Below are 262,400 nucleotides of genomic sequence, written 5' to 3' on the forward strand. Positions count from 1 at the left end.
AACAAAATTTTCTTGGCTTTCCGTTTTCTTCACAGGGTTATGGCTATGCTTATTCCAATCCATTTCTTTTTTTATTTATTTTTTCCAAACACACTCTCAAACATCACCACTGAGCAATGGCCGATGATGATAACCGCACGCACTCGTTAGGCACTTTTGACCAACTTACCGCATAAAATCTTAACAGCAACTGGCAAATGTTTGGCCTGCAAAAAAAACAAACGGCCATCGATTCTCCAGAACGTCCGTCCATTGATGAGAAATTCGGAATAAACTTTTTTTTTTTGGCTGATTGCGTTTGGGCTGGTTAAAAGTCAGAGAAAGCTTTTTTTGCTATGCTTTCGTTTGACGCTCTCTGCTTGTGCCCAACAATGACCTGTCTCTCGTCGACAGAGTGTGACATAGTTTCACAGGTGTTGTTTTCCCAGTTAGGTGTGTGTTTTTCAAGGAGAGAATTTTACTCTCCCATTTTGTTGTCTCTCTCTCTCTCTCTTGGCATGTATTTAACAGGATTATGCTACAAGGCGTAAACGCATGCGTTTAACTTACATTAAGAGGCTCAATGTAATATTTCAGATGCAACAATCCTTTCGAAGTTTTCTGCAATGTTATACTGATGATTTGTTGTTATGTTTTTGTAATCATAAATTGTTAAGTTCAAACACTAAGAGAAATAATGTAGGAAGCTAGAACCCTGGAATTTTGCACAAGGGCCAGTCTTGGTGTGTAGACGTGTGATAAGGCTGAGTTTTTGGAAACTCGCACCAAATGGGGACGAAAAGTACTTAAAATTGAATACTTTAATTTTGGTTTGAATTTCCAAAAACTCAGCCTGTGTTGGACGAACGGAATGAGTACGAATTCAGAAATTTAGAATAAAAGTCACGGATGGAGTTTAGGATAGATGTTCAAACCCCCTTAAGGTTACGAAAAGTCCTGAAAATGGTATTAAACTTCTAAATGGTACCATTTTTTATTGTGTGAAGGAATAGAGCTAAAAACTTTGCTAAGGCTTTGGTATGAGAATCAAAGATGGAAATTAAGTTTGATATATGGAGGTGGTTTCAGAAATGTGTACTATTATTGTACGAAAAGTACTAAATGGTACTGCATTCGGTAATGGATAAAGGGATAGAGATACAATTTGAAATTTGATATTTAAATTACTGATGGTATCTTTATTTGAAATTTAGTGGCAGTACAAAAAGTACTAAATGGTACTTAATTTAGTATTATGTGAAGGGATAAAGCTGAAATCCTGGAATTGATATTGAACTCTTTATTGGTATCTGGTGGTTGTTTTGCCAATTCCTACTATAATTGTTCGAAAAGTATTAAGGAGTCTTTGGTATATCCCCTATATTATGCATCATACCGAAAAATAATAATCAGAAAAAACAGTTTAATTTTTATACCCTCCGCCATATGACTACAGGTGGTATTTATCATTTGATATTATATCTAGCGATGTACATCTGTCTGGCTGGCTGATGCGCACGATAACTTTCGAAAGGAGTATCCGACTTGGTCCAAATTTGTTACATCGTAATGTTATTATCAAACTTAGATCGAGTTCGGAGATGGGCAATGTCGGTTCACTCCTTCTGGAAAATCGCCCAATGTCAAATAAAAAAAAACAGTTAAAACGTATCAATCGGTTCTGCCGACAGACTAATACCCTCAGCCATTGTTCGCCATTATTTAAATATATTTTGACTTATTTTATGTTTATTTAAACTGTTGATCCTCTTTGGAGTGGGTTCTGAGGGAATGGGCCAATATTGTCTATTTCGTATCGGACCTATACAGAGTGCCGACAGCTGTTAAAATTATTCCAGTGACAGCATACATATTATTTACTAGGGTCCAAAGTATTTGGTGAGAATTTTTCAGAAAAAAGGTTATATATGATGGAATGCGTGATAGTGTGATTTCTTTATATTGGCTGGAAAACCACAAGTGGCTATCGTTAGAGAACTCCAGCATTAAATGTGAATAAATCTTTTGTGGCTCGTACCATCGCTCGTTACCGTGATACTGGTAGCGTAGCCCGACGTCAAGGAAGTAGACGGAAGAAAACAGCAACATCAGCAGAAATGGTTGGAAAAGTAAAGGAGCGACTTGATCGAAACCCCCGTCACAGTGGCCGAAAAATGGCTCGTAAGCTGAACATATCGCAATATTCTCTTTGGCAAATATTGAAAAATGATTGAAATTCCAAAAAGTGCAAGTAAACTGCCAAATTTAGTTTTCTCCGCTCCAATGAAAAAAAAGAATTGTGTTTACTTGCCAAAGAGGTCAGCTGAAAATGTTCACCCTCGGTTGGCCACCAGAACTCAAGCGCCGGGCATGGTGATGATGTGGGCTGCCATAATACACGATAAATGCCGAATATTATCGCGTAATATTGTGGAGGGTGCATTTAAAGCTTTGGGCACGCAAACATTCTGGCCGAAGAACTTGGACATTCGAACAGGACTCAGCACCATCGCACTCAGCACGCGCCACCCAAGAATGGTTACAAAATGAGGTTCCTGCTCCATTTCCAGCGCAAAACGGCCACCAAATGTCGGATACCAATCCGTTGGACTATTGTATCTGGAGTATTTTGGAAAGCAATGTTGGCACCAAAAATTACCAAAGTATCGATCACCTCAAGCAAGCGCTTCGCGGGAATGGCCACAACTCCGCAGAGCAACATTCGGGCAGCGTGTGACGGTTTTCATTGGCCGGTTTGAAGGCCATAATTCGTGCCAAAGGTGACCAATTCGAACAATCTAAGCGTATTTTAAATTTGATGCTATTGCCGACAGTTTCTGCTTTCTTTCAATAAATTAAAAAAAATGTAAAAATTATGGCATTGGGCTTTGTTGCATTTTTTTGTCTCCCCCACAAAAGGGTCAAAATTTTTAATAAACATGAATCTCAAAAATTCAAATTAACATCCGATTCCATTCAGAATTTATACATCTTAATATTTTTATCAAATAAAGATCTGTTCTAAAGATGGTAGAGATCGGGCAATTCCTGCTGGTACCTCCACCACAAAGGATCAAAGTTTTGAATAACAAAACCATCATAAAATCCGAAAATTGCATCTGGTTCTTCATATTTCACACATCCCATTATTTCTACTATTCAAGATCAGTTGTGAAGATGGAATATATCGGTCCAGTCCTTCTGACATCTCCCCCACAAAGGGTCAAAATTTTGAATATCCATGTAACTCATAAAATTAAAAATTGAAATCCGATTTCATTCAGACTTTGCACATCTCAATATTTCCATCAATACAGATATGTTAATAAGATGTTTGAAAATCCTTAAATTTCTTTTGGTACCTCCCCCACATGGGGTTCAAGATAATGATAAACAAAAGCTCAAAGAAGCGAAATAGCTTCCAACTCTCTCCAATTTTTCACATACAAACATATTTGCTTGTTTGCTGTGAAGATGATATATATATCTGCGAATCCCTTCTGGCACCTCAACCACAAAGGGTCATAATTTTCAATACTTTTATCTGTCATAACTTGTAAACCAAGTCAGCGATTCTTTACAACTTGCTTTACAACTACCTAAATATTTCTCTCAACCAAAACCTGAGGAAGTAATCAATATAGTCTAAACCTGGTACGTAGCAATATTTATATCAGTCTTAGGTCCAATACGAAATGGACAATATTGGTCCATTCCTTCGGAAGCTACTCCATAGATGGTCAACAAATTGGAAAATCATAACATAAGTCAAAACATATTTATATAATCAAACATTGGCTGAGGGTATACCTCTGTCGGCTAAACCGAGTGATACTTCTTAACTTGTTAGAAATAAATTCGAAGATGTTTAAAATTTAAATATTTGGAAGATTTTTTCGAAGAAAGAATGAGTCTGAATCATGAGTCTGATGAAAGTATAGAACTTTCGTGGTTTTTAATAGAAAATATTTATTAAGGATATCCTGCCAAAAAACCTATTATTCTTTAATTTGCCTTTGCATCATTATTACGATTATTATTAATTTTATGAAAATAATGCCCAACAATTTTGCTGGTTAAACCCTGTATATAGCTTAAATTAATGTTGGTATCATTATATTATTAAAAATAAACATATTGCCATATCCCGCAAAAATTTTAAATTTTCAACTTTAATTTCACAATAATTAGCTTATCAGTTAAATGTTTGTGCTTTCGTATTTTCGTAAATTTAAGTGGGTCAATGCCAATAAATGCAATCATTGTCATCATTATTAGCAAACAAAGTTTCCCACATATACATATGTCTGTGTGTGTATGTATGTATACATATATACTAGCATTATATACTCTCTGCTCCTCTAGTTAGACCAATTCATGTAGCATCAAATAGAGTATATTTTGGAAATATTCGCCATGAGGGGGCGTGCGGTCGGTGACGAAAAAAGCGCGCTTTGAAAATTATCTAAGCAAAGCATTCTGGCACACATTGCTTTAAATGTGCAGCTACTTCCTTCCACACAGCAGAGTATGGTATACATATCTAAGGTCACTTTGGTCCATGGCATGCCAGGGCTATTGTTGTTATTGTTGGCTCATGCTACCTAATGCTGTTGTTGACATTCTTTTTTTTTGTTGCTGTTGGTGTTGTTGCATATTGGTAGACACACTCACACCATTGATAAGACTTGAATAGAAATGCATCAACAAAAAAGGATGATAATATAGCATAGCATTTGTGACGTCATTAGTTGGTGTGATAAGTTGTTGCAGATGGAAGAATTGAAGTCACCTACATTTCATAATGGGCCCCGTAAGAGTTCCCCTCTCTCTCACACACTCTCTCTCAGGTAGTTGCATACGTATGAATGAATGTTAAATTGCTCATTTGTGCAGTGATTGGTTTTGAGCTGGTGAGAGAAACCTTGCAACTATTATAGTTCTCATTGCAAAGAAAAGCACTGTATGGTAGAGTGTTGTCTACTTCCTAGAAAAGTATTGTAGGTACGGCTTAAGATTGGAATTTTTTATACCCTTCATTAAATTTATTAAGGATGACATTCCATTTGCATTATTATAATAACATTATAACAGTCTATGTCGATTTAGTCATGTCAGCCATCATCTGACCATCTAGCTTTCGGACGGAATTGAAACAAGTAAAAATACATTAAGTTCGACCGGGCCAAACTTTTAATACCCTCCACCTTAGGGTAAAGGAAACATTAGAAGAAATGTGGCAAAAACCATTAAAATGCCGAATATCTGGAGGTATCGTTATATGGTGGCCATACCAAATCGTGGACCTACACATGCAATGTTTCGCCTACGGAGCTAGAACCCATTATGACCCACAAATACCAACTTTCAGACCAATACGTGAAAAAATGTGGCAAAAACCATCAAAATACCGAATATCGGGAGGTACCGTTATATGGGGGCTATACCAAAACGTGGACCTATACATGCAATGTTTTGCACACGTACAGGGACCCATTATGACCTACAAATACCAATTTTCAGAGAAATTCGAGAAAAAAATGTGTCAAAAATCATCAAAATACCGAATATTGGGAGGTACCGTTATTTGGGGACTATACCAAAACGTGGACCTATACATACAATGTTTCGCCACACGAACTAGGACCCATTATGACCTACAAATACCAATTATCAGACAAATCCGTGAAAAATGTGGCATAAATCATCAAAATACCGAATATCGGGAGGTATCGTTATATGGGGACTATACCAAAACGTGGACCTATACATACAATGTTTCGCCACACGAACTAGGACCCATTATGACCCACAAATACCAATTTTTAGACAAATCAATGAAAAAATGTGGCAAAAACCATCAAAATACCGAATATCGGGAGGTAACGTTATATGGGGGCTATACCAAAACGTGGACCTATACATACAATGTTTCGCCACACGAACTAGGACCCATTATGACCTACAAATACCAATTATCAGACAAATCCGTGAAAAAATGTGGCATAAATCATCAAAATACCGAATATCGGGAGGTATCGTTATATGGGGACTATACCAGAACGTGGACCGATATATCTCATTTTCAATACCAACCATCCTAGACATAATACAAATTGCTCTGCTAAATTTTGGCGCTCTACGCTCTAATTTTATCCTGATTATGAATATATATATACTTTATGGGGTCTGCGACGAATATTTAAGGATGTTACAAACGGAATGACAAAGTTAATATACCCTCCTTTCCAAGGTGGAGGGTATAAAACGTAGATACCAATTTTCTCAAATGTAGTTTAGTTCAGTAGAATGTTGTTTATTAAAAATGGGACATATAGGTCCACGATTTGGTAAAACTAGATTTAATGTATTTTGGTAGTTAAGTCATATTTTGGTTAACGAATTTGTTATAAATCGACTATCTGTGTTTTCCCAGTGGCAAAAATTGCAGAGAATCGTCCATATAGGTCCAAGTTATTGCATATACCCCATATAAGTGTAGCTCCCGACATTGGGTTTTGGATGATTTTAGTTACACTGTTGGTATTTGGAGTTTGCAATTCCCAATCATATAATATGTCCACGTTTTGAAATCTATCCGACATTCGATATTTTGATGATTAATGGGACCCTTTTAGACGGAATAATTTCAAATTTCATATTTGGAGTTGGTCATAGACAGAAAATTTATCTATACAGATCCAGGGTTTTGTAAAGCCCTCATATAAAAGTAAGTGCTGATATTCGGCATTTAAGCCATATTTGCATTTGTTTTTTGTTTGGAAACTTTCATAATTCTGTATTAAAGTATAAAATATTGAATGCTTTCCAATTAAAAATTATCAGGGAAGAAGGAATCGAACAATATTATCCACGTGCCAGATTTGGTCGATATAGTCCAAACGCCCTACGCTTTTTATGAGATATGTAATATTTTTGGAAGATTTTGAAATATGCGTGATGTATCAGATCATTCCACTTCATCTAACACTGACAAAAATATCTTGGTGTGCAAAATTTAAAGAAAATCAGACGTCTATACCCATTTTTTTGAATAATCTGGTGTTTCGCACATTTTGAGATACATAAGTATTGTAAACCGTGAACCTTTGTGGAAGTTGTACCAGAAGAGGTAGGCCGATATCTATAATTTTCACAACGGAACATACGTAGGCAATAATAATGGGATACATGAAATTTGAAGAGAATCTGATGCATATGTCGCATTTTATAAAAGATATAATTATTCAGAATTTTTTACCCGAAGGTTGGACCGATATAACCTACCTTCACATCACATCTTGTGTTAATAAAAATAATATTAGAACATGCGAAATTAAAAGACATCCGGATTCTTATTTCACATTTTATAAGGGTCATATTTATTCAAATAGAGTCCATTTTCGAACCTGGCATAACACTGACAGAAATATTGGAGTTGCAAAGTTTGTACAAAATCGAATAATCCTTTCTCTTCCTATGAGGTCAATTATATTCTTTGCAAATTTTTGACCTTTTGTGGAGGAGGTACCAGAAGGAGTTTACCGATAATATTGCAATGTACCTTGGAGAGTTATCGTTATCAGCCAGACAGAGAGACGAACGAACGAACGGACAACCCTAGATCGATTCCAAATGTCCTGAAATGGATTTGGTCCAGAGAGACCTGGGGTCTAAAACCGTTATTTCGATGAGGCAAGTTTCGGCCGTATCAAATTATATATACCCGAAAACCACTTTCAATAGTCTTATGTCTTTAGAAAAGCTCGTAAACATAGGAAAGTTCTTGGAAGTTATCTATCTATAGAAGATGTTTTAAAAATGGGTCTGCTATCTATAAATTAACTTTTGAAAATCTTCCCCTTATTTAATAGCTTTCGAAGTTATTTAATGTATAGTACAGCTTTGGAAGATATTTTATCTACAGAAGAGCTTTAGAAAATCTTCTTCTAAGAAGATCCTTTGAATATCTTTTGTTTATATGAAAGCCTTTGAAGATTACTTTTTAAAGATTTTGTGTCTTAAGAAGAGCTTTAGAGGATATTATGTCTATAGAAGAAGTTGGGATGATCTTGAACTTCAAAACTCTGCTTTCTATGAAAGATTTTTTATATTCCTTCTGTTGATAGGAGAGCTTTTGGGAAACGTCTGTTTCTCTTCTGTTATAAAAAATCTTTCGAAGACCTTTGGTTTATAGAAAAGCTGCGAAGGTACAATGTCTATAGAATAGTTGTCGAAGGTCTTATGTCTGTAGAAGAGCTTTAGAGAATATTCTATATAGAAGAACTTAAGATGATTTTCCATAGGTATATTGTTTATAGAAATCCCTTAAAGTTATTCTATAATGGAAAAGCTGTAGATTCTTGCCGCAGCAGCTTTTGAGGCACATATATTTAGAGAAGACTTTCAAAAGATTTTCTGCCTTAGAAGACTTTGGAAAGATCTTCTGTCTTAAAAGGCCTTGGAAAGACCTTCTGTCTTAGAAGATCTTGAAAAGGTCTGTCAATACAAAACCTTTCCAAGCCTTTTGTCTTCTTTTATGGAAGGAAGACCTTCTGTCTATCGGAGAGCTTTTGAGGAGAGTCGAAAGTCTTATGTTTATAGAAGATCTTCAAAGATATTCAGTCTTTAGAAGTTTTTGAAAATGTCCGTTGGAATATCTTCGGGACCCTCTGTATATAGAAAATCTTGTATTGTAATTTAAGTTTCTATAGAAAACACTTAGTGACAACAACTTTTCAAAGTTACCTGCCTATAAAAGAACCTTTGAAGTTTGCAGGCCCTTCCATAAAAAAGATCTTTAATAAAAAACTGCATTTAACGAGAGTTTTTTACGAAAATATAACCATGAAAGGTCTTCTGTGTGTAAAAGACCCTTGAAAGATCTTCTGGGCCTTTAAAAACCCTCCTGTCTATAGAAAACATTGAGAATGTCTTATTCCAATAGAAGCCTTTGAAAAATTGGGAATAGATGATAGAAGACGGCTAGAATATCATCCAGCTATAGATAACTTTTCAAATTTCTTCTGCTTATGGAAGATCCTCCTTTAAAGGCCGTCTATGCTCAACAGAACCTTTGAAGTGTTTTTTTTTGAAAATATATTCTAGAATGATTTTCCTTTATAGAAGATATTCAAATGCTTAAAAAAAGTAAGATTGTCTCTCTGAAACAGAACTAACTGAAAGGGCTTCAGTAAAATATCTTTAAAGAGAGTTTTTTTTACGAGAGTACATCCTTGAAATAATTTCTATCCATAATTGATCTTGATAGATCTTCTGAACTTTTAAAAGCCCTCCTGTCTACAGAAAACCTTGGAAATGTCTTATTTCTGTAGAAAATTCTTAAAACGTATTCGGTCGGCGGTTAGAAGATCTTCCAGCTATAGACGACGCTTCAAAGATTTCTGCCTATGAAAGACCCTTTAAAGGTCGTCTGCCCTCAACAAATTGTGTAAAAAGCATTTTTATAATATATAGATTTGGGAAACTTTTCTAAAAGAAGCCCTTAATGGTCGTTTGCTTGGAGAATACCATCGACAGGTCTGCTACCTATATAGGGGGCAGCGACTTCACATCACTTGAAATACATTTTGGCTTCAAAAACTGTTGATCTAACTTATTTTTAGCCATACATACTAATATACCTCAGCCACTTATAGTCATTACCCAAAGGAAATCTAAACCTGCGCCTGAAAGTATGCTTTAATTTTGTTTATTATATTTATGTCTTCAATGATTGGTAACACTGCCTAGAACAATTGTTTTATGCCATTGACTCAACAATATGGGCGATTTCAGTAAACATTTTCTCGGCCCAATATTCTTTACCCTTGCTTAACGTAGTACAACCCATATTATATCTATCATTATTTGTATTTCTAAGAATCAGATAAATTTCTTTATAACTGCATATAAATACATTTTTTTCTCAATTTCCTCCCAGGATAATTCCTAAAAAACGCTAGCTTGGCGGCACCACCTCAAGCTTTGCATTTCTTTCGAGAATTTTTTTTTTTTTTTTTTTTGTAAACTGTTAGCTGGCTTACATTTATTTAACATTACATTCCGAATTTCTGTAAAATGGTATTTTTATTTGTCTAATGTGTGTGTGTACCTAGGTGTATGTGTGTGGGTGCTCACTTGAGTTGGCGGTTGTATTTCCGTTTGCCATGTTTCTTCTTCTTCTTTTTTTAGTGCCACTGGGGGATATTGTTGTCAAGGATTCTGTAGTTATCAGAATTTTTACATCCGATTTGTTTTAAACATAGTTTCTGTTACAGTTTTTGTTGTTGTCGTTGTGGTTGTTGTTGGCGAGGTGCACTCAAAAGGCTTTATCTGCATACTTAAAAATAGACGGATATATTTGTTCAGCTATGTTGCTGTTCATTGATATGGTTGGTTGGTGGGCTGGTAGGTTGATGTCGGTGTCGGTATTGGTGGTGATGCTTGAACTGACTGACAGGAGGCTAACAACATTTTCTGGCGGATGTAAATGTTGCAACCTCCACGTGAAATCAGAGAAGTCAGTTCCGTGACGTACATAGCTTTTTTCTGTTTTTTTTTTTTTTTGTGAGCTATGTTTGCATAACATTAGTCTTGTAGCCTTTGGGGGATAGTGTAAATATAGATGCTGTTTTGATTGAGTTACATTTAAAATAGAAGAATTTAATAGTATATTTTATGATTGCTATTTTTATATACCTATATATTTTCGAAGCAACATGGGTGCCTGATTAGTACAATTTAATATTTCTAAAATATTGTTTAATTTTAATAAATCTATCAAAAAAAAAAATTAAATTAAAAAAGGATGATAAAATAAAATATGTTGTCCAACAGATGGCTCTCTCTCTCTGTTTGATTTGCTTCCATTATTGCTGCCAACTACTTGTAGTTTAAATAATTATGGCTATTGAACAAATTTAAAGCATATGCTTAGGCGCTAACAATAAATTCGATTTATCACAAAATCTATACCTATAAATATTAAAGGAGTATAAATTATGAGATGGCCGTATATCATTGGAAACTTTAAGGTGAAAAATATCTAGATCTTGGAAACTGTTACTTAAATTATGCACATAAAATATATTAGATAATATGTATATATAGCAATATCTAATATTAAAAATGTAAAGTAATTAACTGATTTACTGGCTGACTTAAGAATGCCAAATGATGACGAAACGGCTGTAGCGAGAATCTCTAAATTTTGAGTGAGGGTCACTCTTGGCCCGAAGCGGTCAGATAAGGCTGGGTTTTTGGAAATTCGTACTATAACGGCACGAAAAGTTGTAAATGGTACTAAATATTGTATTCTTTGTATTTGAGGAAGCTGTAGAGCTAGAATTGGAATGAAGGACACTGATGGAGTGTATGATAGGTGTACCGAAAAGTTTTTGGAAATTCGCACTATAAGTGTACGAAAAGAACATGGTAGAAGAATATAGGAAGACGCATCGGCAGCTGCTGGGACAAAATTTTGGAATTGAAAATGTTGAACGAAAAATTATTTAAATTTGTAAAAATTGTTGAAAAAGCCATATTATAATAACATCCGAATGACGTCGTATTAGAAAACATATAAAAATCTACTTATATTTGAAAAGAAATTAAATTTTTTTGACATATCAATACTCCCAAGCGTTGATGCATCTACCTGTATTTTTCTACCATGGAAAAGAACTAAAATGTACTAAATTTGATACAATTTCGTATCATTTGAACGGTTATAGCTAAAAACGTATAATTGGAATGAAGATCAAGTGTGAGGAGTAGATTCGATGGAAGAAAGTAGTTTTGGAAGTGTGTAAGAAAAGTACTAAACCGTACTAAATTTGGTACAATTTGAATTTGGACGAACGGATGGAACTGGAATCTTGAAATTTGAATTTAACATTACTGGTTGTGTGTAGGTTTTCGGTATTTTTACTTATGTGCACGAAAAGTATTAAATGGTATTAAAAGTATTAATGGTGTAATTGGCAAATGTAGGTAGTTTTTGAAATTTTGCACTTATATATACCAAAATGTGCTACTAAATAAAGTACAATTTGTATTTGGGCGAAACGACAGGGGTGGAACTCTAAAATTTGGAATTGGGATTACTGTGGGATTGGTGTATGTTAGAAACTTTGGAAATTCGTACTTATGTGTACTAAATGCTACTAAATTTGGAATGAGAGTCTCTGATGGAGTGTATGATAGATGCACCAAAGGGTAATTGGAAATTCAACTTTAGAATTTATTTATTTATTAAAATGTTTAGAATTTATTTATTAAAATGTTTTCATGAAATTTTGCATGAGAATTAAGATTGCAAAGTAAGTTTGATATATGAAGTTGGTTTTTCAAATATGTACCAATACTAAGTTTGGGGATCCATACCAAATGGTAGCAAATTTGGAATATTTTGGTTTAGTGTGAACGGATGTAGTTGAAATTTTGTATTGGGTTTCTTATAAAGAAATGGTTTGGGAATTTGAAATAAAGAATTGGTTTGGGAATTTGAAATAAAGCAATGGTTTGGGAATTTGAAATAAAGAAATGGTTTCAGAATTGTGTACTACAAGTACATGTAGAGTACTAAATAGTACTATATTGGGTACAATTTAGTATTGGGTGAACAGATAGTGCTTGAAATCTTAATTTTGCTATTAGGGTTGCTGTTCATGATTTGCCTGGACATATGGAGGTTGTTTCGGAAATATGTACCATAATTGTACGGAAAGTACTAAGTGGTACTGAATTGGGTATTGGGGGAAGATATATAGATAAAATTCTGGAATTTGATATAAAGATTAATAATAGTATCTATGTTTGAAATTCGGAGGTGGTTTGGAAATGCATCTTATATGTATACGAAAAGTACTAAATGGTACTAAATTTATTATTGGGAGAGGGGATAGTGATGGAATGCTCAAATTTGTTATTGAAGTTTCTGTTGGTATCATGGATTGAGATTTGATGGTGGTTTTGAAAATGTGTACTAAAATTGTACGAAAAGCACTAAATAGTACTAAATTTGGTATTTGACGAAGGAATATGATTAAATTCCTAAAATTTGATTTAGATGTCACTCTTGATGTCTGTTGTTAGGATATGGATGTGGTTTTGAAAATAAGTACCATAATTGTACGAAAAGTACTAAATAGTATTTATTTTATTATTGGGTGAAGGAGTAGGACTGAAGTCCCCAAATTTGATATTGAGGTCTTTGTTGGAATCTGAAATTGAGATATGGAGATGGTTTTGAAAATGCGTCTTATAATTGTACGAAATGTACTAAATGGTAGTACATTTGTTATTGAGTTAAGCTATAGGACTGAAATCCTCACATTTGATATCGAAGTATTTGTTGGTATCTGGAGTTGAGATGAGGAGGAGGTTTTGAAATGTGAACTATAATTACGAAATGTACAAAAAATTACTAAATTTGCTATTGGGTGAAGGGATAGGGCTGGAATCCTCAAATTGTATATTTAGGTCTCTGTTGGAATCTGGTGCTGAGATCTGGTTGTAAATGCGTCGTATATTTGTACGTAAAGTACTAAATGATACTAAATTTGGTATTGGGTAAAGGAATAGGAGTGGAATCCTCACATTTGATATTGAGGTGTTTGTTGGTATCTGTATTTGAGATATGGAGGTGGTTTTGGAAATATGTACTATAATAGTTCGAAAAGTACTAAGTAGTACTAAAATCGGTATTGGGTGAAAGCATATAGCTGGTATCCCGAAATTTGATATTTAGGTCTCTGTTTGAATCTGGTGTTGAGATCTGGTGGTGATTTTAGAAATGGGAACAATAATTAAACGATGAGAACTAAAGTTGGATCACTGTTGGTGTCTAGGTGCACTAAATCTTGCTAAATGTGTTATTGGGTGAAGGGATAGAGCTTAAATCCTTAAATTTGATATTGAGGTCACTGTTGTTTTTAAGGGTGTACATATGGAGATGTTCAAATAGTTTTGGACAGAAAGATTGTGCAATGGCTTTTCTAATATCCTCCTCGGTAAACTTCAAAACGAACGATTTTGAATACTTTTTGATGTAAAAGATGAAAATTCCCCAATTATTCTTTCAGAAAAAGGAAAAAATAAATTATTAATTTATAAAACCTTCAAAGGCTGAAATTTAGTACTATGTTTGAAGTTTTGATATAAATAAAAAAAAATTGTCAAAATGTGAACAAATTGCGAATTTTGAGTACTAAAATGTCCTTACACGAATAGTTGGAACGAATCGAAAATTTTAAGGTGGGCTTTTCGCTGCCGAATTAGTTATGACGATATTAGTTATGCTAGTTATACCATAAAAATAGGATGAGAAAATGTTATGCTGCAATAAGACATGTTGGCCAACATATGGCCCCAAGCGCTTTAGGTCAATGTTGCCAATTTTTTTTCTCTGATTTTTTGATAATTTTACAACATTACCATTTTTTACACATTTTCATATGAATTATGAAATAAAATTCCAAATGTGAACAATGTTGCAAGTCATTTTCATATAAAATAACTCTTTTGTGTGTGTGTGTGTCTGAATAGTTGACCTTTTTTCCTCCTCTCTCTTGCAATTTTAAAATCCAACAAATTGAGATTATCCAAAATGAATATGACATTCATAGGTGCTTATCTCATTGTAACCTAATTCTTTTTCGCATTGTTAAATGAAAACAAAAATAACAACAACAATCAAACGTCATTGGTCCAAATGGATAAATTCTTGACATTTAGGTTAAGCATAACACCGTCAATTGACGGGACATTTGTCAAAAAGTGTAAAAAGGACAAACGAAAAAAGCCAGCCAATCAAGCGTTTCAATTGGTCTCCGAAAAAAAAAAAAACTGAAAAACAAATGTTTTCGATTTCCGATACTGACTCTTTGGTGGGTTCGTAGATTGGTGATTGGTTTGTTCGTTGGTTGGTGTTTAATGTTGACACTGGCTTGTTTGGACGTACCCTTGATTCACTGGCGGCACCGTTGCAAACAATGCAACTTGGACTCGATGCCTTTGAATTATTACATTTGTTCCGTTTGTTTGGTTTTGGTTTTTGTTTTTAGTTTTAAAATTGTCGAAAATACACAATTTTTTGTCGATTCATTGTTGATGCTGTCGGCTTTACTTGGACAATTTTTGGTACTTTTTGCAAGGCAAATTCATTTATATGTGTCAATTGCTGCTGACACACGAGCCAATGTTATAAAATGCAAATAATGTTATGAAATAACAATTTTGACTATAGAGCGGAATATATGTATGTGTATTTTACGAAGTTCGTTCAAATTGTATCAGTTTTCGATTATTTGGTTACGTTTTATTGGTGCTCAGATGCCACACTTGCCCTGATAGTGTTGTCCATTTTTAATAAATTTTGGAAGATGAGAGCCTCATCGAAATAACGGTTTTAGATCCTAGGTCTCTTTGGACCAAATCCGTTTCGGGACATTTGGAGTCGATCGAAGGTGTCTATCCGTCTGCCTGTCTAGCTGGATGGTGCCCACGATAACTCTTGAAGGCAGTATCCGATTTCATTCCAACTTGGTAAATCGTAATATTATTATCAAATTTAGATTGAGTTCGGAGATGAGCAATATCGGTATATTCCTTTTGGAACCTCTCCCACAAAAGGTCTAACATTTTCATCGAAAATAATTTATTTTATAGACAAAGAAGGATCATTACATTTTGTTCAACTTTTGCAAATCGCAATTTTTTTGTCAGTGTTAGGTCAGGTGTGATAATGAACAACATAGGCCCACTCCATCAAGTATCTCCCACCACAAAGGGTCAACATTTGGAATGATTATAGCTCTTATAAATTGTGAAATAAGAGTCTAATTGCCTTCAAATTTCGCATATCCCAATATTTCTAACAGCTCTAGGTCAGGAATGTAGATTGGATAGGTCGGACCACTCCTTCTGGTACGTCCCCCTACAAAGGGTCAAAATTATGAAATAAGAGCCTAGTTGTCTTTAAATTTCGCATATCCCAATATTTCAACAGCTCTAGGTTTGGAATGTCGATGGGATAGGTCGGACCACTCCTTCTGGTACCTACCCCACAACGGGTCAAAATTTTGAATAATTATTAATTATGACTCTTATAAAATGGGCAATAGGCATCCGACCTAATATAAACCCCAGTTTTGTTTATTAAACACTCAGCCATATGGCTAGAGATATCATTTGATACGGTCAAAAGGCGACCATAGGTCTCTTTGGACCAAACCCATTTCAGGACATTTGGAGTCGATCTAGCGATGTCCGTGAGTACCAGAAAGAGTGGACCAATACACTCCTTCTGCTACCTCTCCCACAAAAGATCGACATTTTCAAAAAATATAAACCGATTTTGCTCCAACTTAACAAATCCTAATATTTGCATCAGTTCTAGGTCACAATTGTCAATATCGGTCCACTCCATCAAATCCCTCCCCCACAAAAGTGTCAAAATTTTGAATAATTACAACTCAATAAAATGTGATGTAAGAGTCCGATTGTCTTCATATTTCACACATCCCAATATTTTTATCAGGGGTTAAGATGGAATATATCGGTCTGCTCCTTCTGATACACCCCCTCCCCCCCAAAAAAAAAAAAAAAAATCGCAGTTTTCAAAAAATATATTTTCTGCACAGAATGAGAAACGATAATCCAACTTTGCTCCAACTTTGAAAATCCTAATATTTGCGTCAGTGTTAGGTCAGGTGCAAAAGAGGACAATGTCGGTGCACTCCATCAAGTACCTTCCTCCCTCACAAAGGGTCAAAATGTTGAATGATTACAACTTTTGAAAAATGTGATGTAAGAGTCCGATTGTCTTCTAATTTCACTCATCCCAATATTTTAATTAAACCAATGTCTGGTGTTAAGATGGAATACATCGTCCGACTCCTACTGGTACCTCCCCCACAAAGGATCGAAATTTTGAATATCCATTAAGCTCATAAAACACGAAATTAAGATCTGATTCTACTCAGACTTGACAAATCTCAATATTTCCATCAACACAAGATCCGTTATAAAGATGGCAGAGATTGGACCCTTTCTTCTGGTACCTCTCCCACAAAGTGTAAAAAATGTGAATAACCTAAACAATCATAAAATCTGAAGTAAGCATCTGGTTTTCTCCAAATTACACAAATGCCATTATTTGTACTCATACGAGATCCGCTGTAAAGATGATGACCGGTCCACTCATTCTGGCACCTCCCCCATTAACGGTCAAAATTTTGAATATCCACGAAGCTCATAATACGCGAAGTTAACATCCGATTCCATTCAGTCTTGGCACATCTCAATATTTCCATTAACACAAAATCTGTTATAAAGATGGTAGAGATCGGACCATTCCTTCTGGGTAGAAGTTTTGAATAACCAAAACGATCATAAAATCCGAAATAAGCATCTGGTTTATGGTTTAATCTCCAAATTACACACATTACAATATTACATTAACCCAAGATCTGGTTCTGGAAAAATGGCTCGTGAGCTGAACATATCACAATATTTCATTCGGTAAATATTGAAAAATGAGCTCGGGGTAAAGCCATTGAAATTCCAAAAAGTGCAGAACTTACACCGCAACAGAAAGAAAATAGACCCAAAATATCTAAAGAGTTGCTTCGCTTGGCCGAAAGTGGTGAACTGCCGAATTTGGATGAGAAAACATGCGTTGTCTAGCAGTTTGTAAACAAACAAAATGATCGTGTTTACTTGCCAAAGAGGTCAGCTGAAAATGTGCACCTTCGGTTGGCAACCAGAACTCATGCGCCGGCCATGGTGATGGTGTGGGCCGTGGCATCAGAATAAATGTCGAATATTATCGCGAAAATATTCTGGAGGGTGTATTAGAGCCTTGGGCATGCAAACATTTTGGCCGCAGATCTTGGACATTTCAACAGGACTCACTACCATCGCACTCAGCACGCGCCACCCAAGAATGTTTACAAAATGAGGTTCCTCGCTTCATTTCCAGCGCACAATACCCACCAAAATCTCCGGATACCAATCCGTTGGACTATTGTGTTTGGAGTATTTTGGAAAGCAAGTTTGGCACTTAAAAAATACCAAAGTGTCGATCACCTCAAGCAAGCGCTTTAGCGGGAATGGGCCAAAATACCGCAGAGCAATATTCGGGCAGCGTTGGCCGTTTGAAGGCCACAAATCGTGCCAAAGGTGACCAATTCGTATAAATCTAAACTTATTCTAAAATTTGATGCTATTTCCGATATTTTTTGCTTTCATTCAATAAAATTAAAAAAAAATGTATAAACTATGGCGTTTGACTTTGTTGCAGTTGTTTTATCTTCATTAGGTGAAGTATGAAAATGGAAAAATTCTGGTATCTTACCTACATTTTAACATTTTCTAAAAATTATCACATATCTCAAGGAAGTCCAAACCTGTCACGTCGCAATATTTATATCATATTTATTTAGGTCCGATACGAAATTGACAATATTGGCCCATTCCTTCGGAACCCACTACATAGAGGGTCAACAATTTGAATAATCATAACAAAAGTCAAAATATATTTAAGTAATCAAACATTGGCTGAAGGTATACCTCTGTCGGTAATACCGACTGATGCTTTTTAATTTTTTGTTCTTTTTTGGTGACTAATAGGGAAATTTGATGAATATTATTTTTGTATTGGATGTCATACTTCTAAAGTGATGCTTTGTAGGACGTTATTGCACAAACTCACAAAAGTACTTCCTATCGCTAAAATTAAAATTTATGAATTTCTGGCGTTAAGGTAAGATTTGGACTTTTGACGACTTCTAGGCTTTGTTATAAAAATGTTATGAAAAATAATTTTGTTGATTATCTTGACTTAGTACGATTCCGATTAAAGAGAGTTTTTAACTACATTTTTCTAAAGGTACCACAAAAGCCCCTTTGGCCAAGACAATATGTACCTAAAATCAAAGGATTCCAACGAATTTTAATTGAACATTTAACAAAAAATGTGAAAAAGGGCAACTTCGATCTCTATTTAACTTAAAAAATCAAGTGTGAAATGTTGACTTAAATTTGCTTTGTTCCAGAACCTGCAAGAATCGATTAGTTTTGTACTTTTGTTCAATATCATATCACATTCTTGCAATACAGACCAATTATTATGGGAACCGATTTTTCTGAATCAACAATTTTAGGAAAGCTTACGATGTTACCTGTTCAAAACATGAGTTTATGGAAAAATCTTTAACATTTTTAATTAATTACAGTATTTGGACCAGGAAAATCCATTTTAAAAAGTATTTCAATCATCACATTCAAGAATAGCCTCTATATATCGTTATATAGAGGCTATAAGAAAATGAGGACCTACATAGATATCATATCGTATCGTAAAAATATCGAATACCGGGATACCAATATGTAAATATGAACGAATGAATGTATGTATTTGGAACGCAAAGTCTAATTACGCCTGCTAATAAAATACATATACAGGGTGAGATAAAAAACTGCAACAAAATCAATCACCATAATTGTAATTTGTTTTTTAAATTTTTAAATTTTATTTAATGAAAGCAAAAAATGTCGGAAATAGCATCAATTTTTAGAATAAGTTTAGATTTGTTCGAATTGGTCACCTTTGAACCGAATTATGGTCTTTAAACGGCCAATGAAACCGTCACACGCTGCCCGAATATTTCTATTCCCAGCGAAGCGCTTGCTTGAGGTGATCGAAACTTCGGTATTTTTTAGTGTCAACCTTGCTTCCAAAAATACTCCAGACACAATAGCCCAACGGATTGGTATCCGGAGATATTGGTGGCCATTTTGCGCTGGAAATGAAGCGAGGAACTTCATTTTGTAACCATTCTTGGGTTGTGCGTGGCGAGTGCGATGGTGATGAGTCCAGTTGGAATGTCAAGGTCTGGTGGCCAACCGACGGTGCACATTTTCAGCTGACCTCTTTGGCAAGTTAACACGATCATTTTGTTAGTTTACAAACTGCTGGACAATGAATGTTTTCTCATCGGAGCGGAGAAACCCAAATTCGGCAGTTCATCACTTTCGGCCAAGCGAAGCAACTCTTTAGCTCTTTTGAGTCTATTTTTTTCTGTTGCGGTGTAAGTTCTTGCACTTTTTGGAATTTCAATGGCTTTACCCCGAGTTCATTTTTCATTATTTGCCGAATGGAATATTGCGATGTGTTCAACTCATGAGCAATTTTTTGGTCACAGCGACGCGGGTTTCGATTAAGTGGCTTCTTTACTTTTCGAACCATTTCTGCTGATGCTGCTGTTTTCTACCGTCCACTTTCTTGACGTCAGGCTACGTTACCAGTATCACGGTAACGAGTGATGGTACGGGGCACAAAAGATTTATTCACATTTAAATGGTGGAGTGCTCTAACGATAGCCACTTGAATTCCATTACGAATAACTTTTTTTCTGGAAATTTCTCACCAAAATGCTCTTGTACGCTTGTAAACAATAAAATGAGCTGTCATTGGAATAATTTTTACAGTGTCGGACGAGTGGCTTTGAAATGAGCAGTCTGAAGTAGGTTGCAGTTTTTTTATCTCACTCTGTAAATAATTTTAATTTTCTTCTAAGTGAAGGAAGTCCAAACCTGGAACGTCGCAATATTTAGGTCCGATACGAAATTGACAATATTGGCCCATTCCTTCGGAACCCACTCCATAGAGGTTCAACAATTTGAATAATCATAACATAAGTCAAAATATATTTAAAAAATGGAACATTGGCTGAAGGTATTCCTTTGTCGGCAAAACCGACTGATGCTTTTTAACTTATTCCTTATAATTCCATTCCGGCAATGGCTCAAACCCCTTTTAACAAAAAAAAAAACTTTTATTCTCTCCATTACATTTGGGTAGGGCAGCAAAGAAGGAACACACACCATGCTCTTGTTAAGAACCAATCCCAGTAAAATGACACATTCGCAAATGTAAAGATTTTCGATTTCCTAAAAAAAATTTCAATAACAGATATTGACCATTCTCAAAAAAAGCGACACATTCTTCGCCTGTCATAAGTCACCGGACAAATGGACGAAACAAATAAGAAATTGATTTGATTGCTTCGCAGAGCTAGCTTTACATTCGAACATTAAGAATGTTTGTTCTGCTCTTAGTTAAAGCTCTTGCCAACAATACAAGACAAAGCTAATAAGTTTACCTACCAGGTATCTTGATAATATTCGCAATAAGTTTTTAATTTTTGTTGTGTTTCTTTTTTTATTCGTTTCGTTTTGTGAAACATTTGGTTATATCGACAGCCATACAATGACCCTTGTCATGATATGGCTGTAGCATGTTTGTTGCATGTGCAGGATTTGTTGCAGGCATTGTTGTTTCTGTTGCTGTTGTTGGTGGTGCATGCGATCAGAACCATGCGACGACGATATTTATTTGCATCATGGCATATTTTGACATTTATTATTGGGTCAACAAATATGAGTGTGAGTGTGTGTGTATGAGTACTTGAGGGAGTCCGAGGGTGGGTGACACCAGCAGACTCCCGACGTATATGTTTTTGGCAAATTTTTCTGCAGTACATTGTTTCTCGTTTTACCTGTGGGGGTGTTCAGGAGGAAGTGCAACCTACAGCTACAGTTAGTTTTGTGGGTCATTTTCATTTGTGACGGCAAATCTCCCCGAACCACCAATTTATCATTTCTTTGGCATCTCAAAATTAATAAATTGTTCGGTTGTTTCAGTTTTGTTTCGGCTGGTTTGTTAACAATTTCATTGTTGGCGGTAGGTTTTGAGAAAAAAAAATTGTTGCGTGTTTTATGTTAATTTTTATATTTTTTTCAACTCATGCTCAGAGGAGGCACTGTCATAATAGCAATGACAACAATGGGATCAACGATTTTTCGTTGGATTTTTTTTTTTGGTAGGATTTTTGAAATAATTTGAATGTGCATGTATACACAGGGTGAGATAAAACAACTGCAACAAAGTCAAACGCCATAATTTTTACATTGAATGACAGCAAAAAAAGTCGGAAATAACATCAATTTTTAGAATAAGTTTAGATTTGTTCGAATTGGTCACCTTTGGCACGAATTTTGACCTTCAAACGGCCAATGAAACCGTCACACGCTGCCCGAATGTTGCTCTGCGGTATTTTGGCCCATTTCCGGCGAAGAGCTTGCTTGAGGTGATCGACACTTTTGGTATTTTTTAGTGCCAACCTTGCTTTCCAAAATACTCCAGACACAATAGTACAACGGATTGGTATTCGGAGATTTTGGTGGCCATTGTGCGCCATTTTGTAACCATTCTTCGATGGCGCGTGCTGAGTGCGATGGTGCTGAGTCCTGTTGGAATATCCAAGGTCTGCGGCCAAAATGTTTGCATGCCCAAGGTTTAAATACACCCCCAGAATATTTTCGCGATAATATTCGGCATTTATTCTGATGCCACGGTCGATTAATACGAGTGGAGAGCGACCATCGGTTGTTATGGCGATCCACACCATCACCGTGGCCGGCGCTTGAGTTCTGGTGGCCAACTGAAGGTGCACATTTTCAGCTGACCTTTTTGGCAAGTAAAAACGATTATTTTGTTTGTTTACAAACGGCTGGACAACGAATGTTTTCTCATGGGAGAAACCCAAATTCGGCAGTTCACCACTTTCGGCCAGCGAAGCAACTCTTTAGCTCTTTTGAGTCTATTTTCTTTCGGTTGCGGTGTAAGTTCTTGCACTTTTTGGAATTTCAATGGCTTTACCCCGAGCTCATTTTTCAATATTTGCCGAATGGAATATTGCGATATGTTCAGCTCACGAGCCATTTTTTGGCCACTGCGAAGCGGGTTTCGATGAAGTCACTTCTTTACTCTTCGAACAGTTTCTGCTGATGTTGATGTTTTGTTTCGTCCACTTCCTTGACGTTGGGCTAAGCTAGCAGTATCATGGTGACGAGCGATGGTACGAGACACAAAAGATTTATTCACATTTAAATGCTGGAGTGCTCTAACGATAGCCACTTGTGGTTTCCAGCCAAATATAAAGAAATCACACTATCACGCTTGAATTCCATTACGAATAACTTTTTTTTTCTGGAAAATTCTCACCAAAATGCTTTTGTACGCTTGTAAAAAATATAATGAGCTATCACTGGAATAATTTTAACAGCTGTCGGACGAGTGGCTTCGAAAATAACAGCAGTCTGAAGTTAGTTGCAGTTTTTTCATCTCATCCTGTAATTGTTCACAATTTTGACACTTTGTAGGAGAGGTACTTGGTGGAGTGGTCCGATATTGTCCATTTTCTCACCCGACCTAGCACTGATGCAAATATTAGGATTCGCAAAATTGGAGTAAAATTGGATTACCCTTTCTCTTTCTGTGCAGTAAATTATTTTCTATAAAAAATTGTAAACATTTTGTGTGTGAGGTACCAGAACGAGTTAACCTATATTGCCCATCTCCGAACTCGATCTAAGTTTGACAATAATATTACGACGTACCAAGTTTGGATCAAATTGGATACTCCTTTAGAGAGTTATCGTGCGCAACAGCCAGCCAGACGGACATCGCTAGATCGACTCCAAATGTCCTGAAACGGATTTGGGGCACTCGATGAGGCACTTTTTGTACGAATCAAATGATATATACCCTTTCTAGCCATATGGCTGAGGGTATAAAAAGTAGCGGACTTATCGGACCCCTTCGGACCAAGGGTGACCCTCACCCAAAATTTCAAGATTCTTGCTTCAAGCCAGTCAATTACTTTACTCTTTCATTAATTTATATAAAAGAAACAGCATTTTAAGGAAATCCAACAATAATCTGACATTAGAATATGTCATGATTTCCCGCTTTTGGAAAACGCTGTGATTAAACACTCAACCATCCATAAAACAATTGTCGTTGTTGCTTTTATTTTTAGTTTCTGTCCTCCCACTTTGGTTTATGGCAATCCATGCATGATTAATGTTTTAAATTAAATTGTAGTTTGTCTCAATATGAGCATCACCATCAGCTGGTTCGTGCTGTTGGAAAAATCATGGCACTTTATTCTCGCATTCTCGCATTTGATATTGACAAAAAAAACCTGCTAAAAAAACATTTTATAAACAATACCATACATGCATTGAGATTTTCAATTTACAGCTGGATGCATTGTTTCGATGTTTTTTTTTTTTAGCTGGCGTTGTTGAAGACTTCCACCAAGAAGACATTGTCAAATGACGGAAATGCAATTTTTAATCATTAAACAATTTTATTTTCATGCACGACTATTGTTCAAAATTTCGAAACTTTACAAATTAAAAAAAAAAAAAAATAAAAAAAAAACAAAGGCCATTTCGTTTCAACAAATACGAATTCAATAACCGAGTTGAGAGAAGCTTTGTTGTCTTATTAAAAATTAAACCTTATTTGGTTAATTAGCAATCAAGAGAATTGCACAACTTGTTGTTGTTGTTCACAATAATTAAACACTGCATTACTCTTCGGATGTCATAAAATTAGTTTTAATTAAAAAAAATAAATAAAATGTTGCATTTCCCACACACAAAACAAATATTCGATTTGAACGCGTTACAGCTGTTCATTCTATCAGTCAAAGCGTTTTGTAAATTTACTACTTCTTTCACTGGCATTTCGATACGATTTTTATGATGAGGTTTATGGGTATTTCGATTAACAGAAATTAAGAGGAGAACAACTGTGACAACCACAAAATTGGGAATTTCTATTGGACCTCTCATTTTTATTCATTAGCACCTCCAATAAAACCGGTTTTTATGCTTCTTTTTCTGTGTCTGCTCTGTCTCTCAAACTGTGTCATTTTAATATTCCACCAGTTTTTTTCATTTTTTTTTTCAATCGGCAGAGTGACACCCACAGAATCATTAGTTTGCATGTTTTTTAACGCTCCATAAACAAAAAAAAAAAAAAAAATAGCTGACAATGAATAAATTCAGATTATAATTTCGGTTTCGTTTGAATATTTTTTCGTCGTCTTCGACTGTCTAATTATGAGACACTGAAAACTGCTTCTGTCAGAGAAGGGGTCTGGGGTCATTAATGTGAAAGCCTAGAAAGTTGGGGAATTAAGAATCCGACGGCAGTCAAAACAATTATGTTGATTATTGTTGAGATCTGTCAACACAATATTTGACATAATATTGGAAATATGATACAAAGCCAGAGAATTAAGGAGAGGCTAAAATTGAGGGCTTGAAAAAGAGAGAAAGCTACCCACAAAGCCACATCAAAGAGTAAATGTCAAGGATGGCTTGGACTTTTATCGCAACACCAACAGCTCACCGTCACGCAGTTAGGTGTAATCCTTAAAAACGGAGATTAATTCTGGGAAACATTGTATCGCATTGAAATTTTGCTCAGATATTTATTCTACCCATACCATATTTGGTATTAAAATGTGTCGTACCTCTCCACGTTTCAGTATGGCCTCCATACAACGTTACTTCCTGACTTTCGGTTCGATGTTTGAGTTAAATCATGTGTATCTTAACATTTAGAGTTCTGAGTAAATATAATCTCTCGTTGCTAAAAAATTTCGGGATTGCTTCACTACTTGGTAAGGGCCCCATGTTGCCGTACCTTCTAATTTTTAGTATTTTGAAAGTTGGATTTGAAACCTTATTATGCATTACTTGAAATTTTGAATTCGGAGCTGACAGAATCTCTCACGGCTAAATTTTGTGAAGATAGGTCCACTATTATGTGTGGACCATATACAGGGTTGCCCATATTCGACGGACCCATCTGGCAACGCCATAACTTTTGACAGAGATGTCACATCGCTTAATGACATACCGAGTTTGTAGCGTCAGTCCAATCAGATTTTTACCATGAACCAAAACACGCCACGCGAGCGCTCTGAAATAGTTGAAATTTACATTCAACAGAAGAAGTCAATTGTGAAAAAAATGTGAGAAGTGCGCCTTCTAAGAACACCATTAAGCGTTTATACGAAACTTTTTCGACTGGTAAGGCTCTTTCTAATCCGAAGAGGCCATATAAAAGTCGACCAAGGCGATCAGCTGAGAATATCGCTGCCGTACGAGCCAGTGTTTAGAGGTTCCCAAGAACATCCCAAAAACGCCGTTCTCAGCAGTTGGGCATGGCTCGGTCCACTTTACAACGGATTATTCGCATTGATTTGCATTTGTTCCCGTACAAAATTCAATTGACGCAAAGAATGTTGCCTGCGGACAAGCCTCATCGATTGGAATGGGACCAAAGAGTCATCGAAATGACCGAAGATGACGAGCAATTTTGGAACAAAATTATCATGTCCGATGAAGCCCATTTTACATTGAATGGGACCGTAAATAAGCAAAATTGCCGTTTTTACGCCACTGAAAATCCTCAGGAGATTCAAGAAGTGCCTCTTCATGACGAAAAAGTCACAGTCACAGGAGCGGCGTTAGTGCGAAAACGGTCAGAGATATCATATTCAAAAATGGATGTAAACAAATCTAAATTTTCAATTTTTTCTTTGATTTAAAAAAAAAAAAACATTGGTCCGACGAATATGGGCAACCCTGTATAACGGCACTTCCAATATTTAGATAGTTTGAGAAGCTGTCTCAACAAAATTTTGTGAAGATAAATCCACATTTATATATAGACCGGTATAACGGTACTTCATAATTATAGGTATTTTGAGGGTTTCAGACAGAATTTTTTACAAACATAACTCTTGATATTTTATTTCTCAGTTGTTGTTTTCTTTGTCTCATTGAATAAAAACCAAAAACATTACCAATTGAGTACTTCCTTTTAACACCAATGGGGTTAGATCCCAAAAACAGAGATAAGTCTATCGTTGTTCCTACTCATTTTTGATCAGTAAAAACCAAAATTTGTAAAATAAAAATATATTTAAAAAAAAAAAAAAATTAATACATTCTACTAAATTTTCAGACTTTCAAAGTTTAATATGGTATTCAAATTTTTCCATTTTCGGAAAGAATAATACGGAAAAGTTTACCTTTTACACCAAAAAGTCTCCAAAATCTTTCATTTGAAAGTTTACTGAGGAGGATTTTTGTAATACCATTGTACAATTGACCGACATCCAATGTTTCTGTTCAAAACTATTTCAACGTCTCCATATATTAAACCTAGAAAGCAAGAGTAAGGTCAATATTATATTTCAGAATATTTGTGCTGAAATAATCTACATATCTCCATCCGAAACAACAAACAGTGATCGGATATTAGTACCATTTAGTACTTTTGTACACCTTTCTTAAAATTATAGTACGCCTTTCTTAAACCGCTACCAGATCTAAACACCATATACCACCAGATTTAAAATTTTCGGGATTCCAGCTCAATACTCCAAATTTAGTAACATTTAGTACTATACGAACAATTTTAGTAATCATTTGCAAAACCGTTCCATATCTCCATACTAGACACCAACAGTTATCGCAATATAAAATCTCATGGTTTCGGCTCAATTCCTTCAACAAATCCCAACTGTAGCACTATTTAGTACTTTTGGTTCAATTATAGTACACATTTCCAAAACCCACCTCCATATCATAATCACAATTCCAGATGCCAACATAGACCTCAATATAAGATTTGAAGATTCGAGCTCTATCCCTTCACCCAATACTGAATTTAGTACCACTTAGTATTTTTCGTACAAAAATATTACACATTTCAAACCACCTCCATATCTCACCTCTAGATAGCAATAGCAACCTCAATATCAAATTTTGGGATTTCAATTCTATTCTTCATCAGAAATTAGCACTTTTCGGACAATTATAGTACAAATCTCGAAAAATCACCTCCATATATTAACCACAGATACCAACAGGGACAACTATATCAAATTTCAGGACTCCAAGCTTATTCCTGGACCCAATCCCAAGTTTAGTACCACACACATATCTCAATTCCATTTAATAACAGAGACCTCAAAATCAAATCTGAGGGTTTTATCTATCTCTATTTCTACACCCAATACCAAATTTAAAACTTTTCGGACATATACAAGGTGAGATAAAAAAAAACTGCAATAAAGTCAAAACGCCATAATTTTTTTTTTAAATTTTATTGAATAAAGGTAAGAAATGTCGGAAATATAATCAAATTTTAGAATAAGTTTAGATTTGTTCGAATTGGTCACCTTTGATACGAATTATGGCCTTCAAACGGCCAATGAAACGGTCACACGCTGCCCGAATGTTGCTCTGCGGTATTTTGGCCCATTCCCGGCAAACATTTGCTTGAGGTGATCGACACTTTGGTATTTTTTAGTGCCAACCTTGCTTTCAAAATACTCTAGACACAATAGTCCAACGGATTGGTATCCGGAGATTTTGGTTGGAAATGGGTGGTGCTGGAAATGGGTGGTGCGTGCTGATACGATGGTGCTTAGTCCTGTTGGAATGCCCAAGGTCTGCGGACAAAATGTTTGTGTGGCTTTAATACACCCTCCAGAATATTTTCGCGCTAATATTCGGAATTTATTCTGATGCCACGGTCGATTAATACGAGCGGAATGCGACCATCGGCTGTTATGGCGGCCCACACCATCACCATGGCCGGGGTTTGAGTTCTGGCCGGCGCTTGAGTTCTGACCTCTTTGGCAAGTAAAACGATCATTTTGTTTGTTTACAAACTGCTAGCCAACGAATATTTCCTCTTCGGAGCAGAGAAACTCATATTCAGCAGTTCACCCTTTTCGGCCAGGCGAAGCAACTCTTTAGCTCTTTTGAGTCTAATTTCTTTCGGTTGCGGTGTAAGTTCTTGCACTTTTTGGAATTTCAATGGCTTTACCCAGAGCTCATTTTTCAATATTTGCCGAATATTCCGATACATATGTTCAGCTCACGAGCCATTTTCGGCCACTGCGACGTGGATTTCGATCAAGTCGCTTCTTTACTTTTCGAACCATTTCTGCTGATGTTGCTGTTTTCCTCCGTCCACTTTCTTGACGTCTGGCTACGTTACCAGTATCACGGTAACTAACGATGGTACGCGACACAAAAGATTTATTCACATTTAAATGCTGGAGTGCTCTGACGACAGCCACTTGTGGTTTTCCAGCCAAATATAAAGAAATTACACTATCATGCTTGAATTCCGAACACGAATAACTTTTTTTTCTGAAAAATTCTCACCAAAATACTTTTGAACACTTGTAAACAATATAATGAGCTGTCACTGGAATAATTATAACTGCTGTCGGACGCGTGGCTTAGAAATGGCAGCAGTCTGAAATTGGTTGCAGTTTTTTTCATCTCACCTGTATATTCTTGATCAGAGTAAAAAAAAATTGACGATATAGCCCAGTCCGTCGCTCCGTCTGTACGTCTGGAGTCAAAACAAATTAAAATAGAAAGCTAAAATTTTACACAGATCACTCTTTTGTCTGCAAACAATTCAAGTCCACGGTCCACAATATCGTATAGCACCTATATAACGGTACCCCCCGATATTCTGTATTTTGATTATTTTAGCCACATTTTTCAATGGAATTATGTAAATTTCTACACAAAGAATTCTTCGTGAGTACTTTACCCACTGTGGGAGAATTGTCTATATAGGTCCGTGATGTTGTATGGGCCCCATACAACGGCATCCTCCGGCATTATTCACCGGAATTGTTTCAAATTTCGTATTTGAAGCTCGAAAAAGGGTACTACAGCCAATGAAGGAAAATTGTCTATGTAAGTTCACGTCTTCGTGAAGCCCATATATAACGGCTTTCCTCCAAGTGGTATATTTCGACGATTTTTTTTTGGAAATTTTTCAAACTCCTTCAAAATGGTGGAGGGCTTTAAAAGTTCGGTTTTATATATAATTGAAAAAATTAGGCCAGCAAGGCGGATCGATTCACCTAAAAATCTTTCAAAATCCCAAAGAAGTGAATCAAATATTTATGAGACTTAAAATATCTATCCGACATACTAATTCTATTTATTCTTTGTGTTCCCTTTCTTCAGACTCAAAACAAATAGGATCTGTGTGTACATGACTTAACATTTGACTTTACAGTAGGGCAAATCATAAAAAAATGCTTCTAACGAACTTTATTTACCAGAGTTGCTCTGTCATGTGGGCGTAAATATGAAGCCCTAATACCCTCTCATACACGGTAAACAGTGAAACCTACTTCGACATATTACGACACAGTTGTTGATAATTGTTGCTCCCAAAAAGCAGTCATTGAAGAAAACAAAGAAAGCAGCATTTATTTTTAGCTTATCTAATTATGGACCCTACTAATGCCCTCAAGTGATTGTGCTCCGGCTTTGTTTACAGTAAATTTCAATTTGAAATCTGATCTTTTATCTGAAGCTCAAGAGTTTGTTTATTTTTTTCTATCTCTGTTTTGTGAAATATTTACTTTTTTTTTACCAAAATTTCCATATAAATAATAATCCGTAGCAGATAACAACACCTCATTAATTGAGATTAGGTGGGCAGGTCATTAGAGCATCTTTGGAAGAGATCAAAGAGCATGGCAATATTGAGGCCCCATAACGCCGAAAAAACCGAAACAATTTTGACGGCACAAAGTCTCGAAAAATCGCACTAAAACAAAAACAAATACTTTTTTTTGGAATATAAATATGTTAATAACTATTAATTTGAAACGATCGATTAATGGAAATAATATTTCAAATGGCTAAGGCAAAGGCGGGTATTTTGAAAATAATTTGAAACCAAAAACAAAAAATTTAAGTGGTCTCTGGAAAATTGAATATCAATTTGTAACGATGGAGATTAATAAATGAAATTAATATCTTGATGAGATATTGGCCAATACAAAAAACCTCTTTTTTATTGGCATTCGAAACACATTAAGGCGAACACTTTGTATATTCCAAAAATTTTATTGTCACAGTTTGGGGCCCAGTGGAGCGGGGCAGGGCTATCATAATATTTTCTATGGAAAAAAAAAGAAGAACTCTTTAATTGTGTTAAACAAACACCGTTCTCATAGATTCCAAATATTTATAGACAAACTTAATTGCTTTGCAGGGTTTTTTGTTTTTACAAAATTCATATTTGTTGCTACCATAAAAATAAAACTGACCGCAGGCCATTGAATTAAAATCGAAATGATGACCACGAACCTGTCTCGCTTTTGGTTATAAAATCAGCAGGAAGAAGTTGATTCCCTTGAAATACTTAGAAACGCCATGAACAAATTTCAAAATGTGGCTTTCTTTTATTTTCTAAGGGCATTGTGGGAAATCTATAAAATTCCCGAAAAACAGTTGGATACATTGGAAATGGTCTTTTTACAAGTGATCATAAATTATTGTTAATATTTTTATTTGCTGGTTATAAAAGCAGATTTATATACTTTGAAGGGAAAAAATTAGGTTTTGGTATCTCTAAAAATATTTGTATCTCCAAATATAAAAAAATATATTTTCCAAAATTTATAAAAATAAACGCATCTTCATTTCAAATGGTTAAGAGTAGTTATGTTAAATTTGTCATTTCCGTTTGTAACACTTCTATACAGGGTGAGTTAAAAAGCAACAAATCAAACGCCATAATTGTATTTTTTTTTTAAATTTTATTGAATGAAAGCAAATAATTTCGGAAATGGCTTCAAATTTTAGAATAAGTTTAGATATGTTCGAATTGGTCACTTTTGGCACGAATTATGGTCTTCAAACGGCTAATAAAACTGTCACACGCTGCCTGAATGTTACTCTGCGGTATTTTGGCCCATTCCCAGCGAAGCGCTTGCTTGAGGTGATCGACACTTTGTTATATTTTGTGCCAATCTTGCTTTCCAAAATACTCCAGACACAATAGTCCAGCTGGAAATGCAGCGAGGAACCTCATTTTGTAATAAATCTTGGGTGGCGCGTGCTGAGTCCTGTTGGAATATTCAAGGTCTGCGGCCAAAATGTTTGCATGGCCAAGGCTTTAATACACCCTCCAGAATATTTTCGCGATAATATTCGGCATTTATTCTGATGCCACGGTCGATTAATACGAGCGGAGAGCGACTATCGGCTGTTATGGCGGCCCACACCATCACAATGGCCGGCACTTGAGTTCCAAACGAAGGTGGCCAACCGAAGGTGAACATTTTCAGCGGACCTCCTTGCTGGACGATGAATGTTTATTCATCACCACTTTTGGCCAAGCGAAGCAACTCTTTAGCTTTTTTGAGTCTATTTTCTTTCTGTTGCGGTGTAAGTTCTTGTACTTTTTGGAAGCTTTACCTCGAGCTCATTTTTCAATATTTGCCGAATGGAATATTGCGATATGTTCAGCTCACGAGCCATGTTTCGGCCAATGTGACGCGGGATTCGATCATGTCGTTTCTTTACTTTTCGAACAATTTCTGCGAATGTTGCTGTTTTCTTCCGTCCACTTCCTTGACGTGGAGCTACGCTACCAATATCACGGTAACGAGCGATGGTACGAGACACAAAAGATTTATTCACATTTAAATGCTGGAGTGCTCTAACGATAGCCACTTGTGGTTTTCCATCCAAATATAAGGAAAGCACACTATCACGCTTGAATTCCATCACGAATAACTTTTTTTCTGGAAAATTCTCCCCAAAATGCTTTTGTACGCTTGTAAACAATATAATAAGCTGTCACTGCAATCATTTTCAGCTATCGGACGAGTGGCTTAGAAATGACAGCAGTCTGAAATTGGCTGCAGTTTTTTCATCTAACGCTATAGAAGCAACTCTTGGATCTGTACCTCTTTGTAAATATTATGAAATGGCGTGATATATTAATATACCATCCTAATGTGGTGGAAGTGTGTAAAACGACATTGGAAATTCCGGTATGCAACGGAAATTAATGATTTCTCACAAACATGTATAACCCGACGTCCAATTGACTCGTAACCTCTTCTTGTACAAGGTCTTGTTGACGAATTAAGACAGAGATTTAAATTTGTTTTTTTTTTTTTCGGAATGAATGCATATGTACCTCGCTTCCGTTAAATATATGGGCATTTACACGTTTTATGCACAACAATATTGGAATTGGTTAAAATTCTGCAAATAATTTAGCTCGTAAGTACTACAACAGATTTCTTATAAAAAATTGTGGAATACAAATTACCATTCTTTGTCCATTTTCGGCATTGAAAAAATATATCTTTCAAATTTAACCCAATTAATGTTTAATTATTAACACTCCCACCGATTCAAGGAGCTAGAGAAACAATGTCATCCATACACATATAATTATTCAATTTGCATTTAATGCACAGCTTATAGTCATAATATACACTTAACATACAACAACAACCCATCTTCCGTGTGAGATAATTGGTCAGCTCACATCGTAGTAGATTAACATGCTATTTGCATGATTGACAGGGAGTCTCTCACTCTCTGTGAGCTTTCATTATAATTATGTACGAGTATGTTGGTATGTAGCAATTAGTCAAAGGTGTTGATTGAGAACATCACCTTGGGGCATCAAACAAACGATTGACCGCTTTTTTCTAAAGCCAACACTCTTTTTCTTTGTATCGTAGAATGATGTTAAATTTGTTAAGAGTCGGTGTTCATTCGATGAAGATATCACCATTACAAATTGAAGATAAAAGGAATTATTTGTGATTTTACACCAGAGCATGAAATGGGAATAGTTTAGATATTTTTCGAAGAGAAGTAATTGATCAATGATAAATAAAAGAGGTGGAAAACATTGGCCATATCATGTATTGGCCACTATCAAAATTTTCAATTTATCTTTCCGTCATAGAATCAAAATTAGAAAATTTCGAAGCTACTGTAAAAAAGGAATTATTTTATTTTTTAATAAAAGTTATAGAAAAATAAGTTAAAATGTATCGGTCGGTTTTGCCGAAGCCAAAGTTCGATTATTTAAATATATTTTGACTTCTGTTGTGATTATTCCAATTTTTGACCCTTTATGGAGTAGGTTCTGAAGGTATGGGCCAATATTGTTCATTTCGTATCGGAGCTTAATAAATATGGTATAAATATTACGACGTGTTAGGTTTGGATTATATTGGTTACTATGTGTGATAATTTTTAGAAAATTTTAAAATGTGCGTGAGATGCCTCAGATATAGTCGACTGAAGTATTCCATTTTCATAATTCATCTAACACGGATAAAAATATTGGTATGGACAAATTTACAAGAAAATCGAAATCATAAATTTCATATTTATCTCAGGTTTCTGGTTAAGTGAAATATTTAGATACATAAAGTTGTAAATAATCGCTGACTTGCTTCACAAGTTATGGCAGAAAAAAATATTGAAAATTGTAACCCTTTATGAGTGAGGTACCGGAAGGGTTTCGCAGCTATATATCATCTTCACAACCGATGTTGTTTTAGCAAAAATGTTTGTATGTGAAATTTGTAGAGAGTTGAATGTTTATTTGGCATATTTTGAGGGTTTGATTTCTCAAAATCTTGAACCATATGTGGGGGAGGTACCAGCAGAAATGGTCTGATCTCTACCATCCTTATAACTGACCTTGTGTTAATAGAAATGTTGAGATGTAGCAAGTCTGATTGGAATCGGATGTTATTTTCGCGTTTTATGAACTCCATGTATATTCAAAATTTTGACTCTTTATGGAGGAGGTTCTAGAAGGAGAGGACCGATATATCAGATCTTTACAACAGATCTTGTGTTAGAAGAAATAATGGGATGTGTAAAATAAAATAGGAAAAGCGGATGCATATTTCGGATTTTATGATCGTTTTGGCTATTCAAAATTTTGACCCTTTGTGGAGGTGGTACCGGAAGAAATGGTCCGACCTCTATCATCTTTATAACAGATCCTGTGTTGATGGAAATATTGAAGTGTACCAAGTCTGAATTGAATCGTATGTTAATTTCGCGTTTTATGAGCTTCATGGATATTCCAAATTTTGATCCTTTGTGGGGGAGGTACCAGAAAGAGTAAACCGATACATACCATTTTCACAGCAGATCTTGTGTTAGTAAAAATAATGTGATGGGGGAAATATAAAGACAAGCGGATGCTTATTTCGGATTTTGTGATCGTTTTGGCTATTCATAACGTTTGCTTTTTGTGGGGAAGGTACCAGAAGGAATGGTCCAACTCCTACCATTTTTATAACAGATTTTGTGTTGATAAAAATATTGAGTTGTGCCAAGTATGAATGGAATCGGATGTTAATTTAGCGTTTTATGAGCTTCATGGATTTTCAAAATGTTCATCCTTTGTAGGGAAGATATCAGAAAGAGTGGGCCCCTATATTCCGTTTTCACAGCACATCTTGTGTTATTGGAAATAATGGGATGTGTGAAATTTGAAGAGAATCGGATGCTTACTTCGCTTTTTTTTTTGAGCGTTTTGGTTATTCCAAACTTCGACCCTCTGTGGGGGTGGTTTCGAAGGAAGGAATGTATCGATCTTTTCCATCTTTATAAAAGATCTTGTGTTGATGGAAAGTCTGAATGCAATCGGATGTTAATTTCATGAGCTTCATGGATAATCAAAATGTTGACCGAAAGAAATGATCCGATCTTTTCCATCTTTTTAACAGATCTTGTGTTGATGGAAACATTGAGATGTACCAAGTCTGAATGGAATCGGATGTTAATTTCGGGTTTTATGAGCTTCATGGATATTCAAAATGTTGACCCTTTGTGGGCGAGGTACCAGAAGGAGTGGGCCGATATATTCCATTTTCACACCAGATCTCGGGTTAATAAAAATATTGGGATGTGTGAAATTTCAAGACAATCGGATTTTACATCACATTTGATAAGAGTTGTAATTATTCAAAAATTTGAACCTTTGTGGACGAGGTACTTGATTGAGTGGACCTATATTGTCCATTTTCGCACCTGACCTCGCAATTTGTGCAGTTGGAGCTAAATCTGATTATCATTTCTCTTTCTGTGCCAAAAATATATATTTTTTAAAATTTCGACCATTTGTGGGGGAGGTACCAGAAGGAGTGGACCGATATATTCTATCTTAACACCAGACTTTGGGTTAATATAAATATTGGGATGTGTGAAATTTGAAGACAATTGGACTCTTACATCACATTTTATGAGAGTTGTAATTATTCAAAATTTTGAACCTTTGTGAGGTAGGTACTCAATAGACTGGACTGATATTGTCCGTTTTCGCACCTGAACTGGCACTAATGAAAATACAAGTATTTGCAAAGTTGGAGTAAAATCGGATTATTCGTTTTCTTGCTGTAAAGAAAAATCCTTTTTTTTTTTTTGAGAATTTTCGACCTTTTGTGGGGGAGGTACCAGAAGGAGTGGACCGATATTGCCTATCTTTGAACTCGATCCAAGTTTGGTAATAATATTACGATATACCAAGTTTGGATCAAATCGGATACTCTTTTTCGAAAGTTGTCGTGCATACCGAAAGTTGTTATGTATACCAGACATACGGACGGACGGACATCGTTAGATCGACTCCGAATGTTCTGAAACGGATTTGGTCCAAAGAGATCTAGTGTCGAAACCCGACATTTCGATTAGGCAGGTTTTGGCCGTAACAAATGAGATACACCCTCTAAATAAAATTTGAAGTAGGATTTTGAGAGATTCGGTAATTTATTTTGTTACGATTTTAAAGACAGACCTCATACCATAAGATAGTACGAAATCCTTACTCAAATATGTGCAACATTTATAAAAATCCCATTTCAACCAAGAGAACAGGCTTAATTGCAAGTTAAAATAATAACGGTTATTGCAGCAGACGTGGAATTCTCATTAGAGTGAAATAAATTCCCAGGAATATTAGTAGGAGTACCGTTCATTGTTTGCCATTTGCGAACAGAACAGAAACACGTCTTTGGAAAGCAGTAACATTTTCTAATTAATGCTTAGTTAAAAGAGATTCCTAAGATGTGACTGTGGCCGTTTAAGGTGTCGAACATTAACACAAGAGACGTACAAACCATAAATGGTGGTATTTTTTCTTTTTCCAAGAAGCTTATGTATTTGTGGTGGGTAAAGGCAGGCAGACATACAGATAGACCATTTCATTGTCGCTTGAAATGTGGTAGCCACTAAGATCAAACCTCAATGCGTTCACCTTTGAGAATGTCGTAAGATTCTAACGAAACTCAAGCAAACCATATGTGCGCACAGGCATGCACAACCCACTTTTGGTCATACTCAATTCCTAGTGTAGGTTTTCGGTATGGTCATGCGGTTGCATAAATGGATAAGTGTGTACCTAATACCCTTAGGATGTGACTGAGGCGGAAGAAATGAAGATGGCAATACGTTAGCAGCTAGTAAATAGAACAAGATTGGCAAGCCGCAGTTGAGATGCCCTACAATCTACATATATTAATAAAAGGGTATATTAATTGACTGACTGCGCCCTGACGAAAAGGCTGAAGCTATAATCTTGAAATTTTGGGGTCAGGGTCCTTTTTTTTTTGAAATACGTACTAGAACGGTACGAATAGTATTAAGAGGTACTAAATATGGTCCCTGATGAAGTGTCTGATAGATTTACCAGTGGGTTTTTGGAAATTCGCACTGTAAGTGTACGAAAAGTATTAAAATGTACTGCATTTGGTACCATTTCGTATCATGTAAACGGTTAGATCTAAAAAAGTGAAATTGAAAATAGGAATCTAGGTTGAGGAGACGATGTAAGGAGACAGTTTTGAAAGTGTGTGAAAGGAGTGTAGAATTGGAATATGGAGGAAATTTTCGAAATTCGTGCTGAGTACGATGGTGCTGAGTCCTGTTGGAATGTTCAAGGACTTCGGTCGATAAATACGAGCGGAGAGCGACCATCGGATGTTATGGCGGCCCACTCCATTACCATGACCGGCGCTTGAGTTCTGGTGGCCAACCGAAGATGCACATTTTCAGCTGACTTCTTTGGCAAGTAAACACGATCATTTTGTTTGTTTACCAACTGCTGGACAACGATTGTTTTCTCATCGAAGAAAACCGAATTCAGCTCTTTTGAGTCCATTTTCTTTCTGTTGCGGTGTAAGTTCTTGCACTTTTTGGAATTTCAATGGCTTTACCCCGAGCTCATTTTTCAATATTTGCCGAATAGAATATTGCGATATGTTTAGCTCACGAGCCATTTTTCGAGCCATTGTGGGAGTGTAGGATTGGATAGGAAGCTTTAGAAATTGGTACTTATGTGTACTAAATGGTACTAATTTTGGGGCAAATTGGAATTGTAATGAACCGATGGAGCTGGAATTCTGACATTTGGAATGAGATTCCCAGATGGAGAGCAGGATAGATGCACCAAAGGGTTATTAGAAATTCGGAGTTGAATTTTGGGAAATGTTCTGGACATATGGAAGTTATTGCGGAAATGTGTACTTTAATTGTACAAAATGTGTACTGAATGGTACTACATTCGGTATTGGAGGAAGATAAAAATTTGAAATTTGATTTTTATTTGTGTTTGAGATTTGGCGGTGGTTTGGAACTTCGTCCGAAATTTCTACGAAAAAATACTAAATGGTACTAAATCGTACTAAATTTGGAATTGAGCGAAGAAATAGAGCTGAAATCCTGACAATTGAAATGGATGTCACTGTTGGCTTCCTATATTTGTTCGAAGAATACTAAATGGCACTACTTTTTTTATTGGATGAAAGGATAGGACTGGAATCCTCAAATTTGATAATGAGAGACCTAATTATCATTTGGTATATGGAATATGGAAATGGTGGTATCTGAGGTTGAGATGTGGTAGTGGTCTTGGAAATGCATTCCTCCATAATTGTTCGAAAACTAGTAAATTTGCTAATGGGTGGAGAGAAATCTGGGAACTCTGTTGGTATCTGGCATTGAAATATGAAAATGTGTACTATAATTTTACGAAAAGTAATAAGTGGTAAAAAATTGGGTATTGGGAGAAGGGATAGAGCTAGAATCTCGTATTTTGAGATACGAAGTAAACCAGACTATTTTTTTTTTTTATAAATTAAAAAAGACGCCGGATACCAAATGCAATATTGTGAACTCGCTACCAATAATATTCGGTGCTCCATAAGGCAACTTCACGGCAGAATTTGCCACCAGCGGCATCATCTCATCATCATCGTCACATTGCCATCCTTCTTGGCTTACAAAAGCTGTGAATCAACAACAGCAACATTAAATATTTGTGCAACATGTTTGGCGGATAGGTTACATAAAAGAGGCTGTTGTTGTTTCGTTCTGGCTCTTTGGGCATTATGGTGGGTTGCTGTTGCCTTTTATCCCATCCATTTCGTCGGAGTCATGCTTAAGTGTTCCATACATTATTTTTATACCCTCCACCATAGTATGGAGGGTATATTAAATTTGTCATTCCGTTTGTAACACCTCGAAATATACATTTTAGACCCCACAGCATAAAATTCTATGTCGGTTTACCAATGTCCGTCCGTCTCTCCGCCTATCCGTCTGTGGAAATCACTCTAGCTTCCGAACGAATTGAAGTAGGTTGAAAAAATTTTTCTCAAATGTATATTATGTTTGCAGGACTTTTGGTATTGAAAACGGGCGAAGTAGGTCCACATCTTCGAATAGCCCCCATATAACGGTTCCCCCTGATTTTCGGTATTTTGATGATTTTAGCGACATTATTGACCGGACCCATTTAAAATTTAGTATTTGAAGTTCGTAATGGATATTACAGCCTGTGACAGAAAATTGTGCGTGCAGGTTCAGGTCTTCGTATAGCCCCCATATAACGGTTCCCCCTGATATTCGTTATTTTGATGATTTTTGCGACATTATTTACCAGAATTATTTCAAATTTAGTATTTGAAGTTCGTAATGGATACTACAGCCTATGACAGAAAATTGTCTGTGTAGGCTTATGAGAAAAGTTGCGTATGCAGGTCCACGTCGTCGTATAGGCCCTAATATACGGCTACATTCGGTATTTTTATACCCTACACCACATAGTGGTAAGGGTATTATGTCTTTGTGCATTTGTTTGTAACATGGAAAAGGAAGCGAGATAGACCCATAGTTACTTTTGAGGATCTCCATAGAATCACTTTCTGAGTTGATTTATGCATGTCAGTCCGTCTGTCCATGTATTCTTGTGAACAAAATGCAGGTCGCATTTATTATCCGATTGAGATGAAATTTTGCACAAATCATTTGTTTGGCCCAAGGACGAACCCTATTGAAATTGGAGATAATCGGTAAAAATTTAGATATAGCTCCCATATATATCTTCGTCCGATTTGCCTTTTATTGTGCACCAAACGTGTAATATCGGTCCGAATAGTATGGAATTTTGCATATACAATCAAATTAGGCCTGAAAATAAATATGCCAAATTTGATCAAAATCGGTTCATATATAGCTATAGCTCCCATATATATGTTTCATCCGATTTGTTATTTTTGTCCTCCGCAGCCATAATATGCACTCTGTAACAACAATATTTGGGGAAATATATCAAATACAGCTCAGAAATACATTTGCTAAATTTTATCGAGATCGCTTCAGATTTGGATATAGCTCCCATATATAACTTCGTCCGATTTACCTTTTATTGTGCACCAAACGTTTAATATTTGCCCAAATGGGATGAAATTTGGCACTTACGACCGAATTGAGTCCAGAAGCTAATATGTCAAATTTGGTGAAGATCGGTTAAGATATAGCTATAGCTCCAATATATATTGTTCATCCGATTTCTAGTATTTGTTACCCACAGCCGTAATATGCACTCCGTAACAACGATATTTCAGGAAATATATCATATACAGCTCAGAAATATATTTGCAAAATTTTTTCGAGATCGGTTCAGATTTGGATATAGCTCCCATATATATCTTTATCTGATTTTAAATTAATTTTGCACCAAATGGGCAATACAAGTCCGAATTTAAAAGATACAAATGCTTCGGCACATTCATTCCTTTCAATTTTAAATTATAATTATAATCATAGGGTGTATGATTGAATTTTCCCATAAAAGCTTTTAATTGTTATGTGGAGCTCAACTAAATTAGCATAGTGGTGTAGGGTATCATAAAATCGGCCCCGCCCGACTTTAGGACTTTCTTTACTGGTTAAGATTTTAACAGATTTTTTAACGGATTTTAATTTTTTGAAAATTGTCAAATTTTTACCAAATGTTGGAGGGTATTCAAAGTTAGGCCCGGCCGAACTTACAGCTTTTTTACATGTTTTAAATTTAAAGATGAAAAAAATGAAAATTTCAAAAATCGGAAAATATTTTTCATTAAGTAATTACGAATTCTTAATCTCAAAGCTCGGAATTTTTTATAATTTATTTTTTTCGTAAAAAAAACACAAAATTTCCAAAATGTCGATGTGTAAAAAATTAAAAAAAAAAAAATTAAGTCCAATGTCAAGCTCCAAGCAAGTTGAGATGTAAACTTTTGAAATGTGTTGCTTTCTCCAAACAGGCAATAGGAGCATGGAACACTTAAGCATAACACCGATGACTTGTTGTGGCTGCTGCTAACTTTTTGTATTCTGAAAAAAAGAAAAAAATGCAAGAACACTAAGAACATCACATTTATGGTTGATAGCGTTAAGCTGCCAGCCAGCCAGCCAACCTAACCAACCAGGCAACACTATTCTACGCCCGTTTAAACTAGTTTTACCATGTTTGTTTGAACAATGGCAAAAAGACAAAGCCTTAAGCAGCAGAAATGTGGTAATACCAAAAATAGCAGGAAGAACTGTCGTAGGTTAGTTCCTATTGAATAACACACACACACTAAGACAAAAACAACAAAATGGCACAGTGGGTTATTGTGGTTCAAAGAGCCAATTTCACCCTTCAGACAACTTCATGGTTACAGAGGGTGTACAGGATGAGATGAAAAAAATGCAACCAACTTCAGACTGCTGTCATATCTAAGCCACTTGTCCGACAGCTGTTAAAATTATTCCAGTGACAGCTCATTTTCTCAATTTTCCAGCAAAAAAGATAATCGTGATGGAATTTAAGCGTTATAGTGTGATTTCTTTATATTTGGCTGGAAATATAGAGATCGTTAGAGATCGAAACCAGCGTCGCAGTGGCCGAAAAATGGCTCGTTAGCTGAACATATCGCAATATTCCTTTCGGCAAATATTAAAAATGAGCCATTGAAATTCTAAAAAGTGCAAGACTTACACCGCAAAAGAAAGAAAGTAGAAGAGCTAAAGAGTTGCTTCGCTTGGCCGAAAGTGGTGAACTTCCGAATTTGGTTTTCTCCGATGAGAAAACATTCATTGTCTAGCAGTTTGTAAACAACCAAAATGTATTTAATTGCCACAAAGAAGTCAGCTGAAAAAAAATGAAAATGTGCATCTTCGGTTGGCCACCAGAACTCAAGCGCCCGTGGCTCTCCGCTCGTATAAATCGACCGTGGCATGAGAATAAATGTCTAATATTAAAGCCTTGGACACTCAAACATTTTGGACTTTCCAACAGAAATCAGCACCATCGCACTCAGCACGCGCCACCCAAGAATGGTTACAAAATGAGGTTCCACGCTTAATTTCCATCGCACAATGGCCACCAAAATCTCCGGATACCAATCCGTTGGACTATTGTGTCGGGAGTATTTTGGAAAGCAAGGATGACACTAAAAAATACCAAAGTGTCGATCACCTCAAGCAAGCGTTTCGCCGGGAATGGCACAACATACCGCAAAGCAACATTCGGGCAGCGTGTGACGGTTTCATTGGCCTTTTGAAGGTCATAATTCGTGCCAAAGGTTACAAATTCGAAATTATTCTAAAATTTGATGCTATTTCCGACATTTTTTGTTTTCATTCAATAAAATTAAAAAAAAATGTAAAATTTATTGAGTTTGACTCTGTTGCAGTTTTTTTGTCTCACCCTGTATATCATCTGATACGGTCAAAATATATCTCATCGAAATAAACGGGTTTAGCGACCATGTTTCCTTGGCTTGAAGTTAGGTTAGATTGGAGGTGATCGTCCTTCTGGACGACTAGTTCCAAATAGACTAGACGATTTTCACCAAATATCAGATACAAGTCATAAATACCTCTAGGTTATAGCTTCTACATATATCTTCATCCTATTTCGAGGCTATTGTGCATCAAATATGTAATATCAGCCCAAAATAGATGGATTTGTGCACATTCAACGGAATTTTTCGATTTTGTAAAACTCGTTTCCCATATCTGCTTCGAAATTTCGTAATTCAGGTCCATCCATTTACCCAATACCAATTTATTAAAATTTAGTTCTTTTCGTACAGTTAAAGTACGCATTTCTAAAAACAATTTCCATACCTCAAACTCAGATACCAATAGTTAAAGCACGCATTTTCAAAACCATACTTCAACCTCAGATACCAACAGTGACCTTAATATAAAATTTCAATATTTAAGCTCTTTTATTTCCCCCATTGCCAAATTGAGTACCATTTAGTACAATTATAGTACTCGTATTCAAAACCAGCAACAGTCACATCCATACCAAATTTCGGCATTTCAGCTCTATCCCTTCATCAAATACTAAATTTAGTACTATTTAGTACTTATCATACAATTATGGTACCCATTTTAAAAACAATCTCCATATCTTAACCTCAGATACCAGCAGTGATCATAATTTCAGTATTTCAGCTCTTTAATTTACAGAAGTAATAAATTTACAATTATAGTACGCATACACAAAACAAGCTACTTCTCTCAAACACAGGCGCCAACATTCATATTAATTTTTCAAGCTTCCACACCTAGCCCTCCACCCAAAAACAAATTGAGTACGTTTTAGTACTTTCCGTACAATTATAGCTCACATTTCCAAAACCACCTCCATATCTCAATCCCAGATACCAATTGAGACCTCAATATCAAATTTCAGGATTCTATTACTCAATTTGGTACCATTTAGTACTTTTCTTACAATTATAGTACAGATTTCCAAAACCACTTCCATATCTCAAACTCAAATGCCAACAGTGACCATAATCTCAAATATCAGGCTTTAAGCTCGGTTATTTCCCTCATTGCCAAATTTAGTACCATTTAGTACAATTATAGTACGCGTCTGCTAAATCTGCTCCTTCTCTCAAACACAGGCACCAACAGAGACATCCATATCAAATTGCAGCTCTATCCCTTAACCCAATACCAAATTAGTACTATTTAGTACTTTTCGCACAATTATAGTACACATTTCCATAACCATCTCCATACCTCAACTCCAGCTATCATCACAGTCCTCAAAATAAATTTTAGGGATTCCAGCCCTATCTCTTCACCCGTTAACCAATTTAGTACTATTCGTACAATTACAGGGTGAGATAAAAAACAGCAACAAAGCCAAACGCCATAATTTTTACATTTTTTTTAATTTTATTGAATGAAAGCAAAAAATGTCGGAAATAGCATCAAATTTTAGAATAAGTTTAGATTTGTTCGAATTGGTCACCTTTGACACGAATTATGACCCTCAAACCGCCAATGAAACCGTCACACTCTGCCCGAATGTTACTCTGCGGTATTTTGGCCCATTCTCGGCGAAGCGCTTGCTTGAGGTGATCGACACTTTGGCAATTTTTAGTGCCAACCTTGCTTTCCAAAATACTCCAGACCCCAGTCCAACGGATTGGTATACGGAGATTTTAGTGGCCATTGCGCGCTGGAAATGAAGAGAGGAACCTCATTTTGTAACTATTCTTAGGTGGCGCGTGCAGTGTGCGATGGTGCCGGTTCCTGTTGGAATGTCAAAGGCCTGCGGCCAAAATGTTTGCGTGCCCAAGGCTTTAATACACCCTTCAGAATATTTTCGCGATAATATTCAGCATTTATTCTGATACCGCGGTCGATTCATACGAGCGGAGAGCGACTACCGGCTGTTATGGCGGCCCACACTATCACCATGGCCGGCGCTTGAGTTCTGGTGGCCAACCGAAGGAGCACATTTTCAGCTGACCTCTTTGGCAAGTAAGCACGATTATTTTTTTTTTACAAACTGCTGGACAACGAATGTTTTCTCATCGGAGCGGGGAAAACCAAATTCGGCAGTTCACCCCTTTCGGCCAAGCGAAGCAACTCTTTAGATCTTTTGGGTCTATTTTCTTTCTGTAGCGGTGTAAGTTCTTGTACTTTTTGGAATTTCAATGGCTTTACCCCGAGCTCATTTTTCAATATTTGCCGAATGGAATATTGCGATATGTTCAGCTCACGAGCCATTTTTCGGCCACTGCGAAGCGGGCTTCGATTAAGTCGCTTCTTTACTTTTCGATCCATTTCTGCTGTTGTTGATATTTTTTTCCGTCCACTTCCTTGACGTCGGGCTACGCTACCAGTATCACGTAATCCGTAACGAGCGATGGTACGAGACACAATAGATTTATTCACATTTAAGTGCTAGAGTGATCTAACGATAGCCACTTCTGGTTTTCCAGCCGAATAACTTTTTTTCGTGAAAATTATCACCAAAATGCTTTTGTAGGCTTTGTAAAAAATATAATGAGCTATCACTGGAATAATTTTAACAGCGTGGGACGAGTGGTTTAGACAAGACAGCAGTCTGAAGTTGGTTGTAGTTTTCTCATCTCACCCTGTATATTATTAAAATTTAGATTATTATTTCGATCTAGAGATTATTTCGTGAAAATGTTCACCGTGACTGCGCCTCAAATGGTGTTATCCGTCTGAGTGTCTGTCTGCATGCCTGTCCATATGTCTGTTGTGTTCAAACTATCTTTCGAACGAATTGAAATAGAAGGCTAAAATTTTGCACACATGTGTATAAGTTCGTAAATGGGCCATGTCGGTCCACGTTTTCGTATAGCCCCCATATAATGATACCTTACTATATTCGATATTTGGATCATTTTAGCGAAATTATTCACCAGAATTGGTTCAAATTTCGTGTTCGAAATTCGTAATAGATACTAGGGCTATAATAAAACATCGCGTATGTAGGTCCACGTCTTCGTATATCCCCCATATGGCGGTCCCTCCCATTATTCGGTATTTCTATGATGTTAGAGGCATTCTAGATGGGAATTGTTTCAAATTTCGTATTTCAATTTCGGAATCGATGCTACACCCTTTGACAAAAAAAATTGTCTATGCAGGTCCACGTCTTAGTATAGACCCTAAGTAATGGTTTTCCTTTAAGATGTGTTTTTCGACAGTTTTTCTTTTGTTGAAAATTTTATTTTTCTTCATTCGGAGTTGATTTTTACTTGTTAGCTTTACTATCATAGTCTTCCAGATTTTTCTTTTTTGTTTCACAAAAAAATATTAGCAATTTTTATTGCAAATCTCCCACTGTGCTTTACCGAGTATAGCATCATCTGCACCACTTACCATTGGATAAATTCAAGTAGAAATGTGTAAGCATTCGAAGAGGTTTTATCAGTGAACGACTTAAAAAGAGACATTTGCACGTTATTGGATCACTTTTTTCAAAAGACGTAGGGCGGACGGTGCTGAACTTCTGGTATTTCTCATAAGCTCATCGACGAATGAATGGTGGCAAGACAAGTGCATCTTTAACAACTGTTGTGGGTTATTTGATGGTGAGAAAACTATTTGTAGCAACTCGATTATTACCAACATCTGGTGTGTGTGTAGATATTATTTGCCTACCTACCTAGTAATTGTCGTTTACATCTCTGGAATTTGTAGAGGTAATAGCAAAGTCTGGTGGATGATGTATCATGTAATGTGCAATACTACAAGTAGAGACCAAAGAAAAAAAACTGAACCGATCTCGACAGAATTTGATAAAAGTATTTCTGGACCGTATTTCCTCAAATTTGGTATTTAAAGTTCGTAATGGATACTACAGCCTAAGACAGAAAATTTTCTGTGCAAGTCCACGTCTTCGTATAGCCTCCATATAATAGTACCTCCCTTTATTTGGTATTCTGATGATTTTAGCTATTTTTAATTTTTGTAATGGCTTATAACAAAAGTTGCCTATGCAGGTCCACGTCGTCGTATAGACCCTAATACAGGGAGAGATGAAAAAACTGCAACCAACTTCAGACTCCTGTCACTTCTAAGGCACTCGCACGACAGCTGTTCAAATTATTCTAGTGACAGCTCATTATATTTTTAATAAGCGTACAAAAGTATTTTGGTGAGAACTTTCCAGAAAAAAAAGTTATTCGTGATAGAATTCAGCGTGATAGTGTGATTTCTTCAATTTGGCTGGAAAACCACAAGTGGCTATCGTTAGAGCACTCCAGCATTTAAATGTGAGTAAATCTTTTGTGTCCCGTACCATCGCTCGTTACCGTGATACTGGTAGTGTAGCCCGACGTCAAGGAAGTGGACGGAAGAGTAACATAAGCTGAAATGGTTCGAAAAGTAAAGAAGTGACTTGATTAAAACCCGCATCGCTGTGGCCGAAAATGGCTCGTGAACTGAACATATCGCAATGTTTCATTCGGCAAATATTTAAAAATGAAACGGAATATTACTAAATATCTACCTATTTTTCAAAATTTTATTAAATTCTCAGTGAAATTTTCTGTTAACATTTAACCTAACCTCACCAAACACAAAAATAAAACATAAAAATATTAAAAAAAAACTATTAACTTGAACTTGGTGTAACATCATATCACCTCCAAAAAAAAAAAAAACATTCCAATAAAAACACATACTACCAAATGGTATATTAATTCCGGCAACAAAAACTTCCAAAATTGAACATTTAATTTGATAGCAACAAAAACAGTAGCTTAATCACGAATTTTGTTGACTTTCAACAAAGAACATGTATTGTATTCATAAACATGTGCGGCCAAACCAAACGGTTTGATGCGAAAACATAAACACAACATCAAACATGTTTGATGACTGATCACTGTCTGACTTCATACAAAGAAATCAAACAAACGATCAGTGAAAGACCAAGCGATCAAACAATTGGTTCCTCACTTGGTTGGCTGGCGGGCTGCCACAGCATCCAGAAACAGTGCTGTCAATCCGTCAGTTTATAATTACGCTGTTGCGATTTGGATTCTGAAAAATAAAAACTATTCAGAGATTGAAAACAAAAGAATAAAATAAATAAAAAAACCAGTTGTGTTCGACCGAACTATTTGCAAATTATCTCTTTTAATAAGTAATAAGAGCTTTAAATACGATCAGGCCGAGCTTTTTAAAACCTCCTCCACTATGTTTATCAAAGAAAGTGGACCTGAATTGAACTTTTTTTTGCAAGGAGAGAACAAACCTCCGAAAACTTCGATTGTCAACGTGGATATATAACGTTGACATATACAGAAACAAGTAAAAGAGCAGATAGTTCGGCCGGATTGAGCATTGAATACCCTCCACTATTTGGAACGAATGTAGAAATTTTCCAAAATATAAAGTCAGTTAAAAATTCAGTTAAAATTTTAAAAATGCCGAATATAGCCATTGTATTGGGTTCTATACAAAGACGTGGACCTGCATAGGCAACTCTTGTTGCTAAAATCATCAAAATACTGAATATAATTCTGTCAAATTTGAAACAATTCCGGGGAATAATGTCGCTAAAATCATCAAAACACCGAATATCGGAAGGTACCGATATATGTGGGCTATACGAAGACCTGGACTTGCACAGACAATTTTTTTGTCTTTGGCTGTACTATCCATTTCGACCTTGAAATACCAAATTTGAAACATTTCAGGTGAATAATGTCGCTTAAATCATCGACATACCGAACATCGGGAGGTGCCGTTATATGGAGACTATACGAAGACCTGGACCTGCATAGACAATTTTCTGACATAGGCTGTAGTATCCATTACGAACTTCAACAACCAAATTTGAAACAATTCCGGTGAATAATGTCGCTAAAATCATCAAAATACCGAATATCGGGATGTACCATTATATGGCGGCTATACCAAAACGTGGACCTGCATAGATAATTTTCTGTCTTACACTGTAGTATCCATTACGAACTTCAATTCCGGTGAATAATACTTGTACTTAAAAGTCCCCATAACCTTCGATTCAAGAAATTGGCGCCCAACATAACCATAAACGCATCCGACGAAATTGCAGTAAAATATATTTTGACATTGAATAGAGGTGGACCTGCACAGACAATTATGCAGGGTGAGATAAAAAAAAACCTGCAGCAAAGTCAAACGCCATAATATTTTTTTTTTTAAATTTTATTGAATGAAAGCAAAAAATGTCGGAAATGGCATCAACTTTTAGAATAAATTTAGATTTGTTCGAATTGGTCATCTTTGGCACGAATTACGCTACCAGTTTCTCGGTTACGAGCGATGGTACGAGACACAAAAGATTTATTCACATTTAAATGCTGGAGTGATCTAACGATAGCCACTTGTGGTTTTCCAGCCAAATATAAAGAAATCACACTATCACGCTTGAATTCCATCGGGAATAACTTTTCTGGAAAATTCTCACCAAAATGCTTAAGTACCCTTGTAAACAATATAATGAACTGTCACTGGAATAATTTAAAGGACTGTTGGACGAGTGGCTTGGAAACGACAGCAGTCTGAAGTTGGTTGCAGTTTTTTCATCTCACCCAATTTTCAATTTTATCAATCTACTACATTTCGTTCGGAAGCTATAGTGATTTCCACAGACGGACGGAAATCGCTTAATCGACATAGAATTTTATGCTGACCCTTTGTGGGGTCTAAAATGTATATTTCGAGGTGTTACTAACGGAATGACAAACTTAATACACCCCCTTCATACTTAAGTGAAGAGTACTAAAAACTCTCAAGTGACACCACTCACCTGAAAAAAAGCCGGAAGAATTTCTGTCTGACTGATGCCAGAATGTTGGAATCAAACATGTTCGACGACATGATCGCTACGTATTCAACATGTAACAAATGCATAAATTTTAAATTTCAGCTCTGTTGTTATGGTTAAAAACCTGAAAACATTTTCAATTCTTCAGTTCTTTCAAAACGCTGCGTGTGAATGGACGTTGTTTGAGTGGTTTCGGGTTTCAATACCAAAACGAAAACGACAAAAATCGCTAAAAATAAAAGACAAAACATTTTTGTGTTTGTGAAATAGTCAAAAGATTTAGCCAAAAAATAAATCGCCAAACAAAATAAATCTTGATGAGTTTTTCCAGCAAACAAGAAAAATTTAAAGAAAATATAAAAATTTTAATTAAATAAAATTAAAATTAATTTTATGCTCATCCAAAAATAAAAAAGTAGGAAATCAATCATATAGAATTGTTTAATGAAATATTTATTCTTAAATTATTTCTTTGGTTTGATTACAAGGAAGTCTAAATAAAATTAATTGTTTACATTTTCTGAGAGCGAAAGAGGCCAAAACGAAAAAAAAATTATAATAACAACAAAAATTATCAAAATCATCTGTGTTTTTGTTGCTGTCCGTTCCCGGTGCATTTGTTTAATATCACTCAGCCCAGCAGCTGTCACTTTGATTTCGGTCGCGTGTTCAGTGAGCGCTCAAGAGTTCAACGGTTTTTTTCATTTTTTTTTTTTGTTGAATGCAAAATGTTGAATGATGCTGATTACGAAATTTTGCAATAAATTGTTATTTTTTGTGAATTAAAAAAATATAAAAGAAATCAGTGAAGTGGTGTGCATTGGTATATCAAAGTCCTACCCACGCGGAAGAAAGCGAAATAATTGTTTTCATTAAAAGAAAGAAAAAAACCAAATTTTATTTATAATTGTGGTCATTACACTTTCCATCTGGGCAAAAAACAAAAAAAAAAAAAAATAGAAAAAATACCCAAATATTCCTCTGTGTGATCTGCAGTGCGTTTGCGGTGATTTATTTTCGCTATCTGATAAGTCACACACTCTCGTACATTTTTTGTTTTGGCCAGCGATACCTACTTGAGCGTAATTATATATTTCGCTACCGAATTTCAAAAAATTTTGCCACCGGTCATTTAACTCCGTTCAGTAAGTAGAGCAACAAATATATCTGCACACATATATATGTATGTACATTTTTGAAATATATCTGTTTGAAAAGAGCGAACATTAAAAAGATAAGTGGGCAAAGTGTGATCCATCTGCTGTGGATGCTGTCTGTTTTTATTTTTTATTTATTTTTTTTTTTGCTGTTTCATTTATTAAACTCAAATTACAGATACCATTTTGAATAAAAAACGTGGGAAATTGCAAATTGCAGCCATAATTTGGACATTTTCCAGATAAATACATATTTGCGAGGGATATTTAATGACTTCCTGAATATAAAGTTAGCACTTCATTTTAATTTATAGCCCTTAAGTGCCAGCAAAGAATGCCGATGCTTACAAAAGAAATTGCTAATTTATTCACAAATTTAAACGACAACAACAACAAAAAGATGAAGGCCTCATGGATAAAATTAAATTACTTTATAAAGTTTGAAAATATAAAGGGTGATTTGTAAAAAGTTTCCAAAAACAAAAAAAAAAAACAAGCAAAAAAACATTAAGTTTGGCCGGGCCGAACTTTTAAAACCCTTCACCTTAGGGTAAAGGAAACCCATTGCGACCCACAAATACCAATCTTTAGACATATTCGCTGGAAAATGTCGCAAAAATCATCAAAATATCGAATATCAGCCAGAACCCATTATGACCAACAAATACCAATTTTTAGACAAATCCGTCGGAAAATGTGGCAAAAATCATCAAAATACCGAATATTGGGAGGTACCGTTATATGGACGGATATATCTCATTTTCAATACCAACCATCCTAAAACTATCTGCCAAATTTTGACGCTCTACGTCAATAATGTGGGCCATATCGTGATTTCAACAGACAGACAGTCAGACGGACATCGTTAAATCGACATAGAATTTTATGCTGATTATGAATATATATACTTTATGGAGTAAACGAGGAATATTTAGGGATATTATAAACGGAATGACAAAAAAACATAAAATTCAGAAATTACATTAAATCTTTATTTGAATTGAATGTTTGAAGATGAGAATAGTCTAATTTTGGCATACTCTTTTCCACATTTCGGTCGGTATCTCAAAAATAAATACTTCAATATTGTCTTCCAATGTGTCAACTGAAACGCCCCCTCACATGAGCTTCAACATAGCTCCACAAAAAATAGTCTAAAGGCGTTTCTGCAGATTTCGATTTCAAATAACCATCATAGATCTGGAACCAATGGTCTCCGAAAACATACGATATTTAACAAAGCATTAGAATTTAATTGCCAAAGAGTTCAGTTAAAAATGTGCACCTTCGGTTCGCCATCAGAACGCAAGCGCCGGCCATGGTGATGGTGTGGGCCGCCATAACAACCGATGGTCACTCTCCGCTCGTACTAATCGACCGTGGCATAAGAATAATTGCCGAATATTATAGCGAAAATATTCTGAAGGGTGTATTAAAGCCTTGGGCGCTAACATTTTTGCCGCAGACCTTAGACATTCCATCAGGACTCAGCACGCGCCACCCAACAAAAAATGAGGTTCCTCGCTTCATTTCTAGCGCACAATGGCCACCAAATTCTTCGGATACCAATCCATTGAACTATTGTGTCAGGAGTATTTTGGAAAGCAAGGTTGGCACTAAAAAATACCAAAGTGTAGATCACCTCAAGCAGTCGCTTCGCCGGGAATGGGCCAAAATACCGCAGAGCAATATTCGGGCAGAGTATGACGGTTTCATTGGCTTTTGAAGGCCATAATTCGTGCCAAAGGTGACCAATTCGAACTAATCTAAACTCATTCAAAAATTTGTTGCTCTTACCCACATTTTTTGCTTTCATTCAATAAAATTAAAAAAAAAGAATGTAAAAAATATGACGTTTCACTTTGTTTTCTGGCTGGTGCGCAGGATAACTCTCGAAGGAAGTATCCGATTTGGTCCGAACTTGGTACATCGTAATATTATTTAGATCGAGGTCGGAGTTGGGCAATATCGGTCCACTTCTTCTGGGACCTCCCCCACAAAATGTCGAAATTTTCAAAAGATATATTTTCTGCATAGAAAGAGAAACGATAATCCGATTTTGCTCCAACTTTGCGAATTATAATATTTGCATGAATGCTAGGTCAGGTGCGAAAATTGACAATATCGGTCCACTCCATCAAGTTATCTCCCCCACAAAGGGTCAACATTTTGAATAATTATGATTTTTATAAAATGTGATGTAAGAGTCCGATTGTCTTAAAATTTCACACATTCTAGTATTTTTATAAACTCAACATATGTTGTTACGATGGAATACATCGGCCACAGAGGGTCAAATTTTTGAATATTGATGAAGCTCATTATTATTATAATAATAATAATAATAATAATAATAATAATAATAATAATAATAATAATAATAATAATAATAATAATAATAATAATAATAATAATAATAATAATAATAATAATAATAATAATAATAATAATAATAATAATAATAATAATAATAATAGTAATAATAATAATAATAATAATAATAATTATTATTATTATTATTATTATTATTATTATTATTATTATTATTATTATTAACTCAATATTTCCATCAACATAAGATCTGTTATAAAGATGGTAGAGTTCGGACTATTTTTTGGTACCTCACTCACTTGGGATTGAAGTATTTGAAAACAAGAAGCTTAAGGAAAGAGATACAAGCATCCAACTCTCTTCAACTTTCACACACACAAACAATTTTGCCAACTTGCGAAATAAATCACCAATTTTCTACAACTGAGATGAATATGGAATATATGATTTCGTGTAAAATTGGATATAAATGTTCGATTTTCTTGAAATTTTGTCCATACCAATATTTTTATTTGTATTAAATGAAGTATGCAAATTGAATACTTCGATCGACTATATCTGGGGTATCTCACGCACGTTTTAACATTTTCTAAAAATTATCACATATCTCATTTCGAGTGAAGTAATCAGTCGATATAGTTCAAACCTGGCACTTTGCAATATTTGTATTTCCATTGGAACCTACTCCGTAGAGAATCAACAATTTTAATAATCATAGCAGAATTCAAGATATATTTTAATAATCGAACATTGGTTTATTGATTCCATTTAACTTGTTCAAACAGATGTATTCTGTTGTATGTATTGTATTGTATATACATAAGGCCTCTGTTATGGGCGGTTTGCAAAAACACATGTTTTTGTCAAATATTGTCTTTAATCATTTTGTGAATAAAAAAAGAAAAAGTAAATAAATAAAAAAATAATTATAAATATTTATTTCATTCCCTGAATATTTATTGTTTTCGATTGCGGAACTCCTGAGCATTATACATATGGACGTGAGAAAGTGCCGTTAAGGTCAATACCACCAACAAAAAAACATGACATCTGGTTTCTTTATAACTTTTAAGGTATTATTGTTTTACTTTTTCTTTTATAATTTCTTGACATATCCTGTAATGACTTTCAATATTTATGTATTTCATCCAGAAAGGAAAAGGCAAATGTCGGCCGGAGCCGACTGTATGATACCCTATACCACTATGCATATTTAGTAGAGCTCCCGTAACAAAAGAATTTATATTGGAAATTTATTTGGCTTTAAACTAATTATAGTTTAGTTTCAGAGGCAATTAATATATGGGAGGTATATTCAATTCTGAATCGATTTTCACCAAATTTGACCGAGACATTTTTATCTGTTATACCAAATAATATTGCAATAGAGTACATAATATCATTTCGAAAAGGATTATATTACGAAAATATATATTGAGCCGAGTTCCACCAAAGGGAAACGTAGGTCCCGAATTTCGTCTGATAATAGCCATTATTTGGACAATGAACCTGAAATCGGATTAAGGGTATATATGGAAGCCATATCCAAATCTGAGACGATTTTGATAAAACTTGGCATTTCCGAGCTCTTTAAGTATCTGGTACCAAATATTATTGTTGTAGAGTGCATATTACGAATGTGAGGGACTTAAAGATCAAATCGGATGAAACATATATATGGGAGCCATAGCTATATCTGAACCTATTTTCATCAAATTTAATGTACTTGCTTCTAGACTGAATTTGGTGGGATGTACCAAAATGCAGGTCATCTGAACTGATATTAGCCATTTGGTGTACAATTAAACCGAAGTCGGTTGAAGATATACAGAGTGAGATGCAACCAACTTCAGACTGCTGTCTTTTCTAAGCCACTCGTGCGACAGCTGTCAAAATTATTCCAGTGACAGCTCATTATATTGTTTACAAGCCTACAAAAGCATTTTTTTCAGAAAAAAGTTATTCGTGATGGAATTTAAGCGTGATAGTGCGATTTCTTTATATTTGGCTATCGTTAAAGCACTCCAGCATTTTAATGTCAATAAATCTTTTTTGTCTCCTAACATCACTCGTTACCGTGATATTGGAAGCGTAGACCAACGTCAAGGAAGTGGACGGAAGAAAACAACAACATCAGCAGAAATGGTTCGAAAAGTAAAGGAGCGATTTGATCGAAACCCGCGTCGCAGTGGCCAAAAAATTATTCGTGAGCTGAAAATATCGCAATATTCCATTCGGCAAATATTGAAATATTAGCTCGGGGTAAAACCATTAAAATTCCACAAAGTGCAAGAACTTACATCGCAGCAGAAAGACAATAGACTTAAAAGAGCTAAAGAGTTGCTTCGCTTGGCCGACAGTGGTGAACTGCCGAATTTGGGTTTCTCCGCTCTGATGATAAAACATGATTTCTCCAGCAGTTTGTAAACGAACAAAATGATCGTGTTTACTTGCCAAAGAGGTCAGCTGAAAATGTGCACCTTCGGTTGGCCACCAGAACCCAAGCGCCGACCATGGTGATGGTGTGGACCGCCATAACAGCCAATGGTCGCTCTCCGCTCGTATTAATCGACCGTAGCAATAGAATAAATGTCGAATTTTATCGCGAAAATATTCTGGTGGGTGTATTAAAGCCTTGGGCACGCAAACATTTTAGGTCGCAGACCTTGGTCATTCCAACAGGACGCAACACGCACCACCCAAGAATGGTTACAAAATGAGGTTCCTCGCTTCATTTTTAGCTGAAAAATGCCACCAAAGTTTCCGGATACCAATCCGTTGAACTTTTGTGTTTGGAGTATTTTGGAAAGCAAGGTTGGCACTAAAAAATACCCAAGTGTGGATCATCTCAAGCAAGCGCTTCGCCGGGAATGGGACAAAATAACGCATAGTAACATTCGGGTAGAGTGTGACGGTTTTATTGGTCATTTGAAGGCCATAATTCGTGCCAAAGATAACCAATTCGAATAAATCTAAACTTATTCTAAAATTTGATGCTATTTCCAACATTTTTTGCTTTTATTCAATAAAATTTTAAAAAAATTAATAATTGTGGTGTTTGACTTTGTTGCAGGTTTTTTATCTCACCCCGTATATGGAAGCCATATTCAAATCTGAGCCGATTTTGATAAAACTTAGCATTTCCGAGCTCTTTAAGATATATGGTGCCAAATATCATTGTTGGGGAGTGCATATTACGAATGTGAGGGACTTACAGACCAAGTCAATTGAAACATATATAAGGAAGCTAAAGCTATATCTGAAGCGATTTTCATCAAATTTGGTGTACTTGCTTCTAGATTGAATTTGGTAGGATGTACCAAATTTTAGGTCATTTGGTCTATCTACATTTGAACCGATTCTCATCAATTTCAATACGGTTCGTCCTTGGGCCAAATAAATATTGTTTGAAAAATTTCATCGCAATCTGATAATAAATTCGACCTGCATTTTGTTCACAAAAATACATGGACAGACGGACTGACATAATTCGACTCAGAAAGTGATGCCATGAAGGTCCTCAAAAGTAATTTTTTTAAAAAATTATCCAAGTATCATTTGGTGAATTATTATTTTAAAGTAGAGTACAAATTTAATTATTTAGATTCCAAAAATTAAAATTCAAAATTTTTTCCTTAGTTACACTCCCACGAAGCGACGGTAGCTTAACTACCTTTAGCTTTTTTTCTGATTTGCTTAGTCATGTTTATGTTTTTTCAATTCGAAATATTATTACTTTAAAAAATGTATTTCATATTTCTTCTTTGGCACTACATTCTTATGGCTATAAGCCATATCATGTTACTCAATTAGCATTCATATTGTTGGCATATTGAGTAACTAATAAAAGGGTCTGCCCCACTCATGATAATCACGAAATAAAAGTAGTTTGCTAAAGAAAAAAAAAACATAATAACTGACACATTTACACGAAAGTATCAGCTAGAATTTCGTGTCTAATTAAAAATTGTTCCAAATATGGTATTTTTATATACTGAGTGTTGAAAAAGACTTTGTTTCAAAAAACTAAAAATGTTAAAATATTTGCAAGAAAATCTTAAGGTAAATTAAATTGAAAGCAACTCCAAAAAATTGACGATCTAAAAAATTCGAATTTGAAAAAAATCTCTTATTTAGAACAAGTTGAAAATTATCAATCGGTTTTGTCAACAGATGTATAGCCTCAGCCAATGTTCGATTATTTAAATATATTTCGACTTCTGTTTTGATTTTTCAAAGTATTGACCCTCTATTGAGTAGGTTTCGAAGGAATGGGCCAATATTGTCCATTTCGTATCGAACCTTAATAAATATGATATACATAAATATTGTGTCACGTCAAGTTTGAACTACAGGGAGAGATAAAAAAATGCTACAAAGTTAAACGCCATAGTTTTCAAATTTTTTTTTTTTAATTTTACTGAATTAAAGCAAAACAAGTAAAATAGTATCAGTCGGTTTTGCCGACAGATGTATACCCCCAGCCTTGAGTTATGAACGTGACAGATATAGTCCAATATCGACTACTTCTTGTACTTTATATGAAGGGCTCACAGCTATACCGAACTAAGTCATAAAAACATAATTCCAAGATATTTAGAGGTAAAGTAAATGTACTGCAATTAATTTCTGGAAGCAATATTTTAGTCTACCAAAAGAAAATGTAAAAGTCTATATTCAAAATTAACTAATGATATAAAGTTAAAAGAAAAATAATTTAAATATATTACTAAAAAAATATTCAAAAACAAAAAACCTGCTATGGTTCGTTATTACTCTGAATAAAATTTGAAGGTTTTACAGCTAAAGCGAACCAAGTCAAAAAAATAAATAAATTGTTCATTTTATGACTAAATATAGTTGATGTTCCGCTTGTAATAAGCAACTGATGTTGATAGCGTTGGAAAAGGCCATGCTTTTTGAATGTCGAAAGTACAGAAATTGTGCTCATCAGATGGCACTTCTGTATTCAGTGAGTCTCGAGCTAGCTGTGCTGCTTTTAAGTGAAGTTCCTTTTGCCAAATTAAATTTGTATTTTCGTCTTCATCGAATTTTATTTTAATGTTAAGTTCATCACATATTCGAAAGGTATCCTTATTCGGTCAGTGCTCCAGTTGTCCATTCCAACAAGTACCTCCCCCACAAAGGGTAAAATTTTTGAATAATTATAACTTTTATAAAATGTGATGAAATTTTCCGATTGTGTTCAAATTACACAGATCAGAATATTTTTATTAACCCACGCTCTGCTGTGAATATGGAATATATCGCTCCACTACCTCTGGTATCATCCCCACAAAGGGTCAACATTTTGAATATCCATGAAGCTCATAAGACGCGATATTATTCGGACCATTTCTTCTGGTACCTTCCCACACAGGGTTCAAGATTTTGAAAACAAAACTGAAAGAAAACGAAATAATCATCCAACTCCCTTTAGATTTCACACATACAAACATTTTCGCTAACACAATATTTGTTGTGAAGATGGAATATATCTGCGAACCCCTTCCGGTACATCACCCACAAGGGGTCACAATTTTCAACGCCTTTATCTGTCATAACTTGCGAAACAAGTCGATGATTCTTTACAACTTGCTATATCTAAATATTTCTCTCAACCAGAAACATGAGATGAATATGGAATAATGTACGATTTTCTTGTAATTGTGCCCATACTAATATTTAATGTGTATTAGGAAAAAGTATATCAAATAAAAAAGCAGTAAATTCGGTCGGGCCGAGCTTTGAATACCCTCTACCATTTGGAAAGTATTTGGATATTATAAAATACTTTAAAAATTCATAAAAATACCGAATATAGAGAGTTATCGTAATATGGGGGTATATACGAAAATGTGGACCTGCACAGCCAAGTTTTGTCATAGTCCATTACAATATTCAAATAGGAAACTTGAAAAAATCCGGTAAATAATATCGCAAAAACATCATAATACCGAATACGAAATATGAAAAAAATTGTTGAATAATGTCATATGGACAGACAGACGGATGGACATCACTAAATCGACATTGAATCATTGCTGATATCTATATATACGCTGATTCAAAGTGAAACACACTGACTTGGTTCATTTTTGCTTTGAATAAAAACGAAAATGACAGTCGTGGACTTAGGTTTTTTAACGTTATCTTTGGAACGAAACACTTTTTGACATTGTGCTTTACAGAGTAAACAGAGTTGCCATATGCGGGGACATTGGCACTAGTTTCGGCATTTTTTATTTTTCATGACTTGGTTCGGTATAGCAGTGAGCCCTCCATATGAGATAGGTGCACATTTTCGGAAATATGTGTCAGGTAACAGATATAGCGGACCGAAGTATTCCATTTTCATACTTCATCTTATACAGATAAAATATATTGGTATGTGCAAAATTTGAAGGAAATTGAACATTCGTATTCAATTTTATGCGAAATCATAAATTCCGACAAATTACATATTCATATCAGAATACTGGTTAAGAGAAATATTTAGATAAAGTAAGTTGTTAAGAATCACCGACTTGTTTCGCAAGTTATGACAATTATAAGTTGGCAGATCTTGTGTTGATGAAAATATTGAGAAGACACAAGTCTGGATAGAGTCGGATGTTAATTTTGCGTTTTATGAGCTTCGTGGATACTCAAAATTTTGATCCTTTGTGGGGGAGGTACCAGAAGGAGTGGACCGATATATCCCATCTTCACACCAGACCTTGGGTTACATTAAATATTGGGATGTGTGAAATTTGAAGACAATCGGACTTTTACATCAATTGTATGAGAGTTTTAATTAGTGAAAATATTGACCCTTTGTGGGGGAGGTACCAGAAGGAGTGGACCGATCTTATCCATTTTCACACTTAACCTAGCACTGACGCAAATATTATGATTTGCAAAGTTTGAGAAAAATCGGATTATCGTTTCTCTTTCTGTGCAAAAAATATATATTTTTTTAAATTTCGACCATTTGTGGGGGAGATACCAGATGGAATGGACCGATATATTCCATCTTAACATCAGACCTTGGGTTAACATAAATATTGGCATGTGTGAAATTTGAAGACAATCAGACTCTTATATCACATTTTATAAGAGATGTAATTATTCAAAATTTTGACCATTTGTGGGGGAGGTACTTGAAGGAGTGGACCGATATTGTCCATTTTCACACTTGACCTAGCCCTAACGCAAATATTAAGATTTGCAAAGTTGGAGCAAAATCGGATTAACGTTTCTCTTTCTGTGCAAAAACTAATTTTTTTGAAAATTTCGAACTTTTGTGGGGGAGGTACCAGAAGGAGTGGACCGATATTGCCCATCTCCGAACTTGATCTAAGTTTGACAAAAATATTACGATGTACCAAGTTTGGACCAACTCGGATATTCCCTTCGAGAGTTATCGTGCGCACCAGCCAGCCAGACAGATGGACGGACGGACATCGCTAGATCGACTCCAAATGTTCTGAAACGGATTTGGTCTAAAGAGACCTAGGGTCTAAAACCATTATTTCGATTAGGCACGTTTTGGCCGTATCAAATGATATATACCCTCTGTAACCATATGGCTGAGGGTATAAAAATGTCGGAAATAGCTTCAAATGCTTGAATAAGTTTAGATTTGTTCGAATTGGTCATCTTTGGCTCGAATTATGGCCTTCAAAGGGCCAATGAAACCCTCAAACGCTGCCGCAATGTTACTCTGTGGTATTTTGGGCCATTCCCGGCGAAGCCCTTGCTTGAGGTGGTCGACGACACTTTGGTATTTTTTAGTGCCAACCTTGCTTTTCAAAATACTCCTGACACAATAGTCCAACGGATTGGCATCCGGAGATTTTGGTGGCCATTGTGCGCTAAAAATGAAGTGAGGAACCTCATTTTGTTACCATTCTTGGGTGGCGCGTACTGAGTGCCATGGTGCTGATTCCCGTTGGTATGTCCAAGGTCTGCGACCAAAATGTTTGCCTGTCCAAGGCTTTAATACACCCTCCAGAATATTTTCGCGATAATATTCGGCATTTATTCTGATGCCACGGTCGAGTAATACAAGCGGAGAGCGACCATCGGCTGTTATGGCATCCCACAAGGCTTTAATACACCCTCCAGAATATTTTCGCGATAATATTCGGCATTTATTCTGATGCCACGGTCGAGTAATACAAGCGGAGAGCGACCATCGGCTGTTATGGCGGCCCACACCATGGCCGGCGCTTGAGTTCTGTTGGCCAGCCGAAGTTGCACATTTTCAGCTGACCTCTTTGGCAAGTAAACACGATCATTTTATTTGTTTACAAACTGCTGAACAACAAATATTTTCTCATCGGAGCGGATAAAACCAAATTCGGCAGTTCACCACTTTCGGCCAAGCGAAGCAACTCTTTAGTTCTTTTGAGTCTATTTTCTTTCTGTTGCGTTATAAGTTCTTGCACTTTTTGGAATTCCAATGGCTTTGCCCTGAGCTAATTTTTTAATATTTTCCCGAATGGAATATTGCGATATGTTCAGCTCATGAGCCATTTTTGAGCCACTGCGACGCTTGTAAACAATATAATGAACTCTTCCTGGAATATTTTTAACAGCTGTCGGACGAGTGGCTTAGAAATATCATCAGTCTCAAGTTGGTTGCAGTTGGTTCATCTCTCCATGTATTTATAGTTTCTACGGAGTGCATATTACGATTGTGAAGGACAGAAATAACAGATCGGTTGAATAATACATATGTCAGCTTTAGCTATATCTGAACCGATTTTCACCAAATGTTGCATATTTTTTTCTAGGTCAACTATAGTCGTTTGTTCCAAAATCCACATCGGACGAAGATGTGTATGTTAGCTATATCTAAATGTTGACCGAGTATCTCCAATATCCATAGGGAACGTCCTTGGATCAAACAAATGATTTGTACAAAATCAGATCAGACAATAAATGCGACCTGTACTTTGTTTACAAAAATACATGAACAGACGGACGAAAATGCATAAAGCGGCTCAGAATGTGATTCCATGCAGATCATCAAAAGGAAATAGGGGTCTATCTCGCTTCCTTCTCCATGTTACAAACTAATGCACAAGGGCATAATATCCTCACCACAGTTTCATGTTTCATTTTTTCTTAGCTACAGATTTTTAGCCTCCCATCAATTGTTGATCTGCTACGAAAATTCGGTCAAAAATCCTGTAACTCCTCAAATACTTTGAAATGATTTTCCACTTTGGTCATATGAGAAAAAAATATTCCCACTGGGCTCGCCATAAAAAAGGCTGTGTTAATGTCATTAACATTTATTACCCCACGCTTTATTAAAGATTTATAAGTTGGATTACTTGGAGCTGTTCTCAAGTCGAGATGGTTAGGTCTATGTGGCTGTGTGTGTGTGGGTATTTAGTCTACTTCTATGAAGAGAAAACCAGTTCGTATCTCACTTGTTTCAGCATGGCTCTGTTTGTGTTGTTTATTTTTTGGAGGTATTTGGTTGCAACTATTCTTGCCACACCATGCAGCGTGAATGACAACAAATTTGTTGTTGTTGCTGCTGTTGTTGTTGATAACATTGCAACAATTTTTCATGAAATTCTATTTCATTTTTCATGGACTTGAATGTAAGCGTCCAGTCCAGTTTGCTGCCTGGCGCGCTGCGGCGTTGTGGCCATAACAAAATGAAAATCGAAAGTTTACCTTGCCTGCCGGTTGTTGCCGCTTTTTTGTGGAGCTTTTGGCGTTGTACTTCATTTTTATTTCTTATTCGGGTTTTGTCGTTTTTTTTATTTATTTATTTTTCCCTCTTTTTTTTTGGGATACAACTAAAATAAATTTTACAAATACCTACTTTTGTATGCAACATGGTCTACCCTTTTGATCGGCCTGTGCATATATTTAATGATTTTCTTATTGATTTTTAAATGTTGTCCAAATTTTTTTCCTAGAAATACATTCACACCCCATTCATACATACACATGGCATGTCTCATAATGTGAACGACAGAATGAAATGCATTCAATGACCGGCCGCATTATTTAGTCACTGTGGGACAATGGGACGGGTATCGAATTACATATCTTAAAAATGCCCATGTTGTTATCTCATGGCTGAAGAGGTAGTTTTTTTGTTTTTGTATCCACAAAATATTCTTCTTCTTCTTTGATTAACTCATGCGAACAGTAGTGGAGACAATGACGACTGCGTGGATTAGATAAAATTACAAAAGAAAGAAAAAGATAAGAAAACACGTTTCTTAAATGCAATTTATATTTAAATTAGGTTAAAACAAGTAAGCAAAGGCTACAGTCGAGCGGGGCCGACCGTTGAATACCCTACAACACTATAATAAACGATACAGTTTATATAGGCGAGATACTCGAAAGAATTCCACAAGATATTGTGACAAATAATAAAAGAAACCCATCTGGTTTCGTTCTCTAATTTTCGAATAATAGCAACTTAAACTAATTTGCTCATTTCCAATTTATTGAAAGATGTTGCACTTAAATGGTCTTCCTAGATCTGGAATATTTCCCAAAGACCTATAATCTCTCAGAAGTGGCAAAAGATTAACATTTATTATTGATTTTTGACTGAAACGCATCTATATGAGATACAGACATTTGACTATATTCTTCAACTAAATCAGCGTTAACGAAATAGTCAGAAGTGCGTCTTTCCTGTATTTGTGAATTCTCGGAAAAGTCTCTGGAATGGACATTTTCGTATTTTGTCTACAAAAGTTGGCAAACTATGTCACACATTGAATATTTTTGGATGGCCATCCAAAATTGCTTGGCTTTTGCAATGTCCGGTAACCCCCTTTCAAATGTGCGTGATGATCGGGCGATAATTACGACCTGCCGACAATTTTGCAGTTTTTTGGTCCATTTCAAGCTCTAAATATATGGCGATCATCTCCAAAAAGAGTAGGCTTCTATTCTGACCCTCATCTTATCCCCATGCAAAATTTCGTAAGGATCGGGCCATAAATGCGATCTGTATATGATATCCTGATATCCTAACTACTTAGTTTTGTTAGCTGTAGAAATATTAACAAATGTTTAATTCGAAATGAAAATATGCCAAAAATATGACAAAATTGAAAAAATATGAGAAAATTTTACAAAATCAATATTTTCATCTTTAGAGAGATATTTTTATGCGATTTTTTTAGACGTTTTTTCTTCCCTGCCAAGCAGCCATTCTGAATTAATGAGAACTGTCGAAATCAGTTCAGCCGTTCTCGACATATAAGATATCTTTCAAGCATATCTTCTTTGATAAACATATATATCGCACATATTTTGCTATATATCCGATTTGTGGGATGTTAACATCAATGTAAAGGTCAGAAGTAACCTTGTCATGGCTTTGTGATTTCGCCGGGATTTAAAATATTCGCGGTTTAATGAAAAATTTTGAATTTTTTCAACACAAAAGATATGGTCTATTTTACCCGCTAAATATTATCCGATGACCACCCAAATTGGTCGACTTCTTCCCCGTCCTAAACTCTAGCTACATGCGAAATTCCGCGTCGATTGGTCTATAATTGCGACCTGTATAGCTACTGCAAAATCCGACATTTTTTCAGTATTTGGTCCATTTCAACCCCTAAACATTTGGCGATCATCTCAAAAAGAAATAGGGTTCTATTCTGGCCCAACCCCGACCTCCATTCCAAATTTCATGAAGATCGGGCCATAATTGCGACCTGTAGAGTGATTACAAATTAACATGGACAGACGGACAGACGGACAGACGGACAGACGGACGGACGGACATACATAGCTAGATCGACTCAGCTCGGCGAGCTAGGATGATCCATATATACTTTCCTATATGGGAAACCAATATTTCGTGGTGTTACATAATTTTTGGCCCAATCAAACTTATAATACCCCCAACACATAGTGTTGTAGGGTATAAAAACGGTGAGCTATGCATGAAAAAAAATTAAAATTAAAAAAAACAGTCGTCCGAAGACTTTGAAGTAACGCTGCATTTTTTTTCACACACACTCGCACAAAGATATGGATTATCAAACTTTTTTTATTAACTATTTTTTTTTTTAAATAATTTGATTCGAAATGCAACTTGATATCTTTTCGAACAATGTTTCGTTTTTTTTTAATTTAAAACTGGCATTTAAAATTTTTTAGGTTGTCTTGTAACTTAATAGAAGGAGAATAAAAAAAATATTTTTAATTAAAAAAAATTTGTTCTAATTTTTTACTTAACTTTGACAGCGATAAAAATCTATTATGCAGTGTGTGGCATATAATTTATGCAGAGCTGTCTGAGCCGAATAACTTATTAAAAGGTACAAGCTACCCTAGCATTATCAGTCATCAGTCGGTCCCTCAGCCATATGGCTTAAGAGGCTATATATCGATTCGATACGGAAAATATCTGTCTGGCTGGTGCGCACTATAACTCTCAAAAGGAGTATCCGATTCAGTTAAAATTGAAACATTAGAAGAATATTTTTTGAAAGTTAGGTCAAGTTCGAAAATCGGTAATATCGGTTCACTCCTTCTGCTTCTGATACCCCTACAAATGGCAGAAAATTATAAAATAAACTGGCAAATGTCCGTGCTACTTCGTATGCGGAGTAAGGAATTTATGTTAAGTGAATTTATGTTCAGAGAACTTTATCCCAAATAGAATCAGTAACAAGTAAAAAAGCTGCTAAGTTCGGTCGGGCTGAACTTTTTATACCCTCCACCATTTGGAAGCAACTTGAAAAATTCCAAAAAAACTTCCGGAAACTAACATTTAAATGAAAACTGTCATACGATGTAGTATTAAATAATGTCGCACAAATCATAAAAATACCGAGTATCGGGAGGTACCATCATCTGGGGGCTATACAAAGACGTGGACCTGCGTACAAAAATTTATGTCATAGGCTGTAGCACCCATTACGAACTTCAAATGCGAAATTTGAAACAATTCCAATAAATAATGTCGCTAAAGTCATGAAAATACCGAATATCGGGGGGTACCGTTATATGAGGGCTATACGAAGGCGTGGTCCTGGACAGACAATTTTCTGTCATAGGCTGTAGCATCCATTACGAATTTCAAATACCAAATTTGAAATAGTTCCGGTCGGGAGCTACCGTTATATGGGGGCTATAAGAAGACGTGAACCTACATGGCTCATTTTTTGTCTTAGGATGTAGTGTCCATTACGAACTTCAAATACCAAAATTAAAACAATTCCGGTAAATAGTGTCACTAAAATCATCAAAATACCGAATATCGGAGGGTATCGTTACATGGGGGCTATACGAAGGCGTGGACCTGAACAGACAATTTTCTATCATAGGCTGTAGCATCCATTACGAACTTCAAATACCAAAATTGAAAAAATTCCGGTATATAGTGTTGCTAAAATAATCAAAATACCGAATATCGGGGGTACCGTTACATTGGGCCTATACGAAGACGTGGACCTTCATGGCCCATTTTCTGTTTTATGCTGTAGTATCTATTACAAACTTCAAATACCAAATGTGAAACAATTCCGGTAAATAATGTCGCTAAAATCCTAAAAATACCGAATATCGGGACGTACCGTTATATGGGGGCTATACGAAGACGTGGACCTTCATGGCCCATTTTCAATACCAAAAGTTCTGAAGATATAGTACACATTTGAGTAAAATTTTATCAACCTACTTCATTTCGTTCTGAAGCTAGGGTGATTTCCACGGACAGACCGACGGATCTTTATAAATCGACATCGAATTGTATGCTGATTAAGAATATATATACTTTGTGGGGTCTAAAATGTATATTTCGAGGTGTTACAAACGGAATGACAAACTTAATATACCCTCCATACTATGGTGGAGGGTATAAAAATATAAGTTTTGCAGACAGATGTATAACCTTAGCCTATTTCCTTGTATTCAAAAATATTTTGACTTGCATTATTAGTATGGAAACTGTTGGTCCTTTATGGGGAGTGGTCCAATATTGTCCATTTCTATTTGACATGGGTCTTATATAAAGGTTACAGCTTGCCAGATTAGGACCACATCGAGTACATCATTTACTTCAAATAAGATATGGGATATTTTTGAAAAATGTTGAAATATGCGTGAAATGTCATGTGAAATTTGAAGAGAGTCAGAGGCTTGTGCCGCATTTTATAAGCGTTTTGTTATTTACAATTCTGATTCTCTCTTGTGGGGGAGATACTAGAAAAAATGGGCCATTTTCACCCCAGACGTTGTGTTGGTAGAAATACCGCGATGTGTGTAATTTGATGAGAATGAGAAGAATGAATCGGATCCGTGTTTCACATCTTATGAGCGTATCGGTTATTCAAAAGTGGACCGAGATATCCAATCTTTAAATCAGATCTTGTTCTAATAAAAATATTGAGATGTGTGAAATTTGAAGACAATCGGACTCTTATTTCACATTATATAAGAGTTATAATTATTCGAAATTTTGACCCTTTGTGGGGTAGGTACTTGATGTAGTGGACCGATATATACCATCTTTACACCAGATATTGTGTTAATAGAAATAGTGAAATGTACCAAGTTTGAAAAGAATCCGATGCTAATTTCGCGTTTCACGAACTTCATGGCTATTCTAAATTGTGTGGAGGAAGTACCAGATGGAGTGGATCGATATGTCCCATCTTCACATCAGAACTTATTTAATAAAAATGTTGGTATGTGCGAAATTTAAAGATTCTAATTTAGCATTTTATAAGATTTATAATTACATCAAATTTTGGGTATAGGTACTTGGAGGAGGTACTTGATAGAGTGAACCGATATTGCCCATTTTCGCACCCGAAATTTTCCGAATTTGAGAAAAATCGGTCGAGACTGCTTTTTTCTGAGGAAAATTATTTTCTTCGAAAATATTCACTTTTTGTGGGAGGGGCCGCCAGAAGGAGTGGACCGATATTGCCCATCTCCGAACTCGATCTAAGTTTGACAATAAAATTACGTTGTACCAAGTTTGGACCAAATCGTTTACAACCTTTGAGAGTTATCGTGCGTACCAGGTAGGCAAACAGACGGAACACTTAGATCGACTCCAGATGTTCTGAAACAGATCCAAAAGTCCAAAGATACCTAGAGTCTAAAACCGTTATTTGGATGAGGCACGTTTTCACCGTGTCAAACCGTATGGCTGAGGGTAGAAAAACGTCTGTCTGGGTGGTGCTCACAATAACTCCCTAAAGGAGTATCCGATTCAGTCCAAACTTGGCAAATTTTAATATTTTTTATGGACCGTTCCTTCATCTGCTGGTATCCCTAAAAATGCTAAAAAGTTACAAAATTGCATATCACGCAGAAAGGGAATATCGGCCAACTACTTCTGCAACCTCTCCCAAAAAGAATCAAAATTTCGAATAAAATATAATTTGCAAAAAAAGTACGATATTTTCCGACTTTCTTCAGTTTGGCACTTTCAAGTACTTCTGTTAGCACTACAGCAAAAATAGACAATATCTGTTTACTCCTATTGGTACCTCTCTCCCCACCAAAATTCAAAATTTTGCAAGATGAATATTAATCTCACTAAGCGATGGAAGTATGCGATGTAGTTCGAACTTGGCACTTTATAGTATTTAGAAAAGGCAGAAGTCAGGATCGAATCTGGACAATAATTTCATTGTTGTTCTTCTACTCTCCCACCTTCTTATCTTTCTACCCTACACCACATTGTGGTCAGGGTATTATATCTTTGTGCATTTGTTTGTAACATAGAGAAGGAAGCGAGATAGACCCATTGTTCCTTTAGATGATCCGCATAGAATTACATTCTAAGTCGATTTATGCATGTCCGTATAGATCGCATTTATTGCCCGATCGAGATGAAATTTTCCTCAAAACATTTGTTTGGCCCAATGGCGAACCCTATTGAAAATAATCGGTGAATATTTAGATATAGCTTCCATATATATCTTCGTCCGACTTGCTTTTTATTGGGCACCAAATTTGTAATATTATTCCAAATCGGATGAAATTTGGCACATACAACTTAACTGAGCCTAGAAAGAAGTTTGTCAAATTTGGTAGAAATCGGTTAAGATATAGCTATAGCTCCCACATATTTTGTTCATCCGATTTGCTATGCTTATTCCCCACAGTCGCAATATGCAATCTAAAACAACGACATTTGGTGCCGACTATCAGATACAGAATATCAATACCTCTGCTAAATTTTATAGATATCGGTTCAGATTTGGATATAGCCCTCATATATATCTTCACCCGATTTCACATTTATTGTGCCTAAAAAGTGTAATATCATCTCAAATAGGATGGGTTTTAATAAAAAAAATACGCATTCAAAATATCATATTTGGTATGTTTTAATTCTCATAAATTCTGCATAAAAGCGTTTATTTGTTATATGTAGCTGTATGAAGTCGGTCCAGCCCGATTTTGGCCTTTCTTTACTGGTTTTCGTGTTAGCTACTCGGTGTCGTATCTCTATGTCGCGACTAGTAAAAATAAAACTTATTTCAAAAACAATATTGACGCCAAAAATCCGTATAAGTTTATATTGTTATGTAAAATAGTGTGATGCTCCCAGGAATTGATTTTCTATAATTTACTAATTTTAAACAAATGGTGACAAATTTTGTCATTTTAAAACACAGCAGGAGTTATAATTTCACAGACAAATTCTTATCAAACTTCTTTATTTTAGGGGATAATTTTACACCTTTTTTCTGATTTTATTACTCGATCAGCATGACATGCTGTAAACCAAACAGGAGAGTTGTTAATTAAAGTTTGACAATAAAAAAAATAAATGTCATGTTAATGAAACAAAAAACTAGGTGTGACCCAAGAACCATGCTGGTTGGCTGCTGCCACCACTGACATATTTCCTACGTCCAGACATGGAAAATTATTCTTTGTTTTTTTTTTTCGTGGTCAAGAGTTAGTCATTTACAAGACACAAAAAAATGGATATATATAAAATATATGTTCTTTGGTAAATATATGGATTGGTAGAAATAGCCTCCAATGGTTCTTAAAAAGTATTTTCTTAAAATTCAGAATTCCAAGAGTCATGCTACTGTACTAAACTCACTATTCTTTATCTACTAAACTTTTTAATCATCTCTGTTATAGACCAAATTTTCTAATTCTTAATTCCTAGCCATTGCTCTATGAGAAACTTACTGTTATATTTCCGCTGTCTCTCCCTCTTTATCTCTCTCTCTCTCTCTCTCTCTCTTGCTCTTCCCACTAGCGTGGACTAGTACCATAGACAAATTAGGTATAGACTAAAAATTTGTCTCATCTGTGCTCTCTGAAAAAAGTGCTTCAATAGATGTCGTTCATGCTCTGAGAGAGGTTCAGTAGATTCACTCGATTCTCTCAAAATACAAAATATTGAATATTTTTATGATTCTTTATTATTTATCAATTAAAAACGAAACAGTGACTTTGTTTACTTTTACATTATCCAAATATGTCGTGAAATATAAAAATATAGAACTTAAATAGCAGAAAAATGAATAAATTGTTTTCGAAGTCGAGTAACTTCACTAGCCCTGAGTGACTTGACTGGTCCAAGATCAACAATAGTGACATCTGCCGGAAGGGGAAATTTGAAAACTTTTTAGTCTATACCTTTATTTGTCTATGCTAGTACGACATGAGAAACTCGTCGATATTTGGGGTTACAGTCACTGGTTCCACTTAAGACTTCGCACAGTGCAGTAAACTTTAACACGAGGATGTCATACGAGGTAACCAATTGACGCCCTTTGCTTTACCTGTAGATGGTACTATACTAGTTCCAGATTTACAGTCATACACCAGTAACCAAAGACTAATCCCTACCTAGTCCCAAGTATACAGTTCGCTTAACTTGTTTGTTGGTTAGCTTTTCGCAACTGTGGCTTTTTCGTTTACTTGGGGACAAAACGATGTCAATTGGTTCCCTTCGCGTTGCTTATGCTCACATTTTTATACCCTCCACCTTGGAAAGGGAGGGTATATTTGTCATTCCGTTTGTAACATCCCTAAACATTATTCATAGACCCCATAAAGTATATTCATTCATAATCAGCATAAAATTCTAAGTCGATTTAAAGATGTCCGTCTGTCTGTCTGTTGAAAGCACGATACAGCCCAAATTTTTTGACGTAGAGCGTCAACATTTAGCGGAACAATTAGTATTGTGCCCAGGATGGTTGGTATTGAAAATGAGATATATCGGTCCACGTTTTGGTATAGGCCCCATATAACGGTACCTCCCGAGATTCGGTATTTTGATGATTTTTGCAAACACTTTTTCACGGATTTGTCTAAAAATTGGTCCTAGTTGGTGTGGCGAAACATTGTATGTAAAGGTCCACATTTTGGTATAGCCCCCATATACCGGTACCTCCCTATATTCGATATTTTGACGATTTTTGCCACATTTTTTTTCGCGGATTTGTCAAAAAATTGGTATTTGTGGGTCATAATGGGTTCTAACTTCGGTGGCGAAACATTGTATGTACAGGGCCACGTTTAGGTATAGCCCCCATATAACGGTACTTTCCTATATTCGGTATTTTCATGAGTTTTGCAACACTTTTCCAGGGATTTGTCTTAAAATTGGTATTTGTAGCTCATAATAGTTTCTAGTTTGCGTGGCGAAACATTGCATATATAGGTCCACGATTTGGTATAGCCCCCACATACCGGTACCTCCCTATTCGGTATTTTGACGATTTTTGCAACATTTTTTCGAGGATTTGTCTAAAAATTGGTATTTGTTGGTCATAATGGATTACAGCTCCAGTGGCGAAACATTGCGTGTATTGGTCCACGTTTAGGTAAAGCCCCCATATACCGGTACCTCCCTATATTCGGTATTTTCATGATTTTTGCAACACTTTTCCAGGGGTTTGTCTTAAAATTGGTATTTGTTGGTCATAATGGGTTCAAGTTCCGGTGGCGAAAAATTGTATGTGTAGCTCCAGTTTTGGTATAGCCCCTCATATAACGGTACCTCCCGATATTCGATATTTTCATGATTTTTGCCAAATTTTTTCACGGATTTGCCTAAAAATTAGTATATGTAGGTCATAATGGATCCTAGCTTCGTGTGCGAAAAATTTGGTATAGTCCCCATATAACCGTACCTATATTCGTATATTTTTCACGGATTTGTCTAAAAATTGGTATTTGTGGGTTATAATGGTTTGTAGCTCGCGTGGCGAAATATTACATGTATAGGTCCACGTTTTGGTATAGCCCCCATAAAACGGTACCTCCCTTTATTCGGTATATTTTTTGTCACATTTTTTGCGGATTTGTCTAAAATTTGGCATTTGTAGTTCATAATGGGTTCTAGTCCGGTGGCAGAACATTGAATATTTAGTTCCACGTTTTCCTATAGCGCACATATAACGATATTCGGTAGTTTGAAAATCCTAGTCGCATTTACCCACGAAATTGTTTCAAATTTGGTATTTTAGAAGTTTTGATAGATGTCAATCCTTGAATGGCCCCACATAGCGGCCTAACTACATTACCCAAACGGTCTTTCTGACATATGAGGTTTAAAGTGGATCACGCTTGAATTCAGATACTTTTATATAAAAATGTTTCCTTTTACCTAAGGTGGAGGGTATTAAAAGTTCGGTCCAACAGAAATTGCGTTAATTGGAATTTTCATTCCTGGCGGGTCTTGTTAACGTGTTCTCCAACTCCCCAAATTCTACTAAATTATTATAACTGATATAATCTCATGCTCATTAATTGTCATTTTAGAATATTCCCTTTTATAATACAATATAGTTTCTTTAAAGATTAAGTTCTGAAAGATCTCAAACAGAATTGTTATTAAAAATTGATCGGTTAAAAATAAACGTTTTCACCGAAAAATGAATTTTCAATAAATCTTAAAATGCAACTTAATGTGTTTCATTACAAAATCATAAAACTTAACTCAAAATCTTGAAATCTTTGATGGGAGCGATACATTTTTTTGGGAAATAAACATAAGGAAAAAAATTCCTTTGGGTTTGAAGAAAAATTGAAAAATATTGAATGAATCACAAATGCATATAAAACGATTCTGAGCCGCATCTCTTGAATATGCTAATTTTACTGTTGCTTATCACAAAATTAATTACTTTTTAATAAACAACATAATTTTAAAATAATTTTCAAGACAAGAAGCGTGTGGTATGTTATTCTTTGTTTCGTTATCTCTTGTTTACCCCATAAAAAATGCCTTGAATTTCAAATGCCACTTGAAAATGCCAATATAAATTTTAATAAGATGGCAACAGTGTAAATTATTGATTCTTAAAATAAGAATTTGCTGCTGGATATTGAAATATATATTTAGACAGGTTAAAGTATGCGTGGGTTGTGCCGACAGATGTATACCCTCAACCAATGTTTGATTATTTAAATATATTTTGACTACTGTTATGATTATTCAAATTGTTAAGCCACTATGGAGTAGGTTCCGAAGCAATGGGCCAATATTGTAAATTTCGTATCGGGCCTAAGTAAATATCATATAAATATTGTGAAGTGCCAGATTTGGCCTATATTAGTTACTTCCTTCACTTTATATGAGATATGTCAGAATTTTTAGAAAATGTTAAAATATACGTGAGGTAACAGAAATATAGTTGACGGAAGTGTTCCATTTTCATACTCCATCAAATACAGATAAAATTATTTGGTAAGAGCAAGATTACAAGAAAATTGAACATTTATACCCAGTTTTATAAGAAATCATAAATTCCACATTCATCTCATGTTTCTGGTTGAGAAAAATATTTAGATATGGCAATTTGTAAGGAATCGTTAACTTCTTTCGCAAGTTATCACAGATAAAAGTATTGAAAATTGTGACCAGAAGGGGTTTCGCAGATATACAGGGTGAAATGTGAAACTTCAACCAATTTCAGACTGCTGTCATTTCTAAGCCACTCGTCCAACAGCTGCTAAAATTATTCCAGTGACAGCTCATTATATTGTTTACAAAAGCATTTTGGTGAGAATTTTCCAGAAAAAAAGTTATTCGTGATGGAATTCAAGCGTGATAGTGCGATTTCTTTAAATTTGACTGGAAACCCACAAGTGGCTACCGTTAGAACACTCCAGTATTTAAATCTGAATAAATCTTTTTTGTCTCGTACCATCGCTCGTTACCATGATACTGGTAGCGTAGCCCGACTTCAAGGAAGTGGACGGAAGAAAACAGCAGCATCAGCAGAAATGGTTCGAAAAGTAAAGAAGCGACTTGATCGGCCAAAAAAGTTGCTCGTGAGCTGAACATATCGCAATACTCCATTCGGTAAATGTTGAAAAATGAGGTCGGGGTAAAGCCATTGAAATTCCAAAAAGCGCAAGAACTTGCACGGCAACGGAAAGAAAATAGACTCGAAAAAGCTAAAGAGTTGCTTTGCTTGGCCGGGAGTGGTGAACAGCCGAATTTGGTTTTCTCCGCTCCGATGAGAAAACATTCGTTGTCCAGCAGTTTGTTAACAAACAAAATGATCATGTTTACTTGCCGAAGAGGTCAGCTGAAAATGTGCACCTTCGGTTGGCCACCAGAACTCAAGCGCCGGCCATGCTGATGGTGTGGGCCGCCATAACAGCCGATTGTCGCTCTCCGCTTGTATTAATCGACGTGGCATCAGAATAAATGCCGAATATTATCGCGAAAATATTCTGGAGGGTGTGTTAAAGCCTTGGGCACGCAAACATTTTGGCCGCAGACCTTGGACATTCCAACAGGACTCAGCGCCATCGCACTTAGCACGCGCCACCCAAGAATGGTTACAAAATGAAGTTCCTTTCTTCATTTCCAGCGAATCTGGCCAGAAAAATCTCCGGATATCAATCCGTTGGACTATTGTGTCTGGAGTATTTTGGAAAGCAAGGTTGGCACTAAAAAATACCAAAGTATCGATCACCTCAAGCAAACGCTTCGCCGAGAATGGGCCAAAATACCGCAGAGCAACATTCGGGGAGCGTGTGACGGTTTCATTGGTCATTTTAAGGCCATAATTCGTGCCAAAGGCGACCGATTCGAACAAATCTAAACTTATTCTTAAATTTGATGCTTTTTCCCACATTTTTTTCTTTCATTCAATACAATTTAAAACAAATGTAAAAATTATGGCGTTTGACCTTGTTGCGGTTTATCTCACCCTGTATACTCGCTGTAGTCATATGGCTGAGGCTATTATAATCCTTGTTTTGTTATCAGTATTTTATATTATCAGCAAAATATTCGTATCTTAATTTCAAAAGTTTAAAAATTTTTTAAGTTCTCCCCAGTTACCGAAAACCTTTCACATCCAAAAAATTATGTCAATTCTGCCCTAAATACACGCTACTAAGATATTTTTGGAGCTATCACCAACTCATTGCATTTTTTCCATTTAAAAAAAAAAATACCACCATGAATTTCCGATTGGAATAAAGACATGCATATTTTATCATGGCTACCACCAACCCCCCTTGGACCTGGTATGTAAACAAATGTTGTAATTTGTTATCTTAACAAAATCAAAAAAAAAAAATATCCCACGGAGTGGCTATTCCCAAATAAAAAAAGCAATTCACACAAATGCCCCTTTGCCATGTCCAATTGTAGCCATTTGTGGGTGAGATGGCTATTGTTTTTCCAAGTGATTGGTAGAGTGAAAATTTAGTGCAGTACCTCAAGTACCTGTTGCTGTGGAAAGTTTCCGCGTAACACAAAATCTCTGATTATGATGATGGAGAAGATCAACAAGCATATTATTGTTTTGAGCAAATAAACCATTAATTAGAATAGAAAGAAAGAAAATAAAAAAGAAAGACAACAAAAATAGATGAGAGAAAAAGAAAAACTCCCATGTGGGGCGACTGCATAGCACAACATCTGGAACGGAAGTTAAATATTTTGATGTTTTCAAACAAAATAAAGACATCCAAACAAACAAACGAATGGACCAACTTTTTTTTTGTAATGAAGATGAAGTGATTGTTGTTTTTTTTTTTTGTTTTGTAAAATATTTGGCAATTACAATTTATTGGCCACACACACACCCATTGTCTTTTGTTGCACCGCTCTGACGGACGGTGATTTATTAACAAAGTCATGTAGATTTTTAATGCATTTTTGAAAAGGCATTTTTGAAAGACTGGAAAACACACAAATTCATTAAAAAAAACACCATGTTTGAAGGTCTGAAGTTGCCTCAAAAAATGTCCTTTAAAAAAATCTGATGTTGCCTCAAAAGGAAAGTCTGATCTTGTGAAAAAAAAAAATCTTCAAAAACTCCATATATGAAGATCCGTTCTTGTGTGAAAAAATTATTTAAAAATTCCACATTTAAGGGTCTGATGTTCACTTTGAAGGTTGAATGTTCGGATATGAAACATTTTAAAATTCTTTAAAAAACCCAATGTTTGAAGGTCTGAAGTTTGCTTAAAAAAATATCTTTTAAAAAATCTGATGTTGCTTGAAATGGAAGGTCTGGTCTTGTGTGAAAAAAAAATCTTCAATCCATATTTGAAGGTCCTATCTTGTGTGAAAAAATTCTTTAAAAATTTCACATTTAAGGGTCTGATGTTCACTTTGAAGGTTGAATGTTCGCATATGACAAATCTTGTTTAAAAAAAACTACGTTTGAAGGTTGAATGTTGGGTAAGAAAAAATCTTGTTTACGTATCCACATTTCAAGGTTAAACGTTGAGGTATGAAAAAGGTCCGACGTGTCTGAGCATTTTTTTTAATGTTGGGGCATGTGCAAATTTTCTTTAACAAATCCATGTTTGATAGTTGAATGTTGAGGTGTGAAAAAGGTCCGACGTGTCTGAGCATTTTTTTTTTAAATGTTGGGGCATGTGCAAATTTTCTTTAACAAATCCATGTTTGAAGGTTGAATGTTGAGGTATGAAAAAGGTCAGACGTGTCTGAGCATTTTTTTAATGTTGGGGCATGTGCAAATTTTCTTTAAAAAATCCATGTTTGAAGGTTGAATGTTGAGGTATGAAAAAGGTCTCATGTTGGGGTATGGTAAAATTTTTCTTTGAAAAAAATCCACGTTTGGAGGTCTGTTGTTAGGGATATAGTAAAATTTTCTTTAAAAAATCCACGTTTGAAAGTCTGATGTTGGGCCATGAACAATTATTCTTTAAAAAATCCACGTTTGAAAGTCTGATGTTGGGCCATGAACAATTATTCTTTAAAAAAATCCACGTTTGAAGGTTTGATGTTGGGGCTAAAAATTATTCTTTAAAAAATCCACGTTTGAAAGTCTGATGTTGGGCCATGAACAATTATTCTTTAAAAAAAATCCACGTTTGAAGGTTTGATGTTGGGCCATGAACAATTATTCTTTAAAAAATCCACGTTTGAAGGTTTGATGTTGGTGCTAAAAATTATTCTTTAAAAAATCCACGTTAGAGGTTCTGATGTGGGGGTATGAAAAAATATTCTTTAAAACTATGTTGGGTATGAAAAATACCCTTAAACCATCCAGGTTAGAAGATCTGATGTTGGGGTATGGAAAAATTGTCTTTAAAAAATCTACGTTTGAAGGTCTGATGTCGGGGTATGGTAAAATTTTCTTTTAAAAATCCATGTCTGAAGGTCTGATGTTGGGGTATGGCAACATTTTCTTTAACACATCCACGTTTGAAGGTCTGATGTCGGTGTGTGGTAACATTTTCTTTAAAAAATCTATATTTGAAGGACTGATGTTGGGTATGACAAAATTTTCTTTAAAAAATCCATGTTTGAAGGTCTGATGTTGGGGTATGGTAAAATTTTCATTTAAAAATCCACGTTTGAAGGTCTGATGTTGGACTATGAGGAAATTTTCTTTAAAAAATCCACGTTTGAAGGTCTGATGTCGGCCTGTTTTTTTCAAATAAAATTTTCTTTAACAAATCCACGTTTGAAGATCTAATAATGGGGTATGAGCAAATTTTCTTTAAAAAAAATCCCTGTTTGAAGGTATGATGTTGCTTGAAACAAATATTCCTTAAAACACGTTTGAAGGTCTGATGTTGCTTAAAAAATGTTCTTGAAAAAAACACGTTTGAAGATATATGTTCCCTCAAAAAATATTCCGTAAAAAATCCACGTTTCATGGTCTGATGCTGACTTTGAGGTTGAATGTTGAGGTATACAAAAATCATGTTTAAAAATCCACCTTTGAAGGTCGAATAATGAGGTATGAAAAAATCTTGTTTATAAATTCACATTTGAATGTTGGATGTTGTTGTATGGAAAAGGTATGATGTTGGGGCATGGAGAAAATTTTCTGTAAAAAAGCCACGTTTGAAGGTCTGAGTTTGGGGTATGAGCAAATTATCCTTAAAAAAATCTACGTTGGAAAGTTTGATATTTGAGTTGAGCAAAAACACGTTTGAATATCTGATATTGCCTTGAAAAATATCCACGTTTGAAGGCCTGAAAATTTTTTAATCAACTTTTGAGTGCCTGATGTCGCCTTAAAAATTTTTCTTGAAAAAATCTGCGTTTGAAGGTCTGATGTTGCCTAAAAAAAATCATGTTTGATAGTCTGATGTTGCCAGGAAAAATATTCTTTAAAAAATCAAAGGTAGAAAGTCTGAAGTTGCGTGAAAAAAATCCATAAAAAATTCCACCTTTGAAGATCTGATGTTAGGTATGAAAAAATATTTTTTTAAAAAAATTAATGTTTGAAGGTCTTATGTTGCCTCAAAAAAAAACTTAAAAAAAACCATGTTTGAAGGTTTGATGTTGCCTCAAAAAAAAAAAAACATGAAATAATCGAAAATTCACGTTTGAAGGTTTTAGGTTGAGGTCTGAATCCACAGACCTTGACGTTTGAAGGTGTGAATCCACATTTGAAGGTTGAATGTTGGGTTATGGAAAAATATTCTTTAAAAAATCCACGTTTGAATCGCCATTTTAAGGCCTGAATCCACATTTGGAGGTTGAATGTTGTGTTATGGAAAAATATGCTTTAAAAAATCCTCGTTTGAAGGACGGACTCCAAGTTTGCAAGTTGAGTGTTGGGGTATGAAAAAATTAAAAAAAAAAAACACTTTTGAAGGTCTAAATCCGCGTTTGCAGCTCTGAATCAACTTTTAAAGGTTCAATATTGGGGTATGTAAACAAATTCTTTAAAAATCCACGTCTGAAGGTTTGATGTTGCCTAAAAAGATATTCTTTAATAAATACACTTTTGAAGGATTGCATACTCACAGTAAATACTCCTCTTTTAACTAAATTTCCCCTTCTTTATCTATCCATCTTCCCATTTCAGCTCACTGTCTGATGTTGACGCTTTGTTGACAAAACGGTAGCATGTCAGTTGTTTCATTTTTCTTCAGCTTGCATTTTAATAGTCGACAAAATTGCATCTTGTCTTTCAATACGGTTAACTGAAAGCAAACTTCACAGCTACAGTTAACAACAACAACAAGCAAACCCGTTCAGTCCTCAAGTCTTAACTCCTAGACAAAAAGTTAACAATAATAATTCATGTAGCCAATGTTATTCATCCATCCATCCATCTATCCTGCCATTGGGTCCCCCACATATAACCAGTCCATCAATGAGAGGAGTCAATTGCATTGCAAAGAGCCATAACAATAGCAGGCAGAGACTAGACCGGACTGGAATTGTTGTGGTAACGAAGTGCATTTTCACAACCATAAATAGCCGTTCACAGCTTCGGACGGACGGACAGTCCAAACAAAAGTGGAGATGAAGAAATACTGTCAACTGCCAGCCATATCAACGGCGAGATAGACATCCAACTCAATGACCATATTTTTCTTAAAAACCGTTTGCCGGGTATGTTGACTGACTGTTGTGGGTGCATGGAAACTATTTGAAATTGACTATCTGTCTGACGAAAGACAAACTGACGACTGGCTGACTGACTGACTGAATAAATGAATGAATGCATGGAGCAAATGAACAGACCATGGGACGAATGAACGAGTGAGCTTAGCAGTGAGTGGAATGCCCGAATAATTTATGATGCAGTCATCGCCATCATCATCATCGCCTTCGCCATCATCATCATCCTCTTCTTCATCATCTTTGTGTACATAGCTGTGTTGTCATTGGCCGGCATTATGCATAAAATGCAAAAGTTAATAAAAAAAAGTGTTTTTGCACCCAAGACCTAGGATCGTTTACACTGATGGTCCCTATTTATAGATGCTGCTGATGGTTGGTAGCTATTGCTTGGTGGACAAACAATGGCAAGACGATATCTCGGCATACTGCTGCATCCAAATCCAAAACTAAAACCAAAAAAAAAAACAAACCTATGGAATAATGATTGTTTGCTTTATTGACAGTTTTCCTATTTCGTAAATATTTATACAATTGAAATTTTACAATTATTATTTTCTTTAACAACGTTGTTGAATGGACCAGAGAAAAATGGAGATGACGTTGTTTGAAGTTGTTGGTAAATGTTAAAGCTAAAAAACAACACTCCTAAAGAGTTGATAAAAAATATTCTTTTAAAAATCGACGTTTAAAGGTCTGATGCTGGGGTATGAGCAAATTTTCTTGAAAAAATCCTAATTTGAAGGTCTGATGTTGGGCTATGAATACATTTTCATTAAAAAATCCTAATTTGAAGGTCTGATGTTGGGCTATGAATACATTTTCATTAAAAAATCCAAGTTTGAAGTTCTGATGTTGGAGTATGAGCAAAATTTCTTTAAAAAATCCGAGTTTGAAGGTCTGATGTTGGGGTATAAAATAATATTCTTTAAAAAATCCACGTCGAAAGGTCTAATGTTGGGGCATGAGCGAATTCTCTTTAAAAAATCCACTTTTAAAGGTTTGACGTTGGGACCTGAGCAAATTTTCTTTAAAAAATCCACGTTTGAAGGACTGATGTTGGGGCATGAGCAAAATGTGAACGTCTGATGTTGGGCTATGAAAAAAATATTCTTTTAAAGGTCTGATGTTGGTGCATGAGCAAATTCTCTTTAAAAATCCACGTTTGATATTGGGGTATGAGCAAATTTTCTTTAAAAATTCCAAAGCTTGAAAGTCTGATGTTGGGGTATGAGTCAATTTTCTTTAAAAAAATCCAAATTTGAAGGTTTGATATTGTGGTATGAAAAAGTTTTCTTTAAAAAATCCAGGTTTAAAGAACTGATTTTCGGTCATGAAAAAATCCATGTTGGAGTATGAAAGACAATTCCTTAAAAAATCAACGATTGAGGGTCAGATGTTGGGGTGTCAAAAAATTTTTTAAAAAAATCCAATTTTGTAGGCCTGATGCTGGGGTATGAAAACATATTCTTTAGAAAAATCCACGTTTGAAGGTCTGATGTTGGGGCATCAAAAATATTCATTAAAAAAATCCATGTTTGAAGGTCTGATGTTGGGGTATGAAAAAATATTCTTAAAAAAACTCCACGTATGAAGGTCTGATGTTAGGGTATGAAAACATATTCTTAAAAAAACTCCACGTTTGAAGGTCAGATGTTGAGGCATCGAAAATATTCATTAAAAAATCCATGTTTGAAGGTATGATGTTAGCCTATGAAAACATATTCATTAAAAAATCCACGTTTGAAGGTCTAATGTTGGGGTGTGAAAAAGTATTCTTTAAAAAATTCACATTTTAAGGTCGGATGTTGGGGTCTGAAATCATATTGTTTAAAAAATCCACGTTTGAAGGTCTAATGTTGGGGTGTGAAAAAGTATTATTTAAAAAATTCACGTTTGAAGGTCGGATGTTGGGGTTTGAAAACAAAACCTTTAAGGAATCCACGTGTAAAGGTTGAATGGTGGGGTATGAAAGAAACTTCTTTAAAAAATCCATGTTTGAAGTTCTGAATCCACGTTTGAAGGTCTGATGTTGGGGTACGAAACATTCTTTAAAAAATCCACGATTGAAGGTCTGTCGTTGGGCTATGAAAACATATTCTTCAAAAAATCCTCGTTTGAAGGTTTGATGTTGGAATATGAAAAAGTATTCTTTAAAATATCCACGTTTGACGGTCGGATTTTGGGGTATGAAGAAGTATTCTTTAAAAAATCCACGTTTCAAGGTCGGATGTTGGGGTCTGAAAACAAAATCTTTAAGGAATCCACGTTTAAAGGTTGAATGGTGGGGTATGAAAGAAATTTCTTTAAAAAATCCATGTTTGAAGTTCTGAATCCGCGTTTGAAGGTCTGTTGTTGGAATATGAAAAAGTATTCTTTAAAATATCCACGTTTGACGGTCGGATTTTGGGGTATGAAGAAGTATTCTTTAAAAAATCCACGTTTCAAGGTCGGATGTTGGGGTCTGAAAACAAAATCTTTAAGGAATCCACGTGTAAAAGTTGAATGGTGGGGTATGAAAGAAACTTCTTTAAAAAATCCATGTTTGAAGTTCTGAATCCACGTTTGAAGGTCTGTTGTTGGGGTACGAAACATTCTTTAAAAAATCCACGTTTGAAGGTCTGAATCCACGTTTGGAGCCCTGATTTTTAAGTATGAAAGACAATTCCTTAAAAAATACACGTTTGAAGTTAAGATGTTGGGCTATGAAAACATATTCTTCAAAAAAATCCTCGTTTGAAGTTTTGATGTTGGGGTATAAAAAATATACTTTAAAAATCCACCTTTTAAGGTCTGATGTTGGGGTTTGAAAGATAATCTTTAAAAAAATATCTAATAACAAATCCATATATTAAGAAAGAAAAAATAATAATGTTTATGCCACCCATTTTATGTAAATTTCGAACATAGTTTACTAAAAATATTTTCTTCTTTTTTCAGGTATTAATTTAAACCCCCAAGAAATATTCCTGCTTTGCCATAAGAGGTGAGTAATTACACAGTTGTTTTTGTCACATTGATATGCAAACTGCATTAATGTCTGAACAAAGTACAACAACATACATAGCATTTTGTAGGAGTATTTAATTGATGATTTTATTATTATAATTTTGCGTACCAATTAAAACACTTGGCACAATTAAGACAACAATCACGTTTCCACATACAAATTACTGTGCAGCTCAGTTCGAATGGACAGCGAACAGTCGAGCACAAGTATGGTGGACAACAAACAATGGTTGGTGAAAAATAAAATATCCATTACAATACAAGTCCATTGTAACCATGTTCGACTGTATGCAAAACAATTTGCAATAATCCAGTTAGAATTTCGAATGCAATCCAGTGATTGAAATCTAATCTTAAAATTCAGTCTACAGCATAAATGGAATGGCTTTGATGTGTAGTGGAGAGGGAGAGAGAAAAGCTACTCACCAGGCAACAGTGTGATCCAATCATTGAAACTGGGTGCAGATGTTGATAGGGGCAATACCGGTGGTGTCAGCCAACCATTAAACTGCCAAATGAACCAAGGCAACTTAATCAATTACAACATCGGAGACTGAGTAAATTTACACAATATGTCGATTTAGTTACAATTTAATATTTGTCGTATACAAGCAACAACAGCAACAACTTAGCAAATAATTTATTATACATTATTTAGCTAAAAATAACTGATAACGGAAATTACTTTGTATTTAAATAAATTAAGTAGTATTTTTTTAATTGAACAGATTGAAAATACTAATCAATTAAAAATTAGAATTCCAGATAATGGCACACACTTATTCCGCTATTACTTAATTTATAGAAAGCGAAACGTTATGGACAACCAGGGTCTGGGAAATGGAGTGGCTGGAATGCAATTTTTGGGGTGTATTTTGGGAAAAGTAAATATAACCGGCAAGGGTGCTAACATGGTACAAAATTCACATTTTGACCTATCAGTAATTCATCGATGTTGGGATATGAAAAAAATCTTTAATGAATTCACGTTTAAAGTTTCAATGTTGGGGTATGAAAAAAAAAAAAATCCTTAAAAATCTACGTTTGAAGATCTGATGCTGGGGTATGAGAAAAATTCTTTAAAAAATCTCTGTTCGAAGGTGTTATGTTGGGTTATGAAAAAATATTCTGCAAAAAATCCACGCTTGAAAGTTACATGCTGGGGTATGAAAAAATATTTTTAAAATAAATCCCATTTGAAGATCTGATGTTGGAGTATGAAAAAAAATCTTTAAGAAAACTACGTTTGAAGTTCGGATGCTGGGGTATGAAAAAAAGTTCTTCAAAAAAAAAAAAAAAAAAAAAATCCACTGTCTTATGTTGGGTTATGAAAAAAATATATTAATAAAAACCACGTTTAAAGGATGAATGTTGGGGTATGAAAACATATTCTATAAAAAATCCACGTTTGAAGGGATGAATCCACCCTAGAAAGTCTGAATCCACGTTTGAAGGTATGATGTTGAATGTCTTAAGTTGGAGTATGAAAGACAATTCCTAAAAAAATCCACGTTTAATGGTTGGGGTATGGAAACATATTCTTTAAAACAATCCTCGTTTGAAGGTCTGAGGTAGGGGATATGAAAACAAATCATTGAAAAGATAACGTTTGAAGGTCTGATGCTGGTGTATGAAAAAATCAAAAAATTCACGAAAATATGTTGGGTTATGAAAAAAAAATCTTCAAAGAAATCTACGTATGAAGGTCTCATGTTGGGGTATGAAGGACAATTCCTAAACAAATCCATGTTTGAAGGTCTAATGGTGAGGTATGAAAACATATTCTTTAAAAATCCACGTTTGAGGTAGCCTGTAAAAATAGGTGTGATGTTGGGATATGAAAAAAAAAAAGAAAAAGGAACAAGAACTTATGGGAAACAGGTCTGAAAAATACCCGGTAAAGTGAATATGCCGGGCATGGGTGCTACCTCAGAAAAAATATATATAATCTGTCTTCCAATAATTCAGTCGTTTCTGGAGGAATATAACTGATTTTCAACCTTTATTTTTATACCCTCCACCATACTATGGAGGGTATATTAACTTTGTCATTCCGTTTGTAACTCCTCGAAATACTCATGACAGATCCAACAAAGTGTATATATTCTTGATCAGCATAAAGTTCTAAGTCGATTTAGCGATGTCCGTCTGTCTGTCTGTTGTAATCACGCTATCTTTCGAACGAATTGGTATAGAAGGTTAAACGTGTTTTTTTTCAGTAGGCTGGTTAAGTTCGTAAATGGGCCATGTAGGTCCACGTTTTCATATAGTCCCCATTAAACGGTACCTCCCGATATTCGGTTTTTTGATGATTTTAGCGACATTATTCACCGGAATTGTTTCAAATTTGGTATTTGAAGTTCAAAATAGATACTACAGTCTATGATAGAAAATTATCTGTGCAGGTCCACGTCTTCGTATAGCCCCCATATAACGGTACCTCCCTATATTCGGTATTTTGATGATTTTAGGGACATTATTCACCGGAGTTGTGTCAAATTTGGTATTTGAGATTCGTAATACATACTACAGCCTATGACAGAAAATTGTCATAATCAATAAAAAATTAGAATTCTTGATAATGGCACACATTTATTCCGCTATTACTTAATTTATGGAAAGCGAAACGTTATGGGCAACCAGGGTCTGGGAAAGGTAGTGGCTGGGATGCAATTTTTGGGTCTATTTTGGGAAATGTTAAAACGCCCGTCAAGGGTGCTACCATGGTACAAAATTCACATTTTGTCCTATCAGTAATTCATCGGTGTTGGGATATGAAAAAAAATCTTTAATGAATTCACGTTTGAAGGTTCAATGTTGGGGTATGAAAAAAAATCCTTAAAAATCTACGTTTGAAGATCTGATGGTGGGGTATGAAAAAAATTCTTAAAAAAAATCTCTGTTCGAAGGTCTAATGTTGGGTTATGAAAAAATATTCTTAAAAAAATCTCTGTTCGAAGGTCTTATGTATGAAAAAAATTTTCTGTAAAAAATCTACGCTTGAAGGTCCAATGTTGGGGTATGAAAGAATATTCTGAAAATAAATCCACATTTGAAGGTCTGATGTTGGAGTATGAAAGACAATTCCTAAAAAAATCCACGTTTAAAGGTCTGATGTTGGGGTAACTTTATGCTTTAAGAAACCCATATTTGAAGGTCTGATGTTGGAGTATGAAAGACAATTCCTAAAAAATCCACGTATAAAGGTCTGATGTTGGGGAATGAAAACATATTCTTTAAAAAGAAATCCTCGTTTGAAGGCCCTAGGTAGCCTGAAAAATTAGTCTTAAAATTTTCACGTTTGAAGGTTTGATGTTGGGGTATGAAAAAATTCTTCAAAAAAAAAAAAAAAAAAAAAAAACAAAGGGTCTTGTGTTGGGTTATGAAAAACTCCTTAACAAACTCACGTTTGAAATTCTGATGCTGGTGTATGAAAAAAATCCTTAAAAATTCTACTTTGAAGGTCCGATGCTGGGGTATTAAAAAAAAATATTAAAAAAATCTCTATTTAAAGGTCTTATGTTGGGTTTTGACATGAACTCGAGCTGAAGAAAATATCGCAGCTGTGTTGGCCAGTGTTAATGATGGCCACCAATTATCGATTGGGCGCCGTTCGCAGCAAATGTGCCGTTGTTACTCAAAAACGTAAAAAATTTTGCACAAGGATTTAGGTGGGTGCCAGAATTCCGCAACGCAGACTTTTTGGTGAATAGGCTATTGGAAAGTTGGCCGAAGAACCACTTTTTTGAAAAATGGTTTTTAGAGGTGAAGCTCGTGTTTGGTTCAATTTCAGGAAAAATTCAGTAAATTATGAAAGTACAGAGTGAGGTAAAAAAACTGCAACAAAGCCAAACGCCATTATTTTTACATTTTTTTAAATTTTATTAAATGAAAGCAAGAACTGTCGGAAATAGCATCAAATTTTAGAATAAGTTTAGATTTGTTCGAATTGGTCATCTGTGGCACGAATTATGACCTTCAAGCGGCCAATGAAACTGTTACACCCTACCCGTATGTTGCTCTGCGGTATTTTGGCCCATTCCCGGTGAAGCGTTTGCTTGAGGAGATCGACACTTTGGTATTTTTTAGTGCCAACCTTGCTTTCCAAAATACTCCAGACACAATAGTCCAACGGATTGGTATCCGGAGATTTTGGCGGCCATTGTGCGCTGGAAATGAAGCGAGGAGCCTCATTTTGTAACCATTCCTGTTGGAATGTCAAAGGTCTTGGGTGGCGCGAGCTGAGCCCAAGGCTTTAATACACCCTCCAGAATATTTTCGCGATAATATTCGTAATTTATTCTGATGTCACGGTCGATTAATGCGAACGGAGAGCGACTATCGGTTGTTATGGCGGCCCACACCATCACCAAGGCCGGCGCTTGAGCTCTGGTGGCCAATCAAAGTTGCACATTTTCAGCTGACCCATTTGGCAAGTAAAAACGATCATTTTGTTTGTTTACAAACTGCACCACGAATGTTTTCTCATCAGAGCGGAGAAAACCAAATTCGGCAGTTCACCACTTTCGGCCAAACGAAGCTACTCTTTAGCTCATTTTGAGTCTATTTTCTTTCTGTTGCGATGTAAGTTCTTGCACTTTTTGGAGTTTGGAATTTCAATGGCTTTACCCCGAGTTAATTTTTCAATATTTGCCGGATGAAGTATTGCGTTATGTTCAGCTCACGAGCCATTTTTCGGCCACTGCGACGTGGGTCTCGATCAAGTCGCTTACTTACTTTTCGAACCAAGCAATCGTACGAGACACAAAAGATTTATTCACTTTTAAATGCTGGAGTGCTCTAACGATATCCACTTGTGGTTTTCCAGCCAAATATAAAGAAATCACACTATCACCCTTGAATTCCGAATAATTTTTTTTCTGGAAAATTCTCACCAAAATGCTTTTTTATTCCCTTCACCATACTATGGATGGTGTATTAACTTGATCAGCATAAAATTCTAAGTCGATTTATCTTTCGAACAAATTGAGATAGAAGGTTTAAATTTTGCCCACATGTTTATTTTGCCAGTAGGCAAGTTAAGTTAAGTAAATGGGTCATGTAGGTCCACGTTTTCATAAAGCCCGCATATAACGGTACTTCCCGATATTCGGTATTTTGATGATTTTAGCGACATTATTCACCGGAATTGTTTCACATTTGGCATTCGAAGTTCGTAATGGGTACCTACAGCTTATGACAGAAAATTGTCTGTGCAGGTCCAAGTCTTCGTATAGCCTCCCTAGAACGGTAAATCCCAATATTCGGTGTTTTGATGATTTTAGCGTCATAATTCACGGAGTAGTTTCAAACTACGTATTTAGAGTTCGTAATGGGAACTACAGTCTGTGACAGAAAATTGTCAATGCATGTCCAGGTCTTCGTATAGGCCCCATATATCAGTACCTCCCTATATTCAGCATTTTGACGATGTTAGGTACAATACTCAAATAAATTGTTTGAGATGACGTATTTGAAGTTCGTAATGGATGCTACAGCCTGTGAGAGAAGATTGTCTATGCAGGTCCAGGTCTTCGTATAGCTCCTATATAAAGGTACCTCCCTATATACGGTATTTTGATGATGCTACATTATTTACCGTTTATAATATGGTAATGATTTATAATAAACAATGCCTATGTAGGTCCATGTCGTATAGACTCCAAAATAATGGCTATATTCGGTATTTTTAAGATTTTAACAGAATTTTTAACTGATTTTATTTTTTGAAAATTTCCAAATTCGTTCCATATTGTGGAGGGTATTCAAAGTTCGGCCCGGCCGAACTTACTGCTTTTTAACTTGTTATGCTTGTAAACAACATAATGAGGTGGCACTGGAATAATTTTAAAAGATGTCGGGCGAGTGGCTTAGAAATTACAGCAGTCTGAAGTTCGTTGCGGTTTTTCATCTCATCCTGTATGCTTAAAAACTCCCTTTAAACTATTTTGGCTACCTCGTGACCAGCCTTCGATACCAAGTCCTATCTTGGTGTTTTTGTTAAAATTTAATGCCAACAAACCTCACTTGGTGGGTTCCTCATTATTCCTCCATTAATAGTGGAGAAGCACATCGATTCTTGACAAGAAGACTTTCAATCCTCTGAGATCCCCAAATAACGAATTATTTTCAAAATTGTTGCCCAACATCATTCATCACAGTCGGTTTGAAAAGAAATGAACACAGTTCATGTTAAAACTTTTCACAACATCTTCCCAGAATTGAAATCCCCTAAAATAATCGATGATCGATTTGACACGGCACTTTAGCTAACAGGAATTAACATTTGGGTTTGATGCAACATGCTGCAACTGAGTGTCGATAAGACACTCTTTTTTTTAAATGCAATGCGGAAAAGTATTATGATGCCATAAAATCTTAATTCATTATAATTTCCAATTTAAATCCCATGTACCCGCACACACACACACACACATGTAGAAATAGGTATGTATATATGTATATATGTGTGTTTACAAGAATTTGTCTTCTTTTGCCTGCCACCCAACCAAATTGATTGATCACTTTTCATGGCTGTCCAGAAATTTGTATGTTCGCCAGAAGCCTTTATGTTGGCCTTTCATTTCATTGAAGGTTTCTTTAATGGATTCTGAAAGTTCTTGTTGTGTTTTTGAAGAAAGGAAAACAACAAGAAGAATAACACACAATCTGACATGGCGAACCAAACCCACTGCCGGTATTTTTTTTTGGGGGGAGGTGGGTGTGTGTGCGTGTTCACCAATATCGGACAATGACACAAAGATCTTAAGCTGTCCCTCCCAACTATTCCCCTATATGTGAAATGTTTTTATGCTGTGACACACTTGCCCTCAATCAAAATGACAACTATCATGCATGCAAGACAATCCGACAGCCGGCCGGTAGACAGACAAAGATATTGAATGTAAAACAAACATTTCAATACAACACACATTTGTGTTTGCTTTCTTTGTTTTGCTATGGCGCTTAGTTTATTTGTTTGGCTTTGATTTGGTTTTTGCAAATTGCCCAGATCACAAACAAGTTCGGAGCGAATGAATAAAAATAAATAAACAAAATAAATTTTGAGTTTTGCCTTGTTAAGGCGAAGATCATATGTTTTATGATTTATGTGTTTGTTTTCTCTTTCGAGACGAGCTTAATGATCTGAAATTTGCAGTGAAAAGGAAAGCCAGATAGACACTATCACACACTCACCACTATGCGACGCGTTTCGCCGTTGGTTAAGCGGCTCATCAGGCATATTTGGTGTGGATGATGGCTTACAAGGGGCGTTCTCTGGAAAGTAGTATATATTTCGAACTTATTGCAAATTAGCATATGCGAATTATACACTAGAAACTCTCCAGGTTCGACTCAAGTTCTATTGGCAGATCTTTTTCACAGCAAAGTTTTTGTTTTTGTAGTGATGGATTTTTTGTCCACAACAACTACATTGCTTCCAATGCATACACTTGTTTTAGTGCTGCTTTAGGAAGACGGGTTAATGGCTCTGAACGTAGAGACGGCAACTTCTAGTTGGCTGCACACCGAGGTCCGCGGTTCAAATCCCACAGCCAGGCTCGGCTGAATTTTTGAGTTTTGCCTTGTTAAGGCGAAGATCATATGTTTTATGATTTATGTGTTTGTTTTCTCTTTCGAGACGAGCTTAATGATCTGAAATTTGCAGTGAAAAGGAAAGCCAGATAGACACTATCACACACTCACCACTATGCGACGCGTTTCGCCGTTGGTTAAGCGGCTCATCAGGCATATTTGGTGTGGATGATGGCTTACAAGGGGCGTTCTCTGGAAAGTAGTATATATTTCGAACTTATTGCAAATTAGCATATGCGAATTATACACTAGAAACTCTCCAGGTTCGACTCAAGTTCTATTGGCAGATCTTTTTCACAGCAAAGTTTTTGTTTTTGTAGTGATGGATTTTTTGTCCACAACAACTACATTGCTTCCAATGCATACACTTGTTTTAGTGCTGCTTTAGGAAGACGGGTTAATGGCTCTGAACGTAGAGACGGCAACTTCTAGTTGGCTGCACACCGAGGTCCGCGGTTCAAATCCCACAGCCAGGCTCGGCTGAATTTTTGAGTTTTGCCTTGTTAAGGCGAAGATCATATGTTTTATGATTTATGTGTTTGTTTTCTCTTTCGAGACGAGCTTAATGATCTGAAATTTGCAGTGAAAAGGAAAGCCAGATAGACACTATCACACACTCACCACTATGCGACGCGTTTCGCCGTTGGTTAAGCGGCTCATCAGGCATATTTGGTGTGGATGATGGCTTACAAGGGGCGTTCTCTGGAAAGTAGTATATATTTCGAACTTATTGCAAATTAGCATATGCGAATTATACACTAGAAACTCTCCAGGTTCGACTCAAGTTCTATTGGCAGATCTTTTTCACAGCAAAGTTTTTGTTTTTGTAGTGATGGATTTTTTGTCCACAACAACTACATTGCTTCCAATGCATACACTTGTTTTAGTGCTGCTTTAGGAAGACGGGTTAATGGCTCTGAACGTAGAGACGGCAACTTCTAGTTGGCTGCACACCGAGGTCCGCGGTTCAAATCCCACAGCCAGGCTCGGCTGAATTTTTGAGTTTTGCCTTGTTAAGGCGAAGATCATATGTTTTATGATTTATGTGTTTGTTTTCTCTTTCGAGACGAGCTTAATGATCTGAAATTTGCAGTGAAAAGGAAAGCCAGATAGACACTATCACACACTCACCACTATGCGACGCGTTTCGCCGTTGGTTAAGCGGCTCATCAGGCATATTTGGTGTGGATGATGGCTTACAAGGGGCGTTCTCTGGAAAGTAGTATATATTTCGAACTTATTGCAAATTAGCATATGCGAATTATACACTAGAAACTCTCCAGGTTCGACTCAAGTTCTATTGGCAGATCTTTTTCACAGCAAAGTTTTTGTTTTTGTAGTGATGGATTTTTTGTCCACAACAACTACATTGCTTCCAATGCATACACTTGTTTTAGTGCTGCTTTAGGAAGACGGGTTAATGGCTCTGAACGTAGAGACGGCAACTTCTAGTTGGCTGCACACCGAGGTCCGCGGTTCAAATCCCACAGCCAGGCTCGGCTGAATTTTTGAGTTTTGCCTTGTTAAGGCGAAGATCATATGTTTTATGATTTATGTGTTTGTTTTCTCTTTCGAGACGAGCTTAATGATCTGAAATTTGCAGTGAAAAGGAAAGCCAGATAGACACTATCACACACTCACCACTATGCGACGCGTTTCGCCGTTGGTTAAGCGGTTCCAGAGAACGCCCCTTGTAAGCCATCATCCACACCAAATATGCCTGATGAGCCGCTTAACCAACGGCGAAACGCGTCGCATAGTGGTGAGTGTGTGATAGTGTCTATCTGGCTTTCCTTTTCACTGCAAATTTCAGATCATTAAGCTCGTCTCGAAAGAGAAAACAAACACATAAATCATAAAACATATGATCTTCGCCTTAACAAGGCAAAACTCAAAAATTCAGCCGAGCCTGGCTGTGGGATTTGAACCGCGGACCTCGGTGTGCAGCCAACTAGAAGTTGCCGTCTCTACGTTCAGAGCCATTAACCCGTCTTCCTAAAGCAGCACTAAAACAAGTGTATGCATTGGAAGCAATGTAGTTGTTGTGGACAAAAAATCCATCACTACAAAAACAAAAACTTTGCTGTGAAAAAGATCTGCCAATAGAACTTGAGTCGAACCTGGAGAGTTTCTAGTGTATAATTCGCATATGCTAATTTGCAATAAGTTCGAAATATATACTACTTTCCAGAGAACGCCCCTTGTAAGCCATCATCCACACCAAATATGCCTGATGAGCCGCTTAACCAACGGCGAAACGCGTCGCATAGTGGTGAGTGTGTGATAGTGTCTATCTGGCTTTCCTTTTCACTGCAAATTTCAGATCATTAAGCTCGTCTCGAAAGAGAAAACAAACACATAAATCATAAAACATATGATCTTCGCCTTAACAAGGCAAAACTCAAAAATTCAGCCGAGCCTGGCTGTGGGATTTGAACCGCGGACCTCGGTGTGCAGCCAACTAGAAGTTTGCCGTCTCTACGTTCAGAGCCATTAACCCGTCTTCCTAAAGCAGCACTAAAACAAGTGTATGCATTGGAAGCAATGTAGTTGTTGTGGACAAAAAATCCATCACTACAAAAACAAAAACTTTGCTGTGAAAAAGATCTGCCAATAGAACTTGAGTCGAACCTGGAGAGTTTCTAGTGTATAATTCGCATATGCTAATTTGCAATAAGTTCGAAATATATACTACTTTCCAGAGAACGCCCCTTGTAAGCCATCATCCACACCAAATATGCCTGATGAGCCGCTTAACCAACGGCGAAACGCGTCGCATAGTGGTGAGTGTGTGATAGTGTCTATCTGGCTTTCCTTTTCACTGCAAATTTCAGATCATTAAGCTCGTCTCGAAAGAGAAAACAAACACATAAATCATAAAACATATGATCTTCGCCTTAACAAGGCAAAACTCAAAAATTCAGCCGAGCCTGGCTGTGGGATTTGAACCGCGGACCTCGGTGTGCAGCCAACTAGAAGTTGCCGTCTCTACGTTCAGAGCCATTAACCCGTCTTCCTAAAGCAGCACTAAAACAAGTGTATGCATTGGAAGCAATGTAGTTGTTGTGGACAAAAAATCCATCACTACAAAAACAAAAACTTTGCTGTGAAAAAGATCTGCCAATAGAACTTGAGTCGAACCTGGAGAGTTTCTAGTGTATAATTCGCATATGCTAATTTGCAATAAGTTCGAAATATATACTACTTTCCAGAGAACGCCCCTTGTAAGCCATCATCCACACCAAATATGCCTGATGAGCCGCTTAACCAACGGCGAAACGCGTCGCATAGTGGTGAGTGTGTGATAGTGTCTATCTGGCTTTCCTTTTCACTGCAAATTTCAGATCATTAAGCTCGTCTCGAAAGAGAAAACAAACACATAAATAAATTTTAATTTTTCAATCATTGGCGTTCATGAATGAAAAAAAATTAGCAACAACTCATGGATCTGGTATGTGATAGGTATCATAGTGGACATACTGAAATACACTACGCATGTGATCAATAAACCGTGTCAATTTTAAACATGTTCTGTCAAGCATTTACCAAACTCAAGTTATCCATCTGTAAGATCAGACATCAATCTGTAAATAAACTTGACAAAATTTATGGCCTATCGACTCAAATCTGCCAAAAAATATACGAGGTGAGTTGGCAGAAGTGAAAGAACTGTTAAAAGTATTTTATCCACAGAAGGTCTGTTAAAGGTCCTCCTTCTGTAGAAGATCTGCTAAAGGCTTTTTATCTGTAGAAGACCTTCTTCTCTTAAAGAGCTGTTAAAGGTTCCTCTTCTTTTATAGACCTGTTAATGATTCTCCTTCCTGTTAATGGTCCTCCTTCTGTTGAAGAACTGATAATGATCACCCTTCTGTTGAAGATCCGTTAAAGGTCCTTCTTTTGTAGACGACATGTTCTATTTGTAGTAGGCCTGTAAAAGGTCTTTTATAGAGAGGTCTGTTGAAACCCGATTAAACGTTCTCCTTTTGTAGAACCCTGTTAAAGGTCCTCATTCTGTCAAAAAGCTGTTACAAGTTTTTCATCTGTTAAATACCCGTTAAAAGTTCTTCTTCTGTTGAAGACCTGTTAAAGGTCCTCCTTCTGTAGGTCCTCCTTCTGTTGAAGAACTGTTAATTGTCCACCTTCTGTAGAAGATTCGTTAAAGGTCCTCCTTTTGTAGACGACATGTTCTACTTGTAGTAGGTCCTCATTCTGTTCATAAAGACTTGTTTAAAGTTCGTCTTCTATAGAAGACCTTTTAATGGTCCTCCTTCTGTTGAAGAGCTGTTACAGATCCACCTTCTGTAGAAGATCCATTAAAGGTCCTCCCTTTGTAGACGACTTGTTCTATTTGTAGGAGACCTTTAAAATGGCTTTTATCTGTAGAAGACCTGATAAAGATCCTCCATTTTTTAAAGAGCTGTTAAAGTTTCTTCTTCTTTTAAAGACCTGTTAATAATTCTTCTTCTGTTGAAACCCGGTTAAAGGTCCTCCTTCTGTTGAAACCCTGTTAAAGATCTTCACTCTGTCAAAAAGCTGTCAAAATTCCTTTTTCTGCTGCACACCTGTTAAAGGTCCTTCTTCTGTTGAAAATCTGTTAATGGACCTCCTTCTATTGAAAAACTCTTACAGATCGACCTTCTGTAGAAGATCCGTTAAAGGTCCTCCCTTTTTAGACGACATGTTCTATTTGTAGAAGACCTGTAATGTTAATAATTCTCCTTCTGTTGAAATCCGGTTAAAGGTCCTTCTTCTGTTGAACATCTGTTAAAGGTACTCATTCTGTCAAAAAGCTGTCAAAAGTTCTTCTTCTATTGAAGACCTGTTAAAGGTCCTCTTTCTTTTGAAAAGCCTGTTAAAGTCCTCCTTCTGTTGAAGAACTGTTACAGATCGACCTTCTATAGAAGATCCGTTAAATGTCCTCCTTTTGTAGACGACACGTTCTATTTGAAGATAAGGTCTATTATCTGTAGAAGACCTGGTAAAGATCCTCCTTCTTTAAAGAGCTGTTGAAGGTTCTTCTTCTTTTAAATACCTGTTAATGATTCTCCTTCTGTTGAAAACCTGTTAAAGTACCTACTTTTGTAGAAACCTTTTAAAGGCCCCAATTCTGTTGAAGACCTGTTAATGATCCTAATTCTGTTAAAGAGCTGTTAAGGGTTCTCCTTCTGCTAAAACCGGTTAAAGATCCACCTTCTCTTGAAACCCTGTTAAAGGTCCTCCTTCTGTAGAAGATCTCTTAAAGGTCTTCTCGCTGCAGAAGACCTGTTAAAGGTCTTCTCCCTACAGAAGACCCTAGATAGAAGACCGGCTAAAGGTCGTATCTCTACAGAAGTCCTGCTAAAGCTCTCCTCTCCACAGAAAACCTGTTAAAGGTAATTTCTCTATAGAAGACATGTTAAATGTCTTCTCCCTACAGAAGACCTGATTGAATTCTTCTCTCTAAAGAAGATCTCTTAAGGGTATTCTCACTACAGAAGACCTGTTAAAGGTCTTCTCTCTACAGAAGACCTGATAAAGTTCTTTTCTCTACAGAAGACCTAATAAAGGTCGGAAGACCTGTTAAAGGTCTTATCTCTACAGAAAACCTGATCATATTTATAAAGGGGTCAGCTGCACCTTCGATTGGACACCAGAAGTCAAGCCCCGCCCATAGTGATGGTATGGGCTGCCATAACAGCCGATTGTCTCTCTCCGCTCGTATCAATCGACCGTGCCATCATAATAAATGCCGAATATTATCGCGAAAATATTCTGGAGGGTGTATTATTGGACATTCCAACAGGACTCAGCACTATCGCACTCAGCACGCATAACCCTAGAATGGTTACAAAATGAGGTTCCTCGCTTCATTTCCAGCGCACAATGGCCACCAAAATCTCTGGATACCAATCCATTGGACTATTGTGAGACTAAAGTGTCGATCACCTCAAGCAAGCGCTTCGTCGGGAATGGGCCAAAAGCGCAGAGCAACATTCGGGAAGCGTGTGAAGGTCATAATTCGCGCCAAAGGTGACCAATTCGAACAAATTTTTTTAATGCCTTCTATCTATAGAAGACCTATTAAGGTCTCATATCTATAGAAGACTTGTTAAACCTATAGAAGACCTGTTAAAGGTCTTCTAGCTAAGGAAAGTCTCTTATCTCTTTATAAGACCTTTCAGAAGTCTTCTATCTGTAGGAGACCTGTTAAATGTATTTTCTCTGTAGGAGAGCTGTTAAAGGGCTACATTCTGTAAAACTCCTGTTAAATGTCTTCTTTTTATAGAAGACCGTTTAAATGTCGTCTCTCGATCCTCTTAATGGCCTATTTAAAGGTTCCAAAAATGAATTTCAAGACTCTTAGAACTACTCCTCCATTTCTCTCCTTATCTCACTCTCATACATGTCTCTACATGGGCCTAAGGCTACAACCAACGCTACGCGGTTGTACAACCAAATATCAATGGTGTGATCTATAATGTTTGTAAGCTTGTAACACATTGTGGTTTTCCCTCTCTTCCTCTCTCTCCCCATTCCTCAAATGAGTAAATAGCCGAGGATCACTATTTTTGCGTGGATAATTTTTATGGCACCTTTGGCGCCCAACCACAAACTTTGAAATGTTTTGTTTTTTTTTTCTTTTAAGAAAAAATACCACTCTAAAGTCCATAATTTACAACTTGTTGTTGTTGGTGTTGTTGCTGTTGAAAGGAATATTTGCACAGTTTTTTATGCAAACACACGCACATATATACACACATATTATTTAAATATTTAGAGCGTCATCATACAATCAATATTTGGTTTTTTTGAACAGCACAACCATCCAACGGAGAACAGAGCGGTAGGAGACAAAGCAAAACGAATGCAAGTTCAATGTCCTTTTAAAAGAGAAAAAAAAAACAAAAACAAAAAAAGCTGTGTGCTGTGGAGGAGCAATGTTTATCAATTGGTTGTTTACGTTGTCATCACTTGATTAAACAAAATAAACTTCCGGATAACAGATCGTCGGTCGTTTGCCAATAAATGTCAATGTTAAGGTAAATAGGGGGACTCTTCTTTTTCTTCTTCTTCGTTTTCTTTGTTGCAGATATGAATGAGGAGATAAGTTTCGAATGAAGCTATTCCCCTTTAAAAGACTAGAAGAGTTGTAAATCTCTGCCCAATCTAATCAGGCATTTCATGAAGCATTTTAAATTTCATTTATTATTCGTTTCACACTCAGGCGGCAATTAACACCACGCAAATTCAATTAGAACATTTAAATAGTTTGCAAAAAATAAAAAAAAAACAATAAATGAATAAAAGAAGACAAATAAAAATAAATTTCATATGAAAACGTATCGTTTAAATAAATTAAAACCGCCTACATACAGCTTAATCAGAATTTATTTGCAAAAACTGTTGTGCATTTCAATTAATATTTTGTTTTTTTTTTTCGTTTTCGAAATTGTAAATGCAATGCGTATTTCGATCGTAAAACTAGACTCAAGTCAGCAGCATGGATTCTAAATGACATGCGAATGATATGAATCAACTTGTGGCCATTAAATGACACATTATGCGTGCTGAACTGAATATCGTATAGTGATGAGCACAAAGGGGGTTCTAAAGAGGGTTGATCGATTTTGTTAATGTCTTCAAGACTTTTTATATCCGTTGCCATATTGCTAGAGAGAGTATATATAATTTGATACGGCCAAAACGTTCCTCGTCGAAATAACGGCTTTTGACCAAATCCGTTTCAGGACATTTGGAGTCGATTTAGCTATGTCCGTCTGTCTGTGTACGATAACTCTCGAAGGGAGTATCCGATTTTGTCCAAACTTGGTACATCGTAATATTATTATCAAACTTAGACCAAATTCGGAAATGGGCAATATCGGTCCACCCCTTCGGGTACCTCTCCCACAAAACGTCGAAACTTAAAAAGAAAATATTTTACTACCCATAAAGGGAAAGGATAATCCGATTTTCAGGTGTGGAAATGGACAATATTCGTTGAATCCATTTAGTACCTCCCCCTCAAAATTTTGAATTATTACAAATTCTATAAAATGTGATTTAAGAGTCCGATTGTCTTCAAATTATACATATCACAATACTTTTACTTACCCAAGAAATAAACATCCGATTCCATTCAAACTTAGCTTAGCTCAATATTTCTATAAACACAAGATAAGTTATAACGATGGAAGAGATTGGACTATTCCTTCAGGTACCTTCCCCGCAAAGGGTTAAAGATTTTGAAAAGCAAAACGCTCAAAGAAAGAGAAATAAGCATTAAAATCCCTTCAAATTTCACACATTTTTGTTAACGTAAAATCTGTCGTAAGCGCCATAATTTTAACATTGTTTTTAAATTCCATCAAATTTTTTATGTTTAGATTTCTTCGAATTGGTCACCTTTGGCACGAATGTTGCTCTGTGGTATTTTGGCCCATTCCCGGCGAAGCGGCGAAGATTTTGGTGGCCATTGTGCGCTGGAAGTGAAGCGAGGAACCTCATTTTGTAACCATACTTGGGTGGCGCGTGCTGAGTTCGATGGTGATGAGTCCTGTTGGAATGCACAATGTCTGGGCCAAAATGTTTGCGTGCCCAAGTCTTTAAAACGCCATCCATCGCGATAATATTCGGCATTTATTTGATTAATACGGAGGGCATCGGCTGTTATGGCGGCCTAAACCATCACCATGGCCGGCGCTTGAGTTCTGGTGGCCAACCGAAGGTGCACATTTTCAGCTGACCTCTTTAGCAAGTAAACACGATCATTTTGTTTGTGTACAAACTGCTGGACAACGAATGTTTTCTTATCGGAGCGGAAAAAACTAAATTCGGCACTTCACCACTTTCGGCCAAGCGAAGCAACTCTTTAGCTTTTTTGAGTCTATTTTCTTTCTGTTACGGTGTAAGTTCTTGCACTTTTGGAATTTTAATGGCTTTACTCAGAGCTTATTTTTCAATATTTGTCGAATGAATATTGTACAGCTCTCGAGTCACTTTTCGGCAACTGCGACGCGGGTTTCGATCAAGTCGCTTTTTTTACTTTCCGAACCAATTCTGTTGCTGTTTTCTTCCGTCCACTTCTTGTATCATGGTAATTCCATTCCACCATGAATAATTTTTTTCTGGAAAATTCTCACCAAAATGCTTTTGTACGCTTGTAAACAATATAATGAGCTGTTACTGGAATAATTTTAACAGCTGTTGGACGAGTGGCTTAGAAATGACAGAAGTCTGAAGTTGGTTGAAGTTTTTTCACCTCACCCTGTAGATCTTCGTTCGCTTTCAAGTAATGTGTAATATTAGCCCGAATGGGATGAGTTTTGGCAGAGACTACCAAATTTAGCAATCACGTGTGTTTTAAATTTTGGTTCAGATATGGCTATAGCTTCCATATATATTTTATCCGATTTTGTAACTCCGTAGCAACGATATTTGGTTCTAGAGGCAACAAAACAAATTTACCTCAGTCAAGTTTAGTGGAAATCGATTAAGATATAGTTATTATACCTTCCACAATAATATGGAGGGTATATTAAGTTTGTCATTCCGTTTGTAATACCTCGAAATATACATATTAGACCCTACAAATATATATATTCTTGATCAGCAATTTAGCGATGTCCGTCCGTCTGTGGAAATCACTCTAGCTTCCGAAAGATTAGATTGATAAAATTTTCCTCAAATGTATATTATGTCTGCAGGTCTTTTGGTATTGAAAATGGGTCATGTTGTTCAACGTTTTTGTATAGCCTCCATATAACGGTACCTCCCGATATTCGGTATTTTGATGATTTTAGCGACATTATACACCGGAATTGTTTCAAATTTGGTAGTTGAAGTTCGTAAAGGATATTCGGTATTTTGATGATTTTAGTGTCATTATTCGCCGGAATATTTTCAAATTACGTATTTAGAGTTCGTAATGAGAACTACAGTCTATGACAGAAAATTGTTTTTTGCAGGTCCAGGTCTTCGTATATCAATATCTTCCTATATTCGGTATTTTGACGATTTTAGGTACAATACTTACCGAAATTGTTTGAGATGTCGTATTTAAAGTTCGTAATTGATGTTATAGCCTGTGACAAAAAAATTGTCTATGTCTTCGTATAGCTCCCATATAAAGGTACCTCTTTATATACGGTACATATTTTAATGATTTTAGCTACAATATTCACCGTTTATTTCAAGTTTATAATTTGAATATGATAATGCTTTTTGACAAACAATGTCTATGTAGGTCCACGTCGTATAGACAGCTACATATAATAGCTACATTCGGTATTTTTAAGATTTTAATGGAATTTTTAATGGATTTTATTTTCTGAAAATTTTCTAAATTCGTTCCAAATGTTGGAGTGTATTAACAGCTTGGCCCGGGCGAACTTACTGCCTTTTAACTTGTTATCCTTCTAAAATGAAGATTTTGGGGTGAATTTTGCATTAAATCCTGAAAGATAATTTTAAAATTTATAAATATCTGGCGTTTGCAAAGATTTAGAATTTCGATTTATTTAGGGACTTGTAGTAGAATTTTATGACCAAAAAATTATGTAAAATTTTTTGACTTGCTACGATCTCAATAAAATTCGCTTTTAACCATATTTTGAAAAAAGCATTAAAAACGCCCTTTTGTAGACTCGCTTGAGGATTACAATTTTCTACAAAAATAATCTTCGTAATGTTATCAGTAATATTGCCGAAGACATTATATACCTAAAATTCACGGATTTCAAGAAAACTTAATTCGAAAATTTTAAAAATGTTGAAGAAGGCGGAACTTGTCCCCTCTATTACTTTGCGAAGTAAACTTCCAATAAGCCGTTACCCGTGTCTTCTTTTTTTAACTTTACTTTCATAATCTATTGGATTTGGCGGAAAGTCTAGGAAACACAGTAGGTAAATTAATAAAATTATTCATAAACCCTCAAAAGCAAAGAATACATTTCGAAATATATTTAATATATTTTTAAATGCAGCCATACAATTAATCAATTCCTTCGAATAAATACCATAAAAAATAAAATATGTTTTTAAGTCTCTCATTTAATAAATACAATGTTCTTTATCAATTCATCATCCATTCATTTCATCAATTCCATTTTATTTTCCGGTGTGCCCAACAAAATAATGTCTACCATCAAATATAGCTCTGCTGTCTGTCTGTCTGTCTCTGGCTGGTCGCTGCAATCACTTTCAATCTCTGTTGGCCACGGATGGCTGCTAAGCCAACCATTCAGCCGACAGACAATTGGACAAAGAAGGCAGGAAGATATTGCATTTTAATATGAACTGCACGTTATGCTCGGATAACATTTTTGTTTTTTTTTTTGACATGACTACTTTCGTCGAAACGTTTGTCACTCAGAATCAGAATTGCGGGGCAGTGACATTTGTGTGCAAATATGAAATGGCCAGACACAAATGAATAAAATTGCTTCCACATTTACGGCAGAACATGATGATGATGAGATAATTCAGTTCGTATTCATCAATTCCATTTACCGTTTTGCGTTACGAATAACGGTCAATTTCAGGACTGCTGGTCCATTCCGCCATTTCATTGCATGAATTTGCATCTTTGGTTCCAAATGCAAATACTCTGTTCATATTTGGGATATGAATGATTTGGCGTTTTCCTTTGTTTCCAGAATTTTGTCAAAGGATTCGAATTCGTGTTTGTTTCAGTTAAAGCTGGCATTGGACCATTTCTACTCTTTGTTGATGTAAAATTATCGATGTGTCATGTTGCCATGTTCACGTTCAATTACATGCTTCGATTAATGGAAAATAAATAAAAAATAATTCAAAGGAAAATAATTTTGTAATTTTTGCATGACTTCACACACAGAAGGTGAATGGTGATGGAAAAAATAATTAACAAAAAGTCATTGTTTAAATAAATTGTATGAAGGATGAAAAATACAGTTGACATTAATCAAATATAAAAGTTGTTGGAATTAAGGTGATGATACATAAGCAGCTTGGCATCGTAGCAAAGGAAATCGACAACAGGATTTGATTGCAGCTCTAACATTTCTTTCTAATACATGGTGAGATAAAAAAACTGCAACAAAGTCATACGCCATAATTTTTACATTTTTTTTTTTAATTTTATTGAATGGAAGCAAAAAATGTCGGAAATAGCATTAAATGTTAGAATAAGTTTAGATTTGTTTGAATTGGTCATCTTTGGCACGAATTATGGCCTTCGAACAGCCAATGAAACCGTCACACGCTGCCCGAATGTTGATCTGTGGTATTTTGGCCCATTCCCGGCAAAGCGCTTTCTTGAGGTGATAGACACTTTGATATTTTTTAGTGCCAACCTTGCTTATCAAAAAAAAATACTCCAGACACAGTAGTCCAACGGATTGGTACCCGGAAAATTTGGTGGTCATTGTGCGCTGCGAAATGAAGCGAAGAACCTTATTTTGAAACCATTCTTGGGTGGCGCGTGTTTAGTGCTGTGTCTCGTTGGAATGTCCAAGGTCTGCGACCAAAATGTTTGCGTGCCCAAGGCTTTATTATATCCTCCAGAATATTTTCGCTATAATATTCGGCATTTGGTATTTTGGCTCATCCCCGGCGAAGCGCTTGCTTGAGGTGATCGACACTTTGGTTTTTTTTAGTGCCAATCTTGCTTTTCAAAATACTCCAGACACAATAGTCCAATGGATTAGTATCCGTAGATTTTGGTGGCCATTGTGCGCTGGAAAAGAGGAAAGCAAGGAACCTCATTTTGTAACCATTATTGGGTGGCGCGTGCTGAGTTCAATGGTGCTGAGTCCTGTCGGAATGTCAAAGGTCTGCGGCCAAAATGTTTGCGAGCCCAAGGCTTTGACACAACCTCCAGAATATTTTCGCAATAATATTCGTCATTTATTCTGATACCACGGACGATTAATACGAGCGGAGAGTGACCATCGGCTGTTATGGTAGCCCACACCATCACCATGGCTGGCGCTTGAGTTCTGGTGGCCAATGGAAGATGCACATTTTCGGCAAGTAAACACAATTTTTTTTTGACCTGAAAATGAATAATGTAGCTAAAATCCTCAAAATACCGAACACCGCGAGGTACGGGCTCCCATATATATGTTTCATCCGATTTGGTCTTTAAGTCGCTCACATTCGTAAAAGCCATTCCACAAGAATGATTTCCGAATGATTTCCGTCTATAGAAATCACTCTAGCTTCCGAACGAAATGAAGTAGGTTGATATCATTTTACTTAGATGTATATTATGTCTGCAGGACTTTTGGTATTGAAAATAGGCCATGTATGTCCACGTCTTCGTATAGCTCCGATATAATGGTGCCCCCCGATATTAGGTATTTTTATAATTTTAGCGACCTTATTTAGCGGAATTGTTTTAAATTTGGTATTTGAAGTTCGTAATGGATATTAGAGCCTATGACAGAAAATTGTCCGTTCAGGTCCACGCCTTCGTATAGCACCCATATAATAATACCTCTCTATATTCAGTATTTTGATAATTTTAACTACATTAATCAACGATTTTTGCAGGACTACTTCGTCGTATAGACCCTAATGTAATGGCTACATTAGAGATTTTTAAGATTTGAACAGAATTTTTAACGGATTTTATTATTTTTTCAATTGCCAAATTAGTCCCAAATGTTGGAAAATATTCGAAGTTGGGCCCGGCCGAAATTACAGGTTTTTTACTTGTTTTTTTTTTTTGTTTTTTTGGAATATTGTAATTGCCGCTTGTTTTTTTTTTCAAAAATATAGCTACACTACCCGGCTGTCCCTCAAGTTGCCAATAAAAATGTCTAAATACCTCGATAGAAATCATTGTAACAAATCCCCTCAAGATAAATAAGCAATTTATATTTCAATTACAAAAAAACAGCTTAATGTCAACAATATTTACATTACAAACAAAACAACAACGGCGGCAGCAGCAACAACAACAACTACAACAAATCGATCATTTAAATTGTAGCTAATCTCAGCCATTATGACCACCTTCGCTGAGGCAGACCCACACCCGTCGAAGGAGTTGCAAACGAATATTTGAGACCAAAAATAAATATTGAAATTCAAAACAAAATTTCAAGTGCCATACAGCCAGTCATTAGATGTCAGTTAATTGTAAATTAAAATCTTAAAGAAATCAAAAAAAAATCAACAGCAACAACAATTTGTAATTATAATATGAAAGAAATATCTGACGCTGACACTAATGAGACCATATGTAAATGAAAACATTTTTCTTTCAATAATTCCAAGGAAACCAAAAAAAAAACACCCCGACTTTAAACAGTCATACATTATTAATTTGCTATGGTAGAGTTATATTCGGTGACACACTTTTTTGGTTGCTGACTTTTGATTTTTTTACTTCAAAACATACAAAAAAAAAAAAAAAAAACAACAGCTTAAGAATAACAAGTAAAAAATCGGTATGTTCGGTCGGGCCGAACTTTGAATACCCTCCACCATTTGGAACGAATTAGGCAAATCTCAAGAAAAAAAAAAAAAAAACAATAAAATTCGTTAAAAAATAAAATCTTAAAAATACCAAATTTAGCCGTCATATTAAGGTCTAAACGACGACGTGGACCTGTATAGTCATCTCATGTCATAACCCATTACAATATTCAAATGCTAAAATTGAAAAAAAAAAACAAGTAAAAAAGCTGTAAGTTCGGCCGGAACGTACTTTGAATAACCTCCACCATTTTGAACAAATTTGGAAATGCTCAAAAACAATAAAATCCGTTAAAAATTCTGTTAAAATCCGAATGAAGCTGTTATATTTGGGTCTATACGACGACATGGTCCTGCATAGGTAACTTTTTTCATAAGGCATTACAGTATTCAAATGCGAAACTTAAAAAAAATCGGTGAATAATGTAGCTAAAATCATCAAAATACCGAATTTCGGGAGGTACCGTCATAGGGGGGCTCTACGAAGACGTGGACCTGCACAGACAATTTTCTGTCATAGGTTGTAGTATCCATTACGAACTTCAATTACCAAATTTGAAACAATTCTGGAGAAAAATGAACATAAAATAATTAAAATTCCAAATATCGGGAGGTACCGTTATATAGGAGCTATACGAAGACGTGGACCTGCACAGCAATTTTCCGTCTTAGACTGTAATATCTATTACAAACTTCAAATACCAAATTTGAAAAAATTCCGGTGAAAAAATTCGCTAAAATCATCAAAATCCCGAATATCGGGAGGTAACGTTGTATGGGGGTTCTACGAAAACGTGGACCTGCACAGACAATTTTCTGTCTTAGGCTGCAGTAGCCATTATGAACTTTAAATACCAAGTTTGAAACAATTCCGGTGAATAAATTCGCTAAAGTCATCAAAATACCGAATATCGGGAGGTACCGTTATATGGGGGCTTTACGAAGAGGTGGACCTGCACAGACAATTTTCTGTCTTAGGCGTAGTATCCATTACGAACTTCAAATACCAAATTTGAAAAAATTCCGGTGAATAAATTCGCTACAATCATCAAAATCCCGAATATCGGGAGGTAACGTTATATGGGGGCTCTACGAAGACGTGGACCTGCACAGACAGTTTTCCGTCTTAGGCTGTCGTATCCATTACGAATTTTAAATACTAAATTTGTGAATAAATTCGCTAAAATCATCAAAATGCCGAATATCGGTAGTAACCGTTATATGGGGGCTTTACGAAGAGGTGGACTTGCACAGACAATTTGCACATCACGAACTCCAATTACCAATTTTGCAACAATTCTGGAGAAAAAATGTCCAGAAAATCCTTAAAATACCGAATATCGGGAGGTACCGTTGTATGGGGGCTCTGCGAAGACGTGGACCTCCACAGACAATTTTCTGTCATAGGTTGTAGTATCCATTATGAACTTCAAATACCAAATTTGAAAAAAAATCGCTAAAATCATCAAAATACCGAATTTCGGGAGGTACCATTATATGGGGGCTATACCAAAACTTGGACCTACATGGTCCATTTTCAATACCAAAAGTTCTTCAGACATAATATATATTTGAGAAAAAATTGTATTAATCTATTTCATTTCGTTCGGAAGCTAGAATGATTTCCACAGACGGACAGACAGACGGACATAGCTAAATCGACATAGAATTTTATGCTGATCAAGAATATATATATACTTTGTGGGGTCTAAAATGTATATTTCGAGGTGTTACAAACGGAATGACAAATTTAATATACCCTCCATACTATGGTGAAGGGTAAAAAAAAAAAACATTCGCCATATATTTTTATAAAGAATATTTCCTCAAAACAAAAATGGAGAAAAAATATGAAGTTAAAATGGTTCTTTTCCCGGGAGAATGAACGACCACACCATACATGCCCTCCATCGAATGTTGGAAAAAATAAAAAAATGCAGCATTGTCAAGGTTAATTTGGTGGGCCGTAGTATTGATTTGAATAAGCGAAACAAATGTGTTCCGAAGTAATTTGATAATTTTGTAATAATAAATTTATTACTTTTAAATATTTGCTCCCCCCTAGCAATGACTAATACCATTGTTGGTCGAATGATCAACTTAAGATCAACCATAAATATTTACACTCCCTATTCATGTTATGTTCGCTCGCCACTACCCTGGTTGATTTGTGACATAAATTCCTTTTTTCTTTTTTTTTATAGCTCCCCCTATTTCCGGGTTTGCCGTTTCGAGAAAGTTGAAATAATGTTAATGTTGAAAACATATGTTTTTAAATTCAATTCCACACTTTTGGTCTCTTGACGATTTTTTTTAGTTTATTGTTCATGTTTTGTTCTGTTTATTTTTTAGTAGCCCCCCAAAAGCAAGCATCATTTAGATGAGTAATTGCTTTAGCATTTACTCGACCCACAAAGGGTGTTTATGGAAGACATAACTAAAAAACGATGACAAAAAATTAAAAAATTGTTACCCAGTCAACCAAATTTTAGGAATGCGAAATCCAATTAATTTTGTCAAACATTTAAATCCCCCGACCAGTTGTGGAAACGAAATCGTATATTTATCTTTAATTTGCAAATTTTGGAAACCAATTGAAAAGTATTAGTGGTTTTTGGGATTTTTTTTTCAAATTTCATAATGGATACAACAGCCTTTGACAGAAAACTGGATATGCAGGTCCAGGTCATCGTGTAGCCCCCATATAATTGTACTCCCCCCTCATATTTGGTATTTTGATGATTTTAGCAGCACCATTCACCGAAATTGTTTCAAATTTTGTAATGGAAGTTCGTAATGGGTACTACAGCCAGTCACAAAAAATGACTATGCAAGTCCAGGTCTTCGTATAGTCCACATCTAACTGTACCTCCACGAATTTTGCGGTATTGTTCACCAGAATTGTATTAAATTTCGTAATGGGTACTACAGCCTGTGACAGAAAATTGACTATGCAGTCTAAGACTTCTTATATTATTCATCGGAATTGTTTCAAATTTCGTAATGGGTACTACAGCCTGTGACAGAAAATTGCAGGTCCAGCTCTTCGTATAGCCCCCATATAACTGTACCTCCTTATATTCGGTATTTTTATGATATAGCGACATTATCAACGGAATCGTTTCAAATTAAGTATTTGAAGTTCCTAATAGGTACTACAGCCTGTGACTGAAAATTTCCTATGTAGATCGAAGTCTTCGTATAGGTCCCATATAACGGTACCTCCCTATATTTGGTATTTTGATGAATTTAGCGACATTATCACCGGAATTGTTTCAAATTTCGAATTTGAATAATGTAATGGTGTGTGACAATTTTTTTTTGCCTATGCAGTTCTCTGTCTTTGCTTTGTTATTTCTTTTTTTTTTGTCGTAGGAGGTATTTTTAAAATATCTCCTGCGGGGAATATCCCAGACAAAAAACAAGAGAACTGATGAGGATTTATGGCTCTTTCAGAAACCTATGTATTCCCTGCTCTACTCCCTGGTAAACATTACAATCGTTCTCCACGAATAAACAAACGTTGTTTTTACGTTGACAACAATAACGGAAGTAAGCATAACTATTTTACAACAACAAAATACTACAGTATCCCGAACAAACATGCCAACACTGTTCTATATTTATACCCTCCACCATGCATAGTATAGAGGGCATATTAGGTTCGTCATTCCGTTTGTAACTCATCGAAATAATTATTTTAGACCCATTTTTTAATGGAATTGTCCGTTCCATGTGAGAACTTTTCCCCCTGAAATAGAATTATTTATATAGGTCCACGACATCGTATAACCCCCATATAACGGTACCCCCGATATTCGAGTTTTTTTTTAATGATTTTAGCCACATTTTTTCAACGGAATTGTCTGAAAATTCACACAAGAAGTTGCTTGTGATTACTTTATCCCCTAGACGAGAATTGTCTATATGGGTCTACGATGTAGTACAGGGTTGCCCATATTCGACGGACCCATCTGGCAACGCCATAACTTTTGACAAAGATGTCACATCGCTTAATGACATACCGCGTTTGAAGCGTCAGTCCAAGCAGATTTTTACCATGAACCAATACACGCCACGCGAACGCTCTGAAATAGTTGAAATTTACAAGAAGTCAATTGTGAAAACTCAACGTACTTTTAAAACATTAAAAAATGTGAGAAGTGCGCCTTCTAAGAACACCATTAAGCGTTTATACGAAAAATTTTCGACTGGTAAGGCTCTTTCTAATCCGAAGAGGCCATATAAAAGTCGACCAAGGCGGTCGGCCGAGAATATCGCTGCCGTACGAGCCAGTGTTGAGAGGTCCCCAAGAACATCCCAAAAACGCCGTTCTCAGCAGTTGGGCATGGCTCGGTCCACTTTACAACGGATTATTCGCATTGATTTGCATTTGTTCCCGTACAAAATTCAATTGACGCAAAGAATGTTGCCTGCGGACAAGCCTCGTCGATTGGAATGGGCCCAAAGGGCCCAAAGGTCCGTCGAATATGGGCAACCCTGTATAGCCCTCATACAACGGTACCCCCGTTATATTTTTATGATCACAACCAAAGTTTTCAATGGATTTGTCTTAAAACCCACAAAATTTGATCCTTCTTAGTACTTCACCCCTTAGAAGAGAATTGTTTAAATTGGTCCAAGTTTTAGTATAGCGCCCATAAAATGGTACCCCCAGATATTCTGTATTTTCATAATTTTTGCGACATTATTCACCGGAATTGTTTCAAATTTCCTATATAAAGTTCGGAACCGATACTACAGTCACAAATTACTTATGCAGGACCACGTCTTCATATAGCCCTCATATAACGTATTTTATTTGAGCGGCCCGGTCGAACTTAACTTATTTTAGTTGTTTTTTTATTATTTTAGTTGTTTTTTTTTTTTTCGAAAATTTCCAAATTCTTTAAAAAGGCTGGATAGTTTTTAAAGTTCGTCCCAACCGAACTTAAGTTCTTTTTTACATGTTTCTTCTTCTATGAAGTAAATTATTTTCTTTGACATTTTGTGGGGGAGGTACCAAAAGTAGTGGGCCGATATTGCCCATCACCAAACTCGGTCTAAGTTTGATAATAATATTACAATGCACAAAGTTTGGGCTAAATCGGATACACCCTTCGGTACGTTTTGACCATACCGGATTTGAGTTTCTATCTCTGGTGGCAGAACAATGTCTATAGAGGTCAACGTTTCTATATATGTCCCCCACATAACAGTACCTCCCTATTCCGAATTTTGACTATTTTAGCCACATTTTTCATCGGATTTGTTTGAAATTTAGTATTTGTAGTTCATAAAGGGGTCCTACAACCAGTGCCAGAACATTATCCATATTGGTCTGCGGTTTCCATATAATAGTAGCGTCCGATATTCGATATTTTCATGAATCTAACGACATTTTCCACAGAATTTAATTACATAGGTTCACGTTTTGATATTCCGCATGCATTCTTCAATCTATATGACTAGTATTTGGAATTTCAGATGGAGCGCCTTCGAATATTGAATCCAGATATTTTTATTAATAAATGTTGTCTTTACCTCATTGTGGAGCAATTTGAAAGTTCGGTCCGCCCTGGTCTGGCCTAAACTTTATGTTTTTTTTGCCGTTTTTATACACTCAGTCATATGGTGTGCAGATGGAATATATTGGTTCACTCCTTCTGGTAGCGCCCCCGCAAAGGGTCAAAATTTTGAATATCCACAAAGCTAAAAACGTGAAATTAACATCCGATTCTATTCAAATTTGGTAAATTTCAATATTTCCATCAACACAATATAAGTTATAAAGATGGTAGAAATCGGACAATTTCTTATTGTACCTCCCCCACATAGGGTAAACGGTTTTTAAAAACAAAACGCTCAAAGAAAGCGAAATAAGCATCCAACACTCTTTAATTTCCACACAACACAACAGATCTCTTCTGAAGATGATATATATCTGGGGTAGCTTACGGTCGACTATATCTGGGGTAGCTTACGCACATTTTAACACTTTCTACAAATTATCAAATATCTCTTATAAAGTGAAGGAAGTAGTCGATTTAGTCCAACCCTGGACTACGAAATGGACAATATTCGGTCATTCGTTCGTAACTTACTCCATAGAGGGTCAACAATTTGAATAATCATAACCGAAGTCAAAATATATTTAAATAATCGAATATTGGCTGAGGGTATACATCTGTCGTTAAAACCTACTGATACTTTTTAACTTGTTGAATTGCTATTCAGAATGAAATTAAATAGGCGATACTCCAATAATTTTATAATGTTCCTAATAATTAGTATTTATTGACTTGTCAAAAAAATATATGTCTGCTAATTAGAAACGATCACTTGATTAATTTACGATTAAATTCATAAATTAATTAAGTAGAAACTCTTTTAATTTTTTACATTTAATGTTGATTTCACCCCCCTAAGCGCGGGCCTATTACATTGCTACTGCTGGCCATTACAAGCACAGTGAAAAAAAAACTAAAATTAATTTATGAAATGAAAAGTGTTCATATTTTTTTAATGGGCGTTTGCTTACTACTAGGAAGCATGTTTGCCACCAATCTAAATACAAAAATATTGAAAACTTAACATTTACACATACATATGTTTGCGTAGATACCATGTGTGTGACATTTGCGCCCAAAAAAATATACAATTGTTTTTTCACATGTCAGACTCATACTACATACATATATGTAGTTGGAAATATTTCAACCAAACTATAATGTTTGCTGTTTGCCCCCTTTTTTAGGCTCGTTCAATGTTTGATACTCATTATTAAAAGAAGTCATTGTCATTTGGCTAGTGTCAGTGCTCCAACGTCTGATTGTCACTGTCAGTGTCAAAACAAAAGAGAGAACCACACGAAAAAACAAAAATTGACAAATGAAATGGCCTAAAATAAGAATAAATCGGCGAGGCTCGGTTGAGATGACACATTCTGACAAGAAACGTATCAATTAAATAGTGTCCACGTCACCCCAGAAAATGTGTGACAACGACATTTGTTGGGAATTTGTTGAAAATAGTTGTTTTTTTTTTTGTCTTCTTTGGCATAAATGAGTATGAGAATGGGATTAAATATGTGACTTGAACAAGCGTCAATTACAATGCTCAAAAATGGATTTTGTACATTTTTTCTTTACTCATTGAGAAATGAAAATTTTAAAATCTTCTCTAAGACCTTGTAAATACCTAATACCTATCGGGGATTATAATTATATAGGTTAAATTTATCTGGGAAGGATGTTGTTCTAAAAAGATTATTTTGAATAGTTCAATGTAATTTTTTGTGTGGAGGATGACAAAAATACTTGAATAGTTTCATATGAAAGTAACAAATTATGAAGGGTAATTTTTTAAGGGCTATAGGAAAGTTGAAAAAAAAACAGGTGAAAAATCAGTAGCAGTAAATACCCTCCACTATTGAGAACAAAATTGTATATTTTCAAAAAAAAAAAAAAAAAAAAAATAATAATAATAATAATAATAAATAAATAAAATAATACACAAATAAATAACTAGAAATTAAAATCCGTCAAAATATTAAAAATTCCGAATACAGGGATTACTGTTATATTGGGGTCTATTCGAAGACGTGGACCTGCATAAGCATTTTTTGTCATAGACCATTACAATATTTAAATACGAATTTAACACAGTTCCGGTTAAAAATGTCGCAAAAAATTTAAAATAGGAAGGTACCGATATTTAGGGGCTATACGAAGACCAGGACATGCATAGACAATTTTTGTCATAGTCTGTAGTACCGATTAGGAACTGCAAATACGAAATTTGCAATAATTGTGTTGAATAAAGTCACTGAAATCATTAAAATACCGAATATAGGGAGGTACCCATATTTGGGAGCTTTTCGGACACTTGGACCTACGTGAACAATTTTCTCTCATAGGCTTTTAGGAACTTCAAATGCGAAATTTTAAACAATTTCCGTGAAAAATGACGCTGTAATCATCGAAATACCTAATATAGGGAGTTACCGTTTTATGGGGGCTATACGAAGTCCTGGACCTGCATAGCCAATTTTCTGTCAAAAGCTGTTCAAATACGAAATTTACAATAATTTCGGTAAATGATGTCGCTGAAATAAGCAAACTACCGAATTTAGAGAGGTACAGTTATATGGGGGCTATACCTAAACGTGGCCATATAGTCCATTTTTAATGCCGAGAGTCCTGCAGACGAGGGACACATTTGAGTAAAATTGTACCAACCTACTTCCACAGACGGACGGACACATAGGCGGACGGTCAGCGTTAAATCGACATAAAATTCTACGATCGATGCAAAAAGGTCAAAAATGTATCCAGGGTGAGATAAAATAACTGCAACAAAGTCAGACGACATAAGTTTTACATTTTTTTTAAATTTTATTGAATGAAAGCAAAAAATGTCGGAAATAGCATCAAATTTTAGAATAAGTTTAGATTTGTTCGAGTTGGTCATCTTTGGCACGAATTATGGCCTTCAAACGGCCAATGAAAACGTCACACGCTGCCCGAATGTTACTCTGCGGTATTTTGGCACATTCCCGGCGAAGCGCGCGCTTGCTTGAGGTGATCGACACTTTGGTATTTTTTAATGCCAACCTTGCTTTTCAAAAAATACTCCAGGCACAATAGTCCAACGGATTGGTATCCGGAGATTTTGGTGGTCATTGTGCGCTGGAAATGAAGTGGGGAACCTCATTTTGTAACAATTCTTGGGTGGCGCGTGCTGAGTGCGATGGTGCTGAGTCCTGTTAGAAAATTCAAGGTCTGCGACCAAAATATTTGCATGCCCCAAGGCTTTAATACACCCTCCATGGCGGCCCGCACCGTCACCATGGCCGGCGATTGAGTTCTGGTGGCCAACCAAAGATGCACATTTCAGCCGGCCTCTTTGGAAAGTAAACATGATCAAACAAAATTGTTTACAAACTGCTGGACAACGAATGTTTTCTCGTCGGAACGGAGAAAACCAAATTCGGCAGTTCACCACTTTCGGCCAAGCGAAGTAACTCTTTAGCTCTTTTGGGTCTATTTTTTTTCTGTTGCGGTGTAAGTTCTTGCACATTATGGAATTTCAATGGCTTTACCCCGAGCTAATTTTTCAATATTTGCCAAATGGAATATTGCTATATATTCAGCTCACGAGCCAGTTTTTCGGTCACTGCGACGCGGGTTTCAATCAAGTCGCTTCTTTACTTTTCGAACCATTTCTTCTGATGTTGCTGTTTTCTTTCGTCCACTTCCTTGACGTCAGGCTACGCTACCAGTATCACGGTAACGAGCGATGGTACGAGACACAAAAGATTCATTCACATTTAACTGTTGGAGTGCCCTAACGATAGTCACTTGTGGTTTTCCAGCCAGAAATCAAACTATCACACTTGAATTCCATCACGAATAACTTTTTTTCTGGAAAATTCTCACCAAAATGCTTTTATACGCTTATAAACAATATAATGAGCTGTCACTGGAATAATTTTAACAGCTGTCGGACGAGTGACTTAGAAATGGCAGCAGTCTGAAGTTGGTTGCAGTTTTTTCATCTCACACTGTATATCTCTCGAAGGGAGTATACGATTTGGTCCAAACTTGGTACACCGCCATATTATTATCAAACCTAGATCGATTTCGGAGATGGGCAACATCGCTCCACTCTGCTAAATCCCCACAAAAGGTCGATATTTTCAAAGGAACTATTTTACTGCGCTGAAAAGTAGATGAACCGATTTTGCTCTTTCAACGTTCTAATATTTTTGTTAACTCAAGGTCTGGTCTGAAGATGGAATATATCGGTCCACTACTCCTAGTACCTCTCCTACAAAATGTTTAAATTTTTGAATATCCTCGAAGCTCATAAAGCGCGAAATTAACATCCGATTCCATTCAAATTTGTTACTTCTCGATATTTTCGTCAAGACAAGATCTGTTATAAATATGGTAGGGATCGGACCATTTCTTCTGGTACCTGCCTCACATAGGGTTATAGATTTTGAAAAACAAAACGCTCATAGAAGGCGAAAAAAGCATCAAGATCTTTTTAAAATTCACACATACAAACATATTTGCTTACGCAAGGTCTGTTGTGAGGATGATAGATGTTTGCGAACCCCTTTTGGTACATCGCCCACTAAGGATCACAATTTGCAATGTTTTTATCTGTCATAATTTGCGAAATAAGTCATCGATGCTTTACAACTTGCTATATCTAAATATTTCTCTCAACCAGAAAAATTTCTTGAAAAATTTTTACGCTCTTGCAGTTCTGGATGTCTCACACACATTTTAACATTTTCTAAAAATTATCAGATACCTCATATAATGTGATGGAAGTAGTCGATCTAGTCCAAACCTGGCTCATCGCAATATTTATATCATATCTATTAAAGTCCGATACGAAATGGACAATATTGGCCCATTTCTTCGGAACCTACTCCATAGGTGGTCTACAATTTGAATAATCATAACAGAAGTCAAAATATATTTTAATAATCGAACATTGCTTGAGGGCATATACCTGTCTGCAAAACCGACTGATACTTTTTAACTTGTCTTTAGCTCTACTTTTATAATTTGCAAAATTTTTCCTGTAATGACTTCGGGTATTGCAAGTGTCGAGCTCGATAATTTCGTCGTTAACTTATTACAGAATGACTTAATTCAATACTTAGTTACACAGAATTGACTTTTTCTAGCTAAAAAAATCAGTTCTAGTAGTTATTCAAAATGAGAAAATTAAATATTGAAAATGGTGGTGCTGGAATTTCAGGACGCGAATCCGAAACCACGGTAAAAAATAATATATTTACAAAACGAGACACTACAATGAGTCATTATGAATAATTCATGATACAGGAACAACCGACATGTTCTTCATTTCCTATATACATGTTCGAATGGTCGCCTGGTTGCGTCTAACCTAACCCAACTCAACTCAACTCAACCGTTCAAATGAATTATATATTTGCATTTTCTTAATATTGATTTATGCTAGTTTGGTTGTGGTTTAATTGTCTGGGCCCTGTCTACATCCCCACCCCCATCTCTGTATGCTCCAACTTACCAAGGCCTGTGAATCTACCGAGTTTTTCCAACTAACCACAAAAGGTTGCAAGCATTTGATGGGTGCAGATGATTCAAATGAATTGAAGTTCATTGCCAAGCAGTCAGACCCACAGACAGACCGACAGACAGCTGCAGCCAGGCCCATTCTAAGCCACGGGTTATAGATAGATATCAAACCAAAGTTATTCAGGCAAAACCGAAACGCACACTCACACAGACTCGCATCGAACCACACACGAAGTGACAATTTATCGAAATCCGCTAGGATTTATTTTTTATTTTTGAAATCAAAAATTCATAAACCTCTATTCGAAAGGATGGAAGGAAGAAGAGGAAAATAAACCCAAAATGTTTCTTGTTTTTTTTTTTTTTATAAAACTTTAATTTGTGGTTGTTATCTTTGATTGTTTTGATTGCATTTTGCTTTTATTCTACGAATGTCAGGGGACGGCTACGACGATGGCCACAACGCCGACATGGATGATGATTTAATGCTTTTCTAATCAATATTTGGTGGTGATGGCGCTGCTGCTGCCGTTCTTTTGCCTGAGCCATTGTTGGAGGAAGATTGTTTCAAATCTTTTTCGTTATGCTGTTTATTTTTTTTTTTCTTTTTTTGATGTCCCAAACTTTGTTGGCATCTTTTTTTTTTCGTTGGCTTTGATTTGGCTCCATTGCAGGCAAGGTCATTTAGCCAGGCAATGGAGCTTTATTAATGTTGACATATTTCTGAAGTGATTTTCACATAACCGTATTTCTGGGAATCTGTGGGAACCAACATTTATTGGATACCATGGAAACGTGCCTGAATAATTTATGAGATGAGTGTTTTTGATTCACTCTGTCGTTCATTCGAGGAAGTGACTAATAAATTTGCAATTCAGCGAAATTTGTAGTCCTGACCTTAGATACAAAAAAAAAAGAAAAATATTTGTTTGTGGTTTTGGTTTTTTTGTTTGGCAAAGTTGGAGGGAATGTTTGCAGTGGAAATGGTGCGTTGGCTGGCTTTTTGGAAATTCGTACTAAAAGGGTACGAAAAGTACTAAAATATAAAAAAAAATTGGTTACTTGATGTTGGACAAACGAAAGGAGCTAGAATCTGAATGAGAGTCACAGGATGGAGTGCAGGGTAGATAGACCAAAGAGTTTTTTGGAAATCCCAACTTAAAGATGACGAAAAGTTCTAAAATGGTACTAAACTTCAAAAATGGTACTATGTAAATAGATAGAGCTAAAAACTTGAAATTTGATTCGAGAGTCACGGTTGGAAAGTAAGTTTGATATATGAAGGTGGTTCGGGAAAGTGTACGAACTGTACTAAATGGTACTAAATTTGGAATAGTTCTTAGGTTAGGGTGAACGGATGAAGCTGACATGTTTGGAATTTTGTATTGGACTCCCTGTTTGGTGGTAGGTTTGTGATAAAGAAGCGGTTTTGAATACATATATTACAACTGCACGAAAAGTACTAAATAGTACTATATTTCGTACAATTTAAAATTGGGAGACGAGATAGAGCTTGAAATCTAAAATTTGGTATTGGGATCGCTTTTCATGTGAACTATGGTTGGAAATGTGTACTAGGGTGAGAAGAAAAAACTGCAACCAACCGCAGACTGCTGTCATTTCTAAGTCACTCGTCCGACAGCTGTTAAAATTATTCCAGTGACAGCTCATTATATTGTTTACAAGCGTACAAAAGCATTTTGGTGAGAATTTTCCAGAAAAAAAAGTTATTCGTGATGGATTTCAAGCGTGATAGTGTGATTTCTTTATATTTGGCTGGAAAACCGCAAGTGGCTATCGTTAGAGCACTCCAGCATTTAAATGTGAATAAATCTTTTGTGTTTCGTACCATCGCCCGTTACCGTGATACTGGTAGCGTAGCCCGACGTCAAGGAAGTGGACGGAAGAAAACAGCAACATCAGAACAGAAATGGTTCGAAAAGTAAAGAAGCGACTTGATCGAAACCCGCGTCGCAGTGGCCGAAAAATGGCTCGCGAGCCGAACATATAGCAATATTCCTTTCGACAAATATTGAAAAATGAGCTCTGGGTAAAACCTTTGAAATTCCAAAAAGAGCAAGAACATACACCGCAACAGAAAGAAAGTAGACTCAAAAGAGCTAAAAAGTTGCTTCGCTTGTCCGAAAGTGGTGAACTGCCGAATTTGGTTTTCTCCGCTCCGATGAGAAAACATTCGGTGTCCAACAGTTTGTAAACAAACAAAATTATCGTGTTTACCTGCCAAAGAGGTCTGCTGAAAATGTGCACATTCGGTTGGCCACCAGAACTCAAGAGCCGACCATGGTGATGGTGTGGGCCATCATAACAGCCGATGGTCGCTATCCGCTCGTATTAATCGACCGTGGCGTCAGAATAAATGCCGAATGTAATCGCGAAAATATTCTGGAGGGTGTATTTAAGCCTTGGGCACACAAACATTTTTGCCGCAGACCTTGGATATTCTAACAGGACTCAACACGCGCCACCCAAGAATGGTTACAAAATGAGGTTCCTCGCTTCATTTCCAGCGCGCAATGGCCACCATCTCCGGATACCAATCCGTTGGACTATTGTGTCTGGAGTATTTTGGAAAGAATGGTTGGCACTAAAAAATACCAAAGTGTCGTAGGCCACCTCACGCAAGCGCTTCGCCGGTAAGGGGCCAATATACCGCAGAGCAACATTCGGGCAGCGAGAGACGGTTTGAACGCCGTAATTTGTTTCAAATCTGACCAATTCGAACAAATCTAAACTTATTCTAAAATTTGATGCTATTTCCGATATTTTTTGCTTTCATTCATTAAATTAAAAAAAAAGAAAAATATAAAAATTATGGCGTTTGACTTTGTTGCAGATTTTTTTATCTCACCCTGTATATGCAGCGATTTGAAATATGATAAGAATCTTAGGACTTCTTTCAGAATCATTTAAATAGAAAATCGGTCATATCGATCTACATATTGATATGGCCCTCTTGTATGTACAGGGTTGCCCATATTCGACGGACCCATCTGACAACGCCATAACTTTCGACAGAGATGTCACATCGCTTAATGACATACCGCGTTTGAAGCGTCAGTCCAAGCAGATTTTTACCATCAACCAATACACGCCACGAGAGCGCTAAGGCTCTTTCTAATCCGAAGAGGCCATATAAAAGTCGACCAAGGCGATCGGCCGAGAATATCGCTGCCGTACGAGCCAGTGTTGAGAGGTCCCCAAGAACATCCCAAAAACGGCGTTCTGAGCAGTTGGGCATGGCTCGGTCCACTTTACAACGGATTATTCGCATTGATTTGCATTTGTTCCCGTACAAAATTCAATTGACTCGAAGAATGTTGCCTGCGGACAAGCCTCGTCGATTGGAATGGGCCCAAAGGGCCCAAAGGTCCGTCGAATATGGGCAACCCTGTATAACTCCGATTTCAAGTATGTTTTCCATTTAATTTCACCAGATTTTTTCGTTGTAATGACATGAATGACGAACTAAATATACTATGCTGTAGGTTATAAAAAAATATCGATTTCAAATATTTATCTTTGTATATTCTCAAATTTCAGTAAAAAGCTTTTAATAAAATAAATTCTCATTTATTCTCCATTGCAGGATAAATTTCAACGCAGTCAATTAAACCGCAGCTTCCACCTCGGGCACCAGTTGTGGTCGATCTCCATTGCTAAACAAGTCACAGAACACAGAAGAGAATACCACAAAATACCTGCCAAAGAGAAATAAAAATAATTAAAAAACAACAACAACAACAAAAATGAAACTCTCAAATGCTTTTAGCCACATAATATTTGTGGTATTATGTGGTCTATTAACGGTTTTAGCTGAATCCGTAGACACAAGAACACAACAGCTGCAGCAGCAGCAACAGGCGTCACAACATTTGCAACAAACTACACAACATCATACACGTCACAATACACATCCGCATAGCCATCATCAACACCATCAACATCATCTGCAGCAGCAGCATCCGCACAACAGGAATCACAATCATCACCATCAACATCGGCCGCATCTGCATCTGCATCAGAATTTAAATCAACAGCCAACGGCAAGATCGCAACAACAACAACAAAGGCATCACATAACAACACCAGGAGTTGCCATAGCGGCGGCGTCTTCATCACCATCATCTTCATCAGCCATCACCACATCCCCACACAACCACAGGCAGTCGAGGAAATTAGAAACCAAATCTCTAACATCCCAAGTAGAACTAATCGATGCTGCCGTAAATTTACCAAAGAATTTCAACGCAACAAAATTGAAACGTTTAAATCAGGATGACTTCTATAATCGAGCCGTTCAGCGACGCTTCAACGCCAGACGCAATGCACGCGACGAATGGGCCTACAACACCTACAACATCCACACAAACACCTATAACTCGTTGTTGCCATCGAATCATGCAGCGGGCAAAGGTGATGATAACAGTGACGATGTGGAGTTTGTCAGTGCCACCGGCAAGCGTATAATTCCCGATTGGTCCAGACGTGGCGGATATGTGCCACCACGGCGGCCGACAACCACAACTACAACATTGCCACCACCGGCAATAATACCGGCGCGACGGGGTTATTCAACGGGACCAGTTACCGATGCACCACCGCCATCGTCGAAGACCACCACTGAGGATCCCTTCGAAACGAATGTTATTAATCGCAATCCCCCCATGGATGCCAAAGATATGGAAAAGTAAGTAGTAGTCATGTAGTTTTTGAAATATTTGGGGGGTAAATTTATTTGGAATTAAAATTCTAATCAAATACTGGATCGACTAAAATACCGACCGATCGACCGGTCCGGTAAAGCCCTACAATGGATTTTCTATTGATAAAAAGTCCTTGTACCTAAAAGTCAAAATTCAGGATTCTAATTTAGTACCTTTTAGTACTTTTCGTACAAATGAAGGACGCATTTCAAAACCACTGCCAAATCAAATTTCAGGATATCAGCCCTAATTATTCGTCCAAAACAAAATACAGTACCATTTAGTACTTTTTGTACAAATACAGGGCACTTTTTCAAATAGAAAGACATATTTCGTAAAAATCTAGGACACATTTGAACACCACGACCATATATCAATCCCAGACACCAAGAGAGAGTTCATTATTTATTCACCCATACCCAATTCGGCACATTTCGTACAAATATGGGACGCATTTCCGAACCACCACCATAAATTAATCCCAGATATTAAGAGAGAGCTCAATATTAAATTTCAGGATTCCAGACCTATCCTTCCCTCTAATACTCTATTTAGTACCATTTAGTACTTTTCGTACAATTTTAGAACATATTTCCAAAACAAGTTCCATATCTCAATTCCTAACACCAAGAGAGAGCTCAATATCAATTTTCAGGATCCAAGCTATATTCCTTAGCCCAACGCCTAATTTAGTACCACTAAGTACTTTTCGTAAAAACAAAGAACGCATTTTCGAACAGCCACTCAAATCTAAAACACAGGTACCATAAGTAATCTAAATGTAACATTTCAGGATTCCACCTCTATTCCTTCACCCATACCCAATTTAGTACCATTTAGTACTTTTCGTACAAATATATGACGCATTTCCAAACAGCCGCCAAATCTCAAACACAGATACCAACAGAGAACTCAATATCAAATTTTAGGATTCCAGCTCTATCCCTACACCTAATAACCTGTTTAGTACCATTTAGTACTTCTCGTACAATTTTAGTACATATTTACATATCTCAATCCCAGACACCAACAGAGAGGTCAATATCAAATTTCAGGATTCCAGCACTATTCCCTCACCTAATAGCAAATTTAGTACTATTTAGAACTTTTCGTACAATTATAGTACATATTTCCAAAACAACTTCCATATCTCAATCCCAGATACCAACAAACAGCTCAATATCAAATTTCAGCATTCCAGCACTATTCCCTCACCTTTACCCAATTTAGTACCGTTTAGAACTTTACGTACTTTTATTTTATTAGGACGCATTTCCAAGCAGTCGCTAAATCTCAAACATAAATTCCAACAGAGAGCTCAATATCTAATTTCAGAATTCCAGCTCTTTCATTTCAAGCACTAGTACTTTTTGTACAATTTTAGTACACATTTCCAATGAAGTCCTTCTATCAATGAAAGACCCTCAGAAGGTCTTCTATTTAAATCGAGACTCAGAAGGACCTTCGTATGGTTTCCTACCTGGAATAGACATTCAAAAACTTTCTAATTTTAGAAAATCTTCTTCAATTCTGGATATACAGGGTGATATAAAAAAACTGAACAAAGTCAAACGCCATTATTTTTACATCTTTTTTAATTTTATTGAAGGAAAAAAATGTCAGAAATAGAATCAAAATTTAGAATAAATTTAGATTTGTTCGAATTGGTCACCTTTGGCACGAATTATGGCCTTCAAACGGCCAATGAAACCGTCACACGCTGCCCGAATATTGCTCTGCGGTATTTTGCATGAGGTATTCCTGGCGAAGCGATTGCTTGAAGTGATCGACACTTTGATATTTTTAAGTGCCAACCTTGCTATCCAAAATACTCCAGACACAATGGTCCAACGGATTGCAATCCGGAGATTTTGGTGCCCATTGTTCGCTGGAAATGAAGCGGGGAACCTAATTTTGTAACCATTTTTGGGTGGCGCATGCTGAATGCGATGGTGCTGAGTCCTGTTGGAATGTCCAAGGTATGCGGCCGAATCTTTGCGTGCTCAATTTTGTATTCGATTGATACGAGCTGAGAGCAGCCATCGGCTGTTACGGTGGCCCACACCATCACCAAGGCCGGCTCTTGAGTTCTGTTGGCCAACAGAAGCTGCACATTTTCAGCTGTCCTCTTTGTCAAGTAAACACGATCATTTTGTTTGTTTACAAACAGCTGGACAACGAACTTTTAAGCTCTTTTGAGTCTAATTTCTTTCTGTTGGGGTGTAAGTTCTTGTACTTTTTGGAATTTCAATGACTTCACTCCGAGCTCAGTTTTCAATATTTTCCGAATGGAATATTGCAATATATTCAGCTCACGAGCCATTTTTCGGCCACTGCGACGCGGATTTCGATCAAGTCGTTTTTGTACTTTTCGCAAAATTTCTGCTGATGTTGTGGTTTTCTTCCGTGGTTTTCTTGTGGTTTTCTTTCGTCCACTCCCTTGACGTCGGGCTACGCTACCAGTAGCAAGGTTACGAGCGATGGTACGAAACAGAAAAGATTTATTCACATTTCAGCATTTAAATGTGAGTGCTCTAACGAGGTACAAGAAGAAATGCCCCGATCTCCACCATCTTTATAACAGATCTTGTGTCGATGGAAATATTGAGATATGCCAAGTGTGAATGGAATCGCTAGTTTCGTATTTTATGTGCTTCATATATATTCAAAATGTGGGGGAGGTACCAGAAGGAGTGGACCGATTTATTTCATCCTCACACTAGATGGGTTAATAAAATGATTGTGATGTGTGTAATTTGAAGGAAATTCAAAATTTTGACCTTTAGTGGGGAGGTACTTAAGAGGGTGAACCGAATCGTAAATTTTCGCACATGAACTAGAACTGATGCAAATACTAGATTTACTAGGTACCCATCTCCGAACTCGATCTAGGTTTGATAATAATATTACGATATACCAAGGATGGAAAAATTCCTTTAGAGTTATCGTGAGCGATCCATAGATCGACTCCAAATGTCCTGAAACGGATTTGGTCCAAAGAAACATAGGGTCTAAAACCGTTATTTCGATGAGGCACGTTTTGGCCTTATGTAATCAAATATACACTCTCTGGCCATATGTCCCAGGGTATGAAAATGATTCTCTCTATGGAATGCCCATTAAATGGTCTTCTACAAAAGTCTTAAATACTTGTCCATTTTTTAACCATTTTAAAGTTTAAATAAAAAAAATCCTCTTAAAATCAAATAATTGCTATCCATATCAAACAACATCTTAACAGCAAAAACCGTGCCAGCAAAAAAGCGTGCCTGACCAGACTCAATGCTAAATCTTAATTGCAATTGTAAATTACAATTTGTTTATGAGCGCCGTTGACAAATAAACAATAAACATTTAATTACGCTACTTTTACAAGTCAATAAAAAAAAAAGACAAACGTCAGCCATTCAACTCTGCAATTTTCTCCGCAATTTCAGTCTGCAGCCAATTGTCTCAAAGAGGCAGTCAGTCAGTCAAGCAGCCAGTCGATCATAAAAAATGCAAACATAATTATCTGCAAGTGTCCACAAGACAATGAAAGAGCAACGAGAAAAAAACCGATTAATTAATAAGCCAACTCAAACACAAATGAATGTTTATTCAGCAATTCAGTAACAGGGCTTGGGCTTTCGCTTCGGCTAAATATGCAAATGTTTTGAAATGCATTTGGCGCCTTTATTTATTTTCATTTTTTTTTTTTTGTTTTATTTATTAAAAATATGACATGAGGCACTCGAAGCAAGTTCTTTGTCAATATTTCATTTGTCGGTTGTGAGAACCAGTTGTCGTTGTTCGAATTAAAACAAAATTACATCTGTCATAAAATTAAGAATTTCATGTCCGAGGAGAATAATTGTAAGGAACACAGAACACAATTTATTTAAATCAATAGCTTGTCTTTGAATTGGAAAAAAATATAAATAAATGCCAATAAATATTGTCATGACAGAAAAAGTGTTTATATTTTACATTTTTTATAACAACTTTTTTTTTGTTAGAAATTCTATTCATTTTATTAATGCTATGGAAAACATATGGACGGTACCTCGTAATATTATTGTTAAAATTAGATCCAGCTTGAAGAGGGGCAATATCGGTCCACTCCTTCCTGTATATCCCCCACAACGGGTCAAAATGCACAGAAAGAGAAAGAATAATCCGATTTTGCTCCAACTTTGAAAATCCTGATATTTGAATCCGTGCTAGGCCAGGTGCGAAAATGGACAATGTCGGTCCACTTCCTCAAGTACCTCCCCAAAAACGGATCAAAATTTGGAATAATTATAACTCCTATAAAATGTGATGTAAGAGTCCGATTGTCTTCAAATTGCACACATCACAATATTTTCAATAACCCAAAGTCTGGTGCGAAGATAGAATATATCGCTCCACTCTTTCTAGTACTTCCCCCACAACGGGTCAAAATTTTGAATAGCCATGAAGCCCGTAAAACGCGGAATGGGCATCCAATTCCTTCCAAACTCAGCACATTTAAATATTTTTATCAACAGAAGATGTGTTATAAAGATGGTAGCGATCAGACCATTCCTTCTGGTACCTCTCCCACAAAGGGTCAGAGTTTTGGATAACCAAAATGATTATAAAATCCAAAATAAGCATCCGGTTTTTTTCATATTTCCCATCTGGTGTGAAGATGGGATATATCGGTCCACCGCTTCTGGTATCTCTCACGTCTCAATATGTCTCAATATTTTATTTAACACAAGATCTGTTAAAAAGTCGGTAGAGATCCGATCATTTCTTCTGATGCCTTCCGAACATAGGGTTCAAGATTTTGAAAAACATAACGCTCAAAGAAAGCAAAAGAAGCATCCAACTCTCTTCAAATTTCACACATACAAACATTTTTTCTAACCCAATATCTGTTGTGAAGATGATATATATCTGAGAACCCCTTCTGGTACCTCACCCACTAAAAGGGTCACAATTTTCAATACCTTTGTCTGTTATCATTAGCGAAACAAGTCGGCGATTCTTTACGAAATATTTCTCTTAACCTGAAATCTTATCAAAAGTTTGACCTTTTGGGGGGAGAAGTACCAGAAGCAGTGAACCGATTTAGCCCATCTCCGAACTCAATGTATGTTTGTCCAAAATATTAGGATGTACTAAGTTTGGATTAAATCGGTTACTCCCTTGGAGAGTTATAATGCGCACAAGCCATCCTGACAGGCAGGCAGATGGAGGGTCACCTCCAGATCGACTGAAAGAGATTTGACCAAAGAGACCTAGGGTCAATATTTCGATGATTCACGTTTTGGCCGTATCAAATGATATGGCTGAGGTGGTCATATGGCTGAGGCTATAAAAATAACCCAAATAGCAAAGCCAATTGTTGGCAAAAATCTTTAAAATACCGAAAATCGGAGTTTATCATTTTATGGGGGCTATACCTATTAGTGGATCTCAATCGAAATGTTTTTGCAGGGAGAGAACACACCTACCGAGAACCCCAACTGTAAAGTTTCAGCTAAACCAATTACAATTTGCGGCAGAAAATCCTGAGCTATCCTGAGGTACCGGCTACATCTGAACGTGGACCCATATTGGCCTTTTCAATACCATAATAAATATTAAATAATGTGGACTCTATCTTGATTTCAACAGACGGACTCAGCTAAATCGACTTAAAATGTTACGCGTCTCCTCCGATGGATATTTCGAGGTATTGCAAACGGAGTGACAAATTGAAACAATGGGGCTTATCATTGTATGGTGGAGGGTATATCGACGTAGACAGATGTACGGACGGACATGATTAGATCGCCTACAAATATACTAAAACGAATATTACCCAAGACTAAGACCGGTTAGTGGCTGAATGAATAATAAGTGGTTATAAAAATGAATAACCTTAAAAAGGCCTTCTACCGATTAAAGGCATTTAGCAGGTCCTCTATATCAAAAAAAAAAAAAAAAAAAAAAAAAAATACGACATTTCACATGTTTTCTAAGGCGAGAAAATTTTAGCAAAATTTTTATAGAATTTTTGAAGACTTTCTATAAAAAATTTGCTAAAAATTTCTTCATTACCTTCAAAAGATTCTCCAAAGCCTTTTACGGAAATTTTTATACTAGAAGACCTTCAACAAATCTTCTATAAGGAGGAGGCCTTCATTTTTTGTAAAATTATTTCTTCTTAAAATAGATCCGTTTCTACAAGCCCAAGTCCCTTTATGAATCCTCCGCTGCTAACACTATGCATGCATTTTGCCACATGAACCCCCTCCCCTCAAGCTATGTACATATGTGTGTGTATGTAAATATGAATAAATGAATGCACAATGGCAAATAAATATTTGAGATTCATGCGAATTGTCGCCGTTGCCAGGCGAGTGCCAGTGTTCGCCGCTTTCACAGCTAAATTGTTAATTAATATTTATGGTATTGCATCGATGCAAATTTAATCTTCCATTTCATTTATACAACAACAACAATAAAAAATATTATTCCGTTCGAATGTCAATGAAAACAGAATCAAATGCGAATACCATGCTATTGGAAAGCCAGGAAAGAAGAACGTTGCAAAGAAAAAATATTGATGATCGATACATAAGAAAGGGCAATAAAATGAGGGGAAATTTTTAAGATGGTACATAATTGCAGAATAATTATTTTCAAAAAAAAAAAAAAGAGAATTTAAAACAAAACAAGTAAGCAAAGGCAACAGGCGAGCGGGGCCGACCGTTGAATACCCTACAACACTATAATAAATGATACAGTTTATATAGGCGAGATACTCGAAAGAATTCCACAAGATATTGTGACAAATAATAAAAGAAAACCATCAGGTTTCGTTCTCTAATTTTCGAATAATAGCAACTTAAGCTAATTTGATCATTTCCAATTTATTGGTAGATGCTGCACGTAAATGGTTTTCCTAGATCTGGAACCAATATTTCCCAAAGACCTATAATCTCTCAGAAATGGCAAAAGATTAACATTTATTATTGGTTTTTGACTGAAACGCATCTATATGAGATACAGACATTTGACTATATTCTTCTACGAAATCAGCGTTAACGAAATAGTCAGAAGTGCGTCTTTCCTGTATTTGTGAATTCTCCGAAAAGTCACTGGAATGGACATTTTCGTATTTTGGCAAACTCCTTTACACATTGAATATTTTTGGATGGCTTTTGCTGTGTCCGGTAACCCCCATTCAAATGTGCGTGAGGATCGACCTGCTGACAATTTTGCAGTTTTTTGGTCCATTTCAACCCCTAAATATATGGCGATCATCTCCAAAAAGAGTAGGCTTCTATTCTGACCCTCATCTTATCCCCATGCAAAATTTCGTAAGAATCGGGCCATAAATACGATCTGTATATGATATCCTGATATCCTAACTACTTAGTTTTGTTAGCTGTAGGAATATTACCAAATGTTTAATTCAAAATGAAAATATGCCAAAAATATGACAAAATTGAAAAAATATGAGAAAATTTTACAAAATCACGTTTTTTCTTTCCTGCCAAGAGGCCATTCTGAATTAATGAGAACTGTCGAAATCAGTTCAGCCGTTCTCGACATAAAAGAAATCTTTCAAGCATATCTTCTTTGATAGACATATTTATCGCACATATTTTGCTATATATCCGATTTATTGGATGTTAACATCAATGTAAAGATCAGAAGTAACCTTGTCATGGCTTTGTGATTTCACCGGAATTTAAAATATTCGCGGTTTAATGAAAAATTTTGAATTTTTTCAACACAAATTATATGGCCTATTTTACCCGCTAAATATTATCCGATGACCACCCGAATTGGTAGGCTTCTTCCCTGCCCTAAACTCTAGCTACATGCGGAATTCCGCGTCGATTGGTCTATAATTGCGACCTGTATAGCTACTGCAAAATCCGACATTTTTTCAGTATTTGGTCCATTTCAACCCCTAAACATTTAGCGATCATCTCTTCTATTCTGACCCAAACCCCACCTTCATGCAAAATTTCGTAAGGATCGGGCCATAATTGCGACCTGTAGCGTGATTACAAATTAACATGGACAGACGGACAGACGGACGGACGGACATACATAGCTAGATCGACTCAGCTCGGCGAGATAGGAAGATCCATATATACTTTCCTATGTGGGAAATCAATATTTCGTGGTGTTACATAATTTTTGGCCCAATCAAACTTATAATACCCCCAACACATAGTGTTGTAGGGTATAATAATTTTGAAAACTGTTTAGATATTGTGCATGGATGGCTTGCTTACAGGGTAAGATAAAAAACTGCAATAAAGTCAAACGCCATAAGTTTTACATTTTTTAAATTTTATTGTATGAAAGCAAAAAAATGTCGGAAATAGCATCAAATTATGGAATAAGTTTAGATTTGTTCGAATTGGTTACCTTTGGTACTAATTATGGCCTTCAATGAAACCTTCACACGCTGCCCTCAAGCTTTTGCTTGAGGGGATCGATAGTTTGGTATTTTTTAGTGCCAACCTGGCCTTCCAAAATACTCCAGACAAAATAGTCCAACGGATTGGTATCCGGAGATTTTGGTGGCCATTGTGCCCTGGAAATGAAGCGAGGAACCTCATTTTGTAAACAATCTTGGGTGGCTCGTGCTGAGTCCTGTTGGTATGTCCAAGGTCGGTGGCCAAAATGTTTGCATGCTCAAGGCTTTAATACACCCTCCAGAAAATTTTCGCGATAATATTCGGCATTAATTCTGATGATTAATACGGAGAGCGGAGAGCGACCATAGGCTATTATGGCGGCCCACGCCATCACCATGGCCGGCGCTTGAGTTCTTGTGGCCGACCGAAGATGCATATTTTAAGCTGACCTCTTTGGCAAGTAAACACTATCATTTTGTTTCTTTACAAACTGCTGGACAAAGAATCTTTTCTCATCGGATAAAACCAAATTCGGCAGTTCACCACTTTCGGCCAAGCGAAGCAGCTCTTTAGCTGTTTTAAGTCTATTTTCTTTCTGTTGCGGTGTAAGTTCTTGCACTTTTTGGAATTTCAATAGCATTACCCCGAGCTCATTTTTCAATATTTACCGAATGGAATATTGCGATATGTTCAGCTCACGAGCCATTTTTGGGCCACTGCGACGCGGGTTTCGATCAAGTCGCTTCTTTAGTTTTCGAACAATTTCTGCTGATATTGTTGTTTTACTTCCTTGATGTCGGACTACGCCACCAGTATCACGGTAACGAGCGATGGTACGAGACACAAAAGATTTATTCACATTTAAATGCTGGAGTGCTCTAACGATAGCCACTTGTGGTTTTCCAGCCAAATATAAAGAAACCGCACTATCACTCTTAAATTCCATCACGAATAACTTTTTTTCTGGAAAATTCTCACCAAAAAACTTTTGTACGCTTGTAAACAATATGATGAGCTGTCACTGAAATAATTATAGCAGCTGTCGGACGAGTGCCTTAGAAATGACAGAAGTCTAAAGTTGGTTGCTGTTTTTTCATCTCACCATGTATTGAGAGTGGATGGCTTGTATGTAAGTGACCTTGTGAAAATCTAGTTTTGATAAACCTAAAATGGTACATACATCGCAAAAGAAATCACTTATATTTAAGATTTTATCAAAAAACCAGGCAAGAAGTTCTTTCCGCATTTCGAGGCAAGGTGGGTGTTAATGTTTGCCATTAATATTGAGTCGTGTATCCATTTTTTGTTTATCGGCTTCGAGTGTCCGTCCTCTTGTTCTACTCGCTTACAAAAAATGTTGCAATTTTTATGCAATACACCTTTTTTTGCTCTCCGGAGGGACACACCTTCATATACATTAAACATGAATAGCAGACAAATGGATTGCTTGATATTTAAACAGCAGCTGTTCCAATGGCCATTGCTAGTCTAGAATCCAACAACAACAAAAAAGCGGTTCTGAAAATAAATTAACACAAAAATCCATAACGAATTCAATTTCACACCCGATGTAGATAAGTTAATTGCGGAAATTGGCAATGAGTGGAGTTACTCCAGCCCTTAATTGGCTAGGACTTGTAGATGTTCCGAAACGAAAACAGATTGTCATTAAGTTCATCACCTGTTGATAAATTATTTGTGCGATTTTTTTTAATAAAAACTGGTATTTTTTTAAAACCATTTTTTTATAATTGCTAAATATAGCAATTTATGCAAGTGTGAATGCAACATCCGCACATGTTGATGGATTTCGTGACAGATGTTTCAATTAAACATATTTGAGAAATTTTATGACAGGGTTGGAAAGTCTGACGTTCAAAGGGGATATTTTAAATTCACCACCAGAAAATGGGTATATTAAATTTTCCATTCCGTACTGAACTTCGCAATTATTTTAGACCCCACAAAGTATACAGGCTGAGATGAAAAAACCGCAACCAACTTCAGACTGCTGTCATTCCTAAGCCACGCGTCCGACAGATCCTAAAATTATTCCAGCGATAGCTCATTTTATTGTCCGCAAGCGTACAAATGCATTTTGGTGAGAATTTTCCGGAAAAAAAGTTATTCGTGATGGAATTCAAGCGTGATAGTGTGATTTCGTTATATTTGCGTTTTCCAGGCAAATATAACGAAATCACACTATGGCTATGGTTAGAACACTCCAGCATTTAAATGTGAATAAATCTTTTGTACCTTGTACCATAGCTCGTTGCCGTGATACTGGTAGCGTAACCCGACGACGTCAAGGAAGTGGACGGAAGAAAACAGCAACATCAGCAGAAATGGTTCGAAAAGTAAAGAAGCGACTTGATTGAAACCCACGTCGCAGTGGCCGAAAAAATGGCTCGTGAGCATATCGCAATATTCCATTCTGCAAATATTGAAAAATGAGCTCGGGATAAAGCCATTGAAATTCCAAAAAGTGCAAGAACTTACACCGCAACAGAAAGAAAAAAGACCCAAAAAAACCAAAGAGTTGCTTCGCTTGGCCGAAAGTGGTGAACTGCCGAATTTGGTTTTCTCCGTTCCGATGAGAAAACATTCGTTGTCCAGCAGTTTATAGACAAACAAAATGATCGCGTTTATTTGCCAAAGAGGTCAGCTGAAAATGTGCACCTTCAGTTGGCCACCAGAACTCAAGCGTCGTCCATGGTGATGGTGTGTGACGCCACAACAGTCGATGGTCGCTTACCGCTCGTATTAATCGACCGTGGCATCAGAATAAATGCCGAATATTATCGCAAAAATATTCTGGAGGGTGTATTAATGCCTTGGGCACGCAAACATTTTGGACGCAGACCTTGGACATTCCAACAGGACTCAGCACCATTGCACTCAGCTCGCAAAAATGTTCCTCGTTATGGTTACAAAGATTCCTCGCTTCATTTCCAGCGCACAATGGCCCCAAAATTTCCGGGTACCAATCCGTTGGACTATTTTGTCTGGAGTATTTTGGAAGGCTAGGTTGGCACTAAAAAATACCAAAGTGTAGTCGACCACTTCAAGCAAGTTCTTCGCCAAGAATGGGCCAAAATACCCCATTCGTGCCAAAGGTGACCAATTCGAACAAATCTAAACTTATTATAAAATCTGATGCTATTTCCGAAATTTTTTGCTTTCCTTCAATAAAATTAAAAAAAAAAAACAATTAAAATTCTGACGTTTGGGTTCCTTGCAGTTTTTTTTTTATTTAACCCTGTATATAGACAATACTCTTCCAAGGTACTCTGTAGGTCATTTTGAATGTAATTTCATAAAAACTATTGTACCAAGATATATGGTGTATTCTGAGATTTATAATGAAACGTTGTGGAGAATATTTCTTCTTTTAACACTTTCTGCCAAAAATTAAATTTTATGTTACTTTCAAGCATCAGCTCGAAAAAAGTCCGAGGAAAAATTTATCAAAAAAATATGGACGATTTTCGGGGTTTTTTGGCAACGTAGATGCAATTTTTTTTTGATATGCCATGAAAATATTGAATTCTTTTCTTTGGTGACTAATAGTGAGATTTGATGAAGAATATTTTTCTCTTGGACGTCTCTGTTCTAAAATGATGTTTTGTAGAAGAATTTTGCATAAACTTATAAAGTAGGATTTTAACCCTAAAATTGGTTTCTAATAATATTTTGAAAACAAATCCCAAAAAGACCCATTTATTGACGCGCTTGAGGATTAAACTTTTCTTCTAAAATAATTCTTGCGTTTTTTGTCACCAATATTGCCAAGATTTCAAGAAATATATATATATATATATATATATATATATATATATATATACATATATATATATATATATATATATATATATATATATATATATATATATATATATATATATATATATATATATATATATATATATATATATATATATATATCAATTACAAAAAAATATTAATATAGGTGGGAACTTGCCACCACTATTAAGGTTACTTTGCTATGTAAACTTTCAAAACACCGATACACGTGTCTTCTTGTTCTTGCTCTACTTTCGTAAGCTGTTTGATTTTTTTTTTTTTGTGTTACACAGTGTAATTAATAATTCAAGTTCTATTGTAATTTTAGCACACGGGCATAGCAAAATCTATTTTGAATTTAAATTGAATGGGGTCTTCGACTAGTATTTAATTTTTCTAACATACCTCCCATTTTTGGTGGAGACCATAAAAATATCAATAAACTGTGCTTGACCAGCTTAACGCTATGACATTCCCACCCCTGCAAACTCTGTCAAACCACAAAAAAAACTCCTCAAACTTTGTTCACATCATACCACGGCCTTTGCTTAAATACGTCATACATCAATCATGGCAAAATATTGCAACGAATAGTTGCATTACACCTAAATGCAACACGTGCAAAATTGCAAAAAAAAAACAAAAAAATTTAATTTTTAAATTATTTTTAATTGAAAATAAATTATAGAAGAGAGGAGGTGATAGAAAATTATTTTCAATTATTTTTCTTTTTTCAAGCTATGGAAATTCATGATGAAACATAGTGAACGCAAAGCACGTATTTTGTTCGGTTAGACGAGGTAAATGCAAATGTAGCAAAGCAACGTTGTGCTAAATTTAGCGGTTGTGTGTAAAACAATTGGCGCCCAAGCCCACGCCAGAGATGTGGCGTAAAGACGTGTGTATGTTTGCAAAATGGCATGATGGGAGCGGGTAATATTGTGCTGATATATGGAATAGAATTTTTTAATATGAATTGTATTAGACTATGTTAAATTGAACTCCATTAAATAAAAATACCTTCTCAGTACACCATAGCTCATCACGTTTTTTTTTTTTTTTTTTTTTTTTTGACATCAGGACTTTGTAAAAGATTCTTCAAAGATTTGCTTTGGCCCGTAGGTGTAAGAAAATGCTTCTTTTGGAATGTGAAATAAACCCATCCATCATAGGACATTTGGTTAAAGCACGGTACATCGTAATATTATTATCAAACATAGATCGGGTTCGGAGATGGGCAATATAGGTCCTCTCCTTCTGGTTCTTCCCCCACAAAAGGTCGACATTTTCCAAAAAATAACATTTTACAGCACAAAAAAGAGAATAGATCATCCAATTTTGCCCCAAATTTTCAATTTCTAATATTTGCATCAGGTCTAGGTTAGGTGCGATAATTGACAATATCGGTCCACTACATTAAGTACCTCCCCTACAAAGGGTAAAAATTATAAATAAATATAACTCTTACAAAATGTGATATAAGTGTCCGATTGTCTTTAAATTACTTTCATCACAATATCTTTACTAACCCATGGTCTGGCGTGAAGATGGAATATATCGGTCCATTCCTTCTGGTACCTCCCCCAAAAAGGGTCAAAATTTTGCATATCCATGAAGCTCATAAAACACGAAATTAACATCCGATTCCCTTCAGTCTTGGCACATCTCAATATTTCTATCAACACATGATCTGTTATAAAGATTGTCTAGATCGAACCATTTCTTCTGGTACCTACCCCACAAAGGATCAAAGTTTCGAATAACCAAAATGATCATAAAACGCAAAAGTAACCTCCAATTTCATTCAGACTTTACACATTTCATTATTTCTATCAACACAAGACCTGTTAGAAAGATGGAAGAGATCGGACCACTCCTTCTGGTACCTCTTCCACAAAGGGTCAACGTTTTTAATAACCAAAACGATTATAAAATCCGAAATAAGCATCCCGTTTTCTTTTCACAGATCCCATTATTTCTACTAACACAAGACTAACACATGCAAAGCTTTTAGTTAACACAAGATCTGTTGTGAAGATGATGTATATCTGCGAACCCGTTCTGGTACCTTACCCACAAAGGGTCACAATTTTCTATACTCTTATCTGCCATAATCTGCGAAACAAGTCAGCGATTCTTTACAACTTGTAATATCTAAAGATTTCTCTCAACCAGAAACCTAAGCTGAATATGGGATATATGATTTCGCATAAAGTTGGATATAAAAATTTGTTTTTCTTGTAATTTTGCCCATACCAATATTTTTATCTGTATTGGATGAGGTATGAAAATGGAATACTTCGGTCAACTATAAGTGGAACACTTTTAATATTTTCTAAAAATTAGCACATACCTCATATACATAGTTCGCCCGGCCCAAACTTTTAATTTTTCTTTGCAGTTTTTAATTTGGGGAAGCTATATTCCGTAAAACGGCTTTATATATACAGAGTGAGATAAAAAAATACTGCAACAAAGTCAAACGCCATAATTTATATATTTTTTTTTTAATTTTATTGAATGAATGTCGGAAATAGCATCAAATTTTAAAATAAGTGTAGATTTTTTCGAATTGATCATCTTTGCCACGAATTATGGCCTTCTAACGGCCAATGAAATCGTCACACGCTGCCCGAATGTTGCTCTGCGGCATTTTAGCCAATTCCCGGCGAAGCGCTTGATTGAGGTGAACTTTGGTATTTTTTAGTGCCAACCTTGCTTTCAAAAATACTCTCAGACACAATAGTCCAACGGATTAGTATCCGGAGATTTTGGTGGCCATTGCGCGCTGGAAATAAAGCGAGGACCCTCATTTTGTAACAATTCATGCGATGGTGCTGAGTCCTGTTGGCATGTCCGGGGTCCTCGGGCAAAATGTTTGCATGCCCAAGGCTTTAATACACCCTCCAGAATATTTTTGCGATAATATTCGGCATTTATTCTGATGCCACGGTCGATTAATACGAGCGAGAGCGATCATCGGCTGTTATGGCGGCCCCACACCATCACCATGGCCGATGCTTGAGTTCTGGTGGCCAATCAAAGGTGCACATTTTCAGCTGAACTCTTTGGCAAGTAAACACGATCATTTTGTTTGTTTACAAACTGCTGGACAACGAATGTTTTCTCATCGGAGAAGACCAAATTCGGCAGTTCACCACTTTCCAAGTCGGCCAAGCGAAGCAACTATTTAGCTCTTTTCAGTCTATTTTCTTTCTGTTGCGGTGTAAGTTCCTGCACTTTTTGGAATTTCAATTGCTTTACCCCGAGCTCATTTTTCAATATTTGCCGAATAGAATATTGCGATATATTCAGCTCACGAGCCATTCTCTCGCCACTGCGACGCGGGTTTCGGTCAAGTCGCTTCTTTACTTTTCGAACCATTTCTGCTGATGTTGCGGTTTTCTTCCGTCCACTTTCTTGACGTCGGGCTACGTTACCAGTATCACGGTAACGAACGATGGTACAAGACACAAAAGGTTTATTCACATTTAAATTCTGGAGTGCTCTAACGATAGCCACTTGTGGTTTTCCAGCCAAATATAAAGAAATCCCACTATCACGCTTGAATTCCATCAAGAATAACTGTTTTTCTGAAAAATTCTCACCAAAATGCTTTTGTACACTTGTAAACAATATGATGAGCTGTCACTGGAATAATTTTAACAGCTGTCGGACGAGTGGCTTAGAAATGACAACAGTCTGAAATTTGTTGCTGTTTTTTTTTCATCTCACCCGGTAAAAGGACTACCGAGGATCTGAATAAAGGTCTTCAGTCAGTTTCATTGTGTTAAAACGGCTTCTTATGCAGAAGATATGCAAAATGTCTATTTAATATCTTCGAAAAAAACCTTCCATTCCGAACTTTGTATTTCTTATTACACTGGCCTATATTTACATTTAAAGATTTACTAAATGATTCTGCCATTCATAAAATACAAGATTGAATGTAATTACACCCGCCAGGTGTAAACAACTTACAATGTAACAAAGAATAGTTGGAGCGGTTTGGAATTTTTATTCGCACTTTTAGATTACGGCCTCATGGTGTGGCTCTTAAACATTTACAGGTGAGATTTGAATGGTGGCGGCATTTCCCTTTTTTTTCTCTCTCTCTCTCAGTTGCAGTGTTAAATTTAACACCAAGTAAACCATTAAACTATTATTGATTATTCGTAGTGTGATGGTGCTCAAAAGGTGAATTCGATTCCGGCACCTGTGTGGTTTACAAAAAAAAGTTTTGGAATTTAACACCAAAGTAACAAATTGATAAGGTGTGAAGTTCTTTGATGGGCGGCAAAGAAAGCGAAACTGTGGCAGTATTTGAAAAAAAAAAAAAAAGATTATTTGGAGTGATTCTACTACCTATAGATGCTTTGGTGGCAGAAGGAGAATTTCGATTTTATCATTGTTTAGATATCAAATATTACCAAACACCTTTCGCTGGCAAGTGTTAAGGCACCTTCAGCTTTGTGTTATCACAGTGCCATAGATATTGTTTATACAACACTTGTTAAATGTGGTGATATCTCCATATATAACTGACAGGTATCTTTTTCATAAAAAAAATTAAAGCACTTTCTTCACCCCCTCAAGGTGTGCGTTTAATAAAAAATAATTCGGTGGCATTGTTGTAGGTGTGGAATATATTGGATAGGTTCCTGCTGTGTTTTTTTATTTGCCTTCCAATCTTTTACATAAATTAGGAGGGGAAATTTAAGAAAAAAAATTGTTTTTGTTACACTGGCGTAAATCTAATTGAAGTGTAAAAATTAGAAGCTTCTCTAATTAGCTTATCTAATTTTAATAGCTTAAAAATTTATTAAAAAAACAAGTAAGCAAAGGCTACAGTCGAGCGGGGCCGACCGTTGAATACCCTACAACACTATAATAAACGATACAGTTTATATAGGCGAGATACTCGAGAGAATTCCACAAGATATTGTGGCAAATAATAAAAGAAAATCATCAGGTTTCGTTCTCTAATTTTCGGATAATAGCAACTTAAACTAATTTGCTCTTTTCCAATTTATTGGTAGATGTTGCACGTAAATGGTCTTCCTAGATCTGGAACCAATATTTCCCAAAGACCTATAATCTCTCAAAAGTGGCAAAAGATTAACATTTATTATTGCTTTTTGACTGAAACGCATCTATATGATATACAGCCATTTGACTATATTCTTCAACGAAATCAGCGTTAACGAAATAGTCAGAAGTGCGTCTTTCCTGTATTTGTGAATTCTCCAAAAAGTCACTGGAATGGACATTTTCGTATTTTGTCTATAAAAGTTGGCAAACTCCTTCACACATTGAATATTTTTGGATGGCCATCCAAAACTGTTTGGCTTTTGCAATGTCCGGTAACCCCCACAATTACGACCTGCTGACAATTTTGCAGTTTTTTGGTCCATTTCAACCCCTAAATATATGGCGATTATCTCCAAAAAGAATAGGCTTTTATTCTGACCCTCATCTTATCTCCATGCAAAATTTCGTAAGGATCGGGCCATAAATGCGATCTGTATATGATATCCTGACATCCTAAGTACTTAGTTTTGTTGGCTTTAGAAATATTACCAAATGTTTAATTCAAAATGAAAATATGCCAAAAATATGACAAAATGGAAAAAAGTATGAGAAAACTTTACAAAATCAATATTTTCATCTTTAGAGAGACATTTTTATGCGTTTTTTTAGACGTTTTATGTTTTCTGCCAAGAGGCCATTCTGAATTAATGAGAACTGTCGAAATCAGTTCAGCCGTTCTCAACATATAAGAGATCTTTCAAGCATATCTTCTTTGATAGACATATTTATCGCACATATTTTGCTATATATCCGATTTGTTGGATAATAACATCAATGTAAAGGTCAGAAGTAACCTTGTCATGGCTTTGTGATTTCGTTGGGATTTAAAATATTCGCGGTTTAATGAAAAATTTTGAATTTTTTCAACAAAAAGATATGGTCTATTTTACCCGCTAAATATTATCCGATGACCACCCAAATGGGTAGACTTCTTGCCAGCCCTAAACTCTAGCTACATGCGAAATTCCGCGTCGATTGGTCTATAATTGCGACCTGTAGAGCAAGTGCAAAATCAGGAATTTTTTCAGTTTTTGGTCCATTTCAACCCCTAAATATTATGCGATCATCACCAAAAGAAATAGGGTTCTATTCTGACCCTAGACCCACCTCCATTTTAAATTTCGTGAGGATCGGACCATAATTGCGACCTGTAGAGTGATTACAAATTAACATGGACAGACGGACAGACGGACGGACGGACATACATAGCTAGATCGACTCAGCTCGCCGAGATAGGAAGATCCATATATACTTTCCTATATGGGAAATCAATATTTCGTGGTGTTACATAATTTTTGGCCCAATCAAACTTATAATATCCCCAACACATAGTGTTGTAGGGTATAAATATTACAATTTATATTTGTTTGTTTTGTTGGATGATAAAAAAAAATGATTTTTAGTTGCACTGCCGTACATCTAATTTAAGTGCCACAATTAAAAGCTAATTAAAACCAGTAAAGAAAGTCTTAAAGTCGGGCGGGGCCGACTTTATGATACCCTAAACCACTTTGCTAATTTTGTAGAGCTCCACATAACAATTAAAAGTTTTTGTGGGAGAATTCAATCAATCACGCTATGATTATAATTATAATTTAATGTTCAAAGGACTAAATATGCTGAAGCATTTGTATCTTTTAAATTCGGACTTGCATTGCCCATTTGATAATATATGGGAGCTATATGCAAATCTGAACCGATCTTGATAAAATGTGGCAAAAATATTTCTGAGCTGTATTTGGTATATTTCCCTGAATATAGTTGTTACGGAGTGCATATTACGGCTGTGGGTAACAAATATAACAAATCGGATGAACAATATATATGGGAGCTATAGCTATATCTGAACCGATTTTCACCAAATTTGACATACTAGCTTCTAGACTCAATTCGGTCGTAAGTGCTAAATTTCATCCTCTTTGGGTAAATACTAGACATTTGGTGCACAATAAAAGGTAAATCGGACGAAGTTATATATGGGAGCTATGTCCAAATCTGAACCGATCTCGATAAAATTTAGCAAAGGTATTTCTGAGCTGTATTTGATATATTTCCCCAAATATTGTTGTCACAGAGTGCATATTACGGCTGCGGAGGACAAAAATAACAAATCGGATTAACAATATATATGGGAGCTATAGCTATATCTGAACCGATTTCAATCAAATTTGGCATACTTGTTTTCCAGGCCTTATTTCGTTGTATGTGCAAAATTCCATACTATTCGCGCCGATATTACACGTTTGGTGCACTATAAAAGGCGAATCGGACGAAGATATATATGGGAGCTATATCTAAATTTTTACCGATTATCTCCAATTTCAATAGGGTTCGTCCTTGGGCCAAGCAAATGATTTGTGCAAAATTTCATCTTGTGTTAGAAAAAATTTTGGTGTGTCTGAAATTTGAAGAGAGTTAGATGCTTATTTCGCCTTCTTTGAGCGTTTTGTTTTCAAAATCTTGAAACCTATGGGGGGGAGGTACCAGAAGAAATGGCCTGATCTGTACCATCTTTATAACAGATCTTGTGTTGGTGGAAATATTGACATGGACCAAGTCTTGAATGGACTCGGATGTTGATTTCGCTTTTTATGAGCTTCATGGAGCTTTATGAGCTTTTGTGTGGGAGGTACCAGAAGGAGTGGACCGATGTATCTTCTTCTTCACAACAGATCTTCCGTTAGCAAAAGTGTTTGAATGTGTGACATATAAAGAGAACAAGGTGCTTGTTTCGGATTTTATAAATGCTTTAGTTATTCAAATCTTTGACCCATTGTGGGGGAGGTACCACAAAAAATGTTTCGATCTCTATCATCTTTATAACACATCTTGTGTTGGTGAAAATATTGAGATGTGCCAAGTCTAAATAGAATCGGATGTTAATTTCGCGTTGTATGAGCTTAATGGGTATTAAAAATTCCGACCTTTTGTGGGGGAGGTACCTGAAGGAGTGGATCGATATGCTCCACCTTAACACCAGACCTTGGGCTAATAAAATTATTGCGATACGTGAAATTTGAAGGCAATCGGCCTGTTACACCACATTTTATAAAATTTGAAAATATTCAATATTTTAATCCTATGTAGGGGAGGTACTTCATGGAGAGGACCGATATTGTCCATTTTCGCACCTGACGTAGCATTAATGCAAATATTAGGATTTGCGAAGTTGGAGCAAAATTGGATTATCGTTTCTCTTTCGGTGTAGAAAATATATTTTTTGAAAATTTCGACCTTTTGCGGGGGAGGTACCTGAAGGAGTAGACCAATATATTCCATGTTAACACCAGACCTTGGGTTAATAAAAATATTGAGATGTGTGAAATTTGAAGACAATCGGACTCTTACATCATATTTTATAAGAGTTATATGTATTCACAGTTTTGACCCTTTGTGAGGCAGGTACTTCATGGAGTGGACCAATATTGTCCATTTTCGCACCAGACCTAGCACTGACGCAACTATTAGGATTTGCAAAGTTGGAGCAAAATCGGTTTATCCTTTCTCGTTCTGTGCAGAATATATATATTTTTTTTTTTGAAAGTTTCGACTTTTTGAGGGGGAGATACCAGAAGGAGTAGACCGATATATTCCATCTTAACACCCCACCTTGGGTTAATAAAAATTAAGGTGTTTGAAATATGAAGACAATCGCATTTTATAAGAGTCATAATTATTCAACATTTTGACCCTTTGTGAGGCAGGTACTTCATGGAGTGGACCGATATTGTCTATTTTCGCATCTGACCTAGAACTGATGCAAATATTAGGAGTTGCAAAGTTGGAGCAAAATCGGATTATCATTTCTCTTTAGTCGCAGAAAATATATTTTTTTGAAAACTTCGATCTTTTATGGGGGAGGTACCAGAAGAAGTGCTCGATCTAAGTTTGACAAAAATATGACGATGTACCAAGTTTGTACCAAATCGGATACTCTCTTCGAGAGTTATCGTGCACAACAGCCAGGCAGATGGACTGACGGGCGGACATCGCTAGATCGACTCCAAATGTCCTGAAACGGATTTGGTCAAAAGAGACCTAGGTTCTTAAACTGTTATTTCGACAAGGCACGTTTTGACCGTATCAAATGATATATACCCTCTTGAGGCATATAGCTGAGGGTATAATAATATTACGATGTACCAAGTTTGGACCAAATCAGATACTCTCTTCGAGAATTATCATACGCACCAGCCAGCAAGACAGACGGACAGACTGGCGGACATCTCTAGATCGACTCCAAATTTTCTGTATTTTCTGGATTTGGTCAAAAGATATCTAGGGTCTAAAACCGTTATTTCGATGAGGCCCGTTTTGGCCGTATCAAACGATATATCTCAATTCAAACAGGTTAATCAATTTTCAATTAATCGGGTCAAATAGCTGTATTCTATTCTGGCCTATTCCTGACATGCAATTGCAGTGTTTCTGGCCGTCATGTAATTTCATGTCTTGATTATTTAAAATAGATTCTGCTCTCGGCTCGGCAAATGAGTTTGTGAAGACAAAACAATAACAGAAGCATCATCCACAACAACAACAACAACAGCAACAACTCCAATCATTGATCGATAAATCAATTAATTTTCAATGTTAAATGCTTGTTGCCATAGCGACAGGACAAAGTTGCCATGTCTCAAACTATGCATGTTGCAACTGGCAATTGGTGCTGATGGTTGTGGCGGCACATACTACGACGAGTACATGATTACATGTGTCTTTGTTGTAAAAGCAATCAGATGCAGAAGATGTGTTGTTGTTGTTGCTGTTGTGAGTCAAGTGAAGTGAAGTGTGTGCGGGGGCATGTTGGGTGCCAGTTTGCCTATGTTTAGTTTATAGTTTGTGTATACGGAGACCGAGAGCATTGTTTGGCAGTTTATTGATTTGCATATTGATGACTGAGTGACAGGCTGACTGAGTGGCTGGCTGCGAGTAATGCATGTAGTGTTGCAGGAGTCTAGATGCTGGGTGTGGAATTGAGTTATTTCTGCCTTTCCCCCCAAAATCTTGAGAATACCATTGTTTATATCTTGAAATCAGAGACTCGTGCAATCGTGTTAATTTTTTTTTTCATTTCGCTCATGCATGTTTGAACATAATTTGTTGTTTATGTTTGATATGCAACAAACAATTCAACCCATTTACTCGTCTACACACACGCACACACCACCTCTTAACCAAACGGACTACTCTATTATGCACAAGGAGTAGTGGCAATTGTTGGTGTTACGAATGATCTTTAAGACAAGGAGGAGAACGCAACTTGAAACAAGTTCCATCTATCCACCGATTCCCAATTACTTGATAAATGTCTTGAAGTGTTAATTTAAGTGGCATTTAATTGTTATTAAATTGCCTACCATTATGATTTATGTACAGTGTCCGGTGATAAATGTTTGCCATCAAATTATGTATCGATTGTGTCGAAGTGGAGTTGTTTTAAACACATTTGAATTTTTTTATATTTAATGTGACATATATTGTATTTGTTATATCCTACAACACAATGTGTTGGGGGTATTATAGGTTTGATTGGGCCAAACATTATGTTAGACCTGGAAATATCGGTGATGCACATGGGAAGTTATATATGGAGTTGATCTAGCTATGTGTATCCGTCCGCCTGCCCATCTTAAATTGTAATCACACTGCAGGTTGCGATCATGGCCCGATCCTCACGAAGTTTTGTATAGAGATGTGTTTAAGGTCAAAATAGAAACCTACGTTTGGGGCAGATGATCGCAACATACATCGGAATTGAAAACAAGTTAAATAACATTAAGTTCGGCCGGGCCGAACTTTTATTACCCTCCACCGTAGGGTAATGGAAACATTAGAACCAATTATGACCCACAAATACCAATTTTTAGACATATTCGTGGGAAAATGTGGAAAAAATCATCAAAATACCGAATATCGGGAGGTACCTCTGTATAGGGCTATACAAAAACGTGGACCTATACATACAAAATTCGCCAACGGAGCTAGAACCAAAGAGCAAAGTTTCGCCAACCTATTATGACCAACTAATTCCAATTTTTAAACATATCCATGAAAATATGGCAAAAGCCATCAAAATACCGAACATTGGGAGATAACGTTATATGGAGGCTATACCAAAGCCTGGACCTATATATACAATATTTCGCCACACGAACTAGGACCCATTATGACCTACAAATACAAATTCTCAGACAAATCCGTGAAAAAATGTGAATAAAATAATTAAAATAGCAAATATCGGGAAGTACCGCTCTATAGGGGCTGCACCAAAACGTGGACCGATATATGTAATTTTCAATACCAACCATCCTAGATACATTACAAATTATTCTGCTAAATTTTGACGCTCTACGTCAAATAATGTGGCCTGAATCGTGATTTCAACAAACAGACGGACAGACAGACAGACGGACATCTTTAAATCGACTTAGAATTTTATTATGGGGTCTACGACGAATATTTAGACATATTACAAACGGAATGACAAAATTAATATACCCTCCTTTCCAAGGTGGAGGGTATAAAAATCCTTGATTTCGGCAGTTTCGCTAGAGGTATAGACCAATTATACAGGGTGAGATAAAAAAACTTCAACACAATCAAACGTCATAATTTTCACAATTTTTTTTTTAATTTTAATTGAATGAAAGCAAAAAATGTCGGAAATAGCATCAAATTTCAGAATAAGTTTGAATTTGTTCGAATTGGTCACCTTTGGCACGAATTATGGCCTTCAAAGGCCAATGAAATCGTCACACGCTGCCCGAATGTTGCTCTGCGGTATTTTGGCCCATTCCCGGCGAAGCGCTTGCTGGATGTGATCGACACTTTGGTTTTTTTTTTTAGTGCCAACCTTGTTTTCCAAAATTCGGAGATTTTGGTGTGCTGAAATAAATCGAGGTACTTTATTTTGTAGCCATTCTTGGGCGGCGCTTGCTGAGTGCAATGGTGCTGGTCCTGAGTCCTGTTGGAATGTCCAAGGTCTGCGGCCAAAATGTTTGCATACCCAAGGCTTTAATACACCCTCCAGAATATTTTCGCGATAATATTCGGCATTTATTTTGATGCCACGGTCGATTAATACGAGCGGACAGAGAATATCGGCTCTTATGGCGGCCCACAACATCACCATGGCCGGCACATGAATTCTGTTGGCCAACCGAAGGTGCACATTTTCAGCTTACCTCTTTGGCAAGTAAACACGATCATTTTGTTTGTTCTGCACTGCTGGGCAACGAATGTTTTCTCATCGGAGCGGAGAAAACCAAATCGGCAGTTCACCACTTTTGGCCAAGCGAAGCAACTCTTTAGCTCTTTTGAGTCTATTTATATCCTACAGCACAAGGTGGTCAGGGTATTATGGCTTTGTGCATTTGTTTGTAACAGACAAAAGGATGCGAAATAGTTCCTTTTGATGATCTGCATAGAATCACATTCTGAGTCGATTTATGCATGTCCGTCCGTCTGTTCATGTATTTTTGTGAACAGACGCATTTATTACCCTATCCAGCTGATATTTAGCACAAATCATTTGCTTGGCCCAAGGACGAACTCTATTGAAATTGGAAATAATCGGTAAAAATTTAGATACAGCTCCCATATATATCTTCGTCCGATTTGCATTTTATTGTGCACCAAACGTGTAATATCAGGCGGAATTGTATGGAATTTTGCACATACAACCAAATTAGGCCTGATAAAAAGTATGCCAAATTTGATCGAAATCGGTTCAGTTATAACTATAGCTCCCATATATATTGTTTATCCGATTTGTTATTTTTGTCCTCCGCAGCCGTAATATGCACTCTGAAACAACAATATTTAGGGAAATATATCAAATACAGCTCAGAAATATCTTTGCTAAATTTTATCGAGGTCGGTTCAGATTTGGATATAGCTCCCATATATATCAAATGGGCAATACAAGTCCGAATTTAAAAGATACAAATGCTTCGGCACATTTAGTCCTTTGAACTTTAAATTACAATTATAATCATAGCGTGTATGATTAAATTCTCCCATAAAATCTTTTAATTGTTATGTGGAGCTCTACAAAATTAGCAAAGTGGTGTAGGGTATCATAAAGTCTGCCCCGCCCGACTTTAGGAATTTCTTTACTGGTTCAATTTACATTACCTTTTAATGAATTAATCGATACATGTAGCTTCCATATTTTTGCTGGGATGTATTTCAAAATGTATGAAGCTGACTATTCTTGCAGTTCTCAAAGAACATACGCTTGAGTTCTGGTGGCCAACCGAAGGTGCACATTTTCAGCTGACCTCTTTGGCAAGGATCATTTTGTTTGTTTCCAGCAATCATCTCCTGGCAACGATTTTATATATATTTTGTTTAAATGGTATCCAGTTTCGAATTCAATGCGATATTTGCGATTTTTTCCATACCAAACCGATAAGGTGTAGCTTTTATTGTTTATCTCTTTATTTGATTTAATTAATTTTTGCAAATAATAGCAACATTTATTACAAGGCCGTGTCATGACAAAGTTTAAAAGAAAAAAAAAACAATTGTCAAACCTAAACTTAATTTGCAATTAATTACCATGGCACAAACACACATACATACATACACACCCATCTAGTCAGTTAATTTGAATAAACAAAAGCAAAAAAAAAAAGAAAACTTCATTACCATGGCTTGAACTTCAACTCTCAACAGAATGGAGTGAGGTATGGCAGAAAATTACAAAACCAAGAAAAATGGAAGAAAAAAAAATGCTGAAACAGCTGCATCAATAACCAAACCTAGATCCGACACACACACACACAGCAGAACCACCAGCACCAAACATGACAATTTTTGCATACGACCAAATGTAATGGCATCAGAAGAGAACCCATTGTCATCTCATAGGTAGAACAGAGCTAAACGATTAAATGTCAGTTTCAAAAAGAATCAAGAAATAAAAACAAATGACTTGCCACAGAAAAAAAAGAAATAAATTCAATTCTAGGTTGAAAAACAAATAAAATGCAATGACTTCAAAAATGAAAAAAAAAACAATTAAAGAATACATAAATTTTGAATTCATTAGTCAAAGGCCTTGAAATACAAAATAAAATTTAAATAAAACAAAAACATTACATTACATATTACATAAACATTACAAAAAGAAACAATAATAATCCATGTTTTGCGAAAAAAATCACGATTTTCAAACAATTATAAGCCTGAATGTACCCTGCTCTAAAAATGTACCCTGCTCTAGACCAAAATTTGTACCATTGCACATTAAGTACTTAGACCCTATGTCGCGAGGTTCGTTTCGGTACATTTGGAGTGTGTATGGCGATGTCCTTTGTTCTTCGGGTCTGCCTGACCAGTGGTCGTGACATCTCTCGAAGGGCTTATCCGTTGTTATAGCCTCCGCCATAGTATGGAGGGTATATTAAGTTTGTCATTACGTTTGTAACACCTCGAAATACACATTTTAGACTCCACAAAGTTTATATATTCTTGATCACCATAAAACTCTATGTCGATATAGCGATGTCCGTCCGTCTGTTCTCAGTGGAAATCACTCTAGCTTCCGAACGAATTTAAGTAGATTGATAAATCTGGTATTGAAAATGGGCCATGTAGGTCCACGTTTTGGTATAGCCCCCATATAACGGCACCTCCCGATATTCGGTATTTTGATGATTTTAGCTACATTATTCACCGGAATAGTTTTAAATTTGGTATTTGAAGTTCGTAATGGATACTACAGCCTATGACAGAAAATTGCCTGTGCAGGTCCACGTCTTCGTATAGGATCCATATAACGGTACCTCACGATATTCAGGATTTCGATGATTTTAGCAAATTTATTCACCGGAATTGTTTTAATTTTGGAATTTAAAGTTCATAATGGATACTACAGCCTAAGACAGAAAATTGTCTGTGCAGGTCCACCTCTTCGGTAACTGTACTCCCGATATTCGGTATTTTAATGATTTTAGGGACACTTTTCACCAGAATTGTTTCAAATTTGATATTTGAAGTTCGTAATAGATACTACAAATTACGACAGAAAATTGACTGTGTAGGTCCATGTCTTCGTATTGCCCCCATATAATGGTAGCTCCCTATATTCGGTATTTTCATTTTATCGACATTATAAGCGATTTTTTTAAGTTTCGCATTTGAATATTGTTATGGCTTATGACAAATGTTGCCTACGCAGGTTCATGTCGTCGTATAGACTCTAATATAATAGCTACATTCGGTATTTTTAAGATTTTAATAGAATTTCTAACGGGTTTTATTGTTTTTGAGAATGGCCAAATTCGTTCCAAATGGTGAAGGTTATTCAAAGTTCGGCCCAGCCGAACTTACAGCTTTTTTACTTGTTTTTTTCTAAAACTTGTAAAGGTGGAACTTTTATATTTGGTCTATCCCAAATAAGTCACCTAAACTTCTCAAAACAAAATATAGATTCGTGAAATTTTGCACGGGGGCCAGGTTTGGTGCGTTTTTTGAAATCTGTACTGAAAGGTATTCGTATTGGGGTCCCTGTTGGCGGTAGGTTTGAGATAAAGAGGTGGTTTTGGAAATGAGTACGACAAGTGTACGAAAAGTACTAAAGTATTGTATTTGGTATTGGGTGAAGTATTAGGGCCGCTGTTTATGGAACCGTTGGACACATGACTCAACTACATGACTTCGGAATGTGTGGACTATACTTGTACGAAATGTACTAAATGGTACTAAATTTTGATATTGGGTGAAGGAATAGGTCTTGAAATTTGATACTGAGGTCTCTGTTGGTAACTGGAATTGAGATATGTAGCTGGTTATGGAAATGTGTACTATAATTATACGAAAAGTACTAAACGCTACGAAATTTGGTATTGGGTTAAGAGATGGGTCTGCAATTCTAAAGTGTGATATTTAGATAACTGATGGTGTCTGTGATTAAGATTTGTGGATGATTTGTAAATTCATCCTATATTTGCACGAAAAGTACCAAATGCTACTAAAATTGGTATTGGGTGAAGGAATAGGCCTGGAATTCTCAAATTTAATTAAGTTTTTGTTGGTATCAGGAATTAAGATAGGAAGGTGGGTTTTCAAATGCATCCTATTAATAACTCATTTTTGGGTTACAGCAGTGCTTTAAGTAAGTTTACTCAAAAATCTCCCAGAAACCATAATTTCCATTTTGAAAATGCTACAACCCATACCTTTTGTTCGAATGTGGTTGGGTATGAATATACCTATTAATGATAGCCATAGGGCATAAATCTGTCGTCGAACTCTTAAAAAAAACAAGTAAAAAAGCAGCGAAGGCCGGGCCGAACCTTTAATACCCTCCACCATTTAGAAGGAACTTGAAACTACCACTGAAAACTGTTATATGGAGACTATACGAAAACGTGGACCTGCTTACGATTTTTTTTTTTTTTTTTTGTCATAGGCTGTAGTACCCATTACGAACTTCAAATACCAAATTCGAAACAATTCCTGTGAATAATGTCGCTAAAATCATCAAAATACCGAATATGGGGGATATACGAAAACGTGAACCAGCATACGAATTTTTTTGTCATAGGCTGTAGTACCCTTTGCTTTAAATAACGAAAATACGAAATTTGTTACAATTCCGGTGAATAATGTCGCACAAATCCTAAAAATACCGATCATTGGGAGGTACCGTCATATGGGGGCTATACGAAGACGTGGACCTGCATACGAATTTGCTTTCCACAGGTTGTAGTAACCGTTAAGTTCTCCCAATACAAAATTTGAAACGATTCTGGTGAATAATTTTGCTGAAATCATCAAAATACCAAATATCGGAAGCTATATAGGGACTATACGAAAACGTGGACCGACTGACCCATATACGAACTTAACACGCCTACTTGTAATGTATACATGTAAGCAAAATTTTAGCCTTCTAACTCATTTCGTTCGAAAGATCGTCTTAGAATTTTATGCTGATCCAAAATATATATATACTATTATAAATATTTCGAAGAGTTACAAACGGAATGACAAAGTTAATATACCCTCTATATAATGGTGATCTAGCCACAGCATTTGCCATTTTGAAACAAATATATTTCAAGATCCCTTTAGTTTACTCTGATTTATTTTCTGCAGTCGGAATTTTAAAAATACAAATAATTTTTCGCATCGTTGCTTGCCCACCCCATCCAAACTAATTATGTTTGCTGGTCAACGAAATAATTGCAGCCTCCTTCGCTTGACTTGCAAATGGTGGTGAAATGATTGTTTCCAATTCAAATGCTTTGGCTGCACCTCGCCACCGCCTACACACACATGTCGTCCATGGCAAAAGTGTTCATACATTGTATCCATAGCACCAGCATTGGATAACTTCATATCTTAATGCAACCATCCATCCATCGGAGCTTTGGATCGCTTCACTTCGTATTTTTTGCAATTTTGTGTTAAATGATTGGAAAAATCTTCACAAATTGCTTGACATCGTTGTCTGACGTTAATTACACTAAACATTAGGAAACGAGTCGAGGCTGGGCTGTTGGAAAATCAGCACGTTCGGATAATAAAAAAAATTCATTTGGGAAAACCTAAAAAACGGAAAAGGCATCCATCAAACTTTGAAAAATAGAGACTTTATTTTTTTTCTTTTAGCTTTGCCTAGGCAGTTTAGGCGAAAAAAAAATTTCAGATTTTAGACACATCTTGGAGATGAAATGGTCCTTGGAGGGAAATATTTTACATATCATGATCCGAAAATAAATCGTGATTAATTGTAGCTTTGCAGCTCGTAATGCTGCGTTCATTATTTCACCGCCAAGTTCAATTCAAACTTGCTGTATTAGTCAGTTTGCCGAAAATATATCTGTAGATATAAAAGAGTGGTGAAGTAACTGACTGACTGACTGAGAATCAACGCCCAGACGAAACGGCTGAAGCTAGAATCTTGAATTTATGCACGAGGGTCAATCTATTTAAAGGGTACGAAAAGTACTAAAGTGTACTAAAAAATTAATACTTGATATTACGCAAATGGAATAAGCTAGAAATCTGAAATTTAGAATTAGAGTCACTCATAGAGCGCAGGAGAGATAAACAAGAAGGTTTTTGGAAATTCGATTCTTGAGGTTACGAAAAGCTCATAAATGGTACCAAACTTCTATAATTGTACCATTTGGTGTTATGTGAACGGATGGAGTTAAAAACATGCAATTTGGTAGGAGAATCAAAATTGGAAAGTAAGATTGATATATGAAAGCGGTTTTGGAAATGTGTACTAAACGTGCGAACTGTACTAAATGGTATTAAATTTGTAACTGTTTGGTTGAGAGTGAACGAATGCAGCTGGAATCTTGACATTTTGTATTGAGGTCCCTTTCGGTGGTAGGTTTTGGAAACGTGTACTGCAAGTGCACGAAAAGTACTAAATAGTACTATATTTGGTACAATTTGGTATTTGGGTGAATTTATAGTGCTTGTAATCTGAAACTTGGTACTAGGGTCGCTGTCCATGTGTAGCCTGGACATATGAATATGGTTTCGGAAACGCGTCTTTTTTGTTGTCAAAAAGTACCAAATAGTGCTAAAGTTGTAAAAGTTTGATTTAGGGTGAACGGATGAAGGTGGAATTGTTAAAATTTTGTATTGGGATACCTATTGGTGATAGGTTTGTGAAAAAGGGACGATTTCTGGAAATGTGTACCATAAGTACACGAAAAGTACTAAATAGTACTATATTTGGTACAATTTGGTATTGGGTGAAGTGACAGTGCTTGAAATTTGGTATTAGTTTCGCTGTTCATGTGTAGTCTGGACATATGAAGGTAGTTTGAGGAATGTGTCCTACATTTGTACGAAGAGTACTAAATGGCACTAAATTTGGAACATTTTAATTTAGGGTGAACGGATAAAGGTGGAATTTTTAAATTTTGTATTCGGGTCCCTGTTGGTGGTAGGTTTGTGGCAAATAGGTGGTTTTGTAAGTGTGTAGTACAAGTGAACGAAAAGTACTAAATTGTACTATATTTGGTACAATTTGGTATTGGGTGAACAGTTGAATCTGGAACCTGGTAATATGATAGCTGTCCATGTGTTACCTGGACATATGGAGGTGGTTTCGGAAATGCATCCTATATTTGTACGAATAGTACTAAATGGTACTAAATTTGGAACAGTTTAATTTAGGATGAACGGATGAAGGTGGAATTTTGAAAATTTGTATTGGGATCCCTTTTGGTGATAGATTTGTGATAAAGTGGTGGTTTTTGGAAATGTGTACTAAAAGTACACGAAAAGTACTAAATAGTACTATATTTGGTACAATTTGGAACTAGGTGAAGAGACGGTGCCTAAAATTTGGTAGTATAGCCTGGACATCTGGAGGTGGTTTCGAAAATGCATCCTATGTTTATACGAAGAGTACTAAATGGTACTAAATTTGGAACAGTTTGATTTAGGGTGAACGGATAAAGCTGAATTTTTGAAATGTTGTATCGGGTTCCGTCTTGGTGGTAGGTTAATTTTTATTTGGTACAATCTGAAATTAGGTAAGAAGATCTGAAAGTGTGCTAAATCTTAAACTTGGTATAAGGGTCAATGTTCATATACAGGGTGAGATAAAAAAACTGCAACCCACTTCAGACTGCTGTCGTTTCTAAGCCACTCGTCCGACAGCTGTTACAATTATTCCAGTGACAGCTCATTATATTGTTTACAAGCGTACAAAAGCATTTTGGTCATAATTTTCCAGAAAAAAATTTATTCGCGATGGAATTCAAGCGTGATAGTGTGATTTCTTCATATTTGTCTGGAAAACGACAAGCGGCTATCGTTAGAGCACTCCAGCATTTGAATCATTTTTTTCGTGTCTCGTACCATCGCTCGTTACCGTGATATAGGTAGCGTAGCCCGACGTCAAGGAAGTAGACGGAAGAAAACAGCAACATTAGCAGAAATGATTCGAAAAGTAAGAAGCGACTTGGTCGAAACCCGCGTGGAAGTGGCCGAAAAATGGCTCGCGAGCTGAACATATCGCAATATTCCATTCGGCAAATATTGGAAAATGAACTCGGGGTAAAGCCACTGAAATACCAAAAAGTGCAAGAACTTAGACCGCAACAGATAGAAAATAGACTTAAAACAGCTAAAGAGTTGCTTCGCTTGGCCGAAAGTGGTGAACTGCCAAATTTGGTTTTCTCCGCACCGATGAGAAAACATTCGTTGTCCCGAAATTTATAAACAAACAAAATGATCGTGTTTACTTGCCAAAGAGGTCAGCTGAAAATGTGCACATTCGGTTGGCCACCAGAACTCAATCGCCGGCCATGGTGATCGTGCTGGCCGTGGCACGATCGTGGTGTGGGCCGCCATTACGGCCGATGGTCGCTCTCCGCTCGTATTAATCGTGGCATGAGAATAAATGCCGAATATTATCACGAAAATATTCTGGAGGGTGTATTAAAGCCTTGGCCACGCAAACATTTTGGGCTGCAGATCTTGGACATTCCAACAGGACTCAACACCATCGCACTCAGCACGCGCCACCTAAGAATGGTAACAAAATGAGGCTCCTCGCTTCATTTCCAGCGCACAATGGCCACCAAAATCTCCGGATACCAATCCGTTGAACTATTGTGTCTGGAGTATTTTGGAAAGCAAGGTTGGCACTAAAAATACCAAAGTGTCGATCATATCTAGCAAGCGCTTCGCCGAAAATGGGCCAAAATACCGCAGAGCAACATTCGGGCAGCGTGTAACGGTTTCATTGGTCGTTTGACGGTCATAATTCGAGCCAAAGGTGGCCACTTCGAATAAATCTAAACTTATTCTCAAATTTCATGCTATTTCCGACATTTTTTGCTTTCATTAATAAAATTAAAAAATAACAAGTAAAAAAACATTAAGTTCGGCCGGGCCATACTTTTAATACCCTTCACCTTAGGGTAAAAGAAACATTAGAGCCCTATGACCCACATGTACCAATTTTAGACATATTCATGGGAAAATTTCCTAAAATCATCAAAATACCGAATACAAAAACGCGGATCTATACATACAATGTTTCGGAAAAAGAGCTAGAACCCATTAAGACCAACAAATACCAATTTCTAGACAAATCCGAGAAGATATGTGGCAAACGCCATTATAATGCCCAATATCGGGGTACGGTTATATGGGGAGGTACGGTTATATGGGGGCTATACCAAAACGTGGACCTATAATTTCAATGATTCGCCATTACGTGGACCGATATATCCTATTTTCAATACCAATCATCCTAGACACAATACAAATTGCTCTGCTAAATTTTGGCGCTCTTCGTCAAATAATGTGGGCTGTATCGTGATTTCAACAGACAGACGGACTGACAGACAGACATCGTTAAATCGACTTAGAATTTTAGCTGATTATGAATATACATACTTTATGGGGTCTACGACGAATATTTAAGGATGTTACAATCGGAATGACAAAGTTAATGTACCCTCCTTTCCAAGGTGGAGGGTATAAAAATAAAAACTAAGGCGTTTGACTTTATTGCAGTTTTTTTTAACTCACCCTTTTTTAATCGGTCCAAATTTGGAGTAGTGCTCACAAAAACACTGACAGCTTTTCGACACGAAATTTTTTTCGATATTTTTTCGTTGTTTATAAGCTTTACAATACAAAAGCCTAGCCGAATAAAAGGTCAATGACATGCATTCAGAAAATAAGTAATATTTCAACTTCCCAAAAATGCAAGAGCAATACTACATAGATATTGTTAGACTTGTTCCCTCCAATAATACCATGAAGGGCTTGTATTTCGCTAATCGAAAATCTAACCTCAAAGTCGCACTGTACCAAAAAAGCGCATTTAAAATTCTGGCAATCAACCTAACTGGTCATGGGTTTAGCATACACCTACATTTAGCACAGCAACACTTGCCTGCCACCGTCATCAAAGCCTCGAATGTGTTGATGTCGGTTGCAAAACCCTTTTTTTTCTAATGCCCACCGCCACGTAGAGAGCAGAGAGAGCGAAAGGGGAGCGAGACTGGCGGCATGACTTCACTTTGAGGCGATTCACCCACATTTGACTTGTATGTGGCCCCAACATTGTATGGATCCATGGTTTTTCTTGTTATTGTATCGTAGAGAGAAAGAGAGAGGGAGGAGAGCTTAAGGTTACATAGTGATCGCGTCTAAGTTTATCAACGTCATGCAATCACTCAGAATTTTTGTTTTTTTTCGTTTCAACATCAGCTTCTTCTAAACGTCTAATTCTTTGTTAGATTTTCCTCAAAGCATTCTTTGTGTTTTTTTTTTTTTTTTTGCCACAGAATCCGAAATACAACAACCTTTCCTAAAAGGTTTTCTTGGTTGCCAATCCGTCTTTTGTCTCAAGTTTTTTTTTTCTTTTCTTCCTGGCGATTCTGTTTGCGCCATAAATTGGCAATTTGTGCAAATGCGTTAGTTGTGTTCGCTCAAATTGTTCAGGGGGCGATAGTTTAGCCGATGTGCTTGGTTGGCATCCGATGCAATTATTAATGATGGATCTGTTTAGCTCAAAGGTTGTCTTAACGCGAGTGTCAAGCGAGGCAATAATTCTATTGTAGGCGTTATTGAATGACAATGTGCCTTGGGAAAAATTTATTGAGGAAAAATTAGTTTGAACCAGGACTGTTTTTAAGTCGAGAATTGGTTTGGGTCTGAATGAGGATTTTTATACCCTACAACACTATGTGTTGGGGGTATTATAAGTTTGATTGGGCCAAAAATTATGTAACACCACGAAATATTGATTTCCCACATAGGAAAGTATATATGGATCTTCCTATCTCGCCGAGCTGAGTCGATCTAGCTATGTATGTCCGTCTATCTGTCCGTCTGTCCATGTTAATTTGTAATCACTCTACAGGTCGCAATTATGGTCCGATCTTCACGAAATTTAAAATGGAGGTGGGGCTAGGGTCAGAATAGAACCCTATTTCTTTTGGTGATGATCGCATAATAAAAAATTCCTGATTTTGCACTTGCTCTACAGGTCGCAATTATAGACCAATCGACGCGGAATTTCGCATGTAGCTTGAGGGCGGGGAAGAAGCCTACCCATTTGGGTGGTCATCGGATAATATTTAGCGGGTAAAATAGACCATATCTTTTTTGTTGAAAAAATTCAAAATTTTTCATTAAACCGCGAATATTTTAAATCCCGGCGAAATCACAAAGCCATGACAAGGTGACTTCTGATCTTTACATTGATGTTAACATCCAACAAAACGGATATATAGCAAAATATGTGCGATATATATGTTTATCAAAGAAGATATGCTTGAAAAATCTCTTATTTGTCGAGATCGGCTGAACTGATTTCGACAGTTCTCGTTAATTCAGAATGGCCTCTTGGCAGGAAACATAACACGTCTAAAAAATCGCATAAAAATATCTCTTTAAAGATGAAAATATTGAATTTGTAAAATTTTCTCATATTTTTTCAATTTTGTCATATTTTTGGCATATTTTCATTTTGAATTAAACATTTGGTAATATTTCTACAGCTAACAAAACTAAGTAGTTATGATATCAGGATATCATATACAGATCGCATTTATGGCCCGATCCTTACGAAATTTTGCATGGAGAGAAGATGAGGGTCAGAATAGAAGCCTATTCTTTTTGGAGATGATCGCCATATATTTAGGGGTTGAAATGGACCAAAAAACTGCAAAAATGTCAGCAGGTCGTAATTATGGGGGTTACCGGACATTGCAAAAGCCAAGCAGTTTTGGATGGCCATCCAAAAATATTCAATGTGTGAAGGAGTTTGCCAACTTTTATAGACAAAATACGAAAATGTTCATTCCAGTGACTTCTTGGAGAATTCACAAATACAGGAAAGACGCACTTCTGACTATTTCGTTAACGCTGATTTCGTTGAAGAATATAGTCAAATATCTGTATCTCATATAGATGCGTTTCAGTCAAAAACCAATAATAAATGTTAATCTTTTGCCACTTCTGAGAGATTATAGGTCTTTGGGAAATATTGGTTCCAGATCCAGGAAGACCATTTAAGTGCAACATCTACCAATAAATTGGAAATGAGCAAATTAGTTTAAGTTGCTATTATTCGAAAATTAGAGAACGAAACCTGATGGTTTTCTTTTATTATTTGTCACAATATCTTGTGGAATTCTTTCGAGTATCTCGCCTATATTAACTGTATCGTTTATTATAGTGTTGTAGGGTATTCAACGGTCGGCCCCGCTCGACTGTAGCCTTTGTTTACTTGCTTTTTTTTTAAATTAAAATGTAAATTCGGAGGTTATTGAGCGAGGTTTAAAAACTGGGCTGCATTAATTTGAAACCTATAGAAGCTTTAGTAAAAATTTGGCGGCCCCGTCAGCCAATCAACTTTACTTCCTACTGTAAACAAGCTGCTTTGTATACCCTCAGCCATATGGCTCGTGGAAATAACCGTTTTAGGCCCTAGTTCTCATTGGCCCAAATCCGTTTCAGGACATTTGGAGTCAATTTAGTGGTGTCCTTTCGTCCATCCGTCTGTCTGGTTGATGGGTACCACAACTCTCGGAGGGAGTATCCGAATTGGTCCAAACTTCGTATATCGTAATATTATTGTCAAACTTAGATCGAGTTCGGAAATTAACATCCAATTCCATTGAGCCTTAGCACATTTCAATATTACTATCAGCACAATAACTGTTATAAAGATGGTAGATATCGAACCATAGCTTTTGGTACCTTTCCCACAAAGGATCAAAGTTTTGAATAACCACAACGTTCATAAAATCCAAAACAAGCACCCGGTTCCCTTCATATTTCACACATCTCATTATTTCCATTAACACAAGATGTCTGATGTAAAGATATAACATGAAAATAACGTCCGATTCCATGCAGACTTGATACATCCCAACATTTTCATCAACACAAGATCTGTTATAAAGATGGTAGAGATGGCACCATTTATTCTGGTACCTCCCCCCTCATAGGGTTCAAGATTTTTAAAAGCAAACCGCTGAAAGAATAGGAAATAAGCAAACAACTCTCTTCAAATTTGACAAATATTTTTGCTAACGCAAGATCTGTTGCGGAATGATATACCAACCCCTTGTGGTATCTCACCCACATAGGGTTCAAAATTTTGAATATCAAGTAAAAAGGCGGATTTTACCATTTAAAAGCAACTTAAAGTTTTTCAAAAAAAATTCCGAAAAATACTCCTTAAATGGAAAGATACGAAGGACCAGCATAAGTAATTTTGGGTCATAGGCTGTAGTATCGATTTCGAATTTCAGATACGAAATTTGAAACAATAATAAATAATATAATAAATAATATATAGGGAATTATCATCATGTCGACGAAGACGTTGACCTGCAAAGACAATGTTCTGTCATAGGCTGTAGTATCCATTACGAACTTCAAATACCATAAATCATTAAAATACCAAAAATAGAGAGGTACCATTATATGGGGACCTACAGGGTTGTCATCGAAATGGGGTCCTTCGAATATGGGCAACCCTGTATACCGAAAATAGAGAGGTACCATTATATGGCGGCTATACCAAAACGTGGACCTACATGGCACTCTTTCAATACCAAAAGTCCTGCAGACATAATATACATTTGAGTAAAATTTCTTACGGAAGCTAGAGTGATTTCCACAGACGGACGGGCGGACAGACGGATGGACATGCTGATCAAGAATATATATATAATTTGCAGGATCTAAAATGTATGTTTCGAAGTGTAAGAAACCGGAAAGACAAACTTAATATACCCTCCATCCTAGGGTGGAGGGTATAACAAGTAAAAAGCTCCCTCCACCATTTAGAATGAACTTGAAATTTTTCAAAAAAAAAGTACTGCTGATGGAATGGGGGCTATACGAAGACCTGCATAGGAATTTGTCTGTCATAGATTGTAGAACCTTTTATGAACTTTAAATACGAAATTTGAAACAATTGCGGTCTACAATGTCCCTGAAATCATAAAAATACCGAATATTGGAAGGTATCTTTATATAGGCGCTATACGATAACGTCCATTAACGAACCTAAACTTCCTTATGAAAAAAAATACAGACGTGTGCAAAAATTTAGCCTTCTATCTCAATTCGTTCGAAAGATAGCGTGATTGCAAACAACAGGCAGACAGACGGACATCGCTAAATCGACTAAGAATTTTACGAAGATCCAGAATATATATATACTATCATAAGTATTGCGAGGAGTTACAAAGTTGATATACCCTCCATATGATGGTGGAGGGTATAAAAGTATCCTTGAATACGATTGTCAAGCATTCTTATCAGGTTAGAAAGAAACACTCAACCAAAATAAAACCAGTAAGGAAAGTCTTAAAGTCGGGCGGGGCCGACTTTATGATAACCTACACCACTTTGCTAATTAGTAGAGCTCCGCATAACAATTAGAAGTTTTTGTGGGAGAATTCAATCATACACGCTATGATTATAATTATAATTTAAAGTTCAAAGGACTTAATATGCCGAAGCATTTGTATCTTTTAAAAATCGAAAATCGGATAAAAATATATATGGGAGCTATATCCAAATCGGAACCGATCTCGATACAATTTGGCAAAGATATTTCTGAGATGTATTTGATATATTTCCCTGAATATCGTTGTTACGGAGTGCGTATTACGGCTGTTGGTAACAAATACAACAAATCGGATGAACATCGGATGGGAGCTATAGCTATATTTGAACCCATCTTCACCAAATTTGACATACTAGCTTCTAGACTTAATTCGGTCGTAAGTGCCAAATTTGATTCCATTTGTGCAAATATTAGACGTTTGGTGCACAATCAAAGGTAAATCGGACGAAGTTATATGTGGGAGCTATATCCAAATCTGAACCGATCTCGATAAAATTTAGCAAAGGCATTTCTAAGCTGCATTTGATATATTTCCCCAAATATTGTTGTTACAGAGTGCATATTACGGCTGCGGAGGACAAAAATAACAAATCGGATGAACAATATATATGGGAGCTATAGCTATATCTGAACCGATTTCGATCAAATTTGGCGTACTTATTTTCAGGTCTAATTTGGTTGTATGTGCATTGTATTCCATACTATTCGGGCTGATATTACACGTTTGATGCACAATAAAAGGCAAATCGGACGAAGATATATATGGGAGCTATATGTAAATTTTTATCTCCAATTTCAATAGGGTTCGTCCTTGGGCCAAACAAATGATTTGTGCAAAATTTCATCTGGATAGGGCAATAAATGCGAACTGTACTTTGTTTACAAAAATACATGGACAGACGGACGGACGGACGGACATGCATAAATCGACTCAGAATGTGATTCTATGCAGATGATCAAAAAAAACTATGGGTCTATCTCGTTTCCTTTTGCCTGTTACAAACAAATGCACAAAGACATAAAACCCTGACCACCTTGTGGTGTAGGGTATAAAAAAACCGAAGTTAGCGAGGTACCGTTTTTCGGTGACCATACGTAAAAGTGGACCTCTAAAGCCTATTATTTGCCAGAGAAGTCGATGTCAATTTATGATCTCAAAATATCTAGTTTGAGTTAAAATGTAGCTGAAATCCTCAAAATACTGAATATTGGGACGTACCCCTATATGGGCACAAATCATCAAAATATCAACAATCTGGTATGGTATAAACTATACCAAATCTTGGATCTATGTGGATATGCCTATGCAAGGCTGTTTCCTATATACTGGAGACACAAACTGCCGAATTATAGCAAATTCTTAACTCAACCCAGGAATGAAGGTTTTCTCTAACTCGTTCCAACTACGATCATGTCACCATATTGATGCAACACAAAAACTGGATTACTTTGCCATACGAGGTACAAGTTGGTATGCCTATTTATTATTTGTAAATGAAAGTTTTGCTTAAGCATCGTACGGTCCGTCACGTTACTCTAATTAGGTTAAGACACGATCTGTAAACTAAACGGCTGCACCACAAAAAAAAAAAAACCAAGACAAAAGAGGTTGTCGGCCAAGATGCCAACCAAGTACCTCTTCACATAACTTTGCATTATTATTTAGAGTAAGGCAAGAGAGAGCAACAACAAAATAAATACCCTTTCATTCAATCCACTCCCAACAAAAACAAAAAGAAGATACCTATGGCACGTATGATGCGACGTCATACATTATGTTAATGACAACTTGTTGGTATTGTTCGTCGTTGCTGTTCGAAAGACGTGTAAGCCAAAATGAGAGCTAAACGCATCTACCGCATACATTCGGACGGACAACTGTTCCGCTTTAGTGGCTGCTGCCAACGACGACGACGATGTTGGTTGGTTGGTGGTCACATCAATAAAAAGCTTATGTTGCGGAACAGAACTGCCGCCGCTCATCTCAAGTGGGTCGCTAGGTAATCTTAACATAAACGGGCAACTGGAACACAAGTAAACAAATAATAAAATTAAGATAAGCGAGCAGTTTTTTTTTTTTTTTTTTTTTGAATGGCAGCGACAGTGGCTGTGGCGCTGTCATTGTAATCGGCAACAACATCGGCCTGCAGAAAGTCTGTGTCTGTGTGTGTATGTGTTTCTCTTCTTATACATAATCTTAAGTCATAACAATTATGCTGTAATGTGATCTCTTTTCTTTGCCGTTTTGTTACCTTCTTTTTCTCTTGGGCTGTTATGTTTTAAAAGTGGATCAACTCCTGGGCGATATTGTGAAGAGGTAATGACGATGACGATGCTGGTGGTGCTTTGGCTCACCACCATAAGACCACAAAAAAAACAGATCCACATAAATGCTGTAACTTTTACCCGTTTTGCATGCGCCAACATAGGTATGAACAGCAACGCTTTGAAAGCTTTTGAATTCGTTGCATTTGGAATGCACTCCACACAATAGCAGGAGGCAAAGGGTAGAGGAGGGGTCTTATATATTGCATATTCACACCAAATTTTCTTATAATAGAAATATTGGGATGTATTACATTTTAAGAGAATTGGATGCTCAGTTGGCCTCTTATAATCGTTTCGGTTATTCAAAATTTTGATCCTTTGTGAGAGAGGTAATAGAAGGAATGGACCGATATCTACCATCTTCACACCAGATCTTGTGTTGTTAGAAATGTTGGAATGTGACGAATTTCTAAGGAATCGAAGGCTCATTTCGTGTTTTAGGAGCTTAATGGCTACTCAAAATTTTGATCCTATGTGGGGGAGATACCAGAGGAGTGGCCTCATATACAGGGTGAGAGGAAAAAACTGCAACTAACTTCAGACTGATGTCATTTCTAAGACACTCGTCCGACAGCTGTGAAAATTATTCCAGTGACAGCTCATTATATTGTTTACAAACGTACAAAAGCATTTTGGTGAGAATTTTCCCGACAAAAAAAGTTATTCGTGATGGAATTCAAGCGTGATAGTGTGATTTCTTTATATTTGGCTAAAAAGCCACAAGCGGCTATCGTTAGAGCACTCCAGCATTTAAATGTGAATAAATCTTTTGTGTCTCGTACCGTCGCTCGTTACAGCGATACTGATAGCGTAGCTCGACGTCAAAGAAATGGACGGAAGAAAACAGCAACATCAGCAGAAATGGTTCGAAAAGTAAAAAAGCGACTTGATCGAAACCCGCGTCGCAGTTGCCGAAAAATGGCTCGTGAGCTGAACATATCGCAATATTCCATTCGGCAAACATTGAAAAATGAGCTCGGGGTAAAGCCATTGAAATTCCAAAAAGTGAAAGAGCTTACACCGCAACAGAAAGAAAATAGACTCAAAAGAGCTAAAGAGTTGCTTTGCTTGGCCGAAAGTGGTGAACTGCCGAACTTGGTTTTCTCCGTTCCAAGGAGAAAACATTCGTTGTCCAGTAGTTTGTAAACAAACAAAATGATCGCGTTTACTTGCCAAAGAGGTCCGCTGAAAATGTACACCTTCGGTTGACCAATAGAACTCAAGCGCCGGCCATGGTGATGGTGTGACGCGCCATAACAGCCGATGGTCGCTCTCCGCTTGTATTAATCGACCGTGGCATCAGAATAAATGCCGAATATTATCGTGAAAATATTCTGGAGGGTATATTAAAGCCTTGGGCACGCAAACATTTTGGCCGCAGAGTTTGGACATTCCAACAGGACTCAACATCATCATACTCAGCACACGCCCCTCTAGAATGTTACCTCGCTTCATTTCCAGCGCACAATGGCCACCAAAATCTCCGGCTACTAATCCGTTGGACTATTGTGTACGGAGTATTTTGGAAAGCAAGGTTTGCACTAAAAAATACCCAAGTGTCGATCACCTCAAGAAAGCGCTACGCCGGGAATGGGCCAAAATACCGCAGAGCAACATTCGGGTAGCTCGTGACGGTTTAATTGGCCATTTGAAGGTCATAATTGATAATTCGTGCCAATGGTGAATAACTCGAACAAATCTAAACTTATTCTAAAATTTCATGCTGATTCCGACATTTTTTGCTTTCATTCAATAACATTTAAAAAAGAATGTAACAAGTTAAAAAGCAGTAAGTTCGGCCGGGCCGAACTTTGAATACCCTCCACCATTTGGAACGAATTTGGAAATTTTCAAAAACTAAAATCCTTAAAAAATTCTGTTAAAATTTTAAAAATACCGAATATATCCGTTATATTAGTGTCTATACGAGTGGACCTACATAGGCATTGTTTGTCATAAGCCATTACCATATTCAAATTCGAAACTTGAAATAAACGGTGAATAATGTAGCTAAAATCATCAAAATATCGTATATAGGGATGTACCGTTATAACGGAGCTGTGCGAAGACCTGAACCAGCATAGACAATTTTCTGTCACAGGCTGTAGCATCCATTACGAACTTCAAATACGACATCTCAAACAATTTCGGTGGGTTTTGTACCTAAACTCGTAAAAATACCGAATATAGGGAGGTACTGATATATGGGGCCTATACGAAGACGTGGACCTGCACAGACAATTTTCTGCCATAGGCTTTAGTATCCATTACGAACTTTAAATATCAAATTTGAAACAATTCCGGTAAATAATGTCGTTAAAATCATCAAAATAGCGAGAACAGTTATATGTGGTTATACGAAGACGTGGACCTGCATAGGCAATTTTCTGTCACAGACTGTAGTTCCCATTACGAACTTCAAATACCAAATTTAAAACAATTCCGATAAATAATGTAGCTAAAATCATCACAATACCGAATATCGGGAGGTTCCATTATATGGGGGCTATACGAAGACGTGGACCTGCCCAGATAATTTTCTGTCTTAGGCTGTAGTATCCATTTCGAACTTCAAATACCAAAGTTGAAACAATTCCAGTGAATAATGTCGCTAAAATCATCAAAATACCGAATATCGGGAGGTACTGTTATATGGGGGCTATATGAAAACGTGGACCTACATGGCCCATTTACGAACTTAACCTGCCTACCGGAAAAATAAACACGTGTGCAAAATTGTAGCCATCTATCTCAATTCGTTCGGAAGATAGCGTGATTACAACAGACAGACGGACAGACAGACAGTCAGGCAGACGAACATGGCTAAATCGACGTAGAATTTTACGCTGATCAAGAATATATATACTTTGTTGGGTCTGACATGAGTATTTCGAGGAGTTACAAACGGAATGACAAAGTTAATATATCCTCCATAGTATGGTGGAGGGTATAAAAATTATGGCGTTTGACTTTGTTGCCGTTTTTTTATCTCACCCTGTAAATATCAGACCATTACTTCTGGTACCTCCCCCACAAACATTTTTGCTAACACAAGATCTGTTGAGACGATGATATGTAGGAACCTGAGATGATTAATTTTCATTCTCAATTCTGATATAAATGTTCGATTTTCTTGGAATTTTGTCCATACCAATATTTTTAAACGTATTAGATGAAGTATGAAATTTAAATATTTCGGTCGACTATATGTGGAGCACCTCAGTCACATTTCAAAATTTTATCACATATCTCATATAACAAGAACAAGGTAACCAATATAGTCCAATCCTGGCACGTCGAAATATTTGTGTCATATTTATTTAGGTCCGATACGAATAGACCTACTCGATAGAGGGTCCACAATTTGAATTACCATAGCAATATACATGTGCTGGCAAAAGCTACTGATACTTTTTAACTTGTTTTGAAAAAAAAAAGGATAACAAATACCACCCTCTTGACTCGCTTGCGGGTTAAAACTTTCGACCAAAATAATCCATTTAAAGTTATCAGTAAGGCTACCTAAGACACTGCATATCTAAAATGGCCGATATCTAGGGAAACATAATGCAAAAATTTAAGAAACAGTTACAGGCCGATACAGGTTTCTTCTACTTTTACCTCTATTTTCATAATCTGAATTGAATCTGAATCTGAATTTTCACTGCAATTATTGGAAACAATTTTAATTTTGTTGCATGGTGTTATTTAACTCGCAGCCAAGTTGTACGTAATCTCTTTCAAGGTATTTGTTTTCTTCTTAGCGGGATTACAAAAAAAAAAAAAAACACACACACACATAAAAGAAGAAAAATGTATCTTGGAATAAATATTTCATTTCATTTGTCTCTTACCTTAACCTGGTGCGTGACTTTTATGTCAATTTTCAAAAGTTGTAAACGATCACGACGATGTCAGCTTACAAGCATTCTCGTAGATAACTCTGCAGCCAAGCCCAGCCTTTGCTGGCAGTTGTTGGTTTGGTGGCTTTAATTACCTTTCCAATAGTTTATGGAAACAAAAATATAACAACGACAGGTGTCCAAAACATGCACAAACAGCAACAACAACAAGTGTCACCAAAGCTTTGACGAACAGCTTTTTTTATCGCTTCGATTTAAATTTTCCACTTTTAGGCCATTAAAATTAGTTTGAATGTTTCCTGGAGGTCTTCTGTTAAAGAAGCAAATTAATGGCCCATTATAGCGGTTTATTTATTAAATGAAAAACGATTTGAATCCAATTATGACCCATTAAACCCAATTTCAAAAAAAAAAAAAAAAAAAAAACAAAATAATAATTTATTAACGAAAGTGGAAAAGATCTGTGAAATGCTGAGGCAGCTGCTACTGCTGCTCGCTAGCCTTGGTGGGAATTTGAGTTTCATTTTTTATACCCTCAGCCATATGGTTAGAGAGGGTATATATCATTTGATACGGCCAAAAAGTGCCTCATCGAAATCTCGGTTTTGGACCCTTGGTCTCTTTGGACCAAATCCGTTTCAGGACATTTTGAGTCGACATAGCGATTTTCGTCCGTCCATCCGTCTGTCTGGATGGCTAATGCGCACAATAGCTCTCGAAGAGAGCATCCGATTTGATCCAAACTAAGTACATCGTAATATTATTATCAAACTTAGATCGAGTTCGGAGATAGGCAATATCGGTCCCCTCCTTCTGGTACCTCCCACACAAAATGTCAAAATTTTCAAAGAAAATAATTTACTGCACAGAAAGAGAAACTATAATCCGATTTTGCTCCAACTTTGCTAATCCTAATATTTTCATCAGAGCTCTGTTAGGTGCGAAAATCGACAATATCGGCCCACTCCATCAAGTACCTCCCCCACAAAGGTTCAAAATTTTGAATTATTATAACTCTTATCAAATGTGTTATAACTGTCCGATTGTCTCCAAATAACCCAAATCACAAGATTTTTAGTAACCCAAGGCCTGGTGTGAAGACGGAATATATCGGTCCACTCCTTCTGATACCTCCCTCACAAAATGTCAACATTTTCAAAGAAAATAAATTTACCGCTCAGAAAGTGAAAAGATAATCCGATTTTCCTCCAACTTTACTAATCCTAATATATGCTTCATTGCTAGGTCAGGTGCTAGAATGGACAATATCGGTCCACTCCATCAAGTACGTCCCCCACAAAGAGTCAAAATTTTGAATAAATATAACTCTTATAAAATGTAATATAAGTGTACGATTGTCTTCAAATTTCACACATCCCTATATTTTTATAAACCCAAGATCTATTGCTAACATGGAATATATCGGTCCACTCCTTCTGGTACTTCCCCAACAAAAGGTCCAAATTTTGAATATCCATTAAGCCCATAAAACGCGAAATTAGCATGCAATTCCATTTAGACTTGGCTCATCTCAATATTTCCATCAACGCAGGATCTGTTATAAAAACGGTAGAGATCGGACCATTCCTTCTGGTACCTCTCCTACAAAGGATCAAAATTTTGAATATCCATGAAGGTCATAAAACGCGAAATAAGCATAAGGTTCTTCTTAATATTTCACACTCCCCATTATTTCTACTAATGCAAGATCTTTTGTGAAGATGTAATATATCGGTCCACTCCTTCTTTTAACTCACCCATAACGGTTCAAAATTTTGAATATCCATGAAGCACATAAAAAGCGAAATTAACATCCGATTCCATTCCAGACTTGGTATATCTCAATATTTCCATCAACACAAGTTCTGTTATAAAGATGATAGAGATCGGGCCATTTCTTTTGCTACCTGTCCCACATAGGGATCAAGATTTTAAAAACAAAACGCCCAAAGAAAGCGTTATAAGCATTCAACTCTCTTCAAATTTCACACATAAAAACATTTTTGCTCACACAAGATCTGTTGTGAAGATGGTATACATATATCTGCCAACCCCTTCTGGCGCCTCACTCACAAAGGGTCACAATTTTCAATACTTTTATCTGTCATAACTTGCGAAACAAGTCAGTTCCTTTACAACTAAATATTTGTCTCAACCAGAAATCTAAGATGATTGAAAATTGGATATATATATTATATCATATTTATTTAGATCCGATACGAAATTGACAATATTGGCCCATTCCTTCGGAACCCACACCTTAGAGGGTCAATCGTTTGAATAATAATAACAGAAGTTAAAATATATTTAAATAATCGAACAGTGGCGGAGGCTATACATCTATCGGCAAAATCGACTGATACATTTTAACTTGTTTTTATACCCTCCACCATACTATGGAGGGTATATTAATTTTGTCATACCGTTTGTAACTCCTCGAAATACTCATGTCAGACCCAACAAAGTATATATATTCTTGATCAACGTAAAATTCTAAGACGATTTAGCGATGTCCATCGGTCTCTCTGTTGTAATCACGCTATATTTGGAACGAATTGAGATAAAAGGCTAAAATTTTGCACATGTTTATTTTGCCAGTAGACAGGTTAAGTTCGCAAATGGGCCATGTAGGTCCACGTTTTCATACAGCCCCCATATAACGCTACCTCCCTATATTCGGTATTTTGATGATTTTAGCGACATTATTCACCGAAATTGTTTCAAATTTGGTATTTAAAGTTCGAAACTGATACTACAGCCTAAGACAGAAAATTGTCTGTGCCGGTCCATGTCTTCGTATAGGCCCCATATACCCTATATTCGGTATTTTGATGTCTTTAGCGTCATTATGCACCGTAGTAGTTTCAAATTACGTATTTATAGTTCGTAATGGGAACTACAGTCTGTGACAGAAATTTGTCTATGTAGGTCCAGGTCTTCGTATAGGCCCCCATATATCAGTACCTCCCCATTATTCCGTATTTTGACGATACAATACTCACCGAAATTGTTTTAAATATCGTATTTGAAGTTCGTAATGGAAGCTACAGCCTGTGACAGAAAATTGTCTATGCAGGTCTAAGTCTTCGTATAGCTCCGATATAACGGTACCTCCCTGTATAAGGTATTTTGATAATTTTAGCTACATTATTCACCGTTTATTTCAAGTTTCGAATTTGATATGGTAATGGCTTATGACAAACAATGCCTATGTAGGTCTACGTCGTATAGCCCCCAATCAAACGGTATTCGGTATTTTTAATATTTTAACAGAATTTTTAACGGATTTTATTTTTTGAAATTTTCCAAATTCGTTCCAAATGGTGGATGGTATTCAAAGTTTGGCCCGGCCGAACTTACTACCTTTTAACTTGTTAACTCTGCTATGATAGTCACCTAGTTTTTTTTTTTGTAGCTCAGTGTAATTAGCATTTAGTAATAATTAATGCAGCTGCCATTGAGTACTACCCTTCATTACTACACCATTTCACTTTCGTTAATGGCGTCTAAAAAACAATCTCCCCGATAAGGCAGCATAAAACTCATTAATAGCTGTCACAACTACACCAAGTCGGTTGTAAAGCCCATAGATTGTTGCAACTTCGTTTAAAAATTAACGAGAAATGCATTCATTTACACATTCATTAGAAACCCATAACTGTTAGTACCATGACTGGAAATCCGAAATCCGTACAATACCACACGATTCTTTGTTTAATATTTTTTTGTTTCTTATGTAAATTTTATTTATTTTTGTTTTTTATTTTTTTTTTTTTATTTATTTCTTTCTTTCGTCCATTATTTCTCATTTTAATCGAAAATGTCATTTCTCATTAGCGAGAAATGAAGCGAAGAGAAACAGGCGCATATATTTGTTTACGCCATGCACGCTTTCATACATGTATGTATGTATGCATACATGTTGTGTGGTTCACATGTCCGTTCGAGACAATGGATGGCTTAAGCTTAACCATTTAAGTTAACAATCAATAAAATAAAAGAAAAATATATTAGCAATAATTTACTTTACGAGTTTTCATGGTTTTCTTGTTTCATGGCAACTTTTTCATTCGTTTGTAATTCAAATAAAAAAATAAACTCTTTAAATTTCCATATGACCCGGTTATCTGGATTTCCAGGGTATGATTTCTTATTTCAAAGTAATAATTACACTGTGCAACAAAAAAATAATAATAGGAGAAATCCAGTAGATGCTGAAAGTAGGGCTGACAAGTAAAATACAGCTAAGTTCGGCCGTAACATTTAAATTATGACCATAATACGGGGGTTATACGAGGACGTTGACCTGCATAGGTATTTTTTTATACCCTACAACACTATGTGTTGAAGGTATTATAAGTTTGATTGGACCAAAAATTATGTAACACCTCGAAATATTGATTTCCCATATAGGAAAGAATATATGGATCTTCCTATCTCGCCGAGCAGAGTCGATCTAGCTATGTATGTCCGTCCATCCGTCTGTCCATGTTAATTTGTAATCACTCTACAGGTCGCAATTATGGTCCGATCTTCACGAAATTTAGAATGGAGGTGGGGCTAGGGTCAGAATAGAACCCTATTTCTTTTGATCGCCAAATGTTTAGGGGTTGAAATGGACAAAAAAATCAGAAAAAATGTCGGATTTTGCAGTAGCTATACAGGTCGCAATTATGGACCAATCAACGCGGAATTTTGCATGTAGCTAGCTGTAAGTTCGGCCGGGCCGAACTTTTAATACCCTCCACCATTTGGTACAAATTTGGCAATTTCCAAAAAAAAACTAAAATCCGTTAAAAATTCTGTTAAAATCTTAAAAATACCGAATGCTTATACGACGACGTGGACCTGCATAGGCAAATTTTGTCATAAGATATTACAATATTTAAATGCGAAACGTGAAGAAAAATCTGTTTATAATGTAGCTAAAATCATCAAAATACCGAATATCGGGGGGTACCGTTATATGGGGGCTACACGAAAACGTGGACCTGCACAGACAATTTTCTGGCATGGGCTGAAGTATCCATTACGAACTTCACATGCGAATTTTGAAACAATCCCGGTAAATAATGTCGCTAAAATCATCAAAATAACGAATATCGGGAGGTACCGTTATATGGGGGCTATGTGAAAACGTGGATTTACATGGCCCATTTACGAACTTAACCTGCCTACTGGCAAAATATACATGTGTGCAAAATTTTAGCCTTATTATCTCAATTTGTTCGAAAGATAGCGTGATTACAACAGACAGACGGACGGACAGACAGACACACAAACAGACAGACGGACATGGCTAAATCGTCTTAGAATTCTACGCTGATCAAGAATATATACTTTGTTGGGTCTGACATGAGTATTTCGAGGAGTTACAAACGGAATGACAAAATTAATATACTCTCCATAGAATTATGGCCTTCAAACCGTCACACGCTGCCCGAATGTTGCTCTGCGGTATTTTGGCCCAATCCCGGCGAAGCGCTTGCTTGAAGTGATCGACATTTTGATATTTTTTAGTGTCAACCTTCCAAAATACTCCAGACACAATAATCCAACGGATTCGTATCCGGATATTTTGGTGGCCATTGTGTGCTAAAAATGAAGCGAGAAACCTCATTTTGTAACCATTATTGGGTGGCGCGTGCTGAGTGCGATGGTGTTGTGTAATGTTGGAATGTCCAAGGTCTGCGGCCAAAATGTTTGCGTGTCCAAGGCGTTAATACACCCTCCAGAATATTTTCGCGATAATATTCGACATTTATTCTGATGTCACGGCCGATTAATACGAGCGGAGAGCGGCTATCGGCTGTTATGGCGGCCCACACCATCACCATAGCCGGTACCACGAACAATTCTCCCAAAAAAAAGAAGTTAACAAAAGCAAACAATGAAAACGTACACCGGAGAGGCTTCGAATTCGGCAAGATACATAAAGAACACATATGCCTGATAAAGCAACCAACACATTGAATTTCTAAATTCGGAGATCAACAACTTTAATACACCCTCCAGAATATTTTCGGTAACATTCGGAATTTATTCTGATGCCACGGTCGATTAATACGAGTGGAGAGCGGTCATCGGCTGTTATGGCGGCCCACACCATCACCATAGCCGCCGATTGAGTTCTAGTGGCCAACTAAAGGTGCAGATTTTCAGCTGACGTCTTTGGCAAGTGAACACGATTATTTTGTTTGTTTACAAACTGCTGGACAACGAATGTTTTCTCATCGGAGTGGAGAAAACCAAATTCGGCATTCGGCAGCGAAGCAACCCTTTAGCTCTTTTGAGTCTATTTTCTTTCTGCCGTACGGTGTAAGTTCTTTCACTTTTTTTGGCATTTCAAAGGCTTTGCCCTGAGCTTATTTTTCAATATTTGCTGAATAGAAAATCGCGATATGTTCAGCTCACGAGCCATTTTTCGACCACTGCGATGCGGGTTTCAATCAAGTCGCTTTTTTACTTTTCCAACCATTTCTGCTGATGTTGCTGCTTTTTTCCGTCCACTTCCTTGAAGTCGGGCAACGCTACCAGTATCACGGTAACGAGCGATGGTACGAGACACAAACTATTTATTCACATGTAAATGCTGGAGTGCTCTAACGACAGCCACTTGTGGTTTGCCAGCCAAATATAAAGAAATCACACTATCGCGCTTGAATTCCATCACGAATAACTTTTTTTCTGGAAAATTCTCTCGAAAATGCTTATGTACGCTTGTAAACAATATAATGAGCTGTCACTGGAATAATTTAAACGGCTGTGGGACGAGTGGCTTAGAAATGACAGCAGTCTAAATTTGGTTGCAGTTTTTTCATCTCACCCTGTATATTCTGGATCAGTGTACAATTTTAAGACGATCTATCGATGTCCGTCTGTCTGTCAATCTCTCTGTCTGTTTTAATCATGCTAAAAGGCTAAAATGTTGCATACATGCATAGTTTACCAGTAAGCAGGTTAAGTTCGTAAAAGTGCCAAGTCGGCGTATAGCCCCCATAAAACGGTACCTCCCAATCTTCTTGATTTTAGAGACATTATTTGCCGGAATCGATTTTTTTTTTTGCAAATTTTCAAGTTTCTTCCAAATGGTGGAGGGTTTTAAAAGTTCGTCCCGGCCTTGTTTTGTATTCCACAATTGATGCACAAAATATGCCCCAAAAATGCGTTCAAACGGTTAACAAGGAAGTAAGAAAACAATAGCATACACTTAACTAATCTAACGAACAAGGCAGCCAACTAAATATGGTCAATGAAAAATGTGTATGCGGACGTTTATCTTCGAATCGAAAACGGACATTCGACATTAGAATTGTACAAGTTTTTGCCGTTAAAATTAAACGGTAGCATGAATAATTCTCCAAAAAAAAAAAAGAAGTTAACAAAGGCAAACAATGAAAACGTATACCGGAGAGGCTTCGGATTCGGCAAGATACATAAGGAACATATATGCATGATAAAGCAACAAACACATAGTTTGGCTAAATTCGGAGATCAACTGCTTTGTACGAATGTGTTTCCAGTTGACGACAACTGGACTAGACGAAATGGACTAAATTGACTGCAACTGGCAAAGCTTAAATGACCGACAAATTCTTTAAGAATTTTTTTTATACCCCCTCCACCATATTATGGAGGGTATATTAAGTTCGTCATTCCGTTTGTAACTCATCGAAATAATGATCTTAGACCCAACAAAGTATATATATTCTAGATCAGCGTAAAATTCTAAGAAGATTTAGCCGTGTCCGTCTGTCTGTCTGTTGTAATCACGCTATCTTTCGAACGAATTGAGATAGAAGGCTAAATTTTTGCACACATGTTTATTTTGCCAGTAGGCAGGTTAAGTTCGTAAATGGGCCATGCAGGTCCATATTTTCATATAGCCCCCATATAACGGTACCTCCCGATATTCGGTATTTTGATGATTTTAGCGACATTATTCACAGGAATTGTTTCAAATTTGGTTCTTGAAGTTCGAAATGGATACTACCGAATAAGAAAGCAAATTGTCTGTGCAGGTCCACGTCTTCGTATAGCCTCCATATAATGATACCTCCCGATATTAGGTATTTTGTCGATTTTAGCGACATTAATCATCGGAATTGTTTCAAATTTCGTTTTTGAAGTTCGTAATGGATACTACAGCCTATGACTGAAAATTGTCTGTGCAGGTCCACGTCTTCGTATATCCCCCATATAATGGTACCTCCCGATATTAGGTAGTTTGTCGATTTTAGCGACATTATTCATCGGAATTGTTTAAAATTACGTATCTAGAGTTCGTGATACGAACTATTGTCTGCGTCAGAAAATTGTCTATGCAGGTAGGTCTTCGTATAGGTCTCATATATCAGTACCTCCCTATATTCGAGTTTAGGTACAATACCCACCGAAATTGTTTGAGATGTTGTATTTGAAGTTCGTTATTGATGCTACAGCCTGTGACAAAAAATTGTCTATACATGTCCAGGTCTTCGCACAGCTCCGATATAACGGTACCTCCCTATGTACGATATTTTAATGATTTTTTTTAGCTACAGTATTTACCTTTTATTTCAAGTTTCGTGTTCGAATATGGTAATGGCTTATGACAAAGAAAGCCTATGTAGGTCCACGTCGTATAGAAAATGAAAATTTCCAACTTCGTTCCAAATGGTGGAGGTTATTCAAAGTTCGGCCCTGCGGACTTACTGCTTTTAAACTTGTTTTTATACCCTACACCACAAGGTGGTCGGGGTATTATGTCTTTGTGCATTTGTTTGTAACAGGCTGAAGGAAACGAGATAGACCCATAGTTCCTTTTGATGATCTGCATAGAATCACATTCTGAGTCGATTTATGCATGTCCGTCCGTCTGTCCATGTATTTTTGTAAACAAAGTACAGGTCGCATTTATTGTCTGATCCAGATGAAATTTTGCAAAGATCTTTTGTTTGGCCCAACGACGAACTCTATTGAAATTGGAGATAGTCGGTCAAAATTTAGATATAGCTCCCATATATATCTTCGTCCGATTTGCCTTTTATTGTGCACCAAACGTGTAATATCAGCCCGAATTTTGCACGTTCGATCAGATTGGACCTGAAAATAAGTATGCCATATTTGATCGAAATCGGTTCAGATATAGCTATAGCTCCCATATATATTGTTCATCCGATTTGTTATTTTTGTCCACCGCCGCCGTAATATGCATTCTGCAACAACAATATTTGGGGAAATATATCAAATACAGCTCAGAAATACATTTGCTAAATTTTATCGAGATCGGTTCAGATTTGGATATAGCTCCCATATATATCTTTATCCGATTTCAAATTAATTGTGCACCAAATGGGCAATACAATTCCGAATTTAAAAGATACAACTGCTTCGGCATATTTAGTCCGTTGAACATTAAGTTATAATTATAATCATAGCGTGTATGATTAAATTCTCCCATTAAAACTTTTAATTTTTATGTGGAGCTCTACTTAACTAGCAAAGTGGTGTAGGGTATCATAAAGTCGGCCCCGCCCGACTTTAAGACTTTCTTTACTGTTTTTTTTTTTTTTTTTGATCGGAGAGGGTACGTATCGTTTGATACGACCAAATCGAAATAACGGTTTTAGACCCAAGGTCTCTATGGACCAAATCCGTTTCAGAACATTTGGAGTCGTTCTAGCGATGTCCGTCCGTTCGTCTGTCTATCTGGTGCGTACGGAGTATCCGAACTGGTCAAAACTTGGTACATCGTAATATTATTATCAAATTTAGATCGAATTCGGAAATGGGAAATATCGGTCCGCTCCGTAACTCGTAAGACGCGAGATGAGCAACCGATTCAACCGTTCAAAGTCGGCACATCTCAAAATTTCTGTCAACACAACATATGTTATAAAGATGATAGAGATCGGACCATTTTTTTTTTTTTTTTTTTTTTTTTGGTACCACAAGTTTGGTATCTAAACAATTTCTTTCAACCAGAAACCTGAGATCGCCATTTTATCATCATTGACGTTCCTTGAAGTAACTGGCCTTAGAGATGATTTTAAGCATTAGTTATTCGGAAAATAGATAACATGAAAAACAATGCAATACAAAAGTAAACAAATTGGCTTCCAACAAATGAAAACAATCGGCAACTAGTTGGCGAATGTCAAAAACTCAAGGCATAACAAGATGCAAATGAACAATACCAAAAACCACAACAGAAACATTCCTCCCCAAGGCCGCCGATGGAATGATCCATGTCATGGCAATATCTTTGCTACTGCATACAAATGTATATACTTTTTTCTGGGTATACGACTTCAAACATTGTTTTTAAAGAACTGAATCATCGATTTTTTCACATTCCTTCCATTTTGATTAAAAAGAAGGCAAGTAAAACTGCAGTAAGTTCTGTTGGGCCGAACTTCGAGCACACTTCATTATTTAGGAAAAAAATCACAAATTTTCAAAAAAAAAAAAATATATATATATATATATATATTGAATGGAATTGGTATATCTATCTATATCTGAATGGAATTAATTTCTCCTTTTATGAGCTTCATGGATATTCAAAATTTTGAGACCTTTGTGAGGGAGGTACCAAAAAAAAGTGCGCCGATATATCCCATCTTCAGCACAGATCTTTTGTTAGTAGAAATAATGGTATGTGTGAAATATGAAGACAACTGCATGCTTATTTCGGATCCCATTATCGTTTTGGTTATTCAAAACTTTAACCCCTTGTGGGGAGGTACCTGAAGGAGTGGACCGATATATTCCATCTTCTCACCAGACTTTGGGCTAACAAAAATACTGTGATGTGTGTAAGTTGAAGACAAATGGACTAACATCAATTACGTCACATTTTTTAAATATTGAAAATTTTGACTCTTTGTTGGGAAGGTTCTTGTTGAGCAATAGCAATAATGCAAATATTAGGATTTGCAAAACTTGAACAAAATAGGATGATGTTTTCCTGCTTCATTAGCTAAATTATTTTCTATAAAAATTTTGATCTTTTGTGGGGGGGGTGTAGGTATCAGAAGCTGTGGACCGATATATTCCATCTTCACATCATACCTTGGTTTAATAAAAATATTTTGATGTGTGTAATTTAAAGACAATCGGACTCTTGCATCATATTTTGTAACAGTTATAATTATTCAAACTTTGACCCTTTATGGGGGAGGTACTTGGTGGATTGCATCCATATTCTTACTTAACCTAGCACTAATATAAATATAAGGATTTGCAAAGTTCGAGCAAAGCTGAAATGGTTCGAAAAATTAAGAAGCGACTTGATCGAAAGCCGCGTCGCAGTGGCCGCAAAAATGGCTCGTGAGCTGAATATATCGCAATATTCCATTCGGCAAATATTGAAAAATGAGCTCGGGGTAGAGCCATTGAAATTCCAAAAAAAATGCAAAGACTTACACCGCTGCAGAAAGAAAAGGGACTCAAAACAGCAAAAGAGTTGCTTCGCTTGGCCGAAAGTAGTGAACTGCCGAATTTGGTTTTCTCCGCTCCGATGAGAAAATATTCGTTGTCCAGCAGTTTGTAAACAAACAAAATTATCGTGTTTACTTGCCAAAGAAGTCAGCTGAAAATGTGCACCTTCGGTTGGTCAACTGAACTCAAGCGCTTGCCATGGTGATGGTGTGGGCCGCCATAACAGCCGATGGTCGCTTTCCGCTCGTATAAATCGACTGTGGCATCAGAATAAATGGCGAATATTATCGCGAAAATATTCTGGAGGGTGTATTAAAGCCTTGGGCACGTAAAACATTTTGGCCGCAGAGCTTTAACATTCCAACAGGACTCAGCACCAGCACTCACTCAGTACGCGCCACTCAAGAATGATTTCCAACGCACAATGGCCACCAAAATCTCCGGTACCAATCCGTTGGACTATTGTGTCTGGAGTATTTGGGAAAGCAAGGTTGGCACTAAAAAATACCAAAGTGTCGGATCACTTCAAGAAAGCGCTTCGCCGGGAATGGGCCAAAATTCTGCAGATCAACATTCGAGCAACGTGTGACGGTTTCATTGGCCTTTTGAAGGCCGTAATTCTCGGCAAAGGTGGCCAATTCGAACAAATCTAAACTTATGCTAAAATTTGATGCCATTTCCAACATTTTTTGTTTTTTTTTATTGAATAAAATTAAAAAAAAAATGTAAAAATATGGCGTTTGACTTTCATGCAGTTTTTTATCTCAGGTTATAGCTAACACTTTTCTTAAATGCCATAATATATATAATTACCTCTTCCGAATCCAGAGATATTAGTCTTTGAACCCGCACAATCCGTTTCTATTCATTTCGTTCATGTAGCCGGTATTAGGCATAACCCAACATAACCCGGGAAAAAGATTTATAAATATTGTAGCATTTTAGGAAGGTTAAAGTGTCAGCTATAATTTGGTATGTACTCTGTGAATCCCCATAATTGGTCTATTTTTGCTTCTTTTAACGGTTTTATATAAAAATCCGGATCTAAAATCCCAAGCCGTTGAAAACATTCGCATCATGTGACCACTTGTTGGCGTTTAAGTGATACTTATACTATGTAGATCGGTTTGGTAGATTCGTGTATAACCCCGGTTCCTGGACCTGGACTTTCCGGTCAAATATCTGTGTACCCAGGTTCGTCCGCCAAGAAAAAAATACTTTCACGGAATCAGTGTTTAAATACCTATATCTGGAAACAATTTCATAAGAATCGAAGAATTGTTACTAAACTATTTTTTTTTTACTAAAATATTGATATTATATTTTTATATATTTTTTATTAATTTTTAATTTATAAATTATTAAAAAAAATATTTTTTTTTCTTATCTTTTCAGGTAAGTGAATGTCATCATCAATAAAACATACGTGAGGTGTTGGTAAAGTAGATTATATTATTCAATTATAACTTAACATAACGAAACACAATAACTCCTCTCTCTCCCCCCCCCCCCTCCCCCATCCTGGATTACATTTACAAAGCCCTCCAATCTATTTTCTGTTACCATTAGTGTTCTATAATTCTCCATCTCAATTACTCATCAAAATGAGTGTGCACCGAACAGAAGAGGAAGTAATATCTTCTCCAACGCATGATGGCAAATATTTGCCAACGAATGATAAATATCAAAAAAAAAAAAAAAAAAAATCACGAAATCCAAAAAAAAAAACAAAACCCACTAACTTATTTATAGCTTGCAAAAAGGCAACAACAACAGACACCAACAACATAAAAACGTATTGAAGACATATTATTATGCAATAAATAAGGATTTCCACTTCAACACTGAACGAAGCTAATCATTAAGGCATCCAACCACGCGACCGAACGACAGACAGACTCTACCATTTGCTTGGATGCCTGACTTTTAAAATCCAGACAACACATGTTGCATCAAATGTTGCATACCACATCGTTGCTCTTGTCGTACACTGCAACAGCCAACAAGAAACAAAACTTAAACGAAGAAAAACAAATTCTAACAAGTAAAAAAGCAGCAGCTAAGAACTTTTCATACCCTCCACCATTTGGAAGGAACTTGAAAATTTTCAAAAAAAAAAAAAAAAATCCGAAAACTACCACTTAATTGAAAACCGTTATATGGGGACTATACGAAGACGTGAAACTGCTTAAGAAATTTTTTGTTCCATACGATCTTCAAATACGAAATTTGAAACTGTTCCAGTGAATAATGTTGCTAAAATCATTAAAATACCGACTATCGGGAGGTACCGTTATATGGGGGCTATAGGATGCCATAGGCTGTAGTACCCATTAAGATTTTCCAATACGAAATTTGAAACGATTCCGGTAAATAATGTCGCTTAAATCATGAAAATACCGAATATCGGGAGGTACCGTTATATGGGGGCTATACGAAGACATGGGCCTGCATACGATTTTTTTTTGCCATAGGTTGTAGTACCCATTAAGATTTTCCAATGCGAAATTTGAAACGATTCCGGTGAATAATATCGCTAAAATCATGAAAATGCCGACGGTACCTCCCGTCATATGGATCCTATAGGATGTGGACCAGCATAGGAAATTTTTTGTCATTGGCTGTAGTTCCCATTATGAACCTCAAGTATGAAATTTAAAACGATTTCGGTAAATAATGTCGCTTAAATCATCAAAATACCGAATATCGGGAGGTACCGTTATATGGGGGCTATACGAAGACGTGGACCTGAATACGAAATTTGTTGCCATAGATTGCAGTACCCATTACGAACTTTAAATATAAAATTTGAAATAATTCTGGTAAATAATGTCGCTAAAATCATGAAAATACCAACTATCGGGAGGTACCGTTATATGGGGGCTATACTAAAACTTGGACCGACATGGCACATTTACGAACTTAACCTGTCTACTAATAAACTATGCATGTATGCAAAATTTTATCCTTCTATCTCAATTCGTTCGATAGATAGCGTGATTTCAACCGACAGACATGCAGAACGACAGACGGACAGACAGACGAACATCGTTAGATAGTCTTAGAATTTTACGCTGATCCAGAATACATAAAGGGTGAGATAAAAAAACTGCAACAAAGTCAAACGCCATAATTTTTACATATTTTTTTAATTTTATTGAATGAAAGCAAAAAATGTCGGAAATAGCATCCATTTTTAGAATAAGTTTAGATTTGTTCGTATTGGAACGAATTGTGGTCTTCAAACGACCAATGAAACCGTCACACGCTGCCCGAATGTTGCTCTGCGGTATTTTGGCCCAATCCCGGCGAAGCGCTTGTTTGAGGTGATCGACACTTTGGTAATTTTTAGCGCCAACCTTGCTTTCCAAAATACTCCAGACGCAATAGTCCAGCGGATTGGTATCCAGAGATTTTGGTGGTCATTGTGCGCTGGAAATGAAGCGAGGAACCTCATTTTTTAACTATTCTTCGGTGGCGCGTGCTGAATGCGATGGTGAGTCCTGTTGGAATGTCTAAGGTCTGCGGCCAAAACGTTTGCGTGCCCAAGGCTTTAATACACCCTCTACAATATTTTCGCATTAATATTCGGCATTTATTCTGATGCCACGGTCGATAAATACGAGTGGAGAGCTGTTATGGCGGCCCACACCATCACTATGGCTGGCGCTTGAGTCCTGGTGGCCAACTGAAGGTGCACATTTTCAGCTGACCTCTTTGGCAAGTAAATACGATCATTTTGTTTGCTGCTGGAGAACGAATGTTTTCTCATCGAAGCAGAGAAAACCAAATTCGACAGTTCACCACCTGCGGCCAAGCAAAGCAACCCTATAGCTCTTTTGAGTCTATTTTCTTTCTGCCGTACGGTGTAAGTTCTTGCACTTTTTTTTGGCATTTCAATGGCTTTACCCCGAGATCATTTTTTCAATATTTACCGAATGGAATATCTCTATATGCTCAGCTCACGAGCCATTTTTCGGCCACTGCGACGCGGGTTTTTGAACCATTTCTGATGACGTTGCTGTTTTCTTCCGTCCACCTCCTTAATGTCGGACTAAGCTACCAGTATCACGGTAACGAGCGATGGTACGACACACAAAAGATTTATTCGCATTTAAATGCTGGAGTGCTCTAATGATAGCCACTTGTGGTTTTCCAGCCAAATATAAAGAAATCACACTGGCACGCTTGAATTCCATCAGGAATAACTGTTTTTCTGGAAAATTTTCACCAAAAGCTTTTGTACGTTTGTAAACAATATTATGAGCTACCACTGGAATAATTTTAACAGCTGTCGGACGAGTGGCTTAGAAATGACATCAGTCTGAATTTGGTTGCAGTTTTTTCATCTCACCTTGTATACTGTGTAGGGGCTATTATGAGTATTTCGAGGAGCTACAAATGGAATGACAAAGCTAATATACCCTCCACAGAATTGTGGAGGGTATAAAAATAATGAAAACAAATCCCAATTGAACTCAACTGATCTGCTCTATGTTCAGTTGAAGACAAAATGGAACATTTATTTATTTTTGCAAATTGTGGCCCATTCCAATGGTTGAATATTAGCTGCATGCAGCAGTAGCAAACGAAACGCAAAGCACCAAAACAATCAGACAATGTAACGAATAGCACAGGAGTTCCCCAACATTTAAACTATTCATATGTATGTATGTATGTTGGTATATACACACAATCATTTGTTCGTATTTTGAAAAAAAAAATCGAATGAACTCTTGGCAACTGATAAGTAAACCGAACCCGAAATGCAAATTAAAAAATTCAAAAATGTACAAAACTGGAGCAGAAGTAGGAGGAGGAGACGAATATCGTCATGATGTTGCAGAATATTATTTTTCGAATATTGCTCAAATTGAAATTCATTGTCATCATCATTGATGAGTGCAGTGAAATGTTGTTGAAAATAAAAAAAGGTTGTGGGTGGGAAGCGCTGTCAGGAGGCGAGATATTTATATAAGGACTAGTAAGTGCCCTCCACTTCGTCAGCGAATAGTCCACCTTAAAATTTTATTTTACTCTCCACCATACATAGTATGGAGGGTATATTAAGTCTGTCATTCAGTTTGTTACGAAATCGAAATAATAATTTTAGGCCCAACAACGTATATATAATCTTGATCAGCATAAAATTCTAAGACGATTTAACCCCATCCGTCCGACTGTCCGTCTGTTGTAATCACGCTACAGTCAAAGGAAGCTAAAATTTTGCACAGATCTGTCTTTTGTCTGCGAGCTGGTCAAGTGCGAAGATGGGCAATATCGGTCCACGATATCGTATAGCCCCTTTATAACGCCACCTCTCGATATTCGGAATTTTGATGATTTTAACCACATTTTTCAATGGAATTGTCTAAAAATCCACACAAGGAGTTCCTTGTGAGTACTTTATCCCCGGTACACGATATCGTATAGCCCTCCAGATAACGCTACCCCGATATTGGGGAGACTGATGATTTTAGCCACATTTTTCAATGAAACTGAGTTTATGAGTACTTTACCCGCTCATAGAGAATTGTCTTTATAGGTCCACGTTATAGTATATCCCACAAACAGTTGCACCACCCCCCCCCCCCCCCCCCCCCCCCCCCCATAATCGGTATTTTGATGATTTTAGCCACATTTTTCAACGGAATTGTCTGCAAATTCACAAATGAGTTTCTTGTGAGTACTTTTTCCCCTGAAAGAGAATTATCTATATACAGGGTGGGATAAAAGTCAAACGCCATGCAACAAAGTCAAACGCCATAAATTTAATTGTTTTTTTTTTTTTTTTTTTTTTTGAATGAAAGCAAAAATTGTCCGAAAAAAGCATCAAATTTTAGAATATGTTTAGATTTAGATTGAATTGGTCACCTTTGGCACGAATTATGGCCTTTAACGGCCAATGAAACGTCACACGCTGACCGAATGTTGCTCTGCGGTATTTTGGCCCATTCCCGTCGAAGCGCTTGCTTGAGATGATCGACACTTTGTATTTTTTAATGCCAATCTTGCTTTATAAAATACTTCAGATACATTAGTCCAACGGATTGGTATCCGGAGATTTTGGTAGCCATTGTGCGCTGGAGGTGAAGCGAGAAACCTCATTTCGTAACCATTCTTGGATGGCGCGTGCTGAGTGCGATGATGCTGAGTCCTGTTGGAATGTGTGCAGCCCAAATGCTTGCTTGCCAAAGGCTTTAATACACCCTCCAGAATAGTATCCCGATAATATTCGGGATTTATTCTGATGCCAAGGACGATTAATGCGAGTGGAGAGCGACCATCTGCTGTTATGGCGGCCCACACCATCACCATGGCCGGCGCTTGAGTTCTGGTGGCCAACCGAAGGCGCACATTTTCAGCTAGCCTCTTTGGCAAGTAACCACGATCATTTTGTTTGTTTACAAACTGCTGGACAACGAATATTTTCTCATCGGAGCGGAGAAAACCAAATTCGGCAGATCGCCACTTACGGCCAAGAGAAGCAACTCTTTAGCTGTTTTGGGTCTATTTCCTATCTGTTGCGGTGTAAGTTCTTGCACTTTTTGGATTTTCAATGGCTTTATCCCGAGCTCATTTTTCAATATTTGCCGAATGGAATATTGCGATATGTCCAGCTCACGAGACATTTTTTCTCTTCTTTCGCTTCTTTACTTTTCGAACCATTTCTGCTGATGTTGCTGTTTTGACGTCGGGTTACGCTACCAGTATCACGTAATCTGTAACGAGCGATGGTACGAGACACTAAAGATTTATTCACATTTAAATGCTGGAGTGCTCTAACGATAGCCACTTGTGGTTTTCCAGCCAAATATGAAGAAATCACACTATCACGCTTCAAATCCATCACGAATAACTTTTTTCCTGGAAAATTCTCTCCAAAATGCTTATGTATGCTTGTAAACAATATAATGAGCTGTCACTGGAATAATTTTAAAAGCTGTCGGACGAGTGACTTCGAAATGACAGCAGTCTGAAGTTGGTTGCAGTTTTTTCTTCTCATCCTGTAAATGTCGACGTTTCAGCCCTCATATATAGATACCCATCTGATTTTAGTTACTGCATTCGGGGGTTGGACAATTTTCTATACGAGCAGTAGTTGGAGAATTATTAGGATTTTTTTTGTGTTACCCATATTTTTGAAAGCCCCTTGAGGCAATAGTATTCTGAAGGAATATATTGTTTTAATTAACTTTTTTTTACATTTTCAAAGCCTATTTAAACATTTCCCCTGTTACATCCTTCGTTCTTTGTTTCTTTAAATAAAAAAAAAGAAATGTTTAAATCAACAATTGACTTTTAGGTCTTCCGCTTGTCTCCTTCCATTTATATTCTCGGCAAATATTACACAATTCGCCACAGGAATATACGAGTATTTAAAGTTCGTGCCGAGATGTCGTAGATTCTATTCTAATAGAGATGTGACATGCAAAACGACAACAACAATAGCAACAACAACAACTCTCGAACAGCAGGGAACTGTCTCTCTAACTTGTAGTTAACAATTTAATTGGCCTTTCTTATAAAACAAAAACAAAAAGAAAATGGGGGGGGGGGGGGAAATGAAAGGACTAGACCAACCAACCAACCATTACAGGTTAATGAATAAACTGAGCAAAGCGAAACTCAATTAACATAATTAATTAAAGTAATGCTCGTATTTTTCTACACCTGTCTGCCGTTGTTGGTGCTTCTGTTGACATATGCTAATTAAAAATTGCAACTTATGAGGATGAGGTTTTTGTTTCAGGCAATTTTTTTCTATTTTTTTTTTTTTTTTTTTTTTTTCATAAATGGTGGAAAGAAGAGAATTCTAATTTTGTTTGGAAAAAATGCTTATTGAAATATATATTTAAGGACTGGAAAAAAATTGTATAATTTTGAATTTTGTAAAAAATGTTTATACCCTCAGCCATATGGCTAGAGATGCGGTCAAAACGTGCCTAGTCGAAATAACGGTTTAGACCCTAGGTCTCTTTGGACCAAATTCGTTTCAGAACATTTGGAGTCGACCTAGCGATGTCCATCCATCCGTCCGTCCGTCTGTCTGTTTGGCTGGCTGGTGCGCACGATAACTCTCGAAGGAAGTATCCGATTTAATCCAAGCTTGGTACATCGTAATATTATTATCAAACTTAGATCGAGTTCGGAGATGGGCAGGTCAGGTACCTCCCCCACAAAATATCAAAATTTTCAAAGGAAATAATTTATTGCACAGAAGGAGAAAAGATTATTAGATTTTGCTCCAAGTTTGCATATGCTAATATTGGCGTCAGCGCTAGGTCAGGTGCGGAAATGGACAATATCGGTTCACTCCATCAAGTACCTACTCCACAAAACGTCAAAATTTTGAATAAATACAACTCTTATAAAATGTGATGTAAGAGTCCGATTATCTTTAAATTTCCCATTAATTTTATTGACTCAAGGTCTGGTGTTAAGATGGAATATGTAGGTCTATTCCTTCTTATACCTCTCTCTTATACCTCGAAATTTTCAAAAAATTTATTTTCTGCACAGAAAGAGACACGATAATCCGATTTTTCTCCAACTTTGCAAATCCTAGTATTTGCGTTAGTGCTTGGTTAGGTGCGCAAATGGACAATATCGGTTCACTCTATCAAGTACCTCCCCCACAAAGTGTCAAATTTTTAAATAATTAAAACTCTTATAAAATGTGATGTAAGGTTCCGATTGTTTTCAAATTTCACATATCCCAATAATTTTATTAGCCCAAGGAGTGGTGTGAAGATGAAATATATCGGTCCACCCCTTTTGGTACCTCCCGCACAAAAAGTCAAAATTTTCAACAAAAAATTAATAAAAATATATTTTCTGCACAGAGAGGTAAGCAATAATCCAATTTTTTCCAACTTTGCAAATAATATATGCATCAGTGCTAGGAAAGGTACGAAACTGGACAATATCGGTCCACTCCATGAAATACCTCTGCCACAAAGAGTCAAAATTTTGAATAATTACAACTCTCATAAAATGTGATGTAAGAATCCGATTGTCTTAAAATATTACACATCCCAATATTTATATTAACCCAAAGTCTGGTTTTAAGATGGAATATATCAGACCACTCCTTCTGATACCTCCCCCACAAAAGGTCGAAATTCTGAATATCCATTAAGCTCATAAAATGCGAAATTAACTTCCGATTCCATTTAGACTTGACACATCTGAATATTTCCATTAACAAAGGATCTGTTATAAAAACGGTAGAGATCGGACCATTCCTTCTGGTACCTCTCCTACAAAGGGCCAAAGTTTTGAATAACCACAACGTTTATAAAATCCGAAATAAGCATCAGATTCTCTTTATATTGCACACATACAAACACAAAATCTGTTGTGAAAATGGGATATATCGGTCCCCTCCTTCTGGTAACACCCCCCCTCCACCCCCCAAAAAAAGTCTCAAAAGTTTGAATATCCATAAAGCTCATAATAAGCGAAATCAAGATCCGATTCCATACCAGACTTGTTACATTTTAATATGTCCATCAAAACAAAATCTGTTATAAAAATGGTAGAGATCGGACCATTTCTTTTGTCACTTGCCCCACATGGGCTTAAAGATTTTGAAAAACAAAACAATCAACGAAAGCGAAATAAGCATCCAACTCTCTTCAAATTTCACACCTACAAACATTTTTACTAACACCAGATCTCATGTGAATATGCTATGTATCCACCAGAAGGGGTACCTCACCCACAAAGGGTCACAATTTTCAATACTTTTATCTGCAATAAATTGCGGGTAAGATAAAAAACTGCAAAATGTCAAACTCCATAATTTTTACTTTTTATAAATTTTATTGAATGAAAGCAAAAAATATCGGTCGGAAATAGCATCAAATTTTAGAATATGTTCAGATTTTTACGAATTGGTCTCCTTTGCACGAATTAAGGAATTCAAACGAATTATGGCCTACCCGTATGTTGCTCTGCGGTATTTTGGCCCATTCCGGCGAAGCGCTTGCTTGAGATGATTGACACCTTGGTATTTTTTAGTGCCAACCTTGCTTTCCAAAATACTCCAGACACAATAGTCCAACAAATTGGTATCCGGAGATTTTCGTGGTCATTGTGCGCTGGAAATGAAGCGAGAGACCTCATTTTGTAACCATTCTTGGTTACTTGGTTATGGACAAAATGTTTGCGTGGCCAAGGCTTTAATATACCCTCCAGAATCTTTTCGCGATAATATTCGGCATTTATTCTGATGCCACGATCGATTAATACGTACGGAGAGCGACCATCGGCTGTTATGGCTGCCCACACCAGTGCCATGGCCAGCGCTTGAGTTCTGGTTGCCAACGGAAGGCGCACATTTTCAGCTGACCTCTTTGGCAAGTAAATACGATCATTTTGTTTGTTTACAAACTGCGGGACAACGAATGTTTCCTCATCGGAGCGTAGAAAACCAAATTCGGCAGTTCACCACTTTCGACCAAGCGAAGCAACTTTTTAGCTCTTTTGAGTCTACTTTCTTTCTGTTGCGGTGTAAATTCTTGCACTTTTGGGAATTTCAATGGCTTTACCCCGAGCTCATTTTTCAATATTTGCCGAATGGAATATTGCGTTATGATCAGCTCAGGAGCCATTTTTCGGCCACTGTGACGCGGGTTTCGACCAAGTAACTTCTTTACTTTTCGAACCATTTCTACTGATTTTGCTGTTTTCTTCCGTCCACTTCCTTGACGTCGGGCTACGCTACAAGCATCAAGGTAATGAGCGATAGTACGTGACACAAAAGATTTATTCACATTTAAATGCAGGAGTGCTCTAACGATAGTTACTTGTGGTTTTCCAGCCAAATAAAAAGAAATTACACTATCACGCTTGAATTCCATCACGAATAACTTTTTTTCTGGAAAATTCTCCACAAAATGATTTTGAACGCTTGTAAACAATATAATGAGCTGTCACTGGAATAATTTTAATAGCTGTCGGACGAGTGGCTTGAAAATGACAGCAGTCTTAAGTTGGTTGCTGTTTTTTTCATATCACCCTGTATAGTCCAAACCTGTAACGTCGCAATATTTATATCATATTAATTTAGGTCCGAAAGCAAATGGACAATATTGGCCCATTCACCCATAGATGGTCAAAATATTTTTAAATAGACGAACACTGGCTGAAGGTATACATCTGTCGGCAAAACCGATCGAAACATTTTTACTTGTTTTTATGAAAAACCATTTTGAAGTGTCGGTTTGAAAATGTATGTCAAACTGAACAAATTTTGGCATTATGAGTACTGAAAAGCCCTAATACGAACCTGTTGGAACCTATCTCAAAATTTTAAGGTTGACTATTCGCTGGCACTTGCTAGTCCAATATTTGGTAATGAGATTCGTTGTTAGTATTGTAAAATTAGTGTTTAAGGTGGTAATATTCCTGAAGCGGTAGTATACCCTCTATGGGAAAATTTTATTACAAACCTATTAAACTTCATTAAAACCTTTGTTCTTTGTTAGTAATTTAATAAATTATTAAGCCGATAAATTAATTCAATTCCATCTTTTGATTGCCAATGACAAGCTTATCGCATAATTATGGACAGGCTTTGTTTTAATTTTTTTTTTTATTTTTCTAAAGCCATGGCTTTTCGATTTGTCTACCTTGGATATGAATTATGGCCAACTGTATCTCTTGCGATGCCTAGTATGGTGCATTTATTCCAATTTTAAAGATGGTATAAAATAGGAAGATAACATTTCGTTTTGAATCAAACCACCAATCTCTAATCTGACATTAACAAACGATTCATCTTCATTTCTTTGTTACCTTGTGAATTTTATACAATTTTTTGCTTGATTTGGGAATTTATTTTTATTCAGTTTTTTTTTTTCGTATTTATTATTAAATGATTTTGGAATTTGTTGTTGTATTGTGTGTAAAATTAAAAAAAATACAAATAAAAAGCTACAAGTTCGGCTGGAACGAACTTTGAATACCCTCCTCAACTTGGAACGAATTCGAATATTAAATTTTTTTCAAATACCGAATGTAGCCGTTATATTTGGGTCTATACGACGACGTGGACCTGCATCATAAAAATACCGAATATAGGAAGTTACTATTATATGGGGCTATACCAAAATGTGGACCTGCACAGGCAATTTTCTGTCTTTGACTGTAGCATCCATTACGAACTTAAAATACCAAATTTGTAATAATTTCGGGGAATAATGTCGCTAAAATCATCAAAATACCGAATATCGGGAGGTGCCGTTATATGGGGGCTACACGAAGACGTGGACCTGCACCGACAATTTTCTGTCTTAGGCTGTAGTATCCATTTCGAACTTCAAATACCAAATTTGAAACGATTCTGGTGAATAATGTCGCTAAAATCACCGAATATCGGGAGGTACCGTTGTATGGGGCCTATACAAGACGTGGACCTGCACCGACAATTTTCTGTCTTAGGCTGTAGTATCCATTTCGAACTTCAAATACCAAATTTGTAACAATTCCGTTGAATACTGTCGCTAAAATCATCAAAATACCGAATATCGGGAGGTACCGCTATATGGGGGCTACACGAAGACGTGGACCTGCACAGACAATTTTCTGTCTTAGGCTGTAGTATCCATTTCGAACTTCAAATACCAAATTTTTAATAATTCCGGGGAATAATGTCGCTAAAATCATCAAAATACCGAATAACGGGAGGTGCCGTTATATGGGGTCTATACGAAGTCGTGAACCTGCACAGACAATTTTCTGTCTTAGGCAGTAGTATACATTTCGAACTTCAAATACCGAATTTGTAACAATTCCGTTGAATACTGTCGCTAAAATCATCAAAATACCGAATATCGGGAGGTACCGCTATAATGGGGGCTATACGAAGACGTGGAGCTGCACCGACAATTTTCTGTCTTAGGCTGTAGTATCCATTTCGAACTTCAACTACCAAATTTGTAACAATTCAGTTGATTACTGTCGCTAAAATCATCAAAATACAGAATATCGGGAGGTACCGCTATATGGGGGCTACACGAAGACGTGGACCTGCACAGACAATTTTCTGTTTTAGGCTGTAGTATCCATTTCGAACTTCAAATACCAAATTTGTAATAATTCCGGGGAATAATGTCGCTAAAATCATCAAAATACCGAATATCGGGAGGTACCGCTATAATGGGGGCTATACGAAGACGTGGACCTGCACAGACAATTTTCTGTCTTTGACTGTAGCATCCATTACGAACTTAAAATAGCTAATTTAAAACAATTCCGGTGAATAATGTCGCTAGAATCATCAAAATATCGAATATCGGGAGGTACCTTTATATGGGGGCTACACGAAGACGTGGACCTGCACCGACAATTTTCTGTCTTAGGCTGTAGTATTCATTTCGAACTTGAAATGCCAAATTTGTAACAATTCCGTTGAATACTGTCGCTAAAATCATCAAAATACAGAATATCGGGAGGTACCGTTACATGAGGGTTACACGAAGTCGTGGACCTGCACAGACAATTTTCTGTCTAAGGCTGTAGCTTCCATTTGGAACTTCAAGTACCAAATTTGAAACGATTCCGGTGAATAATGTTGCTAAAATCATAAAAATACCGAATATCGGGAGGTGCCGTTCTATGGGGGCTATACCAAAACGTGGACCTACATGGCCCATTTTCAATACCAAAAGTCCTGCAGACATAATATACATTTGAGTAAACTCTTAACAACCTACTTCATTTCGTTCGGAAGCTAGAGTGATTTCCACAGACGGACAGACGGACGGGCATCGCTAAATCGGCATAGAATTTTATGCTGATCAAGAATATATGTAGTTTTTGGGTCCTAAATTTGTATATTTCGAGGTGTTACAAACGGAATAACAAACTTAATATACCCTCCATACTATTTTGGAGGGCATAAAAACTCTTGTGGTCTTCATAATTTACTACTTCTGGCCAGATTTAAAGCTGACCTAAAAACCATCAGAGCCATGATGATGAAGTGTGAGATCTTAATTATGCCCATGATAATGACGTTCATGGCTTAGGTGTTGGCTATGAATTTCGTATTTTAAATGAACTTCAATGGGATTGATTTGTAGCCATTGTTGTTGTTGTTGTTGTTGCTGATAAAGCAAAAGATCACGTTGTACATAATTGATGACGGTCAGTGTATTCGTCGTCATCGACGCCTTCAGCCTCAATTTGTTTTGATTTCTTGTTTTGATTGTTTGCTTTATGGTTGTGGTTTTTTTTTTTTTTTTTTTTTTTTGAAAATCAATTTGTTTTGAATCTAATTTGTTTATATCAATATGTTATGGGAAATTATTGTTTATATAAATATAATAATCACAAATGAGTTGTAGTACATAAATTTCAAATGTGATTTTCATAAAATCCATTGTACCTGGGTATATGGTTTGTTCTGAGAATTATAATGAAATTATGTGTAGAGTATTTCTTCTATTGACATATTCTCGAAAATACTCGACTCGAAAATAATCCGAGGAAAATTTGATCAAAAAAATTAGGAAACATTTTCCATATTTTTTGCAACAATGATTCAAATATTTACAGGGTGAAATAAAACCAGTAAAGAAAGTCCTAAACTCGGGCGGGGCCGATTTTATGATACCCCACACCACTTTGCTAAGTTAGTTGAGCTCCACTTAATAATTAAAAGTTTTTATGGGAGAATTCAATCATACACGCTATGATTATAATTATAATTTAAAGTTCAAAGGACTAAATATGCCAAAGCATTTGTATCTTTTAAATTCGGATTTGTATTGCCCATTTGGTGCAAAATTAATTTGAAATCAGATAAAGATATATATGGGAGCTATAGCCAAATCTGAACCGATCTCGATAAAATTTGGCAAAGATATTTTTGAGCTGTATTTGATATATTTCCCTGAATATCGTTGTTACGGAGTGCATATTACGGCTGTAGGTAACAAATACAACAAATCCGATAAACAATATATATGGGAGCTATAGCTATATCTATATCTTCACCAAATTTTACATACTAGCTTCTAGACTCAATTCGGTCATAAGTGCCAAATTTCATCTCATTTGGGCAAATATTAGGCGTTTGGTGCACAATAAAAGGTAAATCGGACGAAGTTGTATATGGAAGATATATCCAAATCCAAACCGATCTCCATAAAATTTAGCAAGGGTATTTCTGAGCTGTATTTGATATATTTCCCCAAATATTGTTGTTACAGAGTGCATATTACGGCTGCGGAGGACAAAAATAACAAATCTGATGAGCTATGGCAATATCTGAACCGATTTCGATCAAATTTGGCATACTTATTTTCAGGCCTAATTTGGTTATATGTGCAAAATGCCATACTATTCGTGTTGATATTACACATTTGGTACACAATAACAGGCAAATCGGACGAAGATATATATGGGAGCTATATCTAAATTTTTACCGATTATCTCCAATTTCAATAGAGTTACATTCAACAGAAGAAGTCAATTGTGAAAACTCAACGTGCTTTTAAAACATTAACAAGTAAAAAAACTGTAAGTTCGGCCGGGCCGAACTTTTAATACCCTCCACCATTTGGTACAAATTTGGTAATTTCCAAAAAATAAAATCCGTTAAAAATTCTGTTAAAATATTAAAAATACCAAAAATCTGTTTATAATGTAGCTTAAATCATCGAAATACCGAATATAGGGGGTACCGTTATATGGGGGCTATACAAAGACGTGAACCTGCACAGACAATTTTCTGGCATGGGCTGAAGTATCAATTACGAACTTCACATGCGAAATTGGAAACAATCCCGATAAATAATGTCGGTAAAAGCATCAAAATACCGAATATCGGGGGGTACGGTATATGGGGGCTATACGAAGATGTAGACCTACATGGCTCATTTTTTGACTTAGGATGTAGTATCCATTACGAACTTCAAATTTCAAATTTGAAACGATTCCGGAAAATAATGTCGCTAAAATCATCAAAATACCGAATATCGGGGGGTACCGTTATATGGGGGACACACAGACGGACATGGCTAAATCGTCTTAGAATTTTACGCTGATCAAGAATATATATACTTTGTCGGGTCTGACATGAGTATTTCGAGGAGTTACAAACGGAATGACAAAATTAATATACCCTCCATAGTATGGTGGAGGGTATAAAAAATGTGAGAAGTGCGCCTTCTAAGAACACCATTTTGGACTGGTAATGCTCTTTCTAATCCGAAGAGGCCATATAAAAGTCGACCAAGGCGATCGGCCGAGAATATCGTTGCCGTACGAGCCAGTATTGAGAGGTCCCCAAGAACATCCCAAAAACGTCGTTCTCAGCAGTTGGGCATGGCTCGGTCCACTTTACAACGGATTATCCGCATTGATTTGCATTTGTTCCCGTACAAAATTCAATTGACGCAAAGAATGTTGCCTGCGGACAAGCCTCGTCGATTGGAATGGGCCCAAAGAAATGTTTTTCCACCCAAAAATTTCAATTACTTAGGTAAAATTCCCTCCCCTCCAATTCCCATGCATCGTTCTGGTGTAGGGCTTTCGTGAAATTAACAAAATTACAACAATCAACTGAAAAATGCTCAAAAAAATTTTTATTTGAATTGGAAATTGTGATTTCTAATTAAATCGTGGCTATTCATTATTGTCGGCCAGAGCAATGTTTAAAACAACGATAACCGATAAGGAAAAGGAACAGAACAAGAGCAGCAACAATGACGCTATTTATGGTATTTTGTGTAATGCCATACTTTTATTCCATGTTCCCTAATAAAGTTCAATGTTGTTGTTATTTCTTTACTATCAGCTGATCGACCAAATTACCAAACCAAAAAAAAAAAAATAATCCACAACCAACAGGTAACCAAAAGTGTATCCCCCATATTTGAGGACGTTCTAACGGCGGAGGCTCCCAACTACCTACCACCACATCAAGAATAGAGGCAACATCATCACTTTGTTGTTTTTTTTTTTGTTTTGTTTCTAAATCGTTTCCAAAAACGTTTTCAAACTTTGGCGTACAGTTATAATTGAAACCGGTTACACATGGAAACGGTGGTCCACGAACTAAGTGAGTGGCAACAGGCATCGGCAGCTTAAAGTTTCCTCCTACCTATTTACTAACCAGCCTGCCAACAGTATTCGTGCTAACGACCCAAAAAAGGCAGCCAACACATTTCCCTATAGTGACCGACCAACCAACCGATCGTTTATATTGTTTTATATACAACAACAACAACAAAATGTACATCTCACGTTCAATGTGAAATTGTTTTAAATGCCTACTAACAAACATACATACTTGCATGTTCGCCTTTATTACTCCTGCACAAACTACCGTTGTTTGCTGTGGCTGCAAAGGGGGATAGGTATGGAAATTAAGAATTAATTTTAATTTTATGAATTAATTCTAGCTGGTGGAGGCCGACGACTTTTATAGACAAGCAGGATAAGGTCGTCGTCTTCTATAGATGAGCTGCAGAAGATCGTCGTCTTTAATGGACGAGCTGGAGAAGGTTGGCGTCTTCTATAGACGAGCTGGAAAATGTCGTCGTCTTCTATAGATGAGCTGGAGAAGATCGGCGTGCTGGTCTTCTTCTATAGATGACGAGCTGGTCATCCTCCATAGACGAGCTGGTCGTCTTCCATAGACGAGCTGGTCATCCTCCATAGACGAGCTGGTCGTCTTCCATAGACGAGCTGGTCGTCTTCCATAGACGAGCTGGTCGTCTTCCATAGACGAGCTGGTCGTCTTTCATAGACGAGCTGGTCATCTTTCATAGACGAGCTGGTCGTCTTCCGTCTATGGATCTGATCGCCTGGAAGACGACCAGCTCATCGTCTTCCATAGACGAGCCGGTCGCCTTCCATAGACAAGCTGGTCGTCTTCCATAGACGAGCTGGTCGTCTTCTATAGACGAGCCGGTCGCCTTCCATAGACGAGCCGGTCGCCTTCCATAGACGAGCCGGTCGCCTTCCATAGACGAGCTGGTCGTCTTCCATAGACGAGGTGGTCGTCTTCCATAGACGAGCTGGTCGTCTTCCATAGACGAGCTGGTCGTCTTCCATAGACGAGCTGGTCGTCTTCCATAGACGAGCTGGTCGTCTTCCATAGACGAGCTGGTCGTCTTCCATAGACGAGCTGGTCGTCTTCCATAGACGAGCTGGTCGTCTTCCATAGACGAGCTGGTCGTCTTCTATAGACGAGCTGGTCGTCTTCTATAGACGAGCTGGTCGTCTTCTATAGACGAGCTGGTCGTCTTCTATAGACGAGCTGGTCGTCTTCTATAGACGAGCTGGTCGTCTTCTATAGACGAGCTGGTCGTCTTCTATAGATGACGAGCTGGTCATCCTCCATAGACGAGCTCGTCGTCTTCCGTCTATGAATCTGATCGTCTGGAAGACGACCAGCTCGTCGTCTTCCATAGACGAGCTGGAGCCCAAATTAGTCGTCCTTCAAAGTCGAGTTGGAGGAGGTCGTCTTCCATAGACGAGCTATATAAATGCATAATCACCTTTTGTTTGTTTCTGTTTCCCCATACTTAGCATCCTAACCTCTTCTCCACAGTAATTTGTTCATATTAGCCAAAGTCATTATCGATCGTGTTTTCCGAATAAATAATCACTCGCACATACTTCAATATCGAGCAACACCTCCCATAGCAGTGGTTATGGTTCGATTATACGGGTGTAATTGATGAAGTTTGGAATTTGTTTGGTTTTTTTTGTTTTCCTCAAAATCATTCAGTACTTTCTATGCATTCCCATGCCTTCTCCGAGATTCCTTGTTCTTTGTCAGCCACCAGCTCAAATTGTATCAAAGTCTACCTAAAGAAGAAGAAGAAGACGAGCTATTGACCGCTCATAAATCAACCTTAACTTAAGTGGACGAGAACAGAAATAACGACAAAAACAAAATACGGAAGTTTTTCAGGAGCGAATCGATGTTCCTTGAATCGATGTTAAATGGCAGCATGGAACACTTGAGGCAAACATAACAACAAAAGCGTGTCATTACGGATAACAAATCAAGAGATCTAAAAAAAAAACAACACAAATTCATGTTGAAACGCATCCTCACAATTAACACATTCAATGGCGGCCCACCAGCCAGCCAGGCGAGGGGATATTTTATACTTTGTATTAAGACGTGGAGGAACAATATTTTTGTATACACTGTTCGACAGAATTCAATTTTTACAATAATTACAGAGAACATCTTTCTGATTGTGAGAGTAGAGCTAAAAAAGAAAGCACATGTATCGACGTTTTGAAAATTTACAGAGCAAAGAAACCCAAATAGAGGGGCCAAGATCCCCGCTCCTCATATATCGATACCCCCATATATTCCGCATTTTGATGATTTTAGCGACATTCTTCATCGGAATTGTTTCATATTTCGTATTTAAAGTTCCTAATTGGAACTACATTCTATGACAGAAAATTGTCTAAGCAGGTCCAAGTCATTGTATAGACCCAAATATAGATACTTCCCCATATTCGGTATTTTGATGATTTTACGTACAATATTCACCGACATTGTTTGAAATTTCGCATTTGAAGTTCCTAATAGGTAATACAGCCTGTGACAGAAAATTGTCTATGCAGGTCCAGGTCTTCGTATAGACCCCATATACCGTACCTCCCTATATTCGGTATTCTGATGATTTTAGCGACATTCTTCATCGGAATTGTTTCATATTTCGTATTTAAACTTCCTAATTGAAACTACATTCTATGACAGAAAATTGTCTATGTAGGTCCAGGTCATCGTGTAGACCCCATATATTGGTACCTCGCTATATTCGGTATTCTGACGAATTTAGGTACAATATTCACCGAAATCATTTAAAATTTCGCATTTGAAGTTTCTAATAGGTAATATAGCCCGTGACAGAAAATTGTATATGCAGGTCGAGGTCATCGTATAGACCCCATATATCGCCTCCTCCCTATATCCGGTATTTTGATGCTTTTATCGACATTCTTCATCGGAATTGTTTCATATTTCGTATTTAAAGTTCCTAATTGGAACTACATTCTATGACAGAAATGTGTCTATGTAGGTCCAGGTCATCGTGTAGACCCCATATATCGGTACCTCGCTATATTCGGTATTCTGACGAATTTAGGTACAATATTCACCGAAATCATTTAAAATTTCGCATTTGAAGTTTCTAATAGGTAATACAGCCTGTGACAGAAAATTATCTATACTGGTCCAGGTTTTCGTATAGACCCGTACCTCCCTATATTCGGTATTCTGATGATTTTAGCGACATTCTTCATCGGAATTGTTTCATATTTCGTATTTAAAGTTCCCAATGAGAACTGCAGTCTATGACAGAAAATTGTGACAGAAAATTGTCTATGCAGGTCCATGTCATCGTATAGACCTCATATAGCGCTACCTACCTATATTCGGTATTCTGACGAATTTAGATACAATATTCACCGACATTGTTTGAAATTTCGCATTTGAAGTTCCTAATCGGTACTACAGCCTGTGAAAGAAAATTGTCTATGCAGGCCCAGGTCTTCGTATAGACCCCATATATCGGTACCTCGCTATATTCCGTATTTTGATGATTTTAGCGACATTCTTCATCGAAATTGTTGATTTTAGCTACATTATTCTCCGGATTTTTTCTTTTTTCAAGTTTCGTATTTCAATATTGTAAGGGCCTATGACAAAAGTTCCCTATGTAGTTCCACGTCTTCGTGTAGACCCCAATATAGTGGCTATATTCGGCATTTTTAAGATTTTAACATAGTTTTTAATCACCCTTATCGCGTAGAAATTGTGAATATTTGTTCGCATGACAATTGTGAATCCCCATTCCCAAAATTAATATAATTATAATTTCTTTTTGTTAACTTTTGTGAAAAAAAGTACATGATTGCAATTTTGGGAATGGTGACTTTTTTTTTTTTTTTGGGAAAATTTGTTGGGCGATAAAAGTAAATGGATTTTAGTTAATTTTTTTTTTTGGAAATTTCATAATTCGTTCTAAATGGTGGAGGGTATTCAATGTTCATCCTGGTCGAACTTACCTTTTTTTACTTGTTTCCTCAGTTATAACTTTAATATCATAATAATTATTCAAATTATAGCTACATTTTTCAAAGTATGTTCTTTACATTTTGAAGTTTCTTGGAAACGGTGGAGGGTTTTAATTTTTTTAATTGTTTTTTTTTTTATTTTTTAATTTTTTTATGTAATTATGTATTTACGGCCGTTTATTTTGTATTTAGTAAAACAATTATTTCGATTTGATCGATTTTATTGCAAATAGATATGTATAAAAGTTATACTAAATTATGGCATTATATGCTTACATTGGAGGTATTCTTGGAGGTAGATAAATTGGAATTGACATTTTCGATATTGCTTTTTAAAGGACAATGCAATGTTAACATACTATTGGAATGTATTAAATGTGATGCAAATACGGTTTAGGAATAGATATTTCAATTGATTTTAACAATTTACATGATTCAACCAGTATTTTTCCAGCAAAATATTCATTATTTAAAAAAAACATAATTAAAGATTAATGTTTTTTGTTGCATTACAGTATTTTAGCTGAGTTCATTGTCATTTAAGTAAAATATGAAGAATTAAAAAAAATGAAAATATAAACATTACATCGTCCCAAAGGGATGGCCCATTACATCGTCCCAAATTCGTTCCTTTCGCCAGTTCTTCTCTGCCATTTTTCTTGAAATGCATTGATGTTTTCATGTTCATTGAATTTTTGTGGAATCCTTTTAATTGTTTTCGGGCAATGGATTCTCCCCGCTTTGTAAAACTTTTTCACATAATTCTTTTTTACCGCAACGCCCTGCGAACTTTAAGATGCACTGGCAATTCTTCCTTAAATGAAGAAAGCCACCGGCCTGGTGGACAGGCCATACCGCCACTATCAAGAAAAATAAAACTAGAAATAAACGCCAGGACATGTTGCACGGTTGATATGTATGTTGCGTCGGAGAGAGCTAAGTTGGAAAAGAAAAAAAAAAACATGAGATATACATAAATAGGTAAAGGTATATATATATATATATATATATATATATATATATATATATATATATATATATATATATATATATATATATATATATATATATATACATATACATATACATATACATATACATATATATATATATATATATATATATATATATATATATATATATATATATATATATATATATATATATGTATGTATATATAATTTAAAAAAAAATTTAAAAATTATCTTTACTTTATTGCAGTTTTTTTTTATCTCATCCTGTATATATATACGTATAAAACGCCCAATTTTATCCTTAGGTATGCTTTCCCAGGCACCCTAAATTCTTTGGACAATGTTATGTTTATTTGCTTCCGAATCTCGCTTCATCATCCTGTCTACGATACTCCAAAGGTTATCTATGGGCTTCAGGTCAGGTGTTTGTGTCGACCATGACAAAACACCGATTTTTGACTCCCGCAACCGATCTTTGACAAGTTTTGATGCATTTTTTGGACCATTGTCATGCTGACACACCCAAATAAGCCAAATATTTTCCTCAGCGAAAGGATACAAAGTGATTTCCAACACAACTTTGTGAACAATCGATTTAATATTAAACGTAGACTCATCCCAAAATAAAATGTTTTTCCATTGAGCTGCATGCAAATTAATATTATCGTTTCCGAAAGCCATCCTGGCTTTCCGATTTTTTCAGATATAAATGGTTTTTTTATGGCTTGCGGGCACGCAGGCCAGCTGCCACTATCGCCTACGCTCTCTCACCAATTCATTGTTTTAATTGTTTAAAACTTCCGGTATCGACATATTTCTTTTAACCAGAAATCTGATACGAGTATGTAATTTATCGGAATTTTTGATTTCGCATAAAATTGGAATAAATGTTTGATTTCCTTCATATTTGGCACATGCCAATATTTTTATCTGTATTAAATGGAGCATTAAAATGGAATACTTCGATCAACTACTGCCTCGGAACCTCCCCCATAAAGGGTCAACAGTTTGAATAATCACAACTCAAGGCTGTAGTATCAGTCGATTTTGCCGACAGATGTCGTATCGACTGATACTAATTTACTTGTTTTACCTTTGCTTTCATAATCTGATGAAATATCCCCGTAATTATTGAGAAAAAAAATGTTTTGTCGCACAGTGTTTTGTTTAATTTAGAATTGCATTAAATATTGTTTTTTATTGACCAATGGTTTTGTCCTTAATTATTCGTTAAAATGTATCGCACAATAAACCGTTGCAGCATTGTGCTAGCGCCTTTGACATTTTGACGGGTAATTTTTTGTCACTTGTTTTGCCGCCTCCTTTAGACATCAAGTAGTATTTCGCTGTCATTCGGACAGACAACAGCTGCAATATCGTTGTGCATAGAAAGGCATATTGTTGCCACAGGTAATATCGTTACCAACCAAACTAAGAATAAATAGTTGCATTTAATGCTAAGAAAACTCTTGTGTTTTTATTTATCTTTTTATGTTTGCATAACCCTATAGTCCACAGCTCGACGCATTCGACGTTTCACTCCCATCGTCAGAGTCCCTGTGAGCTAAACAGTGTTATTAAAAAAACGTATGTTTTATGTCCGGCGAGGACTGCATCAGTTAGATTATTTAGTAAACCAGAATTTATTTTTTTTCCTTTTTATACCCTCCACCATACTATGGAGGGTATATTAATTTTGTCATTCCGTTTGTAACTCTTCGAAATACTCATGTCAGATCCAACAAAGTATATATATTCTTGTTCAGCGTAAAATTCTAAGACGATTTAGCCATGCCCGTCTGTCTGTCTGTTGTAATCACGCTATCTTTCGAACAAATTGAGATATAAGGCTAAAATTTTGCACACATGTATATTTTGCCAGTAGGCAGGTTAAGTTCGTAAATGGGCCATGTAGGCCCAAGTTATCATATAGCCCCCATATAACGGTACCTCCCGATATTCGGTATTTTGATGATTTTAGCGACATTATTCACCGGAATTGTTTCAAATTTGGCATTTGAAGTTCGTAATGGATACTACAGCCTAAGACAGAAAATTATCTGTGCAGGTCTACGTCTTCGTATAGCCCCCATATAACGGTACCCCCCGATATTTGGTATGTTGATGATTTTAGCGACATTATTCACCGGAATTGTTTCAAATTTGGCATTTGAAGTTCGTAATAGATATTACAGCCTAAGACAGAAAATAATCTGTGTAGGTCTACGTCTTCGTATAGCCCCCATATAACGGTACCCCCTATATTCGGGGTTTTGATGATTTTAGCTACATTATAAACAGATTTTTCTTCAAGTTTCGCATTTAAATATTGTAATAACTTATGACAAAAGTTACCTATGCAGGTCCACGTCGTCGTATAGGCATTCGGTACTTTTAAGATTTTAACAGAATTTTTAACGGATTTTATTTTATTTATTTTTTTTGGAAATTGTCAAATTTGTACCTAATGGTGGAGGGTATTAAAAGTTCGGCCCGGCCGAACTTACAGCTTTTTTACTTGTTTGCTCTCCGACAACAAAAAAATGAAATGAAAATAAGAAAACTTTAACACAAAAAACACTATAGCAGAACACATGGACTTGACATTTGCTTCGTATTTGTTTGTCATCATTTATATAAATCAATAGGACGGCATTTTCCGAACTGAAAAAAATCGGATTTGAAAATTTTTGTACAAAAGTCTCCATTTCCACGAATGTAGTTAAATTTTGTTTTAATTTCTATTCTACGTTCAAAATGTGAATTGGTTTGCTAAAAAATCGATCAATCGCTGCAAAATCGATCAATCGGCTGCTGCAGAGATGAAAATTTGATAAACGAAAAATTATGTTGACCAAAAAGACTCCTTTCTTTGGCATTAGCTATTTATTTGAAAAATCATTTTTTTTAATCATTTATTTGAATAAATAAAATCGGCAGTTCCAGTTCGATGATGGGCTATATCTCATATAAAGGTAGGCAATTAGGATTTGACAAAGTTAATATACCCTCCATAAAATGGTGGAGGTTATAAAAATAACCAATGGTGTCTGGGCTACTTTTCAACCAACTTATTTCCCCACAGGTATCTTTTATTTTTTCTTGTATTTTTAAATGTGTGGGGCAATCAATGAACACAACCTCCCACCCAACGAACGACTTGGTTTATAATTCGCGACATTGTGGCTAGCAATCAAACTTAGCACAGCAACAAAAAAAACATGATATCATCACATCATCTTCCTTTCTTCCTGATTAGTATTTTCGAAGAGGTTAAATATTTAAATGACTCATGTATTTTTATATGCGTTCCAATTATTTGGCGTTATAAGAAAGCGTTTACACTTTATAGAGAATGTGATGTCTCTTACAAATGCTAAAGCCAATAGTATTCCTTGTGATTTCACACATCCAAACATTTATGCTAACTCAAAATCTGTTGTGAAGGCGGTATATATCTGCCAACCCGTTCTGGTACCTCAATCACAAAGGGTCACAATTTCCAATACTTGTATCTGTAATAATTGCGAAACAAGTCGGCGGTTCTATACAACTTGCTATATCAGAAATCTGATATGTAATTAATTGTAATTTATAATTTCCTATAAAATTGTAAAATTTAATTTTGCACGTACGAATATTTTTATCTGTGTTAGACGAAGTGGTATATTTCGGTCCGCTGCATCTGGTACCTCACGCATTTTTCCACATTTTCCAAAAGTTTGCACATATCCAATAAAGTATACGAAGTACACTATATAGTCCAAATATGGCACGTTGTCATATTTATATCAGACTTAAGTCCGATGCGAATTGGACAATATTGGCCAACTGCTTTGGAACCTCTCCCATAAAGGGTCGACAGTTAGAATAATCATAACTCAAGGCTGGGTGTATACATCTGTCGGCAAACCGACTGAACGTTTCGTTGGGACTTTCCAACTTCTTCAGAATTAATTTCATTAAATCTGTTAACGACAACAGAAATTGGTACAATATTTGTAAGTTAACATTGCATTCTTTGTACATCAAATTCGGTAAAAATCTGGTCAGATAAAGCTATAGCTCCCATATATATGTTTCATCCGATTTGGTTTTTAAGTCCCTCATATTCCTAATATGCATTCGACAACAATGATATTTGGTACCAGATATCTTATAGAGCTCGGAAATACCTCTGCCAAATTTTATCAAGATTGGATCAGATTTGGATATAGCTCCCATATATCTTTAACCGATTTCAAGTTTATTGTGCAAAAAATGGCTAATATCAGCCTAAATGGGGTGAATTTCGGGATGTACGTTTGCATTTGGTGGAAATCGGCTCCGGTATATATTTTTTAATATAATCCTTCTCGAAGTGGAAGAGGATTAAAATGTCTGATCATAATAATGCGTTTGAAGGCCATAAGTCGTACCAAAGGTGACCAATTCGAACAAATCTAAACTAATTTAAAAATTTGATGCTATTTCCGACATTTTATATATATATATATACATTATATATATATATATATATATATATATATATATATATATATATACATATTATTTTTTTCCATAAAGAGATTTTTTTTGATTGATTTTCTTTGTTTGGCGACCTATTTTTAACATTGACGCCATCCTTCTGAAATGTTGGCACTTTCTTTCTTTGTTGATTGATGGTAAGATATGATGAAGCACATTTTTATCATTGACGTCATTCTTCTAATATGATGCTTTGTGGAAAATTTTTATGTTTAACCATTTTTTACAAAAAAAAAGAGGACCAAAACCACTCCTTTTTGGACCAAAATATTTCTCGAATTTTTAGCAGCACAGATTCTGATGCAGGATAAATACATACCCTTTTGACAGTCCTTATTGTTGGTTATTAAATAAACTTATTGACCGATTTTTTATTATACGTATCGGTTAGACGGCGCGATACTAACTAAACATTTTTTGAAGAAACAAAAGAACATTTAACATTTTTGTGCTTTGAATGTGTTTGTGTTAAAATAGATCTATGCTAGTGTGAGTCAGAGAGCCATCTCTGCTGCTTTACCACAATATGGCGTATATGTGCAAACTTGGCACAGCAACAAAACAACAAAAAAAGACATGATAACATCTCTCTAAGATGTAAAATATTTAAATAACGCATGTATTTCTAAATGCGTTCCAAATTATTTGGTGCCATAAGAAAACGTTAACGTTATGGAGAATGTGATGCGTCTTGTAATAATTATTTTGAAATGTAGCTAAAATTATTTAGAATTAGCCGGTATTACCGACAGCTACATACCCTCAGTCAATGTTGGATTATTTAAACATATTTCGACTTGCGTTATGATTATTCAAATTGTTGGTCCTTCATAGGAGAGGTTTCGAATCATAACTCAAGGCTGGGTGTATGCATCTGTCGGCAAAACCGACTGAACGTTTCGTTGTGACTTTCCAACTTCTTCAGGAATAATTTCATTAAATCTGGTAAAGACAACAGAAATGGTATATTTTTTACATAGTTTATATTGCATTTTTTGTTCTTAGCCCTAAGTGGCGTAATACTTACAAATAATTTTTTCGTCATGTTTCTACATTTAATTTTTGTCAACAATTAAACTAATGAAAATAAATTTAAAAATATTTAAAATTATTGTAAATATCACAGATGTTGCTTAGGTGCTAGCATGGTAGAATAATATGGGTAGGCGCATCGACACAGCCGCTGAGACAATAAACTGTCAAACGAATTTTGGAATTACAATGAAAAATTATTCAAATTTGTAAAAATGATCAAAAAATGCATATTATCCCAACCTCAGATTGGCGTCGTTTACAGGGTGAGATGAAAAAACTGCAACCAACTTCAGACTGCTGTCATTTCTAAGCCACTCGTCCGACAGCTGTAAAAACTATTCCAGTGACAGTTCATTACATTGTTTACAAGCGTACAAAAGCATTTTGGTGAGAACTTTCCAGAAAAAAAAGTTATTCGTGATGGAATTTTAGCGTGATAGTGTGATTTCTTTTTATTTGGCTGGAAAACCACAAGAGGCTATCGTTAGAGCACTCCAGCATTTAAATGTGAATAAATCTTTTGTGTCTCGTACCATCGCTCGTTACCCTGATACTGGTAGCGTAGCCCGACGTGAAGGAAGTGGACGGAAGAAACTGTGGCATCAGAATAAATGCCGAATATTATCGCGAAAATATTCTGGGGGGTGTATTAAAGCCTTCGGCACGCAAACATTTTGGCCGCAGACCTTGGATATTCCAACAGGACGCAGCACCATCGCACTCAGCACGCGCCACCCAAGAATGGTACCAAAATGAGGTTCCTCGCTTCATTTCCAGCGCACAATGGCCACCAAAATCCACGGATAGCAATCCGTTGGACTATTGTGTCTGGAGTATTTTGGAAAGCAAGGTTGGCACTAAAAATACCAAAGTGTCGGTCACCTCAAGCAAGCGCTTCGCCGGGAAAGAGGCCAAAATACTGCAGAGCAACATTCGGGCAGCGTGTGACGGTTTCCTTGGCCGTTTGAAGGCCATAATTCTTATCAAAGGTGACCAATTCGAACAAATCTAAACTTATTCTAAAATTTGATGCTATTTCCGTCAGTTTTTGCTTTCATTCAATAAAATTTAAATAAAATCTAAAAATATATGGCGTTTGACTTTGTTGCAGTTTTTTATCTCACCCTGTACATGTACATTAGTAGCACATTGTAGGGTTAGGGCAATAGTTTATGACTTTGTGCAAAAATCTCTAACACAGCATCACTTTAGAAGGATGACAATATAAGGAGCTGTCACTGAAATAATTTTAACAGCTAACGGACGAATGGCTTAGAAATTACAGCAGTCTGAAGTTAGTTGTAGTTTTTTCATCTCACCCTATACATATAATAACAACCTCCAATTGGCGCCGTATAGCAAAACATATTCAAATCTATTTATTTTTGAAGAAACATTTAAAAATTGTTGACATATCAATGTTCCTAAGCGTTGATGCATCTATGTACCTGTATTCTTCTACCATGAATACGACTAAAAATTTCTATCGTTTATATAACGTTGGTATTGTCTTTATCATCCTTTCTGTTTATTGTACTTTTAAGTTTTTTGTTGTATTCTTAAGATCATTAATGTATATCGTTTATTCTCGTGTTTTTCTTTATCCAAAATCTTGACCTTTACAAGGTCAGCTGTGTGGACTTGGTCTCTTTACTACTTTTATAACTGCCAGAGAGTTTTCTTCAACATTCTTCTCAACAGTTGCTAAGTGGGAACAATTCTTAACCCTTTCAGTGTCAATGAAAATTTTTGTCGAGATAAAAATCTGAAATTCCGTACTAATTTACTAAAATGTGCTCAGAAATTCGAAAACGAAACTAATAGAATAGAACTGCAATATTTTTAAATAGCGAACGTGTCTGTTATTAAAAATATCAAAAATAACGGTTCGTAAGAAAAACAAAAAATGGCAAAGAAAGAGAGTACTTTTAAATGTCAAATATATTTGACAAAAACACTGAAAGGGTTAACATTTATGCTATTTTATCTAGTGTTACTAACGAAAAAAAATGAAAGTATATTGCCGCCGCCTTGGTTTGGTTGGCAACTCGGCACAGCACGAAAAACAATTTAGCCCAGACAGTATGGCGACGACGACCATGTGGATGATGACGACAAATACTGCATACTGTGTCAGTGTTGCCAGTATTAAGGATTTTTCCCCAAAAAGGGGATGCCTTCTCTATACCTTGCACCACATATTTTGTAACATGGAGAAGGAATCGAGATAGGCCCATAGTTACTTTTTAGGATCTTCATAGAATAGTTTTCTGAGTCGATTTATGCATATCAGTCTGTCTGTCCGCCCATGTATTTTTGTAAACAAAATGCAGGACGCATTTATTATTCAATTGAGAATTTTCCAAACAATATTTGTTTCGCCCAAGGATGAACGCTATTCAAATTGGTGAGAATTGGCTCAAATATAGATATAGGTCGCATATATATCTTCAACCGATCTCGGGTTAATTGTGCACTAAATGGCCAACTTCAAACAACCTGAATTTTGGCATATTCAACCGGATTCGGTCTAGAAGCTAGTACATCAAAAATCGGTTCAGATATAGCTATAGCTCCCATTTATATGTTTCATCCGATTTGGGGTTTTAAGTCCCTCACATTCCAAATATGTACTCCACAAGAATGATATTGATATCTTATAGAGCTCGGAAATACGTTTGTCAAATTGGATAAAGCTCCCATATATATCCTTAATTTCAGGTTTATAGGGTGAGATGAAAAAACTGCAACCAACTGCTGTCAATTCAAGCCACTCGTCCGACAGCTGTTAAAATTATTCCACTGACAACTCATTATATAGTTTACAAGCGTACAAAGGGATTTTGGTGAGAATTTTCCAGAAAAAAAGCTTTTCGTGATGGAATTCAAGCGTGATAGTGTTAGTTTGCCTGGAAAAGCACAAGTGGCTATCGTTTGAGCACTCCAGCATTTAAATATGAATAAATTTTTTGTGTCTCGTACCATCGCTCGTTACCATGATACTGGTAGTGTAGCCCGACGCCAAGGAAGTGGGCGGAAGAAAACAGCAGCATCAGCAGAAATGGTTCGAAAAGTAAAGAAGCGACTTGATCGAAACCCGCGTCGCAGTGGCCGAAAAATGGCTCGTGAGCTGAACATATCCCAATATTCCATATTCCACTTGATGAGAAAACATTCGTTGTCCAGCAGTTTATAAACAAACACAATAATCGGGTTTACTTGCCAAAGAGGTTAGCTGAAAATGTACACCTTCGGTTGCCCACCAGAGCCCAAGCTATGGATATGCTGATGCTGGGGGCCGCCATAACAGCCGATGGTCGCTCTCCGCTCGTATTAATCGACCGTGGTATCAGAATAAATGCAGATTATTATCACGAAAATATTCTGGAGGGTGTATTAAAGCCTTGAGCACGCAAACATTTTGGCCGCAGACCTTGGACATTCCAACAGCACTGAGACCATCGCACTCAGCACGCGCCACCCAAGAATGGTTACAAAATGAGGTTCCTCGCTTCATTTCTAGCGCCACCAAAATCTGCGGATACCAATCCGTTGGACACTCGTGTCGGAAAGCAAGGTTCGCACTTAAAATTACCAAAGTGTCGATCACCTCAAGCAAGCGCTTCGACGGGAAAGAGGCCAAAATACCGCATAGCAACATTCGGGCAGCGTGTGACGACTTCCGTTTGAAGCCCATAATTCGTGCCAAAGATGACCAATTCGAACAAATCTAAACTTATTCTAAAGTTTTATGGTATTTCCGATTTTTTTAAATTTTTTTTAATGTAAAGCCTATGGCGTTGCACTTCGTTGCAGTTTTTTTTATCTCACCCTGTATATTAGTTACCTCTGTTATACCATATAGTCGGCCCCGCCCGACTTTTGACTTTTCCTCACCGTTTTTTCTTTTTTTTGTGTTATATGCTTGGGGATATATCTTTTTTTGAAGAAAATCAATTGAATTTGACTAGATTGGGCGATAACATTTTGTAAATTTGGGGACGAGAGACAGAAAAATACTGGCAACACTGTATGGCGTGGTTGTATCAGCGAATAGAAAAAAAACAAGAGCGACAACAAAATAAAATGATTGAACGGAGATTGTAATCAGCGGTGCTCAAGAAAAAATATCTCTTTTCAGTCAAATTTCTCTTTGCTTATTTAAATCAAAAACAAAACAGTGTTAAGTCATTATTTATACAAATATTTTTTATCCATTTACTTTATAAATTATTTTGGCAAACATTCGTGTTTAAAAACAATTAAATAGAACCGTAAAATATAAAGAAAAACAGAATTTTAATTTTCTCTTAAAATATCTCTTTTTTCTGTTCATGTTCTAGAACAGCGGTGCTCAAAACCGTGTTCTAGAACAGGGGTGCTCAAGAAGAAATATCTGTTTTCAGTCAAATTTCTCTTTGCTTATTTAAAACAAGAACAAAACAGTATTAAGTCATTATTTATAGAAATATTTTTTATCCATTTGCTTTATAAACTATTTTGGCAAACATTCGTGTTTAAAAACAATTAAATAGAACAGTAAAATATAAAGAAAAACAGAATTTTAATTTTCTCTTAAATTATCTCTTTTTTTCTGTTCATGTTCTAGAACACGGTTTTGAGCAGGGCTGTTGTAATGCTACCCGTGTTTGTTTGTTGGTGTTCGTTCGCTACTTTGTGGCGCTCTCAAAAATCTGAGTTTTATTATTTGTTTTGTCATTAAATCAAGCAATGTCTGTCTATGACAGCAACAATACAACGCCTTAAGTATCACAAAAATACAACCAAACACATCACGAACAACTTGAGAGGACATTTAAAAATAGCGCACTGATCATGTTGTTGTACGACTTTTAAGCTTAAAGGTTGTGACGACCACCAGTGCTCGGAATTTGTGCAGTTTGGAGAGTGTTGCAGCATCATCATGCAACAGAATAGGCGCGCTTCAGAGACAGTGATTTAAGGTATTAAACAAAATCGACCAGTTGCTACTCTCGACATGGTCATTGGTATTACCAGCACATGTACATATAAAGGGCGATGTTTTAATGATTATCTTTTTGGCATCACTAGGTTGGTTACACAGATCACGCACGTTTTGTTTCACAGTCAAACAATCTGAGCTTTGTTGCCCAAAATCCATGAGCTTGACTTGCATGACACACAGACAGACACGTGTATGGGCGTTCAGAAAACTGAATCTAATGGAGGGGGCAAGTTCCCCCCTCTTCCACAAATTTAGGATTAAGTTTCCAATTAGCAAAGCAAAGCAATTAGCATTAGCAAAGAGTGAGATAAAAAAACTGCAACAAAGTCAAACGCCATAATTTTTAATTTTTTTTAAAAAAATTAAATTGAATTAAAACCAAAAATGTCGGAAATAGCATCAAATTTTAGAATAAGTTTAGATTTATTCGAATTGGTAAACTTTGGCACGAATTATGGCCTTCAAACAGTCACAGTTGAAAAATTTGAATGAACCATTATTCAAACTTCTAAGAATTTTTGAAAAACGCATATCATAATAATCTCCGATTGACGTCGTATAAAAAACATATAAAAATCTACATATATTTGAAAAAAAAAAAACAAAAAAAAGCTGTAAGTTCGGCCGGTCCTAACATTGAATACCCTCCACCATTGGAACGAATTTGTCAATTCTCAAAAATCCGTTAAAAAATTCTGTTAAAGTCTTAAAAATACCGATTGTAGCTGTTATATTAGGGTCTATACGACGATGTGGACCTGCATAGGTAACATGTCATGAGCCATTACAATATTCAAATGCGAAACTTGAAAAAAAAATCGGTTATAATGTAGCTAAAATCATCAAAATACCGAATATCGAGAGGGACCTTCATATGAGGACTATACGAAGACGTGGACCTGCACAGACAATTGTCTTTCTTAGGCTGTAGTACTCATTACGAACTTCAAATACCAAATTTTAAACAATTCCGGGGAATAATGTCGCTAAAAACAACAAAGTACCGGATATCGGGAGATACCGTTATATGGGGGCTATACGAAGACGTGGACCTGCACAAACAATTTTCTGTCTTAGGCTGCAGTATCCATTTCGAACTTCAAATACCAAATGTGAAACAATTCCGATGAATAATGTCGCTAAAATCATCAAAAACCGAATATCGGGAGGTACCGTTATATGGGGGCTATACCAAAACGTGGATCTACATGGCCCGTTTTCAGTACCAAAAGTCCTGAAGACATAACATACATTTGAGTAAAAATTTATCAATCACTTCAATTCGGTCGGAAGCTACAATGATTTCCACAGACGGGCGGACATTGCTAAATCGACATGGAATTTTATGCTGATCAAACATATATATATATGTATATATGTATATATATATATATATATATATATATATATATATATATATATATATATATATATATATATATATATATATATATATATATATGTTTGATCAGCATAAAATTCTATGTCGATTTAGCAATGTCCGACATAGAATTTTATGCTGATCAAACATATATATATATATGTATTAAAAATTAAATCGGATGCTAGCTGTTTGCTATTAACCACTGTTATTTCACTTTTTTTCCTATTGACATAAATATTTTATTTATAGAATATGACATTTGTATAATCCTTTTTTATAAAAGAGAAATTCACAATCTATTTGCCCGCTACTATTTTTTGTTGCTGTTTTACAAGCAATACTCTCCGTATACAACATTAATAACGAAATTATATAATTTCCATTTCAGACGTCACATTTGCGTGCAACAACGCACCATAACAATGCCCGTCAAGACAACAGAGGTCTACAGCCGACCAATTTGGAAACATGTGAGTACGCCATGTCAACCGCAAACACATGCAAATCAAATGTGTACACGCGTCCAGTTGGTGCATGAACAGGCCTATCGCGATGTCATACGTCACAAATCAGCTCAACAGGTCATTTACGATTGCTGTACTGGTTGGATGCGTGAATCACCGCATGCGGATGGCTGTATGAAACGTAAGTAAAAAAAAAAGGTAACAGACATGAGACAACTGACGTAGCTTGGACCGTCACAACAGGCAAGACTAAACTCAGCCAACATAACTTAAAATGCATGTCTCGTCGACTAGGATATTTGCAAAGTTTAAATATTACAATGAGTTTAATTCAATCACATTAACAAGCAGTGAGTCGTCGTCACAAGTATCCACCAGAGTTTTTTTTATATTAAAAATGCATTTATTGATAGTTAATTAATGAATTCAATTTCTTAACTAAATAAATAAAAACAAGTAAAAAACATTAAATTCGGCCGGTCCCAACTTTTAATACCCACCACCTTAGGTTAAAGGAAAAAACCTAAAAAAAAAACATAAAATGACTGAGGCCGTTATATGAGGCCATACCAAAACGGGAATCTCTATAGAAAATTTTATGCTTTTCATCTACCAAATCTTCTAAAATACCAAATTTGAAACAATTATGTGACTAGAATAATGTGTCTAGGATTATCAAAATATCGAATATCGGTGGGTATCGTTATATGTGCGTTATAGGAAAGCGTGGAACTAAATATTCAATGCTCTGCCACCAGCCTATAACCAATTATAAATTATAAATACCAATTTGGAAAAACCATCAAAATACCGAATAACGGGAGGTACCGTTATATGGGGGCTATACCAAAACGTGGACCTCTACATACAATTTTTCGCCACCGGACTAGAACCCTTTATGACCAACAAATACCAATTTTTAGACAAATCCGTGGAAAAATTTGGCAAAATTCATGTAAATACCGAATATTTGGGAGGTTCGGTTATATGGGGGCTATACTAAAACGTGGACCTCTACAACAATTCTTCGCCACCGGAGCTAGAACCCTTTATGACCAACAAATGCCAATTTTTAGACAAATCCGTCGAAAAATATGGCAAAAATCATCAAAATACCGAATATCGGGAGATACCGTTATATGGGGGCTGTACCAAAGCCTAGGCCTATACAAACAATGTTCCGCCACCGCAGCTAGAACTCATTACAAACTACAAATGCCAATTTTTAGACAAATCCTTGGACAAATATGGCAAAAATCATTAAAATACCGAAAATCGGGAGGTACCCATGCATAGGGACTATGCCAAAACGTGGACCGATATGTCTCAATTTCAATCCCAAGCATCCTAAACACTATACAAATTGTTTCGCCAAATTTTGAAGCTCTACATCAAATAATGTGGGCTGTATCGTGATTTCAACAGACAGACAGACTTCTTTTAATCGACTTTAATGCTGATTATGAATGTAAATACTTTATGGGGTCAACGACAAATATTTAGGGATGTTACAAACGAAATGACAAAGTTAATATACCCCCCTTTTTCAAGGTGGAGGGTATGAAAAAGTAGCTAAGTTCGGTAAGGCCGAAATTTGAATGCTCTTCACCATTTGGAAAGGAATTTCAATAACGGTATTTTTCAGAAGTTGTTGAAATTCCAAAGTTCGGCCTTGCCGAGCCTATACGAAGACGTGGACCCGAATAAGTAATTTTTTGTCATAGGCTGTAGTACCCATTAAGATTTTCAAATACGAAATTTGAAACAATTCCGGCGAACAATGTCGCTAAAATCGTCAGAATACCGAGAAAAGGAAGATACCGTTATATGGGCGCTATACGAAGACGTAGGACTGCTTACGATTTTTTTTTTCATAGACCCATTACTACTTTCGAATACGAAACTTAAAACAATTCAGGTGAATAATGTGGGGCTATACAAAGACATTGGCCTGCACAGACAATTTTCTGTCTTAGGCTGTAGTACTCATTACAAACTTCGAATACGAAATTTGAAACAATTCCGTTGAATATTGTCGCTAAAATCTTTAAAATACCGAATATCGGGAGTTACCGTAATATGAGGGATATACGAAGACGTGGACCTGTACAGACAATTTTCTGTCTTAGACTGTAGTATCCTTTAAGATCTTCAAATACGAAATTTGAAACAATTCGGGTGAATAATGTCGCTAAAATCATAATAATACGAATATCGGAATGTGCCGTTATATGGGGGCTACAAGACGCAGACCTGCACAGACAATTTTCTGTCATAGGTTGTAGTATCCATTACGAACTTCAAATACCAAACTTGAAACAATTCCCGTGAATAATATCGCTTAACTCACCAAAATACCGAAAATAGAGAGGTACCATTATAAGGAGGCTATACCAAACGTGGACCTACATTGCCCATTTTCAATACCAAAATCCTGCTGACATAATATACATTTGAATAAAATTTTATCAACCTACTTCAATTCGTTCGAAAGTTAGAGTGGGGGGTCTAAAATGTATATTTCGAGGTGTTACAAACGGTGGAGGGTATAAAAATGCAAATCTAGTAGATTCTTGCGGCTTCAAATGTCTCATCAACAGTAGACAAAAGCGGTGACTCATAACCCCAGCTTTCCTACAGGGTAGCTTTTGGCTAGCTGCTTGCGTAGCCCTGAATTTGACGGTCACTGAACCAAACAGCCAACTGTTACAATCCAATGCAAAAGAAAAAGTTAATGTCGGCAACTACGAGGAAATAGTATGACGGAGTTCTATGGAAATTATTATATTTAATAATGTTCACAATAAATTCTACAAATGGAGTTTCCAGTTTCCACTTAGGCTATTTAGTTATTTTAAAATATACGTCACATATACTTACGTAATTAGTTTTCAATATTTAATTGTCAAACTCTTTTAGCCGTCTGTACTGCTCGCTGTCAAAATGGAGGCACATGTACGGGTCATGATTCTTGCAGTTGTCCGGCTGGTTTTACAGGACGTTATTGTGAAATTGACATCGATGAATGTAAAGAGGAGAAACCCTGCGATCAGGCGTGTATCAACACAGTGGGCTCATATTATTGCCAATGTCGGGATGGCTTCACCTTGCTGGCCGATCAGCAGAGTTGTAAGAAAAATGGTGAGCATTGTCAACACTTTGTATCTACCCACAAATTTATTTGAATAATGGTTTTTTGGACTACCCTAGATGTACACAAGGATGATGCATTTGAAGCCAGAGACTTGGAGAATGAAATTGAGCCACAGGAAGATATAACAGCCAGATTGCAGAAAATCGAAAAACAATTGGCCAATGAAAAAGTGCAATCGAATGAATTGCAAAAAACCTTACAGTCCACATATTCAATGGTCGATTCTCTCAAGAATCGTTTAATCAATTTGGTGAGACAAAAATGCAAAACCCGATTGATTTCATAAAACATTTCTAATATATATGTATATTTCGACAAACAATTTTAGGAAAAACAACAAATGGACTTTCATCGTTTACAAACGAATCTCTACAACACTGAATCGCGCACAATGAAATTGGAGGGAATGGTGAATCTTTTAATGAAATGTCGAAATAATGTCGGACCCAATGCCCAATGTCCCTAAATGTATACTGCTACTGTAACCGTATCCCATATCAAATTGGAAATCGTAGTTTTTATTTAAAAATTTCCACACACACACACCTAAAACAGAACTGCATTTTATTTATTAGGATTTTGAATTAAGCTTAACTCTAGATTTTATGCTTCTTTTTGAAGAAATCTCAACATCCATTATTGACTACTCCCTTTCAATTGTATTGCCATCTATTTTTTTCTTTAATTTTTAATTTCAAATTAGCTTTTAGAAATGCTCAATATTTGTGTATTGTATTTAGGACATTGCCTTCTTCTGTGGGTTGAATTTATTTGTCATTCTTTTATTATAGCATTCCCATTAACCCTAACCTAAAAAAAAAACACTCTCACACAAATGCATGAAATGTAACAAGTCTTGAAAAATTTACGATGTATTTGTTTTGAATTGAAATTTTGCGTTTTTTTGTATGCATGCTGTTAGAGTTTAAGAGAAGTAGAAGAGATATAGGAAATTTGAAACGAATTTCAATTGTAAAAAAAAGCAATATCGGCCTCTTTTTTATTATTCCATGTTCGTGGCGTCATCGTTGTCGTCGAAGAAAAGCTTTTATATGCCTAATTTTAAGGATATGATATATTTGTAACGTATTTAAATGTAAATATTTAAATAAAGTTAATATTAATTGTTTAGATTAAATAAAGTATTGGTGTATGTGTTTTCATTTAATGAACGGCAAGCCGAGATGGCCTTTATCTGCGGAGTCATGTCTGTTCTGAGACGTGGTATTTCAGAGGCTCATGAGAAAAGAGCGCAGAGTGGATAAGATGTTTTTTTTTACATTTTGGTCCTTCAAAAGCAGGTCGTATGAATCACAATGAAAAAACTTCAATAGAGATCGTGGCCTACATAGGGTCGGCCAGTAAGCCCAACTGACAAACAAGTTTACCGTCAAAAGAAATATTGTGATTTGAAATTCAAAGAGAATCAAATCGCAGTAGTGCAAAAACTACTATGTTTATTGTCAAATCGTTGGCAAAAGTAGTCTACTTGGCCGACCTTATGTAGTCCTGGATATATATCGAAAAACAAAATGTCAAAATATTTAAAGATTTTGGAATATAAATCGATATAAATTGAATGAATATGAATGTGTTTCCTTTTTAAAGACAAAAAAATGTTCAGAAAATATTCAAATTCGAATGTTTCAAAATGTTGATTTCAACGTATGCATCGAAACAATCTTCAGTTTTTGTAGCGAAATAAACCTTTAGAGATATATAGAACATGATTTTGAAAATAAATTTTGACCTTTCATTCAGTTTTTGCGGTTTTCAATTATTTATTCAAAATAAATGCAACAAGTTGTTTGTATTTTTATTGTTTTGATACTAATTCTGACATTACAAGCCAAACAGGTAGACCTCTATACTTGCAATTTTTTCGAAGTTAACCTACCTTCCATGGTACAATGAATTCAAGGTAGGGCAGAACTACCATATGATTTAAATTTTTTTATTTTTCCGGCTTAATATGTCAACTTCATTTGCTTATGTGTGTGTTTTCTTTTCAATAATAAAAAATTGTTCAGAAAATATTCAAATTCGGGTGTTTTCAAAATGCTTATTGCAACGAATGCATCGACAAAATCTACAGTTTTTGTCGCGAAATAAACCATAAGAGATATATAGAACATGATATTGAAACGAAATTTTGACCATTCATTCAGTTTTCGCGGTTTTAAATTATTTATTCAAAATCAATGCAACAAGTTGTTTGATTTTTTATTGTTTTGATAGTAATTCTGACATTACAAGCCAAACAGGTAGACCTCTATACTTGCAATTTTTTCAAAGTTGACCTACCTTCTCTTCTTTGTACCATGATTGATACTACAACCCAATCATGGTATTTCTCTTATGGTTTATTTCGCGACAAAAACTGTAGATTTTGTCGATGCATTCATTGCAATAAGCATTTTGAAAACACCCGAATTTGAATATTTTCTGAACAATTTTTTATTATTGAAAAGAAGACACACACATAAGCAAATTAAGTTGACATATTAAGCCAGAAAAATAAAAAAATTTAAATCATATGGTAGTTCTGCCCTACCTTGAATTCATTGTACCATGCTACAACCCATGGTACAATGAAGAGAAGGTAGGTCAACTTTGAAAAAATTGCAAGTATAGAGGTCTACCTGTTTGGCTTGTAATGTCAGAATTACTATCAAAACAATAAAAAAGCAAACAACTTGTTGCATTGATTTTGAATAAATAATTTAAAACCGCGAAAACTGAATGAATGGTAAACATTTTTTTCAATATCATGTTCTATATATCTTTTATGGTTTATTTCGCGACAAAAACTGTAAATTTTGTCGATGCATTCGTTGCAATAAGTATTTTGAAAACACCCGAATTTGAATATTTTCTGAACATTTTTTTTATTATTGAAAAGAAAACACACACATAAGCAAATGAAGTTGACATATTAAGCCAGAAAAATAAAAAAAATTAAATCATATGGTAGTTCTGCCCTACCTTGAATTCATTGTACCATGGGCAGAATTACAAGGTAACCCTTTCAGGCCAGCTGTAGTCAACTTGATATGTCAAACAAGTTGTTGTAATTCGAATTCGCCGTAGAAATACATAAAAGAAATTCAAACATCATAGAGGAAAAAATAAACACAAAAATATAAAAATCAAATTTTGTGATATAATTCAAATAAAAAAAAAAAAAACAGAATATGAGGTGCTGTGCTGTTTGCAAAAGAAAGGATAGTGAACGACAAGCAACATTTTTCAATGTACCCAAGGAAGAGACGAAGAGGTTGAAGTGGAGTGCGATTTGTGGGATCACTTTAAACCCAAACGCCAAAATATGTTCTCATCACTTCAACCCAAAGTATATAACGGGCATAAGTTGTAGAATGAAATTATTACCAGACAGACGGACGGACGGACATCGCTAGATCGACTCCAAATGTCCTGAAACGGACTTGGTTCAAAGAGACCTAGTGTCTAAAACCGTTATTTCGATTTGGCCGTATAAAATTATATATACCCCCTTAAGCCATATAACTAAGGGCATAAAAAATATTGAAAATATTTTATTTGATTATTTTTTATACATCAGCGTTTGCTTCTTAAGTCTTTTGTTTTTGTCTTTTTATGGAGAAAATCATATGACTTGGGGTATAAAATATGTTTGGTGTAAATCTACTGCTTAATTCGTATGGTACGAAAATGACGCTGTACGATACGTCAGTATATAACCACAGAGGAAACACTCATCAGCTGATTGTTGTCCATCCACCCAGATGTCTAAACCACAGCCAACTTCACTTTATTATGTTATTGAGATGTGAAATGAAAAAAAGCAACGAAAAAACAAAGAATACCACACAAAAACAAAGAAAACAAATACCAAAATATAAAGAAAAAATTCAAGACGAAAATATTCGATAAGAATTAATGTGCAATTACACGGAAAATAAACGAAAAATTAGAGCAAATAAACAAAAAAGAAGAAAAACAACAATTGCTTTGGAGGAGATAATAAAAAGGCAGGAGGAGACAAACAAAAGGCGAATTGAACAATAACAAGTGGAAAAAAATATTTAAAAGTGAAATCGATCAAATCATTATTGTATGACTGTGTCGTCGCAGTAATTGCTTAATGTGAACAGCGGATACTTTAACATCAAAGCTTTTTACAGACTTGACTTGTCCATAAAGATTTAAAAAAATCAACTATTAGCCATTTCAAATCAAAAACAAAAATTGAGGAGTACTAAATACCTGTCTATGACCATGACACCAGCCATTGACAAAATTCCCTTAAAGCAGGCGGAAATCGCTGTGCGAAGATTTAATGACATGGCCATTCCTCACCATTTGGGCCTGCTGAAAAACCATCACAGCAACATTGAGAAGAGCCTGGCCTTGGGCGATTGGAACAAAATCAAAAAAGAAGAAATCAATGCCATGCGGGTAATAAAACAAATTAAAAATCTCCTACTCGAAATGGATGCGCTGAGAGAAAAGGTGAGGGATGATGATTTGGAACGTTTCGATGCCATGATGGAGGAGGGGAAACAAAAGGCATTCGATGGCATGAAAGAATATTTGGGTAAGACAATGTCCGCTTATTGTTATTTTTTTTTTTTTTTTTTTTTCAATAATTAACAATAAATTTATTGTTGAATGATCTCGTCGATAAGGGCAAGTCAGTCACACTTTTGTATAGAAGTGTGTATTTGTCTTGTGGTTGCCATGAAAGAATATATTTTACGCGACGTGATTATGGCACAACTCATTTATTCAAATCCGTTAGCAACAGTCAAAAAGGTATTCGGTATAGTTTACAAATGGACAATATTGTTCAACTTCTTCGGCTACCTTCCACTCCAAAGTTCAAAATTTCCAAAAAAAAAAATAATTTAGCTCATAAAAAGTGATACCCCCCATCGAATATTGTCCAATATTGTGCTATTGGACAATATTGGACCGCCTTTTTGATATTTCCTCCACAAAGGATCAATATTTTGTACAACCAATGCTCCTATAAAATGCGAATAAATCATGCCTTTTTTTTCAAACTTCACACATTCCAATATTTATACCAACACAAAATGCAATATATCCTATCTTCGTGTGAAGATGGAAGACGTGGACCTGCACAGACAATTTTCTGTCCCAGGCTGTAGTATGCATTAAGAACTTCAAATACCAAATTTGGAATAATTCCAGTGTATAATGTCGCTAAAATTATTAATATGCCGAATATCGGGATGTGCCGTTATATGGGGGCTATACCAAACTGTGGACCTGCACAAACAATTTTCTGTCATAGACTTTTAAAACATTTCCGGTGAATAATGTCGTGGTGTCTAAAATGTATATTTGGAGGTGTTACAAACGGAATGATAAACTTAATATACCCTCCATACTATGGTGGAGGGTATAAAAATCTTATAGTTATTTAGCTCAGTCTTTTTAAGAAAGGGCAAAGAACTGGTTTGTGCTCTCGAAATTTTTGGCCACAAAAAGTTATTTGAAACCAGAAATTTCGTTTTTCGTAATATTTCTACCCTGGAACCCAAGTTATCCCTAAAAGAGCTAGTTGCCAACACGAAAGGAACCGAATTCTATATTATCTTGGCAATTTCGCTAATTTCTTCATTGCTATCTGTTGTAAAAAATAAAATAAAACATTTACATTTTCCTTTTCCAGAATTACAGCTGAAATCTCCTACAAACACATTACGCTCCCAAGGTCCCTACGAAGAAGACGATGTGGAACAACATTTAAATGACACCGTTGAAATAGGCCAAACCCAGGCGTATCATCAAACACTACCGGAAATACGCACTAATTTCTCGCAAGAGGAACACATTTTAGCACAACGACAATCCTGTTTTGAGGAATTGCAGAATTTACAAGAAGAAATACGAGATTTAAATGGCATGTTTCATAATATGGGTGAACTAGTTCACCAGCAAGCCGAAAGTGTGCAAGCAATAGCAGATAATGCCGAAGAAGCTCTAGAAAATGTCCAGGCCGGAGAGAGTGCATTACGCAAAGTATTGTCCTACAAGAAGGCAATGTACCCTGTAATGGGAGCCCTGTTGGGTACTTGTGTTGGTGGCCCAATTGGTTTGGTGGCAGGCCTTAAGGCTGGCGGTTTGGCTGCTGTGGGATGTGGTATTTTAGGTTTTACAGGCGGCAGTGTTTTGAAAAGTAATCCCGCCATACTACAGGGTAACATTGAAGAAGAACAGCAGGCAACATTGGAGAATTCCGAACAAACACAGGAAGAAATTGAAATGACCAAAAAGGAAGACTGACAAATGGAGAATTATCATCATCAACCAATGACAGTGTGGTCGGCAGCAACGCGTCAGCTAATGAATTTTCAGGGAACGACTGCAAATCGTTTGGACCCAGTGGCTCAGGCCACCACCGGTGTATTGTGCAGTGTTAAATCTTATTGTAGCCTACAGTAGATCAAATAACCATGCCGTGTTTGCAATTTCTACTATGGAACTAATGTTTTTTTTTTTACAAATAATTTTTGATATTAGCCTCCTAAGTCATATTTATTATATTACAAACATACAAAAAAAAACAATCGAGTTACATACATAAAAAGCAAACGTATATTACAATGTTCGCTTATTTTAAATCTACAAAGGTAGGGAACTGAAATACAATACCTTTTCCAGAAGAGGAGTAGTTAAAATCCAACCAACCCTGTAGTAGACATTTGTTGTTATTGCAGTTGCAATTGAATAAATAGATTAGTCATACATTAAAACTAGACAAAGACATATTTGTCTTTTATAAAGTTACCTAGCAATGTTCATATTTACAGATTATGTTTATAATAGCGCGAGTGAACAATTTGCAAACTAAGCTTACATGATAAAAGCATTTTATGTACAAGCTTTTTAAGTTGTTTCCACTTTTGTGTATATTTTATCCCCCCGCTGTGTATATTGTCAATCAATTCCATGTTGTAAAGTTTTAATAAATATTTGTTAGAATGTGTGTATCCACCATTGCTCCCTTTTAATAGCAATTAAACAAAAAAAAAACGCCTTTTGTTTTATTTTTTTTTAGAAAGAAAAACAAGTTATTTTTCTTTGATTTGTTGTTGTTGCTTTTTTCTACAATCCTATTTACAATTGAGAACGAATGGTCAGTAGAAATATGGGTCAACACAATATCAATGAATGGCGTAATTGCATTAAATGATAGTGATATTTATATTAACCCTCGCACTTTTATTTGTTCTAGCTTAAATGTTACACATGTTTGCCTATGACGCTGGTTTATTGACTGGTTCAAATAATTAATCGCAAAATGGATTTGAACGAAAAAAAAACAAATTTGAAACCAGAAATGTTTTTCCAATAACGGTCTGTTTTTATACCCTCAGCCATATGGCTAGAGAGCGTATATATCATTTGATACGGTCCAAACGTGTCTAGTCGAAATAATAACCCTAAATCTCTTTGGACCAAATCCGTTTCAGAACGTTTGGAGTCGATCTGGCTGGTGCGCACGAAGGGAGTATCCGATTTGGTCCAAACTTGGTACATCGTAGATCGAGTTCGAAGGTGGGCAATATGGGTCTACATCCTCTGGCACCTCCCCCACAAAAAGGTCGAAATTTTCAAAAAAAAAAAAATATTTTTTTTTTTGCACAGAAAGGGAAAGAATCCAATTTTGCTCCAACTTTGCAAATCAATCAAATATTTGCCTCAGTGCTAGGCCAGGTGCAAAAATGGACAATATCGGTCCACTCGATTAAGTACCAAAATTTTGAATAATTCCAACTCTTATAGAATGAGATGTAAGAGTCCGATTGTCTTCAAAGTTCACACATCCCAATATTTATATTAACCCAAGTTGTGGTGTTAAGATGGAATATATCGGTCCATATATCGGGAATATATCGGTCCTTCTGGTACATCCCCCACAATTGCTCGAATTTTCAAAAACAAATATTTTTTCTGAACATAAAGAGAAACGATAATCCGATTTTGCTCAAACCTTGCAAATCCTAATATTTGCGTCAGTGCTAGGTCAGGTGCGAAAATTGACAATATCGGTCCACTCCATTAAGTAACCTCCTCCACAAAGAGTCAAAATTTTGAATAATTCCAACTCTTATAGAATGAGATGAAAGAGTTCGATTGTCTTCGAATTTCACACATCTCAATATTTATATTAACCTAAGGTCTAGTGTAAAGATGGAATATATCGGTCCATTGCTTCTGGTACCTCCACTACAAATGCTCGAATTTTTCTGAACAGAAAGAGAAACGATAATCCGACTTTTGCTCTAACTTTGCAAATCCTAATATTTGCATCAGTGCTAGGTCTGGTGCGGAAATGGACTATATCGGTCCACTCCATCAAGTACCTCCCCCACAAAGGGTCAACATTTTGATAAATTACAACTCTTATAGAATGAGATGTAAGAGTCCGATTGTCTTCAAATTTCACACATCCCAATATTTATATTAACCTAAGGTCGAGTGTAAAGATGGAATATATCGGTCCACTGCTTCTGGTACATCCACTACAGATGCTAGAATTTTTCAAAAAAAAAATATTTTCTGAACAGGAAGAGAAACGATAATCCGATTTTGCTTCAACTTTGCAAATTCTAATAATTGCGTCAGTTCTAAGTCTGGTGCGGAAATGGACAATATCGGTCCACTCTATCAAGTACTTCCTCCCCAAAGGGTCAAAATTTTGAATAATTACAACTCTTATAAAATGTGATGTGAGGGTCCGATTGTCTTCAAATTTCACACATCCCAATACTTTTATAAACACAAGATATGTTGTGAAGATGTAATATATTATTCCACTCCTTCTGGTATCCCCCCCCCACAAAGGGTCAAAATTTTGAATATCTATGGAGCTCATAAAACGCGAAATTAACATCCGGTTCCATTCAGGTTTGGTACATCTCAATATTTCTATCAAAACAAGATCTGTTACAAAGATGGCAGAGATCGGACCAGTTCTTTTGCTACCTGTCCCACATAGGGTTCAAGATTTTGAAAAACAAAACGCTGAAAGAAAGCTAAATAAGCATCAAACTCTTCTCAAATTTCACACACACAAACATTTTTGCTAATACAAAATCTGTTGTGAAGATGATATATATCTGTGAAACCCTTCTGGTATCTTATTAACAAAGGGTGATAATTTGCCATACTTTTATCTGCCATAACTTACGAAAAAAGTCAGCGATTCTTTACAACGATTTGCTATATCTAAATATTTCTCTCAACCAGAAACCTGAGATGATTATGGAACATATGATTTTCTATAAATTGGATATAAATGTTCGATTTTTTGGAATTTTGCCCAAACCAATATTTTTATCTGTATTAGATGAGGTACTTTATGCCCATTTTAACATTTTCTAAAAATTAAAACATGTGTCATGTAAAATGAATAAAGTTACCAACCTTTCACCAAGTTACCCCATATTTATATCGTACTTATTTAGGTCCGATACGAAATAGACAATATTGGCCCATTCCTTTAGAATCCACTCCATAGAGGGTCAACAGGTTGAATAATCATACAGAAGTCAAAATATATTTAAATAATCGAGCAATGACTGAGGGTATTAGTCTGTCGGCAAACTCGACTAATATTTTCTAACTTGTTCTATCAAACTCAGATGGAGTTGGAAATTGACAATATCGATCCACTCCTTCTGATACCTCCTCCATAAAAGCTCAAAATAGTCACAGAAAGTAATTTACCTTATAGAACAAGAAAATGTCATCCGATTTGGTTCAAGCTTTGCTCAGGATCTTCCCCACAAGGTTCAGCGTTTTAAAGAATCAAAACGCTAATAAAATGAAAAAATTTTTGAATAACTATAAGTCTCATGAAATGCAAAACAATTTTTCGACGATTTTTTCAACTTTGTACAATGGAAGGGGACGGAAAAAACATAGGAACTTACCGGCCCATGCCTTTTGGTACCACTCCACAATTTACAATTTTGAATAATTATAACTCTCACAATATGGTTTGGTTTAAAGATGCGCGAATTGGGCAACTGCTTCACTTGGAGACCTTCCATTGTGTTTATCCTAGAAGAAATAATAATTTTAAGGATAGGAGAGATATAGAAGCGAGAGGTAGAAGAAAAGATTTTTAGAGAAAAGTGTAGTTAGTCGGGTGGTCTGTCCAGCCAGGAAATGCCCTACGCAAATTTGTAAATGATGGTGGGTATCTATGTCTGAGAAGAACGTTGGAGTTTCAATTCTCCACCTGTCAAATGGTCTATGTCTCTTGTTGGATAACAAGGGGCATCTGTAAAGCAGATGTTCATTTGTCTCTATCTCTTCTTCGTCGTCACAGTAGTCCGGGAAATTAGTGTCTCATCTTGAGACCAGTAATCTGATACTGCAGCGACCAATTAGTATATCCTCTACGATTCTTATATCTGATTATCTGAGTGATAGAAGAGAACTTGTTCTTCTCCTTAAGATTACAAGAGAGATGGTCTTAAATACCCTTCTTCTACTTCTTCCTGCTTCTTCGATTAGATATTTTTTTGAAGGAGCTGACATTATAGCTTATTGCTGGTATAATAGTCTCTAGCCCCCTACGTTATCGGCATATGTGATTGTCTGTATTCGAAGATAGATTTTTTGAAGGAGCTGACATAATAGCTTATTGTTGGTGTAACAGTCACAAGTCCCCTAAGTTATCGGCATATGTGACTGTCTTCATTCGAAGCTGGTCGAAGCCCACAAGTATCTCACCCTGTATCTCAATATTTCTATCAACCATATATCTGACGTAAATATGAAATGTGTCGGTACCCCAAAAGAGTTTTGGGTCTCCAGGATAAACATGTTTTGGGTCTCCAATATATTGCTTTTGAACTTTGTAGAATTCAAAATAATAACGTATATACAATAATAATATCATTTAATTACATCTAGAATCATTGGAACAAAATATGGGTCTTATCGGTCCACCTTTTGTTAAATCCTGTAAGAGAAGACCTCCATCCAAAAAATGTCGAATGTCTTGGTACACATTTCCTGATTGATTTCTAACTCTTATTTATAGGTGGTATTATAGACCACATATAGGTATTCTAGCCCACTGCAGCGAGTAACTGGCTCATAGCTACGCGATACAAAATTACATTACATTTGCATCGATTTCTGGGCCATATCTTGTCGAAGTCGCCTCTTCCTTAGTTCTAAAAATACTAGCATATTAATGTCTCAATATTTATTTACTCAAGATAAGTTATATCTCATTTTATAAAAAGGATGGAAATACAAATCTTTATATTTGTATTTTTTTTTTCTTTTTCATAAATTATATTAGCTTAGCCTAACAAGGTGATTTCTGCTTGTAAAATCATTTCCCTTATGAAAATAACGTTTAGAAAACCCATAAACATTTAACGTTGTTGAGTACAAGAAATAAACTTACAATCTAAATTCATTATTCACAGCTTAATGGTAAAACGATGAATGGCGTCGTGAAAACCCCCAGAGAAAATTAGAGTGGGACATTTGTTACAGTCCATGTTTGCTTGAATCGCTTCATACGGGAATGATTAATCTTGCGTATACGTTTGGCTGTTTTCTTGGGTTTATACCACGGTGGATAGGAACCATGTTGATCTTTCAGAGTCTTTGTATTGTAGACATGAACCTTGCCAGTTTTTTCATTGACAACGGTGACATTTTCACCTTTTTCACGTTGCTCCTGTAGTTCATGGGTCAGTTCTTCCTCTTCTTTTGTTTTCTTTTCCTACGATATGGAGGAAAATGTAACTCTTTAATATAATTGTAAATTCTATTTATTATACGCATAAAATACCATTTTCAATTCTTTGGCAGTTTTGACAGTGGCCACCTCTGCGATTTCTTTCATATCTTCGTCCGTGTCCATTATGCCAAGAGTTTTCTTTAGCCGGGCCAATTCCTTGACTTCATATCGTGCCTTTTTGGCTTTGCTATTTTCCTCGCGTCGTTTACGTGATTTATTTGTACGACCCATGTTAATTTGTTTTTATTAATTAACTAAATTATTATCTTTTTTTTCGGAAATATCCAACTTTTCCCAATAAACACGTGTTGTGTTGTTTGGCGTTTGAATAAAAACAACAGATGTTATTTGACAGTTGTTGCTGTCACACTTTAACAGTGTTGCCATGACAAAGTGGACGTTGCCAGATTAGCTTACAATACACAGAGAAAAAAAATAAATGATTTCTTTGTTAAGGGGTAGACTTATGGCACAACCAGAAAAGTAGTATAAAATTGAAGGTAATTGAAAAATGCGAATGGAATATATATTATATCACAAAATGAACGATATTATTATATCGCTTCAATACCCTCAGCCATATGGCTACAGAGGGTATATATCATTTGATACGGCCAAAACGTGCCTCATTGAAATAACGGTTTTAGACCCTAGGACCAAATCCGTTTCAGGACATTTCTAGTCGATCTAGTGATGTTCGTCTGTCCGTCTATCTGGCTGGTACACACGATTACTCTCGAAGGGAGTATCCGATTTGATCCAAATTTGGTACATCGTAATATTATTGTCAAACTTAGATTAAGTTCGGAGTTGACACGAACTGTCAAAATTTCAAAAAAAAAAAAAATATATATATTTTTTGCACACAAAGAGAAAGGATAAAGATAAATCCTAATATTTGCATCAGTGCCCGTTCAGGTGCGAAAATTGTCCACTTCATCTAGTACCTCCCACACGAAGGGTCAAAATTTTGAATAATTATAACTCTCATAAAATGTGATGCAATTGTCTTTAATTACACACATTACAATATTTTTATTAACGCAAGGTCTGGTGTGAAGATGAAATGAGATGGCAAATCTCAATATTTCCACCAACACAAGATCTGTTATAAAGACGGTAGAGATCCGACCATTCCTTCTGGTACCTACCCCACAAAGTGTCAAAGGTTTGAATAACAAAAACCATCATAAAATCCGAAATAAGCATCCGATTCTCTTCATATTTCACACATCCCATTATTTCTACTAACACAGGGTCTGCTGTGAAGATGGAATATATCGACTCCACTCCTTCTGGTACTTCCCCCACAAAGGGGAAAAATGTTGAGTATCCATGAAGCTTAGAAAACGCGAAATTAACATCCGATTCCATTCAGAGTTGGTACATCTCAATATTTCCATTAACACAAGATCTGTTATAAAGATGTAAGAGATCGGACCATTTCTTCTGGTATATACCCCACAAAGGGCTCAAGATTTTTGAACAAACAAAACGCTCAAAGAGAGCGAAATAAGTATCCAACTTTCTTCTAATTTCACACATATTTTTGCTGACGTAAGATCTGTTGGGAAGATGATATATATCTGCCAACCTCTTAGGTACCTCACCGACAGAGGGTCACAATTTCCAATACTTATATCTGTCACAACTTGCGAAACAAATCGTCGATTCTTTACTATTTGCTATATATTTCTCTTAACCAGAAATCTGATACGAATATGTAATTTATCAGAATTTATGATTTCCCATAAAATTGGATATAATTGTCCGATTTCCTTCAAATTTGGCACATAACAATATTTTTATCTGTTTTATATGAAGTATGAAAACGGAATACTTCGGTCTGCTTTATCTGTTACCTCGCGCATATTTCCAAAGTATAGGAAGTAGTCGATATAGTCCAAATCTACGAGTTGGTCAATATTGGCCAACTGATTCGGAATCTACCTCATAAAGAGTGAACAGTTTGAATAATCATAACTCAAGGCTGGGGATATACGCCTGTCGGAAAAACCTACTGATACTATTTTACTTGTTCCATGGCAAAAAAAAATTGCTAAATCGAATATGGCAACCCTTATCTGAAGTACTCGATAAAATTTATTTTACAAAAATAATAAATAATAGATTATTTTTGACGTCCCATATTTTACGAAGACGAATTTAGAGTTGAGTAGTTCTCGAATAATATTTTATTATAAGCCAATCTTTAAGGATCATAAGTGAAATTACGTCCATGGACTACACGATTTGTGCAAATTTGAAAACATTTCGTCTAATAGAGCCTTATGCATTCATAACCATAACCATATAAAACAGATGTTCAAACCAATCTTACGGTGGTGAATTGAATAATGTATAATGGAGACATACCATAACGCCATGGCCACGGACATAGACATCAATTGAACTTTAGTTTTCTGCCGTAACCATAACAAAACAAACGATTGTTTATTTATTTGTAATTATGCTATTGTGTTCTGATATTGTTAAGTTTTGATTAAATATTTTCGCCTGCACTTCAGTTTACACTTCTTTGAATGATTATCTAGATAATGGATGACAAAAAGCTAATTGAGTCTGTTCGAAACTGCCCTTGCCTGTATGATAAAACCCACAAAGACTTCAAGGATAGGGAGAAAAAACGACGAGCTTGGATTGAAGTTGCCAATAATTTGGACGTTGATGGTAAATATAACATTAATTTGATTTTATAATATTAACTAAATGCCTGTGAATAGAAACTATAGCTATGAAACGCTGGGGAAATTTGAGGGAGCGATTCAGCAAGGATATACGAAATCCTCAAAACTCCTCAGGAAGTGGAAAGCAGTGGGCCCTATTAGAAAGTCTGCAATTTCTACGAAGTCATATTATCTCCCGACCGTAAGTAAAAAACTAGTATTAAGATTCATAATTTGTCAAGAAAGTATATATTTATTTTACAGCATGCGACAAAGTGCCCCAATATTGAAAACCGACATTAAACCAGACATTCTTAACGAATCGTCTTCATCATCTTGTGTTTTACCTGTGCAATCTGCTCAACTTGACTCCGAAGAATCAATTTCAACGTTTCCAATGCAATCAAATTCAATTTCGCCCACTAAGTCTTGGCCATCAACGTCACGGATAAAAAAGCGAAAGTCCTCTCTACGGCTTGGCGAAATGGACACCACTATAGGGGAGACAGTAAAAACATTCCAGGAAATATCTACACGAAAGGCACGCCGAGAAGAATTTAGTTTGGAGATATGCGGTTTTGGTACAATGATATGCTCGGCAATTTCAAAAATGAAAAAATCCACCCAAGCTGCTGTGATTCGTCGTTGCACGGATATTGTTATGCAGGCGCAGATTGACGAACACGAAGGAGACCAACGGGAATGAAAATAATAATTTAATTATAATGAATTGTAATTATATTTTTAGAAATTATCTCTGATGCTGAAATCAAAGTACAAATAATATAGTCATAAAATGAACCACTACTACATTATATATGTAATAAACTATTAAATTTAAGAATTAAAAACAGTGGAATATAAGTTTTGCAATATATATTAATTTTTGATGTAAAGTAGTTTCCTAACAGAATATTTTTTTTTGGCATTGTATTTATATTCATAGAAATTACCTCTGATGCTGAAATCAAAGTACAAATAATATAGTCATAAAATGAACCATTACTACATTACATATGTAATAAACTATTAAATTTAAGAATTTAAAACAGTGGAATATGAATTTTGAAATATAGTAATTTTTAATGTAAAGTAGTTTCCTAACAGAATAGTTTTTTTTTGGCATTTTTTGGTTGGAGTTCCACTCTTGTCCTTAGAACTTGTCATTAAAATCCCAAGGGTATTTTCTGTAATGCGTTTTTTTTTTTAAGAGGAAAACACAATCAATGAAGTAATGTGGGAAGAGTTGTAATGTGAACGAAAGAGGACTAGAGAGGTCGTAGTGGCAGGCGATATTCCAAAAAAATCTTCTCCAAATCTCATTACAGGAAAAATGCCACCACCACTTTTACTTCCATTAGCTTCCACCCGCATAGCTATAAATTTGTTTGCTGCTAACAGTGCAAGGCTAAAACATTGCTTATAATTTGAAAATATTGAGACTGATTTCGGAGGATATTTTATAGCAATATATTTTCGGTGAATGGTGCCTTGCAGTTTAGGATTTTACACATTTGCCTGTATCTGGGTGATGTCTTCATATTGCTAATCGGGTGGATCACTCAGATAGTCTCACATTGCTCCTACATATATAAATAAAAGCTGTTTATGGTTATGGCACCGCTGATCGATGAAATGAAATCTGATTGCGGTTACGTTTATGGCTATGGCGATGCTGTATCTTGCGTCTGATTGTTTTGGATATTAAAACAGGGCCGGGCAGAGAGTCGCACATGTATATTTTTCCATTTTTATACCCTCCACCATAGTATGGAGGGTATAGGAAGTTTGTCATTCCGTTTATAACACTTCGAAATATACATTTTAGACCCCACAAAGTATATATATTCTTGAGCAGCATTCAATTCTATGTCGATTTAGCTATGACCGTCCATCTGTCCGTCTGTGGAAAACATTCTAGCTTCCGAACAAAATGGAGTAGGTTAATAAAATTTCACTCAAATATTATGTCTGCAGGACTTTTAGTATTGAAAATGTAGGTCCACGTTTTGGTATAGCCCCCATATAACGGCACCTCCCGATATTCGGTATTTTGATGATTTTAGCGACATTATTCACCGGAAATGTTTCAAATTTGGCATTTGAAGTTCGTAATAGATACTACAGCCTAAGACAGAAAAGTGTCTGTGCAGGTCCACATCTTCGTATAGCTCCCATATAACAGCACCTCCCGATATTCGGTATTTTGACGACTTTAGCGACATTATTCACCGGATATTGTTTCAAATTTGGTATTTGAAGTTCGTAATGGATTTTACAGTCTAGACATAAATTGTCTGTGCAGGTCCACGTCTTCGTATAGCCCCCATATAACGGTACCTCCCGATATTCGGTATTTTGATGACTTTAGCGACATTATTCACCGGAATTGTTCCAAATTTGGTATATGAAGTTCGTAATGGATATTATAGCCTATGACAGAAAATTGTTTGTGCAGGTTCACGTCTTCGTATACATATATAGCGGCACCTCCCGATATTCGTTATTTTGATAATTTTAGGTCCACGTCGTCGTGTATACCCTAATACAACGGTTACATTCGGTATTTGTATGATTTTAACAGAATTTTCGTCGGATTTTATTTTTTGAAAACGGAACTATTAAATTAAAATTAAACGATTAATTAATACTCTAAAACCGCAAAGTAAGCAACACCGAAGAGGAGAATGAGGAAATGTAACGGCTGATATAATAAAAAAAGTGCTTGCACTCAAAAAAAAAAAATGCAGAGAGTTTTAAATCCCAATGGGCCATCCCAGCGGATTTTTTAGCACATACATCTTCCATCTGAGACCAATGACAATGTAGGTGCGACCCATCCAAAGCCTATATACAATTTCTACTTACATTTACACAGAGATGGCCTAGGCCGTCAGACGAGTCCGAAATCTACCGACAATGTAAGCGAATGTTGGATGGGTCCGAAATCGACCGACAACGTAAGTGAATGTTGGATGGGTCCGAAATCTATCAACATTGTAAGCGAAGGTTGGATGGGTCCGATTCCATCAACATTTTAGATTGTGGAACTTAAATTTCAGCTGTCTCTTATTAAAATATTCGTATTTAACAGTGTTTTCAACAATAAAATATTCTTATTATAATTAGAAATAATGCATAAAAACGAAATTCATAAAACATATTCAAAAGACGTGGGAAGAAATAAAGCTTAAACTAAAGGAAAAAAAATTATTTTTCCAGTTTTTTATTGTAGGACATTGTTCGGAAGTGTCTGGCCTTAGGGAATTTGAAACAATTTCTAATCCTGTTCATTGAATCCTTCACATATGACAGCTTCTGAAATAAGGATAGAAAATATAGAACAATTTTTAAATATTAAACAGTTATACTATAGAATAGACTAATAGACTACATTTTAAGGTAATATAATATCACTTTTCAATAAATATGTAAGAAGAAATTTAACTTACCGAAAATGGCCATAATTAAAATTTATATTCCTTAAACGCCTTTTTATTTTGGGTACCATCATAGCTGTAAGATAATATTATAGAAATGTCATTAATCTTGCAGAAGTTTTTAATCTGGCGAAATTATAATTTTTATGATACTAACCTGAAAGAATTTAAATTATTAATGGATTATAACGGAGAGTTTTTAATATTCTTACATATTTTCCAAAATCTTCTACAATTTTGGAATGCATGGAATCTGCTCATTTTGTAGAATATCATTGTTTTCCAAACAGTCCGTCCTCAACTGTGCATTTCTTTTTAAATTGTCTGCTTCCACTTACTATATTCTTATTTTACTAATTTATTTTATTAACTTTTGTTCAAAATTCACAACTTGCACTTTCAAAAACACTTCACAGAATAAAATTTTGCTTCAAAAAAGAAAGAAGCATCAAAAATGAATAACGGTACAACAGCAGCTGCAACAATAAACAAAAAAAGTTACAAAACAATACAAAGGCATCCGATTCAGATGCAAGTGCGATGGACAGTTTTTATTGTATTTTGTTTTGTTCTTTAATTCTAACATGGATTTTGTTTCACAATGTAATAGCAATACGACTCATCCGATTCGGATGCTAGTTGTATGCTATTAACCACTGTTATTTCATTTTTTCCTATTGACAATATAGCATACATTTGGATGGGTATTAAATTGTAATGGCCAGCGGACTGCTGGGATATGGAGTTTGTGCTCTCTTCCACATTCTAGGCTCCAAATTCTCTCTAACCATTTTAACACAACAAAATGCAACAACGAAGCTCAACAGAGAATGACAGAATTGTAAAGATGCAGACAAATGGGAAGTTATTCATTCTGTTTTTAGACGTCAGTCGCTACGTTACCAACAGATAAAATAATTTTAACATAACTTAATCTAAATTAGTTTCGGTTTGTCTTAGTTGACCAACAAAATATTGTAAAATTAAATGTAATATAATAAAAATTAAGAAGTTGCGGTGTGTAGGTATTATATTTTAAACGAAAATCACTACAAAGTTTCCCCTTAAACCGGAAGTGAATTCACATATGTGTGTGTGTGTGTGAGTGAAGTTTTGCAAGAAAAATAAAAATACAAGGTTTTAATATACACAGGTAAATATGTTCTTGAAAATTACAAACTGAGAATTATAAAAACCGCTGCTGAAGTTGTTTTTTTTTTGTTCTAAACTTTTGCAATGAACCGTGATTTGTGTTTTTTTTTGACATTGCAGTCAGTGTACATCCAACTGCGAATGAAGGTTATACTTACTTTGTTGTGACAATAAATAGAAGACCACAAAATGGACAAACTGTCATGGGAAAAGTTTGAATCGGGAAATATGGCTGGGTTGAACATTTTGTACTTTCCAAGTCGAATAAATCTAAATTATATTCAAATAAGCTGGAAAATTATGCTAGGACTTTATAATTTTAAATACGTATTGGCGGGATGAACTTCTATTAGTTATGGACGCCAAATATACAGGGTGAGATGAAAAACTGCCACAAAGTCAAAAGCATTAATCACTTTTTTCTTAAATTTTATTGAATTTGGGTTTCTCCGCTCCGACGAGAAAACATTTTGTTTGTTTACAAACAAAATGATCGTGTTAACTTGCCAAAGAGGCCAGCTGAAAATGTGCACCTTCGGTTGGCCACCAGAACTCAAGTACCGCACTCAGCACGCGCCATCCAAGAATGGTTACAAAATTAGGTTCCTTTCTTCATTGCCAGCACACAATGGCCACCAAAATCTCCGGATACCAATCTGTTGGACTATTGTGTCTGGAGTATTTTGGAAAGCAATGTTGGCACTAAAAATACCAAAGTATCGATCACCTCAAGCAAGCGCTTCACCGGGAATGGGCCAAAATACCACAGAGCAACATTCGGGCTGCGTGTGACACTATATATATAGCTATATAACGACCTGAACCGATCTCGATGAAATTTGGCAGAGGTATTTTCGAGCAGTATCTGATGCCCGGTATCACATATCCTTGTTGTGGAGTGCATATTACGCATGTAAGGATCTTCAACACGGAATTTGATGAAACATATGTATGGGAGATTTAGCCATATCAGAACCGATTTTCATCAAATTTGAAGTACTTGTTTCTAGGAAGAAATAAGTTATAAATTCCAAAATTCAGGTAATTTGGATTAATATTGGCCATTTGGTGCATAATTAACCCGAAATCGGTGGAAGATTTATATGGGAGCTATATCCAAATCTGAACAGATCCTGACACAACTTAGCAGATATTTCTGGGCTGTATCTGATGTCTGTTACCAAACATCATTCTTGTTGGGTGCATATTACGAATGTGGGGACTTAAACACCAAATCGGATGAAACCTATATATGACAGCTATAGCTATATCTGAACGGATTTTCTCCAAAATCGATGTACTTACTTCTAGACTGAATTCGGTTGGATGTGCCAAAATTCAGGACTTTTGGATTGATATTGGCCATTTGATGCACAATTAACCCGAGATCGGCTGAGAATTTATATGGAAGCTATATCTAAATTTGAATCGATTCGCACCAATTTCAATGTGGTTTGTCCTTGGGCCAAACAAATATTGTTTGGAAAATTTCATCTCAATGGAGTAATAAATGCGACCTGTATTTTATTCACTGTATTTTATTCAAATATAAAAAAACAAAAACAAATTTTGTTCCTCTGTTGATTTTCCACGGTGTCTTTGTGCTCGCTTTACTTATACTATAAAAGGCATCCGATTCGTTTCATACGATGCCATAAAATAGCAAACAAGCGAGGAAAGAGGAAAATGACTTTCACTTAAGGTCATCATGAGTGTGGTACATACATACATATCCATCTATGTACGTATAGACATATGTATGAGAGATTAACACGAAAATTGTTTGACAAAATATTGCAAATGTTGATTTGGGTTGTTTTTTTTTTCCTTAGCTGAAAGATTGATGTAAGACGTGGGAGAATGATGAAGGGGGTACTCTTGTGAACAATGGGACCAGATGCATTCAGCCAGTCAGCTAACTACTGTTGGGTTATTGTGAATGATATTGACCCTGACAATGAAAACGCCAAATGATGTGTTTTACTGAGTGGCTGTGAAAAATGTGGGTGGGATATTTTATGTGTTATAATGTATTTGTTTATTTATGGATGCGGTAACCGAAATAGGGAGGTGGTATGTTAATGTGAGGTCTGTATAAAAACAAGAATCTGTGTTTTTATACCCTCCACCATACATAGTATGAAGGGTATATTAAGTTTGTCATTCCGTTTGTAACTCATGGAAATAATAATTTTTGACATAACAAAGCATATACAGGGTGAGATAAAAAACTGCAACAAATTCAAACGCCACAATTTTTACATTTTTTTTTTTCAATTTTATTGAATGAAAGCAAAAAATGTCGGAAGTAGCATCAAATTTTAGAATAAGTTTAGATTTGTTCGAATGGGTCACATTTGGCACGAATTATGGTCTCAAACGGCCAATGAAACCATCATACGCTACCCGAATGTTGCTCTGCGGTACTTTGGCCCATTTTCGGCGAAGCGCTGGCTTAAGATGATCGACACTTTTTTTTTGCTTTCCAAAATACTCCAGACACAATAGTCCAACGGATTTGTATCCGGAGATTTTGGTGGCCAGTGTGCGCTGGAAATAAAGCGAGAAACCTCATTTTTTAACCATTCTTGGGTGCGATGGTGCTGAGTCCTGTTGAAATGTCCAAGGTCTGCGGCCAAAATAATTGCGTGCCCAAGGCTTTAACACTCCCTCCAGAATATTTTTGCGATAATATTCGGCATTTATTCTGATGCCAAGGCCGATTAACACGAGCGGAGAGCGACCATCGGCTGTTATGGCGACCACACCTCCACCATGCCCGGCGCATCAGTTCCGATGGCCAACCGAAGGTGCACATGATCATTTTGTTTGTTTACAAACTGCAGGACAACAAATGTTTTCTCATCGGAGAAAACCAAATTCGGCAGTTTTCCACTTTCGGCAAAGCGAAGCAACTCTTTAGCTCTTTTGAGTCTATTTTCTTTCTGTTGCGGTGTAAATTCTTGCACTTTTTGGAAATTCAATGGCTTTACCCCGAGCTCATTTTTCAATATTTGCCGAATGGAATATTGCGATATGTTCAGCTCACGAGCCATTTTTCGGCCACTGTGACGCGGGTTTCTGCTGATGTTGCTGTTTTCTTCGGTCTACTTCCTTGACGTCGGATTACGCTACCAGTACTACGGTAACGAGCGATGGTACGACATGACAAATAATTGTGTATGCAGTCCCTCGTGTTCGTATAGCCGCCATATAACGGTACCTCTCAATATTCGGTATTTTGATGATTTTTGCGACATTATTCACTGGAGTTGTTTCAAATGTCGTGTTTAGAGTTCGTAATGGGTACTACAGTCTATACCAGAAAATTTGCTATGCCGGTCTAGGTCTTCGTATAGGCCCCATATATCAGTACCTCCCTATATTCGGTATTTTGACGCTTTTAGGTGCAATATTCACCGAAATTCTTTGAAATTTCGTGTTTGAACTTCCTAATAGGTACTACTGTCTATGACAAAAAATTACATATACCGATCTTCGTATAGCCCCGATATAACAATACCTCCCTATATTCGGTAATTTGATGATTTTAGCTACAATATTCACTGCATTTATTTTCAAGTTTCGTATTAGGAATATTGTAATGACTTATGACACGTGGAGGGTATTCAAAGTTCGGTCCGGCCGAACTTACTGCTTTTTTACTTGTTATTTTATTTATTTTTTTTGTTTTGAGGAACTTTTCCAAGGTCAGTCATGGACTTCATTTCTTCATGATAATTAGGAATTTTTAATTTTAATAAAATTCAATTTGTATATATTTCATACCCACCTCGTAGAGGATACTATCAATTTATCTTTTTAAATTTATTATTACGGAACACGGAGGCAAACTGCTTCCCCAAGTGATCAAGACGATGATGATGATGATCGTTTTTATGACCCTGACATTGAATAAGAAAACACAAAACTTAATTAATCGAATGCACAATCGCGGACACATTCACGCACACCCCACAACGAGTGGGTAGGTAGTTCGATTTGGAAACACTTCTAAAATAACGGCAAAAACCAATAAAGACATAAATGAAAATGTTTGTATTGCGACCGAAAAGTGAACTTTGCTTTTCCATCTATAGGAGAGAAGCTCCTCTTGCATCCACAGAAGATCAGCGCCTCATTAACCTATGGAAGATCCATTAATCTCATATATCTGAAGAATATAATCTCACATTTTAGGTACAGCAGAAAGAATTCTGTCCACACAAGCGTAGCGCTTCTTTAATTCGTATAAAAAGTTACATTTTCATTCAAACTTTAGAAGAACATCGCTATTTCATGAGACGCCTGTTTTTATTTCTCGTCTCTTATTTTTTATCTCTCGTCTCTTATTTTTTATCTCTCCACTTCGGAAGTTAAAGGAAGTCCGTTTTTCTTATGGCAGGAGTATAAAGCGAAATAGTGGCTCTACAACTTACAAAACAACATAATAAACACCTATGGACATTTTGCAGAGAGTAAATAAAGGGGGAGAGGTGGGTAGGTTCTCTTTTATCTCCTCAAAATACACCCCTCCTGGTACACCCCTCCCCCCACAAAAGCTCGAAATATTCAAAGAATATTTTGCTTTTTAGAAAGAGAAGGGATCATCCAATTTTGCAAATTTTATTATTTGCATCAGTTCTATATCAAATGCAAAAAAATGACAATATTGGCCCACTCCATCAAGTACCTCCCCCACAAAGGGTCAACATTTTGAATAATTATAATTTTTATAAAATACGAAATATGCACCCGATTGTCTTCAAACACAATCAGGTGTAACAATGAAACATATCGGTCGAATTCTTCTGGTACCTCCCCCACAACGGGTCAAAATTTTGAATAACTACGAGTCTTATTAGGCGTGACTGGAGCATGCGATTCCTTTCAAAGTCGGCACATCCCAATACCGAGTGAGATAAAAAAAAAATGCAACAAAGTCAAATGCAATAATTATTTATTTATTTTTTTTTTAATTTTGTTGAATGAAAGCAAAAAATGTTGGAAATAGCATCAGATTTTAGAATAAGTTTTGATTTGTTCGAATTGGTCATTTATGACACGAATTATGGCCTTCAAATGGCCAATAAAACCGTCACACTCTGTCCGAGTGTTACTCTGCGTTAATTTGGTCCAATACCGGCGAAGCGCTTGCTTGAGATGATCGACACTTTGGTATTTTTTAGTGCCAACCTTGCGTTACAAAATACTCCCGACACAATAGTCCAACGGATTGGTATCCGGTAATTTTGGTGGCCAGTGTGCGCTGGAAATGAAGCGAGGAACCTCATTTTGTAACCATTCATAGGTGACGCATGCTGAGTTCGAGCGGAGAGCGACCATCAGCTGTTATGGCGGCCCACATCCATCACCATGGCCGGCGCTTGAGTTCTGGTGGCCAACCGAAGGTGCACATTTTCAGCTGACCTCTTTGGCAAATAAACACGATATTTTTTTTTGTTTAGAAACTGCTGGACAACGAATGTTTTCTCATTGGAGCGGAGAAACCCAAATTCGGCAGTTCACAACTTCCGGCCAAGCGAAGCAACTCTTTAGCTCTTTTGAGTCTATTTCCTTTCTGATGCGGTGTAAGTTCTTGCACTGTTTGAAATTTCAATGGCTTTACCCCGAGCTCATGCTAGAGTGCTGTAACGATAGCAACTTGCGGTTTTCCAGCCAAATATAAAGAAATCAGACTGTCACACTTGAATTCCACCACGAATACCTTTTTCTCTGGAAAATTATCACCAAAATGCTTTTGTACGCTTGTAAACAATATAATGATCTGTCATTGGAATTATTTTAACATCTGTCACACGAGTGGCTTAGAAATGACAACAGTCTGAAGTTGGTTGCAGTTTTTTCATCTCACCCTGTATTTATATAATCGAACATTGGCTGAGGATGTATAGCCTCGGTAAAACCGACTTATACTTTTTAGTTATGATTTTTTTTTTCTTTGTAAAATATTTCCTACCTTTAGCAGATTATTTATTTATATCTATAAAAGAGTTAGCTATTTTTATCTATAGAGGAACTTTTGTCTATGCAATGGCATTCCTGTGCATTGGCATTGGTCATCGACAGAAAAAAGCCAGTTGGTTGGGCTCGCTATCTTGTCTAGCGATTTCATGTTATTTTTTCTCTCCAACTGATTGACGTCAGACGTCAGCTGTTTTTTTGTTCCACATGCCTTTGTCTGAAAGACTTGGATCTATTCTAGCATTGCACACATGGCTAGACGCAGCGACCAACCATATGATACATATCAAAGAAAATAACATAGCATTTACCCAACATATATACCTTTTATACTATGTACGTACATACTCCGGTATGTACCTAGGTATGTTCTCATACCAAAATAATGACTTTTGGCAGCCTATGATGATGACGTTGTTTTGGTTTTGTTTTGTAATTCCAACTCTTGGAATGTAATTAGAGTAACTTGGGCCGTTATCGTGACGATCAACTTCAAAGTAATATTTCTGGACGAGCCACGAGCACACGTCATCAGCCATCAGGGCATATCTACCTGTTTTACCTTGTTGTAGCCATCAGTCATTACAACAAGTGAAAAATCCAATTTTTGTTGTTTTCTACTTCAGATACCTAGCAGACGGCATAGAATGCATACATTGAAATATCGTTTTTTGGAGATTTACCAAAGAAAACACGTTTCAAAAAAGAAACAAAAAGGAAGCCGTAACAAATTCAGAAAATTAGGCAAACCACACACATACTTATTATAGGCAAAGAGATTAGGATTTTTTAATTTGTGAAAAATTTGCGATCCACATCGATCTATCTTAATGAACATTTTTTCTTTTTTGAAAAAGGCATATTTTGAAATAGGCTGCGAGCAGACAGATACAATAGGATTCGTATAGGAACCCATTGTATCTATCAGCTGATGGTGAGGTTTTGGGGTTTTACTGTATTAGAGTTCGCAGGTAAATTATCACATTTTGTGGTCTTATTATACCCTCCACCATACTATGGAGGGTATATTAATTTTGTCATTCCGTTTGTAACTCCTCGAAATACTCATGTCAGACCCAACAAAGTATATTTATTCTTGATCAGCGTAAAATTCTATGACGATTTAGCCATGTCCGTCTGTCTGTCTGTCCGCCTGTCTGTCTGTCTGTCTGTTGTAATCACGCTATCTATCGAACGAATTGAGACAGGAGGTTAAAATTTTGCACACGTGTTTATTTTGCCAGTAGGCAGGTTAAGTTCGTAAATGGGCCGCGTAGGTCTACGTTTTCATATAGCCCCGATATAACTGTAGCTCCCGATATTCGGTGTTTTGATGATTTTAGCGACATTATTCACCGGAAATGTTTCATATTTAGCATTTGAAGTTCGAAATGGATACTACAGCCTGAGACAGAAAATTGACTGTGAGAGTCTACGTCTTCGTATAGCCCCCATATAACGGTACCTCCCGATATTCGGTATTTTAATGATTTTAGCAACATTATTCACCGGAATTGTTTCAAATTTGGTGTTTGAAGTTCGAAATGGATACTACAGCCTGAGACAGAAAATTGTCTGTGCAGGTCCACGTCTTCGTATAGCCCCCATATAACTGAACCTCCCTATATTCGGTATTTTGATGATTTTAGCGTTATTATTCACCGTAGTAGTTTCAAATTACGTATTTAGAGTTCGTAATGAGAACTACAGTCTGTGACAGGAAATTGCTTATGCAGGTCCAGGTCTTCGTATAGGCCCCGTATATCAGTACATCCTTATATTCGGTATTTTGACGATTTTAGGTACAATACTCACCGAATTTTTTTGAGATGTCGTATTTGAAGTTCGTAATGGAAGATACAGCCTGTGACAGAAAATTGTCTATGCATGTCCAGGTTTTCGTATAGCTCTTATGTAACGGTACCTCCCTATGTACGGTATTTTGATGATTTTGGCTACATTATTCACCGTTTATTTCATGTTTCGAATTTGAATATGGAATGGCTTGTGACAAACAATGCCTATGTAGGTACACGGTATCTAATATAACGGCTATATTCGGCCCTAATATAACGGCTATATTCGGTATTTTTAAAATGTTAACAGAATTTTTTGTGAATGTTATTTTTTTTTCGAAAATTTTCAAATTCGCTCTAAATGGTAGAGGGTATTCAAAGTTCGGCCCGGCCAAACTTACTGCTTTTTTACTTGTTAGTACTCAAAATGTATATTTTCTTCTTTTTGACAAAAATTTTCAATCATAACATTACACATTCTACTTAATTTTCAGACTTTTAAGGTTATCTAAATAATTCAAGATTTTCCCTTTTTGGAATGAATAATAGGAACGTTGGTATCCTTTACAGAAAGAAGTCTTCAAAATCTTTCAATTTGAAGTAGACCGAGGAGGATATTTGTAAAACCATTGCAGATGGACCCACGTCCAATTTTTCTGTCCAAAACTATTTTAATTTCAGTAACATTTAGTACGCATATCCAAAAGAATCCTCATCTCTCCATTCTAGATACCAAGAATGATCCATAATTAGTACCAATTGATCCATAATTAGTTCTAAAACTATCCCCATATCTCAAAACCAGATACCAAGAGAGTCCTCAATATTAAATTTCGAGATTCCAGCTTTTAGTACTTTTCGTATAATTTTAGAACACATTTCCTGGACCACCTCTATATCTGAATCCCCCTCAACCACAAACACAAACAGTGATATCCATTCCAAACTTCAGGATTTCTTTAACTTCCCCCATTACCACCATACCTCAATCCCAGATACCAACACAGACCCAAATATCCAATTTCGAGATTCCTGCCCTATCCCTTTACCGAATACCAAATTTAGTTCCTTTTAATACCGTTCGTACCGTTCTTGTATGAATTTCCAAAAACCCAGCTTAATCTGTCCCCTTCGGATCAAGGGTGACCCTCACCCAAAATTTCAAGATTCTAGCTTCAGCCGTTTCAATAGGCAGGTTGTGTTCGCTAATGGGCCATGTCGGTCCAAGTCTTAGTATAGCCCCATATAACGATATCCCCCATATTCGGTATTTTGATGATTTCAGCGGCTTTATTCACCGGAATTGTTTCAAATTTCGTAGTTAAAGTTCGAAATCGGCATTACAGCCTACAAAAAAAATTACTTATGTAGGCTTTGCGAGTTTTATATGTAGGATTTTTTTTTTAATTTTTCAATTTCTTTCAAAATGACGGAGGGCATTAAAACGTTTCTACTTGTTTAGCTTTTCAACTGTCGAAAAGTTGTAAACGCCATGTTGAAAGGTATTGTTAAGTACCAGATGTGGTGGACCGATATCTACCGTCCTTACACTCGATCTTGTGTTACTAAAAATATTGTAATGTGTAAAATTCAAAGAGTATCTGATGCTTATTTCGCATTTAATGAGCGCTTTGTTATTCAAATTGTTGATTCTTTGTTGGGAAGGTAACAGAAGGATTGAAATATTACGATGTGCCGAGTGTGAAAGAATTCGAACAATTATTTCACATTTTATGAGAATTTTGAGCCTTTGTGGGGGAGGTACAAGAAGGAATGGGCCGATACATAAAGGAATGTGTCGAGTTTGAAAGCATTTGCATACTTAATTCGCATTTTATGAGAGTTTTATTAATTCAAAATTTGGACTCTTTTTTAGGTAGCTGCCAGAAGGCGTGGGTCCGTACATCCCATTTGCACACCAGATCTTATATTAATAGAAATGTAAGGATGTGCCGAGTATGATAGGACTCAGATAATTATTTCGCATTTTATGAGATTTTTAATTATTCCCTATTTTAATTAATTTATGGGGGAGGTAACAGAAGGAGTGGACCGATATTATTCATCTCCACACCAGTTCTTGCGGTAATGAAAGTCTTGGGATGTGTGAAATTTGAAGACTAGATGACATTTTCTAAATAACATTTGTTTGGCTCAAGGACGAACGCGATTGAAATTGGTGAAAATCGGTCCAAATTTAAATATAGCTCCCATATATATCTTCATCCGATTTTAGGTTTCTTGTGCACCAAGTGGCTAATATCATTCTAAATGGTGTGACTTTTGCTACGTCCGGCCGAATTCTGCCTACAAGAATGTGCTTCAAATTTGGTAAAAATCGGTTCAGATATAGCTATAGCACCCATACATATGTTTCGTCCGATTTTGGTGTTTAAGTCCCTTACATTCGTTATATGCACTCCACAAGACTGATATTTAGCATCAGATATCAGATACAGCCTAGCAATTCATAGATCAAATTTTATCATATATATCTTCATCCGATTTTAGGTTTCTTGTGTACCAGATGGTTAATATATATGTTTCATCCGATTTGGAGTTTAAGTCCCTCACATTCGTAATATACACCCCACAAAAATGATACTTGGTACCAGATATTAGATTCAGCCCAGCAATACATGATTCAAATTTCATCAAGATCGGTTCAGATTTGGATATAGCTCTCCTATATATCTTCGTCCGATTTTAGTTTTCTTGTGCACCAAATGGCTAATTTCAGCCCAAAGTAAGTGAAAACTAGCACTTCTGAGTTTAAATCTCCAACTTTCGGAATATGCACTCTACCATAGTCATATTTTGTACGAGATATCTCATAGAGCTCAGAAAGGCCCAATATAAACCTTTCTTTTTCGAGAGCTTTACTAAATATGCATAGTGGTGTAGGGTATCATGTAGTCGGCCCCGCCTGACTTTTGAGCTTTGCTTACTGGTTTCATCAGCAAAATACACTATGATTGACTCATTCCACCAAGTTTAATATCCAGTTATCCATTCAATAATGTAAAAAGAAATATCAAATCCTAAAAGAGCCAAATATTAAGATAACCTTGCTTAACTAATTAGTTTCTATCCTCCACCCCACTTTTGCTTCGCCATTTTGTTTTTTGTCTATTTTTCCTTTTCAAAATAATTGCAATAATGACCACAGGGCATAAATGTAATTATTAATTTCGCTTAGGTAGTGTTGGCTTATTGAATGTCATAAGAGAGCACTGCCAGTGATTGTGGAGCTATATACAAACTACAATCCGACATTGTTATCTTGGTGGTGGCTAATGCCTTTATAGCTTACAAAAAGCTTACACTAAGCACACACACACGCACACATGTATGTACACATATTTCAAGAAATGTTAAAAGCCTTTTGTTTTGCAATAAGCATTTTCTTCTTCTGAGCGTGGAACCCCCCAACGATGATACATTACGACATAAAATCCATTTTTGCAATGAGAGAATTGCCGCTGTACAGCCACGATTTGAAGATATGATGAAATATTATTGACAAATTGAGTCATCTTAGCCTTTTATGTACGATTTGAAGAAATTAAATTGTAAACAAGTAAGCAAAGTCAAAAGGTCGTACGGGGCTGACCATGTGATACCCTACATCACTACAATACATTGGTTAGCCCCTTAGGTCCAAACCCAATTTATTCGATTTTTTTTTGAAATAATGCTATACAGTCCCGCACAAATGTAACCTATGGTTTTTGACCGGAGCATTTGCCCTTTATTTTCCCAACTCTGCCACGCTGATTGGTATTCAAAAATATTTCACATAAAAAAATAAAATTCCAAAATGATAGTCTTCTGCCCTATCCTTAACTCTCTCCTCATGCAAAATTCTGTGTCGATTGGTTTTTAATTGTGGCCCGTAGAGCGATTGCAAAATCAGGAAAATTTTAATTTCTTGGCCCAATAGGCTCTAACCCTACCTCCACGCAAAATTTCGTGAAAATCGGACGATTATTGCGATATGATTATAATACCCTCAAAACATAGTGTTGAATTCGAATATATACAATTCAGAATTCTAAATCCAATATGAAAAAATAAACAAATTGACAAAAAATATTCTCTTTTTAGCGGCATATTTTTGCTAGATTTTCTTAGATTTTATCCTTTTCTGGCAGGATGCCATTTTAAATTGATGAGAATTGTTCTTATTGGTACGAATTGTTCTCTTTGAACTTATTTCGTCCTTTTTGTACGAATTTCCAAATTCATTTTTATACCCCCAGCCATAGAGCTAGAGTATATATCAAAGCGTGCCTCATCGAAATAACGGTTTTAGATCCTAGGTCTCTATGGATCAAATCCGTTTCAGTCGATCTAGCGATATCCGTCCGTCTGTCTGGCTGGTGCGGACGGTAACTCTCGAAGCGATTATCCAATTTGATCCAAACTTCGTACATCGTAATATCGTTCCACTTCTTTTGGCACCTCCCCCACAAAAGGTCAAAATTTTCAAATATTTTACTTCACGGAGAGGGAAAGGATAATCCGATTTGGCTCCAAATTATCGTACAACTCCCCACAAAGGGTAAAAATTGTGAATATCCAAGAATCCAAACGCGAAATTAGCATTATTTCTGGTATCTCCCACACAAAGGGTCAACGTTTTGAATAATCAAAACAATCATAAAATCCGAAATAAGCATTTTTTAATTTTATTGCATGAAAGCAAAAAATGTCGGAATTAGCATCAAATTTTAGAATAAGTTTAGATTTGATCAAACGGCCAATAAAATCGTCACACGCTTCCCGAATGTTGCTCTGCGGTATTTTGACCCATTCCCGGCGAAGCGCTTACTTGAGGTGATCGACACTTTGGTATATTTTAGTGCCAACCTTGCTTTCCAAAATACTCCAGACACAATTGTCCAACGGATTGGTATCCGTAGATTTTGGTGGCCATTGTGCGCTGGTAATAAAGCGAGGAACCTCATTTTGTAACCATTCTTGGGTGGCGCGTGCTGAGTGGAATGTCCAAGGTCTGCGGCCAAAATGTTTGCGTGCCCAAGGCTTTAATATACCCTCCAGAATGTTTTCGCGAAAATATTCGGCATTTATCGTGATGACAGGGTCGATTAATACGAGCGAAGATCGACCATCGGCTGTTATGGCGGCCCACAACATCACCATGGCCGGCGCTTGAGTTCTGGTTTCCAACCGAAGGTGCACATTTTCAGCTGACCTGTTTGGCAAGTAAACACGATCATTTTGTTTGTTTACAAACTGCTGGACAACGAATGTTTTCTCAGTGGAGCGGAGAAAACTAAATTCAGCAGTTAACCACTTTCGGCCAAGCGAAGCAACTTTTTAGCTCTTTCTGTTGCGGTGTAAGTTTTTGCGCTGTTTGGAATTTCAATGGCTTTATCCCGAGCTCATTTTCCAATATTTGCCGAATCGAATATTGCCATATGTTCGATCAAGTCGCTTCTTTACTTTTCAAACCATTTCTGCTGATGTTGCTGTTCCGTCCACTTCCTTGACGTCGGACTACGCTACCAGTATCACGGTAACGAGCTACCAGTATCACGGTAACGAGACACAAAACATTTATTGACATTTAAATGCTGGAGTGCTCTAACGACAGCCACTTGTGGTTTTCCAGCCAAATATACATAAATCACACTATCACGCTTGCATTCCATTACGAATAACTTTTTTTCCTGGAAAATTTTCACAAAAATGCTTTTGTACGCTGGTAAACAGGAATAATTTTAACAGCTGTCGGACGAGTGGCTTAGAAATGAGAGCAGTCTGAAGTTGTTTGCAGTTTTTTCATCTCACCCTGTAGGTCCTATATATATATATATATATTGAATGCGATTTTCCGTTTAAGTCTCTCACAAGCGTAAAATTCACTCCACAACAATGACATTAGGTACCAGCATTGAAATCAGATACAGCATTGAAATAACCCTCCTAAGTTTTATAGAGATCGGTTCAGATTTATATATAGCTTCTATATATATCTTCATCCGAGTTCATGTTTATTGTGCCTAAAAAGTGTAATATCACCTCCAATAGAAATATTTTGATGAATATTGATTTAGATTCGGAGATATATACTTCCAATATATTAGATTAATTAAAAAAAATTAAAAACAATCATATCAACAACAATCCTAGTTGGTATTATTTAATTCTCTTAAATTTTCCATAAAACATTTTTTATGGATTGCTCTATTAAATATGCAAATAATGCAAAGTGGTGTAGGGTATCATAAAATCGGCTCCGTCCAACTTTTGGCCCTTCTTTACTGGTTATTCATTAAATGGGAGTTTTTATGTCTTAAATTCCCCACCCCCATAGTTTGCTGTTTGTTTCTTTTACAAAATGTAATAATCCACGATATTTAGGACCATACTACGCATCGCAAGTATTCTAAGACGTAAAATGTCCCTTGAATGACGTCTCTCAATGAAACTGTGCTGGATGAAGTTGCTGCGTCTTAATTTTATTCTTGATATGTAAACAGGCGAATGATGTTTGTGAGAACATTTTGTTAGGGGAGGGTTTTTATGTTTTTGTATAAAATGTGTTGATTTTTTTTGCTTTCTCAGCATGGCTTATTCTAACTATCATGAAAAAGAAACCATTATTTAAAAAAAAAAATGCCCTCATATACCTTATGAATGTCTTTTTTGTAAAAATGCAAATATACGAGGAAATTTTCATCTAATCTACATAGACCAAATACAAATCATATATATCGGAATACGGATCTAGCACTTAAGTTCGGCCGGGAAGAAATTTTAATACCCTCCACAATTTGAAAGGAACTTGAAAAACTTACAAAAATCGTGGAAAAATATGGGTTAAATAAAAACCGTAATATGGGGGCTATACAAAGACGAGGACCTGCATACACAACAATTTTGTCAAATACAAAAATAAAAAATTATAAAATGTAAAAATTTAAAATTAATGACGTCGTCAAAATCATCAAAATACCGAATGTCGGGAGGTACCATTATATGGGGACTATACGAAGACGCGGGCCTGCATATGTAGTTTTTTGTCGCTTATATGTCCATTATATGTGGGCTATACCAAGACGTGGACCTGCATAGACAATTTTCTGTCATAAGTTGTAGTAACCATACATTTGAAACAATTCCGGTGTATAAGGTCGCTAAAAGTGTTAAAATGTCAAATATGGGGAGGTACCTTTACAGGGTGAGATGAAAAAACTGCAACCAACTTCAGACTACTGTCACTCGTCCGACATCTGTTAAAATTATTCCAGTGACAGTTCATTATATTGTTTGCAAGCGTACAAAAGCATTTTGGTAAGAATTTTCAGAAAAAAATGTTATTCGTGATGGAATTCAAGCGTGATAGTGTAATTTTTTTATATTTGGGTGGAAACCCAAATGTAGCTATCGTTAGAGCACTCCAGCATTTAAATTTTAACAAATATTTTGTGTCTCGTACCATCGCTCGTTACCGTGATACCGGTAGCGTTGCCCGACGTCAAGGAAGTAGACGGTAGAAAACGACAACATCAGCAGAAATGGTTCGAAAAGAAGCGACTTGATCGAAACCCGCGTCGAATTGACCGAAAAATAGATCGTGAGCTAAACATATTGTAATATTCCATTCGGGAAATATTGAAAAATGAGCTCGGGGTAAAGCCATTGAAATTCCAAAAAGCGCAAGAACTTTCATCGTACGACAGAAAGAAAATAGACTCAAAAGAGTTAAAGAGTTACTTCGCTTGGCCGAAAGTGGTGAACTTGAACGAATTTGGTTTACTCCTCGCCGATAAGAAAACATTCGTTGTCCAGCAGTTTGTAAACAAACAAATGATCGGGTTTACTTGCCAAAGAGATCAGCTGAAAATGCGCACCTTCGGTTGGCCACCAGAACTCAAGCGCCGGCCATGGTGATGGTGTGGCCGCCATAACAGCCGATGTGCGCTCTCCGCTCGTATTAATCGACCCTGGAATCAGAATTAATGCCGAATATTAAAATATTCTGGAGGGTGTATTAAAGCCTTGGGCACGCAAACATTTTGGCCGCAGACCTTGGACATTCCGACAGGACTCAGCACCATTGCACTCAGCACGTGCCACCCAAGAATGGTTACAAAATGAGGTTCCTCGCTTCATTTCCAGCGCACAATGGCCCCAAAATCTCCGGGTACCTATCCGTTGGACTATTGTCTCGGGAGTATTTTGGAAAGCAAGGTTGGCACTAAAATATGCCAAAGTGTCGATCACCTCAAGCAAGTGCTTCGCCCGGAATGGGCCAAAATACTGCAGAGCAACATTCGGGCAGCGTGTGACGGTTTCATTGGCCGTTTGAAGGCCATAATTCGTGCCAAAGGTGACCAATTCGAACAAATCTAAACTTATTCTAAAATTTGATGCTGTTTCCGCCATTTTTTGCTTTCATTCAATAAAATTATAAAAAATGTGAAAATTATGACGTTTGACTTTGTTGCAGTTTTTTTTATCTCACCCTGTATATCATTTCTTAGTATCTAAATAATGAATTTCGATAAAATCCCCTTTTTTTCTTAAATTCTCACCCAGGGTCTTTATAATAAATTTCGCTCTCTCTCTCCTTCTCTCTCTCTCCATCTCTCTCCTTCTAACTACCAGACAAATATAATTTAACTTCCTGTTGAAATGTTACATATCACCCCCTACCCGCAGACACTTTCGTTATTAAGTTGATTGACCCTTCACCTACGATGCAATTAACAAAGAAGAAGGAGAATAATGGTGAGAATGAGATGAAAACGAAAGACAAAATCATCCCCCTTATGGTGTTGAATACTTAAAGCAGTGTTATGCAAAAGTTCCGCTTTGGAGTGTAGAAATGAGATACAGGAAGAAATGTGCGATTATGAAATACGTGTTTTCTACACCCGGGTACTCCCCTCCTTCTCTCTCTCACTCTATCTCTCATCAAACGGTTTCTTGTCATGATTTCTCAGCTGTTTAATAAAACGGGTGGTGGTGGTGGTGGGTGAACCTACTCTGCTGTTGAGGGGTTAAAACCTGCTGAGAATAACGGTGACATTGAAACTGCGCAGGAGCTCTCTGGGGATGTAAATAAAACCAGGCAAATGGTGACAAAATAAACACCTGGAAAACAAGAAAAAGAGGAATTGAAAAAGCAAGAGCAAAACAGATAAAAATAAACGATGAAATAATGAAAGAAACCGCAAAAGTTATGGGGTAATGAGTGAAAAATAAAAGTAAATAAATGAAAAGGGGGTTACTTTCGAACTTCGTATGAGTTTGGAAGAGGAGAACTAGAGAAACAACAATAAAAATACAATGAAAAAAGCACCTTCCTCTGTGTTAGCTTTCCAAATATCATATTTCTTAATTGTTTACCTCATAAATAGATATGTCTGACACCTGCCCAGGCAATTTGATTTGTAAACCCGGCCATTGAAGGACAACAAACACAACAATTTACTTTAATTATTTTCTGACATGAAATGTGACACGAAGGATATATGGCACGGACTTAACGTTCCACTTTAAATTGCGTGTCATTTGCAAATTGTGCAAAAAAGCTAATGAAAAATTCCTTAAACATGTCCGGAGAACAATTATTTGTTATCGTGGAAAATTTATAAGCATAGGAAATTCTTTGAAAATTCTTCATTTGATACGGCCAAAACGTGCCTCATTGAAATAAGGATTTTAGACCCTAGGTCTCTTTGGACCAAATCCGTCTATAGACATTTGGAGTCGATCTAGGGGTGTCCGTTCGTCTGTCTATATGTCTGGCTAGTGCGCACGATAACTCTTGAAGGGAGTATCCGATCCTTGTGAGGTCCAAATTTACGAAGAAAATAATTCACCTCATGTATAGAGAATCAGAAAAGAAAGTCTTAAAGTCGGGCGGGGCCGACTTTATGATACCCTACACCACTTTGCTAATTTAACAGAGCTCCACATAACAATTAAAAGTTTTTATGGAGAATTCAATCATACACGCTATGATTATAATTATAATTTAAAGTTCAAAGGACGAAATATGCCGAAGCATTTTTATACTATGGAGGGTATATTAACTTTGTCATTCCGTTTGTAACTCCTCGAAATACTCATGTCAGACCCAACAAAGTATATATATTCTTGATCAGCGTAAAATTCTAAGTCGATTTAACGATGTCCGTCTGTCTGTCTGTCCGTCTGTCTGTCTGTCTGTCCGTCTGTCTGTCTGTCTGTCTGTCCGTCTGTCTGTTGTAATCACGCTATCTTTCGAATAAATTGAGATAGATGACTAAAATTTTGCACACATGTTTATTTTTCCAGTAGGCAGGTTAAGTTCGTAAATGGGCCATGTAGGTCCACGTTTTCATATAGCTCCCATATAACGGTACCTCCGGATATTCGGTATTTTGATGATTTTAGCGACGTTATTCACCGGAATTGTTTCAAAATTGGTATTTGAAGTTCCAAATGGATACTACACCCTAAGATAGAAAATTGTCTGTGCAAGTCTATGTCTTCGTATAACCCCCATATAACGGTACCTCCCGATATTCGGTATTTTGATGATTTTAGCGACATTTTTCACGGGAATTGTTTCAAATCTGGTATTTGAAGTTCCAAATGGATACTACACCCTAAGACAGAAAATTGTCTTTGCAGGTCCACGTCTTCGTATAGCCCCAATATAACGGTACCTCCCTATATTCGGTATTTTGATGATTTTAGCGACATTATTAACCGGAATTGTTTAAAATTTGGTATTTGAAGTTCGTTATGGGAACTACAGTCTGTGACAGAAAATTGTCGGTGCGGGTCCAGTTTCGAATTTGAATATGGTAATGGCTTATGACAAACAATGCATATGTATGTCCACGTCGTATAGACCTCAATATAACGGCTATATTCGGTATTTTTAAAATTTTAATTTGTTAAGGATTTTATTTTTTGAAAATTTCCAAATTCGTTGTAAATGGTGGAGGGTATTAAAAGTTCGGCCCGGCCGAACTTACTGCTTTTTAACTTGTTATCTTTTAAATTCGGACTTGTATTGTCCATTTGATGCACAATTAATTTGAAAACGGATAAAGATATATATGGGAGCTACATCCAAATCTGAACCGATCTCGATAAAATTTGGCAAAGATATTTCTAAGCTGTATTTAATATATTTCCCTGAATATCGATATTACGGAGTGCATATTACGGCTGTGGGTAACAAATATAACAAATCGAATGAACAATATATATGGGAGCTATAGCTATATCTGAACCGATCTTCACCAAATTTTACATACTAGCTTCTAGACTCAATTCGGTCGTAAATGTCAAATTCCATCCCATTTTGGCCAATATTAGACGTATGGTGCACAATAAAAAGTAAATCGGACGAAGTTATATATGGGAGCTATTTTCAAATCTAAACCGATCTCGATAAAATTTAGCAAAGGTATTTCTGAGCTGTATTTGATATATTTCCCCAAATATTGTTGTCACAGAGTGCATATTATGGCTGCGGAGGACAAAAATAACAACAACAATATATATGGGAGCTATAGCTATATCTGAACCGATTTCGATCAAATTTGGCATACTTATTTTCATGCCTAAGTTGGCTGATATTACACGTTTGGTGCACAATAAAAGTAAATCAGACGAAGATGTATATGAGAGCTATATCTAAATTTTGATAGATTATATCCAATTTCTGTCCTTGGGCCAAGCAAATGATTTATGCAAAATTTCATCTGGATGGGGCAAAAAATGCGAACTTTACTTTGTTTACAAAAATTCATGGACAGACGGACGGACGGACGGACAGACGACACAGAATGTGATTCTATGCAGATCATCAAAAGGGACTATGGGTCTATCTCGCTTCCTTTTGCCTGTTACAGACAAATGCACACAGACATAATACCCCGACCATCTTGTGGTGTAGGGTTTAAAAATCATATGATTTTGTATTTTGATGATTTTAGCGACATTATTCACGAGAATAGTTTCAAATTTGGTAATTGAAATTTGTAATGTATAATACAGCCTATGACAAAAAATGGTTTCCGCAGTTCCACGTCTTCGTATAGCCCCCATATAACAAACGGTACCTCCCAATACTCGGTATTTTTATGATTTTTTGAGATATCGTATTTGAAGTTCGTAATGTATGCTACAGCCTGTGACAGAAAATTGTCTATACAGGTCCAGATCTTCGTACAGCTCCGATATAACGGTACCACCCTATATACGCAATTTTGATTATTTTAGCTACATTTCAAGTTTCAAGTTTCAAATTTGTTTCAAGTTTCGAATTTGAATATGGTAATGGCTTATGACAAACAATGCCTAAGTAGGTCCACGTCCTATAGATCCCAATATAACAGCTATATTCTGTATTTTTAAGATTTTAACAGATTTTTTTTAACGGATTTTATGTTTTTGGGGATGGTATTCAATGTTGGCCCGGCCGAACTTTCTACTTTTTAACTTGTTATAAGATAAAAATGATTTTTATATTTTCATTATACCCTATAACACTATGTGTTGGGGGTATTATAAGTTTGATTGGGCCAAAAATTATGTAACACCTCGAAATATTGGTTTCCCATATAGGAAAGTATATAAGGATCTTCCCATCTCGCCGAGCTGAGTCGATCTAGCTATGTATTTCCGTCCGTCCGTCTGTCCATGTTAATTTGTAATCACTCTACAGGTCGCAATTATGGTCCGATCTTCACGAAATTTAGAATGGAGGTGGGGTTTGGACCAGAATGGAACGATCTCATAAAAGATGATCTCATAATATTTAGGGGTTGAAATGGACCAAATACTGAAAAATTTCGTGATTTTGCAGTTGCTCTACAGGTCGCAATTATAGACCAATCGACGCGGAAGTTAGCATGTGGCTAGAGCTTAAGGCTGGGCAGAAGTCTTCCAATTTTGATGGTAATCGGGTAATATTTAGTGGGTGAAAAGGCCATGGCACTTGTGTTAAATAAAATCAAATTTTCCATTAAACCGCGAATATTTTTAATCCCGGCGAAATCACAAAAAGACGAACAAGTCAATCCTGACCGTTACGTAGATGCCGATAGTAAATATATCGGATATATATAGCGAAATATGTACAATACATATATACAAAGGAAGGGGATGTTAGCTAAAATGCTTATATATCAAGAATGGCTGGACCGATTTTGACAAATTTTGTCAATTCAGAGTACCCTCTTTGCATAAGAGGGTAAAATCTAAAAATCGCATAAAAATGTGCCATGTGGTGTTATTATAGATTTTGTAGCGTTTTGTGACATTTTTTATTTTTTCATATTTTTTATTGCATGCGATTTTTTCAATTTGACTTATAATATTGAAATGTACATTTTGTAATTTTTTTTCACCTTACAACACGGGTTGGGGTTATTATATACAGATTACAATTATAGTCCGATCTTCACGAAAATTTTCACAAGGGTAGGGTTAGGCTCAGAAGAGCTATTGTTTTCAACTGACCGCAATATTTTAGGGGTTGAAATGGACCAACCACTAAAAATGTTCCTGATTTTGCAGCCGTTATAAGGTCGCAAATAGAAACCAAAGGACAGCGGGTAGAATGGACCACTACTCTTGTGTGAAAAAAATACCAACATTACTTTCAGGCGATATTCGAAATATACAATAGGCGAACTTGTGGCTTTTTTATGCTGATTTCGTTGATTAATATAGCCAAATATCGTAGACAAGCAAATCATATAGATGGGTCTAAATTTGTAGATGCAGAACGGCTTCTTGCTTTTAGATATGATTGCAAAATTTTAAGGGGCTCAAATGAACCAAAACAGAAAAAAATTACTGATCACACAATTGAAGCCAATCGACATGCCTGAGAAGAGAGTTAAGGATAGGGAAGAATTCTAGCTTTTTGGATGAACATTCGATTATATTTAGCTGTAAAATGGACCACAACAACTAACAGCACGACGGAGTGCGCAAATGTCCCTGGTCAAAATGGTAAGGGCAGTGCTCCATGACAAAATTTCAAAAGCGAAATCTTCCAAAATGTATTTGGACATAAGGGGGCCTCTAACATATTGTATGGTCGGCCCCGCACGACTATAGCCTTTGCTAACTTGTTTTTCTATTAGCTTTCCATACCTGCCATTTATGACCTTTCAGAGTCGACTCAATATATTCAATATATTCTTCAACAATTTGCATGCAAAATTGTTGATGATTTCGAATAAAAATTATTTTTTGCTTAGAATCGACTGCAATATTGTGCATTTGCTCAGCTCAGGTTGGCTCAGCTGTTGGGCATTTAATCGATCTTTGTTATCAAATCGTTGCAAAGATAAATAAACAACCAGCAAAAATAAAACATTTGGTTTAATGAACTTTTTCTTTCATTATCAATGTCAAAGGCAGAACAAAAACAAAAAAAAAAAAAATGCAACAGCAAGAATTTTTATACAACAACAAAAAATTTTATACATTCAGCAACATTAAAATTCATTCGGATCTATATCAGATGAGAAATTTGTAATTTTTTTTTGCAAATAATTTGTACCTACTTTCACAAAATTTCATCAGAATTGTTTACCACCAAGAACGAGGTGTACTAGATATGTAGAAACGGAATTTAATGAACGGATATCAAAAATATATATATATATATTATTGTATATAAATAAACATTTGACACAAAACGATAACAAAAAAAAAAACAAACATCTTTCTTAAGATAAGAAGGAATGGAATATTTGTATACATTTGTATGTTTGTATACATATGTATGTCAATCTGTTTGACCAAGTGACAGTCGCGTGTTCGGTAGGTGGGTGGGTGCGTTACGTCGAAGATTTTGAAAATTGTTTGTGACGTTAAGAGCTTGTTCGAAATTTCTGTTGTTTGTTTTTTGTTTGGCGGAATATAAACAAAAATATTGAAAATGTTTTTTTTTTTTTGTTTTGGTTTTGTTTTATTTAATGCGCATTTAAATTTGAAATTATTAATGAAAACCAAGAATTTGTTTGCAAAAATTTCCGAAAAAAAAAAATAAAAACAAACTAAATATATGTACATACATGGCCTATAGAAATGTTACGTAATTGGCAGAAAAGCTTGACATTTTTCTTTCAAATATTCAACGCGTTTCGTTAAATGACTAAATAAGGCGATAGATATTTGGGATCTTTTGATCGTTTTGGTTATTCAAAATTTTGACCCTTTGTGAGGGTCCATACCATTTATAACAAATATTGCGTTGTTGCAAATATTGACTTGTGTCAAGTCTAAATGGAAACGAATGTTATTTTCGCCTTTTATGACCTTCATTTATATTAAAAATGTTGACCCTTTGTGGGGGAGGTACCAGAAGGAGTGGATCGATATATTCATTCTTCGCACCAGACCTTGGGTTAATAAAAATTTTTTTGATGTTTGTAATTTGAGGACAATCGGACTCTTAGTTCAAATTTTATAAATGTTATAACTATTCAAAATGATGACGCTTTGTGGAGGAGGTACCAGAAGGTGTGGACCGATATTTACCATCTTCACATCAGATTTTGCTTAAGTATTGGGTTGTATGAAATTCGAAAAGAAACGGATGCTCATTTAGTGTTTTTGACCAGCTTCATGGTTATTAAAAATTTTGATCCTTTGTGAGGCAGGAACCAAAAGGAGTGGACCGATATTGCCCATATCCGAGTTCGAATAAATCTTTTGTGTCTCGTACCATCGCTCGTTAACGTGATACTGGTAGCGTAGCCCGTAGCCCAACGTCAAGGATGTGGACGGAAAAAACAGCAACATCAGCAGAAATAGTTCGAAAACTAAAGAAGCGATTTGATCGAAACCCGCGTTGCAGTGGCGGAAAAATGGCTCGTTAGTTGAACATATCACAATATTCAATTCGGCAAATATTGGAAAATGAGCTCGGGGTAAAGCCATTGAAGTTGCCATTGAATTGAGTTGCTTCGCTTGGCCGAAAGTGGTGAACTGCCGAATTTGGTTTTCTCCGATTAGAAAACATTCGTTGACCAGCAGTTTGTAAACAAACAAAATGATCGGATTTACTTGCCAAAGAGATCAGCTGAAAATGCGCAGCTTCGGTTGGCCACCAGAACTCAAGCGCCGGCCATGGAGATGGACGATGCTAAGAATAAATGTGGAATATTATGGGGAAAATATTCTGGAGGGTGTATTAAAGCCTTGGACACACAAACATTTTGGCCGCAGACCTTTAACATTCCAACAGAACTCAGCACCATCGCACGCGCCACCCACGGATGGTTACAAAATGAGGTTCCTTGCTTCATTTCCAGCGTACAATGGCCACCAAAATCTCCCGATACCAATCCGTTGGACTATTGTCTCTGGAGTATTTTGGAAAGCAAGGTTGGCACTTAAAAATACCAAAGTGTCGATCACCTCAAGCAAGCGCTTCGCCGGGAATGAGCCAAAATACCGCAGAGCAACATTCGGGGAGCATGTGACGGTTTCATTGGCCGTTTGAAGGCCATAATTCGTGCCAAAGGTGAGCACTTCAAACAAATCTAAACTTATATTAAAATTTGATGCTATTTCCGATATTTCCTTCAATAAAGTTAAAAAAAAAATAAAAATTATGGTGTTTGACTTTGTTTTGTATTTTTTATCTCATCCGTAGACAATACTCCTCCAGGGGTTAAAGCACTCACACAATTCCATTCAGAAATGTAGCTAAAATCATCAAAATACCGAATATCTCACTTTAGACTACAGCTAATAAATGATGTATGGTTCACTAAAAATGAATTTTGCTTTTAATTCCGTCAATTTTGACACAAACAGAATCGGAATAATAATTATAATATATCCCATTAGAATTCCTACTTCATGCACTATACGATTTCAAACATAAGTTGAGTAACAAATTCTCTCTAATACCCAGGGTATTTTATAATTTTTTATAAATGGAAACAAGAAACAAAGCTGTAAGTTCGGCCGGGCCGAATTTTGGATACCCTCCACCATTTGGAACGAATTTTTGAATTCTCAGAAACAATAATATTCTTAAAAAATTCTGTTAAAATCTTAAAAATACCGAATGTAGCTGTAGCTGCAAAGGTAACTTTTCTTAAAAGCTATTACAATATTAAAATACGAAATTTAAAAAAATCGGTGAATAATGTAGCTAAAATCATCAAAATACCGAATATCGAGAGGTACCGTTATATAATAAGGGCTATACGAAGACGTGGCCCTGCACAGACAATTTTCTGTCTTAGGCTGTAGTATCCATTACGAACTTTGAATACCAAATTCGAAACAATTCCGGTGAATAGTGTCGCTAAAATCATAAAAATACCGAATATCGGAAGGTACCGTTATATGGGGGATATACGAAGACGTGGACCTGCACAGACAATTTTCTGTCATAGGCTGTATCATCCATTACGAACATCAAATACCAAATTTGAAACATTTCCTGTGAATAATGTCGCTAAAATCATCAAAATACCGAATATCGGGAGGTACCTACAGGTCCCATTTTCAATACCAAAAGTCCTGCAGACATAATATTAATTTTTATTTAGTTTTATTTTTATTTATTTAATTTTATCTATGTACTTCATTTTGTTCGGAACCTAGAGGGATTTCCACAGACGGACGGACATCGCTAAATCGATGTAGAATTTTGTGCTGATCAAGAATATATATACTTTGTGGGGTCTAAAATTTATATTTCGAGGTTTTACAAACGGAATGACAAACTTAATATACCCTCCATACTATGGTGGAGGCTATAAAAAACAGCAACAAAATTCGCACCTTCAATAAAAATTGCAAATACTTCCATGTAGAGGCGAGACAACAACTACTTCCCCCACGATATAGGAAATTAGCAAAGTCATCATCCATCCGAGCATCGGATACAATGAAATATTAAAATGAAGCAGAGGAATAAAAAAAATCTAAATTCTGAAAAAAAAAACGACAAACGAAACGTTTGTGAATGCAGGCGAACAGACAAACGGTCAATTAAAATGCATACTAGTGGAGCGTGAATGCCATTTTTTATTGTCGAACAAAAAAATATAAATAAATAAACAAAAATTCTAAAATGGACTTTAAACAGGCAATAGTTGTTGAATACTTTTCTGTTTCCGAGAGTGTGTACTACAACAATAGTTGGAGACCCCATCTTCAATGTCTATGTCGCAGCCACGGGATAGACATTGTCTAACTGATAACAGCGACGAATGTCCACTAATAAACAATGACAGTCTAGTTTGGCAGACCATTTCGATGATGATCCCAACAGCACCAGAGACCTACATTAGAAAACAAAAAAAAAAAAAACTTAGTCATTGGTATTTTTATTTTAAGTGGGTCTAGTATTAGATCTAGCTGGCTGGCTGGTGTATGGCTAGATTGTTCTTTGTTTCAAATGAAAACAAAACAAAAATATAAAACAATATATGTATGTATGCATACTCATGTATGTCTGTGTGTATGTATTCATATGAAATGTTTAATTTCAATCCGCAATGAGTTCAACAAATCCAACAAGTAGATGATGATGATGAAACGAATTTCGGACATACTCCCTCTATGCTATATTAATAATATACAGGGCGAGATGAAAAATCTGCAACAAATTCAAACGCCATAATTTTTACGTGTTTTTTTAATTTTATCAATGTCGGAAATAGCATCAAATTTTAGAATAAGTTTAGATTTGTTCGAATTGGTTACCTTTGGCACGAATTATGGCCTTCAAACGGCCAGTGAAACCGTCACACGCTGCCCGAATGTTGCTCTGCGTTATTTTGGGCCATTCCCGGCGAAGCGCTTGCTTGAGGTGATCGACACATTGGTATTTCTTAGTGCCAACCTTGCATTCCAAAATACTCCAGACACAATAGTCCAAAGGATTGGTATCCGATAATTTTGGTGACCATGGAAATGAAGCGAGGTACCTCATTTTGTAACCATTCTTGGGTGGCTCGTGTTGAGTTGGATGATGTTGAGTGCTGTTGGAATGTCCAAGGTTTGCGGCCAAAGAGTTTGCGTACCCGAGGCTTTAATACACCCACCAGAATATTTTCGCGATAATATTCGGCATTTATTTTAATGCGTGCCCATGGCTTTAATTCACCCTCCAGAATATTTTCGCGATAATATTCGGTATTTATTCTGATGCCACGGTCGATTAATACGAGAGGAGAGCGACCATCGGCTGTTATGGCGGTCCACACCATCAACATGGCCGGCCCTTGAGTTCTGGTGGCCAACCGAAGGTGCACATTTTCACCTGACCTCTTTGGCAAGTAAACACGATAATTTTGTCTGTTTACAAACTGCTGGACAACGAATGTTTTCTCATCGGAGCGGAGAAACCCAAATTCGGCAGTTCACCACTTTCGGCCAAGCGAAGCATCTCTTTAGCTCTCTTGAGTCTATTTTCTTTCTGCGGTGCGGTGTAAGTTCTTGTACTTTTTGGAATTTCAATGGCTTTACTCCGAGCTCATTTTTCAATATTTGCCGAATGGAATATTGCGATATGTTCAGCTCACGAGTTATTTTTCGGCCACTGCGACGGGGGTTTCGATCAAGTCGCTTTTTTACTTTTCGAACCATTTCTGCTGATGTTGCTGTTTTCTTCCGTCCACTTCCTTAACGCCGAGCTACACTACCAGCATCACGGTAACGGGCGGTGGTACGAGACACAAACGATTTATTCCCATTTAAATGCTGGAGTGCTCTAACGATAGCCACTTGTGGTTTTCCAGCCAAATATAAGGAAATCCCTCTATCACCCTTGAATTCCATCACGAATAACTTTTTCTCTAGAAAATTCTCACCAAAATGAGCTGTCACTGGAATAATTAACAGCTGTCGGACGAGGGGCTTAGAAATGACAGCAGTCTGAAGTTGATTGCAATTTTTTCATTTCACCGTGTAAAAGAGTAGTGAAATAACTGACTGACCGACAGAGAATCAACGTCCAGACGAAACGGAAATTCGATGCAGGAAGATCAGTCTTGGTGTCTAGGCGTGTGTGGAGGCCGTTTTTTTTTTTTGGTAATTTGTACTGAAAGGATGCCAAAAGTACTAAAAATGTCCGACAACATTGAATACTTTTTATTGGACAGATGGAAAGGCCTGGGATTTGGAATGAGAGTCACTGAAGAAGTGCAGGATAGATATACCAGAGGGTTTTTAGAAATTCCAACTTTAAGGTTACGGAAAGCTCAAAAATGGTACGAAACTTCTTTAATGGTACCATTTGGTATTATGTGAACGGAAAGAGCTAAAATGTTTGAAATTTGATATGAGAACCACGGCTGATAATCGGTTTTGGAAATGCCTACTAAGTGTGAGAACTGTATTAAATGTCATTAAATTTGCAACAGTTTGGTTTAGGGTGAACGGATGAATTTTGAAATTTTGTATTGGGGTTCCTGTTTTGTATTGGGGTCCCTGTATTGTATTGGGGTCCCATAAAGTATAATATTCTTCATAATCAGCATAAAATTCGAAGTCGATTTAACTATGTCCGTCTGTCTGTTGAAAACACAATACAGCCCACATTTTTTGACGTAGAGCGCCAAGATTTAGCAGAACAATTTGGTTTGTGCCTAGGATAGTTGGTATTGAAAAAAATATCGGTCCACGTTTTGGTATTGTCCCCATGTAACGGTACCTCCCGATATTCGGTTTTTTGATGATTTTTGCCACATATTTTCATGGATTTGTCTAAAAATTTGTATTTGTAGGTTATAATGGGTTCTACTTCCTGTGGCTAAGCATTGTATATATAGGTCTACGCTTTGGTAAAGCCCCATGTAACGGTACCTCCCAATATTCGGTATTTTGATGATTTTTGC

The 262,400-nt window shown here is 36.2% G+C and overlaps 4 protein-coding genes across 5 annotated transcripts; 3 read left to right on the forward strand and 1 right to left on the reverse strand.

The window, feature by feature from the left end:
• Positions 1 to 50,407: 50,407 nt before the first annotated feature.
• LOC101896692 (uncharacterized) lies at positions 50,408 to 215,824 on the forward strand. Its single transcript, XM_059127483.1, has 7 exons — positions 50,408 to 50,817; positions 82,901 to 82,946; positions 119,702 to 120,802; positions 211,453 to 211,709; positions 214,448 to 214,669; positions 214,739 to 214,932; positions 215,011 to 215,824. Exons 3-7 carry the CDS (start codon positions 119,862 to 119,864, stop codon positions 215,146 to 215,148), a joined length of 1,752 nt encoding a protein of 583 aa, XP_058983466.1. The 5' UTR covers positions 50,408 to 50,817; positions 82,901 to 82,946; positions 119,702 to 119,861; the 3' UTR covers positions 215,149 to 215,824.
• A 2,642-nt stretch (positions 215,825 to 218,466) lies between these two features.
• LOC101895131 (syntaxin-17) lies at positions 218,467 to 221,717 on the forward strand. The gene is made up of 2 exons (XM_005180117.4): positions 218,467 to 219,261; positions 220,366 to 221,717. The coding sequence occupies exons 1-2, from the start codon at positions 218,937 to 218,939 to the stop codon at positions 220,977 to 220,979; spliced, it is 939 nt and encodes a 312-aa protein (XP_005180174.2). The 5' UTR covers positions 218,467 to 218,936; the 3' UTR covers positions 220,980 to 221,717.
• Positions 221,718 to 225,909: 4,192 nt separating this feature from the next.
• Positions 225,910 to 226,811, reverse strand: LOC131804492 (protein LLP homolog). The gene is made up of 2 exons (XM_059127448.1): positions 226,525 to 226,811; positions 225,910 to 226,455 (listed from the first exon to the last, which is right to left on the reverse strand). Exons 1-2 carry the CDS (start codon positions 226,702 to 226,704, stop codon positions 226,201 to 226,203), a joined length of 435 nt encoding a protein of 144 aa, XP_058983431.1. The 5' UTR covers positions 226,705 to 226,811; the 3' UTR covers positions 225,910 to 226,200.
• Positions 226,812 to 228,658: 1,847 nt separating this feature from the next.
• LOC131804498 (transcription factor Adf-1-like) lies at positions 228,659 to 230,229 on the forward strand. Of its 2 annotated transcripts, XM_059127466.1 has the most exons (4): positions 228,659 to 228,937; positions 229,029 to 229,164; positions 229,218 to 229,362; positions 229,407 to 230,229. In XM_059127466.1, exons 2-4 carry the CDS (start codon positions 229,032 to 229,034, stop codon positions 229,864 to 229,866), a joined length of 738 nt encoding a protein of 245 aa, XP_058983449.1. In that variant the 5' UTR covers positions 228,659 to 228,937; positions 229,029 to 229,031; the 3' UTR covers positions 229,867 to 230,229. The 2 variants fall into 2 exon arrangements, with proteins under 2 accessions (XP_058983449.1, XP_058983450.1); XM_059127467.1 differs by having other exon boundaries at positions 228,662 to 229,164; positions 229,425 to 230,226.
• The last annotated feature ends 32,171 nt before the right edge of the window (positions 230,230 to 262,400 follow it).

Source organism: Musca domestica, unplaced genomic scaffold (assembly GCF_030504385.1).
Source record: "Musca domestica strain aabys unplaced genomic scaffold, Musca_domestica.polishedcontigs.V.1.1 45, whole genome shotgun sequence".
In the NCBI taxonomy this organism is placed as follows: domain Eukaryota; kingdom Metazoa; phylum Arthropoda; class Insecta; order Diptera; family Muscidae; genus Musca; species Musca domestica.

Bases quoted from the DNA above. Each gene is read 5' to 3' on its own strand.
- LOC101896692 (XM_059127483.1), top strand. From the start codon at position 119,862: ATGAAACTCTCAAATGCTTTTAGCCACATAATATTTGTGGTATTATGT. The intron at 120,803-211,452 runs GTAAGTAGTAGT...TTTCCATTTCAG, and splicing joins GATGCCAAAGATATGGAAAA to ACGTCACATTTGCGTGCAAC. The intron at 214,670-214,738 runs GTGAGCATTGTC...GGACTACCCTAG, and splicing joins GCAGAGTTGTAAGAAAAATG to ATGTACACAAGGATGATGCA.
- LOC131804492 (XM_059127448.1), bottom strand. From the start codon at position 226,704: ATGGGTCGTACAAATAAATCACGTAAACGACGCGAGGAAAATAGCAAA. The intron at 226,456-226,524 runs GTATTTTATGCG...TCCATATCGTAG, and splicing joins CTGCCAAAGAATTGAAAATG to GAAAAGAAAACAAAAGAAGA.
- LOC131804498 (XM_059127466.1), top strand. From the start codon at position 229,032: ATGGATGACAAAAAGCTAATTGAGTCTGTTCGAAACTGCCCTTGCCTG. The intron at 229,165-229,217 runs GTAAATATAACA...GCCTGTGAATAG, and splicing joins CAATAATTTGGACGTTGATG to AAACTATAGCTATGAAACGC. The intron at 229,363-229,406 runs GTAAGTAAAAAA...TTGTCAAGAAAG, and splicing joins AGTCATATTATCTCCCGACC to TATATATTTATTTTACAGCA.
- LOC101895131 (XM_005180117.4), top strand. From the start codon at position 218,937: ATGACCATGACACCAGCCATTGACAAAATTCCCTTAAAGCAGGCGGAA. The intron at 219,262-220,365 runs GTAAGACAATGT...TTCCTTTTCCAG, and splicing joins TGGCATGAAAGAATATTTGG to AATTACAGCTGAAATCTCCT.